The sequence below is a fragment of the Lissotriton helveticus genome, chromosome 11 (assembly GCF_964261635.1).
Source record: "Lissotriton helveticus chromosome 11, aLisHel1.1, whole genome shotgun sequence".
NCBI classification, from domain to species: Eukaryota; Metazoa; Chordata; class Amphibia; order Caudata; family Salamandridae; genus Lissotriton; species Lissotriton helveticus.
The window spans coordinates 128,832,508-129,120,865 of NC_136072.1; the positions used below are offsets into that span (position 1 = coordinate 128,832,508).

General features: G+C 43.9%; 1 protein-coding gene across 4 annotated transcripts; it reads right to left on the reverse strand.

Annotated features, from left to right (window-relative positions):
* Positions 1 to 64,837: 64,837 nt before the first annotated feature.
* Positions 64,838 to 177,140, reverse strand: LOC144790635 (UDP-GalNAc:beta-1,3-N-acetylgalactosaminyltransferase 1-like). Of its 4 annotated transcripts, none has more exons than XM_078665365.1 (3): positions 176,915 to 177,140; positions 175,232 to 175,367; positions 64,838 to 66,433 (listed from the first exon to the last, which is right to left on the reverse strand). In XM_078665365.1, exons 2-3 carry the CDS (start codon positions 175,251 to 175,253, stop codon positions 65,370 to 65,372), a joined length of 1,086 nt encoding a protein of 361 aa, XP_078521491.1. In that variant the 5' UTR covers positions 175,254 to 175,367; positions 176,915 to 177,140; the 3' UTR covers positions 64,838 to 65,369. The 4 variants fall into 4 exon arrangements, with proteins under 4 accessions (XP_078521491.1, XP_078521490.1, XP_078521492.1 ...); XM_078665364.1 differs by lacking the exon at positions 175,232 to 175,367 and adding an exon at positions 176,093 to 176,139; XM_078665366.1 differs by lacking the exon at positions 175,232 to 175,367.
* Between the last annotated feature and the right edge of the window lie 111,218 nt (positions 177,141 to 288,358).

Genomic DNA, 288,358 nt, shown 5'->3' on the forward strand with positions numbered 1-288,358 from the left:
ACAAAAAAGGAGTATAAGGAAAGAGGGATGTCTATAAGGAAAAAGAGAGGAGTGTACCAGAAGAGAGAAGGGAGAATGTGGAGAAAAGGGGAGCATAAGGAGAACAGAGGTGTACAAGAACAGAGAGTACAGTATGAGCAGAAAGGGAGGAGTATAAACAGATAGGGAATTATGAAGAGTGAAAGGGGGATGAGGAAAGAGGGAGGAATATGACAAGAGGAGCAAATATAAAGAGAGAGGTCAGTATGAAAAGACAGGGAGTATGAGGAAAGTGCTGCAGAGTGTAAGCAGGGAGTCAGGGAGGAGTAAGAGAATAGAGCAGGGAGTATGAAGAGAAAGGGGAAGTATAAAGAGAGGAGAGAAAATGAGAAGAGAAGAGGAATATGAAGCGAGACAAAGAATATGAACACAGAGAGAAGGAGTATGAGGACAAAAGGGAATATAAGAAAAAGGGGGTAGTATGAGGAGACAGCGAGAAGTGAGAGCAGAGAATATGAAGACAGGGGGCAGTATAAGGACAGGGGTGAGAATAAGGAGAGAAAGGTGAGGATGAGAAAAGATGGGAAATATCAGGAGAGAGTGGGGAGTATAAGAAAATAGAGGAGAAGTGTGAGGAGAGGGGAGTATGAAAAGAGAGAGAGAAGTATGAGAAAAGAATAGGGAGTATGTGCAAATAAGAGTGAGTACAAGAAGAAAGGGAGAATATAAGGAGAGAAGAGTATGTATGAGGAGAGAGGAAGGAATATAAAGAGAGAGAGAGACAACAATTTGGAGAAAAGACAAATATAAGGGAAGACTGAGTGTATAAGAAGAAAGGGGGTACTACGAGGAAACAGTAAGAACTATGAGGACAGGGGTGAATATGAAGACAGGAGGGAATATGAAAAGTAGAGGAAGTATGGAAAAAAGTATGAGGAGAAAAGAGAAGTATAAGGAGAGAGGAATGTGTACGAGGAGAGAAGGAAGAGTATGAGAAAAGAGGGGAAAGAATGTGAAGAAAATGGAAGTATAAGAAAAGAGAGGGTGTATTAGGAGACAAAGGGTACTATGAAGACAGAAAAAATTATGAACAGATGGAAGAGTATGAGGAATAAATGAGGTATGAGGAGAGAGGTGGGAGTATGAGGACAGAACAAAGAGTATGAGGAGAGAGAGACGGAATGTGAGGAGAGAGGGGAAAATATGAAGACGGGGGAGTAAAAGAACAGGGGTAGTATGGGAAGACAAAGGTGAGAATGAGGAAAGGGGAAATATCAAGAGAGAGTAGGGACTATAAGGAAAGAGAGAGGGAGTGTGAGGAGAGAGGGGGGAATATGAGAAGAGAGAGAAAAGTATGAGAAGAAAACAGAGTATGTGCAAAGAGGGGCGAGTATAAGAAGAAAGGGGGAGTATAAGGAGAGAAGAGTATGTATAAGGAAAAAGTAGGGAATATGAAGAGAGACAGAGAAGAATGTGGAGAAAAGAGAAATATAAGGGAAGACTGAGTGTATAAGGAGAGAGGGGGTACTATGAGAAGACAGTAAGAAGTATGAAGACAGGGGTGAATATGAAGACAGGAGGGAGTATGAAGAGTAGGGAAAGTATGCAAAAAGAGGAGCAAGTATGAGGAAAAACAGAAGCATAAGGAGGAAGAAGTGTGTATGAGGAGAGAAGGGAGACTATGAGAACAGAGAGGGAAGAATGTGAAGAAAGGGCAGTATAAGAAAAGAGAGGGTGTATTAGGAGACAAAAGGTACAATGAGGAGACAGCAAGAAGTATGAGGAGAAGAAGGAGTATGAGGAGTGAAAAAGGTATGAGGAGAGGGGTGCAAGTATGAGGAGAGAAGAAAGAGTATGAGGAGAGAGAGAGGTAGTATGAGGACAGAGGGGAAGTATAAAGAGAAAGGGGTCAGTATGAGGGAGAGTATGACAAGAAAGGGGAGAGAATATGGAACAGACGCGCAGTTTGATATTAGACAAAGAATTATGAGACCATGCATTTTACCAAAACACATTTACTACTGTAAAACGGTTAAGTGATTGCACACATCCCATGTATATAACTACTACATTTCAGTGGACAACCCGACTCATTTTGCAAATACATATACAATTTACTACATTATTTTTGCCAACATTACATCAAAAAAAGTGACACAATAGAACAACAAAGACGTGCAATGGGCTTGTAAATCTCCACAGAGTGTATCCAGCGAGAGAGGGAGGAGTAAGAGGAGAGAACAGGGAGTATGAAGAGAAAAATGAAGTATGAAGAGAGAGGGAGGAAATGAGGAGACAGGAGGAATATGAGGAAAGACAGGGAAATATGAACACAAAAAGGGGAGTATGAGGACAGAGGAGAATATAAGAAAAAGGGGGTACTATGAAGAGAGAGGGAGGAGTAAGAGGAGAGAGGGGAGAGTATGACAAGAGAGGGTGGCAAATATGGAAAAAGGGGCATGTATAATTCCTTAATGTACCCAGATGCTCAGTGTGATTCTAGACAAAAAAATATGAGACTACTGATTTTACCAAAACACATTTACAACACTAAAACGATTAAATGACTGCACACATTCCATGTATATAACTACTACATTTCAGTGGACAACTCTGACTCATTTTGCAAATACATTTCCAATCTACTGCATTATTTTTGCCAACTTTACATCTAAAAAGTGACACAATAGAACAACAAAGAGGTGCAAGGGGCTTGTAAATCTGCACAAGAGTGTATGCAGCAGTGTATGTATACTGACTGGAAAATTGTAGATTTAGAACACAAGTCTAATTCTAAGCAAACAACACTATTAACTACTCTACAACTAAAAAAGTGACTGTACACATTCTACATTTTTTATTACTGCACTTTATTGCACAAAGGTGACTCACTAAACACATTAACTTACCAAATGATTTTATCACAATAGTTATCCAAATGCAGACAAACTCAGAATATGATTCTACAAACTTTAGAAGGATAAACACATTACTCTTACTAAAAAATAAAATGCACCACATACATTCCCTTACAATTTATCAACTCACCTCTCAAACTGATTGGTAGATTAAGAAGAATGCCACTCAGACAGCAGATAGTCTTATACAGAATTCTCTCCTTCAGTGCTTGCAGCAGAACCAAAGAATGGCACATTTTCCCTCTCAATTTATACATATATATATACACGTTAATAACAAATCAAATTCCCTCACACATTAGTTCAAAACCAAACACACGTTTCTAATGGTTCAACATTTCAAACTTTAACAACTGACAAAACTTTCCACCCTACCCCCAACATATCATGCAAAAGTCAACTGTCAACAGAGGTCAAAAGTTCAGCACTCTAAAAAACACTGCTCCTCAACAAGTTTAGACTATGCATAAGTACTTACTTATAAGTATCAATAAAGAGAAAAGGTCTCATTAGAACAAACTAACATATAAACACATAAACTTGTTAGATATCTGTAAAATATATTTTTTAGTTGATTTTTTCTTGCTTAGGTACGCTTACGGGACGACTTACAGACATCTCACCGTACATCGTACGTACGTGCATGGTATGCGCACGGTAAAACTACGGAAAAAAAAATAGCCTTCATCACTAATTTTTTATAATCCCTGGGGACCCCATCCCCCGGGGCTTTAAATATATGTATGCAGGGGGGCTCATGGCCCCCTGGCAGCCCCGTGGTCCGCCACCCTCGGGGCTTCTTTTAAAAAAAAAAAAAACAATTTAAAAAACACCTGTGTTGGGGGACTTAGGCCCCCCCACACGCCCCGGGGACCGCCACCTCCCCGGGGCTCTAATATAGAAAATAGGGGGGTCCGTGACGGGCCCCCCAGCCCCGTGGACCATCACCCGCCGGGGCTTTTGAATGTTGGGAGGGGGCCGTACGGCCCCCCTCCTGGAGCCTTGTGGTGGCCCTGGGGACCGTCACCCCCCAGGGTCGGCTCCTGTAGTGTCCCGGGGTGCTTACCCCCGGGACACTGCTGTTTGCTATGGTAGGGCGGGAGCTCCCACCCTACCATAGCAAACTAATTTCCTATTTGAAAAAGAGAGCAGGAAAGCTGCTCTCTCTTTCAAATAGGAAAGCTGATTGCTTTTCGTCAGAGAGAGCAGCATGTAAGCTGCTCCCTGGGACGAAAAGCAATGCCGGCTCCCGAAGGACGCGGGGAGCCAGCTGGGACCGTGGGGGCATTGGGGCTCCCCCCACGGTCCCCAACGTTGTATTTGGGCCCCGGGGGATGGATTTCCCGGGGATTATAAGAATTAGTGATAAAGGCTATTTTTTTTTACGGTATATTTACTGTTCGCATACCATGCACCTTCTAGTGAAGGATCTTTTCGATGCAGATAGACCTGTGTTAACAAGACCATCATTTACAAACAGTTTGTCTGTCTTTCTTATATATTTTGTCTTGTCCAGATAAAATGTCAATACCCGTTTGAGATCTAAGGAATGCAACGCCCTTTCAGCGGGAGTAGACGGTTTAGGGGGGAAAGTAGGTAAAGTGATTCCCTGATTGTGGGATTCTGAAACCACTTTTGGCAGGAAAGTAGGATGCGTTCTGAGAACCACCCTATTTGAGTAAAAAACCGTACAGGATTCTTTACAGCACAAGGCCTGCTGACTCTACGTCCTGATGTAATGGGTACTAAGAATGCCACTTTCCAAGACAGATGCTGTAGAGAGGACTTATGTATTGGTTCAAAGGGTGCCCCCATGAGCTTAGTAAGAACCACATTGAACTTCTACGGAGGAGAAGGTGCTCTTACTGGTGGATATACCTTTTTCAGACCTTCTAGAAAATCCTTGACCCCCAGCATCTGGAAAAAAGAACCCAGCATAGGAGACTTACTATATGCCGTAATGGCAGCCAAGTGCACTTTAATAGATTAGAACTGCAAGCCTGACTGAGCCAGATATAAAAGATAAGGAAGAATGACTTGCTCTAGTCCTTTAACTGGGTCATAACCATTATTCAAGCACCATACGTAGAAACGCTTCCACTTGAAAGCGTAGGAAGCCCTGGTAGAAGGTCTCTTAGCTTCCCTAAGGATGTTCATACAGTCGGTTGGTAAGTCTAAGTGTCCATACTGCAAGACTCAGGAGCCATGCTGTCAGCCTGAGTGAAGATAGGTTGGGATGAAACACTTTCCCCTGGCTCCTGGACAGCAGGTCCGGACGGCAAGTCAACCTCCAGTGTGGAACCTCGGAGAGCTGTAGAAGGTTCGTGTACCACCACTGGCGCGGCCACTTCGGAGCGATCAAAATCATCCTGGAGTTGGTCTTGTAGAACTTGGTGATCAATGCTGGAATGAGAGGTAGGGGAGGAAAAGCATAGAGTAAGCCCTGAGACCAGCTTATCAGCAGAGCATTTCCGCTTGAACCTGGTTGGTAAAACCTGGATGCGTAGACGGGGCATTTGGCGTTTGTTGCATCTGTGAACGAGTCTATGTCGGGAATGCCCCATCTTTGAAAGGTATCTTGAGCTACCTCCTCGTTTAGCACCCAGTCGTGCGCTTCTACGAATTCTCTGTCGAGGAAGTCCGCTTGGACGTTTAGAACACTGTAGTGTAGTTCCGATATTCCCAATAGGCTCTGCGCATTGGAATAACATAAATGATAGTTTAGACGTAGGACTGAGGTCGACTAGGTCTCTATTGAATATGTTAGACTTAATTATGAATGCCAGCTAGCTCACAGGTCACTAGAAACTTTCTCGAGTAAACACGAAGGTGTTAACTTTACTGAATAGACAAGAAGGGATTCGTTTCTGACAACCGCATAAACATGACAACTTTGCTTCCTCCGGAATAAGGAGTATATCTCCAGAGTCGCGGAAACAATAGATAACTATTTTACTCAGTCAATCGTGCATGCTTAGTTTCACCAGAAGCGCAGAGAAATAGACGGGCGTTTTCAATAAAAGTGGTTATTTATTGAACAGTCTTCTTTCTCATTCAAGAGAAGTGAGTTGCCACAATTGCAATACTTGTCATAAAGTAAAGTGCGTACAGTAAAAGGAGTATTATGAAATAATACTGTAAAAGCATGGTACGGTTTCTAAGCCATACTGTGTTTAAAATAGATAAAATATATACATATATAAAATCATTGACTAAACATACTCAACTGGTGCTTCTAAGATACGCCTACCCTGGTGTTCCTAACCTAAGCCTAGTACGTGGGAAGGAGTAAGTGAGCTACAGTTTGAGTCAAGCTAGTTTTGCCAAGAATCTGAATCAAGAATCCTCTAAGGGTCTAATAAGCTCCATACCTTGTTTATAGAATGAAGGAGGTCTTGTATCTCGTTCTCAGGACTCGATCTCCCAGAAACCGGAAGGGTGACCGGGAACACTGGAGCTGGATTTCTTGGCAGGAGAAAAGACAGCGTCTCTCTCAGTGCGTCAATGGGAGGGTCGGCTTCCTTCGGCACTTGCCACAGCAGAGCGTCGGGCAAGTAGATAGCTGATCTGCTCCAAACCACCGTGTCTTTGCTAGGGCAGCTCTTGGTATATTTATACCTGGAAGGTGCAGAGTTTTGATGTAAGGTTGGACATAAGATGTCACTAAGAACTCGCAGTTCTTTTTAAGACTCCAGGAGTTCTAGGACAAATAAATACAGAAGCAGGGTGAATTTCCGGGCTGCTGGAGGCATGGTTTGTTTAAGAACGCGTTGTGCTTTCTAGGAGTCTATGGGAGTAGCCTTGCCGTATTTGGACTGCATTGGCTATGACTAAATATGGATATGATTCTTAAGCCTTTTTAAGGATGTGATTTGATATAACCACATAAGGGCATAAATCGGGAATATTCAAATAGGGTCCTAGATACGTTCACAACAACACTTGGCACATGGACCGTCGTGATAAGTCAGATTTCTTGCCAGTACCCACTTCCAGATCGCTTGCGCCTGCTGGGACAGAATTCTCAATTTCGTTCTTCCCTGTCCCTGCTTGTGCAGATAAAACATCTTTGTGGTGTTGTCTGTCTGAATTAGGAGAAAATTGGACTGGAGAGACGGGAAGAATGACTTGAGGGTTACCTGGATGGCCCTCAAATCCAGTAAGTTGATATGATAGCCCCTCTCTGTTTCCGACCATAGACCCTGCACTTGAAGGTGATCCATGTGAGCACCCCAACCCTGTAGGGATGCGTCTGTAACTATGGTCTGAGTCAGTGCCTCTTGATGGAAGGGAACACCTTTCATCAGGTTCAATCTCTTTGTCCACCACCTGATGAAGTCTCTGGCAGACTGAGGAAGAGTGATGCGATCCTTCCAACTGCTTGAGGCCTGAACCCACTGATCCTCCAGAGCTTGTTGTAAGGGACGCATGTGCAATCGAGCATTGGGGACTATGAAGATGCAGGACGCCATGGACCCCAGGAGCGAGGATACTTGTCTTACCGTCGGGTAGAGTGCAATCGAGCATTGGGGACTATGAAGATGCAGGACGCCATGGACCCCAGGAGCGAGGATACTTGTCTTACCGTCGGGTAGAGAGACTGTAGGAGAAGCTGGCACTTCATCTTGATCGATGAAAATCTCTCTGCCCCTCCACGGTGTTTAGTGTAGATCCTAGATAGTGAATTTTCTGAGAAGGGTTGAGAATTGATTTTTTGAAAATGACTCTCAGACCGAGCTTGTTCAGTAGTTAAGAGAGTGAAGCTGAGATGCTTCTGAAGAAGGGATGGAGAGGAACTCTTCAGAAGCCAGTCGCCCAGATATGGATAAATGAATATCCTTTGCCTGCGAAAAAAGCCGCCACCACTGCCATACACTTTGAAAAAGTCTGTGGGGCTGACTTGAGTCCGAATGGTAGAACTCGGAACTGATAGTGACGCCGAGCAATTTGAAAACGGAGAAACTCCGATGTTTTCTGGAAACTGGAATGTGAAAATAGGCGTCCTGCAGATCTATGGAGCATATCCAGTCTCCTTGACGTAGATGAGGGAAGATTTGGTGCAGAGCAAGCATCCAAAATGTTTCCTTGCGGATATATACGTTTAAGATGTACAGGTCCAGTATCGGTCTGTACTCCAATGAAGGACCTCTTTTTTCGACCAGAAAATAGCATATACCCTGGTGCCTCAGATGAACCGGAACATACTTTGGCTTTCTATAGCAAAAGACTTTTTACTTCCTCTTGTAAAACAGGATGACACAAGTGGGTTCCTCCTCTCTGCGGAATCGATGTTGGCGGGCTCTTGAAACGTAGAAGATATCCATTCTCGACAATACTCAACATCCATTTGTCGTTGGTTATATGTCTCTCCACTCCTCCAGATGACCAGCGATACTTCCTCCTAACGGAGTGGAGAACGTGCTCAGAGGATGCAACCCCCTCATTGTTTTGATGGATGCTTTGAGGAAGGGGTCTGCTGCTTATTATTTCCTCTTCCTCTACCTGGTCTTCTTTGGTGAAAATGAGACCTGTGCTGCTATTGATGACCCTGCGACGACCACTGCGAAGTTTGAACCCTCTGCTGAAATGGGTGTTTATCGTAGGAGCGAAAATGCCTACGAAATTCCTTCCTCTTCTCCAATCCTACAGCTTTCACTGTGTCCAGTTCTGCCTTCATCTTCGCCATCTCATCATCTGCATGTGGACCGAAGAGGGAAGACTCATTGAATGGCAAATTAGAGATTTTTCGCTGAACCTCAGGTTTAAGGCCAGTTAACCGGAGCCACATAGAAAGCCTTGAACAGATACCATGAGAGTAGCCGTGTGCAGCCAGATCAGCGGAGTCAGCAGAGGCAGGCACTAATTAATGATCTGATTTGCTACAAGACCTCCCTTCTGTAGTATTTCACTGAAATCCTGCTGATCCTCCTTAGGGAGTTATTCCACAAAACGGCCCAGAGAATCCCACAAGGATCTATCATACCTCCACAGCAGAGCGGAGGCACTGGCGACCTTCATGAAAGATGCTGAGGTGTTACACATCTTTCTTCCCATAGAGTCCATCAGCTTGCTATCTCTATCTAGAGGTGCAGAGGAGGAAGAAGTAGAAGAATGAGTATTCCTAGCAGCTGCCACGATGATAGAATCCGGAGGAGGGTCAGAACGAAAAAATAAGGGATCCTGGTCAGGAGCCTTGTACCTCTTCGCTATCCGGGAGGGTACAGAACCCACCATTGCTGGTGTCAAAAAGGTCTGAGTAGCAAGTTTGATAATGCCAAGGACCAGAGGGAGCAGCGGCCTGACTGAAACTGAAGAACGGTGATAAAGGGTCTTAAAGATCACCGAAGAGAAGAACAGTAGGAACAGACATTGCAATGTTCAACTTATTCACCCCTCTGCACAGAACCTCATTGAAGGTGGTGAGATCATCAATGGGAGACACTCTGGAAGGAGTTGTAGAGGTGAAAGTTGGCGAATAGTCTCTCATAGAGGTCCTGGTAGAAGAAGAAGACCATGTGGGAGATTTCTGTCACCTTCTCTTCGGCGGAGAATGATGGGAGCGAGACCTGTCCCTTGAGCGTCCATGATGAGACCGTTAACAGCGCAATCTGCGTGGACTTTTTCTCCTAGAAGAAACCAGTGTAGATCTTGATCTACGTGGCGTTCCCCGTGGGACCTCAGTATGTGATGGAGAACATGACAGGTTAGAGGGAGAGTAGGAGCGGGAATAGTCCGAGCTTGGACTACTGAGAGCTTTAGACTGCTTACCTCGAGGCTCCACGCCAATCTCCGGAGAGACCTCTGGGGAAACGTGGACAATATGAAGTCCTGGCTACAATGAGGACCTTGATAGTGAATGAGATGCCGCTCCAACCTCCTCTGCGGCCGCAGCAGGTTCTTTCTCCCTCGACGTCGATGGCCTCGACGTTGACATATGAACCTACTTCGACGTCGAACCTTGCTTCTCTTTCGACGTGGGGAGAGGTACGGAAAGAGGTAAGGACCCACAGCTCTCAACGTCGACCTCGCCCTCTTCAAAGGGGACCTCGATGTCGATCGATGTCGATCTTCTATGACGTGGATGCGATTTTGACGGCAAGTGTACTCCCCTTCTTGACATCGACATACTGTGAGGCCACGAGTGTGTCTCGACAGCGATGTGTGTGTATAGACGTCGATGGGCATTTAGAAGTCAACTGACCCATATCCTGAACATACCTCGAGCCTAAGGTTGTATGCTTCGACGTCAAAGCCTTTCTCGACGACGGGGACTCAGTCCGTCTCGAGGTCGGAGACTGTGTAGACCTTCTCTTCGACGGCAGCAGCGATGTTGAAGGCGAACAGTTTGGAATCTGCCGTTTTCTTGACGTAGAAGAATCAGAATGATGATGGCGACAATGTTCTTGATGAGAGGCGGGCTGTTCCTCTCTCCATGACAGCTTGGAGGCGAATCGTCTCTCTATCACGTAAAGTTCTGGTGGAAAACCTCTTACAATGATGGCAAGAGTCTACCTTGTGACAAGAAGGAACACAGTCGATACACATAGAATGTGGATCTGAAGAGGTCATCTTCTTCCCACAGGCTGGACATTTGCGAAAAAGAGCAGGCATTTTTACAGAAAAGATGTAGAAAGTCTGTTAGAAAAGGCTGAAAAACCCAAGCCTGTAAAGGAAAAATTGCAAAATTCCCAGAAAAATAACAATTTCTGACTGAAAAGTATAAACACTGTTGAGCTTAAGCTCCAGGATCCTAACAGAAGGAGACGGAAAAAAGAACTGATATAACTGATCTAACTGTCACCTGTAGGGAATGCTGGGAGCAGAGTCTTCTTTGAGGTTCTTAAAGGCAAAGTGCTGAGACTCTTGTAAGCCTTAAAGGCAAGGTGCCAGTTGTCTTTTCTGTACTGAGACAGTTATTCCTATGCAGCCTACGGGCCAAACTGCCTGCAATTATCTATTCTTCCTTATTTTGGTAAATAAAGGATTCTGGTATAACACCTTTACACTGTATAGTCTCTATTACAAGTATTCTTAAGATCCTTATTGTTATACATATAGATCTGATGTAATTTTTGGGCTGTTTGTAGTATTGTTTCAGGTTCTTGGATGAGGCTGCATATGACCATATATGTAGCTATACATACATATTTAGGTGTATGTTGTTGTAAGTTCTATATAATTTATCATCTGATGTGTGTACATATATGGGTATATATATATATATATATATATATATATATATATATATATATATTCTCCACACTTTCCTCAAAATATTCAAAATAATTTCTGATTTCATTTTCAGTTCCATTCTATATAATTTATCATCTGACCATACACCTGTATATGTATGTACATATATGGGTATATATATATATATATATATATATATATATATATATATATATATATATACTAGCAGCCCGTCCCGACGTTGTCTGGGCATGCTGTAGCCGACGCCACTGTACCGTAACACGCTCCAGCCGCGAAGTGTTTTTCCGGTGTTCGCTCCATCCCCGAACGTGTTTGGCCGCTCCAGCGTGTTTGGCCGCTCCAGCCTACGCCCCTGCAATATGCGAACGTGAACATCAGAAAGCAGATTTCATCCAAAGTTCATCAGGTTCATTTCGCCGCCATTTTGTAAAGGTAAAGTTCTTTCACTTGCTCTAGTATGTACAATTATTACATTTAATACACATTTCGACAAAGCGGTCAATTGCCATTTGCAACATAAAAAGTACATCAAAATAATATTTCTTAACCACAGCGGTACCTTAGCCCTAACTAATGTGCAGAAGCTTTAAGGCAATGAAGTTTCGGGAGAAAATTCAAAACTCCTTCTACCCTTAACGCAATCAAAATGGATAATTGAATTAGAGACAACATTCCCGGGAGGACACAACCTTGATGAGGAACTAGCAATTCACTTGTATGAAGATTTAATTCTAAGTAAATTCGAGACAGTCCTCAGAAAGGTTGACAATCACTAAGACGTATAGCAACATGTCTTAGAAAGTTAATCTGTTTACAAAGAAACCAGTTAGTATGATGCAATTCGTGTAGATAAGATTGGAATGTTTTAATAGTATGTTTTTACTGATATTGTTTTTTGTTGTGTTTATTTTCACAGGAGTGAAGGAAGAGACCCTTCACCCTCACTTTTGATCATCACACGGGTCTTATTTCTTCCTTTCTTTTTTCTCCGATGTGATCACCTGCACTTCTTCCTTTATGTAAGAATAAAAGGTATTGGAGCACTGTTATTGTCTAGAAGCTAGTAGTGTAAAGAATACACTTTTTTTTATAAACTTTAAGTAAACTAATAGTATGAGGTCTCATTGAGCCACTTGGCGAATAAAGAAGAGTCCTCTGTATCTATTCTCTCCACCTGGGATCAATTTAGGCACTAGTCCGAATACATATATATATATTTTTTGAACCAGGACACATTACTGAGTAACTCTATCAGCAATGTGATTTACGTCTGAATGCAGTCATATAAACCGTGATGAGCAAAAGAAACGCTATTTTGCGGTTTAAGCAGCAATTTTTACTATACATGCGTTATGGGTAGAAGGAGTTTTGAATTGTCTCCCGAAACTTTATTGCCTAAAAGCTTCTGTACGTTAGTTAGGGCTAAGGCACCACTGTGGTTAAGAAATATTATTTTGATGTACTTTTTATGTTGCAAATGGCAATTGACCGCTTCATCAAAATGTGTATTAAATGTAATAATTGTACATACTAGAGCAAGTGAAAGAACTTTACCTTTACAAAATGGCAACGAAATGAACCTGCTGAACTGAGGCTTTGGATGAAATCCTCTTTCTATGTTTACTGATGTTGTCTCATGTATTTAGGGACAGCTGTTTACTGCAGTATATTGCGTGACCAAGACACCTCGGTGTCGAAACGCGTAGCGGTTTTGCAGTAATAAATCATTGGTGAAGATTACTCTACCTCCGAGTGTGCATCATTATTGTGAAAGAAAACGACAGAAAAAAAATATATATATATATTCCAACACAAACAGCCTTTTATCGGCCGAAACAGGCGAGCACACAAGTATCCTTACGAAAATTCTTTATTGTAGACCCCTCACCCCCCGGACAGACGTGTTTTGCCTTGCGGCTTCGTCAGTGTCGGTTTGTACAGTGTAAAATGCAGCCATTTCTACTTTCACGTAGTCATAGACATAAAAAAGGGGGATCAGTACAAAAGTTACCAATGTGGCGGCCATCGTTAAATGTACATACTACGGTATCCACTGAAGAGAAAAGGCAGCTTAATAAAGTGCTTAAGTGCAAATTCCCAAAACATATATATGCACACCAAACAGTAAAGTGCAAAATTTCAAAATTACTCAAGGGAATATTAATCGTTATGGTTGATATTTCATACACATTTTACATATACTTTTTTCTTTCTAAATTTCTCAGAAATTTATAAAAAGCATATTGTTGATAAAAAAGGGGCCCCATTAATAAGACTTATATTATAAATTCATGGTCCTATCTTGTAAATACAAAAGATGGTGGCTTTCATGTTGTTTAAACCCTTGTGTAATTTATCAAAGTCCCTACTTGGAATTATTCCCTTTCCTGGTTATCTAGCCCTGTATGGGCAATTGTCTCAGTAACATGATAAATATTTACATTCAGGGATGGGGGAGACTAACCGGTTCATCTATGTCAATCATGACCTCCTCCGGATTTTTATGTAAGTCCTAAATGTTAATTTTTTGATTTTTCAATATCTGTCATTTTTCCGGACAGAGTTAAGAGTGTAGTCACATTTGATGGTCCCATATATTATAGATGTACCCACATTTCTTCGTCGTTGTTCAGACCCCAAGGGGCTCTGGTCTGGAGATCAATTATATATTTAGATTCCAAAATCCGTAGGGCCTTTACCCTGTCCCCTCCCCTTTCATTGCGATCCACCTGGTCTATGCAATAAAAGCTTAATAAATCCTTGTTGCTTTGATGGAATCTAGCAAAGTGGCGAGCCACAGGGTAAGCTTTGTCTTTATTGGTTATCGCACGCAAGTGCTCCAATATGCGTTTTTTCACAGGGCGGATCGTGCTGCCTATATAGCGTTTTGCACAAGGACATTCCAGGCAGTATATGGTATATTCGGAGTTACAATTCAGAAGTTTTTTGATTTCACTGGTGGGTTTAGCATCATCTGGTCTTCCTGGATATTTCAGTACCTTTTTGCTTTGCTTACAGGCTTTACAACGTAAGCATGGAAAAAATCCCTTGATATTCGCTATTTTGTGAGACTGTGAAGGGGAAGAGAAATGACTATGGCCCAAATGGTCTTTGAGTGACTGGCAACGTCGGTAAGAGATTGGAGGGCACTCAGGGAGGTGTTTCTTAAGTATGTTATCTGTCTTTAAGATGTGCCAATTTTTTTTTTAAATGTGCACCACCTCACCTGATCTTATGTTAAAGTCTGTAATCATTCTGGTAGGTTCTTCTCTCATAATTGCTGGTTTTGTTACCAGAAGGTCCCTTCTTTTTACCATGGCTACTTTGTCTGTGGCACCTTTTAAGATGTTGCTCGAATATCCCCTGTCCTTAAATCAGGCACTAGCTTCTCTCCTGGCTTTTTGGTAATCTTCCTCAGCCGTACAGTTACGTTTCAGGCGTAGGAGTTCACCAACGGGGATATTTCTTACTAGGCTCCTTGGATGGTGGCTTGTTGCATGCAACACGGCATTACCCGCCGTGGGTTTTCTATATAGCCTCGTTTTTAGAGTATTATCTTCAACAAAAACCTCCAAATCCAAATAACAGAAAGATGTTGAGCTCATGGTGCCAGTAAATCTCAGATTCCAATTATTATCATTCAGAGCGGCCACATACTCCTCAGCCGAGGAGCGGTCACTGCGCCAAATGATAAAAAGATCGTCTATGTAACGGGTCCATAGAAGTACTTTATCTATCTAGTGGTCATGGGCATCGCCCCAGGCCACGTGGTCCTCCCACTAGCCGACAAACAAGTTTGCGTAGCTGGGTGCGAAGCACGTGCCCATGGCTGTCCCCCTCGTTTGTTTGTAAACATTGCCTGCAAAAAGAAAGATGTTATTGTAAAGACAGTATCTTATCATGCTGAGCAGCATCTGATTGTATTTTTGGTATTTTAAAGCTTTTCTATCAAAAAACCATTTGACTGCTGCAATCCCATCTTCATGGGCTATGTATGTGTACAAATTAGTCACATCCAGCGTGATAAGTAGCATGTTGGAGTCCCATGTTATGCTGTCAATGTGTCTGAGGAAGTCCTGCGTAAAAAAAAATATATATATATATATATTAATGAGACTTCTCCTGCACCTTTAATAAAATTGGAGCACTACAATGGTCCGTGTCCGTTGATCTTTTTCCTGGCTGGAGGGATTCCAGAGCGCGAACAAGTGACGGTGTGATTGATATATATATATATATATATATATAAATATATATATCACCTACTGGTGGTCGCCAGTAGGTAGTTATAGTTAGGACCTAGTTTCCATAGGAAATCCGCAACATTCTATTTGGAATAACTTTGGCGCCGGTCGACGAATCTACGCGAAATTCTGCAAGAAAATGGCCTGCTTTGCTTCTTCCCTGAAAGTTCGGGGGTGATTCGTGAACTGGGGGCTGAGAAAAAAGGGGGGGGTCCCAAAACATGTTTTCCCCATGCAATTTTCCATAGGGACCTTTAGACACGGCTACAGCTCGAACTGCTGAACGGAATTACACCAAATTTGGCAAAAAGGTAGAGTTCGGTTCGCAGATTACGCTTTTTGTTAAATGGTGTAAATCCGTTCAGTGGTCCTTGAGAAAATCAAAAGTAAAATCCTAGATGCACCAGTTACTACTTGTGTAACGATATATCTGTAAGAGACATTAGTTAGTATTAGATTCCTTACCTTAGAATATCCCCAGACGTCAGACTGGATCCGGAAACGTTTGCGTAGCAGTACCCTTGCGCGTCGGTAGGCGTCGTCTGCGGCTCCGCGTCCGTCGTGGGCGTCGTGGGCGCCGTGATGACGTCGTCGGAGTACTTAGACACCGCCTCCGCGTGCTGACGTCAGTTCTTAGACACAGCTTTTCCGCGCCAGAAACACAGAGCCATGTTAAAAACCAACACTGGTGCCATTGAAACTAGGGCCCTGAAAGGGGGTAACCCTAACCCTAGATATCGGTTCGCAGAACGGGGAGGATGGGTGGGTCGGTAAGGAATCTAATACTAACTAATGTCTCTTACAGATATATCGTTACACAAGTAGTAACTAGTGCATCTGAAAGAGACACGTTAGTATTAGATTCCTTACCTTAGAATAGATACCCCAGCAATACCAACCCCGGTGGTGGGTCTGCGAACCAATAATCACACCAGAAAGTCCTGGAGGACAGAACGGCCAAAGAAGCCATCCCTCCGGACTTGGCTGTCCAGGCAGTAGTGTCTTGCAAACGTGTGCAGTGATGCCCACGTAGCCGCCTGACAGATGTCCTGTAAGGGCACCCCCCGGCCCAGGGCAGTTGTAGTCGCCGTGGCTCGGGTGAAATGAGCCCGTAATCCAACAGGGGGCTCCTTTCTAGCCAAGGACTAGCATGCCTGGATACACAAGATGATCCACCAGGAGATGGTCCTCTTGTGCACCGCTTTCCCCTTCTTAGCGCCCACGTAACCAACAAAGAGTTGGTCATCCACCCGGAACTGGCGTGTGCGATCCAAGTAAAATGAGAGCGCACGTTTTGGGTCCAGGCGGTGGAGCCGCTCTTCCTCTTTAGAGGGATGCGGTGGCGGGAAGAAGGTTGGCAAGGTGATAGACTGCCCGATGTGGAAGGCCGTGACAACCTTGGGCAGGAAAGATGGCTTAGTACGCAACACCACTTTGTCCGGATGGACAGAAAGGAAAGGTGGAGTACAAGAAAGGGAAGGAGTAGTTTCTGTCCTGTAACTCCAGTTCTGTAGTAGGGGTATCTCTGTTATAGTCATAATCTAGGGAATAGTCCCGCCCATGTGCGTGGACCCCGGAGCAATCAAAAATAATCTCTTACAGTGTCAAAAAATGCAGAAATGCATAGACACTTAAGAGAGAATTTAAAGACAGATAATGCAGCCAAAAAAGGCTACACTGTCCAGTACTTCAACTAGAAATTCCACCACAAAACAGCAAAGCCTGTACAGATTTCCCTTGCTTAACAGCAAAATCCCTCAGGAATGATAGAGAGAAGAACCTGGACAGACAAGCCCCATAGGCTGCCATTATGTGGCTTAAATAGGATACTGTGCCTTTAAGGAACCTTCCAGAACCTTCTCTCAGTATCCCAGAATGCATAGCAGGTCCAACTTAGTTTCAGTTCTTTTTGAAGGCGTAAAAAACGCCAGACCTGTAGCATTATGCACCTGAACAAATCTCCATCGGGGAGGCGGGAGGGCGCTTATGACTATAACAGAGATACCCCTACTACAGAACTGGAGTTACAGGACAGAAACTACTCCTTCTGTAGTAGGGGATCTCTGTGTATAGTCATAATCTAGTGAATAGAATGGCAAGCCCATCCCCACATCAAGCGGCGGTGGAGAGCATGAAATTACGCCACTATTGTGCGAACAAATTCCGCAGCGAAGCCTGCCCAACCTGAGCGTCTGCCCTGGCATCAGTGTCCAGGCAGTAATGCTTAGCAAAGGTATGGACCGACTTCCAAGTGGCCGCCTTGCAGATCTCTGCAAAGGGAACATTACGAAGCATAGCTGTCGTGGCAGCTTTGCCTCTGGTGGAATGAGCCTTAGGTTTACCCCCTAAGGTCTTATTAGCTTTGCAGTAACACAATTGTATGCAGGACACAATCCACCTCGAGATGGACTGTTTAGAGGTAGCAAGACCTGTCCTGACTGAACCATAATTAATGAACAATTGGTCTGACCTACGAATATCTTTAGTCTTATCAAGATAAAACTTCAGCACCCTCCTCACATCCAGGGAATGTAAAGACCTTTCCGCTGGAGATGACGGATTCTGAAAGAACGTAGGCAAAGTGATAGTCTGATTGATATGAAAATCAGAAACAACCTTGGGAAGAAACTTAGGGTGAGTACGCATAACAACCTTAGCAGCATGAAAAACAGTATAAGGTTCTTGGCAACACAACGCCTGAATTTCACTCACCCTGCGGGCCGATGTAATGGCCACGAGGAACGCCGCCTTCCAGGACAGGTGCTGCAACGAAGCCTTATGAATAGGTTCAAAAGGCTCCTTCATCAATCTGGACAGCACCACATTCAAGTCCCACGAAGGCGAAGGAAGCCTGACAGGAGGGAATACTTTCTTCAAGCCTTCCAAAAAATCTTTGATCACAGGGATCTGGAAGAAGGAAGTCTGTGAAGGGCCTTTCCTGTAGGCAGTCAAAGCAGCCAGATGAACCTTAATGGAATGGACATTAAGGCCCGACTGCGCCAGATGCAGTAGATATGGAAGGATGACATCTTCCTTGCATGTCGTAGGGTTAAAGTTCTTAGACTTGCACCAGATGCAAAACCTCTTCCACTTGTAAGCATAAGAAGTCCTAGTGGAAGGGCGTTTAGCCTCCTTCAGTATGTCCATACAATCCTCTGGGAGATTCAGATGGCCATATTGCACTATTTCAGGAGCCATGCCGCCAAACTCAAAGACGAGAGGTTGGGGTGCACCATCCGCCCCCCGAACTTCGTGAGAAGGTCCGGCCTGCACGGCAGCTTCATGTGAGGAAGGAGGGACCGGTGAAGCAGGTCCGTGAACCACCACTGTCTGGGCCATTCCGGAGCAATCAGAATCATTCTCGCCCTGGATTGGGACAGCTTGATGAGAACCGCCGGAATCAGGGGAATTGGTGGAAAAGCGTACAGAAAGCTGTTCGACCAGTCGATCCATAACGCGTTCCCCAGCGTCCCCGGCTGGTAGTACCTGGAGGCGAAGCCTCGGCATTTTCTGTTTTCGGCGGTGGCGAACAGATCTACGTCTGGAGTCCCCCACCTTGCGAAGACTTTTCCCAGAACTTCGTCGCTTATGACCCACTCGTGGTTTTCCTGAATGAGTCTGCTCAGTTCGTCTGCCTGAACATTCTGCACACCTGGCAGGTGGGTGGCTGTTATCGACAGTCCTCGAGCCAGAAGCCAGTGCCAGATCGCCTGCGCCTCCTGCGACAGAGTGCGCGATCTCGAGCCGCCCTGCTTGTTGAGTTAATACATCGTTGTCGTGTTGTCTGTCTGAACAAGCAGAGAGTTGGTCTGAAAGGACGGGTGAAAAGCCTTCAGCGCCAAGTGCACAGCCCTGAGTTCCAGGAAATTGATGTGGTACGTGGCCTCCGTCTGGGACCACGTCCCTTGAATCTGCAGGTCTCCGGAGTGCGCTCCCCAGCCCTGGAGAGAAGCATCCGTCACGATAGTCTGTGTGGGAATGTCCTTGTGGAAGGGAACCCCTCTGAGAAGATTCTCCTTCGAGCACCACCACTTCAGAGACTGAAGAGCATGTAGAGACAGTCGTATCTTGTCGTCCCAAGATCCTCTCCTCTGGTCCCCTTGATCCTCCAAGCACTCCTGCAGCGGTCTCATGTGTAGCCGCGCATGTGGCGTCAGGAAGATACACGAGGACATCGATCCCAGCAGAGAAGACACCGTCCTCACTGTCGTGGATGGAGTAGACATGAGAGCCTGAGCCTTCCGAAGGAGTGATAAACGTCGCTCCTCCGAAGGAGACACGCTTGCTGACAGCGTGTTGATGGAGGCTCCCAAGTACTGGATGCACTGGACCGGAGTCGGGACAGACTTGGACATGTTGATGTGCAACCCCAGCTTGTTCAAGAGAACGCACGTCCTCTGGAAGTGTGCTTGAGCTTCCGAGAAGGAGAAGGCCTTGATCAACCAATCGTCCAGGTACGGGTAGACAAACACCTTGTTCTTCCTCAGGTGTGCCGCTACCACTGCCATGCATTTCGAAAATGTCCTGGGTGCAGACTTCAGTCCGAAGGGAAGCACCGTGTACTGATAGTGATTGGTGCCGACTTGAAAACGCAGAAACTTCCTGTGTGTGCATGCAATAGGCACATGGAAGTATGCATCCTGTAGATCTATGGCACACATCCAATCTCCTCGTTGCAGCTGAGGGTAGATCTGATGCAACGACAGCATGCGAAACTTTTCTCTGCGAATCCACTTGTTCGCCTGTCGCAAGTCCAGAATGGGCCTGAACTCGTTCTTGTCCTTCTTGCGGACGAGAAAGAACCAAGAGTAAAGACCTCTTCCTCTTTGAGACAGAGGTACGTCCTCTATCGCCCTTTTTCTCAGCAGGATGTCTGCCTCCGCCTGGAGCTCGCGCAGCTGGTACGGCGAGCTGACCGGAGGGATCGATGGAGGAGGGCTGATGAACCGAAGACTGTATCCATTGCAAACAATATTCAGCACCCACTTGTCCTGAGTAATTTTTCTCCACTCTGCCAGAAAAAATTGAACGCTTCCCCCCACCGGAGCGGGTAACGGACGAGGGGGAAGTAACCGCTCAGGGTCGAGACCCGGCCGGGCCCTTGGTCGCGGTAGAGGACTGCTGTCTACCTCTACCCCCCTGGCGTTTCTGGAAGGGCCTTCTGTACTGCTGCTGTTGCGGCTGCTGCTGATGCTGCCCAGAAGACTGTCCCCTTCCTCGACCCTGCGACCCGAACCGTCGCTGGAACTGGCGGTAGGGTTTCTTCTCCTTGGGCTTCTCCAGGCCCACCGCCGTCAGGGTCTCAGCCTCGGCCTTCATCCTGGCTATTTCATCATCCGCGTGTTTCCCGAAGAGGGTATCTCCGGAAAACGGCAGATTCGCCCCACGTTGTTGCGCTTCAGGCTTAAGGGACGTCAACCTGAGCCAAGCATGGCGCCTCTGGTTTATACCGTGGCAGTATCCATGAGCGGACAGCAGAGAGATATCTGCCGCGGCACTAATGGCCTGGTTAGAGACCAGCATCCCCTCCTGGACGATCTCCATGAAGTCCTCTCTGCGGTCGCGAGGAACGAGGTCCGCAAACTACTCCATCGAGTCCCACAGCGAACGGTCATATCGTCCCAACAGAGCCGAGTCACTGGCGGCCTTCATCATTGTGGAGGACGTCCCACACTCCTTCCGTCCAGCCGAGTCCATCCAGCGGCTCTCCTTATCAGGAGGCACAGTGGATGCAGGGGAGGTGGCATGGAGCTTCCGAGCCGCTGTCACGATCACCGAATCCGGTGTCGGGTCCTTTCTCAAGAAAGCTGGGTCCGACTCTGGAGCTCTGTATTTCTTGATGAGCCTGGAGGGCGCAGACTTCACCACAGCCGGTGTTAGGAAGAGCTGTTCCGCAGGCTCAAGGAGCCCTGGCACCAAAGTTAGTAGGGGGCGAGACAGGTGTTTCTTATGTAATGTCTCAAAGATCACAGAAGTTGAAGGCGTAGGAGCTGTAACCTTGATCCCCAACTTCGCCGCCCCACGCAGGAGAACCTCCTGAAACGTACCAATGTCATCTACTGGGGACACCCTAGTCTCCGGTGAATCAGATAACGTTGGCGAGTAGGAACGGGTCCCCGAGGTAGAACGGGACCGGGACCTATGCCTCCTATGGCGATGCCTGGATCTCGATGAAGACCCGCGACCACTCCTAGATCTGTCTCGTTTACCCGAGCGAGACCTAGATCTCTTGGGCCTGGGCCTGTCCGTAGGCCTCCCCGGGTCAGACGCCTTAGGCTTCGGAAGAACCTTCGATTTAGGAGTCTTCTTCGGGGGTGTCGGGTACTTGGGCACCGACACCGATCTCGGCGGAACCGGTGGAGGAGGCGTAACCGGAACCGGGACCTTCGGAGCCGGCCGGGGAGGCAACGGGGGAGGGGTCGGAGCCCTCGGAGGCGGACCCCTGGGTAAAGGAGGCGGAGTAGGCTTCTTCGGGGTATACACCACGGAATACGCCGTTCCCGGCGAGCCACCACCATGTCCAGACTGCGGGGAGCCCCCCACAGTCCTGGGCCTGTCCTGACGACCTCCTGACGCAGAAGACCGGTGCCCAGACATCGAATGTGGGTCCTTCGACGGCGATCGGCCCTTCGGCGTCGACCGTTCCACACTCCTCGACGTCGACCGGTGTCTATGCCTCGACGTCGACCCCGACCAGATGGATGAACCGCGAAATCTCGACGACGAGCGATGGCGCCTCGACGGCGACCTCGATCTCTTAGATCGCCTCGACGTCGACCTCTTAGACCGTCTCGACGTCGATCTCTTAGACCGTCTCGACGTCGACTTCTTTGGCGCCGGAGACCTCTTCCGTCTCGACGGCGACCCTGACGACGAGGATCCCCTCGACGACGATGACTTCGACGGCGAACGGCGGTGTCGCCTCGACGGCGAGCGCCGACGCCGGGTCCTCCGATGTCGTCCACTCGACGCCGACGTCGACGACGAGGAAATCGACACCGGCTTCGACGGCGGCCTGAAAACGTCCCTCGACGTCGACGGGCGACGTTTTCTCAACCCAGAGCCCTGGGGAGACCGGGAACTGGCCGTGGACCTTCCTCTCGACGTCGTGGTCATAGCCACTGACCCAGACGGAGATTTTGGACGAGAGCTGGACTTCCTGCCCCTGGGGAGCCCCCCAGAGGCCTCAGCATGGGCAGAAGGAGCCCCTCCTGACCCACCTCGAGCCTTCAATCTTCTTTCTTCAAGTCCCTGAAGTCTGATTTTTCTCCTGTCCTTCAGGGTCCTTCCAGAGAAGCCTCTACAGATCACACACTCCTCAGGGATGTGGGAAGAGGGAAGGCAGAGGATACAGACCTCATGGGGGTCTGATTTGGCCTTCTTCCTGGAGCACTCCGGGCATTTATCAAATAATGCAGGCATTATTGACAACAAAAGAGTGCAGAAACCCAAGAAGAAAGTCACCAAAGTACTCTGAAAGCACAAAAAATCGAATTTAGTGCAAAAAACACCAACAAATCCCTTGAAAAAGGGAGAGCTCAATGCTCCAGGGTCCTGCTTGCAGGAGCCGGAAAAAAGAACTGAAACTAAGTTGGACCTGCTATGCATTCTGGGATACTGAGAGAAGGTTCTGGAAGGTTCCTTAAAGGCACAGTATCCTATTTAAGCCACATAATGGCAGCCTATGGGGCTTGTCTGTCCAGGTTCTTCTCTCTATCATTCCTGAGGGATTTTGCTGTTAAGCAAGGGAAATCTGTACAGGCTTTGCTGTTTTGTGGATTTTGTGGTGGAATTTCTAGTTGAAGTACTGGACAGTGTAGCCTTTTTTGGCTGCATTATCTGTCTTTAAATTCTCTCTTAAGTGTCTATGCATTTCTGCATTTTTTGACACTGTAAGAGATTATTTTTGATTGCTCCGGGGTCCACGCACATGGGCGGGACTATTCCCTAGATTATGACTATACACAGAGATCCCCTACTACAGAATGGAGCTCACTCACCCTCCTGGCAGAGGTGAAGGCAACCAGGAAAGCAGTCTTCAGAGTTAGAAGGCGGAGAGGGCAGTTGTGAAGTGGCTCAAAGGGAGCGCACATCAGAAATGTAAGAACCAGGTTCAAGTCCCACTGAGGCAACACAAACGGAACAGGAGGAAACGTGTGTGTGATGCCCTGAAGAAATCTATTTGCAATAGGGGACTTGAACAAAGAAGGTTGATCAGGCAGCCTCAGAAAGGCTGAAAGGGCAGAAAGGTAGCCCTTGATAGTGCCCAGAGCAGAGCCCTGCTGGGCAAGAGAAAGAAGGTAGAGAAGAACCTCAGAGAGAGGGGCAGCAAGGGGATCCACAGCCTTTGCTGTGCACCATGCCACAAATCTGTTCCACCTGCAGGCGTATACCGACTTTGTGGAGGGACGCCTGGCTGCCAGAATGACGTTACAGACTTCAGGAGGCAAGTCAAATGGCCTCAACTGTCGCCGCTCAATCTCCAAGCATGGAGGTGGAGACTGGACAGGTTCGAGTGGAGGACCGTCCCCTGTTGCTGCGACAGAAGGTCCTCCTGAAGAGGCAGACGAACCGGGGGATCGACTGACATACTGAGTAGCTCTGGATACCAGTACCTTCGTGCCCAGTCCGGAGCCACAAGGATGACTTGGGCCCGGTCACGCTTGATCTTCTTCAGCACTCTGGGCAGAAGTGGTATAGGCGGAAAGGCGTACAACAGACCGCAACTCCACACGCGACGAAAAGCGTCGCCGAGCGAGTGCCGCCTTGGAAATTCCAACGCACAGAATAGATCTAACCAAGGCTCTCCCCATCGCTGAAAGAGGCCTTGCGCCACGTCCGAGTTCAGACGCCATTCGTGATCCATAATGCACCGACGGCTGAGCTCGTCCGCCCCGGCGTTCAGAGAACCTGCCAGGTGTTGAGCCACCAGGGTCACGCCCTGGCGTTCCAGCCATTGCCAGAGGCGCAGAGCCTCCTGGCAAAGGGTCCACGACCCCACCCCGCCCTGTTTCTTGCAGTACCACATGGCGGTGGTGTTGTCCGTGAACACCTGCACTACACTCCCCCGGACAGAGGGGAGGAATGCCTTCAGTGCTAGACGAATCGCCCGTAACTCCAACAGGTTGATGTGGAGCCGGGCCTCCGCCGGAGACCAGAGGCCTCTGATCTCCGCCTCTCCCATGTGGCTACCCCAGCCCTGGAGGGACGCGTCCGTCACAACTACGTGCTCCGGTTGGGGAAGGGAGAGGGATCTGCCGCTGACCCAATCGCAATCCGTGAGCCACCACTGCAGCTGTCTCGCAGTGCCCTCTGAGATCAGGACGTGGTCGGACAGGTTGCCCTGATGCTGGGCCCACTGAAACTTCAGGTCCCACTGCAGAGCCCGCATCCGCCACCTGGCGTGATGCACCAGTAGGATGCAGGAGGCCATTAGCCCCAGAAGCCGCAGCGTCAACCTGACCGAGACCCGGGGTAACGGCTGAAAGATGGGAATCAGAGCCTGAATATCCCGGACCCGCTGTTCGGGTGGATAAACCCGAAACCGCGCCGAGTCGAGAACCGCTCCGATGAAAAGGAGCTTCTGAGAGGGGCACATGTGTGACTTCGGCACATTGATGGAGAACCCCAGCCGGTGCAGGAGATCTGCCGTAGTCTGGAGGTGGCTGACGACTGTCTGGGGCGAGCACGCCTTCAACAACCAGTCATCGAGGTAGGGGAAGACTGAAACTCCTAACCTGCGCAGATGAGCTGCGACCACCGCCATCACCTTTGTGAACACCCGTGGGGCGCTGGTAAGGCCGAAGGGGAGCACGGTAAACTGAAAGTGCTCGTGGCCAACCGTGAACCGCAGGTAGCGCCGGTGGGCCGGCAGGACGGGGATGTGGAAATAAGCGTCCTGCAAGTCCAACGCTACCATCCAGTCTCCTGGGTCCAGGGTAGCTAGGACCTGAGCCAGTGTCAGCATTTTGAACTTCTCCTTCCGGAGGAAGCCGTTGACGTTCCTAGGTCCAAGATACGGCGTAGACCCCTTTGCCCTTCTTGGGTACCAGAAAGTAGTGGGAGTAGCAACCACACCCTATTTCTGGCCCAGGAACGCACTCGATGGCCCCCTTGGCCAAGAGGGCCGTAACTTCCTCCTGCAGAAGTCGCAAATGATCCCCCGATACACCGTGGTTCTGCGGTGGCATGGCTGGAGGAGTCGCCTCGAAGGGGAGGGAGTAGCCCCTTCGGACGATTTGCAGCACCCACCTGTCCGAAGTGACAGTGCGCCAGTGGAGGTGGTGATGGCGAACCCTGCCCCCCACTGGTGTCACATGGGCCTGAAAGCACGGACTAGGAGGGTTTAGAGGCGGATGCTGCGGGGGAAGGTGTGGACTGACCTCCCCGTTGTCCCCGACCGCCGGGACGGCGGTTCCCACGGCCGCCACCGCGTTGGGTATTACCCTGCGGAGCGTGGCTGGCAGCACGTGTGGGTACACCCCTTCCGTGGCCACGAAAGGAGTGAAAGGCAGCCGATTGCTGACGCGGGGCCGAGAGGCCAAAGGACTTGGCCGTAGCCCTGGAGTCCTTAAAGCGCTCAAGCGCATGGTCTGCCTTGTCGCCAAAGAGGCGACGGCCATCAAACGGCATGTCCATCAGTGTGTTTTGGACATCGGCCGAAAAGTTGGCGGACCTCAACCAGGCGTGGCGTCTGACAGCCACCGTCGTTGCCATCGCTCTACCTAGTGAGTCGGTGGTATCCAGCCCACACCGGATAGAATATTTGGCTGCATCCCGGCCCTCCACAAGGGCTTGGCCGAGTTTGGCCCGTACCTCCAACGGACACTCTGGCATCACTTCCGCAACCGTATTCCACAGAGAGTGGGTGTAGCGGCCCAAGAGGCATGCGGTGTTGGAAGACCGCAGTCCCAGACTAAGGGACGAGAAGATCTTTTTACCGTACTGCTCGTACCTCTTGGATTCCCTGTCCGGCGGCGCAGACGGGAATGCGGTCTGGGAATTGGAGGCCTGGATGACCAGGCTCTCGGGGTGGGATGGGTGGACAGGAAACATGGGTCGCCCGGGGCTGGGCGGTGGCGTCTGGCCACGTTCCTATCTACGGGCGAACCCGTAGCGGGCTGAGACCAGGTGCCCAGAAGAACGTCGGTCAAGGCCTCATTAAAGGGCAGCAGAGGCTCGGCCGAGCATGACTGCGGTTTAAGGACCTCAGTGAGGAGATTAGTCCTCACGGCCTCATCAACACCACACTGTAGGTTGCCCCCTCCTCCGAAGCCACGGTAGGAGGGGAGACAAAACCAGTGTCTGGAGAGGTGTCCAGGCCACTGGCCTCCCCAAGGTCTCCTGCCCACTCCTCATGAGACTGACACTCCCGGGTCAGAGGGTCCTCAGACCCCTCCCAATCCCCTTCATCACCCATCTCCTGATACTCAGGGTTTTCAATCAATGGGGCCTCTTCATAGAAGTGAAACTCCCCAAACGACGCCTGGAGCGGCGCCGATCGGGGCCGTCCCGACGTCGGAACAGGAACGAAGGGGGCATCGGCGACACCTGATGGTCCGACGCCGGGGAGGTCGTAAGGTCCACCGGCGACGACCCAGATCCCGAAGAAGGTCTAGTGGGGTCCCGCGGCGCCGGGACCTCTGGACCCTGCGGCGCCGGGCCCGAAGGCACCGGCGGCGGCGGGATTGCGGAGCCCTGCGACGCCGGGCCCGAAGGCGTCGGGGCCGAAGCACCCGACGGCATCGGGACCAAAGCCCCCGACCCGCTAGAGGCCCCAGACGGGTCCGCTGGGCCCGAAGGCGCCGCGGAGCCCGTCGGATGAGAGAGTTTCCTCATGGCCATGAGAAAGCGCTCGATCTCCTCCGGCGTCGCGTCTTGCCCAGGGACCGGAGGGTGTGGAGCAGGACGCGGCGCCCGCGACTCCGACGGAGCAGCGTGGGTGGTGTCACCGGAACCCCCTGCCGCATCGCGCGAGCGTCGGGGGGAGTCCGAAAAGCGATGATGCCTCTTGGACTTCTTGTGCTTCTTACCTGACGACGACTTCGACCCGGAGGAGCGCGGCCTACTCTCGGAACTGTGGTGGCTTCGAGCCCGCAACCTGTCCCTCGACCTCCTGTGGGACCGGGACCTCTCGCGGCGCGGGACCGACTGCTGGAGTTCGAGTCGCCTGCGGGACCGCTCCCGCCTGGCTTTCGAAGAGAGGGCCCGGCAGTCGGAGCAGGCCTTGTCGTCGTGGTCACACCTAGACAAGTTAGGCACAGGTGGTGAGGATCCGTGACCGACATCGTGCGGTCGCAATCCTCGCAGTGCTTAAAGCCAGGCATCCCTACGGCACCGATCGGAGTCGTAAGACTTCGAGAAATGATCAAAAATGATCCAAAAAAGTTAGTCCAAAATTGACTAAGGGTTACTGCTTTTTCCAGATCTGCGCTTGCTGGCGCGGAAAAAAGAACTGACGTCAGCACGCGGAGGCAGCGTCTAAGTACTCCGACGACGTCATCACGGCGCCCACGACGGACGCAGAGATGCAGACGACGCCTACCGACGCGCAAGGGTACTGCTACGCAAAAGTTTCCGGATCCAGTCTGACGCCTGGGGATATTCTAAGGTAAGGAATCTAATACTAACGTGTCTCTTTCAGATATATCTATAGATGAAGTACCGTATGCGTACGGTAAGCGTACCATAAAGCGTACGATTATGAGCACGAGCTGCATGCTTATTGGCTGTCAACTGTCTGTCAACACTCTAAACCAGGAAGTTTTGGCAGCCATCTTGTGCCTTGGTAGAACCGAGGCACAAGAAAGCTCGTGAAAGAACCGCAAAAAACATGCGAAGGGGGCAGGGTAGACCCCCTAGGCCTGCACAGGGGGTCCCACATGCATCCTTGGGCCCAAAAAAATATATAATAAAAAAAAAAATAATAATCGCGGGGTACGCGTATGCGGTGAAAAAGAAAAAGAAACGAAGTCCGCATTATTGTTAATTAGCCTGTACTGAGACAGTTATTCCTATGCAGCCTACGGGCCAAACTTCCTGCAATTATCTATTCTTCCTTATTTTGGTGAATAAAGGATTCTGGTATAACACCTTTACAGTGTATAGTCTCTATTACAAGTATTCTTTAGAGGCTTATTGTTATACATATAGATCTAATGTACTTTTTTGGCTGTTTGACTATTGTTTTAGATTCTTGGATGAGGCTGCATATGAGCATATATGTAGCTATACATACATATTTAGGTGTATGTTGTTGTAAGTTCTATATAATTTATCATATGATGTATGTACATATATGGGTGTGTATATATATATATATATATATATATTCTCCACACTTTCCTCAAAATATTAAAAATAATTTCTGAATTCATTTTCAGTTCCATCCCATATTAAGAGAATGTTGTCAATAAAGCGCAACCATAGGATTGTTTTATTAACAAAGACATCATTTTCTGCTTGCCAGGCCACCTTTTGCTCCTACCAGCCCATGGTGAGACAAGCCAAAAATGTGCAGAATGTGATTATGGCAAATGAAAAAAGTTGGGAAATTAAAGAACTTATAACCTGTAAAACCCAATACACAATATATGTCATTGAATGCCCATGCCACTTAAAATATGTGGGTAGCACAAAATGCAAATTAAAGAAAAGGATTCTAGAACATGTAAGAGCAACCGTACATCAAGACAGAACTAATGCTGTGGCCAAACACATGGAAAGCCACCACGACAGCAATTGGAAAAATCTATCATTCTACGGAATAGACACAGTGACAAAGTCAATACGGGGAGGAGATAGAGTAAAATCCTTGCGAATGAAAGAATCAAGGCACATCCTAAATCTTCGAACAATGAATCCTTATGTATTGAACCAAAGTGAAGAACTGTACATACATCTGTAAATAGTGTAAAGAATCCCTGGATTTCTGGACATTGAACATCCTTTTGATAACAGTGGGTTATAACCCAATTTCTCTTTGTAATCACGGCATTTCTTAAGGTTACTGGTATAATTTGTTGAAATCCCCAATATCACATGGTAAACAGGAGAAACAAAAGGGTCACAATTAACAATCAGCACAAAATGACTAGCCAAAATTTTGTAAATATTCATTTGATAATTTGTAAATAATTGTGCAACTATGAGGGCACAAAAACAGAAAAAAATTAAAGCCACCAGAGGCGATAATGAACTTTCTGAAGTGCGGAGAGAGAGAATTTTTTTTTATAATTTTGGCATGTATCCTTCTGACCCCGAAATCACATATACAATTCATTTATGGATGATTACAAAATACTTTATTTATGTAAATGCAAAAAATCATGATGTGGGATCATGAGATCGGTTAAAATTGCAGTGATTGTAATGATAAACTACATAAATCACAATGCCCCAGGAACTAAATCACATGACTAACATGAAGTAATGATTGGTTTAAATACAGGAAGCATTCTGGGGGCGGCACCGTGATCAAGTTCTAGGCAGAACGAAACGCGTTGGTGTTTGTTCGGAATATAATAAAATCTGAGATTTACCAAGACACTTTCTGTGGTGCGATCCGTTGCTTTTCACCAGGAAAGTGTGGAGAATATGGAGCGGGTTGCTCACCTGCGGGATACCGCACGGCCATAAGCAGCGCCAAGCCGCGAAATTGAGCAGAACTTGGAGAAAATATATATATATATATATATGTATATTGTTATTTGCTCCGGGATCCTGCAAACTTATGTTCAATCCCTGGACTCATACATTCGAGACTCAGGGGATTTCCTCTGCAAATTAAAAGACATCAAATGGCAACCTGGGGATTGGCTGCTTGCACTTGATATTAGTGCCCTTTATACGAGCATCCACCACCAGGATGGAATTAATGCTGTCAGATACTATTTGGAAAGAAGGTCGGACATTTTCAAAGAACATAACGCCATGTTGATTAAAATGTTGATATAATGCTTGGAACACAATATATTTATGTTCAATAATCTCTTATACAGACAACGACAGGGAGTGGCGATGGGGGCCAGTTTCTCCCCTAGCTTCGCATATTTGCACATGGGGGCTTGGGAGGAACTGGTCCTCAAAACTAACTTTGAAAAAGAGATGAAGGAAAATGTTATTGCTTGGTACCGCTATATTGACGCCTTGTTTGTTGTGTGGAGGGGTGGACGTGAAGAAGCTGAGATATTTATTGAATCAATCAATGAGAATGTGTTTAATATCAACTTCACAGTCACGATGAGCCAGGAACGGGTTCCCTTTCTAGACATTGAAATATATGTGCATGACAACAAGTTGGAAAGTAGATTATTCCGAAAAAGCACGGCAGGCAACACCATACTGCATGCAAGCAGCACTCACCCAGCCCACTTAATACGTAGCATCCCATATGGGGAGATGCTACGATTAAAGAGATTATGCAGTGAGGAGGGGGAGTTAACAAAAGCACAGGAAGCCAGCACAAGTAGATTTTTGGAGAGGGGGTACCACATCAACACTATCAAACAGGCAATACAGAAATCCATGGCTATGGATAGATCAAAGCTGCTAGGTCAATATGATGTCTCGGCTGAGACACAAAATCAGGTGGATATGACCAGCAGTAAGGAAGGAATGAAGATCGAACCTTTCCGAAAAATTATAGGGTACTGTAACCAGCATAGGGAGATTCGTAAAATCAACAGAAACAGGCCAATAGTAAGTAAAGACCCCATCATTGACAATGATCTCCCCAAAAAGGCTTTCATTACATTCAGTAAAGCTCCAAATATGAAAGAGAGAGTAGTTGTCACATGCCCTGAGATATTGGACACTACGTCCTGGTTTAAAAATAACCAAGGGTTTTTTAGGTGTAAAACCTGCAAGGTGTGTGTTCATGATTTCAATAAACGGGTATACAAGGGTGGTTTCAGTGATCACGAACATCCGATCACCAAGGTACTCACATGTAAAACGGAATACGCCATTTACATCCTTGAATGCCCATGCAAACTGAGATATGTGGGGAGCACAAAGCTCCCCGTACACAAAAGAATACTACAACATCTCAGGGCGATCACGTGACAGGACAATACGTACCCGGCGGCTCGCCACTTCAAGACATACCATCAGAGTAACAACAAGGAACTCACATACTATGTGGTGGATGCCATCACGGCAAGTAGGAGGGGAGGCAACAGGGAGGCCAAGTTGCGTAGATTGGAAACCAACTATATTCTGAAATTTAATAGTAAGCAGCCAGGGGGTTTAAACCTCACTGAGGATTTATATACATGCTTGCATTAAGTAAATTGAACTAAAAGTCAACATCAGTATGGAATTGGGGAAGTAGAAATGATTTAATTGTATATATTGATGTACATATATTAAATTAATGTAAGAAAATATTTATTTATAAATTCTTTTAGTGGATGTTCTGATAATTACAACTATTTAGAATGAACAAAAAACATTATACTCCCCAAATTAAATGTAAAAACCTACAATTAACATATCATGTTAATTCATACGTACAGAATGGAAACAAGGGCAATATATAGTTGAATGAATCCACTGTAAAGGAGGCCTTCATCTCCAAGTCCATATGTATAGTGTAATACAGTTATGTTTTATGTGATCGAATACCAAAAAAAGAGAGCTCGAAAATATAAGTTAAAAAGAAGTATATAAAACAATTCTACTAATGACCTTAAGTCTCAACATATATTATTTGGTGTAAGAATACTGGAAAAATGTTTGGTATTTTCTATACGGGGTATACGCAAGGAATATCTGTGAGTTACTCAAATATAATAAATATACAATGTGGAGTAAGGGGGCTGCTAGCAGCGAACTTATAGCAGAATGAGTAGAGGGTCTGGGCTCAGGCCTACTCCGTTAGAGTATTTTTTATATATATTTGTTTACAGCACGAAAATGCACTTTAAAGCACATATTTATATATTTTGTTTCATGGGATTAGGAGGAACTTGGTTGATTCAGCATCAAGAAATGAAATGATTAAGGGGATTTAACCCATTATCTTCTAACTATGTTGTTGTTAAAACAGCATGGGGATTTAACCCATTATTTCCGTATAAATGTATATATGAGATGAATTTTACCAGGATTATATACAAATATGGTATTATATACATGTAGTACAAAAGGGGGTGGTGATGGGCGGAGCATCCGAACCAATCAAACACTCACACCCAGTCAAAAGATCTGGGTTGAATCCATCACCGTTCTTTAGCCCACTCTGCCACCCCAGTTCAGACATGGCTATATGCAAATCAGTCTGACCCTGTGCCTCATGGGAACAGTCCAGCCCGAACTGCCAAGCCATGCCTTCCCTGGACCGGAAACAAGCTTCCGAGGACCGGTTTCTGGCATTACAGCCGTCTTCAGCCCGGCTTGCTTGAATCCAGTGGCAAAGTGAGCAAGGGACTCACGTCTGAGCATACCCTGCCACACTTGTGGCGGCCACAAGCAGTACAAAAGGGGGTGGTGATGGGCGGAGCATCCGAACCAAACAAACACTCACAACCAGTCAAAAGAGCTGGGTTGAATCCATCACCGTTCTTTAGCCCACTCTGCCACCCCAGTTCAGACATGGCTATATGCAAATCAGTCTGACCCTGTGCCTCATGGGAACAGTCCAGCCCGAACTGCCAAGCCATGCCTTCCCTGGACCGGAAACAAGCTTCCGAGGACCGGTTTCTGGCATTACAGCCGTCTTCAGCCCGGCTTGCTTGAATCCAGTGGCAAAGTGAGCAAGGGACTCACGTCTGAGCATACCCTGCCACACTTGTGGCGGCCAAAAGCAGTACAAAAGGGGGTGGTGATGGGCGGAGCATCCGAACCAATCAAACACTCACACCCAGTCAAAAGATCTGGGTTGAATCCATCACCGTTCTTTAGCCCACTCTGCCACCCCAGTTCAGACATGGCTATATGCAAATCAGTCTGACCCTGTGCCTCATGGGAACAGTCCAGCCCGAACTGCCAAGCCATGCCTTCACTGGACCGGAAACAAGCTTCCGAGGACCGGTTTCTGGCATTACAGCCGTCTTCAGCCCGGCTTGCTTGAATCCAGTGGCAAAGTGAGCAAGGGACTCACGTCTGAGCATACCCTGCCACACTTGTGGCGGCCAAAAGCAGTACAAAAGGGGGTGGTGATGGGCGGAGCATCCGAACCAATCAAACACTCACACCCAGTCAAAAGATCTGGGTTGAACCCATCACCGTTCTTTAGCCCACTCTGCCACCCCAGTTCAGACATGGCTATATGCAAATCAGTCTGACCCTGTGCCTCATGGGAACAGTCCAGCCCGAACTGCCAAGCCATGCCTTCACTGGACCGGAAACAAGCTTCCGAGGACCGGTTTCTGGCATTACAGCCGTCTTCAGCCCGGCTTGCTTGAATCCAGTGGCAAAGTGAGCAAGAGACTCGCGTCTGAGCATACCCTGCCACACTTGTGGCGGCCAAAATCAGTACAAAAGGGGGTGGTGATGGGCGGAGCATCCGAACCAATCAAACACTCACACCCAGTCAAAAGATCTGGGTTGAATCCATCACCGTTCTTTAGCCCACTCTGCCACCCCAGTTCAGACATGGCTATATGCAAATCAGTCTGACCCTGTGCCTCATGGGAACAGTCCAGCCCGAACTGCCAAGCCATGCCTTCCCTGGACCGGAAACAAGCTTCCGAGGACCGGTTTCTGGCATTACAGCCGTCTTCAGCCCGGCTTGCTTGAATCCAGTGGCAAAGTGAGCAAGGGACTCACGTCTGAGCATACCCTGCCACACTTGTGGCGGCCAAAAGCAGTACAAAAGGGGGTGGTGATGGGCGGAGCATCCAAACCAATCAAACACTCACACCCAGTCAAAGGATCTGGGTTGAATCCATCACCGTTCTTTAGCCCACTCTGCCACCCCAGTTCAGACATGGCTATATGCAAATCAGTCTGACCCTGTGCCTCATGGGAACAGTCCAGCCTGAACTGCCAAGCCATGCCTTCCCTGGACCGGAAACAAGCTTCCGAGGACCGGTTTCTGGCATTACAGCCGTCTTCAGCCCGGCTTGCTTGAATCCAGTGGCAAAGTGAGCAAGGGACACCCCCTTTTGTATCGCTTTTGGCCGCCATAAGTGTGGCAGGGTATGCTCAGACGTGAGTCCCTTGCTCACTTTGCCAATGGATTCAAGCAAGCCGGGCTGAAGACGGCTGGAATGCCAGAAACCGGTCCTCGGAAGCTTGTTTCCGGTCCAGGGAAGACATGGCGTGGCAGTTCGGGCTGGACTGTTCCCATGAGGCACAGGGTCAGACTGATTTGCATATAGCCATGTCTGAACTGGGGTGGCAGAGTGGGCTAAAGAACGGTGATGGATTAAACCCAGATCTTTTGACTGGGTGTGAGTGTTTGATTGATTCAGATGCTCCGTCCATCACCACCCCCTTTTGTACCGCTTTTGGCCGCCATAAGTGTGGCAGGGTATGCTCAGACGCGAGTCCCTTGCTCACTTTGCCACTGGATTCAAGCAAGCCGGGCTGAAGATGGCTGGAATGCCAGAAACCGGTCCTCGGAAGCTTGTTTCCAGTCCAGGGAAGACATGGCGTGGCAGTTCGGGCTGGACTGTTCCCATGAGGCACTGGGTCAGACTGATTTGCATATAGCCATGTCTGATCTGGGGTGGCAGAGTGGGCTAAAGAACGGTGATGGATTAAATCCAGATCTTTTGACTGGGTGTGAGTGTTTGATTGATTCAGATGCTCCGTCCATCACCACCCCCTTTTGTACCGCTTTTGGCCGCCATAAGTGTGGCAGGGTATGCTCAGACGTGAGTCCCTTGCTCACTTTGCCACTGGATTCAAGTAAGCCGGGCTGAAGACGGCTGGAATGCCAGAAACCGGTCCTCGGAAGCTTGTTTCTGGTCCAGGGAAGACATGGCGTGGCAGTTTGGGCTTGACTGTTCCCATGAGGCACTGGGTCAGACTGATTTGCATATAGCCATGTCTGATCTGGGGTGGCAGAGTGGGCTAAAGAACGGTGATGGATTAAACCCAGATCTGTTGACTGGGTGTGAGTGTTTGATTGATTCAGATGCTCCGTCCATCACCACCCCCTTTTGTACCGCTTTTGGCCGCCATAAGTGTGGCAGGGTATGCTCAGACGTGAGTCCCTTGCTCACTTTGATACTGGATTCAAGCAAGCCGGGCTGAAGACGGCTGGAATGCCAGAAACCGGTCCTCGGAAGCTTGTTTCCGGTCCAGGGAAGACATGGCGTGGCAGTTCGGGCTGGACTGTTCCCATGAGGCACAGGGTCAGACTGATTTGCATATAGCCATGTCTGAACTGGGGTGGCAGAGTGGGCTAAAGAACGGTGATGGATTAAACCCAGATCTTTTCACTGGGTGTGAGTGTTTGATTGATTCAGATGCTCCGTCCATCACCACCCCCTTTTGTACCGCTTTTGGCCGCCATAAGTGTGGCAGGGTATGCTCAGACGTGAGTCCCTTGCTCACTTTGCCACTGGATTCAAGCAAGCCGGGCTGAAGACGGCTGGAATGCCAGAAACCGGTCCTCGGAAGCTTGTTTCCGGTCCAGGGAAGACATGGCGTGGCAGTTCGGGCTGGACTGTTCCCATGAGGCACAGGGTCAGACTGATTTGCATATAGCCATGTCTGAACTGGGGTGGCAGAGTGGCCTAAAGAATGGTGATGGATTAAACCCAGATCTTTTGACTGGGTGTGAGTGTTTGATTGATTCAGATGCTCTGTCCATCACCACCCCCTTTTGTACCGCTTTTGCCCGCCATAAGTGTGGCAGGGTATGCTCAGACGTGAGTCCCTTGCTCACTTTGCCACTGGATTCAAGCAAGCCGGGCTGAAGACGGCTGGAATGCCAGAAACCGGTCCTCGGAAGCTTGTTTCCGGTCCAGGGAAGACATGGCGTGGCAGTTCGGGCTGGACTGTTTCCATGAGGCACAGGGTCAGACTGATTTGCATATAGCCATGTCTGAACTGGGGTGGCAGAGTGGGCTAAAGAACGGTGATAGATTAAACCCAGATCTATTGACTGGGTGTGAGTGTTTGATTGATTCAGATGCTCCGTCCATCACCACCCCCTTTTTTACTATTATATACATGTAGTAATAGCATGTATTAATTTAGGATGATAGTATACCTTAATACTACTTTGAGTCTTTCTCCTATGTTCATGAAAAAGATTATCCAATCATGAAGCAGCACCGTGCACTTTAAATAATCACTGATAATGTTGTTGCGCTGTCATGTGATCAAGGCTTTGTGCCGAAACGTTATGGCGACAGCTGAATAAAGACTAACAGCATCTAAAGAAAGTTTGGTCCGTGTCTGTGTCCGCAGGTGTGGTCGAGGGAGAACGATTGCGCGAGGGGACAGTGGTTGCCTCATATTTATATATATATATATGTATATTGTTATTTGCTCCAGGATCCCGCAGTGGGTGGGAACCATTCACTGCTCATGACTATTGATGAGTATCCCCTGGAAAAGAATTCTATTTCCCTCTCAATTAGCATGTGCTGCCTAATTGACGTCCAGTAAAATACTGTAGTTTGTCACCACATTCTTGTTGCACCACAGATTATTTACATTTCTGCACACTGACACATTTTCTGTCAAGATCTACAAATGGATGCCCACCAAAACAAGAAGAACGGTCACCCAGGCCCTCGTCAGCAGCAGGCTGGACTACGGAAACGCCCTCTACGCAGGAGCCTCGGTCAAACTCCTGAAACGACTCCAGTGCATTCAAAACGCCTCTGCTTGCCTAATCCTCGACATCCCTTGCCGCAGCCATATCACATCCCACCTGAGAGACCTACACTGGCTCCCCGTCAACAACCTTCAAGCTCCTCACCCACGCGCACAAGGTTTGAGCGTTTGAGTCCGTGTTGAACATGGACTCAAACGCTGTGTATTTATGAGCATTTGTAATGCATTTCCCACACTTATATGCACACTTAAAACTATAAGTGGTCCAAACTTAACTACTGCAGAAACTACAAGAAGTTCACTCACCCCAGATTCTTCACAATAGTTATGGAGTAAGAAACAACATGTCAGGAAAAAAACTGTTTAAGCGAGAGAAAAGGTTTTCTTAAAATAAAAATATTTTTAATTTCCTAAACCTAATTTGGTTTATTTCACTAAATGTGTGTAAGAAACAAAGCTAAATGGGCCATCCAGGGCGGAAGAAAACAACAGTTGTATTCACCCAATCCTGCATCTTTAACAATCACCAGCAATAACCATCCTCGGATGTTACTTTGTTTAATAAAGCCAGCTGAGATGTATTGTGACAATTCACCGCATGGAACCTCTAAGGTTTGAAAAATTGGCTCATGTGTGTAATTCCCACAAATAACAGATGGTTTCTTAGGCCAGTACTAGGCTACTCCTGCTTGGGAAGGTTAGTAAATACCACTAACAGACATAAATTAAGAACTGATGAAGGAAACCCGAGCTCTAAAAATGTTAACGTTTGAAATATATTATGATTAGTCAATTTAACTTAAATTACAAAAAACTGAGAATTGAGGCCCTATTAAATGTTAACTACATTAAGGTAAAATAAAATATGAAACCATATCACAACACTTTACACAACCCACACATTTGTTAATAGTTAATTATACCTATATTAATTAAACACATACATTTGAATTAAGAGAAACCAGGAAGCTAGTACTAAACTACATCAAATGTGACTATATTTTAAATTACTTATTTCCGTCCCATAAAAGTCAAAGTATTGCCTTATATGACAGCTGAAGTAAGGGCATAGGTCTGTGAAATATCAGGGAAAATTGGCAAAAGAAATACGCTAAAAAATGAAGGGTCACACAAGAAAACTAGGGTACGCGAAAAGTACCAACAGTCATGAGGAAGCAGAAGTGGACAGAACAATGTCCAGACCAGTAAGCTACAGCAGCCCCTCGCTCGAGAGGAGCAAAGGTCCCCCGCTAGATAGAGGAGGAGACTGAGCTAGACACGACAGCCGGAAACATTCAGGACCAACCGAATTTTCCAGGAGCCCAAAAAGTGAGTTTCCTAAAGAGAACACTCCCCTTGAGAGTGGTGACAGAAGGAACCCAAGCAGAAGTATTGAAAACACTTGTGTGGAGAGCAGCAGGGAATGTGTAAAAAACTCCTGTTGGAAAAGTGCTCAGAAAACAAGGGCACAAGGCAATGTACAGTAGAGAGGTACAGGGTGAAGTTGCTACCTTTAAAGACAAACCCAGTAAGGGCTGAAGTACGAAAAACTGTTACCCGAATCCCTAAAGAAGAGGGGAGAAGTAGCACCACAGAAGTAAACAAAAACAACACAAACACCCTATGACAGCAAGTATACCAGGGTGCATTTCCAGGTTACACTTACACTAAGAAGCGTGCCACACGGTGGTTATATCCAGGTGCAAAAAGAGGACAGGGCATCAGAGGTGCGCACAGAGCCTGAACTGAACAGAAAAGGGCCCTACGGATAATGACTGGCAAACGAAGAGCAGCCATCAAGGGCAAGAGGATCACAGTGACGCTGAAAGGATGTATGACGTTACAACGCATACTTTTACAACGCATACCTTTACAGCACATTTTTTACAATGCAACATCCATTACAACGCATGCCATTACAACTAATTTTTTTAAACTACCTCTACAACGCATTCCATTACAACGCATACTACCTTTACAACGCATACCATTACATTGCATGTATGGTAAGTATTGTATGGTGTAGGGGTACAAATTACTATTCCAACTCCAGGGGGGTGCAACAGTAGTGTAAGTGTTGGATAGTGTAGGGGTATAAATTACTATTCCAACTCCAGAGGGTGCAACAGTAGGGTAAGTGTTGGATAGTGTAGGGGTAACAATTACTATTCTAACTCCAGGGGGTGCAACAGTAGGGTAAGTATTGGATAGTGTAAGAGTACTATGCGTTGTGATGGTATGTGTTGTAATGACATGCGTTGTAGTGTCATGCGTTGTAATGGCATGCGATGTAATGGATGTTGCGTTGTAAAAGTTTTGTTGTAATGGTAGTGCATTGTAAAAGTTGCGTTGTAAAGGTTGTTTCCCCGCTGAAACCTCCCCAGTGAATACAGGCGCGGCAGAAGCCATACGGTAAGAACTCCACACTGAGGCGTAGAAGGACTACCGACAACTAGAGCCAACTGCACCAAAAGTGCCATAGAGCGATGCTAATGTTAACATCGCAGAACAGCAGAAAAAGAGGCCCACAGCAAGATTGTGTCGAAAAACTCCATAGGAGCGTACCAAGGCTAAGGCAGCCACCCAATAGCCTATAAATACCCCACATAGGGTAAGTGTCAACCCCTGCGAGGGAAGTCTTCTTGGGCAAAGCACACATTCAGAGGACTGAAAGGAAGAAAGTACCAGTCGTCCGGCTGTACTGAACAAACACTGAGATGGCGGAACAACCGTCCGGGTCCCATGCAAAGAACCCAGGACACCTTTGAAAGTAAATTAACAAGGCAAAATTGCCGATAAAGAGGAAAAAACACTTAAAGGCAGAAAGTCGTGCCGCAAAAGTCATGGCAGTGCAGACATGAGGCGGGAGACCGCTGAATCTTCGTGCTGTTAAACAGGTCCATGCCATTTAACGGCAGATCTCTAAGAGCATCCCGAACATTGCCTGGGAAACGACTGTCGCGCAGCCAAGCATGGCGGTGTAAAGCCACAGACCGAGCAAGACCTCGTCCCACCGAATTAGTGGCATCAAGGGAAGAGCAGAGGGAAAATTGTGCCATTGCCCTGCCATCATGCAGAAGGCGTATCAAGTCCACCCGCGGGCCTTCTGGAAGTGAAGGAAGAAGGTCCTCGACTAAATCCCAAAGGGTGGAAGATGCGCATGCAAACACGCAAGCCGTATTCAATGCGTGGATGCCAGGACTGGCAGAGGCGAAAAGCTGGCGACCACATGCATCTAACCACCTAGATTCGCTGGTGGGAAGCAACAGAGGCAGGGCGGAGGAAAACTAAGTCAAAGGCCGCCTGAACAACCAGGGCCTGAGCCCTAAGGTGAAGGGATAGACAGAGCGGATCATTTGGGGCAGGACGGTGTCTACGAGCTATGGCCCGATCAACAGGGTCACCCGAGGAAGGCCTCGGCCATGTGCCCAGCATGATGTCAAAGAAAGACGCCCCAAGGGACTGCAAAGGTTCCACTTCAACCAGCTCCATATAGTGAAGATCCAACAAGGGATCAGAGGGCAGAGAAACCATAGGGGGCTGGAAACGAAGAATAGCTGCCGCCCTGTGAATAGCCCATACGTAGGCAGCACTAGCCTCAGTTGCTATCCGGGGAGGCGACAATAACCCATCAGTAGGAGATGGCTGAAGACTAACCCATCCACTAGACAGCACCATGGGCCGAAACGGCCTGAGATCAAGGGAGTCCAGAGGAGTGTCAAATTGTGGCATAAGAGGAGGCGTAGGTGCCGGCACCGGCCGAGGAAGGAGTAAGTGGGATATCAACCTCACGAAATAGAGGAGACGTGGATGTAGAAGATCTCCAAAGGAGACTCGGGCTGGGGGCCGTCCGACTTTGACCCACTGCAACATGTGGGAAACAGGGCGTCGAGCCTGGCACTGCCTCCGACGTCAGTGCAGGAAGCCACTACGGGCTATGCGGAGACTGACGGGGTGGGCTAGACGGGCGACTGGGAGGACCCACTGGGCCATGTCCTGTCGGCGTCGTATCAGCTCCGGAATCGATATACACAGCTAGTCCAGAGAACGAATCCACCGGCGAGGACCAGACATGGGTGCCTTCCATCTCTATGGGACCCGAAGGTGCACCAGGGAGAGGGGGACCCAAAGTAAGAGTGGAATGCTTTAGAAAAAACCTCCATTTCGGCCTGTGTCGTTCCGGCACCTGGAAAGGTGGGGGGGTACGGAGGAGACAACCGCCAGACGCCCGTTCCCGGCAGGGAGCAAGAAGAACAGGCGGAAGCATCACGGGTATGGGAGGAAGACCTCCTAGACTTACACTTGTGTTTCCCCGCCTCCGAACGACGTCTGCTGGAATGACCTCAGGAGTGGGCTCGATCCCGAGAGGGAGAGCGGCAACGCAAAGGTGCAGGACTGGACAGCCGTGCAGCCAGCAATTTCATACGATAATCCCGTAAGGATTTCAGTTTAATCCGCTGACAAACGTCGCACTCTTTGGAGTCGTGGTGCACCCCAAGGCCCCACATACAGATGGCGTGCGGGTCTGTTACCGACATCTGACGTGCACAGGTCTCACACGCTTTAAAGCCCGAAGGCATTGCACACTGTTCCGGGACGCTGAAGGCGTCAAGAAGAAGCTAGTTTTCCTGGATCCGCGTTGGTATGCGGAAAAGGAGAAAACTGACGTCAGCGCGCCGGGAGGGGCTTATATGGCTCCACTGAAGTTACGTCCGTAGACTAGATCAGGGCGAATCCGTGCGGCGACGCCCATGGTGCACAAAGGTGCTGCAGTGGAAAGTTTTCCAGATCCAGTCTGGCGCCTGGGGATATTCTAAGTTAAGGAATCTGCAGCTGGACGACTCTAGCAGATAGGGACTCCTTTTGGCAACATGATTTCCACATTTCCAGGAGACTTTGATATGATAAAAGGACATTGTTAGAAATGGGCAGTAGGTACAAAGACTTCTCCGGTTTCATGGCCCCCACATGTCACTTTTGATAATACAATGATAGCCCATATAATATCATATATCTTAGGAACATTTAAAGGAGATAAAAGATCCAAAAGATTTTCATCATTAGACATGTGGAAGATATTCAGTCAGGATTTCCATGTTGAATCCACAGCACCACCCCGACATATTCCGAGATAAATAAAGGACCCCTATGCAGTCAGGGTATCTATCCATCATTGCTAGTGGAAGATTAGGAATCCACTACCTCAATAGACTCAGTGTACACTGATGTAATTAAGACAGGAGAATAATGGAACACTGATGTAACAAAAGTCAAAAGGCATATTGGAATGGGCTAGAAGGATACCCCAAAACTAAAGTGCAGGAAATGGATGCTATACTAATACACCACAGGTGCAGTTTGACTTAGGATGCAATCAAAGATTTATCAGGAAGAGGATAAGGGTTATTGTGACATGACCACCAATGTAAAGGGAATACAGAACACAATTGAGAGACTAAGCCATTTAATGATGACTGTTCAAATATACGTAAATTCTTATTATATAAGACAGATGAAAAGCCAGTTGTGAGGGATACAGGATGAGATGTGGAAGCGAAGAATGTGACAGGAAAAGATGAGAAAGATGAGGAAGAGTTAAACTCAGTGGGTAGTGAAATGAGACAGGGTTCTTGACCGTGAACAAATGGAATTGTGACAAGAGGCTGAGAACAGAAATAAATAGAAGATTAGAGGAACAAAGTGCCTTTAGAGAACAAACAAGAGGAGATCATGTTTCCCAGTAGTATAACATGGTCTGGGCATCCGTTTCGAGCAGATGGTATGATAGAGTTAGGACAAAGTTCCCCTCCAGCTGGAACAAGATCCTTTCATGTACGAAATATGTAGGGGATAAGTTTTATGCAGTTAAAAGAAAGCAAAGGAAATAGGGACTTGACACCGAATGAAATAGTAGCATAGGGAGAAAACAGTTATTATAATGTTGTCTCATTCACTAATAACTTGAAGGGTGAACAGAGGTTATGGTGAAGCAGATGAAAGTGTGGCCAAGACAGGATCCTTTGCCCCTGAATTGATATATATGGCTGATTAATGTATTTTTCAAGGTTATGGGGGCCCAGACTCTGATTATGATTACATACAAGAAAGTCTGTGTGTGGAAGAAATATGTTACAGACACCTTATGATAAACATGATGGCAGGAATACCACTGTAATGCAGATGCCACTGGTATATAAGACACAGGGAGCATAGTCTGCCTATGTTCTATGGCAACACATGAATAAAGAAAATCTAAAAAAGGGGCTGCCTCCATTACATGAAGGAGCAGGGAAATGGATAAAAGTATTTGAAAATGCAACAGTTGGGATACCTTTAACTCTTGGAGATGTAAAGAACCTGTTAAGCTCCATAGTGGGGGATGAGGTGGACAGTATGATGAGAAGTGCAGGGATACAAGAAGTAACAATTACTAAGGGAAGACGTGATGGGTCTGCTTTTGGAGTGGTGCACTCTAGGGTGTGGACTGAATTAAGGAACAGGTACACAGACCGACCAAAGATTGGGGCATTGATGACACAAACTATGTCTCCAGGACAGTCCTGTGTAGACTACATAACGATGATGAAGAAAAAGTGGGAAGTAGATGTATGACCTGTAGATATGGGAGGTAGTTGTAGATTATTCTACAATGCAAGAAAAAAGTTTGGTATTTGTCTCACTTACGGGGCCGAGAGGGTGGATCGTAGGAGTGAGGTCTACAACTCCCGAAGACGTCACTGTTCTGTGTTACACAGCGGCAACTTTATTGTTTCTTTTGTCCCTTTTTTCCATTTCCCCTATGGTGGTAAGATCTGTTGAGTGTCACATATATACTCAAGGGTGGCTCCATATAGGGGAATGGGTTAACTAGCCTCAACCATTGTTCCTGCTGTAAAGGTCAGTGGTTAACCTTCCTCTGTGCGACAGAGTGACAAGCCCACAGTTACTTACGGCCCGAACGATGGACACCAATACTGTTCTTACATCAGTGTTGGAAACATTGACCGCCCTAAGGATGGAGGTAGACTCCTTCAGGGGAGAGAGCTTAGAGCTACGAAATGAAATGGGCACCATGAGAAGGGAAGTGGCAGGTCTGTCTCGCACTAGCCCTACAGTTATACGGGGGCCCAGTACATTACGAATTGGACTCTACCTCCACCAGCGTCTCATGATACGGATGCAGGGCAGTCGGCTCAGGTCTTGGGAGGAGGAGCAGGTCCTTCCACCATTTAGGTGATACAGCCCGCACAGTTCCCCTTAGCTCCTCCTGAAAGGTTCTTTGGGGATCCAAAAAAGTTTGGTATTTGTCTGGGGCAGGGCAAACTACACTTTATGTGCAAGCCAGCAGTATTTCCCACTGACCAGGTTAAAACGGCCTTCGTGAGGTCTTATCTTGGAGGAAATGCTGCTAGTTGGTCTTTTCCCCTTATAGAGAGAGAGACGATCCTGACTTGTGTAACTTCGACACCTTTTGTGAGGAAATGCGCAAACTGTTTGATAGAAAGGCACACCAGCTCTCGTTAGACAGGGAAATCATTACATTAAAACAAAGGTACACAAGACTTATTAACATACATCACCACCTTCAATAGGCTCATCACTGAAACAGACTGGCCTATGGAGAAAAGAACATCTTTGTATTATCAAGGGTTGAGGAGTGAACTAAAAGATGTCTTGGCTCAGGAGGTGCACATGCCAGCTACCTGTGATGAGCTCACTGACCTTACAGTACAATTGGACCATAGGCTTCAAGACAGAAAAGGAGGTAAACAGCGTACAGAATCCAGACCTATACCACCCGTCCAAGAGCTATAGTAAAAGGACAGTCACCGACTTCTGATGGGACAGAACCCATGCAAATAAGTGGTACACGAGGACCTTTAAGTCAAGATGAAAGATCGCGAAGGCGAAGACAACGGTTATGTATGTACTGTGGCAAACCTGGGCACTTTATCAAGGACTGCAAGACAAAAACAAAGACAGCATACAAAGAGTTCAAAGGGAACCAGAACGTGCCTGTGGTGGAATACCTTCCTGAGAACTCGGGGAAACTAAAGTGCCCAAACATGCTACAGATCCCTTGTTTGCGGCCAACTGATGAAGAGGTCTGTCCGGCTGTGGTCAACACCGTCCAAAAAAAGTGGCCCATATGAACGTATGTGTCTCATTGGACATACCTGAGGTAGGACCCTTACTAGTACATGCCCTGTTGGACTCTGGGGCCACAGGTAACTTTATTGACCAAAGGTCTGCACAAGAAATTGGTGTTCGCTGAGTAAAGAAGAAGGTACCAGAACTAGTAAAAGCCGTAGATGGTACTGAGTTGACATCCGGCCCAGTGAGGTATCACACTCAGCAGATTCAAATGCAGGTGGGCATGAACCATTATGAATACATACAATTCGATTTAGTAGATGCTCCTCATGTCACCCTTATTGTGGGCTTGCCTTGGCTTACACAGCATGATCACTTAGTGCAGTGGACTGCACGGACAGTCACCTTGAAGTCCTCGTATTGTAAGGTCCATTGTACTAAAAGTCACCCAGAAGGGGAATCCTGCTGAGCTGCTCGCCAGTGGTTGCCATACACAAAGAGTGGGACGTGTATCCACACTACCAGAGGAATACCAGAAGTATCACGCTGTGTTCAATGAACAAGAAGCAAGCAGGCTGCCACTGCACAGGACGTACGATTTATCTAGAACCTGGAGCAAGCATTCCATGCAGCCCTATATACACCCTCACTGAAGCAGAAACCATGTATTTACAAAACCTAGAAAAACTACTGTTGTCTGGCTTACACCGTCCCTCCTCCTCACCAGCGTCCTCGCCACTTTTTTTAATTCTGGAACATGAAGGAGGCTTACGGGCCTGTATAGACTATAGGGCAATCAACAGAGTGACCAAGAAGAATAGATATCCTCTGCCCTTAATACCTGTCCTGCTGGATCAATTGAAAGGAGCCAAGGTTATTACCAAGCTAGACCTCCGTAGGGCATATCATCTGGTAAGAGTGCAAAGAGGGGATGAATGGAAAACGGCCTTTCGTACCAAGTTAGGACTGTACGAATATCGGGTTATGCCTTTCGGTCTCGGCAACCTCCTTGCCGCATTCCAATACTTCATGGACGAAGTCTTAAGAGGATTGTTGGATGTGTCATGTATAGTATATATAGATGACATCCTAGTTTACTCGGCTTCCCTAGAAGAACACATCCCCCATGTGTCTGCAGTTCTGGAGCGGCTGCAGCAGTTCGTGCTCTACGCAAAACTAGAGAAGTGTTTTTTCCATACTACGGAAGTGGAGTTCTTGGGATGGGCTCTGTATGGATAAAAAGAAAACACAAGCCATCACTCAAAGGGATTCCCCCCTCTTGTGTGAAAGCCCTACAGAGTTTCCTGGGGTTTGCAAACTTCTATAGGAGATTCATTAAGAACTTCTCCTGTATCATCCAACCTTTGACACTCCTTCTCCGGAAGGGAGCTCCCTTTAAGTGGACAGAACCAGCAGAAAAGGCATTCCAAACATTAAACAGTTTTTTCACCAGTGCTCCAGGGCTAAGACATCCTGAAGCCTCACTGCTGTTTGTAGTCGAAACTGATGCCTCCTATTATGCCATTTGGGGAATCCTTTCCCAACGACACCCAGACACAGGTCAACTTCATCCTGTCTCCTTCTTCTCCAGGAAGTTGTCACTGTGAAGTAAACTACAGTATTACAGATAAAGAACTGCTGGAAATAAAAAAAGCTTGTGAGGAATGGAGAAGTCATCTGATGGGGCCAAACACACGGTGGTAATATACAGACCATAGGAACCTACTGTTTTTTAAGAGTGCCAGAGCCTTAACCCCTCGACAACTACGATGGTCGCTGTTCTTCTCGGACTTTGACTTCGTGATCAAATACAGACCAGGACCACAACATGGGAAAGCTGAATCACTTTCAAGACCCTTGCCTAACCCTGCAGTCAGTTCAGACCCAGTGATATAACCAACCATTATACTACAGAAGGCTTCCTTCCCAACAGAGACAATAGCTATGGCCACCACTCATGACTTCTTGGAAGAGGTGAGGAAACAGGTTACTGATGTAAGGGTCATAGAAGAACTACAACACAGTTCTGTCATGAACGAGTTGTTGTTTTATGATGAAAGATTGTACATCCCTAAATGACCACTCCAGCAACAGGCCTTACAATGGATCCACAATATGACCTTGGGAGGACACATGGGAACACAGAAAACACTACAAGCCATGTCTAGATACTTTTGGTGGGAATCCCTCCGGATAGACACTGCAAAATACATTACTGAATGTTCTGTTTGCACGCAAGCCAAAGCACAGCACCAACGACCCAGTGGTCTACTCAGACATATACCCACACCACCAGCTCCTAGGCACACTGTGTCTATGGATTTTATAGTTGAAATGCCTCTTAGCTCTGGCCACGATACCATACTAGTGGTCATTGGTCACTTGACTAAGATGGGCCATTTTATCGCTCTAACCAAGCTGCCTACCTCGGCAGAACTGGCTGCATTCTTCTTACAACACATAGTGCAATTACACTAAATCCCTCCAGTCATTGTCACAGAGGGAATCAGTTCACATCCAATTTCTGGAAAGCGCTATATGCCGTCATGAAGATCAATACCCGTCTATCTACGAGTTATCACCCTCAGACAGATGGCAAAACAAAACCATTGAACCAGACATTAGAACAGTACCCAAGATGTTTCACACTGTTACAAGGAGAGGATTGGAGCACGCTCTTGTGGACAGCGGAGTTTGCATACAATAATGCAGACCATTCTTCTTTAGGATGTTCTCCCGGTGTGCAGTCATAATATCGAGTTTTTTATTTCGACTGGACAGAATATCGAGTAAAAAATATAGAATGGACATAATATCGACTAGACATAATATAGACAACAAAAATATCGAATTTAACCCCAACAGAACATACAATTTCTGAGGATGACCTAGAAGAGACTACTACTAACCCTATCAGTATCCAAGAGGTCTTGGCATCACACCTCTTATTGTCAATCACGGATTTTGATGATCCCCCAAATTCATTCAATGACCTATTAACAGACTTGGAACTGAAGACTGATGACACAATAGACAGTGGCCTAAAAAATAAATCCAAATGGACACCAACACTTCCTAGTGGTAACACCATTGACACCTTCTACAAACTCGTATTGGATGATATTAACAAATACGAAAACAAAATCTCTAAACGTGGTCCTAGAATTAATGACAATCTAACCAGAGAAGAGAGAATAGCACTAAAAACTCTGAGTGACAACCAGGACATTATCATCCGTGAAGCTGATAAAGGAGGGAACGTAGTTGTGATGAACAAAGTAGACTACAACACAGAAATCTTCTCCCAACTCTCAGACAATTCCTGTTATGAAGCCATTCCTAATAATCCCATGGGCCCGGTTACAATATTGATCAATAACCATCTAAGAGAATGGAAAGGGGCATGTCTGATTAATGATGCGGAATACATGTTTCTGAAAGTCACACGTCCTTCCTATCCATGGCTCTATACCCTGCCAAAGGTTCACAAAACCGCACCCTTTCCCCCGGGTAGACCAATCGTATCGGAGATTGGGGGTCCAACTGAGAGACTTTCCCAATATGTGGACAAATTTTTGAGTCCACTGGTGAAAAACCTGCCATCCTATATTCAGGATTCGAAACATATCCTAAGTATCTTAACAGACATCACATGGCAACCAGGTCTGATTATGGCAACCCTTGATGTGGTTTCGCTCTATACTTCCATTGAACCAGAACTTGGATTACAGGCTGTTACGAAAGCATTGAACACCAGACCAATTACTCTGCTCGAACACACTAAGATGCTGATAACGATGATGGATATCATTTTAAATCAGAATTTCTTTGTTTTTGACAAAAAATGGTACAGACAAACTAGAGGAGTAGCCATGGGCTCAAGGTTTTCTCCTTCTTTTGCCAACATATATATGGGTGCTTTGGAGGCTAACATGATCTGGAGCATTAAGGGCAGTAAATGGATTGATAACATTGTTTATTGGGGTCGCTACATAGACGATTGCCTCTTAATCTGGTCAGGATCTGACACTACACTTGAAGAATTCTGTGTATACTTAAATGACAATGATATGAACATGCGCTTCACCACACACATTAGCTCTACATGTGTTTCCTTTTTGGATTTAGAACTATACATCAAGGATGGTATCCTACAAAGTAGATTATTCCGCAAAGAAACAGCATGTAACTCAATACTTCACAACAAGAGTTGTCATCCTGATCATCAAAAAAACGGAATCCCGTATGGAGAATTCATACGAGCAAGGCGGAATTGTAGTGAGGAACAGGAATTCGAAACTTGCTTACAAGACATGCAGTCCAGGTTCTTCAACAGAGGTTATAATCCTCAAATTATTTCCAAAGCTGGTCATAAGATCACAAAAACCAGCAGAGAATCAACTTTGGCAGCCAGACGCCCAAGAACTGATATTAGAAAACAACCAGTGAGACTTGTGACAGACTTTAATGAACTAAGTCCTGTAATACGAAAAAGTTTCCAGAAACATTGGGGCATCCTTAGTGCTGACAGAACATTGACTGAGGCTATAGGCAATCATCCTCAAATTACTTTTCGTAAAGGGAGAAATCTCAAGAATAGACTAAGTCCTACTGTGCCCAAAGCTACAAGAACTTGTGACTGGCTGACTCAAAAGTCCAAAGGCTTTTTTAAATGCGGCATGTGTCCGATGTGCAGGTGGGCCAAACATGGAACCAAGACATTTCAGGATCACAGATCGAAACAGTATACAATCAACACTAACATTAACTGTAACACAAAATTCACTGTATATATCATTGAATGCGCCTGTAAAAGCAGATATGTGGGGAGTACGATCAGGGCACTGAAAGAACGCATCAGAGAACATGCTAGGGCTTATGCCACTAAGGACCCACGATATCCCATGGCCATACATATGGCCTCTTGTCCTGCACAAGGAGAGAACAAGTCATTCACGTTCTACGGCATTGATGTGATACAGCCCTCAGTAAGAGGTGGAAACAGGGAACTTCGCCTTAGAAGGCAGGAAGCATTATGGATCATGCGTCTGGATTCTACCAACAGAGGCCAAAACACAGATGATGAATTACATTTCTTCTTAGGCTAGGATTATTAAGATGCTATCACAAACAGTTATGAAGTATCACTACTGTATATGAGGATAATGTGCAGTGGTAAATGTAACATGTAGCAATGTACGAGTATGGTGTAGACTCGAATTCACAAAGAATTTGTCCAGTTTATATGAATTTCTCTAACTGAGTTTTATAAATAACTATGTTGATAAAAATGTGGAATGAATTACCATGAATAATGTCACCAATTATACCCACTAAGGATTTGGTTATTATGTTCCCTAGACATTGAGGGTAATGTTTCCTTCTCCTCCCGATTGGGAGTTGCTTTCCAGTTTTTTCTGCCGATCACAGGGATAAGAAATATAAAATTTTGATATTGAAATGGATCACTTTTTCCATTTTTATTTCTCGGTTCTCTTTATATACCCCAAACACTTCCATAATGGTTCAACCTTCCTATGGAGTTTGTTCCATGCTAGCTGTAAAGGAGAGCCTTTTAATTCCGTTTCACCCTCTTTAGAACAACCCATAGTACTGTTATGGCCTACGCTTCTCACCACGAGAAAGATTTTAGGGACTATTAAAAATGTTGTGGTGCAACTGTTAAACAGGCACAATATTAACAAACACGCTGTTCTAGTCTTTTATTCATTGGACTAATTTTGGTCCATACTAAACTCTGAATCACACCGATCATTTCGACTTCTACCTTTCTTTACAAAATACTCATCCCCTTGGTTAATTTTTTGGGGGTCCTATTATTAGCCTTCTATTTTTCACCCGGTTCTTTTTTCACGTATTTGCGCGTCCCCTACCTATACATATGCACTTTGTGCAAATGAAGGGGACTTTGATTATCCTTTTGAGTAACTCTTCTATTTTTTGCCCACTATTATTCAACCTGAGCGGTCTAGTCTTTTTTGCAACTGCCCTATTTTATGGGCGTGAACCGCGTGGTGTTTGTTCCCGCATTCGGAAACAGGAGCTGCACTCGGCTCAACCCACGGGCAAACAGGTAAGCCATAGAAACGGTCTCTTTGGAGATTTCGCCTCTCGCTGCAGTTTGTCACCGAACCATTTTACCACAATAATATTTTCCCTTCTTTTGGTTGTGTAGCCCGAATAGCACCGACGCTGTGTGAACTGTTACACACGATCCCCATTTTGACGTAACGGCAACCGATTACTTTCGGTACCGTTCTCCTACAAACATAAACATCCCGATTAGGACCGGGACGGAATTATCACCGGTCTCCCGGTGAGTCTTTCCCTCATTAATCCTGATTATTCCTTCGTAGTCTGTTTAACGCTTGTCTGACACCGGCTTTCATTATTTGTGCTGATTACAATTTTATCCTCATTCAACAGATAACGCGCCTTGATCATTCAGATCAGGTAATTCCCAAAAACCCCCCCTTCTCCAATTTGTATACTTTTTTCCGAATTTTTGCTTTTCTTTTGCAGCATAGTACTTTTAGCCCATGTTTTCACAATGCACAGAGTCACTAATTTCTATTGAGACATTCTAACACTGTTGGGACAGTCACATATGCTTTGAAGTCTTTAGGGTTCTGTCGTAGCGAGTTTTTGCTTAAACTAATTACAAAAGAATATATCAACTTATGTCCACTTTTTCATGAAGCATACTAGATGGAAATATGTATGATGAGAAATAGCATTAAGGGGTTTATTGAATACGTGGTGAAAGCTAATATGCTATGTACCCACTATAAAGCAGAGAATACGTCTGGACGAACAGCATGTTTAGTTTGAGTACTGTTTAGATTTTGAGTAATGACAGACGTTTTCTTGATCTTTATTTGTATACATTTACTTATTTATTGACACTTGTCCCATTTACTAACAAGAGTTGGTTATGTCTAGGCATAAGGGAACGTTCAGAACCCGTAAAATGATATATTCAGTTTTGTTATTTCGCTACTTTACACATTCATATGCCTAATTTGAACGTTTAAATTCCGTTTCATTAATGAATTAAGATATAGAAACCATTATTGAAATACTCATTTTCTACTTTAGGAAACTGTATGCTTATTGGAGACTTGGAACAATTTAATGAATGAAATATTATGGTTTAGATCACATCAAGGATAGTACTTAACCATGAAAAGTCACCGCACGCCACAAATTATATGCTTATGATAAACTTATGAATCTCTCATTTAGTATAAGATATACCAACCATTTTTGAAGGCCGTATGTCACTGCACACAACCTATTACACGCGCTATTAATATAGACCCGATATATAAACTTCTCGTGAGTTAACTTACCGAAAGTCACCTTCTGTCTCTTTTTCCCATCCTTATCTTTTTTGGTTTCCACTTCACTGGTGTCCCCACCCTCCACACATATTATATGTATATTTTGATTATTTTTTCCTTTTGTTTTCATTTTCTTTTTTGTATACATCCTTTTTAGCCCTGAAGATTCACAGCCACATGCTGTGATGAAACACGTGTAGGCTAGAGTGATAAGCACAGTGATTCTGAGGAAAGAACACTGTTGAACAATAAAACCGTTTTGAAATACTTATGCGTGTTTGATCTATCCCATCGCTTCAACCATTTTGACCATTTGAAGATTGAAATTAGATTTGATACACTAAGTGTGCTCTGGATTCTTGTCCAATCGAATTTAAGGTAAGTTAATATTATTTTTTATTTTTTGTGTAATATAATTCTGTAGCGGGTTGTGGGTTTATAGGGGAATAGGGTGCGAAGTAATTTAATTATAATTAATTAAATATGTTAATTTATTTATTGATATTTATTTAGAATTAATTATTAATTGGTAATTAATTAAAATATAATTGGTAATTAATTATAATTGATTAATAGATAAATATTTAAATTTTAGTAATTTATTTTCTGTAGCGGGTTGTGGGTTTATAGGGTGGGAAGTAATATAATTATAAAATAATTAAATATGTTAATTTATTTATTGATAATTATTTTGAATTAATTGTTAATTAAATAATAATTGGTAATTAATTAAAATATAATTGGTAAATATTTGTAATTGATTAATTGATAAATATGTTAATTTCATTAAATTATTTTCTGTAGCGGGTTGTGGGTTTATAGGGGAATATGGTGGCAAGTAAATTAATTATAATTAATTAAATATGTCATTTATTTATAGGTATTTATTTAAAATTAATTGTTAATTAATTTTTAATAGGTAATTTATTAAAATATAATTGGTAATTAAAATTAATTGATTAATTTTTAAATTGTAAATTAATTTATTGTTAATAGGTAATTAATTAGAATTAGTAGGTAATTCTTATAACTAAATAATTTTAATTTGTATTTATAAATAATTATTTAATATATTTTATACAATTGTAAAATATTTATTATATTGTAATTGGTATTACTATTTATGTTAATTATATTTATATATGAAGTATTTACTTTCCCTAGTATTGCACTCACTGGAGTTGGAATAGTAATTTTTACCCCTACACTATCCAACACTTTCCCTACTGTTGCACTCTCTGGAGTTAGAATAGTAATTTTAACCCCTACGCTATCCAACTCTTTCCCTACTGTTGCACTCTCTGGAGTTGGAATAGTAAATTTAACCCCAACGCTATCCAACTCTTTCCCTACTGTTGCACTCTCTGGAGTTGGAATAGTAATTTTAACCCTTACGCTATCCAACGCTTTCCCTACTGTTGCACTCTCTGGAGTGGGAATAGTAATTTTTACCCCAAACGCAACCCAACGCTTTCCCTACTGTTGCACTCTCTGGAGTGGGAATAGTATTTTTTACCCCCCCACGCTATCCAACGCTTTCCCTACTGTTGCACTCTCTGGAGTGGGAATAGTAATTTTTACCCCTACGCTATCCAACGCTTTCCCTACTATTGCACTCTCTGGAGTGGGAATAGTAATTTTTACCCCTAGGCTATCCAACGCTTTCCCTACTGTTGCACTCGCTGGAGTGGGAATAGTAATTTTTACCCCTACGCTATCCAACTCTTTCCCTACTGTTGCACTCTCTGGAGTGGGAATAGTAACTTTAACCTCTACGCTATCCAACTCTTTCCCTACTGTTGCACTCTCTGGAGTGGGAATAGTAACTTTAACCTCTACACTATCCAACGCTTTCCCTACAGTTGCACTCACTGGAGTGGGAATAGTAATTTTTACCCATACGCTATCCAACTCTTTCCCTACTGTTGCACTCTGGAGATGGAATAGTAATTTTAACCCCTACGCTATCCAACGGTTTCCCTACTGTTGCACTCTCTGGAGTGGGAATAGTAATTTTGACCCCTACGCTATCCTACGCTTTCCCTACTGTTGCACTCTCTGGAGTGGGAATAGTAATTTTTACCCCTACGCTATCCAACGTTTTCCCTACTGTTGCACTCTCTGGAGTGGGAATAGTAATTTTTACCCCTACGCTATCCAACGCTTTCACTTCTGTTGCACTCACTGGAGTCGTTACAGTAAATTTAAACCTCTTGCTATCCTACGGAAAAAATATTGTATATGTTTTGTTAATAATATGTATATATATATATATGTATTACGCTCCCAAACGCCACCTCCGATCAGCCAACCACGCCCTCGCCGCCGTCCCCCGCATCCGAAGAGCGACATCAGGAGGAAGGTCCTTCTCCTACCTGGCCGCCAAGACCTGGAACTCCCTCCCTCCCGACCTGCGCCTGACCCAAGACCACCTCTCCTTCAGGAAGAAGCTGAAGACCTGGCTGTTCGAGCAGTAGCGGCACCCCCCCCCCAGCGCCTTGAGACCCTTCGGGTAGGTAGCGCGCTCTATAAGTGTCACTGATTGATTGATATTAAAAATACATATTTTTTTTTAAAGTTATATTAATTATTTTTTAATGTTATGTTTATTTAAGTATTTTAAATAAGTTAAAAATAATTGTATTTATTATTATATTACTTTTAAATTACTTTTAAGACATTTACAAAATTCGATATTTTGACAGTCTATATTTTTTACACTCGATATTTTGGAGTCGATATTTTTGTACTTACCGGTTTGAAGATAGGAAGTCGATATTTTGTAGTCGATATTTTGTCATCTCGATATTGTGACTGTCGATATTCTGTCAGTGATCGGTTCTCCCTTCTTCTGTCTCAATGGATTTCATCCCAACATGTTACCATTTGAATGACCTGTGGCCTCATAACTTCCATCTATTCAAGATCATCATGCGCACCTTAAGCTAGTATAAGAAAAGGCCAATACACACCTAGAAGAGGCTCAAAGTCGAGATAAACAACTGGCAGATAAAAAGAGATCACCAGACCCATCCTATAAGGTAGGAGATCAGGTGTGGCTTAATACTAAACACCTGAAACTTAAAGGGGACAGGTTGCAGCCACAATTTGTGGGCCCCTATCCTATTGACAGAATTATAAAACCCGTCGTCATTAATTGGCGAATTCACCCAGTGTTCCACATTTCCCTCCTTCGACCCTGCCTCCCTGGCACCCACTTACCAGTGAGGCCAAAACCTAAGGAAATAGACGGGGAAGAAGAGTACGAGGTGCAGAGCATCTTGGATTCCAAATACACCAGGGGACATGTACATTACCTCTTTGACTGGAAAGGTTATGGCCCTGAGGATCGCTCATTACCCTGGCATCCTAAGGCGATACCATTCACGCTTTCACACCAAGCCTGGTGGACTGCCGAGACGTCGATGAGAGGGGATACTGTCCTGGCTAGGCTTAGATAGGTATATGGGGCATACACATATAACACTGTATGGAGGAGTGTAAACTGAACTACATCTCCCATAAGTCCACGGGACAGGCTGGCTGTCTTACCTCTCATGCCGGTTCATAAGCCCAGCCTTTGTTTTACTCAGGGCTTGTCACTCGAGTAACTTTCTGTCCATGTGAACCCTTGTGAAGCTGCAGCTGCCGTCAAGCGGCTGACATCTCGACTTTTGAGAATCCGTGGCATCCGCCTTCCAGGAGACCATTTTTTAATCAAAGGAGGAAAACACCAGAGAACACGGCCGCACCGCACCATCTAGCGCCCTTGTGTTAACCCCCATTGATGTTAGACGCCACCCGCGTCATATTCCGCCTGTGAGTAAAGGCTTGCACGGCGGAGTTAAGCATCTGTGTTTATTCACCAACTGAACTCGGGCATCTCTTGCTCGATCCCCTCTATGGGAAAAAGGCTGCAGAACGAGGCAGCCTCACCACAGCCGAGTCAGTTACGTGCTATTAGAGAAGCCTCCCGAGTGAAGCACAGTTGGCGCTGATGAAGCTCTTTTGATTTCCCTGCGACCGCATTGCCTTGTGCACTCAGGAGAGCGAGCTTTACATATTTTTGTGAAAGGCAATTATTTTTCCCAGAGCTGTTTAGTGGCTCAGAGCAGCCATAAGGATATTTTCGTTTTTTTACTAAACCTGCAAACTACAAGGATATCTTTAATGCGCTGAAGCCAAGCAGGAAGAGTCCGCCTGCCCCCGTTCAGATCTGAGGCCACCAAAGTCATCTGCGGCGTACCACAAGGATCATGACTCAGCCCCACCCTCTTCAACATCTACGTGAGCCCCCTCGCGGCCATCGCACGCCAACACAACCTCAACATCATCTCCTACGCCGACGACACTCAGCTGATCCTCTCTCTCACCAACGACCCAGCTACCGCCAGAACCAACCTTCACGAAGGGATGAAAGAAGTAGCCGAGTGGATGAAGAACAGCCGTTTGAAACTCAACTCAGACAAGACGGAAGTCCTCATCCTGGGACCATCTTCCTCCGCCTGGGACGACTCCTGGAGGCCCCCTGCCCTAGGCAGTGCACCCAAACCAACGGACCACGCACGCAACCTGGGCTTCATCCTGGACTTCTCCCTCTCGATGACCAGAGAAGTCAACGCCTTCTCGTCCTCGTGCTTCAACATCCTACGCATGCTCCGCAAGATCTTCCGATGGATCCCCACCGAAACCAGGAAGACGGTCACACAGGCACTCGTCACCAGCCGACTGGACTACGGAAACACCCTCTACACCGGAACAACAGCCAAACTACAGAAGAGACTCCAACGCATCCAGAACGCCTCCGCACGACTCATCCTGGACATCCCCCGTCACAGCCACATCTCCGGACACCTGAGAGACCTGCACTGGCTCCCCGTCAACAAGAGAATCACGTTCCGACTCCTCACCCACGCACACAAGGCCCTCCACAACCTGGGCCCCAGGTACCTCAACAACCGCCTGACCTTCTACACTCCCACCCGCCAACTTCGTTCGACCAGCCACGCCCTCGCCGCCGTTCCACGCATCCGAAGAGCCACCATGGGAGGAAGATCCTTCTCCTACCTGGCAGCCAAGACATGGAACTCCCTCCCCATCCACCTCCGTCAGACCCAGGACCACCTCTCCTTCAGGAAGAAACTCAAGACCTGGCTGTTCGAGCAGTAGCAGACCCCCCTCCCCCAAGCGCCTTGAGACCCCCCGGGTGAGTAGCGCGCTATATAAATTTCTTGATTGATTGATTGGTTTGTGACGCCAGAACCACTTTCCACTACCAGAGGATTATCTGCAGTAAGATAAGTACCTCTCACCTTGACTATATGAGTGGTTGATTCTTTTAATACAAGCATGTACCAGACTATTTCCAAGTGGAATTGAAATGTTTTTCCTTTGTTGTATTTCTTTTTCTCTTTTGTGCTTTTTCTGTTGGGAGGTGTGCGGCTGCAATAATAATAAGTACATTACACATGGAGAAATATTGTGGTTGGAAGTAAATATACATATATATATACTTCATATATGTGTATTGTGTCTCACAGGGCAGACACGGTGGATCGTAGGAGTGAGGTCTACAACTCCCGAAAACATCCCTATTCTGTGTTACACAGCGGCAACTTTGTTTCTTTTGTCCCTTTTCCCTATGGTGGTAACATCTGTTGTGTGTCATATATATACTCACGGGTGTCTCCATATACGGGAATGGATTAACTAGCCTCAACCATCATTCCTGCTGTATCCGGCTGTAAAGGTTAGTGGTTAACCTACTTCTGTGCGACACCTACCCTCAACAAATAAGTTCACTACCTGCGTTTTATGCTACAACAATTTGCTAATATACCTGTCCAAGGGAACCCAGCACCTGTAATGCAGACAGGAGGCCAGCCTCAGGTACAGACAGACTACAGCAGTGATGACCACAAGGGGGAGTGATTGTTTAAGGTGGAAACCCCTTTTATCATACAGCTTGATGGGACACACCAGGGAATCCCAATTGCACTGTGGTAGCTAGGACTCTTGACCCAGAGGAAGAACCAATGGTAGAAATTATCATAATGCGAGGGAGATATCCTTTCTTGGTTGATACAGGGGCAACAAAATCTTGCCTCTCAGAAGGAAATGTTCCATTGCTGTCTGCCACCATGGATAGGCAGGGCTTCTCTGGTGAAGTACAGCGCATTCCGTACACAAAATATGTGCCCATAGAAGTGGCAGGAGTGCAAACGCAGGAATGTCTCCTCTACTCTCCAAACTCACCAGCAAATTTATTAGGAAGGGATATTATGTCTAAATTAAACATGAAAATGAGGTTTTCAACTGATGGGTCTTTGATATGTGAAATACCAAGTCAAGCAAAATGTGGGATACATCTCATTAGAGATGCAAAGGTGGGCGTTACAGGAAAGGGCGCTAAAGCAAGGATTCACGCGGTAGCGTGACCTTGCTAATATTGCGATAAAATTATCTCCGCTTTTCGGCCGAAAACGGCCGCAAAAGAGACAATAATTTTTTAACGCCGCCTTGTTGATATGCCCCATAGTTATGTAAATTGGGGGGAATCAGTATTGGAATGAGGTATTCTAGGTAGAGCTAATCCATCATCCACCTGTAGTAATTATTCTGCCAAACCACTGCCCCCAGATTGTGCAGCCATGCCAGTATTGACGTATAAGTATTTTCTGATAATTAATAGTTTACTGGAGCTAGGTTCACATGTAGAGCCATCTCTTTACGGAATGGCACAGAAACAAATAGTCCTTTGTGATTTGATAATATAAAAGGATCATGTCAGCAAGTATGGGATGAAAACATACAGAAATATACATGGACTGGAACGAAACGTCATCCTAAGCTAGCTGTGAAACTAATGAAATCCTCCCTTTGCTTTCAGGAAAATCAGATTGTTAAAGTGGAACAGAATGTCAATTGTGGCTCAACTATATTCAATGCTGATATGCAGGGCGGTACCTCCAGCCATATGGATTTATTCTGGCAGTGTGGCGCTCAAATATATACTCAACTACCCCCCAACTGGAGTGGACTCTGCTCCCTGGTCACTCTGCACACCCCATCTATGGTAATACCAACAAAAGGGATTAAATATTTGCATTTGCATTCAATGAATAAAGCATCAAATTGGCTGCATCATCACAGAAGAAAAAGAATGGCTGAGTACTTGGAACTTCAGTGTGGCAGGATGTTCTTAAAGAGTATACTCTGTTCAAAGATCCCCAAACATATTTTGGAAGTCTGTTACCCATGTTTAAAGCAAAAGCAACTGCTGGCTGGTTGCTATAACCCGGTGGGAGTTGATGAAGACTATGAATGTGACTCAAGATGCCTTTAATGCCATTAAAGAGGAACTGCATTCAATCAGACTTATGGTAATGGAGCATCCATATATATTGGACTTGATAACATTTATTGAAGGAGCAGTGTGCAAGAAGATTGGTTCCGAATGCTGCCAAATGATGAAGATGAAGGAAACCTGACTTAGGCCATATTGAATTTGCATTACTTGCATACACAAATGAAGAAAGAGGGGGGTGCTCTTGATAAGTGGTTCACTGGCTGGTTAGACTGGGTGCTGTCCTGGATGTCGGGGTTGTCTAAGGCCTTGTTCTCTATAATAGTTCTGTTGCTATTGATGTGCCTAGTATGCTAATTTGGCATGTTGCAAGAGGGGGTTACAGGTATGGTGGGTGGTATGTGGTATTCTTCCTATAACAAGAAATAAAGAGATGCGAAATACACAAATGGGAGAAGGGTACTGGGGTAGTGAAAAAGTAGTCGAATAATTTACTGGGGAGGAGAATGGAAGGAATCAAAACCCTAATTTAGCTTTAGGCCCTAATCATTCTGTTCATTATTCTGTTTTACCTGTCTCTCACCCACGAACTGTGAAGCATTATTATTGTGTAAAGAAGGAAATGATGTATAAGGCTATTTAAATGTGTGGTTAAAGTGCATGTACAAGTTGCACATTCATCTGGTAAATAATCTACAGCCTGCTGTGAAAAAAGGTCAAAATACGGTCTGACTTGAATATTTTGCAGGAACTTCAGAGCAGCAGAGGATGTTCCAAACTTAGATCAGTACAGGTAGTGTGACAGGAAAGCTGCGCTCTGAGGGAATGTGCAACTATGAAGTAAGAAGACTGGGTGGGAAAGAACGTAAAAACACAAAGCTTTTTCTATTGTTAATATTGTATTGGAGTTGTGGCTGTTTGCCAAAAACAGTATTATAAGAATGGACTTGCAGCGTGTGTAATCTGAGACTGACTTCTGCTTCTCTTATGGTGCGGTCACTTTCCCATATGGTTCATTTATTGCAAATCCAAACAAGCATTTGCAATGCAGTAGGTTTCGCATTTATGTGAGTTTGAGTTTTTGACATTGCAAATAACAATGCCTTTGATTTTTGTTTTTGTTTTTAAAACATAAATAAAAGGCATTGCCATTTACAATGCCAATAGCTTAAACTCACGTAAATGTGAGACCTATTGCATTGCAAATGATTGTCTTTACTTGCAACCGGAGTGCAACATGGCTAAAAACACTGATAAAGCGAAATATCTGTCGCATATGTGAGAACTATTTGGCTTTCTCAATGTTTTTCTTTGTGGTGTGACGGAAAGAGCAAACAACACAGAACATGGTGGTAACAGGCAAGTAACAACACGGCAGTCTGCCGCAGCATTAATAAAACAAAATAAAGTTAGAGAAAAGCAACATGACGCGCCAGCCTGGCCACATCATAGTGCTTTTTTTGTTTTTAAAACTTTACTATTTTTTTTAATAGCACTGCAACACCTTGCCGCGTTGCTGATTGCCCCCTATAACCCCACCACACAAAAAAGCATTGACAAATACAAATAACTCTTGCATATGAAAGAGCTATTGGTCTTTATCAAAGTTTTTTGTATTCTTGTTGCACATCAGCACAGTCATTGTGCAGCATAGCTGAAAAATAAAAGATTTATGACAAAGCCAGCGTTGACTGAGTCCTAGTGATTTTATTTTGTTTCCTTGCAGCCATGTTGCAAAGCTGCAAAATGGCTGAAAAACCAGTGACAAAACAAAGCCAATAGAGCTCGATTAGGCCAGACCTACTAGCTATGTCAATGCTTGTTTTAGGAAATCATGTTTGCCATCTCACCACCTGTACCAAAGTTTGATGCATTTGGCAGGAAGTGAGGCAGTGGCGTAGGAAGGGGGTTGCGGTGGGTGCTGGTCGTCCCAGGTGTCAACAATGAGGGGGGGGGGGGGGGGGTGACAAAAATATGTGTTTTAAACACATATGTTTGCAATTTTGTCAAGCCGGAGCTGACAAGAAATTTTCCGCACCGGGTACCACCTGACCTTGCTACGCCACTGAAGTGAGGAAGGGTGAAATGTTGCGGACGTCCCAAGGCAGAACTAAGCACCCAACAAAATCCGCAGCATCCTAAACTCTCACCACTGTCACCAGTGCCTACATTTGGCATAGAGCGCTATAAAAACAAAGCAGTTCCTCATTCCACTCCATTATTCGTTTCAGTTAGCAAAAATGTTAGAGCCTACATATTATTGTAGGACGCACCTCGAACTTGTGCCGTGAGAGAATTGAATACGTAATGGGCGCAGTACTGCCAACAACATTTTTTTACATATTTATTTTACATCTATTAAATTAAATATATCAAGCAGGGAGTTTCAGTAGTTTGCCTAGATTACACGGTTTGTATGTCAAGCGCCGATACCAGGATTACAACACGCGTTCGGGTTCAAAGTTCAGCTGCTTAGACACCAGACAACGCATCTTTCGTCATGATCTAAGCTCTTAGCAAGGTTCATCCTATGCAGCGCGGGCGCAAATGCATGCCAACATTATAGCAAAATGTCATCTATGCAATATTCATTGAGAACCTCAGATCAGCATACGAGGTAAAGTGACGTGGTAATGCTTATTAATGGAGGCCCGCCACAAGCAGGCATAGCAGAGGCATCGTGATAAACGTCCACAGGAAATGTGCCCATGGGGGGGTTCTCCTAAATGCAGCCTGGGTTGAGGCTGAGAAAGGGGCGGAGCCCGAACCCCAGCTCTGCCAGGGCCGGATTCCCCTACACTGCCAGAGCAGCGTCTCTAAACCCTGTCAGGGACTCCTGTAAAGGTGATAAGTGACATCTGTCATCGCTATCAGCGGCATCTGTGCACTAATCATTATTAATGGCATCTCTCGTCACGACATCTCCAGTGACATCTTTAACCACAGTTGTGACATCTCTAACCCAAAGTGAAGCTGCTGACCCGGGACCCCGACTCCGAGCCTGGGACGGGACTCCGGAGCCAACTGGAAGTAAACAACGGCGGCGGAAGCGGAGCCGCCCGGCCACAGATGTCCGGGTGGATGCAACGCGGCTCGGCTTCAGAGGAGAGGGGCGACCCCGCCCGGCAAAGGACATCCGCCGCCCCCACAGACGCCCACCCAAGCTGCGGCGTCGACCTACCTGGCGATGGGTCACACGGCCACAGCGCCCGTGCCTTGCCGATCCCGTGCGCCGCTTTGTCTTTCGGGCTCGTCGGTGCGGGCGGGGCTCGGACTTGGGAAATGGGAGGCGGCTGGCTGTTCCCGAAACTATCCCGACAGCCGCCCTCCAGCAGGAGGCTCCTCTGCGCAGGAATGAACCCGCCCCGCGCCCGTCACCGGAGTGCCACAGCTCAGGCAGAGGAGAGCAGAATCAGCAGGCGGACGGAGGGCAGCTGGGAACACAGGAAATGACTCATCTGCATGTGAAAACATGGGAATGAATGAACTTGCGGGCCCACGAACAGCGAGAGGGGGGTGGGGGGGGGGGGGACGGTACATGGAAAGCGGGAGGGGAGGCAAGGAACGGGCACTCACCTGGACTTCTTCCGGCGGCCGTGGTCGGCATGGAGTGACAACAACAAACCCAGAAGGAAAAAAAAAACGAAACTCCGCCCACCGCCCAATGACGATGCGAAAAGGGTGGAGAGGGAAAAATTCTCAGGAACGCCCCCGAATCTGGTCCTGCCTTGACGGACAGATCTCTGTTCCAATGGCTAGCCTCCATTTATGGAGCTAGCCAATGGGACAGAGGGGCGTATTCCAGAGTCCTTACTGAAATCAAGAGATTTCTCTGGAGGCGGAGCTAAGAGCTCCGCCCTCCAGCGAAACCTAAAAACGTGCTTGTCTTCCCTTTGTTGCAGATGTGGTGATTAATGATTTTAGCCACATAAAGGATTTTTCCCGAACGAGGTACAGCGGAAATAATTTCTCTGCTGCAATATTTTTTCCTGCGCAAAAAATTAAAGTTAGTACATTCACACAGGTGCTAACAGTTTTCTCATGTAGATCTATATATATATATATATATATATATATATATATATATATATATATATATATATATATATGCACATATATGTTCACAAGAGAAAGTTAAACTCAAAGACATTTTTCCAGAACTACTTCTGGAAACAGGAGACTTTTCCGCAGGTTTTCAGGCATATTGGGAAACATTAATGAACATATGAAAACTGTAATTCGTACAACGTGCAAGGTAATAGACATGCGTGAAGATTTTCATTTTTTTTTTTAAAGAATTGGACCTATGGCGGGCATAGATTATATATAGTACAACACCCTAAGAACTTTCATTTCTCTCAGTGGGGTACTGGCACACTGAAGCACTGCTTTACTTATGTTTATTTGCTATATGGGGAGTGTTTCTATGGCTCCTGCTATTTTTTGCTTGCAGCATAGACATGATTTACTGCAGCACAACAATAATTCTCTTTTGTACCTTGTGAGATCTTGAATTAATCAAATACTATACGAGTCATGTGCTGTCCATCCCACACCTTCAAAAACTCCTACAAAGCCTTTACCTCAATTAACAATGTTTTTGGTACCTTTATCTGTAAAATGCAGTTTGACAACAATTTTTCAATCTTTCTTTCGAAAAGAGGACAGACTACTGGGCCCTCCCCTCTAAAGGGCTGGGATTACTCCGCATACTTCAAGACTGCTCATTCAGAACTACTTTTAACACCTATTAATTGTTAGACAATTTGCTAGGAAATATGTGCTATTAAATGTTTTGGAGGTGGCCGCACAAAACTAGTTAAGGCTTGCTCTCTTTGGTTGCTACCTTGGTGCAGTCAATAGGATTTTAAAAATTCACCAGGTGGTACTGCTATGCACTCACATCAACAAAAGACACGACTCAATAAAAATCCACAATAAGGCTAGTGCATTAATTATGTAACATTAAAACAACAGTACTACAATTGCTGTTTATTGAGTCAGAATCAAAACTGGCATCAAGCAAAACATTCTAGTGTACACTTTGGTAAAAACAAGAACTTTGGCCTTCGTGTTAGCTTTAATCGCTTAGGAGACGCAAGTCCAGACATTATTGTAAAATTGGGTGCAAGCAGTTATTTCTGCCCGTTTTCACAACAGTGGCGAACAGGAATTGAGTGCAAACTGCACTCCGGACTTTGCAATGTAAACCATGGTTCTAAGGATAATGGTGAATGCAAAAATAAAAGCAAATACATTTTGAGCATTTTATTTTTCATTCTGCTACTAACTGGAATCGACTGGTCGCAACTAACCATCATGCATGTTATTGTACCCGGATCTTTACATGCTAATATCTGAATGAAATGCTCAGAAAAGATGCTTAAGCGATGCTTCTGTGTAAAGAGTAAACAGTTCTCCATATCAGAATCAAGAGGCAAATAAGCAGTAAGGCGTACCCAGTTTTCTGTTTTTGTCTAGCACTGCTGCTTCGAGAATATTCTGTCGGTCACAAACATTTACGAAAAGTCTTCTTTTGTATGGCGTCCCAAACTTTGGTGATCTCGTATGCGGACAGACCATGTACAGCACATACTTTCTTATATCTACAGATAGAATATTCAAATTTATCTAAAATGAACAAATGTGGGTTTTTGGGAACATGCACAGTCACATTGAGTACTTTTAAACACATTCCAACATAGGCATCTTCAATCTTGATAGGTTTTACATGGCTCATAACTTCATAGATTTTCAGGGCCAACTTTCCAGAGAGTACATATCCCAGGCCACTGCAATATGGTGGGTAAATCCTGAAAGGATATTCTTCATATGAAATATATGCTTTGTGATATGTGCTTCTCTGCGCAAAGTTATCAATGAAGGGGTAACCAGTAAACAAACTATCAGATGAATTGAACGCCAGAAGAAAGTTTAGCATATTGGGAGTATTGATGAACACATCTGAATCGGTTTTCATGATATATTTGGCATTTGAGCAAAATTGCGAAACCCATTGGAAAGCCATTATGGTTTTTAAAGTAAGGTTACCATAGGTATCCAGAAAGTCTTGGCGAATAACATCCCCATTAAGTTTACTTTCATACTCTATCAATGTTTTCAACTTGGCATCTTCAGTTGGTTCTTGGCCAAGTAAGAACAAGGTTTTTACTTGATGACCAAACCACATGTTCACAGAAGCCCATGCTATTCTGATGGCCTGTCGGGCGAATGTATCTCTTGGTCTGGAAGACACCAGAATGACCAAAAATGGGTTTGTATCTTTACATTTTACATGTTCAAGTTGTGTGAAAGTAAAGTTCTTCTTGTAGATTGGTTCATATTCGTAAAAATATATCCAATTCATCTTCTCAACCAAATTGGGCGATTGCTGCAAGATCAGACGCATCAATATTGCAACAGTAGTTCCAACTAAGACAAAAAATACGAACTTTAAACATATGAAATATTTCGCTGGCAGGACCTTCATCGATTTTTCACGTTTTGAAAACATCCATCCAGCAGACCATATCATCCTCATGCTAGGAACCCATGTTGCAATGGAACGAAGCTCTAAGAGAAACGGAAATGTAAATTTTGTTATTAAAGAATTAACTTTGAGTTTACATCTACCTTATTTAATTAAAACTTAGATTGCAACAGTTCACTAGCAAGCAGCATGGCAGATTTCAGAGAGACATTCAGGAAATGATCATGCAAAAATCATGGTTTACACTTCACCCTTTATTCGCATATAAAGAGAATCGGATGTGGCATGGAAGCAGATTCAATTATTCAATTCAATTATTTATTCATTATGATTTGGAATTCTGAAGAATTCCACATAAAAATACATCTTAAAAACAACATTACATTCCATAAAAATTGCCAATCTAAATTCATCATATCATTTCATATAAAAACACAAATGAGCATATCAGTAGCAGCCATTCTATAGGTTTTCGAGTGCCAGGAGGAGTGAACCATGAATAGTCGGATTACCATGAATGAATACTTATAGACTTATATGAAGTTATAATCTAATACTATCATCAAACGTTCAGAATTAAAACTTGTTGTAAAGTGCAAAGATTTAACAATTCTCTATACCAATTTGCTATACAGTACTAGATAACGAACGGAATAACCATATAATGAAAAACAATAATTTGTCTATTCACTAGACTGTACAATATAACAAGCAACATAATAACAGTGCAAGAGTATTTCAATACTTTAGAAGCGCCGTTTTCAGCGTGAAGTACACGAAAATTAGCAGCAAAACAAAGATTTAGTAAGTTGCAAGAGATCATACAGGACATGTAACTAGCAGCGAAAAAAGTTTGTAAATGTGCACGTGCTCGGTTGCAAACATAGTAAATCAGCCTTAGAAACCGAAGGGTCGAGAAAGTGCAAGTGCTCAGTGCATACATATTAAATAGATCCTTACTGCTTAGTATATATTTAAAAATTGTTTTAAAAAACTACAAATTTTAAAACACATTAGTTCAGATGGGGGAGACAGCAGACAATCCGAGGCCTCTTCTGCAGTAGCGATATTATACTTTAAAAATAATTCCTTAGGTATCTGCGACATGTTGATTGTAATGCGGGACAACCAAATAAAACATGATTTAGGTCTTGTATACAGGAATTACATAAATGACAATATCTTTCGTGTCTAGCAATACCCTGTTACAATTCTATGGGGAAGTAAATTCAATCTAAGTAGCAGAATCACCCTACGTGCTCCATGTTTAAGATTCCATAAAACCTAAGGTTGGGGTGTTTTTCCAATACTACTGCCTACAATACAAGCAGATTCCAAACACTGCATTCACCAGAGACACAGCATGTACAATTGTATGGCAGAACGAGTGATGAAAGAGTGCACAAATGTCACACATGTTTAAGTAGCTTGGAATTCATTTGTTATGTATCTGTTATTCTACATTTACTGATTTACAAACAGGCATCAAAACATTATGCGTTACTGAGCTTCAGCAAGCAAGTTTGCAGATTTATCCAGTCAAGGCATTTGTATCATCTCAACAAGTATTTTATTCGGATTTAGCAAGAAAACTGCAAAAGAACACATAAAAAGTCAATCTAAAAACATGATACATATTTTGACAGTAGAAACAACTTTCCAGGAAATAAAGCACTTAATAAATAAAATCTTTTGCAAACAAATAGCACATGATAAAAAGTGAGGCAAATTAATACAAGTAATCGCACATTAAATAAAACAAAGCAGGACGAACTTGTGCAAAGTACTTGTCAGAAAACAAGTGGGGAAATAAAAGACTTACACAATCTTTTACAAAAACGCGCAAAATATGATCCAGTGAAACTTGTCCTGAACTGAGTGGTTCTTGAAACTACACAAGATGGGGGTTGGGCGGAATGAACTGCCACGGGGGACTGCTAGCAAGTGGTGATTTAAATTTAGTCTAAGATGTATCAAAACGAATCACTGGTAATGAGACATATTATAGGTCAGATAGGGTTAAATTAAAAAAGTAGTTTGTAATGGTAAATACGTTCTAACAGATAATGTATCCTTAGCCAGTGTTGCTCTCATGCTTGCCCTCAAATTTATAAACGCTCTCCTGGTGCAAGACTCAGGATATAAAAATCAGATTGTCCCAGCTTGGGTAAAACTGTCTTGGATATATCTAACCCAGAGGATGCTGGTTGCCTGATCAAGGGTCAGTCTTTTTAACTGAACGATTAAAAAGTGTTTAGCATTATGTGTCCATACCGAAATCCAGAGAAGGGGCCGTAGCAACAAGATATCCTCTATGTAATCAATACCTAGTTCCTTGTGTAAGACTACAGAGGATGAACTCTAAGGGAGAGAAAGGTGTTTTCTCAAAAATAATTCTGGAGAACTTGAAGTGAAGACGCACTAGCAAGCCCCCAAATTTCGCTGCCATAAGGTACGCTGGAAACACATTTTGTGCTGTAAACCTATCATGGCCTTGATAGATTTGTGCCCCAATCTAGATGCAAAATTGAACACAGAAGCAATGCTCCTAGAGATCTTTTGTCCTCTGTCCATTATAACGGGAGACCAAAATAGAGAGTAGTCAAACAAGACTCCCAGGTAAGGAAATACAGTGACGCGACTATGAAGACTGCCTTTTATGCGATATGATCTGGACTTAGTGGACTGAGGTCCAATCATCATATCATGGGACGTGGTAAAATTGCAGCTTAAACCAAGGTGTTTTTTGTGTTTGTTTTATCTGAGTTTTATATAGCTCGAACTTGAACCGAAGTTATCCGAGCACTTTACATGAGCACCAGTTGGTTACACAAGGACACATTAATTTTTTTTTGTTAGGCACGGGGAGATTAAGTGATTTGCCAAGAATCACAGGCTGTTGAGCGTCATTGCTGAGACTCGAACCCAGTTCCCGGATTTGAGCTTGACCGGCCTAGCCATTAGGCCACAACCTCTACCCAAAGGTTATCAATATAATCCATGAATCGATTGAGCAAAAGATCTAAGCTCATTGCTATTTGTGATATAAGGACAGCGTCGTCCGTGAAAAGCAATACGGGGGTCGGATGGAAACCAATTTTAGGCATGTCCCTACCAATTTCAATCGTCGTCTTTTCTAGGCTGTTAATGTAAACAGAAACAGGACCAAGATACAACCTTGGCGAACACCCATGTTAAACTTACAGTGCTCAGTGCATACTCTCCCATCATAAAATCTAATTCAAGCAGACATATTAAAATGAAGGTTGCCCAGGAAAAGAACTAACTGGGGTAGGGGAGTCTACTGCCTAACTCCAACATGATGGGGAAAAGTTTTTCCCTATTGATCCAATCAAAATCTGTGCTTAGGTCCATGAATGTAAGATGTAATGCCCCTTTTTATGCGATTGTGTATCTACCTATGATCAGAATCAAATTAAGTTCCCGTGCCTAGGCAAAAACCATATTTAATGTCAGTTAAGATGTTCTGATTCATGGCCCTCGCCACTAATCTATTCAATATGTTGTGGCCAACAATCTGGCAGTGGAGGTGATCAAAGAAATGCGCCGATAGCACTTAGGATCTGAGCAGTTACCTTTTTTTAAAACAAAAACGACCACAGAAGTGGAACAAGCTTCAGGAATAGATAGTTGTGCAACATAATTTAGGTAAAGTGTTAAAAGAGGGCCTAAAAATCTATATGAGACTTAAAAAGAACAAGCTCCATCAGGGCATGGGGCCTTATTCAAAGGCAGCACTTGGATGGCTATTAACCTCTTCTAACGTAACGGCGATAGGGGCATATAAGTGGTCAGTCTGGCCTACAAAGAATGAAGAATAGGGCACATCATAAATGAATTTGAAATGTTCAATCCAAGCCCTAGTAGGGATGGTAGTTTGTAAGGCAGATTCAACAGCTGTCCTCAGGTGGCTGGCAGCTAACAACTGTTCCCAAGATTCCTCTCTCAATGACCGCCTACACTCCTCTACAGTACTCTTATACAAGGCACGACGTAGAAACCCATTAACAGTCTCTAGGGACTTACTTAAGTGCCTGCAAAAGAACTTGGTCGGCCTTAGAGCAATTGGCATTGAACCATTTATGAGGAGTAGAAAAAGGGATGTTGCTCTTACTCATTAACACAGTATATATGTTTCTGCTAATACCATGAAATGAATTTGCAAAAGCAGTGGCAGCAGAAGTGTAATTCAGGCACACGTCAATCTTAGTGAAGCAAGTCCTAAATAGGTCTGTGTGGGAATCTTCAGGTAACAGAACACCATTTCAGTCGCCGGCCTTGTGAAGAAAGGATTCTGCTAAGCGTAGGTAAATAAACCTGACATTTAAGGCTAAAAGGCCAATGAAAAGTAGCTAGTAGAAGATTATGATCACTCAATGTGCTCCATATAACCTAAAATGTTACAAGGAACTTATTCACGGGTGGAGAAATAAAAAATACCATTCTTAACACCAAGATCAATAAAAGTAGGAATACATCTCTCTGGAGAAATAGCAAAATCAGGGGCCAAAGTAGAAACCAAGTTATACTCTGCCAGGAAGGAATTCAGGCAGTCACCCCTCACAGGTGTGAAAAACATGGAAGAAATCAGTAAAGAAATCGGCCGTGTGACCCTGCTGAATAAAACACCGATTCAACCAAGGATGTAAATTAAGATCACCAGCAAGGATGGCAAAACTTGTCGCCAAGCAAGATTTGGGCAGAGAATCAAAAAAGCCCTTAAAAGTCAACATGACTAAATATGCCTGGTGAGGAGAGTGCGTTATAAAAATTTACAACTAACAAGCTAGAGGAATTAGGGGATTTCAGCAATACTGCAGCCAAATTTTAGGTGATCCAGCGTGAATAGACAATGTACATTAAAGCATTAACAAGTCTAAAATAATAAGTCCACACTTCACCCTCACATGATTAGAGGGAATGGCAGGAACTGGAAAGGAAAGATAACCATTAAGACAAGCATTTGCAATGCAATAGGTCTCGCATTTAGGCGAGTTTGAGCTATTGCCATTGTTAATGACAATGCCTTTTATTAATGTTTTTGTTTTTAAAACATAAATGAAAGGCATTGTCATTTTCAATGCCAATAGCTTAAACTAGAGTTAATGCGAGACATTTTGCATTGCAAATGCTTGTTAGAACTGCCGATGCTGGGCATCGGCAGGACCCGGCCCCACTTAAAGCCCTCGATAGTACACTGAGCTATTTTACCAGCTATAATCTTATAAGCTGTAGTACAAACTGAAATAATGGTAAACTGCACGGTGGTTGGAGCAAGAAATATATGAAAAATGCCGTATTATTCCAATTTCATGAAGTAACCCAATTTTCAGTCCCATCGGAAACTTTCTAAACCTTCTCAACTCTATGCGCAATATACTTTGTAGACCGAAGGCAAACTATTTTGTAGTCACTTTTGACTGAAGTGGTAAATCACTGCTGTGAAGAAATACGAGGGGAGACAGGATGATGATATGAAGTTCTTCTTTATTTCAGGTTCGTGTAACAGAAGCGTCCTACCCACAGGAGAGCCAGCAGCAACTGACAGCAGGAGACTTGGTAGCTTGGCACCAAGTACATTCCACATTCTAGAGCTGCCTGCATGACCCTTTGACTAGATAGAGAACAAGTGCATGCAAAGCAGTAACATGAGTGAATACCACACACCTTCCCCCAAATACAAACATGAAAACAATGGCTAATATTCTCAGTTGCGAACATAATCATGAAGTATCGCAGGAGTTGCACCTGTGCGAGTACTCCTGCGCAGAGGAGAAATACACTTGGAAGAGTTAGGTTTTGAAAGAGAATCAGAAGAAACAGAAGAACGTACGAGAGCAATTCTACCAAGGTTCCAAATGCGCCCATCATCAAGATTCACAGCATTCAGAAATAATGTAATTACTTTATGAGGAGTAGAGAACTTTGTACCTCCAGACTTCTGTGGAAATCGTACTCTCATACAATCATCCACGTTGACTAGAGTGTGGGCAACAACATGTCTGATATCAAAGTTGGCTTTCCTTTTTGAAGACTTTAGATCCTGGGGAGCCCTCCACTGAGGATCCTCAGGAACACTAATTTCAGCCCTATTCCCTCTCATCCAAGATTGAAACAAATGAGTTTTAGGTGTACGACCCCTATACAACTCAAAAGGAACTTTTTCAGTGGAGGAGTGGGGAGTCAACTGGTAAGCCATAACCTTCTCAAGTATTGCAGCTCTCCAGTCACAGCCATGTTCCCTAGCTGACTGACTAGATTCTTTTAAGACAGAGTTGAATCTCTCAACCATCCCGTTACATTCTGGGTGATAAAGAGAGCACAGTTTATGAACAATTCCCTTCTTAGCTAGAAAGTCCTCCATTTCTATCCACACCAGTTGTACACCAACTCAGGAAGGCCTTTCCGGTAGAATACGCCTTCAAAAAGTTTATGGCATCTCTGGTTTCAATACCCTGAGTAACCTTTACCTCCGGCCACCTGAGTACATATCTATAAGTACCAAGACATAAAACTGGCCCGTCTTGGAAGAAACAGGACCCAAGAGATCAAGGGCAACATGTTGCCAACATCTAGTTGGAGATTCACGAACAACCATGGGTTGAGTTCTAGTTTTGCAAACTTTGTCACACATTTTACACTCCGAGCAGTTACTGACCACCCATACCACAAGGATGTCGACCCCTGGCCACAAGAAGTGCAAATGAACCCTCTCCTTCGTTTTGGAGATACCCTGGTGACCATCATGCGTCAAAGGAATGATCTTCTCTCGAAGAGTGGACGGAGGAACAAGGCGTGTCCCTCTCCACAAAAGATCATTATGGAATAGTGAAAGTTCATGCCTCACATTTCAGAATTTTCGTGCATCCTCAGACAGCGACTTAATACCAGTCCACCCATCAGACACAAACTTTCAAACTTCGAGCAATACGATGTCAATTTTTCAAGGAATCTCTCCATTTTATTTCAGATACAACACCTTCAACAACCTCACACACCTTGAAGTTGTCTATTACCCATGTGTCTTCAGGGTCAAGATCAGGAGAGGATTTGAGTATTAACCGTGAGAGACAATCTGCAACTTTGTTGTCTACCCCAGGGATATACGTGACAACAAAATCAAAATCTTGAAGTGCTATGACCCATTTACAAATCCTAGAAGAAACAGAATCAAGATCCTTCTTGCAAAATAGGTCTTTGAGCGGTTTGTGATCCGAATGGACAACAAAAGAAGTGCCCCAGAGAAATTTCTTAATTGCCCAAAAAATACAAAGTGCTTCTTTTTCAATCACAGAGTACTGTAATTCTGGGCCAACAAGAGCTCTTGAGAGAAAAATAATAGTTTCTTCTTTCCCATCTTTTATTTGCTTAAGGACGGCTCCTAACCCTTCAGAACTCGCATCAGTGACAAGGACGGAGTCGAAGCTCTGTAAGGAAGGAGCAGAATTAAGTGCACTTATGATTTCTTCAAATTCCAATTGACACTGGGGCCACCAAAGAAACTTGACCCCTTTCTTCAGGAGGGACCTGAGCGTGGCACAAACTTATTTCGTTAAGATTAAACTTACACTTATTTTCACGGAGAGTTAAACCTCTCGTGCAAAAACGTTCAAGCACACATCTCAGTCTCGCATCATGTTTAAATTGTGAAGAACCATGAATCAACACATCATCTGGATAGATCTTGACTCCCTCTACACCCCTTAACACATCCTCCATCACCCTCTAAAAAACAGAGGCTGCAGAGACCACACGGAACGGAAGACGTGTGAATTTGTAAGTCCCAAAAGGGGTAATAAAGGCATCAATCTTAACTTGATGATAGGCAGCACACAAGTCTAATGTGGTGAAAATACATGAATCCCTCAATTGTGCCAACATTTCAGTGATGTTCGGGAGAGGGTACATGTCTGCAACAACTGCACGATTAAGGGCTCGCAGGTCCAGACATAGACGCACCTCACCTGAGGCCTTGCGAGCAAGCAAGAACATCTGGAGCCAACCACTGACTGGCCTCAGTCTCAATGATAATCCCATCCTTGTCGCCAGTGTGAAGAAGTACGAGGGGAGAAGGATGATGATATGAAGTTCTTCTTTATTTCAGGTTCATGTAACGGAAGCGTCCTACCCACAGGAGATCCAGCAGCAACTGACAGCAGGAGACGTAGTCGCTAGGCACCAAGTACATTCCACATTCTAGAGCTGCCTGCATGACACTTTGACTATATAGAGAACAACAAGTGCATGCAAAGCAGTAACATGAGTGAATACCACAACTGCCTTGGGAACTGTAAATATTTGGAAGAGAAGACACTTGCAGCTGTAGGGGAAGGTCGAACCCTGAAAGATTCTGCAAGACTATTGTGTTTGAAATTGCGGCCTTGTTAACGCTGTGCTATTCGGGAACCTCCCTACAGAGTTGGTTCCAAGAGTAAAGTAATCTCTTGGATCAGACCTGCAACTCTAACTCCAGGGCGAGCTGGAGGGGTTCTTCAACCTGATTATTATGAGCAACTGACTAGAGGATGACACCATGTAAACACGGCTGTCAGTATGAGGATTACTTCCAGCCACTTCCGGTGGCACCAAGGATGCTAGAACTTGTAGTAGATTGCTTCAGACCCTGTTATCCCCGTCGGCTCAAAGGGAAACGAGGCCCTGGAGTCACTACCTGGTTGTGCATTTTTGTTACGCTCTGAAGGCGCAAGTCCAAGATCTTGTAGGCTAGCTCTTGCAAAGCTCTGAATATGATTTTCTTCCCACCCAAAGTGCTCTTACCATGTTTATACATATTGATCCTGTCTTTTGTTGTCTTTGTGTTTTTTAGAAGTCTGCACTGCTGCTGTGGATGATATTTTGACGGAGGGTTGGCACGCCCCTCGTGAATGGAAAGTAAGAGTTACTTTCAGCGATAAGGTAATGTTTGAACAATTATCATCGATATTTTCTCTGCTTTTGGAAGAAGGCACATCGCTACATTCTCACCATCTTTACTGATTAATGTTTAATTACCTCCACAGAACAAAAAAACTGAGGTTGACGGAGTTGGGCGAGCCGTGTGGCCGCGTTACATAGTGTTAAAAAAACAATGCAAAGTAATACTTATTGACATGAGAACAATTATAAACGTGTGCGCCTGCTAAACTATTAAGCCTGACGCAGTGGCCTGCTGCGATGTCTTGAGTGTAATGGGGAAAGATAATTAAAGAACATAGTACTCACCGACTACATAAAGCAGACCGTATAACTCCACAAGTAAAAGGTCCAGTCCTTGTGGGTGGTTACAAATGGGGACAAGGCAGTACCAAGGAGGGACTAGTAAACCTATTTACCAATGAAAAGCAACGATTTAGGAAGGACGGTAATAGGAGCCATTTGAAAAGAGGGGCGGGGAAATGGGCGGAGCTTGTATTCCATACACAATACAGCATGCCTCGCAGAGCGAGTAGTGCATGCGCGCTGCCGCTAGGCTCGACCTAAAAAAAAAAAACTGTGGCTGTATAACATGTCTCTTGTAAACACACAACATTGAATTTAGCCACAAAGTCATAAAAGGCCTTTTTATTCTTCTTATTAGCGAGGCCAGCAACGGTCCAGCAAAAAAAAAAAAGAGAGTATCATGGTCTGCCTGGTTGTCCTTCTGTTCACTTGTGCAAGCAGTCAAACCACTAGCATCAGAATTAGGCAATCAGTCATTATCGCGTAATGAGGCTAACAGGGTAAACCGGTTAAAGGTGAACACGCTGACCTTGGGCAAAGATGTTGGAGCAAAAACTAGAGGGCCAGAAGGAGTAACTAAAAAGGAGTTAGACCCCTTGAGGTAGAAAGAAGTTTTTTTAAAAATGTTATTATATAACTTTGAATGCCTTGCAGTAATATTGCATACATGCAGTTAAATATTATTTAATGCTCTTAAGGATTTGCTTCCTAGATATAAAGTTATTACACAATATTTAAATTCATTAATATTTATTGATGGCTTGATGATTGTTTGTCTCAATAATTGGATAAATAGTACAATCAATAAAAAAGGAGGTTTATAAAAAAAATTAAAAGATTCAGTTACAAATAGTATGTCTGGTTTTGCATCGGTGAGAAGTTCGAAGATGTGATGTTTGTTTTTAGAGAGGGATCGAGTGTTTATTAGTAGACAGTTTAGAGAATGGGCTTTGGTGATAGACTTTGTTTTGAAAAGAGTGATTAGTATTATGTGTGGGTTTATAGCAGGTGTTTTTTAAGTGCTGGTATTAGCTGTGTTAGGATAGCAATTGTGTAGCTGTTCTGTATCATGTCCCTCATCCAGCATGCTAAGAAGGCATTTTGATGGGTCTGCATGTGTAGGTGGTGGAGACAATGTTTGAGAGTGAGTTGGTGTGCTGTGTTGTTTTTGTGGTGTAACATTGTTGTGCAGTACACATGGGAGAGCAAAGTTGTGAGGTGTGGCACGTCGCTTACATTTTTTGCGTGTGTTTAGGGCGGAAGGTGTAGGAGTCAGGGGTGGTGGTGCAGCATGTGGGTCATGTAGTAAGGTTCTAAATTGTCCAATGGATGAGAGGCGTTTGAAAGACAGTTGCTGTGTTGCTGTATCTGTGATGGAAGAGAGAAAGCTTGGCATTGGTGTTCCTTTGTGAAGTTTGAAAAGTTATCTTTGTATTTTGTGATAGTAAGTATTATGAGGTGTTGTGCTTGGAAGATCTTGTGTTGGTGTGCCTGATATGTTTTGTTTTTGAGGAGTAGTGAAAAGAGGTCCTGATGTATTTGTTTCATGCAATAGAATTGTTTGTATAGTATTGTTTGTGAGAGGAGGTTGTAAGGTAGAGGGGGTGGTGATGTGCTTATGAGTAGAGTGTATGTTTTGTGTAGGAGGGAATGAAGTAGAGGTAAGAGTGTTGGTCTTAGACTGGTTTGTTGCAAGAGTTAACAAGTATGGTGCTGTGCAGTGTATGTGTTGTGCATTTGTGTTAATATGGTAGAAGGAAGAGGAGGAGGGTGTTGGTTAGACAAATGATGGATGACTGATTATATGTTTTTTAGTGATGAGAAGTGGTCAGTTAGGAGTAATTCGAGTAAGGAGTGTGTGTCTGGATGGGAAGTAGTTAAGTATGATGTGGAATGGCATTGTGTTAGTGATGAGTGGATTGGTTTGTGGTATAGGATAGAGTTGTGTGTTGTTTGTAGGTGATGGTAGAAATGTGTGGTAGCTGGGATAGAGAGTGTATAGGTGTGGTTTGTGTGGTTTTGTAGTGGGTGCTTAGACATGGATTTGTGCATAGTGTTGGTTTATAGTAAGTGTGTTGTGTACATTTGGTGTTGTGAGTGTGTTGCTCTGTTTGTGGATGTGGATGGTGTGGGCTGGGTATTACTGAATGGGAAAATGAGCAGCATTTCTGGCCCTAGTCACGACCAGGCTCAAACAGGCAATTGCCCTTGTCCTCTCTGTCCTTAGCCTTGATGCCCGGGCTGAGACGCCCTAAGCCATGGCCTTTTAAAGACCTATTAATAAGGTGATCCCTTCAGCCAATGGGAACCCTAGCCTCACCACACTAGCCCGAAAATTTAGAACCAATAGGAGGCCAGGACCTTACAGCCAATCTTAGCCCTAGTCCAAGCAGCCAATCAGTTTAAAAAACCCTGATCTCTACGTCCAATAGAGGCCATAGCCCTACCAGTAGTTCAAGGCTAGATCACAGCAGTGAGGTCATAGATAGCCAAGGCTCACACCCCCTTTTCTCTAGATGACAACAATGGAGGAGTCTCAGCCTGGCACATCACAAGATGCACACTGGGTGGCGTTAATAGACATGGCCAGGGTGAAGGTCTAGAGTGAGCAAAAGGCATGAAGACGGCTCAGGAGTCTGAGAACTCAGGTTTGGAGCATGACAGACCAAGCAGGCACCAGCCCACACTAAGGAGAACAGGGGTTAACGAGGCCGAATAGGGCCCACAGGCCACCCACCATCAGGGCCCAGATCAGGCTCCCAGAAAGAGAGGCATGGCATACTGCGAAGCAGGGCAGTAACGGTGGCACCACCACCAGACTCTGGCAATACAGCACCAGTAACCCTTGAGTGCTGGGATAGAATGGGTAAGCTGATGGACACAATGGTGAATTTTATGGCTGACGTCAAATCCTTGGTCTCCCAACCGGGCCCACAGCAAGTTCAGGGGACCACAAACACTGCAAGGGAGGGCACGCTTGCAGTAGAAAGGGAGTGGGTAAATGGAGGGGTTGATAAACAGTTAGCCAGTGTATCTACACCTCCCTTGCAATGGCAACGGACCATGCCGCAGTCAGTACAACAGCCTGTGCCCAATGCAGGTGCTAGCAGTACCTCAACTTCGCTGACTACCCTGCTTCTCACACCAGAGGGCACAACCCCCACCCTGATATTGCTATGGGGTTGCCAAACACACAGCGTTTGTAGGTAGGCCACACCGACAACCGGAGCTACACGAGCATAGCAACACCACCCCCCAGCTTGAACAAGACTAGCATGCAGGCACATTCTATAGAGTCCACACCAACCCTGGTCATAATTGTCCCTCTCTTATCCGGGCGCTGCTTGCTAGCATGGCAAGTACAGCTGGCGGCAAAGAAGGGATATGGCAGAGAGAATTTGTGGAAATCCTCACACTTTTGATACACGGTAAGGATGGGCGAATACAAGGCGCATGGGTGGCAAGGAAGAAGACAAGAAAGGGAGATATTAGGCTTGGCCTGATAAGTCAATCAAAAACTGTCTGGAAGATCTCCATGGAAGGGAAGAATGTCTTTAGTGCTAGATGTACAGCTCTACGTTTCAACATATTGATGTGATACCCTTTCTCTGCTTCTGATCACAATCCCTGAACTTGGATAAGGCCCATGTGGGCTCCCCAACCCTAAAGGGACGCGTCCGTGATGAGTGTCTGGCTGGGAAGGTCCTGATGAAAAGGGACTCCCTCCAACAAGTGAAAACATTTCATCCATTGGAGTGAGGCAGAGTGACAGTCTCTTCTCAGCGGTCCGAGATCTGTGACTACTGATCCTCTAATGCCTGCAGGAGTTATCGCATGTGCAGACTGGCATTGGGGACAATGAAGAAGCAGGACGCCATGGAGCCCAGAAGGGAGGATACCCGTCTGGCCGTGGGATGCAGTGTGAGGACGAGAGTGTGACACTTGCGTTTGTGGTATCCAGAGTAGCACCCAGGCAGTGAATCCTTTGAGTTGGGTTGAGAATAGACTTTTTGTAATTGACCTGTAGGCCCAAACAGCCTATCACTCGATTGCAGCATTGAAGGTGTGTAGGAAAGTGCCCTTTTGCATGGCTATCTCCCATTTTTAGCCTGACATCTGATGCAACTTGATTTGTTAAGCCCTGGGGCCCTGCCAATAAGGTTACCAGGGCCTGTGTTCTTTCACAAGACTGTACCTTTGTATCCACAATCGACACATCCCTGGCCACAGATAAGCCCCTTGTAAAAGGTACTATGGGTACCATGAGCACCGTGACCAGGGAAGGCCTCTAAAGGCTGCAGCACCTATTGTGCCACCCTTAGAGGCCCTGCCCCATAACACACACACACTGCCATTGCAGATATTAAAGGATAGTTAGGGCAGCGATGAGGAGCTCTGGGATCACGCGTCCGCCATCGTTGCCGGCAAGCTCCGCCCCCCCAACTGGATGCAAACTTTGCAAGTGTTTCAGCATGCTTGCTGTGCCACAAGAATATTTTTTGGTGAGGTTTCCACAAGATAAAACTGCTTTGCAAATTTTGCATGTTACTTTTGTGGCGTTTACTTTTTTAAGTCCCTCTGGATAGGTAAAACATTTCGAGACAATGGAGACATACTTTTGGGGACGTGGTGATTCTGGAACAAATCCCTCTTCATTGGAGTGTTCAGATTCTGAAGATTGTTTGTTGTTGTTAAACCCTTTTTTTAAGTTAGAGCAAAACCAAGTCTGCAATCCTAAAAAAATGAGGTTCTTCTTAGCACAGGTCTTCTCCCAAGGAAGGTCTAAGAAGAGTGATTGAAATGGGTGGGGTCCTTCAATAGTTAGAATAGGAAGTGTTATGAACCATTCAAATCTCTTTTTTTCTGGTCACGTGGGATCCGCGTAGATTGCGCACACGCAGCACGCACCCAGCGCGACTTCATGAAATTGCATGTAAAAGTAATATAACTTTATTAAAACTAAAAGAATATAATTTTTATGATTAGCTCAGATGTCTTGCCTTAATATTTATATTAAATACATATATATATGTTTTTAGACCTAAATTATTTTTGTGGGTCGCGCACCCACCGCGTTGAATACATATATGCGGTCATGCGGAAACCCGCAAGCGTCGTGCAGCGTAATATGTACATGTCGCGTATGCACCAGGAGTCGCCTACCGGTCGCATAGCAATTGCGCAGGGAAATACGCACCCATCGCACACCCTACACGGATCCTACACAACAATCCTAAAATGGCAGCTAGGTTCCGCGCAGTAATCGAGGAAGGTGCGCGGCTCCCAAAAAGTTTAGGACAAGAAAATATTATAAATATATTCTAAAAAATATAAAATAAAATAAATATAGAATTTCAATATTTTTTAAAACATTTTTCATTTCAATTTATCGTAAAAATATGTAATGTAATTAAAAAAAATCTAAAAATAAATAGTTTAAAAAAAGAAGTAAATCAGTATCAAAAAATAAATGTAACAATTAATACATTTAAAAATTGTCATAAAAAACCTTTGAAATTCACTGAAAAAATAGATTTCAGATATATTATAGTTAGAAATTAGCATTTAAAAAACCTTTTAAATTCACAGAAAAAATCATAGGTTTCAGACGTGTTATAGTTAGGAATTAGCATTTAAAAAACCTTTGAAATTCACTGAAAAACTATAGGTTTCAGGCCTGTTATAGTTAGGAGTTAGCATTTAAAAAAACTTTGAAATTCACTGGTTTTAGAGGTGTTATAGTTAGCTGGACATTTCACTCGTACAAAACCATTGAAATTCCTCCGCTATAACTCGCGCGCCCGCAATCAACTGCTGATGATGTCACATATTACATCATTCATGACATGGTCAGTGACATCACTGATGACATCTCAAATGACATCATCCACGGGACAATCAGATACACCTAATCATACACTAGTATAACCTTTCATCATTCACTATAAAATATAGAGGGCCAGGCTTAAACCATTGATACACCACTAAAGGTTTCTAAAAACTCACTCAGTGATTACTAGGTCTACACTCACATGTAAACACTTACCTACAAAAATTCAGTCATACATGTTGAGAAAGATTAAATGAAAACTATTAAATATACTTATACACCTTTATCAACATTACCCACCAGCACACATGTTATTGACTTATACAGTCATCCTACTCACTTATAGAAACAATTGATCATACTTACATTTAGTCTGCTACACACTTATACAAACACCACTTTATTTATTCATTCAGATAGTAACTCATACTTAGTGACTTATAAAATCACTATTACAAGTAAACATTCATCTATAGTCACTCATACAATCACTGAGTTTTAAGTATACTTATTTATATACAACAACTGTCACATACACTGCGTTTTATATTTCTACTTTGTTGGACATGTATCATTGAGAAATAGATTTACTCATGAACACACCCATAAAGAGATTCAGTCACCCAATCAACCGTTTTCACATGCAGTCTAAACCTCATATACCTACTAAATCAACTCTTCACACATCTTTGGACAGTCACACACCTCCCACCCAACTACACACACATTCACTCTCCTATACAAATACTCACTTAACTATTAAAAAACGAATATATAGTTTCATATAGCTAATAACCAAACGTATACACTAGTTTACACAACAAGAGAGAGAAAGTGATTCAGATATTCACAGTTAAATCACTATCCGATATATTTAGTGAGACACTTCAAATTAGTCACTTAGACCGTCAATCACAGTGCTACTAAATCCTCCATCCAGACACTTATACATCCACTCAGTCTTCAATGCAGATTCCTATATATATATATATATAATACTTATTTAAATATGGAAGTAAACCATATTCACTGGGTGATGTCATCAGTGATGTCATAAGTGATGTCACTGACCATGTCATGAATGATGTAATATGTGACGTCATCAGCAGTGGATTGCGGGTGCGCGAGTTATAGATAGTACAACTAACTATAACGGAGGAATTTCAATGGTTTTGTACGAGTGAAATGTCCAGCTAACTATAACACCTCTAAAACCTATTTTTGTTTTTCAGTGTATATATATACACATACACACATATATATGCATGTTTGAAGGTACTACATATTCAAAGTTTTTGTTTTAAAATACACACATGTATATATATATATATATATATATATATATATATATATATATATATATGTATATTCACTGGAAAAAACATAGGTTTCAGGTACAATATGGTTAGGAATTAGCATTTAAAAAACCTTGGAAATTCACTAAAAAAACATAGGTTTCAGGGACGTTATAGTTAGTTGAACATTTGACTCATACAAAACCAGAGAAATTCGCCTGTTATAGTTAGCTGAGCTAACTATAACTCAATCACTCATGACATGGTCAGTGACATCACTGATGACATCGCTGATGACATCTCAAATTACATCACTGATGACATCACTCATGACATCATCCAGTAAATGTGTGTTTCTGTAAAGTTTAAATATGTTTTATATATAGATATGCCAAGGTGTATTGAAGAATGAATGCATTTACAAGGGCCTAAAAGAAATATTTTGTAGGTGTGTGATTGACTGTAGAAGTGAGTGATTGAACATGTCTTACTGAATGCATGGGTTAGTGACTAAACTGTGTGAAAGTCTATATTAGTCTCTCCATTTGTGTGTAGGCCACTGCATGGGTTGCTGAATAGCTACATGAGTGTCTATATAGGTTATTGATTTGTTGTCTGAGTTTCTGTATGGGTCCCTGAGTGTCTGGGTGGGTGGGTGTATGAGTCTGTGCATAGATGTCTCAGTGGGTGATTCAGTGGTTATATGGATTAAAAAGTGTATCTAGGAAGGGCTGTATGGGTGAGTTAGTGTGTATGGATATGTTGGTGAGTGAATAATTGTCTCAGTGGCATATCTGTGACTAACTACATATGTTTTAAGGCACTATATGTGAGTGTTGGACTATATATAAATGAGTATACGTGAGACTAAGGGGTCCATTATGATAGTGGGGAACGGGACCGCCCGCCATAAGGGCGGGGGTCACGTGGGGGGAATTAGGATGTGCCCACCACAGTGGCGGGCACATCCTGTAGTTTTAGCATTGTGGCGGGCGGTGCACTCTGCACTGCCCGCCACCATGCTAAAAATGCTTTGTTGCATTTGCATATGCAAAGCGGCAGGCACCGCGCGGTGCCTGCTGCTTTGCATATGCAAATGTGGGGGGGTACCATAGGTACCCCCCATGTTCCCCCCGACAGTGGTGGCAACCTGGGGGCCTTGCAGGGGGCCCCCGCAGCAATCCCCGCCTGCCTTTCCGTGGCGGCATTGCCGCCGCGGAAAGGCCTCTACTTGGTGCCATTGTAATATGGCTGGCGGTGTCCATTGGACACCGCCACCATATTAATCCATTACCGCCGCGGTCGCAAGGCGACCGCGGCGGTAAAGCGGCGGACGGTCTTTCCGTCCGCCGCTATCCTAATCTGGCGGAGGGGAAAACGAGTGTGCTTGTCGGGCGGATTGCCTCCGCCAGGGTGGCGGTGGCCACCGCCACCCTAGCGGAGGCAATCCGCCCATCATCATAATGGACCCCTCAGTTATTTGAAGAGTGAGTGTCTGCTTCTATGAGTGATTCTATAAGACAGTAAATATGTATTAGTATCTGTATAAATAAGTGATGTGGTATGTCTATAAATAACAGAGTTGGTGTATATAACGGTATACATGATTACATGGGTATGTGATTGATTCTTTGCACTACTGGCTAGATGTGTGAGTAACTCTATGGATGACTAGCAGAGTGTGACTGCAATGTAAATCCAGAGGTCCCCTAGGGGCCAGCTAGCCCAACAGGTACCTCCAGTAAGCGCCACGGAGCTGCGTTGCAGAGTGTTGTAAAAAGGGGGCGTCCCCTTTGAACACCTCTCTGCAACGCAGCGCCCTGGGGCATACTGGAGGTACCTGGTGGGCTAGTTGGCCCACAGGGGACCTCAGGATTGAAGAGGAATTAATTCCCCAACTTAAAACGCGCCACAGGGGGGTGTTTGCACACAGGTCACCTCAGGCCCGCTCCCTTCCTTCACGATTGAGCAAAATATTCCTCTAATATCAGCCAAACTACGAATACCGATTTACTCACCTGTTATCACGAGAGACTTCAGTGTTGCATCTTTGAGCTCAGTACGGACCCTGAAAAGTAAATCTAAGCGTACTTACCAGTAACTTCCACAGGAATTTATTGTGTGGTTTTCACCAGTAAAGTTTCTAAGTGTCTATTTTTGAAACGTACAAATATTCCTCTAAAATCTACGAATTCTGATTTACTCACCTGTTATCAGGAAAGACCTCTGTGCTGCATCTTTCATCCCACTACTGATCCTGAAAAGTAGTTCTAACCATAGTTACAGTAACTTGAATTTCCTTCCTTAGGCTAACATTGACTGGTTTCACTCGGAAATTCTTCTAAGTGGGGAGTTTTGGAACTTTAAAAAATTCCTCTAAAATCAACCGACCTACGAATTCCGATTCTCACCTGTTATCAGGAGAGACCTCAGTGCTGCATCTTTCAGCCCACTACTGATCCTGAAAAGTAATTCTAACCATACTTACAGTAACTTGAATTTCCTTCCATAGGCTAACATTGACTGGTTTCACTTGGAAATTCTTCCAAGTGTGGAGTTTTGGAACTTTAAAAAATTCCTCTAAAATCGGCCGAACTACGAATTCCGATTTACTCACCTGTTATCAGGAGAAACCTCAGTGCTGCATCTTTCAGCCCACTACTGATCCTGAAAAGTAATTCTAACCATACTTACAGTAACTTGAATTTCTTCCATAGGCTAACTTTGACTGGTTTCACTTGGAAATTCTTCCAAGTGCGGAGTTTTGGAACTTAAAAAAATTCCTCTAAAATCAACCGACCTACGAATTCCGATTCTCACCTGTTATCAGGAGAGACCTCAGTGCTGCATCTTTCAGCCCTCTACTGATCCTGAAAAGTAATTCTAACCATACTTACAGTAACTTGAATTTCCTTCCATAGGCTAACATTGACTGGTTTCACTTGGAAATTCTTCTAAGTGTGGAGTTTTGGAACTTTAAAAAATTCCTCTAAAATCGGCCGAACTACGAATTCCGATTTATTCACCTGTTATCAGGAGAAACCTCAGTGCTGCATCTTTCAGCCCACTACTGATCCTGAAAAGTAATTCTAACCATACTTACAGTAACTTGAATTTCCTTCCATAGGCTGACATTGACTTGTTTCACTTGGAAATTCTTCCAAGTGTGGAGTTTTGGAAGTTTAAAAAATTCTCTAAAATCAGCCGAACTACGAATTCCGATTTACTCACCTGTTATCAGGAGAGACCTTAGTGCTGCATCTTTCAGCCCAGTACTGACCCTGAAAAGTAATTTTAACCATACTTACCAGAAACATGAATTTCCTTCCATAGGATATCATTGCCTGCTACATAAAATATATATAAATTAAAAAATATATAAAATAAAAAATTACAATTTCAATATTTTTAAAAACAATTCTTTTCAATTTATATTAAAAATATGTAATGTAATTAAAAAAATAAAATATCTAAAAATAAATACTTTAAAACAATGTAGTAAATCAGTATAAAAAAATATAACAATTAATACATTTAAAAATTATCATTTACAAAACCTTTGAAATTCACTGAAAATACCGTAGGTTTCAGCCTTGTTATAGTTAGGAATTAGCATTTAAAAAAACCTTAGAAATTCACTGAAAAAACCATAGGTTTCAGCCACGTTATAGTTAGGAATTAGCATTTACAAAACCTTAGAAATCCACTGAAAAAAACCATAGGTTTCACACATGTTATAGTTAGCTGGACATTTCACTCATGCAAAACCATTGAAATTCCCCCGTTATAGTTAGTTCAGCTAACTATAACTCGCGCGCCCGTCATGCGCTGCTGATGACGTCACATATTACATAACTCATGACATGGTCAGTAATATCACTCATGACATCACTGATGACATCTCAAATGATATCACTGATGACATCATCCTTGTGAAAGAGTGGCAGACCTCCTCTTACCCTAATATAACCTTTGATATGCACATTCAAAAATAGAAACTAAAATTTTCAAAAAAATGGAGATACCAATACCAGTTACAACAACCTATTCAGTAATTCCAACATCTACATACACGTCCACTCATTCACCAACAGTTCTATATAGTCACTCATACATGTACTCACTCATCATATGTACTCATACACTTACACATCCTGTTACACACCGATACTTATCCATAGAGTTGCTCACACACATACTCACACATGCAAATAAACTATCAAATATCCATTTACTTGCATATATAGCTATATACACACCACTACACTTACTTCTAGAGAAACGTACACATACTTACTCTCTTAAACAATCACTTATAGAAACACATATTTATACAGGAACTCTTCCAATCTCTCACTCTCACATATACTCACTTATATACATCAATACTCACATATACTAGATTAAAACATATGTAGTTACTCATAAAGATACTATTGAAACAGTCATTCACTCACTAACAAACCCATACACACACTCATCCACCCATACAGTCCTGCACACATGCTGTCTTCAAAACACATACAAACAGTGAGTCAGTCATTCATGCATCTGTGCGCTAATACCCCCCACCAAACCATACAGACACTCATTCTGATACTCAAAAAACAACCAATAATCCATATAGACACTCATGTAGCTACTCACCAACCCATGCAACCACTTATACACAAAGTGAGACACTGATACAGATATTTACATATTTAAACATTACTCGCTAATACATGTATTCACTAAGATACACTTAATAAGTCAGTTATACAATCAATTTTACAAAACAAAAACATCCATTTAGACACTTATTTACCCATTTATTCTTCCATCGACCTTTAGATATACATATTTAAAAAATATGTATTTTTCTGAAAGACACACATTCACTGGATGATGTCATCAGTGATGTCATTTGAGATGTCATGAGTGATGTCACTGACCATGTCGTGAGTGATGTAATATGTGACGTCATCAGCAACACACTGCGGGTGCCGCAAGTGATAGTTAGCTGAACTGACTTTAACCGGGGAATTGCAATGGTTTTGTATGAGTGAAATGTCCAGCTAACTATAACGTGTGAAACCTATGGTTTTTTCAGTGAATATATATATATATATATATATATATATATATTCAAGATAAGAAATCCATTTTCGTTTGTCAAGGAAATCATCCGGCACTCGTACGCGGGTATCGTAAACTTAGGCTTTTTATTTATTTATGTTACATTCATCAACGCGTTTCGGGAGTCAAGCTCCCTTGATCACGACTATATATATATATATATAACTCGTGACACTGTGTCTCCGCTTGCTTGCAGAATGACGAGGGCAGACCTTCTTAGTGCAAAAATAATTTATTTCACCAGTGTACCTTCTTGACGCGTTTCGGCCGTCCAAGCGGCCTTGATCACATGACAGCGCTTAGTTTGTTCCCCACATTTTTAAAGTGCCAGTGCAAGCCCAATTCGAAAGACATAGAAAAAATACTTTCATGGTCTAAGGGTCCCTTGTACATGGCGTAAATATAAAAGACATGAATGTGTACATATCAGCTTAAATGCATAAAGTATGTAATGTACATTTCACAATATTAATATATACGCTTTATAAAAATTATATTTGTACATAGTTAACAAAGTTCCTTGCTTAAATGCGTTATTGGGACCCAGTTTTCAATGACTCTCGATTGGTGCGATAAAAAAAAATTAGTGGTAAAAAGTTTTTTTTAAATAAAAAAGCTCCCTATTGGAGGAAATGGACTTATATCCCACTGTGTATTCCCTATTAATTAAGCAAACACAAATAGATACCCTTAATCTGAACAAAGGCAACAAAAACTAATATGTCTAAATATCGGTTCCTATATTCACATTCCCGAGGTCATATATCAAGAATTCAATCAATAATTTTGTAATATGACTCCCACATATATATCACGCTTCCATAGTGCACCTTGGATTCCGAAGCACTCGTATGCGGGTGCTTGATCGTGGCGGTGCTCCACGTAATATTACGCTTCCCAAACTCCGCAATTTCAGCAACAGAGTACAGCACTCACAGGGATTGTCGTATCAATAACTTTAATCAGCAAACAGACGTGTTTCGGAAAATCCTTCGTCAGTGTCTAGTTTGATCACTGCGAGGAGCCATTTAAATTCATTTACGTCACTTATGAATAGACATAGAGAGAGGATGTGTAAGATATTTAATACACTCCGCTGGCGGCCATATTGGAACAGAATTCATGTTATTTGAAACCAAGTGCCATGCCCGTTTTATATCGTGTACAAGCCAATTCATGACCTACACTATGGTTTATCATTGTTGTCACATATTAAACAAGAAAATGCAAAATCCAAAGCATTACGATCCTGCCGTATATCAGCAAAGTCTACCTATTCTACATCATAATTCCAGGTAGGTAAACCAGTCCTACATTTCGCGCTCTGCCACGATATGAAGTGACAACACATCCCGCTGTGAATCGGCTGGCGTAAGAAATTCTTTTTTTACATTAAACTCTCCATGTAATTCAATCTACAGTGCCATATAAGTTTTGTGTTGGGTAGAGACTAATTCCTAATCTCTACAAACTAATCACACATGCATTTGATAAATTGCAAAATTCAATTTAAAAAATGCACAAATTCAAAATAAGAGTGTATAACATTCCTGCCGTGTATCGGCACAATCTACCTAGTACATTTATCATAATTCAAGGTAGATAAACCTCTTCTCCACATCACACCATACTCAGGTACAGCATGACAAAACTTATTGGGCCGTGAATCGGCCGCAACCAAAAAATATTACATAAGTGACAACAACCATATACAGTGTGGGGTCAAATATTCTCATCAAGTTTCATGTTCATCTCAAATCAAATCAAAAAGCTTTATTCGATTTTAAGTTTAAAATCATAAAAGCATACAGACAGATAATACAATACATTTTGGAAAACATTTTAAAATTTAACTCATAATGGCTTTAAATTGTACGGTTAAAAGATTAAGCATGCTTTACACAGCCTTTAGGCAACATTGTAGGTAACAGTGTTCTGAGCAATTTAATAATTACAATACATAAAACTGTTGTACGACGGCTTGGGAAAATTAAAAGCCACTGGAACACTACTGCCATTACTTAAATGGGATCCTCTACCCACTTGGTTGTTAACAATGCCCCAGGGACTAGGAGAAAGCATGTAGGACATATTAGGGTAAAAATCATGTAAATTCCAGGTAGAGATAAGTCCATCGCCATTTTGAAATAGCCATGTCTGTATGTATGGCACAATGTGTCTGCTCCTAAATCGTATCAGGATCAAATCGCCCAAGATGTCTTTTTTAAGGGGTCCAAGCCAGCCCACCCTCCGAACACTTATTATTCGGCCATCAAGATGGTAGGGCAGGGGTCTGTTTTTAGATAGCCAGAACTTGACCTTGTTCATAAGTTCATATTGTCTCTCAGCTTTACCGTTTGTTAGTTCAGGGACTCCCGAGAGAACAATTACAAAAGGCGCTGCTTCTGGAGGTAAGTGTATATGGGTGGTGCGCACATGTTTAGACGGAATGTTACGTGCTGTTGTCAATTTCGGGGGGGCTTTGGGATTGATAGGCAACAAGGAGGTGGAAGTTGGCAATTGAGTAGGCACCGCTTCATAAGGAATGATCAGATTAGGTAGATTTGAAAGAGCGCTTGTCGGCGGGCATTGAGTTGTTGCAACGTGGGTTGAGGATTTCAGGAGAGATTCAATGGAGTTCTCCAACCCCGTCAGCTTCTCCCCCAACGTAGTGATTTTGTCCTTCAGGGGGTGTATTAAAGATTTGATCAGATTCTCGATCATAGTCAAAAGAGCCTGATGGGAGGATGGTAATAAGTCGTCCAGGTTAGCAACAGATGGCGAAATAAAGGACAAATTAATTAAAGATGGTGTAGGACTTAGAGAAGGTTTATCAAGTTTTTGTGTTTTAGGAAGACTCCCGTTGTCTTTGTCCCCATCGATCTTCCTTTTGGCAGGTATAACCATGGGGGGTATTTTATGGGTATCAGGAAAGGATTTCAGCTCCCTTGGACGTGGTGATAAGCTGCAGCATTTTAACGTGGGGGAAAGTGCTGCTGGAACGTACTTAACCCTACACAGGCTATTTAAGTCATCCAGCCATGGAAAACTAGATGAAGAATGTGCAAATATATCATCCGGGATTTTGTAGGACATATCCCCTGTTTTGGGCTTAGGCATAGTTACAGAAAGTACAAGTCGGAAATTTACCTCTCAACAGACAAAGGGGGTGGCCCGTCCCCGTCCTCCTCAGTCCGATGAGGGCCGTAGAGGGCCCGCCCTTTGCCCGGGCTTAGCCCCGGGCGCCGACCAGCGACGCGGGGGCTCACGCTGTATTTCTGAGGCACCTCCGGGGGCGGGACAGGACGTGTGCGCCTTCCTCTGCGCAAGGGGTGCCGGGGGATGTAGTCCCTGGTCTCCTGTGGTCAAGGGAACCCGATGTGGGCGGCGGTAGAGCAGCGCTGGTGCTGCGGCGGACCTGAGCCCCCAGGTCAGATTTCCCCGTGGCCGAAATGTCCCCCCGCTACCCCGGGGCTCACGCTGTATTTCTGAGCACCTCCGGGGGCGGGACAGGACGTGCGCGCCTTCCTCTGCGCAAGGGGTGCCGGGGGATGTAGTCCCTGGTCTCCTGTGGTCAAGGGAACCCGATGTGGGCGGCGGTAGAGCAGCGCTGGTGCTGCGGCGGACTTGTGCTCGGGAGAGAGCCCCCAGGTCAGATTTCCCTGTGGCCGAAATGTTCATCTCATATTCTCATCATTGCATTACACGTTCATCACTTGAAAGTTCATCTGCCTTAATGTACGGCTAGCTCTTCCGAAATGCGTCTGACGAGGCTAAAATAAATCAAGACCGGCCAAACCACGCAATTTGGTGTCCGTTTCCCTTCCTCTGAAGCATTGCCGGCAGGTGTGCGAGAGACGACTTGGGGAATACTGGTTGGATATATATATATATATTTCACCAAAGTGTCCTTGTACAAAGTGTGCTCTTCTCACAGCCGGTGTGCGTGACAAGGCTGGACAAGCCTTGCAACAATTCTTCCACCAAATTATAATAACACGCAGCACTCTCACAGTTTCTATCAAATTATAATAACATGCAGCACTCTCACAGTTTGGCAGAATAACGATTTATTCTATCTTCTGCAATGCCATAATCCTCCTTCACCAACGCGTTTCACCCTGCTGGGCTTGATCACTGTGATCAAGCCCAACAGGGTGAAACGCATTGGTGAAGGAGGATTATGGCACTGCAAAAGATAGAATAAATCGTTATTCTGCCAAACTGAGAGTGCTGCATGTTATTATAATTTGATAGAAGGATATATATATATATATATATATATATATATATATATATATATATATATATACGTGTGTGTGTGTGTGTATTTTGTATATGATCCGGGGTCCCCGCACGTGGGCGGGAATATTTACGGCTTATGACTATTGACAAGTATCCCCTGGAAGAGAACAACATTTTCACAATTTCTTTAGTCTTGTGCATGGTGTTGAAATGTGTGGTCACTGGGTAACGTGCGGTATTATTTCTTATGGCCCTCACATGTTCTTGTATTCGCTCCTTTAGTGGTCTTACAGTACTACAAATGTAGATCTGATTACATACGCATCGAACACAGTATACTACATATTTGTGTTACAATTGATGAAGCCGCGTATCTTGGCTATTTTTTTGTTTGGTATTATATACATGAAAGTAGTGGGTTTGTCCAAGGCAAAGCAGCAAATGCTGCATGCGCCACATTTGTAAAAACCTCTTGGTGGAGATGGTAACCAAGTGACTCTGATGCTGGGAGGCATGTAACTCGGGCAAAGATGTTGTCTAAGTGTTTTGCCTCCTCCATGTGTAAATATAGGTTTATCCCCAATTACTTTTTTTAAATGTGATCTTGAGTTAATAGATGCCAGTGCTTGGTTAAAATTCTGTACACCTTAGAGCGGAGTACAGAGTATGGGGTGATGAGGGCAGTGTTTCTGTTTTTTTGCTTTTTTGTGGGTGGACACTAGCAAACTGCCACTAGACATTATTCAATTTACGTTGTGTGGTAGTCAGTACTTCTTCAGCATTTCCTCTATTGATAAATCTATTTTCCACTTTATCCAGTACTTGATTCAGTCCATCTGTATCACTACTGTTACGTTATGTTCTCAACGCTGTAGGGAACTGCTCATGTCTGTGAAGGAGGATGGGCACTCGTAGCATGTAACACAGAATTACAGGCTGTTGGCTTCCTGAATAAATGCATTCCTAACCTATGACCCTCCATCCACATGGTCACATCAAGAAAATGTACTTCTCGGTTACTTTGTTCTTTGGTGAATGGGATGTTAAAGGTATTGTCATTCCAACATGCCAAAAATCTATTGAGACAGTCAATCTTTCCCAACCAAAACATAAGGACGTCATCTATGTACCCAGTACCGTATAAGGTCCAGAAATTCACGTCTGGTTGGGCGTTCATTTGGGTAATGCATAATTACTTTTGCTTTGATCACTTGCATGATTTGGAACTCTCACGAGTGGTGATCTTGCACAGGTGGATATTTCTTTTGATTCTCTCCCCGTGGGGGGATGCACATGACATCATTTGAAGATGGGACTATAATTGCACAGCGTAAAACCTAGATTGATTAGGCACATGGCATGTGTAGGAAAGTAGGATCTGCCTTCATGGTCACCCCCTCTTTTTGCTGGTGTCATTAGGCTTTACTGACTAGTCACTGGGCTTCTCCCCTAAATTGGAATGTCAAGTACTTAGAATGGCTACTGGTTTACCCTTGCTAGTCCCTAGTATATGGTACTAAGGTACCCAGGGCATAAGGTGCACCAGGGGTATCCAATGAGCTGGGGAATTTATTATGCCACCCATGAGAGACCACTTAAATTGTGACTACAGGCCTGCTATTGCAACCTGTGTAAGCTGGTGCTAGCACCACTTATGAGAAATATAAGTGTACTTATATCTGAGGTCACTGCACTTAAAACCTATAAGTCACTCCTAAGGCAGGCCTTTCAATCCTGAAGGAAGTGTGCTGTGTTCTAAGTGTGAGGGTGCCCCTGCATGAGAAGGACACCCCTACAATCCATTCTCCCGGGTTGCAAGTGCATCAGCCATTACGATATAGAGAGTGGCCATTCATCATTATGCGATGACCATCTCTAAACTGGCTGTAACAAACCTGGCCGTGTTAGGTATCAAACATGTTGGAATCATATGCACTGTAAAGCTCCTCTCGAAGGCCCTCAGCTCCCGGTGTCAGTTTTCTAGACACGGACAGCAAACAAAGGCTGCTGCCGACAAGAAACACGATTCTGCCCTCCTGCAGCAGAGCCAAGCTTGTGCAGAGGAAGACAGGACAATAGGTATCCTTTCACAGGGAGGTGTGACCACCTCCCATACCGAACTTACTGTATTGGGACAGGGTGGGGCGCTTGCCAGTGTCACTTTTATTGCTTCAAGGGCACATTTGGCACCCTCCTTGCATGCTCCAGTTCAAACCAGTTCAGGGAGCAGTTGGCTCCCATTCTGGCGCGGAACTGGACAAAGGACATGGAAGTATCCTCCCCACTGTCCAGCCCCTTATCTAGGAGGGACCCCTGAATTGTTCCAACCCTTTCCTCCGGGTACTTAAGGGCTTACATGTGGGTGGGTCCCTAGATTCGTTGTGGGACAAGATTCAGATCCAATACCACTTCAACTTCGACCGTCTTTTGGGAACCGAGACTGCAACTGGGAAAACTCCTGCTGCTCCTGGTCTTGTCGTCCTGCAAGTCTGCTGCAGTGTCTGTGCTCCATGCAGGTTCTTCACAAGGCCTGTGAACATCCAAGACACCCGGAGGAATCTCCCTTGGAGTGAAGGAGTCACTTCTATGCATCTGCAAGCACAGCAACAAAGCTGATTGGTCTGCTGTTCCTGAACTCCTACGGACTGTAAGGTCCAGCAACACAGGTGGTGGCTCTGCAACTCTCTCGAGGCCTGCACTGTCTTCCTCACAAGTTGGAGGCTAGTATCCCTCGACGGAACCGCTGGAGCAGTACCCCTGTGCACCTCATCGTCTTGCAGTTGCCAAGGCTTGCTGACTCTCTTCCCCCACAGATCTTCGGGCTCCAAGATGCTCCAGCCTCAAGCATCTACTGCAGCCAAGATCTTTGCCTGCACCGAAATCCTTTGCACCATGGGCCTTTATCCTTTGGTGACCTGCTCGAGGACCTCTTGCAACGCTTGTTTCACTGGCCTGTGGGTCCTCTTGAGGGTCTTCTTCCGCTCCAGTGGGCTCCCTTGCTTGCTCGGGCCTGCTCTGACTTACCTACTTGTGGTGAGTCACTTGGACCTTGCTGGTCTCAACACTGCACCTGTTTCAACAACTGCGTCTCCTGCCGCTGCCAAGGCTTGTTGGTGCCCCCGCCGGACACTGACCCCTTGGCTCTCGACATCTGACGTAGGACAGCTCATGAATGGCTCCTGGTCAACCTCAGCATCGCCTGGTCCGTACAGCTGCAACTACAAGGGCACCATCAACTCTCCTGTATTCCCGACATTGGTGGGCAATTGTCTTCCGTGCCTCCTGGTCACTCCTGAGGGGTATAGACTCTGTCCCCTCTGCTTGCAGGTTCTTCTCACCTCAAATACACCTTTGGGTTCCACCGGACACTTTCCACTTCTTGCCAGCTGCATCGTCCTGAAATCCTCCATTGTGGTCTATGGTGGTTTCCGACATCATTTCGCACCACGCACCCGGCTTCCCCCGTGTAGGTATCCTGGTTCCTAGGGTATCCACAGGTGGAGTAACTCTCCAATCTTCCATCTTCCACAGGGTTTCTTCAGGGTCTACTGGGAAGGGTCCTTCTTCTTTAAAATTGCAACCATAACTTACCCGTAGACTTCCATTGAGTACGCGGTTGTGTTCCCACACTGCACACGGCCTCCGTGGGGTTCCTAGATACTCGAAACGACGAAACGAAACACAAAGGAGCAGACCAGGTCCAAAATTGGTGTGAGACTATGCTGGCTACTGTGAGGCAAGGAGAATGTGTGAAATAAGATGTTGAGGACAACAACTGTAGAATACAGAAGACTAGAAACAATTTCCATCAGACTCCCCAAAATTGGTGGAGCTTCACATCATGTGGAAATTGTTGTAAATCCCATACCGAATCCGACCATTAAGTGCCGTTACGGAAGGATATCCGAAAGTATACTTATGTTATACATTTAAGGATACAAAAAAATGCAGTGCTCAAATAATAAAAGTGAATAAAATTGACTACCTGAACTCTAAACAGTGTTTAAGCAGAGATCAAAGTGTCACATATTAAAAACACGCCAGGTAGTGGGATATTGCATCCTGTGGCGCTGAGCAGTATGGTCGACATGTTTCAGCCTGGTGGACATTTAGTCCGGCTTTCTTCAGGACCTTAAATTAGAGAGGCTACTGCAACTTGACAAGTTATATTTACGTGATATTTAACAAAAAATGTACTACTAACGAGTTACATCTGTATCAAAAGTATAGATACTTAAGTGTCCACTGAAGGGGAAGATATACGTCTTCTTCCTAAAAAGAGCAAACAGATGGACAATATATAAAAAAACAACAATCAAATACACACATATACCACTGTGCGCACACAGAGCCCATATAGTCACACCTGCAAGGATAATTTAATCCTGCATATTAACAAGCATAATGGCTTAATCACCCCGAGGCATTTCCTCACAGTGATACTCACCCAGCATTTTGTGGGTGATGACCTCACCTCACCCGGCGACCGCTCGGGAGTATGAGGCCCCGCTCTAGAGTGTAGAAAGAAGAGGACACGGTAAGCACATAACTTTACGGTGTCCAAACCAATGGTTCTACACAAAAAACTCAACACACTTGTGATAGTGCCCCACTGACATGCCATTCACCTCAAACTCAAAAAATCTTCAGTGGCGCCTAAAGAGTACACAAGTTGTGGTATAAGTCATGGAACAGGACTGCCTGCTGACTCACTTATATATCTCTAAATGGCCTCTTTAGTGTTTGTCTATACAACACTGCAGCAGATGGATTGACAGAGAAAACCCTATTACAGATCCCACCACTGGGCAGTAGGTGGGGGTACTTGAAACAGCCTCTAGGCGGCTGCGTTGGCCACTTAAAACCCTTTACTTGTAACGGGATATCCACGAAAAAATCCCCCAAGGATGAAGTTTTAATGGGCAGAGAGGAAAAACCTAACCACTTGTGAAGTTACTCCCTATCCAGAAAATCGCTAGTCTAGCGTCATTCAGTAGGACTTAACTGAAGTACCGGGACAACACGGGATGACTCACCTATCCGTCGGTGCCCCTAATCTGGAAACGAGCGGAAGTGGAGGTGAGCAGAACTCCGCCCTTCCGTCTTAAATAGTCATCGGTGGTTTTGTAACGAGACCTCCATAATGCGGGGAATGGACAAACCATCGAGAGGAGGTGCCGCCTCGGTTGCGCATGCGCGGTAGCAAGAGAACACTGTTCTCTCGCGCATGCGTGAACCTTCAATGACGTGCACCAAAACAGGAGTGCGACGCGGCTCCCACGTATATGTGACAGATTATTCAACAGATTATATACCTTGTGAAGTCATATAAACTCCAATGGTAAATGTAAATTCGACTCAGCCCCACTATCTATTGAGATGAATTTGTGTACCCTACTTGGAGACACTACTCCTCTTAACATGCGCCCTGTGGTACTGGCCACACCGGGCACAGCCAATTGTTAGGGGCTTAAAATAGCAGAGAGGCCTGATATACAGGGAATAGATAAGAAACTTATTACAATTACCACCCGCTTGTCTCCTATTCTGGAGACTAGTGATATCATTAAAAGTGGATGATGTTATTCCATCCACTACATGGAGTGTAAGGGACAATAACATCCTCTGATTTGTGACCATCTATACTAGATAGAAAAAACTGGGTCTAGCAATATCCCAAGCCGTGGAGTCTAATTGTTAGGGTGACTGTGCTGCTTCTTTATAGAAAAAAGGAAAGAAGAGAGAGATATATATAGGGGTATCTGAAGCCAAAGTTGGTGTATACCCCATCTATAATCCCTCTGTCGTGGAGAGATGACTCTGCCCCAAAAGGGAATAGTTGAATACCGCAAAACTGATAGCGGAAGGTATAGTTTTTGAGTTTAATTAGAGGCACACAGAGGGGTGACACATACAGTTGAGTTGAGTGAGCTAGGGAATGCAAAATAGGTTTGCATCCTAATCAAATATGACCCGCAACTAAAAAGTTGCACTTTATAATAAAAAACAAGACTGGTGTGTGGAGGGTCTAGGGGAACATTTAATGACCTGTCTGCTCAAACCCCTATACCAATATACGAAACACAAAGGAGCAGACCAGGTCCAAAATTGGTGTGAGACTATGCTGGCTACTGTGAGGCAAGGAGAATGTGTGAAATAAGATGTTGAGGACAACAACTGTAGAATACAGAAGACTAGAAACAATTTCCATCAGACCCCCCAAAATTGGTGGAGCTTCACATCATGTGGAAATTGTTGTAAATCCCATACCGAATCCGACCATTAAGTGCCGTTACGGAAGGATATCCGAAAGTATACTTATGTTATACATTTAAGGATACAAAAAAATGCAGTGCTCAAATAATAAAAGTGAATAAAATTGACTACCTGAACTCTAAACAGTGTTTAAGCAGAGATCAAAGTGTCACATATTAAAAACACGCCAGGTAGTGGGATATTGCATCCTGTGGCGCTGAGCAGTATGGTCGACATGTTTCAGCCTGGTGGACATTTAGTCCGGCTTTCTTCAGGACCTTAAATTAGAGAGGCTACTGCAACTTGACAAGTTATATTTACGTGATATTTAACAAAAAATGTACTACTAACGAGTTACATCTGTATCAAAAGTATAGATACTTAAGTGTCCACTGAAGGGGAAGATATACGTCTTCTTCCTAAAAAGAGCAAACAGATGGACAATATATAAAAAAACAACAATCAAATACACACATATACCACTGTGCGCACACAGAGCCCATATAGTCACACCTGCAAGGATAATTTAATCCTGCATATTAACAAGCATAATGGCTTAATCACCCCGAGGCATTTCCTCACAGTGATACTCACCCAGCATTTTGTGGGCGATGACCTCACCTCACCCGGCGACCGCTCGGGAGTATGAGGCCCCGCTCTAGAGTGTAGAAAGAAGAGGACACGGTAAGCACATAACTTTACGGTGTCCAAACCAATAGTTCTACACAAAAAACTCAACACACTTGTGATAGTGCCCCACTGACATGCCATTCACCTCAAACTCAAAAAATCTTCAGTGGCGCCTAGAGAGTACACAAGTTGTGGTATAAGTCATGGAACAGGACTGCCTGCTGACTCACTTATATATCTCTAAATGGCCTCTTTAGTGTTTGTCTATACAACACTGCAGCAGATGGATTGACAGAGAAAACCCTATTACAGATCCCACCACTGGGCAGTAGGTGGGGGTACTTGAAACAGCCTCTAGGCGGCTGCGTTGGCCACTTAAAACCCTTTACTTGTAACGGGATATCCACGAAAAAATCCCCCAAGGATGAAGTTTTAATGGGCAGAGAGGAAAAACCTAACCACTTGTGAAGTTACTCCCTATCCAGATACTCACCTTTGGTGGTTCCTTGGGTCTCGACTAGCCTACATCATCTGGGTCCACACTTGACTTAAGTCGTGGTGGTTTGATCTCCCCCCGGAGACCACTGTGTATTCTGTGCAAATTACATATTCTATTTACCAAGTATTGTGTATATTGTTTTTATATCTCCGGGTAGGAGATAATACATGGTGTTAGTGAGTGTTAATAATAAATACATATTTTATATAACTTCACTGTGTGGTTCTTGTTCACTTAACTCATACCTTCAGATTAAGTGCTGGTGAAACAAGCTGCTCTATACTCCGTCTGGACTGAGCCGGAAGGTTGCTCTCCCCAGCTACCACGTAGATAGCTTTCTACGGTTGTTTAAGACCACTAAAATCCCCATAGGGGTTGCCTGGTTTAGTGCAGGGTGCTACACCTACATAAGCAAGCACCATATACTAAGCCAGCTTTTTTGTTTTTTAAACAACTGATCTTTCTCAGGCTCTTCCCTCACGGTGGCATATCTCCACATGGACTGGACGTGTACTATAGGCATGTGCAACCAAATTTGTTAATTGGGTTTTTATGGTATGCAGCCTTGAAAAGGTCCAGGGGACGAAACACATGGCGCTACATTTTGTTGACTGAACCAATAATAACATATACTGAACATGTTGGTGAAGAAAAAAGACCTTAATCTATACCTATACTGGACTCAGGATTGCAGTAAAACAACAGTGTGTCCGCTTCGGTGTAATTTTGGTACAAGTTACCCGGACTGTGTACGACGTGGTGCACCCTAGGTAGCTGGGTGCAGACATCACGTGAGCACCACTGTGCATTACTTTTTTCATAGCATAGCTGCCTCGTTTGTGTTCTTATCAATGTACACAATTTGTGTGCTGACCTTCTGAACCATTCCCCGCCAACATAGATGGGGTACTTAAAGCACAAAGACTTATTTGAATTCATAAGATGGGCAATACAAAAAGTAGCAGTACTGGGAGCCCCGAGTACCTAGCCTTTTAACTTACTGACTTTTGCAGTCTAAGGAAAGTGTGAATAATAGCAGTCAGATGATTCTATGGTCAAAGTTTAAGGGTACATGAGTAACTTTCCATGTTAATTTTTTTCGTTTTGTTCTGGTACGGGCAAACACTAAAATACGAAGAAACAAATCCAGACTAAACAAGTTATAATGGGCTTGGGAAACTTAAGAGCTATGGAATCATGCCAACTATTGGCATATCTTATGTGACCTACACTTTCCAGATATCATAGCTGCTACAGGCATCAGGATATTTTGGGCTGAATAGTCCGGGCCCACCAGTGCATGTTCCATTATGTTTTATATGAATGTGAACCTATATATCGTAGGCCAAAAGAGGAAGAAAAAGGGGGCAAGACAGCTCACAAAACAAGCATTTGCAATGCAATAGGTCTTGCATTTATGTGAGTTTAAGCTACTGGAATTGTAAATGACAATGCCTTTTATTTATTTATTTATTTTTTTCAAATAAAAGGCATTGTCATTTACAATGCCAGTAGCTTAAACTCGAGTGAATGCAAGATCTATTGCATTGCAAATGCTTGTCTGCACTGGGACGTAAACAGGTGATGTGGCACTGGAATATCATCCGGGTGGAAAGCAGCAACCAACCCCCCTACAAGGTGTGACAAATTGAACATCTATAAGCCTGTTCTTACTGTTAATTTCCTGTATGGAGGAGACATTCATTCCAAACCCGCAAGAAAACTGTGCTCTTTACAGAAACACATGCAAGGCCCTCCAAAGAAGGGGGATAAAAGAAAAACAACTTTTTAACATGTGTGCATTTTTTAAATGTTAGTTAGTGAGACACAGACACAAGTGTCTTTTCGTAAATGCAGAGATCATTGTTGTTCCTTACAAAGAACGAATACCGTTGAATACATTGAGGTGGTGTAAAATTGGAAACATATATTCTTTTCTTTTGAGCCACAATTGGTTGAGGTGTCATGGGGAAGCAAACAGTGCAGTTCTCGGTCTGCGGGGTGTAATGCTAGATATATATATTTGGGGGGGGGGGGGTGGAGATTAATGGAGGCGTGTTTGAGGTGATGTATTGGAGTTCATGAAACACTAACACTGGGGTGCGCGTTCCCCCAGTGCAGAGAAGCCGCCCCTCTCCCTTCCGCCCTGGAGGTGTTTACACCTCACCAGTGTTAACCAGCAGTTAGCAGCGATCCCCGCAGCCTCAGCTCGGCGATCTGCGAGTGCAGGGCCATGTGCGGAGGCGCGCCGGGCTTCCTTCTGCTGGGGGTGGGCGGTGGGTTTGGGCTCAGCATGGAGTGTGTCTGCGCAGCCCTGTACCGGCCTACCAGAGCGAGCAGCGCGTGGTGCGCATCTCCTGTCCAGGCACCTGGTACACGTACACTTTGCCTGTCCGGGCACGTGCACATCTCCTGTCCCCCTTCAGAAGCTAAACCCACAACAATAGATCTCGCCAAGGCGATCAGCGCATGTGCTGCGTTGCTAGGCAAGACATAAAAAGGAGGGATGCTGTCATTTTCTTGAAATTAGCAGTGATAGAAGTTTAATGTGGATCTTTTAGCGATCCTTAATAGGGGGAAGCCCATCTACAGGCCACAATTTTATATACTTCATTGTTCATAATTGTTGAAAGATATCATCATTTGATATCTGAGCTAATGACATGCACACTGATTGATTTATCTTGGTCTGGACTGTCACTCCGCAAACGAGAACGGACCCCAGATATATTTTGGACATAATAGCCTTGTTGAAGTCATAGGGATACTTTGCCGAGATTACAAAACACGTGTTGGATAAAGGAGGTCTAACGTCTAAAAGAAAAAGCCAGAAAATAAACTCAAAAGTCAAGACAAGAATATCTCTGTGTTCATTGTACTGTACAATTTGAATGAATCTGATATGAATTTCGTGTGCCTCAGGATCGATAATTAGAGGAGTAGGGTGTATCTTCCCATCACTTGAGAGCACCATGAACCTAAACCTGGTTTATTTAAAACTATCAGTGATAGCTATATGAATGCCTCAGTCCTTGTAAAGACCCAAGTGTTAGACTTTCTGATGTAATTTATATTAAAATGTTTTTGAAAATATCTGGATTTGATTTTTTATGCTGGGTTGGCATATATATCAAGAATTATTAACAGCGAGAGTTTACAGGCTAATCTCCAATTTTGGATTTGGATTACTTGAATTTAATTGCTTTCTATTTTCAGTTCCCTGATATTATACTTGTTGTCCAAGTTTAGAAAAATGGCTAAGCCATCTTTTGGGTGGTCCAGTTTTTTCCACCTTTTAGCAGGTTTATGAAGTGCCGGAATCCAGGAAGAAGTAGAGACAATTCGCACCTTGTTTTCTGCAGAGACTCTGCTGGAGACTTTGAGAAATAAGCCAAAGTTTCAGACCGCCAATGTTCCATGAACAGAAATGAATTACAGTTTTAAACAAAAAGTGTGTGATTGGTCAGGCTTTTCTATTAATATTGTGAGGGAACCAATCCCTGGTTCCAGAGTGTTTTTGATGTTTGAGGTCCTGCTGAGGTTTCTCTTAAGGTGGCATGAGAATTAGCAGGTATCTTTAAATATTTGGTTTGACGTCTTCTATCCCCCATTCTCAGAATTTGCGTCTTCTATAGACATCCAGGTGATCTCTGTTGACACGATTCTGCCATCAAATTTTGGTGCTATGAATTCTATATATGATATGTTTGTTGTTTCAAATGGCAAAGATCAGGGTGGGCTCGCATTAGTTCCAGTATGTTTCAACAATTCAATATGTCAAATTATCCTCTTGACCTGTAATGTGGTTTAAAAATCGTGTTTGCAGCTTTCATCCATTTTGGGCATGTCGAGATCAATTAATCATGACAAGGCATCATCGTGGTGATCCGGTCTTGTTTTGTTTTGTATTTTATTCAGGGCTTGCATTGAGTGAAATATATGATAGAGATTTCTAACTGCAAATTCCTTACCTTAGAAAATTCCCCAGATGTCAGACTGTATCCAAAAAATCTTGAGCAATACATCTGCGTGTTGGTAGATGGCATTGTTCTCCTCCATGTTATATTGTTGGCATCGTCCATGCCGAAAAGGATGTGTGCTGTGCCTATAAAGGCACCACCCCAGTGTGCTGACCTAAGTTTCTTTTTTTCCGCGTCATCGGAGCAGATGTGGACGAGCACCCTTCAGTCATTTTTTTACTGGATTTTTTTTTGTCAATGACTAGTGTGCCTATTTTGTGGTATGTCCCTGAAGAAACATACCAGGTTCAAGCCTAGTAGAGTCTGCAATCAACTCCTTGAATTGTACGAGGCCATGAGCCTCACCATTGGGCCAACAAACCCCTCACAAATGCCTTTGGGCAGCATGGGTTCGGGAAGACCTTCGACTGGAGCTGTGCAGGCAGGCCCGCCCTCAGCACTACTCAGCCCCTCAGGATCTGTTGGTGGATCCAGATTGGCCCTGGCCCCGCAACCTCTGTGGATCATTCCAGTGGTGCCCTTCCTGGCGCTGCCGACGCCCATCGGTGGCGCCAAACTCATTGTGATGCCCCACTCTGATGCAGAGCTAGACTGGCTTCATGCAACGTTTACTCCAACGTTGTCCAGGCCCACATGGCCTGAGATTAAGCCCTATTTCCCGAAGGGCACACAGAGGAACATGAATGGAGGGGACTGAGGATCCATATGGTTATTCCAAACCCCTAGCAGTGTCTATGGCTGATGACACTAGTAGTCTGGACCCCTCACTAGAAACTTGCCTCCTCTCACAGTGGCTAAGGAGGAAGGTGCTTATTTTGAAATAGTGGTTTGGAGGGTGACTGAAGTCCTGGAACGGACACTGGCCATGGTTGAGGTGCTTCATCTCTGGGGTATCCTCCTCAGAAACCCTTACAGCCCTTTAATAAATCCTCACAGATGTCCAACTTGGGGCCTGGTCCACTCCCTGCACAGGCGCTCCTGTGCACAGAACCATTGCTTGCCACCATCACCCTGCTCCCTGGGGAACAAGCCTTACTCTCCCAGCACCTCACAAGTGAGAGCCTGGTGGTTCAGCCTTCAACCTCCACAGTAAATCCTGGCACATTCCCTACCACACCACCAGATAGGAAATCCATGACGCTGGATACGTTTGGCAATTTTATCTTCCACCAGCCTGGCACTGTAGTCTGTGGACAACCGTGTGTTTATTGGCCGGTTATTTGCACACAGTGTGGATTCGGTGCCGCCAGTGCTGCTCATGATCCATGATGAAGCTCAGCTATTGCTATTGCTATTGCTGATGGGAGAGATTCGGCAAAGTTCACAATCAGATGTGTATTGGAAATGACTAAATCACTGGGTAGAGCCATTGGTTAAATAGTGGTGCTTGGAAGTCACGCCTGGCTGACAGCTACTGGCTTTTCGAAGGATGTCCAGGCATCCCTAATGGACATGCGTTTCAAAGGTACTCGCCTGTTTGGGGACAAGGCGGATTTGGCTCTGGAATGATATAAAGACAGTAAAGTCACTGTCAGGTAGTTGGTGCTCACCATGGCCATGCAACAGCTGCAATCTGCCTTCCACCCCTTTCATGGCTACTGCAGGAGCTATAAGCTGCATTCATGTCCCTCCAGACATCACAGCCAGAAGGCATTGCAGTCCTTTTGTGGCCCTTGATGCGGCTCCCAAAAACCCTGTAGGAATGAGAGCCAGAGGTTGATCCAATTTCCCCCCCCTCACATGACAACTGCAACTTAAAAACATCTTTCGTTTTCCTTTTTCCCACCCTGGGCGCCTGGTTGGTTACAGGATTCAGTATCACCTACACCAATGGCGGGAAATAACTTCAGACAAGTAGGTACTTCAAGTCATCCAGTGGGGTTAGACAGTCCCATTCTAACAGATCCCGCCACCCTTGCCACTGTCCTCTGATTGGCTGATGGAGGACCACCTTTTGATCTTGTGACTGGAATTACTGGTTCAACTGGCCAAAGGAGATATCAAGAGGATACCGGCATCAGAAGAAGGTTGTGGTTGCTATTTAAGCTACCTTGTGGTGCTGAAAAAGGATGGAGGCCTCCATCCCATATTAGACCAATGCCCTCTTAACTATTTCCTTAGAAAGTAAAAATTCAAAATGCTCAACTTGGATCGGGTCTTATCTGTCCTCGACCCTAGAGTCTAGGTTGTTGCGTCGGACTTGCAGAGCGCTTACTTCCATTTCCCCGTCTTGCCTGCCTACAGATACTATCTTCTGTTCACGGTGGTCCACGAGCACTTTCAATTTGCCGTGCTACCTTTTGCCTTCACCTCCACCCAGCGGCTGTTCACTAAGGTGATGGCGATGGTCGCAGTACAGCTGCAAAGTTTAGGGGTTCCAGTCATTCCCTACCTCGACGAGAGGCTATTGAAAGCAGGATCGCCTTAGGCAGTCATCTCCCACCACAGACTAGGTTGAATCTTCTGCATTTGCAGGTGTTTACTATAAATGTGCCAAACTCACACCAGACTCCCTCTCAGATGCTCTCTTTCATCAAAGCTGTTCTGGATACAGCGCAATCTGTGGCTTATGCTCCGGAACAGTAAGTCCAGGATATTCATGCTATGATTCCAATGTTTCAGCCTCTATTCTGGATTTTGGTGAGACTGACTCAGATACCATATGGTATTGCAACAAGGAAGGTGGTGTGCAGTTGTGGACCCCGTTTCAAGAGGTCCTGCGTCTCTGGACATGGCTGGAATATCAGGATATTTGGGGAAGGCCAGAGCAGACTAACTCAGCCTCATGGATGCTCAGGGTCTCCTTAGACATTGTGGAGTACCTTGTTAGATTTATTCGCCACTGCAGCGAATGTGAAATGTCAGCACATCTGCGCGTGAACGTTTTCAAGACGGCTATCATTCGGAGACGCATTTCGACTCGAGTGGACCACGGGACTTCTGTAAGCCATTCTGCCAATACTACTCCTATCTTAGAAAGTTCCTGGTAGGTCCTTAGAGTCTGCAAATTGGGCTATCAGCTTTCTAGCATGGCTCAGTGCTTCTGGCATAGAAGTGTCATGAAAAGAAAATGATGTCTGCGTGCTGGGGTGGTGCCTAAATAGGCATAATAATAATCCACATTTGTAAAGCGCACAATCACCCGTAAGGGTCTCTAGGCGCTGGGGGCCGTCGGGAAGATTAAGCAAGCTATTGCCCAGAGTCACATGGTGCTGGGCTAACCTGCCGCCGGAGCCGGGGATCGAACCCTGATCCCCAGATTTCAGCGTCAGTCGCCCTGGCCGCGGCGCCACACCTCTCCCATAGCGCATTTCACTTCGGGCGCAGCCAATGCGAAGACAATGGACGCCACTTACCTACCCACATGCAGAGGTACTGCTCAAGTTTTCTGGATCTGCTCTGAAACCTGGGTAATATTCCAAGGTAAGGAATAAGCATCTAGATAAAGTTGCTACCAGATAAAGCGTTCCTGAATGCAGGTAACTTGTTCTTCACAGCTCACTGTGTTTGTTCAATATCCGGGTGGTAGAAGACAGACATTTAGCTTAAAAGAAGTGAGTTTGGCCCTGGTGATCCTCTGTATTCCCATAGTAAGTGTGGGTGGGATGGTCCTAAGTGCACTTGACCTGGCTAAAGTTTGGCAACTTACTGTGGGATGAAGAACACGTGTGACACTGATCTTTTCTTCTGTATTGTATTGTAATTGAATTTATATAGCGCTTACTACCCCTGACAAGGCTTCGAAGCGATTATTCAGTGAGTAGCACGCTACTCCGGAACCCATAAAGGATTAGTGTTGAATTAGTATAGTGAAATATGAAAGTAATTTGAGTGGTGGATAGGTTAGTCCGTTATTTGGATTCAGATGGATAAGGATCTTCTTGCGTAGTATCATTGGCGGTTTGTAGGATAATTATTACTGGAGTCTCTGCAGATGATTTTTTTTTTGTTGATTCTAACTCCGAATGCAGGTTTGTTTTTGACAGACTGCTCTCAGAGTGCACTGTGTTGTTTGAGTGACGCCTGGGTTTGTAGGATAGTTTCTACTTGGGTCTCAGTGGATGATTCTTTTATTGAATCTAGTTAAGGATACAGGTTTATTATTTTGAGTGCATTGGGTTGTTTGCCTAATGCCTGAAGGTTTTATTGAGTTTGAAGCATTAAAATGTGGGAATATTTTTGGTAGATTGCTTGGTATCAGGTTTATGGTATATTGTGGTTCAGGTGCGATGTAAATTGTATTTTTATTGTGAGTTTTCCCTCAGTCTCTTCTTTTGCCTGTTTGTGAAGTGCTGGGTATTTTTTTGAAAATAAGCCGCTGTGTTTTGGCTGTTAGTTATTCCTGTATTACTGTGACTGCCCAGTTTATCACCTTGGGTGCCCAGGAAAGGTACACTGATGTTGTCACCGTCATTGTGGATCTGCGCCTCTATAATGATCTTCCTTTTGAGGCTATAATTGTCACCATTGTATGTGGTTTTGTTTTTATGTGGGCTCTTGAGATGCGTCGGGTGGGGCAGGTGGTAAACTCAATTCCACCTGCAGGCTCAGTTGATTCTGTTGTCGAGGGTATTCCTGATTCATTGTTTTACTGAAGGACAAATTGTGAATCATTCGACATTTGAGCCAGCGATGTATTGGGGTCAGTACTAAGATCACTTCATGCTATTGTCGAGGGTATTGCTGATGAATTGTTTTGCTGAAGAAAAAGTTGTGAATCATTTGACATTTGAGCCAATGAAGTATTTTTGTCATGTCCTGTCTTTTTTTCTTCAGAGATTATGCTTGCTAAAATCTTTAGCATGACTGTTAATTTATCTGATATTGGTGAACAGAAACATCTTTTTTCCTTTATGTCCTCTGCCAATGGAGACAGTTGTAACAGAGTTTGATATATATTAACTTTTTTTTTCAAGGTATTGAGTTTTGATGGACATTGTTTGGAGCGGTATACACCCATTACAACGCATTTTTTACAACGCACTACCATTACAACGGAACTTTTACAACGCAAATACTATTACAACGCATTTATTTACAACGCATGTTTTTACAACGCAGGTACTTTTACAACGCATACCATTACAACGTAAGTATTGGTAAGTATATAATTATATTTAAAATGTTATATGTTAGGTTTTTTTTAAAGGGGTATTTTTAGGGTTCAGGGTCAGTTTTGGGTTTTTGGGTAAAGGGGTATTTTTAGGGTTCAGGGTCAGTTTTGGGTTTTTGGGTAAAGGGGTACAGGGTAAAAATAAAATAAAATTAAATTTAAATTAAATTAATTAAATGAAATTAAATTAAATTAAATACAATTACATTAAATTATATTAATTTTAAATAATATACAATTAAAAAAATTATATATACTTACCAATACTTACGTTGTAATTGTATGCGTTGTAAAGGTACCTGCGTTGTAAAAAAATGCGTTGTAAATACATGCGTTGTAATAGTATTTGCGTTGTAAAAGTCCCGTTGTAACGGTATGCGTTGTAAAAGTATGCGTTTTAACGTCATACATCCTTTGGAGCACATGTGTGGGTGAAACATTAGCAATTTTATTTGGATGTATTGATAGTCTGGCCTTTAGCGTGGCAAAACTCACCAAATTAATCCAATAAATTTTGTAGGTCTTCAGGCGTCTAAGAGACCAAAATGAAATGGTCAGTCAACAAGAGTGTTGTGATCGTAGCTCTTCCTAATTTACAGGTATTCGTTGTGCAGGATTGAACAGGCTCTACTACTCCATTTATAAACAACCCTGCCAGACAGTTTTACTTAAAGGGGATGACTTTGTAGTTTCGCCTACCGCCCAATGAATCCTGATGAAGAGCTCCTCAGTGAGCCGAATCCGTATGTGCAAGAGACCGGGCACAATGCCCCTGTCCAACATGAAGGACCACAGGAGATGCCTAGGCACGTTATCAAAGGTACAATGTAAATCCACAAATACCACATAAAGTGGAGATTTACTTAGCACAAAATATTTCAGTTATAAAAGATAAAATCTGAAGGCCTGGTCAATTGTACTAGATTTATTTTTTCCCCAAAAACTTGCCAATGAGAAAAAAATTCTCTCGTGCTAGGCCCACATCTCTGTTCTGGAAAGTGAGGCACAAGCAAAAAATATTTGGATGTCATCTAAAAGGCTAACTGGATGATAGTTCATTAGATTATTTCTATCACCTTTCTTATATAAAGGGACTATACCAGGATTCTGGACCAGGGGCTCCAATTAGTATTGGTTTTCTCAGAAATGTGATATAGTGAACCGATAACATAAGATCTAATTTATACAGGTCAGCTGATATTTTGTGAGGACTGCTTTCTTACCCTCCACCCCTCCTTTCTTGTCTCTTGATAGCAAGCATTATCTCCTTTAGATGCTTGAAGTCATGGTCTGAAGTGTGGGGGCCAGAGTTTTGTGATCCCCTACCTCTTACGGTCACTGAAGCAAAAAATGTAGGGGTGATTTTGCACACTTTCCTTTGATATTCAGGCCAAGAGGACCGTGCGCTTCTGTTTCTTCATCATCAAAACTTTAAAAAAGGTATTTCCTCTTATTCCAGCAGAGCTCATAGTTGTAGTGGTCACATTGTGTCTGGACTATTCCAATGCTCTGTACTTAAATATTAATAAAGCCACCTTAAATAGACTTCAGGATATTCCGAATGCAGCTGCTCGACTAGTCCTAGGTGTTTCAAAACATCTGTCGGTGAGAAAGGGCATTTGGTCTCTTCATTGGTTGCCAATCAGGGAGCTTGTGACCTTCGAAGGCATCTGTGTAGTTCCCATTGCCCTCTATCGCCAGGGGCTGTTGCACCTGAGAAGGGCCTTCCACTGGCTTAGTCCAAATAGACAGCTGAGGTCTGCCTCTCTTAGGAAGGTGGAAATACATAGATTTCGAAAAGCCAGGTGTGGTGGCCTCACGTCTGGTGCCAAGTAGTGCACGTTGGCACTGGGTGCAGGGAAGTGAACATGCAAAGGTGGCAGCAGAAACTAGTAGGTCCTGACTGACGGTTCTTCCTCTAGTCCAAACAAAAATGAAGAACCCACCCTGGGCCATGATGGTCATATGCCAGAAACTGATGTACTGCCAATTTTTTCTATGTGCTTTAATATCTGTTGATATGACCCCGGAAATACAGTTCCTCAGGCACCACGCAGTCACAGGCATTAGTTCTTGTTGCACAGAGATCACGGAATGCTTAAAGTCAGCATCTGCACACACCACGTAGGCCACAGTGTCCAAGGCCTCACATAAGAGCTGCAGTGACGGTCCTTCCCTGCGTTGCATCAGGTTGCCCGTTCTGCTCTTCCCACCCGAGCTCCTCACATGTATTCTCTTATAGTCTCCTTGGTACAAGAAAGAGTATTGCCATCACCTTCTCGGCTTGTCTGATCTCATCCTCACGGCAGGGCCAAGCCTGCACCTCCCAGCACGCGGCAGAAAGTCCAAGTTCCTGGTCTTGCGTCTTCCACAGTGGAACTGTCAGTCAGCGGGCTCAATCATGGAGCACCTAAGAGTTTCTTAGGCGCTACTGATGCAAGACCCCGGATTCTCTTTGAGAAATATCAGCACATCAGTTGATATTTTCAGCTTCGCACTTGTGCCAAATTGGCTAGAAATTGGTGAATTCCAGAAAGTCAATGCTTTGAATGGTTTGTGACATTTCCTGAATTTTGCTTATTCTTCACAACTGGTCAATGTGTCAGAATGGTGGTACGGAGTTAGGAAACTCACGGAAGAGATTCCCAGTATAAAGGCATAAATTAAATGACAAGTATGCAGAGGTCACTGCTCAGAACAAGCAAAAGCGAAACCACAGCGCGTTGTGTGTAGTCTGACCCAGGAGGAATGCTTGTGCCACCCTGCGCGCCGCTGCTTGCTCCGGAGAGAAAAACGCTGCGAGAGTGAACATTTGCAAAATATGTGGGACATGCACCCGCCTTTAGCCATTTGCAGGCTACAATAACAAAATGACACAGCCAACAGCCAACCTAATGCGTGAGGGGAGTCAGACCCACACAGAGAATTTTAAAGTGCTTACAAAAAGCCTCGCAGAGCAGAGCATGCACGCTGGCTCAGGCTCGACCTAAAAATGAAAAGGAGAGGTTTTGGTTCATGAAATCAAAGTGATCCCAGGCTGCCACAGTCACACTCTGGTACACTTGCTCCCTGAATGAAGTAACCCCACACGGGAGTGTCTCCCATGTCCGGCCTAGATGGCTTGAAGGACCAAATTACAGGGAAACTTAAAGACAAGTTGGGTAAGAAGGCTTGTCCTGCCCATAAAATTTGCTACCAGCACTACCAGTCTCAGAAGAGGAGGACACTCCACCACAGAGCCCAGCCCTCAGTCTTATTCTGAGTGCCACAGGGCACCAGCAGTGCACACGTGTGATTGTGTGTGTTGGGGCATTAAAAAAAAACTCTGAAACTCACCATGGGAAACTCAAGGTAGCGGTGCTGTACACGCTCTTCCAAATTAATTATTTTTTGCTGTGATTTATTAAAATCATTACAAAAAATGAAATCAGAATTATAGTTTTACATTAAAAATAAACGAGCAATCAGTGTGATTACGTCCTCCAGAGCAACGCATGGAAACTTTTGTGTGCAAAATTCCCAAACCTACCATGCGGCACAACGACGCAGAGGCAAATTACACACAATACTTGTTCAGTCGAGGTTTGTTTGCTATAATATTAAAGCGAGTGAACCCCACTGTTGGACCTGTGGCATTGCGTCGACTTAATTTATCCTTGAAGTGGCCTTGAATAACAATTGTTTAATTTAAAGCCTTTTGGTGGAAAGTCCAAGCAAATCCAGCGCTGGGACGCCCCTGGGTAGCCAACGCGCTTTACAAATCCTCATTCCATTCCATTCCATTCCATCCAGTTAAAAACAAGCACTGGCATAGCCACTAGGTCCCACCTTTGAGACCTTGTAAGTATTTAGCCATGCAGCACATTATCCTAGGTGCTACGACATCTACTGATACTTTATGTGCCACTGATAGACGGGGGTTGCTAGATTAGCTAATTAAGCTAGAAGGGGCTTGCACGGGCCACAAAAGAGTAAACAAGCTGTGAGTGCCCTTATAATAGTAACGAACGTAATGGTGAAGCCTGTGTGCCTGCAAAAGTTACAAGAAGTGAAGAGACAGGCACACTTTATTTGCAGGAATTGGCACTAGGGTGGAGCAGGGCAGGAGGAATAACTTCTCAAACAGAAGCCAGAGAGCAGCAGAGGAGGAGGCAGGGGAAACCAATCGGGGTGGTAAAGCAGGGAAGGGGAGAGCAGAGGAGGTGGAAAAGAAAGGCAAACGAGGAGGAAGGGGGGAATAAGTGGGGGTCAATGGAACACAACCAACTATTTAAATGGGTGCAGGTAAGAGGGAATGGCAGAGCTGGGACGCCTCTCAAATAAGAGCCAGGGTTAGAGGGAGGCAAGTGCAAGAAAAAAGAGGAAACTCCTCAGTGTGGTGCGAGAGAGCAGAGGGATACAGGCATAGGAACAAAAGGAAGGGACCTAAATAAATAAATGAGTCTAAATAATTTTAAAGAATCCTCTCTTCAAATAAATTAAAGTCGAGATTGGGGACCACCCCTGAAATAAAGGAGGAAACAGCAGAGGCAGGACCTCAAATCTAGGAGGAGAGAACGCAAGAGTATCTCTACAAGTAAATGAAGGGTTGGCGGGGAACGCTCCTCAAACAAACCAGAAAAAGGAGCCGCGACCACATTCAAATGAAATATGTGACAACCCGTTGAGGTCACGCGGAAATAAATGAGCAACGGGAATACAGAACCCTCTTCGCCTGAAAATAAATGAGGCAAGAAGGCAAGACCTCTGCCGAAATCAAGGAGGAACCGACAGGGGCGGTTCTGAAAATAAAGGAAAAGTGAACTGACTCCTAAAAAATACTCCTCAAATAAATGAGGTGTGAAAGTACACATAAACAAGCATTCGCAAACAAGTGTCACTAGGGGAAAGACGACCATGCCTGAATACTCCCCAATTAAATGACATGTATGCAGAGGTCACTGCTCAGATAACAAGCAAAAGCTAAACCACGGCGCGTTGTGTGTAGCCTGACCCAGGAGGAATGCTTGTGCCACCCTGCACGCCGCTGCTTGCTCCCGAGAGCAAAACGCTGCGAGAGTGAACATGTGCAAAATAGGTGGGAAATGCGCCCGCCTTTAGCCATTTGCAGGCTACAATAACAAAATTACACAGCCAACAGCCAACCCAATGTGTGGGGGGGGGGGGGTCAGACCCACACAGAGAAGTTTAAAGTGCTTACAAAAAGCCTTGCAGAGCAGCGCGCGCGCGTTGGCTCAGGCTCGACCTAAAAATGAACAAGTAGTGAGTTCTAAAAAAAAAAAAAACACTGAAGATTTGAATAAACCAGCCTAGCACAGAAAACACTGTGTTCAAGGCAGTGCCCAAATACCTCAATGACAGAATCAACTTCCACGTACCCAAAAGAAACCTCCGATCTTCCAACCTCGCACTGGACGAAACCCTGTGCTTCCACAAAGCCAGAGCAGGCGGAAGAGCCTTCTCTCACATTGCAGCCAAGACCTGGAATGACTAACCGGCAGACATCAGACTCACCCCCGCCCTGAACACCTTCAGGAAGACTCAGTTAAAAGGGACAATGAGGCCCCCTTTGTTGGTGGCATGATGTTGCATTTTAATTTTAAAACACGCTTATTTTCCAGTTAAAGTGTTACATGTCAGAAGGTAATTGGAGGAGACAGGCCTGGGCCATTTGCTGGTGGCTGTATGCCCCTGTGCCCCCAAACGGGCTACCCACCACTGCTTACAGTGCATAAATTGGAATAATTCTAATATGGCACAGTGAGCTACAAAGGACTCCTTCACCTTGTAACCCTCACTGTCTTATGTAACACATCTTGTACATTGAGTTACACACTTACATGATTTATTGTCAGTGTATAATGTGTATGTTACGTAAAGTGCTTTGATACCTTGCATTGGGATGAGTAGCATTATAAAAGAAATAAAACAGTGGTATTTAAATTGTTATTTGTGCAAATACTGGAACAAACCAATACATCAGACATTTTTACAGTGCATGCATCTCCCTTATATACAGGGACTGAACAAAGTCAAAAGCATGCCTCTCTTAAATACCTGTGAAGTGATAGCAAGCTATGAGCCTTTGATTCCCCTCCGTTGAGTTTGTAAGTGCGCGGCTCCAGACAGCGCCCAGCAACGAACAAATGGAGGCCTGAAGCCCCTTAAATTTGGTAATTTATCTTTGGCCCAGCTAAGAGAAAATAAAAAAGCCCCCTGAACATGTAACAGTGTCTGAAAATTCAGCTTATTTTTGTAGGGCCCAGGTACTTTGCAGGGTGGATGGAATCTACCCTTTGAAAATAGTGGGTTGATGCCGCCTACCACCGACTTGTGTCCTATTTGGCAGGTGTCACCTTTTTCCCCACCCTAATCTCCCTGCCGATATCAAAATACCTCCACAGACTTCATTAGGGTCAACCTATTCTCAAATCTTTAAAATACACCAAAAAGTTGTTTATTTTCTATTCACCTTAATTGGATCACCCTCATAATATGATTTCTAACCACTTCTACAGACCACATGTGTTACTGGTACTTTGGGAAACATTTTGTACCCCTGGTTTCAGTTAACATACTGCTCAAAGAAAATATAAGTGTAGCAATGCAAACAAACAAAAGGCGCTGCATAGATACCGCAGCAAAACAATATCATTTACTCGGGGACACTAGAATTATGAGATTGTGCAGCTGCGCCGATTTTTGCATAATTATAAATTTGTTGCATTTGCCACATAATCCTTCACCCTCTGCATAATCTGCAGATTTTAACAAAAACAATATGTGTTTCTAGCTCAAATGGTTCAAAAGTTACTAAAAACTTAGCATTATGTGTTGCTGCACAGTGGAAGGCCTTTTGCAATAGTGGACTTGTCACTTTTTCGAAGCTTATTGCTATATTTGGGTGTTACAAATGGTAGTAAACAGGTGCAGCTAATGCACAAACAGTGTTAACAAGTTTTAAATTGATAAAATAATGGATACTATAAACAAAAACAAAAAGTGCTGCATAATTTGCCTGTTCTTGCCACATGATTTACCCAACCCTGCCGCATAATTTGGTCCTCCACTGTTGCATAATTTCCGTGGTCCTGCATATACTCCAGTCCTCGTTATAAAGAAGTCCTCCGCTGTTGCATAATTCCTGTGGCCCTGCATACACTCCAGTCTTCACTCTAAAGAAGTGCCCTTCTGTTCCTTTAATAATACAATCGGAAGTGTTGTCAAAGGGGGAATGAAGGCTAAGGTCTCCTCCAGCCTCTGTTTCACTCACCTGCCTCTGCTCTTCGTTCATCCCATTTACTGTGTCATCCACAGGGACGCTGGCACAGCCCCGCGCCAGGGGGCCCCGGTTCCAATGGGTCTTCAGAATGCCAGTCACCGCTTTCCGTGACAGTGTCGCCATTGCTGCTGTAGTTCTCACCGTTCAGCTCTCAGCCAATGACCGCAAGGCATTCAGAAAGCGGACCAATCGTCGTAAGACTAGTCAAAGGCGATTTGAAACAGTCGAGCACCAGTCATATTCTGTGACGGGATGGGAGAGGTTCTGGCAGCCAATCAGCTTTAGGCTTCACTGGGCAAAAGTAAAAGTGGTAGCTTCACATTGAAATGGTGGGGTAAATGTGAGACGTTGTTGCAAACTATGGGGTACATACGGGTGATTACAAAATTACAACAAGAGTGCGCGCCTCACGCTAAAAGTTAAAAAAATGCATCTTACTCTCGGCGTAGCCTGCTGACACTGGGTAAACAAGTGGGAGGGGTGGGGGGGAGTGCAGCCGAGAGCAGGGACACACAGCGTTTACCTTGCGGGAGCGAGCGCACTAATTGATAACACATGGCGCTGCTTGCTCCCGCAAGGGAAACGCCAAACGTGCATGCATTGCCATTTAAGCGAAAAACCGAACCGATTTCAAGAGGTCTCCTCCTTATACAGCATATGTGCGCATCGTAGGCGAGACCTAATCAGAACTTCAAAAACAAGCTGTCGCCGTGAAAGCGTGGGGGCGTGCACATCGCCTGTCCGGGCGCGTGCCCTGCACGTGCACATTGCCTGTCCGGGCGCGTAACATGTCCTGTCTCCCTTCGGCACAGAAAGCGGCAACAATAGACCTCGCCAAGGCGAGCAGCGTGCATGCGCTGCATCGCTAGGCGAGACCTAAACAGAAGGAACCCTGTTTTCCTCAGTCCCTGCTCACCGTTAGCAGGACCTGTTTCTTTGAAACAACATGGAAAGGTGTTAAGAGTCAAATGTATATCTATATGCTGCAGGGAAAACGTAACAAAACCTACCCTCATTTTTACGTTTGAGTTGTCGCTTTAAATAAAGATGGCAACAACATGTCTCTTACTCACTGAAAACAGACCTTTTAGGTTACAAAAAAACAAAGGACAGCCAAAAGGAAATCCAAATAACAAGCCAAAATTAATTTTAACAATAAGTGTTCAGGATTATCACCTGGATGGAGGTAGGTTCAAACACAAAATAACAATCACATTACTTCTGAATATAGGCATGGTCAATCAATTAGATTCCTAAAAGATTCCCTACATTGTGTACAGCTAATACACCTATAACCTATTGTCTCTTCTGAGCCCAGACCAACGCCCCTCAATATCATATCCTCAGCCTGGTCCTCGGTTGAGCATCTCTGGTGTACCCTCTTGGCCAGGTTTGGCATATGCCATTCATCTACATGTTGGGGCCGCCTCTCTTCACTCTACCTAGGTATCTAACCAGTTCAACAGAGCCATGAGGAGTGGGGATGGGGCCAGCTGCTGTATCTCCATCAATTCAGATAACTCTGGATTAATCCAATAGGGCATACACTTGAGGTATGTCCCAGTCAAAAATGCATAAGTATTGAGATGTTGGCCTCTCACACAACTCAACTTCTCCACGTCTAATCCAAAGACCCACACTTGTGTCACTCTGAATTACACTTTATGAGGAAGTTAAAAATGCAAAAGCTAGAATAACAGAAGTTCCACTTTTCATTTGAGGCCCAGGTCTTCCTCACTTCACTCCTACTTAATCTGTGTCTGCATTTTGAAGTAAGATAACAGACAGGAGAACATAGTCTATTTGTGGAAGCTATTATTAAAAGTGAAATAAATCCCTTGTTGGGCTGTGCATAATGCACTGTGTTATATGCAGGTATGGTATGCTGCAAGCTATAATACAAAACATTTCAAGTGCGGATGTGCCCTCAAAGATTTCAACTGTGGCTGGGTCACAAAACGTTGCTTTATAAATCAGTCCTACATTGGTGTTAGTCCCAGGCTCTTAAGTTGGAGTGCGCTTTAGGTTCCTCTCATAAGTGTATAGAGGTGTTGCTGGTCTTTGGAAATTCATGTGAGAATAAGGGTCGTTCTATCCATCTCAATATTCAGTACCAGGCCCAGTTGGCGCAGACCACGGAGCTGAAGGATATGGTCAGCCTAGTCATGCCACACCAATGCTGTATTTAATGGGCATGGAGATGCCATCAACCCTCAATTACTACACGTGTTGGACATTGTTCAAGGGGAGACCAATAATATGCGAAGTGTCCAGGCTGGTCCTAGGACTTTTGTGGCCACGGGAAGAAAAGGAATGTGTGAGCCCCCCCTAAATTGTATACAAAGTAAAATCACAGAAAATGACATCATAGGAATTGTCATAAATTGGCTACTATTGAGGAACTTTGCAAGAAACAACTTTCTTGGAGTGGATATCAGTAGAATAAAAACATAAACTTTAACACTAATAAAATAAGCACATATATTTTACATTTCAAATAACTGGAAATACATTATATAAGTCACACTGGATGGAAAGTTTTGGCCTAGGTCTCACCAAAACGTATAAGTACAATCAAATATTAACAATTTGTTTCCAGATTAGTGCATTAGATCCATATATGTGTATGCTGTATTATATAGCACAAACCAAGCCAAAAGGCTGCTAAGCACTGTAAAGGGTGAAAGACACAGTCAACATGTGATAGAAGGAGTAGATGGTTTGTGGATAATGCCTAAATCATGATTTAGTTGTTTTTTTATTTTAAGTTGAGAATTCGCTGTTTCCTAAATTGGAGCAGACTTCAAGGTGTCTGGGTGGATATGGGAGTAACATTCCAGATCCTTGGGGCGTAGATGGGAAACGCCATTTTCTTTTTTTTTCTTTTTACCACATCTTCCTTCTGAAGGTGTCCTAGCTGCGGATGTGTGGAGGGCCACTGGAGATGGCAAGCCTGTCATCCAAGAAGGCAGGGGTGTTAGTCGTATAATGCAAACCAAGCAAAAAGCAGCAGAGCACTGTTCAGGGTCAATTGTAAGCATTTAATCAAGAGGTGATGGGAAAGGTAGCTAGTTTGTAGACTGTTAACCAATTTGATATCTTTGCAGAAATGGCAGCTGAGCTTTAGGCACACAACTGCAAGGATGGCCTGTGGAGTTCCATCACGGTGTTTTGAAGTGGTTATCTTTCTTTATGCTCTAGTGAGGTGTGCTGCAGCATGTAGAATGCCCTCAAGGGGGCCAGTGTGGATTAAAATTCCGAGATGGTTTCCCAGATACCCAGTGCTAGATAGGTATGTGCAAAAAATATATGAAAGCAAATAAAAAAGTTGAGAATAGCTTGACATATTTTAAAAGTACCACCATAGTCACTGAAAAAAAATGAAATTACCAGAGTATAATCATATGTAGGCTAAAAGAGTTTAATGTCAAGTGCCATGAGGCATGGTTACAGCACCCAAAACAACGTCCTCTGAAGCATTAAATGGTCGAATACTAATAATTAGTATACACTTGCAGGATTCCAGAGCGCATGTCATTTTGTAAATTAGCATGATGCCGATGCAGTTAACATATTTCAGATACATCTCCTCTCTTTTGATTTCTCCTAATTTTGAACAAAACCTGGATAGCATATGTTCAAATGCAATTAAATAATGTTACAAGTTAGGCCCACTAACCAGTCTATTTCCTATGTCCTCATAGTGCTGGACTGTAGCTGCAAGGCCCATGGGAGAGAGGCCAGACCTTTAGGGTTGTGTCTGGTCAGTATTTTAACATCAAGAACAGCATGTTAATGTCTATAAAAAGCAAAAAATCTCAATAGACCGTCTAGAGACATAACAATATAAAACAAAATATCTCAAATTGGAAGTGCACAAAATATACAGACACAAGGTGTAACCAGAGGTCTTCAATTTGGGGCGGGGGTCTCCATGGTGGACCTCAAGTTTTCATACAGGGGTATCAGCCTCAGCAGTGGCGGAGTTTAATTCAAGCATTCCATCCTTCAGTTTTTTTGTTTACTTTTAAGAGTTGCCCTACGTGGAATGGGTATAAGCAGGTGTGGGTCCCATGCACACTGCGTCACTGGAACCAAGCAATACCTGGCTGATGATCCCTAACTAGGGCGACACTTGTCCTGGGTTGCTTGTGTTCTGGGTCAGGGAGGACCAGGCCTGGTAGTTTGGTGTAGTGTTCCCACTGGCGTAGGGTCAAGACTAATTTGCACATAGCTGAGTCCAAACCTGGGTGGCAAGCTAAGCAAAATAATGATGGAGTACCAGTTGCTGTGATTAATTCAAGCATCACTTTGTGTACATTTTTTTAGGTGGACAGCAAAATACAGCCATAATTTGGGCGCCCTGGACACATTATCCCACGAGGCCATGACCCCACTGCACTATTGATAGCTATGCCCTTCAAAGGGTCCTCTTGTCCTGGCCCTGAAGCCATGAATCAGTGCTACAAGGCCCAGAACAGCAGGCGTCCTCTCACCACTGGACCATGCCTGGTTGGTCTAAGGGAGGATGTGCCTTTCATGACCGTTGCAGCTCTGGATCATAGCTGTGCGGTGCATGATAGAAGAGATCAGTGGCACAGTAATGTAGCCCTGGGCTCCGTTGCAAGAAAATGATGCAGGACAATAAAAACGCAGTAATAATCTGGGTGCATTGGATCCAGAACATCCATGAGCCCTGGTGCCTCCGCACCTGCTGCACTACGGATAGCTACACCACTGAGAAAATCCCATAATAAGCGTCATAGCTATACTCCTGATCTGCTAAGCTCATGGATTGGTGCCTCCTCCTCTGAGGGTCCAAGCACAGCCGGCTGCAATGCCCAGGGTAGGGAGGACCTCTCCTAGGCCACACAGCTACGGAACATGGCGGCAATGCCCAAGGAAGAAAGGCAAGTAGCACAACAATGGTGCCATGTGTGCTGATGCAAAGTAAAAGTGCCCCCTCACTGCTTTCCACTGGCTGCACAGTAAAATAAAGCCATAATTTGGGACATTTGGGCACTTAACACCACTGGGCACAGTGCCACTGTACCTGCTGCACTATGGATGGCTATGCCCCTGACTGATTGCTATGCCCGGGCAGAACGGGAATGTGTTAGGCCCCTCTAATCTGCATGCAACTCGAAATCACAGGAAAGGACATCACAGGACATGGACCTAGATATGGACCTATGCATAGAGCTGTGTCACAATTTCAATGAGTCCCAGGGGAGGGGTCCGCATGAGACGCCCCAACTCCTGGTCCTCCCAGACATGGTGTAGCATTGAGAGGATAGAGGAGTGACCCACTAACCCCTGGTCCTCCCATCACATAAGCATGGCTGCTAGACCCAGGATAGAGACAATGCTACACCATGGTTACAAGGCATAGGGTAGGGGCCTCCAGTCCCCTAGGGATTGCAACCCTAGTCTAGTGCTGTGAGGCACAGGAGAGGGGACCCAGGATAGTAGAGTCCTCTACCATTGACCTCACAACAAAAATATAGCACTGCAAGTCCAGGCAACAGGTGTTCCCTCCCATGGACCACCCTGTGGTATCTTCCTGTTCCAGCCAGTGTGAGTGATCTGTTTAAAATGTTGGTGTGATGGATATGCGTGAAACGCTTGGGTGCCTGGTTTGAGTGTTGACAGTTGGAGATGGGCTGAGCAGCACTCAGCTACGTCTACCTCATCACCTCTACGTATGGAACTTCATCAATACATTTTGGCAACGACCTGGAGATAAACTCATGCTGTACAGCTGGTCTTAAAGAAGATAAAAGATAAAATGATAAAGAAGTCTTTAAAGCTTAAGAAACCTACCGAAACAACAGTTCTTGACATCACAAGCACATATCGAGGAAGAAGATGTTCATAAACAGCAGTGTGCAAAAGTACTTTTCCAAGAGGAAATGGTCCAAAAGAGACAAGACAGACAGCGCAAAGGTATTTTTGAAAAAATTTTGACGTCAAAATTGTCTTCAATGCAGAAAGAACCTACCAGACAACTCAAGTACTTTTCCAGGATGAAAGTTTGACAAAAAGGTACAATATCCACAAAAACAAGTGATAAGAGCATCACAAGAATCAAAAGAAACTGCACAGCACGCCTCACAGCCCCACCAGTATCCCTCACACTGGACAGCCCCAGCCTAGGCATGCTGTGCTCACAAACATCACATCTGTTGGACTTTAAAGAAACAAGCATTGTGTGCTACATCAAGCTCTACAAAATACCGATTGCCTCACTATTGGTGTGGTGGGTATCCTCTTTTAATGCTGCGCTCTTTGACATTTTCATGGACATTGGAATTTCATGGCAAGTTACACCAGTCTGGTATATGCTCACAACATCGTATACTGGGAGCTGTTCAACTCACCAAGCCTGTCAAACTACAGTAGGATGTTGTTTCTATGAAAGGTCTGGCAGAATGTTATATTACACTCATGAAGTGGAATTTTTGGTGTTGGCACAGAGTGCAAGGAAATTCTGTTCCAGTCAACATGCAGAGTTTGTTTTCGGATACGTTTGTGTCTAGTCTGTTTGAAGGCACGTAACGAGCTACGCGGTCATGGCAATGGATTGTGCTTTGGATTTCTAAAGGAGCTGGTAAGCACATGTGGCAATATGTTTTGTCTATTGCCTTTGGGGAAATGTGTTTATGGCCAGGCCTGAAGCAATTTAAAACAAAAGTAGAAACGTTAAAAAAAAGCTACCATTACCTTCCACACAACGCTTCGTAGGCCGAACCATGGTGTTCCCTCGCGTGCAGTGGTGTCTCCCTCTCGCTCCATTGGTAAGCTCTACTCAGCGACGTTTGGTGCACGCGCTGGCGCCTGCAGCCACCACGCACCGTTGTGACTACCTGTCGCCATCTTGGTTCATTGCAGACGAACTCTGAGATAACTGGTGTCACTTTATTTTGCAATCTACATCGGGTCCACGCGTGAGAGGAAATACAGGAGCACACGGGAAGAGGACATGCAGGTTAGTGGGTAGTACACAACTTTGACTTCTATTTGGGTTGAAATGTGGTGGACGCACCAGGTCTATAGAAGCTGTCAGTGTACCGTAAGTCTGTTTTGGGGATGACTGTCTAGCCCATGTGGTCGACACAATTTTGTTTATTTTTCTTTCTTCACCTAAGAACTTTGCCTGTGACGACAATCCAGAAATAATTAGTGTTCAGTTGTTTTCAACTAACTTTTTAAACCCCTTTGTTCTGGGGGTAATATCGCCTCTTCATTACTTGTGTTTGGTGGGCATTTCTTTCTTTTACAGGGTTTCAATGCAGGACTTGCCTTTTGATTGTAATATGCTTTTGCTGTGCATTACTTATTCCACGTGTGCCGTGCATATGGTGGTTCACTTTGTGTGCTCTGTTGGGTCCAACAGGAGGGTCGTATTATTGTTTTTATGGGTGGTGGCCTTTCATTTACATGGTTTTTATTTCCACACTCTCTGGCGTCATTGTTTTCTTGGAGTGTTATGGTGTTAACTTTTTATTATGTGTAGGAAACCTTGTGCTGCACATGTGTTTGTTGTCTTAGTGGGGGTTAGTCCTTTTTGCATGTTTTACATTACAAAGCCTTACATTAGGGATGTTAGAGTGGGTATTCGTCCCATTTTTAATGTTTGTGTTATTGTGGATAAGTCACTCTGTGCTGCAAGTGTTGTTTGTTGTTCTAGAGTGAGTATTAATCCCATTTCTACTGTTTGCGTTGTCTTAGTGCATAAGTCACCTTGTGCTGCATGTGGGATGTATGGTCTTTAAGTCACCTTGTGCTGCACCTATTATCAAGTTGTTACGTGTGTGTAAGTGACCCTATGCTGCACGTCCTGTTCACTGACTTTATGGGGGTTAGTCCCATTCAGTTTAGTTTGCATCAGGGGTCCCACTTTTCCATTTATGGTCCCTTACATGAGGGGTGGCAAGTTGGGTTTCTGTCCCTTTTCCACATTTTTCATTGTTTTGCTACTTACATGAAGAGTCGATACATGGGTGCAGTCCACCCATAGTGTTAAGAGTTCTGGGGGTGCGTTACTTCCATGTTTCTCTTCACAGTGTTGGAGTACTGGGAATGTGTTACTCCTGTGTTTCTCTTCACAGTACTTTTCTCTGCTTCACGGTGCATGGTTGGTTGCTTCTGTTGCATCTTTAATTTGTCTTGTTTTCACGTGTCTTCTCACTTTGTAGTTGTGGGTTTAACATTCTCTACACCCGGGGTCTCCAACCGGTCGATCGCGAGCTACCGGTAGCTCGCGGAGACCCCGGGAGTAGCTCGTGTAGCCCTTCAGCCTTTCCGGCTCCATTTGCCCGCCCTCTCCCAAACCAGCCGCTCGGATTGGAGCTAAGCTGGGGTGGGGGCGGGTGAAGATGATGACGCTCCTCTCCTGCAGCTGCAGACTCCTCTCGTGAGAGTCTGACTCTTGTGGCGTCATCGTCGGGTGCCAGCGCGGAGCAGTAGGAGACGTAGCTTCCACCGCAGGTAAGCTCAATGGTGGAATTAGGGATCCCGTGGGAGGGATGGCTGACAATGCGTCAGAGAGCGCCGGTTAGGAAGGAAAAACAAGTGGAACAGAGGGCAGAAGGGCACAAAAAACGAAGCAAAATCGAGTAGAACAGAGGGCAGAAAGGCACAAAAAACAAAGCAAAAACGAGTGGAACAGAGGGCAGAAGGGTACAAAAAACGAGAGGAACAGAGGGCAGAAAGGCACAAAAAACGAGTGGAACAGAGGGCAGAAAAAACGAGTGGAACAGAGGGCAGAAAGGCACAAAAAACAAAGGAAAAACGAGTGGAACAGAGGGCAGAAAGGCACAAAAAACTAGTGGAACAGAGGGCAGAAGGGCACAAAAAACAAGGGGAAAACGAGTGGAAGAGAGGACAGAAAGGCACAAAAAACAAGTGGAACAGAGGGCAGAAAGGCACTAAAAACAAGTGGAAAAGAGGGCAGAAGGGCACAAAAAACTAAGGAAAAACGAGTGGAACAGAAGGGAGAAAGGCACAAAAAACGAAGGAAAAACGAGTGGAACAGAGGGCAGAAAGGCACAAAAAACGAGTGGAACAGAGGGCAGGAAGGCACAAAAAACGAGTGGAACAGAGGGCAGAAGGGCACAAAAAACGAAGGAAAAACGAGTGGAACAGAGGACAGAACGGCTCAAAAAACGAGTGGAGCAGAAGGGCACAAAAAACGAGTGGAACAGAGGGCAGAAAGGCACAAAAAACGAGTGGAACAGAGGGCAGAAGGGCACAAAAAACTAAAGGTACAGAGGCAAAATACAGAATACAGAAATATAGGGGCAGCTAAGAACAGAAGGCATAACGGGCAGAGGCACGGGGGCAGCGAGGGGAACAGAAGGGAAAACTGGGCAGGGACACGGGGCAGCGAGGGGTACAGAAGGAAAGACCGGGCAGAGAGAGCACGGGGACAGCGAGGGGAACAGAGGGAAGAAAAAGGGGCACGGACCACGTACAGGCAGCGGGGGAAGACAGACAACAGCAGTCACAGACATAACAATGATAATACAGGCAATACAATAAAAGCAATAAAACGTTGAAAGGCACATGTGGATAGGTTACCGTTACTTGGCAGGCAAGTAAAAATAGATACAGCCAGGATCAGCAGTAGGATTTTCGTGCTGCTGTCTGATTGCTCACTTTCCACAAACCCTTGGGTACCACTGCCTCCTACAACTCTACAGTTATCTGTGTCCAGTAGTCCAGGCCAAGCTCATGATGAGGCGGGGGGAGTAGAGTAGTATGGGGGGCATGGGATTTGAGGTTCTGTGAATTCTGAACCCATGGGTTCCATTTTGTGTATGGCAGCCATTTTGTGGTTGCCCTCACATAGGCCATGATTGTGGCTGAAACTAGTCTTTTAAGGACATGTAGACCTTAGCTTGAGTTCAGGCTGACTCCTGTTTGACCTGAGTGAACTTACCCTGTAGCCTGAAGCTGACCTTGTTAAACCAGTTCCTGCCCTTTAGCTGATCAAGATTGAGGATCAAAGGACAGGACATTGTAGAGTTTGGTATGCACACACACACCCCTTATCCTGCTTTCTGTTCCTTCTTTTATGGTCTGTTTATGATATGGGTTGTGGTCCTTTTATTATGGGTTTGTCCGGCTTGTCTAAAGAAGAATGTTGGGTTTGTTCAATGATTGATTATGGGCCGGACAACTATAAAATGGGTTTGTCGTTTGGCAGACCTTGCATGTCCATGTTAGGCATTTTTTGCATGCTTGCAAAAGCTAGGACTGCCCCTTACTTGTATGCTGAAGTTTGTAACCCTAAACATATAAAAGGCCTCTGTTTTCTGTATTCCTCAGACTACCTCATTCAGTTGCTACGGCTTCTGTGTGACGTGGCCTCACTTATTAAATTTAATAAAGATGTCTTTTCATATTTTCAGCTTCTGTGGCAAGTTTTTTTTTTGTAGTAAGTATTCCCTGAGAATGAAGATTTCAGTTCTTCAAATGGCACGGCCAACGTGGGCTTCATCAGAGAAGTGACTTTCTGAAGGAGTGATCTTGTCAGGAGACTGAAATCTACTGAGGAGGAGAGGATGGGACTCTGCTACTTTGTGCACAAGGATTCTGAAGATTCTCTGTCTTTGCAGCCCGGTATATTTCTGATCTTCCTGATTTTGATCCTCCACATGATGTCACTCCTGAGTGAGAACCTTTTTGGCGTGAGTATTCTAAAAAAGACCGTTAGGTCATGTAGAACTTGACACTTAGAATTTGGATAACCTTTTGATTAGTAAAAATAAGAAGTACAAGTGGGTCGCTCCCACGACTTTTTTTGGTTTCTTGGTTTTTATTTGGTTATTGCAATTACCAAAGCAGAGGGTCTCGTATATTTGCGAGTATATCGTTTTTTGATGACCCCTTGAAGTTTGAAGCTAGATTAGTGAGCTATAAGATGCCTGGTCTTAGCAAATTTAGGACTGTAACTTTGGAATTTGTGTTGGCCAACTTTGGATTTGTATAGGTTTGTATATGCGAATTGCAATTTGTGTAGAACAGGTAATGAGGAGAATTTTCTCTATTTGGGTTAGTTGAACGGTGCACGTACGAAAAGTACATTAAGCACTACATTGATTATAATATTGTATATTTTGCAATATTTTTGGCATGCCTGTTTAAAAGCTCACATAAGAATGTGTGGCTTTATTTGGAAGGTACCATAGTGTGATGTGAAATTAATTAGCCAGCTCTCCTAGAAGGAATACTTAAATAGGTTTAAGTATACAAACATATTTCTTCCTTGGTGATTCTGTAATCCCCAGGGAATTAAAATATGACATAATACATATAAGGATCCTTTGTTCTGCGCAATGTTATGAAGGAAGATATGCAGAGCGATTTTTTGGTGTTCTGCTAGCCAAAGCTAGTGAATTGAGTGTATTTTCGCTTCTTGGACATACATCAGTCTGTTGGGCTGTTTCTGCAGTCTTTTGAAACACTATTGAGAAGCGTTTCTTGTAAATATGACTTACAACTAGTATTTACAAATGGTTTGGTTTAAGTACAGTCTGTGGTCTGTCCTTGGTTTCTGTCCTGAGTATTGATTTGTGGGTTAAATTTGTGTTTAAATGTCTATGTGGTTTTCCCATTAGTGCAATTTCTGTAAGTGAATAGCATTGGCGCTATTTATGAAATGCATGGCTAAAGCGGGCCGTATTGTGTGTCCTGAGTGTTTCACCCCTTTCTGTTTAATTCTGAAATAAGGGATGCAGCTTGCTTTTATATGTGAAATTAGCCAAAATGATTGGGTTTATTAAAAATAATTATTAAATTATGAAAAATAATTATTAAAAATAAGTGCTACAAAATTCGTTTTTTACTATTCATGAAGCCTAATGCTCATACTGTGACCTCCTAGCATTATAATTAGGGCTCCCGGTTTTCCGTTTAAACGGATAAATACATATAAATACAGACGGAAAACATTGTTTTCTTTGTCTGTATTTATAAATAGACACGGAAAAATACTGACAAACCAGCGATGTGTCTCTCCGTGTCTGAGGTTCACAGGGGCTGCAGAACGAAACTTGAAACCGTTGCCAGATTCTCCTGCACCCTATTCTCCCATCGAAATCACCCTAAGCACTCCCCTGCTGCGTAAGACCGATTAGTTTCCAGGGAGCCTTCACAGCCCTGACAGCTGCAGGCCAGAAGTGCTTATCGGCTTTTTTGAAGGCATTCATTCTCTCGGCTGTTCAGACTGGAATGAGATGGCTCTTTCTCTGGACTCGGTGCCTATGTGGATCGCTAGATAGGAAAAGGAGGGGTAAGTGGGGAGAGGCCCCAGGCACTGAAATCACAGCGTGGGCATTCCCCTTCACAGTGTCTGGCATAGTTCAAATAATTGAAAAAAGTCTTGTGATATCACACCCCAATTTATGGCAAGCAAAATAATAAATTGGAGCACAGCTTTGAGAACAGTCTCTAGGTATATTTCCTTAATAGTGTACCATAATATGAAAAGTCAAGAGAAGAGAACTATTCCCCCTTTTCTCGAGATGGGGAATATTTCTCGTCTCTTGACTTTTCGTCTTATGGTACACTATTAAGGAAATACACCTAGAGACTGTTTTCAAGGCTGTGATCCAAAGTATTATTTTGCTTGCCATAAATTGGGGTGTGATACTATGAGACTTTTTTCCATTATTTGAACTTTCATTGCCCCGAATGCACTATGTTACAGAATTGGAAATGTTTTTAACTGCGGAAGTTAAATTACATCATTATGACTTACCGGATTCTGCATGGTAGCTAAAAGATCAGGCTGTGCATTTTCGTAGTGCATAATGGGATGTGTATGCCGAAAAATCAGAAAGGTCACGTGATGGCAATCATTAAAGGGAAGCATGTAGCCGCCCTACAACAAACTGCCCCACCTGTGAACAAGGCTCATTGGAGCCGAAACGTTAGGGAAATGGGCAGCAAGTTGTGTTGCTGGAATAAATGCATTGTTTTGTGAACTGGGTCTGGCATCTGTTTCTTTGATGAAGTAAAATACAGGCTTCTCCGTGCCTGTGTACGCCAGGCCGCCCTGCAGGGTTGGAGGCTCTCATATTTGTAGACTTTCTGGTTTGGAATATATATATATATATTCCTCTAAACTTATAACAACCGAGTTCAAGCGTGCATGGCCTAATTAAATAAATGTGGAAAAATACTAGCTTCACCGTCTTCTTTTGCTTGCAACACAAATAAATGTGGATAAATACAGAAAAAATGACAAAAAATAAATATGGATAAATACAGACGGAAATGTAAAAAAAAAAAAAACATAAAACCGGGAGCCCTAATTATAATTTACATCTCACTTAGCGCAGGCGTAAGAAACTCATTTTTCTAAGGATTTACATGAGATATGTCTAATGTCTAAGATCTGTAATATGTAAAGAACATTCTGAGGATGATTAATATGTAACATACTTATAGGATATTTATTTTTAAGTGCCCCAAATATCAAAGTCGATTTTGGGTATTTTTGCCATTTATAATAGCTTTAAAGTGCATTTAGGCTTCAGTGAATGCATACATTTAGGTATAATACAAATTTGCAGGCTGTCCTCATTTGGGGTTTGCTTTTAAATGGCCCAGTGAGATTCATTTAAGGTTGATGAAATAAGTACCATTGCAACAAGCACTTGTTCTAAAACTGGTATGTGTGTTATTAGGTTCTGTGAATTATTCACAGTAAATGTTGTTTAATAATCTGGAAACAGATAATTTTTTTAGCGCATAAAAAGGAGACATTATTTTTCAAAATAGAGTGAATTATTGCAGGTTAGGAGGAATTAGGAAGGCTTTTTGCCTTTGTCAGCCTCAGAATGAGCAGAGGGTGGGGGCTGGAAGAAGCTGCAGCTGGCTCAAGTCGCGCTGAGATGCTATCTTTGGTTTCCCTGTAAACAATGGAAGGAGGCTGTCATGTTGACATTTGTAACCTTTTAAATTAGGGACTTGTCTCTGTGAAATGCAGAATGACCTTGCTAAACAGGCCTCTAAAAGGAAGGGTTTCTGGTTTCTCCACAAAATTAAAGAACTTAATTCCAAAGGAAAAATATGAAAAAGGTTTCTTTGAAAGTCCCAACACATGCTAAATGCTCTGCAGAAATGATATATTTGTATCTCTGCCTCTAAAAAATAATGTCTGCTAGTTGCTTTTATTTGACCGAAAATGGAGCATTGCATTAAGTTTTAGACAGAAAATAAGACAAAGCTTTTTATTGAAATTTTGAAGGCTACATGCCTAAGTGAGAACGAATTGTGGCGCAAGGCTAACATGGAGTGTCAGTGAAAGAATTTTACTTTTGGAAAGATAAAAGGGCTTCATGTTGCAAGGTGACTGACAAGATGGTAACAGTTAAGTAATGGAAATTTATTTTTGTGTCTGTTAATGTGTATTATGTTTTGTTATCTAATTAAAAGTTATAATTGATGTCTGTTTGTTATGAGAAATGTCTCTCTTTTGTGTGTTGTGTATTTTTTTTTTTGCTTCTGCCAACAGATCATTCATGAATTGTTCTGGGTGATTTTAAGGCTGACAAGACACGTGAGTTTGGTTGGTTGAAAAGAGATGTGTTTTTGCGTAATTTCTTTGAAAAGAAATGTTCGTGCATTTTACATATTCTTGCATTTTATCCTTTTATGAATTGTTCCTGCTGGTCCTGTGTGTCACAAGTGACACACAGTAAGTTGCATTTGACAGCTAAATCTCCACTACCTGGTGATCTGCTGTCAAAAAGGAGGGTAAGGAAAGTAAAAGTAAGTGTGAAGAGAGTAAGAGAAAGTGTGTAAAAGAAAGTGTAATTTTGATGAAAGTGTAATTTTGATTTTAAACCTGACAAATTAAGAAGGCCTCAGTAGTGGGTTTCGGGCTGCAGGTTCACAGTGCATAAAGTACAGGACTTGAAGTGGGTGCGTCACCGCTCATTTACATATGTTATTGTCTTGTCTATGTTTTTTGTGCTTGATATACAGCAAGTATATCTGATGGCTTGACATGTGCGTTTTTTTTGCATGTTTTTTGTTTTATGTTGCTGCTTTTAATACTATTATAAGTTTACCTGTGTTGTGAAGGGATATACATGACGATGTGTATCCTGCAAACAGTTGGGTAGATTTGTTTGACACTAAATTTCACAGAAAAACAGACAACACTTCATCAGTGTATGTCAAATTTGGCTTTAATGGTATTTGAAGGAAAATAAAAAAGAGATATACAGAATCAAAGTGTGTCACATGCTGTTAGTCACGTACTGCCCCTCCCCTTAAGGAACAGGCAGCCCTAAAATTGTGTATCCTGAATTGGACGTAAGGATAAATTATAGATCTGTGACTTTTGTGCATGGTGACCTAATTTTTATATTACATTAGTCAGTTTTGTTCTGCTTCCTAAATAGTTTATGGCCTTGTACCATAAAGGAAACAAGGTCTAATTTTTTTCCCTGAAAAAGGAACTGGAACATTAGCTGAGATTACCGTATATGGTGTAGAGGCCAGCGGTAGAGCTGACTATCATGAACTATTTTGATTTTTATGTATCACCCCCACTCTTGGTGTTGTGTCACATGCCTGACTATCACCCAAGTAATTTCTTGTTCTTCCTATAGATTTTTCTTTCGTCACTTCTCCCGATTGATGTTGCATCGTCCCTAGTAATTGGGGATGTTAGCTGTGTCCTAGTCCCATTTTCCCTTTTCCATATTTCTTTCACCGGTTAGCCTTCTTTTATTATTATTAATATTATTGTATTAGGTTCACACTTCCAGATTGCAGTAATGTACCAGAGACCCCCTATATTATGCATAATTCCCTTCTATATGACTAGACTGTTTTTTAAGAATTTTCTTTAGGCCTAACTCGATGTTTTTCAGTCTAACCGTCATGGTAGTGATGGACTGGTTAACTGACTCAATGCTATTATAAGACAAGTTTCCACATTTTGATCATTAGCCTGTGTATTGCGTAGTGCACTTGATGCACAGTTATTAAAAGGGAGGTATCTACATGTCCCTGATAATCTGTATCATGTGATTTCTCTTTTGAGATGTTCTAGATAAGGAATTTAGGAACACCTAGACTTAATCATTGAGAGAAAAAAATGTGTTTACCCCATTAGACGATGTCACTATGTGTGAGGACATCCATTTAGATAAAATTCTCATATAGTTATCTACCCTTAGATGGTAGAGGATATGCTCTCACATGGAAACCCAATTGAAGAAATTAGAGGCACTGTTTTGCTTATTGCCTTTGTCTTTGTATTCTATGAGAATGACAGTGTGTTCTAGACCAGAATTGCCTCATGGCGTATGGCCACTCCCTCCCAGATTGCAGGCCACCTGCTTGCAATCCTCTAGTTAAAAACAAACTGTTTTTGTACTAAATTGAAAGAAAATAACAAATGTGTCCCATTTCCTACGTCACTAGGTTCTGCGGGATTAAGTCATAATAACCTGCGGACCTTTGATGAAAAGCTAATTCCCATCAGTGTCAGCTACAGTCCCAGCACCCAGAAAGCAGTAAGGCTGGACAAGCAATCGCCAGCGCGCAATCAATGGTACCTCCAAAGCATCGAACTTGCTCCATCAGACGGCATTGGACAACACAGAACAAGAATTTCAGTGCAAAAGAGCAAAAGAGAAGGATATCTGTTGCTTTGAAGTTTCAGTTTTCTCACCTGTCATGTGCTGGTAACCTCTGACAGTAGGCAGTCCACTGAGCCCCTTGGCCTGAGTTTTGCCCCCCCCTTTTCTTTGCTCCAACGGAAAGGCAGTGCACCAGAGGATCCAGGATTGGAAAAAGGCACTACATTGTGGTACCTATGATTAAATGGAAGAGCAGCCCGAGCATCCTCTGACACTGAAAAGCGAGTGTTGGAGTCTAAAAGTATTGCTGAGTATGAAAGCCTGTTGCTCTTTCCTGATTAATAGTACTTGGGTCTGCATGAGATGATCTGTGCCCATGATCAATGGAGAGCACACTATCTGTAGTGCCTGCCGCAGAGGAGAGATATTGGTGCACTGCCTTGAGACATTGACACTGTCAAATAAGCTGCGAGTGTTTGCCAGGAGGGCACTCCAACGGATACTGAGAAGGACCGTTTTCATGAAAGGCCTGAATGAAGAGGCCCATGCGGAAGAAAACAACAGAAGATGATTTGATGAACAATAGAAGCCTGCCGGAGAGGCTTGGACGGACTCTGGGTATTTCCCGTGCGATTGCATAAAATGGGTGTTAAGAGACTGATTTTTGCTGTTTTGCTGGCATTGTTTTAAAGTAGTATTCTGTTTAGTAAAAGCAGAATAAAGTCCATTCCCTGTGGAAGAGTATCCCTTTTCACCTCAGAGCATTGATGAGGATCACCACTGTTTCACCTGAACATATAATAAGTTACTGAAATGCATAGGAGCCATAAAAAAATGTTACTAGATAATTTTAGGATTTGCTTTCTGCTTAGAGTTGTGAAAAATTATAATTTTGTTTGTAATAGTGGTCATTACTTTCTCCTGTTGTCCATATGTTCTTAATAACATGTTTTCTAGTATTTTTAAGCATGACATTGTCTTTTGTGGGTTGGATCATTTTCACTACCCAATTGACTTCTGCACCCACCTCCCAACCTATGTCTTTTCCTACTACTACTTCTTTGCATTCTTTTCATATCTTACCTGAACACGAGCAGATTAGAAGGTCGGAATTTGTGAATAATTTCTTTGTACAGTTTCAGCATCAATACCAGTTAGTAATGAACACCACTAATTGTTGGGTGTGTGGTCTTATGCCACATACTACAGATAGAGGTATTCCCTATTTGGTTCTGTCATTTAGTTACAATGGGTCTGTATGGGCATATCAGACGATGTTTTATGCCAACGAAGTCTATCCCTTGCGTTCCATGAAAGATAACGAGTAATAATGCCTTAGTGAAGGGAATAACGGATAATATGGACATCGATTCAGATACAGACTGAGTGATTGCCTATGTAAGGGCAAAAGGAGGGTCTGAGGTTCTGTGAATTCTGAACCCATGGGTTCCATTTTGTGTATGGCAGCCATTTTGTGGTTGCCCTCACATAGGCCATGATTGTGACTGAAACTAGTCTTTTAAGGACATGTAGACCTTAGCTTGAGTTCATGCTGACTCCTGTTTGACCTGAGTGAACTGACCCTGTTGCCTGAAGCTGACCTTGTTAAACCAGTTCCTGCCCTTTAGCTGATCAAGATTGAGGATCAAAGCACAGGACATTGTAGAGTTTGGTATGCACACACACACCCCTTATCCTGCTTTCTGTTCCTTCTTTTATGGTCTGTTTATGATATGGGTTGTGGTCCTTTTATTATGGGTTTGTCCGGCTTGTCTAAAGAAGAATGGTTGGGTTTGTTCAATGATTGATTACAGGACATTGTAGTTTGGTATGCACACACACACACCCCTTATCCTGCTTTCTGTTCCTTCTTTTATGGTCTGTTTATGATATGGGTTGTGGTCCTTTTATTATGGGTTTGTCCGGCTTGTCTAAAGAAGAATGATGGGTTTGTTCAATGATTGATTACAGGACATTGTAGTTTGGTATGCACACACACACCCCTTATCCTGCTTTCTGTTCCTTCTTTTATGGTCTGTTTATGATATGGGTTGTGGTCCTTTTATTATGGGTTTGTCCGGCTTGTCTAAAGAAGAATGTTGGGTTTGTTCAATGATTGATTATGGGCCGGACAACTGTAAAATGGGTTTGTCGTTTGGCAGACCTTGCATGTCCATGTTAGGCATTTTTTGCCTGCTTGCAAAAGCTAGGACTGCCCCTTACTTGTATGCTGAAGTTTGTAACCCTAAACATATAAAAGGCCTCTGTTTTCTGTATTCCTCAGACTACCTCATTCAGTTGCTACGGCTTCTGTGTGACGTGGCCTCACTTATTAAATTTAATAAAGATGTCTTTTCATATTTTCAGCTTCTGTGCCAAGTTTTTTTTTATTAGTAAGTATTCCCTGAGAATGAAGATTTCAGTTCTTCAGATTGAGGGGGCATTGCTGTTAAGTCATGGTTCAGGGCCACTGGTATTATGTGGCACTGGGGGACCAAATTAAGCAGCAAGTTTGACAAAATCATGCAGCAAAAAAGACAAATTGTATGGTGTATTGCAGCTAATTTTGTGATAGTACTACTTTATCGTTTTGTAATTTGTACTCGTTAGCAGTGTCTCTGAAATTTTGGACCTTAATTTTGGACCTATTAATTGAAATGACTTGAAGCGTCACAAATCCAAAGTCATTCCTTTTGGAGTTCTAGGGAACTCTTAAGTCAGGCCTGTCTTGGGTATTTTGTTCAAACCACAGTATGGGCTCTGATGAAATTAGGCTTAAAGTCAATGAAACTAGGCGTGGGGGTCTCTCTGAAAAATGCACGAGTTGCTTTGGGTTCAGTAGCTCACGACGATTTTCACTGGCCAGAAGTAGCTCTGACTACACAAAAGGTTGGAGACCCCTGCTCTACACTTTCCTTTTGTTTTTAGATGGAGGATGTGTGATATGTTTTGTGTGTATCTTTTCATCCTTCTTTCCTCCTTTGTTTAGTCTTTGTTCTACTTGTGATGTGGTCTTTTACCTTACATTTCGGGGTTCTAGACTATTTTCATTTGTGAATTTGTGAGCATAATTGTTTCCTTTTTTGTATTGTTTAATTAATTTTCAATTTTAAGGGGAGAAGATATGTGGTATCTTCCTGTTGTGCTTATAATGTTCCCTTGTTACTTGGTTCCTAGCTGCTCAGCCAGTGTGAGTGTTCTGTTTGGAATGCTGGTGTGATGGACATGAGTGAAATTCTTGGGTGTCTGGTGTGAGTGTTGACAGTTGAAGATGAGCTGAGCAGCCGGCAGGCTGCTCTTGGTGGGGCTGCTACCACTGATGTTATGGACATAGGGCCATATGTATGAAGCTCAAATGGGTTTGCAAACGCCGAAATTCGCAGAATTTCGGCGTTTGCGAACTCATTTTCGCTAAATGGTATGTATGTAGCAAAATGGAGTGCAAAATAAGGAATCGCAAATTTGTGATTCCTTATTTTGCAATTGCATTTAAGGAATCACAAATTTTGCGATTCCTTAAATGCAATGTATGAAGCAACCAAGTTGTGCAATTTCTCATTAAGAAATCGCAAATTACCACCAACTTGAAGTTGGTGGTAATTTGAGATTTCTTTCACAAAAGCACTTTTTTGAATTTGTGAAGGTGCCATGTGGCGCACATACATGCGCACACATGTGAATTTCAGGGGTGCATCAGGGTGACCTTATGACACCCTTGCACTCTTGAAATTATTCTCAATTTGCGATTCTCAAATTGCGAATCGCAAATTGAGAATAACTTCACATTCATTCCTATGGGCCTCCTGGCCGAAATACATGAATGGGAAATTATTCCTTAATTGCGATTCACAATTTGCTAATCGCAATTAAGGAATTTAAAGAAATCGACAAAAAAATGCGATTTTCTACCATACCAATTTTGCAAATCTCAAACAGCGATTTCTAAAAAAATCGCTTTTTGAGATTCGCAAATCTGGATGTTGATACATCTGCCCCTTAGTAAATAACTTACAAAGACACTACTCGGCTACGTCTACTTCATCACCTCTACGGATCAAACTTCATCACTACCCACCCCACCATGATCCATAGCTGTGAGGCCCATTGGAGTGTTAAGCCATCCTCTGTTATGAATTAGTGCTACAACGCCCATGGGTTTTAGCACCACTGGCCTGGGCTTTATATCCATGGTCTGGTGCTGCAAGGCCCAGTCGAGGAGAGTCCCCTTCCCTGGGCCTCACGGCCATAGTCTACACCCGAGTAGGATGACCAACCTCCTCACAGGACAATTTGTGCTTTTGGAGACCCACTGCACATGTGGAAACACTTTGTGCGTGCAGAGAAATCAGAAGATGTTGGGGACCAGGGGGAACTAAGAGTCACATAGCAGATTTTTGGGGTTTCATTCTAACCCCCGCCCCCATTCTAAAACAGGCAATGTAAAAAAAAGTACTCAGGCGGAGATGGGGTTTATAGAGTATGATTACTCTATGTACTATATTGGGAGTTCTAATCCCTTTACTAACTTCTGGAGTAAGCCATGACTGCTCCCTATTGCAAACTTAGAGTGACAAGTTTAGAAAATGAACTCTTTTATCCAAATAGAATGACATAGTCTTCAGCTTTGAAACACCAGTGGTAAACATCAGTTTCACATACTGTTCAGTAAGTACCCATTGCCACAGTACCTGGTCCAACTGGTACGTTTTAACCATGGAACTAGGACATTTAATCTAATTTCAGTTTTATGATGGAAATGAATACCAGATTCTAAAGTTGAGCAGGGCATATAACAGAGTGGTGATTCGCTGGGAGAGGTAGCCCCTTCGCCTTGCCATCAGTCACTGACAACCCAGTTGGCTCTAGTAGACTACTTGGACATATGGAACCTGGACATGCGTTTTTAATCCTAGCCTCCCATTGTGTGCTCCTCGGCAATAACCTTTCTAAATTTACTGCGAGGGCCACTGGAATTATGCTATTGTGCTCCCGCTGCATTTTTCACATAACTATAAATTTGCCACATAAGCCAGCATCTGCTACATAATCTGCTGGTTTTAACAACTTTTTGTTTTAGCTCAAATAGTTCAAAAGTTCCAAATAACAAAATGACATGTGTTACCACACAGCCGAAGGAAGATCCTTTGCAAAGCTAGACTGGTTACCTTTCTGTTGCTTATTTCTCTATTTGGATGTTAAACTGGTACTAATTAAGTACAACCAATGTCCAGGCAGTATTAGTAAGTGGAAAAATGACAATATAGTGAAGTAGGAGTAGTTTCTGTCCTGTAACTCCAGTTCTGTAGTAGGGGTATCTCTGTTATAGTCATAATCTAGTGAATAGTCCCACCCATGTGCGTGGACCCCGGAGCAATCAAAAATAATCTCTTATAGTGTCAAAAAATGCAGAAAAGCATAGACACTTAAGAGAGAATTTAAAGACAGATAATGCAGCCTAAAAAGGCTACACTGTCCAGTACTTCAACTAGAAATTCCACCATAAAATCCACAAAACAGCAAAAGCCTGTACAGATTTCCCTTGCTTCACCAGCAAAATCCCTCAGGAATGATAGAGAGAAGAACCTGGACAGACAAGCCCCATAGGCTGCCATTATGTGGCTCAAAACAGGATACTGTGCCTTTAAGAGAATCTTCCAGAACCTTCTCCCAGTATCCCAGAATGCATAGCAGGTCCAACTTAGTTTCAGTTCTTTTTGAAGGCGTAACACGCCAGACCTGTAGCATTCCGTAAAGGAATATGTCTCTCTCCACCGGGGAGGAGGGAGGGCGCTTATGACTATAACAGAGATACCCCTACTACAGAACTGGAGTTACAGGACAGAAACTACTCCTTCTGTAGTAGGGGATCTCTGTGTATAGTCATAATCTAGTGAATAGAATGGCAAGCCCATCCCCACACCAAAGCGGCGGTGGAGAAACGAGAATTAACACCACTATTGTGCGAACAGATTTCACAGCGAAGCCTGCCCAACCTGAGCGTCTGCCCTGGCATCAGTGTCCAGGCAGTAATGCTTAGCAAATGTATGAACCGACTTCCAAGTGGCCGCCTTGCAGATTTCTGCAATCGGAACATTACGGAGCAATGCTGTCGTGGCAGCCTTGCCCCTGGTGGAATGAGCCTTAGGCTTACCTCCTAAGGTCTTATTAGCTTTTTGGTAACACAGCTGTATGCAGGACACAATCCACCTAGAGATAGACTGCTTAGAGGTCGCAAGACCCGTCCTGACAGATCCATAATTGATGAACAATTGGTCTGACCTACGAATATCCCTGGTTTTATCCAGATAAAATTTCAGCACCCTCCTAACATCCAGGGAATGCAAAGACCTTTCCGCTGGAGATGAAGGATTCTGAAAGAACGTAGGTAAAGATATAGTCTGATTGATATGAAAATCAGAAACAACCTTGGGAAGAAACTTAGGGTGAGTACGCATAACAACCTTAGCAGCAGGGCGCTAGAGGGCGCACTTGCTGAATGGCCGCACCTACGTGAGGCTCCAGCTGCCTGGCGTAACTATCCTGCATTTCTCCTGTTCCCCTGCACACACCTGCCCGAAAATCCCCACGGAGGGGCGGCGGGCCACTCTCCACAATCGGTGCAAGTTTGGATCCACTACTCCATTGTGTCCCGGAGTTACGAGCTGCGGAGCCCCCGGCTGCGCGGACCTTGCTGTGACGGAGCCTGCAGCCGGCGCTTGGACGTGCGCGAGCCCGGGGACCCCCACGAGGCAGGTAGGCCTCTGGCACTGAGTGGGCGACGCGACCGGCTGTGGCGCTGGGACTGCCGGCGAGCGGAAAGCGGTGGGATACCTGTGAAGCACACTGAGTACTGCGCGGGAGGGGAGACGGTGTAAGCCTCCCGCGAGTATCACGCTCTTTTGGCGCTCCGCTATTAACTTTCTGGGCGCATTGTTTTGGCGCCATTGTGGACCGGCTGCACGCGCCAGCGGGGGGTCGGCGCGGCCGAAGGACTGCTTTCCCGCCTCCTTCACGGCCTTGGGGACTGTCTGTGCTTGTTCCCTGGTGAGCGGCCGACTCTATTGCGGTGACTGCCTCTGCCCCTCTAGGCGCTACGCCTCTAGATGTGCTTCCCGCGCTGGAGCGCTGGTGAATTCTCTCATCCTGACCTGCACTTCTGAGCGCTCTGACCAGCCCCGCTGAGAATCACTGTGCTGCCCTGCATTGCCTGGCGCCCTGGCTGCAGGTGACAAACTGCTGTGCCACATAGGGTACGAGAACTGTCTCTCTTTCCGCCTCACCTCCGGCGGCGGTGCACACAGCGCATAGTCGCACTACTCACACAATTTGCTGGCAGCATGGGCAAGCCTGACAGTCGCCAACCCAAGCTGCAGTTTGACAGCGCGGCGCAGAAGAAGACGACGCGGCACACGGGGGACACGGCGCCACCTAGAAGCCCGATTGCGGGGGCCTCGACGTCGCCCCCATTGACCCCGGATATGGCCACCATACTGCAAGAGATGCGCCAGGGCTTCGCGACGGTGGTCGACAAGGTAGACCGGCTGACGTCTAGGATGGATGGCATAGCCCAAAAGATGGACGTGCATGAAGAACGTATAAATGAGGCGGAACGCAGGATCTCGGCTGCTGATGACGCGACTGCGGCGCATGATACTCGCCTGGCTAGGATGGACAATGTACTGAGGGTGATTGCCGCCAAGAACGAGGAGTTGGAGGCGAGGAGCCGGCGGAACAACGTCCGCGTCACGGGCATTCCCGAATCGACCAACACCAGGAAAATGGAGCTCTACATCGAGAAACTGCTAACAGCGACGGTGGGGGAGGACGCGCTCTCGAGTCACTTTATTGTGGAACGTGCACATCGTTCCCTTGGTCCTCAACCCAAGCCCGGAGCCCCACCGCGGCCCATCATAGCACGCCTACTCAACTACCGGGATCGAGATGCGGCACACCAGGGTACGCAACACTTCTTTCTCAACCCGCAACAGGTTGAGGACTACCTTAAGACTCTGCCCAAACGGCCCAGGAGATCTGCGGACGCTGCGGACTTGAATGCTTCTGACGTTGAGTAGGCCGCAACTGACTCTCTGCAGCTACACTTCTTGCATTTCACTGATTTGCCTTCACTTCCCTCCCGGCTAACGGGGACTCCTTCAACGTGGTGGTGGTTGCGGCCGCCTACGGGGTGCCGCGAGCGAGTGTTGGACTGCAGGTGGTAATGTATGCCAGGCCCCCACCCCCCTTCTTCCCTCTCTGCTCTGGATGGCGACTCCAAGGGTGGACTTGTGCGGAGTGGGATAGCTGGGGGTGGCGGTACGTGCACCTCTGATGACCTCTACTGGGTGTTCCCCAATGACCTTTACTTGGTTTCATGTTTATTGGATAGTTTTGAGTATTTTCTGTGTTTGTGGGTGGGGGGCGGGACTAGGGTGCTGGCTGGTTGGGGTGGCTTCAGTGGGCGGGGGGTGGTGGGTTACTTCTTGGAGGTGTCGACCTTGCAATAGGCGAGATGCGGCATCTGTTAGAGTAACTGGTGACATTAGCATTGTATGGTTCTGTATTGAGGAATGTTTGCCCTTTTTCCAGCTGCGGCTGGCTGTTGAGGCTGTTGGGGAGGGGGAGGGGTGGGAGAAATGCCGGGATGGTTGTTGGGTTTTTGGTTTTAACATGTGCATGCGATGTTCTGTGCTCTATTGTCTGCCCTATGGAGGGCTTCTTAGACAAAACTGGGGGATGTGGGGTGGGGATGGGTGGTTTGTGCGTTATTTGTGGCTGGGAGGTGGCACGATCGACAAAGGCGTTTCGGTGCTGCGCCATTCTGCTATCTTGTGGGGTGTCGTTGACCTGGGCCGATTGGCCAATGGCATGTTGTTTGCTGAACATTGTTTAGCTGTTTCCACTCTCTGCTGTTGCTACTGTTCATTTACCCTCCTACATGGCTGATACACGCCTGAATGTTGTCACTTGGAATGTGCGAGGGCTGGGGGACCATAGGAAGAGGAGGCACATCTTGAGGTACCTAGATCGCCATAGCATCCACATTGCTTTCCTCCAGGAAACACACTTTGCGCCCAACAAAACATGCGCATTTGGGAATAGGTGGGCCTCTCATTCGATATTCGCCAATTACTCCTCGTATGCTAGAGGTACGGCCATTCTAGTTAAGAGGTCCACACCATTTCAGCTGGTGGGCTCTAGGGCTGATCCACAGGGGAGGTATTGTTTGTTATGGGGCAGGCTGGGGCATATGTCGGTGACATTCGCATGTTGTTATGGGCCCAATTCAGATGACCCGCACTTCTTCACATCCTTATGGGCTGCGATAGTTGAGACAGGGCCACAACACCTCATGTGGGGAGGAGATTTTAACGTGACACTGCGCCCCCCTTTGGACAGGTCGCACCCTGCCCCACACCATTATACCAATGGGCGAGAAGTCCTTAGTGCGACCATTGCCGATAACAATCTCGTTGATGCCTGGCGCTCGCATTGCGGGACGAGACAGGAGGGTACACACTTTACGGCACAGGCCAAGTCGTGGGCGCGGCTTGACTACTTCCTCCTAACCTCACAACTGTACACGGCGCTTACACACGCGTCACACCTCCCTAGGACATATTCCGACCACTCCCCTGTTCTTATTACACTGACCGGCTCTGAGCTAGGCCCCCCAGTGACGGCGTGGCGTATGCAACCCTCTATGCTACTGGACTCGGTGTTCCAGGATGAGCTCCGTGAGGAATGTCTGGATTTCTTTAAAAGAAATAAGGACTCTGTCCAGGACGTTGAGACCATATGGGACGCCTTTAAGGCCACGCTCCGGGGCTTATGTATTTCAAAAGGCTCGGGGGTACTCAAGAGTATACTGGCTGAATTGCGCTCCATAGAAGATGACCTGCGTAGTGCTGAGAGCCGCCTTAGGGCTAATCCTGATGGTGCAACCCTTGCAACCATTCGTGTGAAATTAACGGAGTTCTCCGAGGAGGCTGCTCGTGAGGTGAAGTTTAGGAACAAGTACTGGGTGGCCAGGCGATATGGGGAGGGCGAGAGACCTGGAAAAGCTCTGGCGGCGACGGTCAAACTGATGCGATCGCCGACGGTCATACTGGAACTGGAAACGGCTGAGGGATTGGTTCTCAGGGACACTACCCAAATCCTGAATGAATTTGTGCAGCATTACGGTACGCTGTACACCTCTAACGGGACTGGCGGGCTCACACTAGACGAATATCTGACTGATGTCTCTTTAGGGTGGTTGAGCGATGCACAGCGAGAGTTCTTGAGCGCCCCCTTTGAGCTGGATGAGGTCAGAGAGGCTATCATGGGCATGAAATCGGGTAAAGCCACTGGATTAGATGGTATACCCATTGAGTTCTACAAAACGTTCATTGACTTCATGGCGCCGGTACTGCGGGAGGTCTATGAGGACGCGCTGGAGGTGGGCCATCTACCGGCCTCCATGAGAATTGCCCTTATTACGTCACTGCTTAAGCCTGGGAAGCCCGCCTCGAGCTGCGATTCCTACCGACCGTTGTCCCTCCTAAATTGTGACGTTAAAATTCTCGCGAAACTGATTGCAACGCGCATCAGCCTCCTACTGCCGACTCTGATACTACCCGATCAGGCCGGATTTGTGCCTGGAAGGGCGACGTCACACAATCTCCGCACTTTTTTTTCGGTGTATGATTCCATTCATGAAGACCTCCCGATGGCGGCTATTTTTTTGGACGCCACCAAGGCGTTCGATTCGCTCAAATGGAATTATGTGTTCAGGGTTCTTCAGCGAATGGGATTCCCGCCTGTGTTTATCTCCTGGATTAGATTACTGTATACCAGGCCGGAGGCCAGAGTCCTCATTAATGGGAAATTGTCGTCAGCCTTCCCGATCTCCAGAGGGACGAGGCAGGGCTGCCCCCTGTCCCCCCTCCTTTTTGCCATAGCCACTGAACCACTAGCTGCCAAACTGAGACAGCGGCATCGGGATAGTGCACTGCGTTGTTTTCAGAGACAGTTACTCGTCTCTATGTATGCGGACGACATTACCCTTTATGTTCGCCACCCTAGCGATAACCTGCACCCCATACTTAGGGAGTTCATACGATTTGGTGCCCTTTCTGGCATCCAGATTAACTGGAAGAAGTCATGTATCTTCCCTTACTGCCTCGACAAGTCCGTTTCCGCTGGAGTTCCCTCTTGCATGGTGTTCGGGAGGTTTCAAATACTTAGGCATACATGTGGAAAGAGGCAGAGAGGAGCTGATACGTGCCAATTATGGCACTGTAATGGACAAGATGCGTGACAGTATATCTAGATGGATCACACTCCCCCTCTCCATGGCGGGTCGTGCCTCATTGATTAAAATGGTTATACTCCCTCAGCTGTTGTACCTCTTCATGAACATTCCGTTTCACCCCGGATCCCATTTCTTTCGGTTACTGCGTTCGGAAATGCTCCGCCTAGTATGGGGCGGTAAGACGCCCAGGCTCAAGTGGGATATTCTAGTCAGACCATTCTCCCAGGGGGGTTTCGGAATACCTGACTTTGAGCTTTATTACCGAGCTGCTCAGGCCCATTATGCATACTTCTGGATACGCCAGCAGAGGTATATGCCGCAATTAGCGGCCGAACACTGGTTGGCCCATCCGATCCCCATTGAAGGTGCCCTCTACTCCCGGGTTGAGGGTAGGGATAAGACTCCTTCCACGGTGTCCAGCACGGTGACGGCGTGGCACTCCATTGGTGCTATGCTTGACCTGGACTTTCTTTATGCCCCACGGCTGCCGCTAGCCTATCACCCGAAACTGCCGCTCCTGCAAGAGGCTGGCTTTCAAAAACTGCTTGGGAAGCTAAACGTCAATACATGGGGGGACCTGTATCTGGACGGTGTCTTCCGGACTAGAGATCAGTTTTACGGGAGCATACAACCCACACCTCTTGACGTGTTTTACTATGTCAGACTCAGACACGGGTTACAAGCCATAACGCCTGACTTCCCTTGCGAGCCCTCAGTACTTCCTCCCCTGCAAAACATGTTGCTTCTTGATAACCCTATTAAACTGGTGTCCACACTGTATAAATCTTTTAGGTCTAACATCACCTATGATGATCTGCTCGCTAGGAGTAAATGGGAACAGGACCTGGCCTTCGCTCTCACGGACACCCAATGGGATTTTTGCCTGCAACAGACCGAGCGCATCTCCTCTAACAGCCGTTATAGGATACTTCATTATAAATTCCTACACAGGCTATATTACACTCCAGCGCGCCTCCACAGGTTCCAGCTTAGGCCTACTGATACATGTGACAGGTGTGGGGCTCCAGGGGCGGATTTCCTTCACCTTGCCTGGGGGTGTGCCGAAGTGAACTTATACTGGTCTCAAGTGTTTACGGCACTATCCAAAATGATACACATGACGGTTGATCCATCCCCGTTGGTGGCACTTCTGGGGTATGTTGCGCCTCTCCAGGCGGCTCACCGTAAATATGTGGCGCTGGCTATGCTTCTGGCCAAACGCAGGGTGGCCTGTAGATGGGGGAGAGGAAGGGCGCCAAAATTTAAGGACTGGATGAGTGACATGGTGTACTGCCAGGAGCAGTTAAATACATATTCCGAGCTACTGCCGCCCACTTCTAGGCCTACTGACATCTGGGCCCCGTTACAATGCTATTTGGTAACTGACCCGCTAGAGGGTGATAGCACTTGAGGTTGAGTTATTGAGATATTAAGCGGTTGTAGTTTCTTGATCTCACATGACACTCCTGGTCTGATGTATCTGGCATGATGTGCGCTGCTTGTTGCTCCTGCCCCCCCCCCCACCCCCCCCCCCTCTTTGTGCTCCCTGGTCACCCCGTTTCACTCAGAACGTCCTCCCCCCAAGTCTCGCGCGGCCTACTACCTCTGATACTATGACCCCCGCCTCGCACTTGGCTTGTAGTTGTGTAGCTCTGCTGCCCACGTGCCCCTCAGGATTTGTTATGCCCGACATGCCTGTTTCCCCCCCCCTCCTGCTTGGGTTCGGATAGACATTGCACATGTTACTGTTCATGTTTAGTTTAAGGTATAACTTGAAAAAATGCAAGACTCATAGATTTCGCTGTACTGACGCTGCATTTGCCACTCTGATTATGCTGGGGCCTGGATTGTTGTCACATTCATGCATATCTGCTACGATTTATATTTCTGTATGCATTGATGGCGGCCGGCCTCCGGGTTGTTGGTAAGACGCTGTGTACTCCTGGAAATGCTAAATAAATGTTTTGCACTTTAAAAAAAAAAAAAAACAACCTTAGCAGCATGAAATACAGTATAAGGTTCTTGGCAACACAACGCCTGAATTTCACTCACCCTGCGGGCCGATGTAATGGCCACGAGGAACGCCGCCTTCCAGGACAGGTGCTGCAACGAAGCCTTATGAATAGGTTCAAAAGGTTCCTTCATCAACCTGGACAGCACCACATTCAAGTCCCATGAAGGCGAAGGAAGCCTGACAGGAGGGAATACTTTCTTCAAGCCTTCCAGAAAATCTTTGATCACAGGGATCTGAAAGAAGGAAGTCTGTGAAGGGCATTTCCTGTAGGCAGTCAAAGCAGCCAGATGAACCTTAATGGAATGAACATTAAGGCCAGACTGCGCCAGATGTAGCAGATATGGAAGGATGACATCTTCCTTGCATGTCGTAGGATCATAGTTCTTAGACTTGCACCAGATGCAAAACCTCTTCCACTTGTAAGCATAAGAAGTCCTAGTGGAAGGTCGCTTAGCCTCCTTCAGTATGTCCATACAATCCTCTGGGAGATTCAAATGGCCATATTGCACTATTTCAGGAGCCATGCCGCCAAACTCAAAGACGAGACGTTGGGGTGCACCATCCGCCCCCCGAACTTCGTGAGAAGGTCCGGCCTGCACGGCAGCTTCATGTGAGGAAGGAGAGACCGGTGAAGCAGGTCCGTGAACCACCACTGTCTGGGCCATTCCGGGGCAATCAGAATCATCTTCGCCCCGGATTGGGAGAGCTTGATGAGAACCGTTGGAATCAGGGGAATGGGTGGAAAAGCGTACAGAAAGCTGTTCGACCAGTTGATCCATAACGCGTTCCCCAGCGTCCCTGGCTGGTAGTACCTGGAGGCGAAGTCTCGGCATTTGCTGTTTTCGGCGGTGGCGAACAGATCTACGTCTGGAGTTCCCCACCTTGCGAAGACTTCTCCTAGCACTTCGTCGTTTATGACCCATTCGTGGTTTTCCTGAATCAGTCTGCTTAGCTCGTCTGCCTGAACATTCTGCACACCTGGCAGATGAGTGGCAGTTATCGAGAGTCCTCGAGCCAGAAGCCAGTGCCAGATCGCCTGCGCCTCCTGAGACAGAGTGCGCGATCTCGAGCCCCCCTGCTTGTTGAGGTAATACATCGTGGTCGTATTGTCCGTTTGCACAAGCAGAGAGTCGGTCCGGAAGGACGGTTGAAACGCCTTCAGCGCCAAGTGAACAGCCCTGAGTTCCAGGAAATTGATGTGGTACGTGGACTCCGAAGGGGACCACGTCCCTTGAATCTGCAGGTCTCCGGAGTGCGCTCCCCATCCCAGGAGAGAAGCATCCGTCACGATCGTCTGCGTGGGAATGTCCTTGTGGAAGGGAACCCCTCTGAGGAGATTCTCCGCCGAACACCACCACTTCAGAGACTGAAGAGCATGTAGAGACAGTCGTATCCTGTCGTCCCAATATCCTCTCCTCTGGTCCCACTGATCTTCCAAGCACTCCTGCAGCGGTCTCATGTGCAGCCGCGCATGTGGCGTCAGGAAGATGCAAGAAGCCATCGATCCCAGCAGAGAAGACACCGTCCTCACTGTCGTGGATGGAGAGGACAGGAGAGCCTGAGCCTTCCGAAGGAGTGATAAACGTCGCTCTTCCGAAGGAGACACGCTTGCCGACAGCGTATTGATGGAGGTTCCCAAGTACTGGATGCACTGGACCGGAGTCGGAACAGATTTGGACATGTTGATGTGCAACCCCAGCTTGTTCAAGAGAACGCACGTCTTCTGGAAGTGTGCTTGAGCTTCCGAGAAGGAGGAGGCCTTGATCAACCAATCGTCCAGGTATGGGTAGACAAACACCTTGTTCTTCCTCAGGTGTGCCGCTACCACTGCCATGCATTTTGAGAATGTCCTGGGCGCAGACTTCAGCCCAAACGGAAGTACCGTGTACTGATAGTGATTGGCGCCGACTTGAAATCGCAGGAACTTCCTGTGTTTGTGTGCAATGGGCACATGGAAGTACGCATCCTGTAGGTCTATGGCACAAAGCCAGTCTCCCCGTTGCAGCTGAGGATAAATCTGATGCAACGACAGCATGCGAAACTTTTCTCTGCGAATCCACTTGTTTGCCTGTCGCAAGTCCAGAATGGGCCTGAACTCGTTCTTGTCCTTCTTGCGGACCAGAAAGAACCGAGAGTACAGACCTCTTCCTCTTTGAGACAGAGGTACAACTTCTATCGCCCTTTTCCTCAACAGGATGTCGGCCTCCGCCTGAAGCTCGCGCAGTTGATACCGCGAGCTGATCGGAGGAATCGATGGAGGAGGGCTGGTGAAACGAAGACTGTATCCATTGCAAACAATATTCAGCACCCACTTGTCCTGAGTAATTTTTCTCCACTCTGCCAGAAAAAACTGAATGCTTCCCCCCACCGGAGCGGGTAACGGACGAAGGGGAAGTAACTGCTCAGGGCCGAGACCCAGCCGGGCCCTTGGTCGCGGTAGAGGACTGCTGTGCACCTCTACCCCTCTGACGTTTCTGGAAGGGTCTTCTGTACTGCTGCTGTTGTTGCTGCTGCTGATGTTGCCCAGAAGACTGACCCCTTCCTCGACCCTGTGACCCAAAACGCCGTTGGAATTGGCGGAAGGGTTTCTTATCCTTGGGCTTCTCCAAGCCCACCGCCGTCAGGGTTTCCGCCTCGGCCTTCATCCTGGCCATCTCGTCATCTGCGTGTTTTCAGAAAAGGGTATCCCCGGAAAACGGCAGATTAGCCACACGTTGTTGCGCCTCAGGTTTAAGCGACGTCAACCGAAGCCAAGCATGGCGCCTCTGATTGATGCCGTGGCAGTATCCATGCGCGGACAGCAGGGAGATATCCGCCGCGGCGCTAATGGCCTGGTTAGAAACCAGCATCCCTTCCTGGACGACCTCCATGAAATCCTCTCTCCGGTCGCGCGGAACGAGGTCCGCAAACCGCTCCATGGAGTCCCACAGCGCACGGTCGTATCGTCCCAACAACGCCGAATCACTGGAGGCCTTCATCGTTGCAGAGGATGTCCCACACGCTTTTCGTCCAGCAGAGTCAATCCAGCGGCTCTCCTTATCGGGAGGCACGGTGGAGGCAGGAGAGGTGGCGTGGAGCTTCCGCGCCGCCGTCACAATCACCGAATCCGGCGTCGGATCCTTCCTCAAGAAAGCCGGGTCTGACTCAGGAGCCCTGTATTTCTTCAAGAGCCTGGAAGGCACAGCTTTCACCACCGCCGGCGTAAGGAAGAGTTGTTCCGCCGGCTCAAGTAGACCTGGCACCAGAGGCAGCAGGGGGCGAGACAAGTGTTTCTTATGCAATGTCTCAAAGATCACGGAAGTGGATGGCGTAGGAGCCTTAACCTCGATCCCCAACTTCGCCGCCCCGCGCAGGAGAACCTCCTGGAACGTGACAATGTCATCAATCGGCGACACTCTCGTCTCCGGTGAGTCAGACAACGTAGGTGAGTAGGAACGGGTCCCCGAGGCAGAACTAGACCGGGACCTATGCCTCCTATGGCGATGCCTGGATCTCGAGGAGGATCCGAGTCCACTCCTCGACCTGTCCCTTCTACCTGAGCGTGACCTCGATCTCTTGGGTCCGGGACGCTCCGCCGGCCTCCCCGGGTCGGAAGTCTTGGGTTTATGAGGAACCTTCGACTTAGGAGTCTTCTTCGGAGGTGTCGGGAGGCTGGGCATCGACACCGATCGCGGTGGAACCGGGGGAGGAGGAACCGTTGGAACCGGGGCCTGCGGCGCCGGTAAAGGAGGCAACGTAGGAGGGGGCGAAACCCTCGGAGGCGGGCCTTTAGGCAAAGGAGGCAACGAAGGCAGTGCGGCAGGCTTCTTCGGGGTATACACCTCGGAGCAATGCGTTCCTGGGGAGCCCCCATCCTGTCCTGACTGCGGGGAGCCCCCCACAGTCCTGGGCCTGTCCTTACGACCTCCTGACGGCGAAGAACGGTGCTCAGACGGCGATCGTGTGTCCTTCGACGGCGAGCGGCCCTTCGGCGTCGACCGTTTCCCACTCCTCGGCGTCGACCGGCTTCTCCGCCTCAACGTCGACCCCGACCACATGGACGAACCTCGAAATCTCGACGACGGGCGATGACGCCTCAACGTCGACCTCGAGCGCCTCGACGTCGACCTCTTCGAGCGCCTCGACGGCGACCTCTTCGATCGCCTCGACGTCGACCTCTTTGATCGTCTCGACGTCGACCCCTTCGAACGTCTCGATGTCGACTTCTTCGGCGCCGGAGACCTCCTCCGTCTCGACGGCGACCTCGACGACGAGGATCCCCTCGACGACGATGATGTCCTTGCCTTCGACGGCGAACGGCGGTGTCGCCTCGACGGCGAGCGCCGACGCCGGGCCCTCCGATGTCGTCCACTCGACGCCGACGACGAGGTGATAGACACCGGGTTCGACGGCGGCCTGTAAACGTCCCTCGACGTCGACGGGCGACGTTTTCTCGACCCAGAGCCCTGGGGAGACCGGGAACTGGCCGTGGACCTTCCTCTCGACGTCGTGGTCCTAGCAACTGAACCAGACGGAGATCTCGGACGCTTGCTGGACTTCCTGCCCCTGGGGAGCCCCCCAGAGGCCTCAGCATGGGCAGCAGAAGCCCCTCCAGACCCACCTTGAGCCTTCAATCTTCTTTCTTCAAGTCCCTGAAGTCTGATTTTTCTCCTGTCCTTCAGGGTCCTGCCAGAGAAGCCTCTACAGATCACACACTCCTCTGGGATGTGGGAAGAAGGAAGGCAGAGGATGCATACCTCATGGGGGTCTGACTTGGCCTTCTTCCTGGAGCACTCTGGGCATTTATCAAATAATGCAGGCATTATGAACAGCCAAAGAGAGCAAAAACCCAAGAAGAAAGTCACTAAAGTACTTTAAAAGTACACAAAAACGAAATTAGTGAAAAAACACCAACAAAACCCTTGAAAAGGGAGAGCTCAATGCTCCAGGGTCCTGCTTGCAGGAGCCGGAAAAAAGAACTGAAACTAAGTTGGACCTGCTATGCATTCTGGGATACTGGGAGAAGGTTCTGGAAGATTCTCTTAAAGGCACAGTATCCTGTTTTGAGCCACATAATGGCAGCCTATGGGGCTTGTCTGTCCAGGTTCTTCTCTCTATCATTCCTGAGGGATTTTGCTGGTGAAGCAAGGGAAATCTGTACAGGCTTTTGCTGTTTTGTGGGTTTTATGGTGGAATTTCTAGTTGAAGTACTGGACAGTGTAGCCTTTTTAGGCTGCATTATCTGTCTTTAAATTCTCTCTTAAGTGTCTATGCTTTTCTGCATTTTTTGCCACTATAAGAGATTATTTTTGATTGCTCCGGGGTCCACGCACATGGGCGGGACTATTCACTAGATTATGACTATACACAGAGATCCCCTACTACAGAAGTACTGTTAGAAATGGGATTTCTGGTTGGTTAGCATATACACCTAAGCCAGGCAGACTCCACCAGTCTAGTCAGGATAAGGGGATTACACATCTTAAATAATCCCTGCTCATCCCCTGGTAGCTTGGTACGAGCAGCCAGGTTTATCTCAGAAGACCCACAATTGATGTACGGAAGCAGAACAAATCAAAACATTCACCCCCAGTCAAGAGATCTGGGTTAAATCCATCATTCTTTTGCTCACCATGCCACCCCAGTTTAGACCTGGCCATATGCAAATCAGTCTTAATTGTGTGTCTCATGGGAGCAGTCCACCCCGAACTGCTAAGCCAGGTCCTCCCTGGCCCGGAAACAAGCATCCTAGTACCGGTTTTGGTGTTTCACCCCTCTTCAGCCGGGATAGCTTGAATCTAGTGGCACAGTGAGCCCAGGACCCACATCTCGGCATATCCGGCGCACTTAGGGCAAGGAAGCAAAAGACACACAATTGATGGACGGAATGTAGAACAAATCAAAACATTCACCGCTAGTCAAGAGATCTGGGTTAAATCCATCATTCTGTTGCTCACCATGCCTGAGGTCCTGAGGTGAGCAGCTAGTGTCTGGCTGCCGCCTAGCAAGGCATGCCAGGAACAGCGAAGCGGGACCCGCCGGTGACAGGAGCATCAGTGCTGGGTCCGCTTGGAGCGTGGGGTGGTGTAGAGGCCCTGGACTGCAGTTGTGGAGCGGGAGGCTCCAGGGGGCCAAGTTGAGCACCCCTGTTGGACGCGGGGCGGCCTCCACCCGTACTGGTGGTTGTGCTTCCTGGGACCCGTGTGTTCTGGGCTGGGCCAGAGCCTAGGGCAGCACTGCGGGCCGACCCTAGGGTCCGTTGCCGATTGGCCTCTCACTCTCCCTGTGGCCGTCCGTGCTGAACTAGAAACGGCTGGAAATACTACTGGACTCTGGTGACAGCGGTGGGGCCCTGTCCGGTTGGTCGTGGGCTTTTTCTTTGCCCCTGGGCCCTTCAGCTGGGGCAGGGGGCCCCCTTGCCGGCCATGTTACTGAAGTGGTGAGAGAAGACCTGGGGTGGCATCCCCTCCCCGTGACATGGGGCAAATGAATTGACAGGAGCTTGGTCTGCCTCAAACATCAGGCACAAATTCAATCTGCCCCTACGGAACTGTAAGATACTGCCTTGCAGGGCATTGGCTCAGTATGCATGTGGAAGGTGGTGGCTGAATATGGATCACGCCCCTAGCCTGGCTGTAGGCGCATCTCGCACTGGGGGCTCGCTGCATCGAACTGCACATGAGGAAGACAAATAAAAAAGAAACAGCGTAGCCCCGAGGGGGGCGAGGCCTCCAATGCTGCAATAGAACTCCTGCTGGAAGCAAGCCTGGTAGCAAGCCTAGTGGCAGTGAATAGAAGGCCCCTAGTCCTGACGGACTAGAGGTGGCCTTCGAAAAGGGAAGTGCATTCAGAGCATCACCAGTAGCGGCAAAGACTAATCAACTCGGTCACATTGGCCCGGTGTAGGGTGGTCGTCTTCAGGACTCCGTCATGGACAAGAACAAGTGGGGAGACGCGGAGGCGACACAGGCTGAGCTGCTGGCCGCCATGCAGGTATCCCGGAAGGCCTGAATAGACACAGTTTCTATTGATGTAAACCTGCTGTGGGCTGACCTCCAAAAGGTGGCGGACAAAGTCCCTGTAGTGGAGGAGGACGTATCTGGACTTAAGGGAGAGGTGTCTGCCCTGAAAAAATAGGTGACAACTCCTCTACGACGAAGGCCCGGGAGCGTTGAGCTGATAATGCGGAGGGCTGTGCCACACACAGCAACATCCGCATACTGGGCTTTCCTGAAAAAAGCGGAGGGCAGGTCGGCAGAAGGGTTCTTGGAGCAGTGGGTCAAAACCCAGCTGCAGCTCTCGGGCCTATCGGACATGTTAGCCATCGAGAGTGAACATACAGCCCTGGTGCCGCCGCCACCTGGAGCCCCCGTGCATTCATCGAAGAAATTTAAAATTACAGGGGCAGAGCCTGCATCCTCATGGCCACCAGAGAGCATCAAGACATTCACTTTGAAAACTGTAAGATCTCTATTTACCCTAATTACATCAAGCAGGCCCAGGAACAAAGGAAATCGTTCCTTGGTGTAAAGAGGAAACTACAATACATGCTGTTACACCCAGCAAAACTGAAGGTCTTGGTACAGGGCAAGGCACACTTCTTTGAGAGCCCTGGAGAGGCTGGGAAGGGTTGAAGGTCAGTGGGGATGCGCTTCCACAGCGAAAGCATCTGAACCGGAGCAAGAAATGGGGCACCAGACCGCTGCGGGGGACGGGGACCGGAGGAGGTGCAGACGGGCCATCAACTGTGGGCGCAGATCAAGACAAGAGGATCACAGTCGGGAGTGAGGGAATGCTACAAATGAGTACAGACACCCCCCCTGACATCAGAGGCTGAAGTAGCCACTCCCAACATGGGAAATGCTGATCAGACTCAGTGGCCGATTGCATCGGTGGATGTGGTCCTCGAACAAGAGGGAAGTGCCATGGATGAGCAGTAAGGGGGTTAGGGGGGGGGGCGTGATGACTCCCGTTTTGGAGTGGCTATGAAGACCCGCCTATTGTATGCAAATTACACTCAGGCTGCAGTGGCCCGCTCCATTGGCGAGGTGGGACCCGCTCTGATTCCACTTGGGCGGACAGAATACCAATGTTGTTGCACAGTTGATATGTAGATTCATACCATAGGGCATCGGTACCACATTAGGTCCAAATTCTTGGGGTTGGGGGGGGTCCAGATTCCCATATTTAGGATAGCTTGAGAGTATTTCTACCCCATCTGGGTGGTGTAGCGGGATGCGTGCAACCTGGCATAGCATAGAGGTAGGCATTTTTTGTGTTATTATTGTTCAACAAATGTCCGTGAGGGAGGGGGGATTGTTTTTATAAGTTTTCATGTTTTGGTTTGTGTCAACGGTGTGCACCGCAGTACCTAGCATGGGTAGGCAGGGTTCGGGTTGGTAGCGTTAGCAAGAACACCTCCGGATGGGGGCTGAGTATGAATTTCTGACCTGGAATGTTCGGGGATGTGGCACGTACACCAAAAGGCATAGGGTATTAACTTTCCTCAAACGCCATGATATAAAAATCACCTGCCTTCAGGAAACCCACCTGGACGACAGCGGCGCAGCCAGAGTGGCCAAAAAGTGGTGAGGCCAGATATACCATTCTTCTTTCTCTACATAGGCCAGGGGTACCATGATCTGGGACGGAAATAACTTTTACAGCGTGTTTGTTACATTGCGTTACCTTTACAAAGCAGTTTTTACCACGGCCGAGTTGTTAGAACGCAATACCTTTACAAAGCAAGTCATTAGATCGACTTACTCTAGATGGCGCTCCAACCTAAGGAATAGTATGATTTACTATTCCAACACCTTCCCTACTGTTGCGCAGGGTGGAGTTGGAACAGTAAATTATACTATTCCTAAAGTTGGAGCGCCATCTAGAGCAAGTCGATCTAATGATTTGCGTTGTAAAAGTATCGCGGTCTAACAACACAGTTGTTGTAACAACCGCGTTGTAATGGAACGTGATGTAAAAACATGCGTTGCAGCATGCTATATTCTCTGGGTGGCACCTGGCATATCATTTACACCGATATACAGCGAAAAGGATGTGATTGGCCGCTATGCAATATTGAGAGACTTACTAGATGGCAGGAACATTGTTATCCTAAATATATACGCACCGAACACAGATGACCCCACATTCTATCAGACAATTCAGGAACTACGGTTCAACTAATTAGACGCCCTATACGTATGGATGGGTGACTTTAATTGTGTCCTGCACTCAGTCCTTGATAGATATCACCCAAGGCAGGAACTAAGCCCAGAATGTCCCAGATGCTCAGGAACGTCATGTAAGATCACGGAACACAAAGTAGGCTGGACAGGGTACTGGTGCCGGCCTTCCCAGAGGTGGAGGTCACCCACTTGGCCTGTTTTCATTCCCCGGTACGATGTTTAGTGAGGTGGTGCTCCCCCATGTTGGGCCCGAGGAGCGGAGATTTCCACCTGATTTGCTTGAGGATGAAGAGGGGAGGGCTTCTATATCCAAGACAGTGACAGACTATCTGCTGATAAACTGGGGGTCCCACTGGGAGGGCTACTGAGTGGGAGGCTTTGAAGGCAGTGACCTGTGGGGTGAGTATGTGGGATGCCCGAGGTCCCTGCAGGGGACCCCATAGGAGGGCAAATCCCGTAGTAGGGCGTGGGGAACCAGTGGCCAGGAAGGGGAGGGCTGGGAGGCGGGGAGGGGCGGGCACAAGGGAGGCCGCCACCCCTTTTCCCGGGGCCCTCCCCTTGGGCGCCCTCTTTGCTGCTGCCCACCCGATAGCCGGTCGTGCAGGCTGCTCCTCGCCAGCCTCAGGCCACTAGGTCCCTTACTCCCCCCCCCCCCTGCTCCATCACTCCCCCCCCCCGACGCGAGGCCCCCGCTTTCTGCTCAATTCAAGGTAAGGGATTGTTAGGCATCCCCCCTGGGCCCCGTCCTCGGTTTATCCGAGTCGACAGGGCCGCGTGGTTCTTCCACCGGGGAGCCCAGGAGCCCGTGGTGTGTGTGTACGGATCTGTATTGTGGGCAGAGGCCTCCTCCCCCCCCCCCCCGGGTTCCGTTCTCGGTCCACCCAGGTTGAGAGGGCCGCGTGATCTTACGATGTCGTAGGCGGTGCGCGTCGGGGGAGCCATGAAGCCATTTTAGGTGGCGCGCGGGCTGCGGGGGGCAGAGTCCTTTCGCGGGGTAGGTTTGGTGAAATGGAGTGGGGACGGGACGTAGGGCGGTATCAGGTGGCCGTGAGCAGCAGCGTGGATGGGCGGCGGGGACCGACGGTGGGGCCCATTGCCACCGCCCGTGAGGGGTCACCGCGAACTTGCGAGAGGGCGGGGTACGGCATCGGGCACTTTCTGTCTAAGCATTGGAGGGCTCGACACGATGGGTGCCGGGATAGGGTTACCGTATGTGGGTTAATTTGGTCTCCCCCCCCTGTTAGGAATAGAGAGATACGCACACGCCAGGCCATGTGCTGTCCGTCGGCAATTGGAAGGCCAGACTTGCTCTCGTGCCCCTTCTGCCACCGGTGAACCAGCACCCTCGCTCCTAGTTGGGAGAGCCATGCATGAGTGGGGCCATCTCCGACAACCGCAACGGGCCTTATACCGCCTGAAACGTCTGCTGCGCCAGCGCCCGTGGAGCATGCGGGACTGCTGATTAATTGCACGTGAGCGAGCCAATTCCCATTTTGAGTTTCTATTGCGAGCAAAACTGCCGCGCTTAAGAGAGTCCCCTCAGAGACCCCACGTGGCCTGTCTATTGCATCATGTGTTTTAGGGTTCGCTATTCTACCGCTTTGGGGAATAAAATTCTGTCACGGGCAGCCATTGCTGGGCTTCTGGGCTGCAGAGGCGGAGTCTATGAAGACCCACGGGTAGGCATCGGTAAAGGCTCCACGGCGCGCCGTGGCTGTGCACGTCACGGCAGGTGGAGCCTATCACGTGGCTGCGCTCGGTCTCGGCAGCCTGGCGGAACAGGGTTAGGGCACGGGGCTGTGCACGGTCACGGCAGTTGGAGCCTATCACGTGGCTGCGCTCGGTCTCGGCAGCCTGGCGGAACAGGGTTCGGGCACGGGGGTGCCAGACCGCTGCACAATGCGAACAGTGATAGGCGCGCGACTAGCTCAGTCGGTAGAGCATGAGACGCTTAATCACGGGGTCGTGGGTTCGAGCCCCAGGTTGGGCTGATCATTAATATAAAGCTAACGATGATACATGAGAGGGAAATTACAATGCAAAATTTTTATTTGTTTTGATGAAGGAGCGCAGACAAATAACAAACTCAAGCGGAGGGTCTTTCTCTAGTTCTAATTATCTAAGGGGTCACATGCAGCGGAGCCCCTAAATCGGACCCTAGGAGGGAGGCACCGCTGGGAGCCCCCCCTTCAGAAGCCCCCCCTAACAATAACTTTGTCAAAATGTAGCACGGGCGCTGAGAAAAGGCATTAACGAAAGGGTAGAGGGCTCGCTTAGCGGGCAAAATGCATCGGGCCCTCTGTCCAAGAGCTATACTAGCGCTAGTCGCGGGGACACATTAGGTCTGATCAAATTAGATAATTGCCCCCGGCCCCACCAGCCCCCCTCCCCACGGCCTTCGAACATGTACTAAGGGGTAATGTTTATGTTACATGCTTACAAAGTTGTATTGTCACGTGCGGCACAGGCCGGTCCGCAGGGATGAAAATATTTACGTGCGAGTCATGGGGGGCAATGGTGCAGGGTCAATTTCAATGTTGGTGCGCAGTCTCAATTTATTAAAATACTAGTGATGACAATTACACTGGCACTTTGGTCGAAATATAAGATTTTCATGGTTGCGTCTTCTTACCGCAGGTTTACTGCGGGTTCCTCTATTTTAGGAAAGAGAGTTTGGGACATAAGCAGCAAGAGCACGGGGCAACCCCCCCCCCACCCCCCCCACCAAGTGGAAGGTAAGAACTAAAGGTGGTGGGTTGGCCATGGAAAGGGGTTACTACTGCATCCGGGGGGGCCAGTGTTCATGGTCTGGTCCCCCCAGGGCCCACGAGATGGTAGGGACGATGGGCTGGGCCCTTGACTGGGGCACACTCAGGTCTTCGGTTATTAAGACATGGGGTAGGGCTACGCCTAAATGATCTTTATATCAATTAATACAGGCAGGATCGTGGCAAAGAACCGAAGTCGCAGCAACGTATTCGTGGATCCGCGTGGCCAACTTCCCCCCCTTTGTAGCGAGTGAGCGAAGGTAACAACAAAGATGGCGGAAATGAGACGAGCCGGGTCAGGAGCAAAAGGGGTCTCAGAAGCTCAAGCAGCACATGCGGCGATTTTCCTACAACTAGTGGAAACGAATGGGGTGGCATGGGCTACCAACTTGCTTAAGGGCAACCAGGCAAACCCCTGTGTGAACAATGACATCATGCCATTGGAAGAGAAGGATACAAGTAGTACAGGACTCGTGAGGGCTTCCAAAAGGACAAAGGTGCCTACTAACAAAGACTTCCCGCCGCCGCCTAAAAAGAAGGCCAGCGTGAAAAACACGGTCGCAGTGATACATGACGTTTCTGGCACTTCCTATGTACCTGAAGTTCAGGAGTTGCCTGGTCCATCAAACATGCCTGCTAACGGGCAACCTACAATGGAATACGCTACTAGAAGCGATCTGGGTAAGATAATGTCCTCATTGGAAGTATTTATGAAGGAGATGAGGGAAAGTGTTATGCCTGCTGCCAATGGCGGGGTAGCACCGTCCAATGTATGGGGCAGCGGCGCTGCCAGCCTGGCCGCATCCGGAACACGGGGAGGGGAGCCGGATGGCACCGACCTGTCCAACATGTCAGCTACACCACCGGGGTCGGGGCCGGCGCTACCTGCATCCCCCCCTGGGGTAGTGGCACCGCACACGTCGCCCAGTATTCCGGCCGTAACAGCCCCATTGGCACCCCAGCCACCGAACTCGGTTCCCCCGCCCCCGGCTCCGCCATCGCAGCCACTGATCACTGAGCAACCAACCCCGGCTGCACTACCGCCCCCGGCGAACACTGCGAGCGCTGCTCCCATGTTACCAGCTCCTTCTCCAGCGTTGCCAAGTGAGGAGGAAGAAGTGGTGCATGACGCTCCTTTACTGTCAGGCCGTTCCTCCTTGTCCTGGGAGGTCCCGCTGGCAGCTAAGGAATTAATATGGAAACGAGAATTTATAGATATTTTCTCATTGCTCATGCTAGGACAACAAGGTGCTGACGTACGCAAGGCAGGGTTGAAAGAAGACGAAAAGAAGGTCAGATTTCAGCCTTGGCCAGAAAAGAACATAGACACATGGTTGGAAGCCTTTGCGATACTGTCCTCTGTTATCATGGAGAAGTTTGGTGATCAAGGACCAGGGTTAGTTCAGTACGGGAGACTCATTCATAATGAAGCAAAAAAGTGGGGAGGCCTAGGTTGGCTAGACTATGATAGGGAATTTAGGAAGAAAATGTCAAAATCCCCCAAGATGCGCTGGGATCACAAAGAGGTACAGCTGTGGATGGACCATATGGGGTCCAGGGCGCTCCAAGGCACAACTGCGAACAGCAAGACACATGACACGCAGGCGGTGTCCAATGACAAAGGCGGCAGCGCGACACAGACAGATCAGAGGTCACCGCCCTTTCGAGGGGGCCAGAGGGGGAGAGGCCAAAAGAGGGGAGGTCATCCCCTGGGTCCTGCAGATTATTTAACAGCGGGCACTGCCACTGGGGGAGATCCTGCAAATTTACGCATACATGCAGTAACTGTGGAGGGCAGCACCAGGCAGGAACGTGTAGGTCAAGCAAAGGTCAAAAGCAAGGCAGTTATCAAGGGGGGAAGGGAGGGTCCTGGCAGAATAAGTAGCGCCCCCCACCCCCACACTCTTACCCCCCCATGTCCAGGCCCCCCCCCCTTCCTCTCAAGCATTGTCACCAATTGTACCAGGGGTAGGCGCAGTGAAAGGGCCCTCACCGATAAAATTGGAACGGCTGGTTCCACTGCTGAACAAATATCCCAACAGACTGGGTGGGAGATTACTTCTGGGGGGGTTTGCTGAAGGCTTTGTTATACCATACATAGGGGTCCGTGATGCAGACAATCTTAAATCAGCAAAAGCCAATCCTGAGGTGGTGAGAGCTAAAGTTGGTAAGGAACTGGAACTGGGGAGGGTTGCTGGCCCATTTTCTTGTCCACCACTAGACAACTTTGTGGTGTCCCCACTGGGGATAGTACCAAAGAAAGAGCCCGGGGCGTTCAGGCTGATTCACCACTTGTCCTACCCTGACGGAGAGTCAGTCAATCACAACTTAGAGGAAGGGGCGTGCTCCGTCTCGTATTGCTCTTTTGATGTGGCTTTGGACCTGGTACGACGAGCTGGAAAAGGGGCCTGGCTGGCCAAAGCTGATATCGAATCTGCTTTTCGCCTCCTGCCTGTGCACCCTAGCAGCCAAAACTTACTAGGTTTCAGGCTGGACGATGAATATTACTATGACAGGTGCAAGCCCATGGGCTGCTCCATCTCCTGCGCATTCTTTGAAGCTTTCAGCACCTTTCTGCAATGGGTACTTCAAGAGGTGGAAGGGGTGGAGAACGTAACTCATTATCTGGACGATTTCCTCTTCGTAGGCAGAGCAGAGACAGCAGTCTGTGCTGAGGCGCTGGAGAAATTTCAAAAAATGACAAACTATCTGGGTGTGCCACTGGCTCCGGGGAAGACTGTGGGTCCTGCGCAGGCGTTAACTTTCTTGGGCATAGAAATAGATACGGTAGTGGGTGAGGCCAGGCTCCCAGCAGACAAGGTCGCAGAACTATCAGCGCAGATCAAACTGGTGCGGGGGCAGGATAAGGTGTCATTGGACGATATACAGAGCCTTCATGGGAGACTAAGCTTTGCCACCAAAGTCATCCCTGCTGGTAGGGCCTTCGCGCGCAGGCTGGCCAGGACAGCAGCAAAGATAAAGCGCAGGCATCATCAAGTGAGGCTGAGTTTTGGAGTCAAAGAAGATCTTAAAGTATGGGGGAATTCCTCGAGCAGTTTATTGGCTCCGTGATATGGAGGGAACCCTGGACCAGCAGCCAGGAGCTGACGTTGTTTACAGACGCGTCTGGCAGGGAAGGATTTGGGGCTATACTCGACAGGGACTGGTGTGCGGCGGGGTGGCCTAATGCTTGGAGGAAGAAAAAGATCACCAACAACATAACGGTGTTAGAACTGTTTCCAATAGTGGTACCTGTGGCCTGTCTTGCTGTCTGCAAAAAGAGTGGTTCTATGGTCTGATAACATGGCGGTAGTCCAAGCCATCAACTCCCAGTCGGCCTCTTGTGCACTTGTTTTATGTCTACTTAGAGAGCTTGTCAAAGTATGTTTATACAACAATGTGGAATGCAAGGCAAGGCACATACCAGGGGTACAAAACACGGCTGCTGACGCACTTTCACGTTTCCATTGGCAGAAGTTCCGGGAGGCATGGCCGAGAGCGAGGGAAGAGATGACGCCTTTCCCGGCCAGGCTCTGGCATCTGCTGCGGTGGCGCAGCGCATCAGAGAACTAGGCGAGATGTCTTTAGCACCCCGGACTATGAGGAGATACCAGACTTGTGTTAAAACATTCTGCCAAATTATGGGCCCATGGGAGCGGGAGGCTGTGAGACAGGTTGAAAAAGTGCAGGCATTCATGGTCTGGGCGAAGGATGAGGGGAAGAGCCACTCATGGATGGCCGGGCACTTGTCCGCTATCGGGCACCATGCCCGGCTGTTAGGTCAGAAGGACCCAACAACGATATTCCCGACTAGGGCGGCGCTCAAAGGCTGGGCAAGAGTGATGCCTATACGAGCGGACCAAAGGGCCCCCATAGATTATGATACTTTAAAAAAGATGATAGACGCCCTGCCTAAGGTTACACATTCCGCCTACGAGGCGGCCCTCTTTTCAGTGACTTTTAGCTTAGCATTTTTTGGAGCCTTTAGGATAGGGGAACTTGTAGCGCGGTCCAAAAAGGAAGTCAACCCCAGGGCCCTTTTGATGGTGGACGTCCGCTTAACAGCAGAGTCAGTTGAGATCCTGTTACAATGCTCCAAGACAGATCAGGGAGGCAAGGGGAGGAACATCTCATTGCAGCGGTTGGGCAATGACAATTATTGCCCGGTGGCACTGCTGGCCACTTTCCTGTCCTGCCGCCCGCACAGTGATGGTTTATTACTTATCCACCATGACGGTTCCCCTGTCACAAAGTACCAGGTCGACCAAGTGATGCAGGGATGCTTATTCCTGGCAGGATATACAACAACTGGAGCCAAGTATAGCTCCCATTCTTTTAGGATAGGTGCGGCCACCACAGCTTACAGGGTGGGGCTCCCAGCTGAAGCAATTAAAAAAGTAGGTAGATGGGATTCCAACTGCTACAAGAGATATGTGAGACCAATGAGTATAATTCACCCAGTGAGCAGACAGACAATTGTCAACGTGTAAATAATGTACAGATTTCAGTAAGCCATGACAAAGTAATACGATGTATATTTAAGTTTTGGTGGCCACTCAGTGGTTGTTTTGTTGGTGCCTTTAAGTGTGTCAATAAACTATAATCTTGCAACATACTGTGTTTCATTGCAGGGACAGAGGTATGGGTGATGGGGCACTCTTATGTCACGAGACTGGCGAGATGGGTGGGCGCCAACACCTGGAAGCACGGCTTTAACAACACCAATATATCATGGTTTGGTTTCCCTGGGATGCGCTGGGTGGCTCTGATAGGGACGCTGCGCAGGCTACTGATAGAAAACAGGCAAAGGCCGAACATCCTAGTGGTACACCTAGGAGGGAACGACCTGGTTACATTAGGCAAGAGGCGACTGCTAGACACAATGAGGAAAGACCTGAGCATCTTAATCGGTGAATTGGGACAATGCAACATATATTGGTCAGAAATTTCCCCTAGACCAATTTGGCACGGGGCTATAGCCCAGGAGGCGATAGAAGTCGCGCGCAGGCGCGTAAACGCAGCAATGCGCAAATTCAGCGAGCAGAAAGGGGTAGGTTTCATTAGGCATGGCTTCCTGCACGCCAAATCCATTGGAGGCTGGGAATCGGACGGGGTACACTTGTCCAAAGTAGGCATGGCAATTTTCCTATTAGACCTAGGGGAGGCGCTAGAAGCAGCAGGATGCAGATAGGGGAAAGCTAAGGGCTAGGGCTAGGTAGTGGGGGCTCTGGGCGCAGCGGGTGCCACGCCCAGGGCTGTGGAAGGAAGGTACAAGGTGACCCCATACAGGACAGGTGCAGGAACAGGACCTGAAGCCCCAGTGCGAAACACACACTGCTGAGTCATACCTAATCCAAGGGGCCCTTCTTGGAGACTTGGTTCCGAATGCACCCTGTTAGTCCTTAGGGCGGTTGTAAGTCTGAGCAACCGGGGGTTTGCTAATAATGCCTCACCGGACTGGGCAAGGTGTGAGTTGACTCTCCCACCGGTGGGTGGTTTTCCTCCCAGGTTCACACCGGGCTATGGCCGCTGGTGTCCGCTCTTTGGCTCTACTTTCAGGCGCCCTGCAACAAGGGGTTGCGGGGCTTTGGGGTCACCTGTCAGTTAACCCGCTCTGTTATTTGATCACAAATAAACCTGCAACTTCTTCTTCCCAACTTACTTGTCTGTGTTTCATTTGGGTGGTTGAGGGTTGCGGGACGAGGTGTACCGATGCGGCTACTATGGGACTGGTGTGCGGGGTTAGGCAGCAGTTGCTCCGAGAGCTAGAAAAAGAGGAGAACGTTTTAATTGACATACAGGCTGAGAACCTGACTGACTGAGGTGGGCCAGAGGGAAACGAACCAGCATGAGCATTTAGCCGACATCTGGGATAGACTGGAGAAGTACACTTTGACTCGTTACTGCCAAAGACTACATGCCAAGGGTGACAAATCTGGTTGACTACTGCAATGGATTCTCCAAAGTGAGCGTGCCCCCCATCTGTTACCGCTCTGAAGGCCGAGGATGGGAACATCGTACACTCCAGGGCTGGGATCCTAGAGGTGTTTCAGCAGCACCTACAGCAGGTATATACTGCAGACCCTGGAGTAACAGCAGAGAGGTTCGTCCCTGTAGTCGGGGGCTCATGCTCCCGCAGCTCTTGCCCACTATAGTAAAGGAGCTGGATGTCAGTATCACCGTTGAAGAAGTTCAGCAGGTGGTTCGGGACATGCCGGGGGCTAATGCCCCTGGTGCAGATGGGTTCCTAATGGCCTTTCTACAGGCCTATTTCGACCAGCTTGTCCAACCTTTGCTACAAGTATACGAAGAGGCATTTGAGGCAGGGGTATTGCCCCTGACCATGCGCAAAGGGGAAATCGTTATGCTTCTCAAACCAGGGCGGAATGACCAGGACCCTTCGTCATACCAACCTCGAACGATGATAAACTCAGACGTAAAAGTTCTATGTAAAGTACTGGCTGCTAGGCTGGACCCTGCATGGTACACCTGGTCCACGAAGACCAACCCGTAATACGGGCATGAATATTAGGAGACTAACGCACGTTTTGCATTAAGTACGGGTAAGACACGATGAACTAGTCTTTGTCTCCATAGATTTGGAGAAGGCCTTGGACTCGGTAGATTGGGGGTACCTGTTGGAGGTGCTCAGGGTGGCTGGTTTTGGCCAGCGGTTCAGAAGATGTGTGCAGATCTTGTACACAGAGCCCTGCGCTAGGGTGTGGGTGGGGCACAGCAGGGCGAGCGAGTGGCAGCTGGGGAGGGGGACCAGACAGGGCTTTCCACTTTCTCCACCTCTGTTTGCACTGGGAATTGAGCCCCTGGTGATATGGGTGCGCAGGGACGTGGTTCACTGGGGAATCAAAGTCGGCGACACTACGCATTTCCTATCCTTATACGCAGATGATGCGTTATTCGACATCTCTTCACCACAGGAGGCGGTTCCAAGGTTGCTGCAGGTGTTGGAGGAGTTCGGTGGGTGCTCGGGGTTGCGACTCAACAAATCCAAATCGTTGATATTCCCCCTGGCTCGCATGGTGGCCCGCTCTGCGGACTCTCCCCCTAGATTAAGCTTACGTTGGGAGACGGAGCACTTCAGGTATCTGGGTGTGCAGGAGGCAAATGAGGATTTGCTGATATTGCAGCTCAATGTCCACAAGACGATAGATGCATTAAAGGGATGGGTGGAGTTTTGGAACACTCTCCCGATCTCCCTAATGGGTAGGTTGGTGATAGCCAAGATGGTGGTGTTTCCCCGCTGCCTATACATGTTACAGAATGTTGCGTGTCCCATCCCCAGGTGAATATTCCGGGCTCTGGACTCCATAATGTTAGACCTGTATTGGGCAGGTCATCGCAGTAGAGTGCCGCTAGCCACACCGAATCGCACTTATGAGGGAGGTGGCTTTGAGGCACCCAGAATGCAGCTCTATTATTACTGCAGCACGCAGCAAAACGGTTTGCTGGGAGGGACAAAAGGCTGCTCCAGGAAAGAGTACAGGTTACCCACCTGCTGTCCCTCTTCTTGCGGGGTGCGGGCACCTCTCCTGAGGTGCCATATGTGGTTAGACAGACCATGCGTATTTGGTAAATATTTGTGGAGCGAATCTTGAAACACTTCCGTTCCATCTGGAGTTGACGTGTGGGACATAGCGCCAATCAGGAGGGTAATGTCCAATGTCATACTGGGCATGGCAGGAGGGGGGCTGCGATGTACATGTGGATCTGTACCCGGGCAAAATTTTCATTACATTTGAACAAGCCTGTGTCGACTTATGATTGGAGCAGGGACAATACTTACAATGGGCCACCTTCAAAGAAATATAGCCCATGCATCCAACAATCCCACAGCTCACGCAGACACTGGACATCCTACTTACGTGCGGGGCGGCTGAACGCACCATATCGCTACTGTATAGGGCCATGAGGGAGGACACCAGTGCTCCCACCCCTGGGGCATTCGCCACTTGGAATGTGGACCTGGAGGCGCAACTGGAGCATAAGGACTGGAGGGCGGTGGGCGCACTCACTCACACGATCTCCTGTAACGGCTGATTCCGGTTAGTTCACTACAACTATTTGCACTGCACATACATGACCCCGGAGAAAATACACATGGCCCCCAATAGGTCCAACTCGTGTCCAAGGTGTCACATAGAAAGTGCTAAATAGTCAGAGGTCAGTAGCTTCTGGACCGAGGTTGTGGAGTGGACTAAGGGCACCGTGAATACTTGTGTGCAACTGACACCCACCCATTGCATATTGGGATTAATACGGGAACCTAAAAAGCAAAGCAAGATAGTTTACAGACTCCAGCAATTACTTTTGGTGCTAGCAAGGCGCAGAGTCGCTATTGTGTGGATGGGGGTGCGGGCACCAGAGGTTTCGGCATGGATAAGTGATCTTCGTGAGTGGACATTAGCAGAGGAAGTGCATATGAAATGGTGTTGAAGGGAAGACAAATTAGAGGATGATTTAGGACTGTAGGACCGAGGGTGAAAATATGTTAGGTGGGTGCATGATCAGCCCAAGAGCTAAGAAGAGCAGGGTATAAATTAAGAGCAGGGAAAATTAAGAGCCTCATTTGTATAGATGTATGTGAGTTTCTGTTTGACATTGTGTCATTAACAAACAGTTTTGTTGCCTGGAAGCTACGTCTAATGCCGAGGGCCGCTAAATGTGTATGCTGGCCACCATTGCAAGGGTTTTATCTCTGGCACTATTGTGTCTGTTCATGGAATAATAGTGGCAAATGCATAATAATGGTCTCCCTTGACTGTTTTGGGCATTTAGGTCTAGTTGTGCTATACAGGCTTCCATCATTGACATACTGAGCTTGCCTGGCATGCTTTTAGCCATCCCCGACAGAATGGTGACCAGTCCTCCATGCCTGATATACTGTGGGCATCCTGGATGTTGTGGTGTCCAGTCTCGGCACAATGATGGCCCTGGTATAATGTTGGGCTTTATTAGCATAACACAGGCAACCGTGGTGTTATGGTGAACACCCATGGCCCATGATCCTCTGCCACTGCAATGCTCAAGCGCCACTTACATTCCGATTTGGCTCATGGCAGCATACATCATTACATTTGAAAAGGAATATATGCACAGGAGGCCATTTTACACAGTAGTACTCTATGAAACGACAAGCTGATGTGATATATTTTTTTATGTTGGTTTTCAGAAAACATTTTTCTTCTGGAAAATTAAGTGTGTTTGCCCAAAATGGAAAGAGGTATATGATAGGAAATATGTGTATTACCAAAAACTATTATGCTGACAAAGACAAAATATTGCTATTCTAAAACATATTTAAAGTTGATGGCTGCATGATAATTCAAGCTGAGCTGGGAATACATACTTCTATGGTCCGGGTGCCTTAGCCCGGGCGCTGAGGCTAAGGGTGGAGAGGCCAAGGGCAGGTGCGTGTTTGGGCCTGTTCAGGTCTAGGGCCACAGATGCTGCCCATTTTCTCCTTCACCAGCGCCCACTCTACCCCATCCACATACATTACCAGATTAACACATTCACAGCAAATGTACTCTACTTACTTACTACAAACCCTACGCACATTTCAATATCTCAACACCCACTACAAAACCCTAAAAAAACACACCTTTACACCCTTCTACACCAACTACCACACATTTGCACCTTCACTCACACACAAAACACCACTCTATCTTATACCACTAACCAATCCACTCATCACAAAATACAACCCAATTCCACACCATACTTAACTATATAACATCCAGACACACTCTCCATGCTCTAATTACTCCTAAAAGACCCATTTCTGTCACCAACAAACCTATACTCAGCCTTTCATCAATTCATCCACCAACATCCTCTTCTTTTTATCACAAAAACACAACCACACAACCCTCACACTCTGATGTACCACACACAATTCCTCTTTTAGCAATCAAATCTAACACACTCTTAACTCTTGTTCATCCCCTCTCACCCACCACGTACACTCTTTTCCAAAACACATCACCACCCCGTGCCTTGCAGCTTCCACTCGCCAACAATACTTTACATGCAAATTCTTCTCAGGAAACAAATACATCACCTCCTCTCACTGCTCCTCAAAAACAAAACATAACACACACCAGCAAAACAAAATTTCACACTCACAACACCTCATAATATTTGCTGTCACAAACTAGAAACACACACACACTCACCTTCCTGACTGCACAAATACACACCCTAAACAACTCCATCGCCAAGCTTTCTCTCTTCCCCCACACCCAGCACATATACAACGCAGTAACTCTTTTAACCTCCTCCTATTTATTGGACACTTTAGAACCTTAGAACATGACCCACATGCTGCACCACCACCCCTAACTCATGCACCTTGCACCATAAACAGACGCAAACAAAATAAGCAACATGCCACTCTTCACATCTCCATGTCTACTGCACAAGGAACTCTACAAAAACAACACAGCTCATCAACTCACTCTCACACACCATCTCCACCACCTACACACGCAGACCCATCAAAATGCCTTCTTAGCCTGCCAGATGAGGAATATGATACAGAACAGCTACAGTTTTGGTATCATCATACAGCTAATACCAGCACTAAGGACAGACCTGCTACAAGCCCACAAAATACTGCTCAATCTTCTACAAAATAAAGTCACACCATCACCAAAGCAGATTTTCTAAACTGCCTACTAGTAAATGTTCAATCACATCTACGAACTTCTCACTAACACATAACCTGACTTACTCTTCATAACTGTATCATGGTTGGGAGAGGACATGGCTCTGGTGTTGCATGAAGCCGTTCCTCTAGGCTATCAAACTATCACACAAAATCGTATAGGCAAAAGAGAAGGTGGGCTTGTTGTATTCAAGCAAACATTAAATATCACTAAAGCCGAGGACGTCTCAATACAAGGTTGTGAGGCCCTCTTCACCAGATGCAACTCTACAACATCTTCCTCCTGTAATTTCCTACTCCTTTACAGACCTCCACCTAGCAATGCAACATTCCCAGACATACTTGTAGACACAGCTTCAAACCTTATAAAACTACACTCGAACATATGCATTCTGGGTGACCAAAATATTTGGTTTAACAAACCCAATATGCCCCATCCAAACACAATCATCACTGGCCTAGACGCACTAAACTAAATCAGATAGTCCACAAACCCACACAAATCGCTGGACACATCCTAGATGTAATTTTTGCAAATACGGAACTACTTACCTTTAAAACAATGACTCCAGTCACATGGTCAGGCCAACATTTGCTTGATTTTCAACATGAAACTACACAAAGCAACACACCTTACATGCACCCACCTATCAACCATGGAACAAACTCAATTTTGAACACTGAGAATTACAACTAAAATCCAGTATAGATGTAGACACAATACATTCTGTTCAAAACCTTTATGAGTGGCAACAGGAAGCTTTTGATACCCTAATACCACAAAGAACACAACAGAACAAAAGAAACCAGGCACCTTGGAGAAATACAGTGCTAAAAGAAATTAAATAGCAAATTAGAAAGCTACAATATACCTGGCTCCACACAAACCCCAATCAAGACACACTTCGCGTACAGAAACTTAACAGAATATACAAGTCAGCAATCAAAAGGGCTAAGAAAAAATACTATTCAGACTGAATTCAAAATGCTAAATATGCAAATAAAGAAATCTATACAATTTTCACTGAATTTTGTAAACCAAATTGCTTAGAAGGAGCTCAACCCATTACTCAAGAATTCAGACAGACTGGCAAATAATTACACGACCAAAGCAGAAACATTAGACTCCTATTTAAAACAAACAAACCACCAGCACCGACGCTTTTCCAATAACAACACTAATAGAGTGCGCTAACCCAGTCTTTCCATTCCTCTCATCAAATTTCATAAAATGAATTTATGGCCCTGCCCAAAGCAGGCAGGCTTGCCAACAGCTTTCAGACCTGTGTACAAAACAAACCTTCTAGAAATTCTGCTAACTACCTCTGCTGCTGTACCAGTAAGATAAATCATGAACAATTCCTTAATTACAGGAATATTTCCAGACGATCTAAAAAAACATTCATGCGTCCATTGCTAAAGAAAACAAACCTGGACCCGCTTAACCCCGACGATTACAGACCGATTACAAATTAACCTTTCCTGGGGAAACTGATAGAGAGAGCAGCATTCACCCAGATGTCACAATTCATTGAAGATAAGTTCATACTTTCAAACTTCCAAACAGGATTCCATCCAGGAAGAGGCCTAGAATCTGCCCTCATTGCCATCTGGGATGACCTTAAGAACATAGCTGACAGAAACGGGGATGCTGCACTACTTCCCTTGGACCTCTCAGCTGCCTTTGACACGACTGACCATGACATTCTAATACAAGGAGTCAATAAAGTCGGCATAGAGGGGACTGCTCTCAAATGGATCACTTCCGACCTTCAAAACATAACTAATGTCATCCATCTCCCCCCCTCCTTTCTCGTCCAAACCGTACTTCAAAAAAGCAGGGGTCCTACAAGGCTGCCTCATCTCACCCATGCTTTTCAACATTTACATGAAGTCATTACCGGCACTGATGAATCAATTTCACCTCACATGCTATAACTATGCAGATGACACAAATACTCGTTAAACTAGAAAACCCCAAAGACATTGGAAACTCATAAATGTTCAGTTGTTTCAGAGCCGTGGATGACATGGAGCCATCTCAAACGGAATGCTTCCAAAACAAAAATACTCATATGTGGTGTTCAGAAAAATTATGACCCACTCGCCGCCTGGCCTGTCTATTTGGGAACACTGCCTGAAGCATCAAAGGAAGTAAGAGACCCTGGAATTACCAGACTCCAATATATCAATTAATGCCCAAGTGGCATATTAGCAAGATCAAGCTTTGTTACTATAAACACTCTGCAACACATCTTTCCCCACCTGAGATTTCCACACAAGGTTCAGGCTACGATCTCTCTTGCTCTGTCTAAACTTGATTACGCCAATAGCCTCTATCACGGATCATCTTTAACAACCATGAAAATACTACAACAGATTCAGAACTTTGCTGCCAGACTACTCTTACATATAAATCCACAAGCCCACATCTGCCCTGCCCTGAAGGCCCTACATTGGTTACCGGCTGCCTGAAGATCCACACTCAAGCTGCTTTGTATCACCAACAAAGCGATAAATGGAACAAGATTGCTCTTCATCAGGAATAAAATCACCACATACAATCAACAAAGGAACCTCTGCTCTAGATTGGCACCTCGCCTCAAATCCCCACCGTACAAGAAAAACCCCATAGGTGGCACACCCTTCTCTGTTCAAGCAGCCAAACTATGGAACTATTTACCCCGAAACATAAGATCCACAGATAACTACCTTATCTTCAGAAGACTACTCAAGAGTTGGCTCTTCCCCACATAACCACCATACTCAAACGTAAATATACAGCATATCCTCTATATAAGCTTTTATTTGGACTATAGAGGTGTACCTACATATGTGTATTGATTTAACTAAATTTGTATAATAATTAATGTTTATAACTATATAGACATTCGTTAGTTCTGCTTAACAAATGTACATATTACTTATGGTTATATTATTCTGTTTAACATGCGTAGAGGTGATTGTATAAATAAGTAAATCTTTTTTCATAACTATTTATCTACAACTGCTTCACTATTGAATTACAAAAAAATATATAAAAACAAATAAATCAACTTAAAGTACAGCAACACTTGAAAGTCTGACTTTATTAAAAACAACGTAAATCTACATATATTACCATACTTGTACATATATACCTTCCATGTACTTATGTATCTTTATAAGTATTACTTTACTTCTAATTCAGCATCTCCATTCCACTAACCTATTTATCACCCTATACCTCTCAATATATCCTCTACCTCTAATCTCTGACTCATACCTTACCCCATTCTACTACTATGATCCACAAAATAACCCTTTCTAGACTGTTGCCTCCTTAACCCTTCCTTACATGCTCTCATTCCTCTTTTACTATTCAGATCTCCCAAACAAGCCTTTCTAAACCCTTCCCTCTGACTCTTCCCCCCACCACCTCCCCTTTACTCATCCCAATCCTCCTCCTACTGCTATGGATCCAAAAGAAAAGAAAATACTCTTTCTAGGCTCTTCCCTCTTCTATTCCTCCACTATCCTTTTCAATCCAACTAACAGACTAACATGTCCACCGCTCAGATTATTTTTTTATTTCCCTATACTAACTCCCGACTAATCCCGTTTAGGTTCCGGAGTAGCGTGCTACCCGCCAAAAAGTGCTTCCAAACCTCATCAGGGGTAGCATGCGCTGTTTAAATTCAAAACCTTCCCTCTTCTATCCCTCCACTATCCTTTTTCAATCCAAATAAACTCACAAGTCCACAGATCAAATTAATTTAATATTTCACAATACTAATTCACCACTAATCCTTTTTGGGCTTTGGAGTAGCATGTGTCTTGCAGAAAACACACTTCGATGCCTCGTCTGGGGTAGTGAGAGCTATATAAATGCATTTACAATTATGTCCTTTGTGCCATAGGCATATGATGATTTGAATGTATTACTCATGTGGAGGCATTTAATATTGCTGAACGTTTTCATGGCATTTTTATTTGTAGCCTCGCCTGAAATGCTTTGGTAGTAACTACCGATCATCCGGCTTAAGCTGGTCATGGTATAATATTAACACAAGTTGTCAGTATTTTACAGTGATAAAATATGCTAGTGGATCGGCAGGACTTTCCTTGAGCAGAAGTGGTTCTCATTACAGCAAAGGCTGGAGAAGTCTGAAATTTCATACCCTGGTAGTTACTTGGGGGAAATTCTAGCCCATGTTTTTTTTTACTCATTTGGTTACTGCTGTCAAGGACCAACCTTATGCAAATTTACCTTGGTCCTATACAGATTGAAATAGTCCAGCCATGTAATATAACCACTCTCAACTTAAACACGAGCAACGCAAGACTGGCCTCAGTGTGGTGTAGAATGCATCCTATGGCCTGGTGAGCTACAAAGACCACCACTGGGCATGCCCATTGCACTGGTCCAAAAAAGATTGAAAGTGGAAATCTAGAATTAATTTCAGCCCCTGGTAATTACTGTAGTAATCATTTCAGTGCATCGTTTTGCTAACTATGCTACAGACAATAGTGAACCAAAAGCAAGTCCGTTTTGATCCTCTAATAGAAAACATAGAAAAATACCTGCTTTTGCTCGTTTGTCAAATTTTTCTTCTGCTTAGACATTAAAATGGTGGCCAGGACGTTAAGAATTATACTTTTTTTTTTTTAACTGTCCATCTGGCTGGCCTCCATCACCTCGGCCTTGCAGCCGTAGTTCAGCACTGTGAGGCCTAAGCAAAGGGACAGTTAGTGATCCAGGCTTGCAGAATAATTTAATTGCATTTGGGTATGACAGGGTGTTTTATTGATCACAACGTATATTTGCGTGTGTTCAAGTCAGCCTAGCTAGGCCGCAAAATTAATTTACTGGGCATATGGCCTGTTTGCACAGCCTGCTGAAGAAAATTTATCTTTTAAAGGTAGCACAAACAAGTTTCTTATGTGCAAGTTTTATCCTCTTCTGCATTTTTCATTTTCATAAATTAGTTGAAATGGGAATTAAATCATGTGTTATTTCCTTGCACTGTACCTTGGTGTTATTTCCTTGTACTGTATCTTACCGTATGCCGTAGAAGGAAGCCTATGTCAAGATGTTGTGACGTGATTCAATAATCAAAGCTATTGCTGCCTGCTGCCACAGCTGTATTTCTATTAATATTTAAATAGCTTATGTTATTTGCTTCAAGAGTGTAACGTCATTTCCTTTATTTGTAGGGCAAGTGGGATCATTATTTATTCATAATTTAGGCGGTCCTTAAAGAATCTTGGTATATTAGCACACTTTCTGTGATGATGATTGGGTTATGTCATGTATGTTTGCTAGTACAGTCCTATGATACCACTTCATGCTATGTCGAGTGAGGTTTTTTTCACTTTCTGAAACTATAAAATGTACCTTTGTTGGGATGTGTACCAGAGCTTTTCCGCGCTTTCATACCCAGCTTCCCCTTGTTGGAGTTATCACTTTGTAATCAGACTTTTGCTTTGAACAGACAGTCGCCAAGGTAGACTATCTAATAATTTACCTCTTTTCCTTGACTTACAAATAAATTGATTTATGCTAGTTCATTACTGAATTATATTTTAATTTTCTGTTAAACCGCTCATAATTGCATTATACACTAACTACTTCTTACCTTCTGCAATACTTCCTAATTTTGAATACACTTTTATGGGTTTTACTTTGAATAGTGTTTCAAATGTTTGCTTTATCTGCACTAGGGCCCCCTTCCTTTGGGACTCACAATGCCATGATCCTGTGCATAGGCCTTTGAACACCGCCAAGGAGTCGTGGGGACCATAAACAAGGCAACAGCTACTTAACTGTCCCCCGGACAAAAATCCAAGCATATTGCTTTTACAAACTGGTTTGTGTGCATTGGAACATTTGAACTGTATCTGTACGTTTTTAATTTCTCTCTTAGTTTTAACTAACCACACTCTCTTTTTAAAGTACACATTTTAAAACTTACTGATGATTCTTTTTTTTGCATTTGCACTTTGCTTACCGAACTTTTCTTCTTCAATTGACAGATCTTATTGCACTAGCCCTATGCACTTGGTAATGGTTTTAATTAATCTAGCAATAAAGGTTGACTATTACTGGGCGTAGGCCTTTGAATGTATTGGTGCAAAGCTTTCCCAGACATGCTTTTCAAGTGTGCTGCAAAACTAGGGGGAAAAAAAAATACATGCAGTGTAAAATTCAGGAGATATATCTTAAAACGGTTATCTTATCATGCTTATTTACAAAAGCACACAACGCACCCTGGAACTACATAAATATATACTAATTATTATTAGAACACATAAATATATACTAATTATTATTAGAGGCTGCTGAGGAGGAACGAGGCAGGGAGTATTGGTTAGGGTCCTTGTAGCCAAGGCTCAGGTCATATACAATTGAACCATTTTAGCATACATGACAGTACATACTGGTACAGGTTTAACAATGTAAGATTGGGCTAAAATTAAATTAAAAAGTAAAACAAGATGCTAATGATCACTGTCATTGAAAGCCCTAAATACGTTTTTTTTTACAACACACCATTGCTCCACTCCTAGGACTGACCTATGTTTATTAGTCTTACAAACAAAGGCAAATGTATTAGAACCCAGGTTTATCTCACTAGACCCTAATGTTTTATTTTGCAGTGACTTGAGTCATGCCTTTAATAGAAGTCAAGCTATTTTCAAATAGCCTGTATGCTTTCATACCTTCCTTGCTCAAAAATAGTTTCTGCCACATATTTTTTCCTGCACTAGTTATCTGGAAACCATTTTGGAAATGTAACTCATTGCACCCGTTTAAGGGCAGCTTACATGCTATAACACATCTCATTAGGGCACGAACAAATATGACTACATTACCCACACCCTGAAGGACCTCCATGGACTCCCCTTGTCAGTCGGCATCACCCACAGCGCCACCACAGCCAGCATCCCTATCTACTCGTATGACAAGCTCTCCAACTGGTGGCTCTCAGCACTCTGATACCTAAAATACCTTCAAATTGGAGATAAAAGTGCAAGAAAAGAAAATAAGAAAGCAGAAGGCCTTCTTCTATACACCAAGGTTCAGGAACGATATCCCATATCCATCAAGACAACCTCAACCCTCCTCCAATTTTGGAAACAGCTGCATTTAAGAGCACGATACTGTGATGCAGTGACAGTTCACAAACTTCCTACCCCTCCTATCACACGTTGACTGGCTTTGACCCTATACAGCATCCTGCTGCCTTTCGGCTAGGTTTGCACTGTACAAATAGAGCATACATACATAGCACTGAAACTAACCTGTAAACAGTTTGTTAACGTTTGCATAAAGACAACAATTTTGGACACATCTGGACCTCGCTTTTCCACATACTGTGACTAACACAACGTATTTCCACTTAACAGAACTTTAAAAGACATGCAGTTATTTTATTAGTGTTATTAATGTCATCGTTTTACTGATACCTGACCCAAGAAAGTTGCTACTTGCAAGTCAAATGAAAGATACCGGAGGACTAATGGCCAATGGATGATACTTCTGTGATGATGTCACATCATACGCAAATTTAGAGGGACCTTGCACTAACTGCTGTCACCTTTGCGCACTTAGTACCACTGCTTCTCTCGTCCTACACGTGCACTTGAGATTCTCATATTTGTATTAGTTGAGTTGCAAATTATCCATTGGCCCTTCGGAAATCAGTTCGGGGTACATGGATTATTACAGGTTACCTCCAGGATTCTTGACAAACAGCAAGGCCCGTTTCATTCCACCGTACCTGAAGGAGGGAACGTGGAAAGCTTTGCTAGGCAACTACATAAGTCATTCGGAAACGGTATGCAGATAAAGAAAACAATATTTTTTTTTTAAAAGGAACATTTTGAACAGCACAACGTAAAATTAACATTTCAAACCAAATTCTTCAAAGGCGTGGGAGGGGTGACATGGTAAAGGGGATGACAGCCTGCTTGAGACACATAGTGTGGACAGGACACGGAATATTGCGAAGAAACACTTAAAATGGGAGTGGCGGATCAGTGGACTAAAGCAGACACTGCAGGGGCCTGTGATCGACCGCATGGTCACAGATTCGAATCCCGGCGAGTCCACTCGGCCTGTCATCATTTTCTGAGGCCGATAACATGAGTACTATTGAGCTGGGTAGCAATATCTGTTATTCAGCGCCAAGATTCCCCTTTGGCGACAAACATATACAGGACAATAAACCAGGTTCAAGACACGGCTCACGGGTTTCACAGCAAAAATTATTCATGTTAGATGTTTCTTTCCTGAAACTGCTTATAGTTCAACAGAAGTCATGGGGCGGTTCATGTCACACTTACCTGTTCTAAAATGTTGGCATGTATGCAAACGTAACAGAGTTCTAGCACACAAGGTGTAAACGTTTTTTTACATAACACCTTTCAATCCTGAAAATATCCGGGCCTCAGGTGGCAGGAAACGCTAGGAACAATAATATATTCCCCTGTGTAAAGCCAATGATGAACAATAAATGACAGTGCCTGCAAAACAGCACACCAGCTGCAGCCTACCTGGCGTGGCTAAGCTTTCGAGACCTCGGAGTCTCTGCCGCGCTATGGACCGGCTCTTGCTGCTTCTGCGCTGACAGAGGGATGTTAATGATAATTAATTTGATTTTCTCTATTTTCTTTAATCACTCCCTCGGCGGTGCTGTGTGACTGGCTAAACACAACCCCAGGTCGAAGCAGCAGGGCACAATCTCACCACGCGCTCAACTGCACCCAAGCCTAAAATGGCGGCCCGTACTCGGTAGCATTCTTAGGCGGTACATCCTGTGGTGGGAGCTTTACAGAGGTGCCCCATATGCCATAGAGCCTGCCAATCAAACTGAAAACCATTTTAATTGGTCCATCTGCCCCTCGTGAAGAAACAATGAAAGTCTGACTGCCAGTCGATTTCTGAAAGGCATGGATTGGAAGACGGACCAAGTCTTTTAATTTAATTTAATTTAATTGCCTCCCATGTCTATGGAGGGGAGTTTGCAGCGTATTGCTTTGACATTGTTTATCTGCCCCATACAGAAAGGCAAGTAAAGAGTAAAACTGCATTGTTTTTTGTTTTGTGACTGATTTATGCGTTTTCCAAAATGTTTTTTCTTTGGTTTCCACAGTATTTTTTGTTGTCTAGTTGGTTCATGTTTGTAGTACCCCTGTACCTGTTGATGTCGTCTGTTTTATGTATGCATTTCATTATTACCTTATAAGCCATAGGTTTTTCCCTATCTCAGAGACGGCTAATTTTGAGAAATGCGATCATTTTATTTGTGATGATGGCTAAAGAATACTATAAAACCTGTTTGATGTAGAAGTGAAGTTAGGTGGAGATTGCGTGTCGTTTTTCGTCAGCATTTCTGTAATTCAGGAGTTTCTGAACCTAGCTGTAATTCCTCAATTTCTTACATTAGTGGGCACCCTGTGCACAACTACCAGCCGTGATTACCTCAGTGCAGGATTGCCAGCAGTAATGTAACAAGCATTTGCAATGCAATTGTGTTGTAATTATGAAGAGTCAGATAGATGGTAGTCAGGAGTTTATTACAGGAGACAGCTTTAACAACCACCATGAACAGGTACACAGGCTTAACTGAACTTAACATTCATTACATTCTTAAGAATGTCTAGATAAGAAGAAACCATAACAATTCTAATAAGAACATAACAATTCTAATAAGAACATAGAATGTGGAATACTACACACCTTCCCCCTAAAAAAAACAACAACAAAAAAAAAAAAAACTCAATGAAAATAATCACGCAGTTTAACAGGAGTATGTTTAGCTCGTACACTCTTTCTTTGGACAAAATCATTAGAAGTATTAGGCAACAGTGCAGGAATATTAACATCAAAAGACATTTCATCATGCGTGGCAGTGGGTTGATCAAAAGAAATTACATCATGCAAAGAACTAGACTGATCATTGCCCAAACCACAATTAGGCGCAGAGCTATCCACGTTTTGATTTTCGCATTCGAAAGCGTCAAGTAACGGAGAATAAGACGCCTCATTTTGTTCAACAGAAACACTGTGCTTGGAAGAGGAACCACCATTAGTAGAAGGTGAGGTAGAATTCAACTTAGTATCCGCATACAAACCAGTAACTAAACTTTTACACAACGAGATTCTCCTAAAATTCCATACCTTACCACCCTCAACTCTTACAGCTTTAGAAAAAACTTCAGTAACCTTGCATGGATCTGACCATTTGTTCCACTTGTTATCAAAGGTTCTACCAAACTTAACACGTACGAAGTCACCCACCTTGATCTTCCGGGAATGATCCTTAGAAGACAAGAAACTCCTTTTCATCTTCTCTTGATATTCCAAGACTCTGTCCTTAACTTTGTCAGGATCTACTGAGGATTCACAAGCAAACTTAACTTTCAACCACCAGGGAAGAAGTTTGGATCCAGGTTTCCTGCCTCTAAGTAATTCAAACGGAGAAAACCCCGTAACAGAATTGGGAGAAGTGCGATAAGACAACAAAGTAGAGCGCAAAGCCTTCTTCCAATCCAACCCACTCTTAATCGCTAGCTGAATAGACTCCTTGATGACTCTGTTGAAACGTTCCGTTTGACCATTGGCCTGGGGATTGTAATTGGATACCCTTTTGTGCACAATACCACACCTCTGGAGAAAAGATAAAAATTCTTTGCTAACAAATTGCGGGCCATTATCAGACACAATTTCAGCGGGAATGCCCTCTCTACAGAAAACTTCGTCTAGAAATTGGACAATTTGGGTTGATCCAATCTTATCAACAAGCTTCAACTCTGGCCATTTGGAAAAATAGTCAATAAGAACCAACACAAAGACATTTTGGTGAGAGGAGAGATTAAGAGGACCAATAATATCAATGCCCAACTTTTTCCAAGGACACGAAACAAATTCAATGGGAGAAGTATTCACAACTAAAGGTTTGACTATTTTGTCACTTTTAGCACAGGGAGGACAAGAACTGACCCATTTGTCAACCATTTTATCGATGCCCGGCCACCAATAAAATTCGCGAATACGTCTCTTGGTACTAGACATACCCATATGTCCCTCGTGAGCCATAGAAATAATTCTTTCTCTCAAAGAAACTGGGGGAACGATCTTGTCACAACGGACAATGAAACCTTGGTCAAACATAAGTTCGTCTTTCACCTTAAAGAAAGAAAGAATATCGCCAGACAAATTCCGTTCTTGAGGCCAACCATGCTGTAAATACCTAGATAACGAGGGCAAACTGGGATCACTCGCCATCGCTTCTCTCCACTCAGGTTCAGAGATACCACTAGAACCTGAAATACCACAATCATTAACATCGTCAACATTAAAAACCACATCCGAATCACAATTCAAATAGCTAGAGAAAACAGAATTGACTAAAGGCAACCTGGACATGCAGTCCGCATGCACGTTTAAACGACCAGGAACATACTCAACGACACATTGGAATTCCTGTAATTTTGCAGCTAGACGTGCTAGACGTGCTGTTAACGTTCTACCACCACCAGCTGCAAGCATGTTAATTAAAGGTTTGTGATCAGTTCTTAAACGGAAACGAGTTCCCCAGAGGAATTGCCTAAAATGTTCAGAGGCCCAAGTACATGCTAGTAATTCCTTTTCTATGGTGGAGTAATTGTACTCCGCACCTCGCAAAGTCCTGGATGCATAAGAAACCACATACTCTTCACCTTTGTCTTTCTGCATCAAAACAGAACCCAACCCAACATTGCTTGCATCCACGTACACTATACACTCTTTCTCAAGATTGAACGGCTTCAAAAATGGGGCATTGATAATTTCCTGTTTCAACAAATCAAAGGCATGTTGGTGATCATTGTTCCATAAATATTTTACATCTTTTTTTAATAAAGACCTAAGAGGATGTACCTTTGAAGCATAATCTTGAACAAACTTACTATAAAATTCTGTAAGACCCAAAAAGGAAATTAACTGATCTTTGTTCAATGGTGCAGGAGCTTTAGATATGCTTTCAATATGGTTGAGTTTGGGTTTGATACCCATGGCAGAAATTTCGTGACCAAGGTACTGAACTTTACTTTGTCTGAATTTGCATTTGGACAGCTTTAATGTTAAACCATATTGTTGAATACTTTTCAAAACCTTTACAAGATTCTTATCATGTTCCTCGAAATTTTTCCCATGTATTAAAATGTCATCCTGGAAGGCAATTGCCCCCTCGCAACCCTCCAGGACTGTCTTCATGAGACGTTGAAAAACAGATGCCGCACTGGCTAGCCCGAAAGGCATGCGGCAATACTGGAACATGCCCTCAGGTGTAATGAAAGTGGTTAAAAATTTCGAATCTTCATGTAAGATAACCTGATGATAAGCACTGGTTAAGTCTAGTGTGGAAAAAACACATGCACCAGAAAGGGTAGAAATTAGTTCATGTATATGGGGTAGGGGATGCCTATCGATCCAAATTTCCTTGTTTAGGCTGCGGAGATCTACACATAGACGAAGATCGCCATTGCTCTTAAGAGACAAAACGACTGGCGAAACCCATGGAGATGACTCAACTGGTTCAATTATCTTTTTAGAAACAAGATCTGACAAGATTACCTTAAGTTTGTCAATATAAGCCAAGGGTACATTTCTGACTCGATGTCGGACAGGAATTGCCGATTCTTTGAGTATGATACGGTGTTTGAAATTGGCAAAAACTCCCAGATTATCATTAAAAATGAAGGGGAAATCTTTCTTTAATTGGAGAATAAAATCACTTTCAGGTGGAACTATATACACAGAAGGGGATGCATTAGGGTCAAGTTTGATCCCTAAATCATATTGATGAGGCCAACACAAGATAGACACACCTTTGGTGGAGACATATACCTTCCCTCTTGTAGTTCTATCTTTAAATTTAATGTCGGCCCACATGTAACCTTCAAGGTCTATTTTCTTACCAGTATACCCCCCAGGGTGTATATCAGGTGGTAGGAGTTCCGTTGAACTCCAATATTTCTCAAAAACGTTTTTGCCGACTATGGTGTACCAGGCACAAGAGTCAATAAGCATGGATATTTCTTTGCCATTAATAGATATCATGTCACTGGGAAAACCTTTACATTCTGTATCACCCACACATAACATGGTGTTAATTTCAGATGGTTGCTCGAGGTCATCACATTCTTCATAAGACATATAATTAACTTTTTGTGAGGACTTACACATTTTGTTAAAGTGACCTGACTTTTTACATTTAATGCAAACCTTGTTCAAAGCTGGACAGCCTTTATAATTGCCTACGTGATCGTTAGCCCCACACCTATAGCATATTATTTGAAATTTTTTAGGAAAAGAGTTGTTACCTCTGTTAAAATTTTCCTTCCTAGGGGGGAAAAAACATAGGTTTCTTATAATTGGTAGGGTTCCTCACCAGAGAGACTTCAGGAATTATTACTTTACTCTTAACTTCATGACCTCTTATTTCATTCACAAACAATTCAGATTGCTCAATACCTTTAGCAATGTTTAGTACAGCACTGAGTGAAGATTCAGTGCCCATCCACAAGCGTCCTTGAATCTTTTTACTTTTGGTACGCATCATAATTTGATCCCTCAAAACCTGATCAAAATTTATGGTTTCAAAAGAACATGAGCTAGCTAAAGAGCGTAAGGCAGCTACGTAAGCTTCAATTGATTCGTCCTCTTTCTGAACTCTAGAGTAGAATTTAAATCTCTCCATAACTGTGTTAATCTTTCTCCCAAATCTGATACTCAATTGCTTAATTACGGCTTCAAAAACATTCAAGTCACCAGCACCCACATTTTCAATGGGAGGTAAGCTTTCCAATTCTTTGAGTCCGGCACCACCAAGACAGTTTTTTAACAAAGCAAGTTTTCTTTTGGGAGAACACCCATCTTCCTCCACTACATCCACATAAGCCAAAAAAGTTGGGTACCAAAGATCCCATCCTACTTTAGGATCACCAGCTGAAGGAAGAAAATGTGCTGGAGAAGTAATGTTATTTGACATTTTGATGTTTTTTTTTTTTAAATAAAACCACAAATAAAGATAAAAAAACTTATCAAAAGTAGTCACCGTTGTCTAGTAGAATTCATCATCCGTGTCAGATTGATGTAGAAAAGTAGAATGTTCACTTAGTAAAGTTTCTTTAAAGGACAGAGAAAAACAACCTTTACACAAAAAAAAATATATATATTTTTTTTAAATACGAGTTGAAATTGTTCAAAATAATAAATAGTGGATGCAATGTGGCTTGAAACGGAGATCCGAGTGGTTGTATGTGTAATTCGGCTTGAAACGGGTCGGAGTGATTGCTGGTTGTTAAGGGAACGAAATGGCTGCTGGAACGCAACGTTTGACGTTGATTACATTAAGAGCGTGATGACAGAATGCGCTGGATCGAGCCGGAGCTGAATAGTCCGTGTGCGCAATGAAAATGAAGAAGCTTCCACAGCGCGGGGCGGTGCCGCGAGCTGTGACACACGGTAGGCTTTTTCCTTTTTAAAAAATGCTTCCTTTCATCGGTACCATATTTAGAGAAAAGCCGAAATAAACAAATGGGTTGGAAATGCCGAGTTTTAAACGGTGCTTCACACGATGCCACAAATGCCACAATAAAGCGAGGGGAGAGGTTCTTAGGCGTTATGAACAGTCAACGGAGTAAAGCAGCCGCGGGTGCAATCAAGGCACTTGAGTGAAGTAAACAGCCGCTGGTGCAATCATTTAACACGTATATATAATAAAGTAAACAGTACCTTAGTAGATTCTTGATTGGAAAGGTGAACGCTGTCTCCAAATTTCGTTTTTGTATGAGAAGAAAAAAATATATATTCTGAAGAGAAAAATGGGTCCTTTTCTTGCTTCTTAGTATCCCGATCGTCGCCAAATTGTGTTGTAATTATGAAGAGTCAGATAGATGGTAGTCAGGAGTTTATTACAGGAGACAGCTTTAACAACCACCATGAACAGGTACACAGGCTTAACTGAACTTAACATTCATTACATTCTTAAGAATGTCTAGATAAGAAGAAACCATAACAATTCTAATAAGAACATAACAATTCTAATAAGAACATAGAATGTGGAATACTACACAATAGGTCTCGCATTTACGAGAGTTTGAGCTATTGGCATTGTGTAAATTATATTGTTTTTTACTTATTTTTTTGTTTGGAGAGGATGTACATTGTTTGTAGTGGAATTATGTGGTTTGGATTGGAATTGTTAGTTGTGAAATAGTGTGGGGTTGAACAGTGTGGTGTGTAGTGTATTTATGTAGTGGAATTATGTGGTATGGTGAATAGATAGGGGTGAGAGCTGTATAAAATAGATAGCAAGTAAGGTTAAGAGGAATAGGTAGTTTGTGTAGGAGGTGGCGAATGAAGAGTAGATAGAGCAGTAGAAAGAGTGTGTTAGAGAGAATGAATGGGAGAGTAGGTTATAGACACAAAGAGGCTGTGTTTGTGTACACACTGAAAGAAGTGGAGGAGAGTGTGTGTTTGCTGTTTGGATTTTTTGAAAAGTTATGGTAAAGAAACTGTGCTGTAAGACCTGAAGTGAACCAATATGAGAAATGTTTGTTGAGGGTATAGTTGTGCAATGGAATTATGTGAATAGTAAGTATGTGGTATAGTGCGTTGTGAAGTGTCATGTATTGAGTGGAATTATGTGAAGCGGTATTGAATTATGTGGCATGATGTGGAATTCTGTGGTGTGGATTAGAGGTATGCGGTGTGTAGTGAAATGATGTGTTATCGAGTGGAATTGTGTGCTGTGGAACTGAATTGTGTTGCATGGAATTGTGTGAGACTGAGTTAAATTATGTTGAGTAGAATTATGTGGCACGGTGTGGAGTGTGTTTATGTGGAGTGTTGATGTGTGCCATGGAGTAGATTTATGTGCGGTGTGATTATGTTATTATTATTATTATTTGTGTATTTTGTATAGCACACAGCTACCCCAACGGTGTGTCCCGGCGCTCATGCTCAGGTACTAGGTCTTGGCCAAGGATGTTTAACAGAAGATAAATGTTTTCAAAGCTTTGCAGAATGATAGTTCATCCTGGATCATGCGGATGGAAATGGGAAGTTTATTCCACTGCGAGGAGGCACACACCTGAAAGGTTTTTCCCCCAGAGCGAGCTTTTTTAAATCTGGGGGTGTACAGCAGACATTTTGAATTAGATCGGAGATGTCTGACATTACTGTATGGACGGAGACAGGATGAGAGATGAGCAGATCCCTTTCCCTTTATTGCTCGATGAGCTAGGGTTAATGCTTTAAACTCTGCCCTTTTGTGAACTGGCAGCCAGTGCAATCTCCGCCGATGTGACGATATGTGCTCTCGGAGGGATATACCACAGACCAGCCGGACTGCAGCATTTTGGACTATCTGTAACCTGTGACATAAACCAGAGGCAAGTCCATGGTAGAGGCCATTAGCATAGTCTAAATGGGATGTTATTAATGCCTGGACAATGGTTTTCCTGGTATTGCTGGGGAGGTAATTGATGAATTTTTTTATCATCCTGATTTTAGAAAAGCAGGCGGCAGAGACAGCCTGAACTTGGTTATGAAAGGAAAGATTGGAGTCCCATCTGACCCCAAGGTTTCTGACTGATTCCTTAGGTGAGGGGGCCGCACTCAGGTCTATTGGCCACCAGAGGTTCGATTCCAAGGGGGAAGATTGATGGAAGAATAGAACCTCAGTTTTTCCTGCATTCAGTCTGAGGAAGTTATTATCCATCCAACTGGCGATATTACGGAGGCAGTCTTTCAGTGGGTCAAAGGTGGTCTGAATGGGATCATCATAAGAAAATAAAAGCTGGATGTCATCAGCATATGAAGTGACCTTTATTCCAGTCTGGGAAATTAACTCGGCCAAGGGAGAAAAATAAACATTAAATAGGAGAGGGCTCAATGAGGAGCCTAGGGGGACGCCCCACTTAAGCGGGCGGCTAGTGGATGTTTAAGGTGGTGTAAACACTGATTGTGTTCGATTCGACAGAAAAGAAGACAACCAGTCCAAAGCCCTACCCTAAATGCCCTTTGACCGAAGACGGTCCAACAGTACAGGGTGAGAGACGGTATCGAATGCTGCGGAAAGATCCAGCAGCTCCAACACCGCTCTTGAGCCCCTGTCCAGCGTCCATCGTACAGAGTCAGCCATGTCTATCAAGGCCGACTCGGTACTGTATCCCGGTCTGAATCCATGTTGGGAGTCGTGCAATAATCAATAGGTTTCTATAAAGCCTGCAAGTTGCTGATGTACCAGTTTTTCTAGAATTTTGGCCGGGGCGGGAAGCAGAGAGATAGGCCTATAATTGGCCGGGATGTCTGGGTCTGGGTCATTCCAAATGCATTTAAGAGTAGGGTTAAGGAGGGGGGCCAGCACTTTATATTGTTTGGCCGGCCAAGGGTCGCTCGGTGAACCTGACTTACATTTAAGAAGCTCTGCAAGAGAGCAGTCTAGAGTAATCTCAAATTCTGAGAAGACTGGAGCTGAGGCAGGATGAACAGATGATTTTTCGCCAGTTCCTAGACTGACACTACTAGGGAAAGAGTCATATATGAATGCAATTTTTTCCTCAAAGTAGTCGGAGAGTCGAGTACAAAGAGACTGTGACACCGGGGATTGATGATTAAGAGCCAGAGGATCAGTAAAGGTTCTTACCGTTTTAAAGATCTCCCTAGTGGAGCCATGTGCTTTCTTGATTTTCTCCGCCAGGTAGCACTTTTTATGATTTATAATCTTTTTCCGATACTCCTTAAGGGCTGCTTTGTATTTAGATTTACTATCTGCGGAGTAAGAGTGTCTCCAGCATCGCTCCAAAAGTTTACAAGCAGATTTACACTTGCGAAGTTCATCGGAATACCAGGGTGGGGAGCGAGCAGAGCGATAGGTTTTTATGGGCCGAAGGGGAGCGATGGAGTCAATGGCTGTAGAGATCCAATTGTTAAAGTTGGTCAGACGCGAGTCTAGATCTAAAGCGTTTACAGGGGCAGCAGAAGGGAGGTGACCAGCTAAGTTATCTGAAGAGATCTTACTCCAATTTCTGCCAACCTTCTTGGCCGGTGTCCTTTGTCTGATCTGATGAGACAAGAACATGGTAAAAGGGATAAGAAAGTGATCGGACCAGATCACCGGGCTGGGCTTACTGATAGAGATTTCCACAAGGTTAGAACAGATGAGATCTAATGTGTGTCTAGCCTTATGGGTAGGAAAGGTGATCAGCTGCTGTAGCCCGCCATCAGACAGGGTGGATATGAAGTTATTGCTGGTAGAATCGGACGAATCCTCCACATGGAGATTAAAATCCCCAAGCAGGGTGAAATTAGCGTAACAGGAACTAGCCTGGAGCACAAAGTCTAAGAAAGAAGGTAGACAGGATGCACCGGACTTTGGGGGTCGATAAACTAGTAAACCCGGACAAGTGATGTTGGGAGAGAATTTTATACAAAAAGGCAGCGCTTCAATGGATTCAATTTGACCATATGGGAAGGACGATATGGACCATTGCGATCTATAAATTATAGCCACACCTCCTCCATGGTTGTTACCTTGCCGATTGGCACACAAGATGTTATAACCGGGGGGATAGCCAGACACAGAGCTGGGTTGGTTTCGTCTCCCAACCAGGTTTCCGTTAGAAAGAGGAGATCCCAATTATTATCCGTGAGAGTCTGGGCAATATCTAAGGAGTGTTTCACCAAGGAGCGGCAATTGATTAGTCCCGCCTTGAGTGAAAAAGCCTTACGGTCAAGGTGGAGCCTGGCAGGAGACTGTAATACTGGGCATTGACGCGTGGGACTACCTGCTACTGATTTGGGGCCACAAGGCATACAAGGGTAATATGTAAATGAGAGGTCCGGAGGAATGGAATGTAGAAAGGCACATTCATTAGACCTTAGTGAGAACAACATCTGCCTACTGTATGAAATGATGACTGGAAGGCCAAAACCGGCAGCATCTCTTGCCTCGGCCGCGGGAAGATCGCGGACGGGCGCAGACGGACTTGCCTTTGGCGCGCCGCCGGCGCACCCGCTGCGCGTCCGGATGGAAATAGGCATTTATGCTCGTCAGAGGGCGGGGGGGAACTGGCAGCTCAACCGCTACCCTTCCAGTACCCCCAAGATGGCGGCTATTGCTGTGTCAGAAACCCCGTAGCAGCACCTCAATCTGCTGCGGGGGGGCAAGCGGAAGCTAGAAGCACCGGCTCTCCGGCGTGTGCAAATGGGGAAGGTATTGTGCAGTTTTAAAACAAAGCAAAAGTCAATAAACAAACAATTTCCGCAGTGCAGTGTAATTTTGTTGTGGGGTATGGAATTGAGTGGGATTGTGTGGAACTGTGTGGCATGGTGTGGAAACTCTTCTGTGTAAAAAGCCACACAAAAGGGCATGAATGGGGGTTGAGGGAAACCATCGAGGAAGCGTCCGTCTATTTCTTCTTTTATTAACAGAGCGCTTGTGAACTATTAAACGCGGCGTCCGTGCAATGGGGGCAGGCGGGGGGTAGGGGGGCAGGGGCGAGGGGGGGGGGGGAATAGCTTAAAACATATTTACCATACGAAATGGTCTGAAAGTAGCCAAGTATTTTTTAGTAAATATGTTAATATATTCGATATAAATAATAAAATACCTGATGTGCATGGAAAACTCTTCAGTGCATACTTTATAGTTTAATTACTTTGCGATCCGCGCCCCAGTGAGGTTCACGGATCCCTCCTCTTCCTCCTGCCCCTCGTCCATGGCTGGGCTGCAAGCTCGAAAGTGGTGTGGCAGCTGGATGTTGGGCACATGTAAAAAGCACTGGCTGTACCTGGAGTTCAGGTAGCAAGCATCGTGAGTGCTGCGCTGGACAGATTAAGGGAAGTTGAGGGCTAACCTGTCACCACTAAATTAAACATGGAAAAGTTTCCAACTACCCAGGAAAAGTTCTTTCCATTTTCTACTCCTCTCTCTCCCCAGTTCAGTTAATCAACTCAAAAGCAGTTGTTTTTGCTCAGATGTTTCTCAGGAGAAGATGTGGCCGGTGTCCAGACATTGAGTAGCGATCAGCTCTTGGAATGGCCCCAGTGATAACAGAGCTGTTCAGATTCCAAAACACAAAGTTAGCACCTCAGTACCTCCACTGGTCTTCCAGTTGAAACGGGAGAGTGACAGCTAGTTGGCGGGTTATTAACAGGAGAAGAGGCCTCTTTTTTTCTAACAAAGTGTAATAAACAGACTAGACACTTAATTTGGCCTCGAACAATATAGCTATTGCAAATGTATGGATAAATAAGTGAATTGGTCAAACATGACTGTATCTGTGTTCCTTTCAAGCCATCCTGTCTCTTGGATGAGAGTTTGGTTTCATCAGCTTCCATTAAAGCACAATTAGACATCTACAGTCAATATGTGATCAAGGCCAAGCAAAGAGGGACATCCATCTGTGCAGCTCTGTCAAATTACACCACAGCCGCCTGAATGTACTGGAGTGAGAACATTTCGTCTATGCCTCATAAAAGTATAGATGGCACCGGGTTTTATGCAGCTTGAAAGACGGAAGGTGTTGTCATGTATTCCTATCGGTTCTGAATCGATCCCCCTATTCCTGACCCTATTCTAGTTAAACAAACCAACAAGTTAACTAGCAGTCAGCCCATGAGGCAGAAAACCCCCATGATGCAGATACCGTTATCTGACGCAGTCACACTACGGCACAGGAACGTGTTATCTGATTAGGTCATAACGCTTGCGATCTAATTAGACAAGCGATATTCCTCCAGCCCCTGATAAGGCATACGGAGTTCTCATAACAAATCAAACCTATGACAACCTGGGCAAAACCCTGCGGCCATTGTTTTGATTTCACCGAGAACTTTAGTAAAAGAATGTGCTAACGAGCAAATCGTATGACATCTTTATTGACGTATCTATGTCCATCCTTATGTCAATCTCGGCACCTTAAAGGTATAAATATTACCGATCTTGCCATATGCAAACACACGCGTGGTGACGAGACGGAGCAGCCATACTTGCCGAAGCCGAGAGCAGAGCAGACCCCGCTGGCAGCAGCCCCGCCTTCCTGACGCGCTGAGAGACGCTCTGCTTTCTCCTGCCGAGAATCCAGCACCGGCGTTTCTGGGTAGCCCTCGCAGGCAGCCTGGAATATCGAGACCAGAGAAAGAGATACCATTCCTCATTCATCCTAACTTCCAGGTACAGAACTGAATAACCCCTCACAGAGAATTCTTTAGTTATTCACTTGGCAAAAACAAACTTAACTTAAACTGTAACTATCTATTCCCGCCCACGTATTAGGCTTAGGTCAGGTACACGGGGTAGGCGTATTTAGAAACACCAGTTGAGTACGTTTAGTCAAATGTATATGTGTATGTAAATATATTTTATTCATTTTAAAACATCATATGGCTTAGAAACCATATCAATGTTTTTACAGTATTACTTTATACTATTGCTTTTAATGTATGCACTTTACTTAACTATAAGTATTGCAATAATATCGATCCATTTCTCTTGTATGAGAAAAGAGACTGATGAATAAATAACACCTTTTTATTGAACACGCCCGTCTCTTCCTTTTCTCTACATTCTGATGAGACTAAGAATGCACGTACTGACTGAGTAAAATAATTTGCCTTTTGTTCACACGACTCTCGAGATTGACTCTTGATTAGGGGAGAGCAAAGTTGTCATGTTCTATGGTTGTCAGAAACTAAATCCCTTCTTGTCTAATCAGGGAAGTTAAGTCCTCCTTGAACATTCGAGAAAGTTTCTAGCGAACTCTGAGCTACGCTGGCAAACCCCAAACTTTAAGTCTAGTATCGACAGTAGTAGACCTAGTTAACGTCTGGCCTAGGCCTTTACTGCTGTAGGTATTATTCCAATGCGCAGAGCCTATTGGGAAGATAGGAACTACACTACAAGGCGCCCAACGCGTTTGGAAAGGGCGATAAAACTAACGTAAGACATTTAGAGTAACTCAGTCGTGCTTTCTCACTCAGACCCCTTTTTCCATAATACTCCAAAGACGTCTGGAGTGGGTGAAAGGTAATATCCTCCAAAACCTCGCAGGAGGGAACTCCTATGTATGGTTCTTGGTATAGTCAACGTTGAAGGATAAACGGTTCCAAAATATTGTGCATCTAATCTCTGTTTCCATAAGAAACCTGATCTGCAAACAAACAAAATAACCTTCAGGACAGTAAAATGTCAGAAAATGAAGAAGAAAGAGAGGCAGTTAGATTAGCAGCTGACATAGCAGAAGCTGATACTGCACTACAAAATGCAGACCCGGATATAATACTCATCCCGGTCATTAAAAGAAAATCTATAACCTTAAAACTTATAGAAAATGGACTGACACCTAGAGGTGGCACAGTCATATTCGCAATTGAGGCACACGAATATCGGCAGACAGAGGTATATTATTCATGGATACATTTTCCAGCAGCTAATGCTGTAACAAAGTACTTCCACTATTACAAAATAGAGGAACCTCCTAATGAGTACACTCCTTTCGAGGAGGTGGAAGTACCACTCAAATTCCAAGAGCATTTGCTCTTATTTGATGGCGCCCTAAAACATAATAATCACATCACCAGGCTCGGTCCTTTAGGTAGACCAGGAGCAACGTGGCCGGTCCTAGCCGGATACACACCACATCCAGACATCAATGGGATGTCTGCAGCAGAGCTGTTAACACAGCTAAAACAATTAATAAAAATTCATAGACAATTAGTTCAGTATGTGATGCGGACATCAACAATTCAGCCAGCGATTAAACTTCCACAGCTGACCCCTCAACAAGGGAACACAAATAAAATTACACCACAGAACATCCAGTCCTGCCTAGGTAAAGTACCGGCTAAACGGGAACAAATACCATTCTGGTTGGCACAGAAAATTACCCAAATAGAGGCGGTGTTTCCTGACACCACCCCATTAGAAAAACACAGGATTCTGACTATCTGTCTCCCAATGGGAATCGCACCACACATTGAGGACTGTGACACTTGGGGTACAGTCTTTGCTTCCATCTACACAAAAACGCACGGTGTTCCATCCATTTCGGTAATACCAGATGTGCTAAAACAAATTCAAGACGAATACGGTCCAGAGCCCGCTTTAACTCTTGGTATGAAATTACTGAAAGACTTCAAGCAGGTCTCGGCTATATTATTAGCCAACATAAAAGGTGAAGCAGCCAACGTGGCGATCCGCCAGAGGTTAAAAGAGACAGATATAGCAGACCAACCAGCTGAAATTGCCAGAATCATAGAAAAATCCTATGAGGAACTAGGTAGAGATAGTTTAGGTGGAATACCAGTAAAACCACAACTGACTGAAAGTCCAGAAAAAATATTTTTTAATAATAATTCACCAAAAAAGAACTGGGATGGAAACAAACAATCCAATCCAAAAGAAAAGAAATTCCAGTCCCGAGGAAGGTCTCCTAGGCGAAGGGAGAAATCTCCGAACCAGAGACACAGGTCACCCCAGAGTGACCCCTCTGGGAAAAGATATAACCTTAGAAATAGGGATAATATAAAAAAACCTGATAGATATCAAGACATTGATATACGTCCCTCTCAATCTTTTCAGAATTCCTCGCAGAAATCGGAAAGAAGAGGACGATCAGAACAAAGAGAAGAGCACGCCAAGTCCAAAGACAAGGAACCTGCTCAGCTAAAAAAGAAATTACAATTTCCAAAAAAGAAGGTAGCCAGTATCAAGGTAGGTAACAATGCCGAGAATACTGAGGACACAACTGAAAAACGGAGAGTGGGCACAGACAATGCTAGACAGCGCAGCAGAAGTGAGCATAGCTCGCAAGGTCCTTATGAATCATCTGGAGACAGTGGACACGAATGAATATCTTCAAGTGGAAACTGCAGACACCAGGGTTAGCAAACCCCACAAGATATACGAGATAACATTACGTATAGAGGGAGATAAGACTAGGAAAATAAGGGGACTATTTTGGGATAATCTCTCCAAGGGCTATGATATCCTTCTAGCTGAAAAAGACTGGCCACCAGAGTTTGTCAGGGAGTGCCCTCATGGCGAAGAAGTAATTATGCCTGCCTTCTCAAATCAAATTCCAATTCATAAAAAATACACACTTGCCAGAAAATGGGCAGTGGCTCTAGCTCCTGCTTTATATAAAAATCACGTAGGATGGGATGAGGACTCCCCTCCTCACAAAATCCAGTTAAAATCACAACCTACTGTACAAAGGCAGTACCCAATTAAGCAAGAAGCTAAAAAACAGGTAAATGAAATACTAGATCAGCTAGAATACCAGGGGGTGATTGAAACTTGCACCTCACAAATGAACAACCCTTTGTTTCCAGTCTCCAAACCAGACAATTCATATCGTCTAGTTTTGGATTACCGACACCTTAACACATGTTGCAAAACTTTTGCAGTGCAAAACTCACACAGTGCTGCACTAATGAATAACATAGTGCGCAAAAAATACAAAACAACCTTGGACATCTCCAATGGATTCTTTTGTCAAAACATAGCACCAGAGAGCAGATATTTAACTGCATTCTCAGTAAATGGCACTCAAAAACAATTCTGTCGGTTAGCCCAGGGGTACAAGAACAGCCCGGGGGTATTCTCAGCGAGAGTAACAGAATTACTTCAACTATATGATGATGAAGCATTATCTTATGTCGATGACATTTGCTTAACAGATGATGACTTGGAGACTCACTTGAAAAGAGTGAACACCATAATACTTGGGTTCGCTGCAGAGGGTTACAAATTCAACTTTAAAAAGTCCAGAATTGCCCATCTGACAGTCCTGTTCTTAGGATATGAATTATCAAGTGAAGGCAAAAGCCTGGCTGACAATTTCCTAGAGAAATGTGCCGTACTCCAAGCACCTAGAACACAAAAAAACCTACAGTCGATTCTAGGCTTCCTAAATTTCGGAAGAACATACATTGCAAATTACGCAGAAAGGGTCAAACCCCTTTATGATCTAATTAAACCAGATTTTAAAAGATCCAATTGGACTCAAATACACACAGAAATTTTGAGATCCTTACAAACAGACATGCTAATTAAAACAAAATTAGAAACACGTGATAACACACGCAATCTTGTGATTCGAGTCATCCCAGGGAGATGCGGATTCACATACCTAACCTCTAATGAGGGAGAAAAGGTACCAATTGCATTTAAATCACACTTGTACACAGAGGCTGAACAGAAATTCAGCAACAAAGAAAAAATTGTTCATGCAGTTCAAACCGCAATAGCTAGAGAAAGAGATCAAGCAGACGGTAGACATATCACAGTCAGAACAGCAAAATCGGCCTTTGAGGCACTAACAACACCGTGTAATTTACCAACAACAGCATTGAATCCGGAATGGATACAATGGGTGAATTCAATCACAACGGACAAAGTGTACTACTACTTTGATCCAGAACTAGAAGAATTAAAAAATCTACAATATGAAAAAACATATCCTCTGCCAATCGACATTCTGCCTCTACGACATTACGCCTGTGTAATCTATACAGACGGACATGCTCAACCCTCCGTTTGGGGAGAACAGGCATACAACCCCACATGTGAGATTACAAAAGAAGTGTGGCGCGGAGGTAAACTAAAACCTCTATTAACAAAATCACACTCAGTAGAAACTAATTCAGAACAACAAACTGAAATAATAGCATTAAAAATGGCGCTAGATAATGCGGATCGCGAATTCCCGACACTTATAGTGTCCGATTCATATTACTGCGTCAAATCATACAACAAGGATTTGCAGACATGGATTCAAAACGGTTACAAAGATGACACAGACGCACCAATAAAGCAGAAACTGCTCTGGGAACAAATAGCTCTTTTACAAAAAGAACTACCAAAGACTCACGTGACTCACTGACTGAGTCATCAGCGTGATGGCGTTCACGTTGTAGGGAATTCATTGGCTGAAACAGCCGCAGCGGCAGCCACTAAATCGGCTCCCGTAGATCGAAAAAAGCGTACATTAAAATACATTGACGGTGAAACAGTGCTGGCAGTGAAAACGTCATCAAAAGGCGACTGCTCAGCGTTACCGATCAACTATCCACTCAATTATACATACATAATCGATGCAAACTCCGTCCCTTTTGCTCGAATCCCTGGAGTGGGGGATAGAGTGATTCCAAACATGGACAGGAGAAACTTGTTAATCACAGACGCACACATGGGCGAGGGTCTCAGACACCTTAAATTAAAAGATTCTCTGGAAGACTTACAATCACGGTACTGGTGGCCAGGCATGAGCCTGCGTCATACCATGTTTGTAAAAAACTGCCCAAACTGTAACAGAGATCGCAGTGGGGAGAGAAACAGTTTAATACCTCGTCGTTCTACTCCAAGAAAAATCAGGAGTAATAAGGAAGGGTTGCGATTAACATATACAGGCTAGTTCCACTTATAATGTAGATCACCAGCACTCGGCTGACGTCCGGACTGCTATACAAAGATTTGCGAGTCTAAATGGCATATACGCTAAGCGCATGCTACGTTTGACTATTATTTTCACTCAAGCCCTCCAGCCTGGGGAGAAACATGGTCAAATGAGCACAGTCCAGCGGGAATCTTCTCACTTCCTTCCTGAGGGTACGGGACGGTGTAAAGAAAAAACCAAGGCATAAAGCAATCTATAGCGGAAAGGATATTAGGTTCGGGAGCTGGGTGGGTCAAACATCTAATAAGTGTCCAACGTAGTCTCAATAACTTGCCAAGAAATTCTCTGAAGGGATTCAGTGCGTACGAATTATTATTTGGAACTAGGATGATGATCTCTGACATTGATAGTCAGACTTCAGTGGTGAAAGAAAAAAGCTTTGATATCAAAGACCGTTTGGCTATTTTGCAGGACTTAAACAAAACAAGAAAAGACCTGAGCAACATAAAGTTGAAACAACAGCCAACAACCACTGAAGAACCACCACCTGTCCCAGCAAGACCTGTCTGGATTCCAAAAGTCGGGGATCTAGTCAGGGAGAAGATCGCGGTAAAGAAGGAATTTGGGCCTTCTTACAGAAAAGCAGTTCCTGTCTTGTCTGTCAACGGGACAAGATCAGTTGTACTACCGCCACTTGCTGGTAAAAAGGAGAACCGAGTTGTATCCATCGACCTGGTAAAACCACAACATGTGGCCGATAACAAATAGTAGGCCAAGTGGACTCCCAATAAGTAGCAGAACACCAAGGTTTGCTACCAGTACAGAGGTCCTAACGAAGAGGCTCATCACATTCGAAACGCCTACAGAAGAACAACAAGGACTATGCAACAATGCAATAGAACTCAGACCTCTGAAAACCCAAATAAAAACATTTAGCAGAGACACACCAATCTATAATGAAGTACCAAGTGACAATGCAAGAAACAAAAATCCTGAACCAATTGGAACAATTGACAGAACTGCATCCGGCTACTTCATAAACTTCGATGATTCCTCTGAGGGCTTCAGCGAATCAAAGACACAGCCATCATCAAAAACCTTTTAAGACAAAGCTAAGGAACTTTTGAAACAACTGAAAGAAACATATCTGATTTCTCCATGGATTGAATTTTGGGTGGGTTTTGGTGCATTTATCCTCATACTTTGGCTCATCATGGTACTTACTTTGGGACGCTTCATTGAGGGAAAATATGCTAAAATGGACACAGCAAGTCAGAAAATCAACTTGATCCTCAAACCACACACATCTTCACACGTCGAGAAAAGAGAACTTTCTTCAGCCAACTTCACAGCCAATCCAATACCTGGTGGGGTAGCCTGGGACAACACTGACTATGAAATGTATGGTCCGGTCGAGATCCTGAAATATCCACACCAAATTAAGATCTCATTGAGTGACTTTGCAAAACCAAACTCATTTGCTGATGATTGGGACTTCGAAAGCATTAATAACATGATGTCTGACTTAGTAATGTCTGCTAAATTTACCAAACATGATTATTTGCAGGGTTCTACAAATTATGACAGTATGTATTGCTATAACCACTATGGTAACCACTTTTTACATAGATCTGCACAACCTAGAAATGTTTTAAATTATAATCAATGGGAACATTGTGCAACACCTCCAAAAGGGAGCTCAAGAACCGTTTACGACAAATATTCATATTTTTCAGGTTTTAACACAAGTAATGCTGAAGCATTTTATTTTAAATTGTCAAACAAGACAGGAACCAAGACCATGATAACCAACACAAAATTGTTATATTCAGACTCATTCTTTGAAAAAATGAATACTTTTGGATTTGATTATTGGGACAAAAATGTTGAATTGAAAAGTGTTTGGGGTACAAAAGAATGGCAAGTACAGGGTATAGAAGCTTTGTTTAGAGCCTGCATGATCCCAGAACAAATGATATTTTTAAATGACACTGTTCAACAAACCACCTGTCTTGGCTTAGCCAAAATCAAAGATTTAAATAAACCGTCTATTCCAAAGCCAATAATGTTTAGCAATAACTCTGATACAGATGAAGAGATAGACGTAAACCATATATTAAACCAAAACAGAACACATCCTGATTGGAAACAGTGGTTGATCTGGCCCACAGATACTAATAACTGTCAAGACAGATTCCTGAACAAAACACAAGGTTTCAAAATGACCAGGCCAGACCCTAGATATCCCCAAAGACATCACCCAGGGATAATTACCACCTACAGTGTGGGCAAATTATGCCTTCAATGGCTACAAACTTCCACACTGCCTGAAATTAAGCAACACCTAACTTTACTTACTGATGGTGCTGACTCGCGTGATTTCACTTTGGGACCACGCAAACAGCGTCAAAAACGTTTCATAGCAGCCTCTGTATATGCAGCATACAATGAGGCCTGGAAGGTTACTCAAATTGAAACAGCAGAGAGAATACGGGAAATTGACCGTATTAATTTGGAAAAATCACTTTCTGTAGTGGACAATGGGTTAATGACTCTGTCCTCCAGAATTTTTTCTTTGGACAGCATTGTGTCGTCAGCAATCGATATATTATCGCAAGACTTACTGTTATTACAACATGGTCAGTCACAATTGCGTTCTATTGTACAGCTTGGCTGGACGTTACAAAATCTGCGTTCAGGCTATGTGCCTTGGCGTTTAATCAACACAACGTCACTATTCCAAATCTTTAACCTTACTGATAGACAAATCGGTATGGCACAAAAGGGTGCTGATTATACAATCTTGAGCATTGAAAAACTAGAAAGATTACCAATGACAATGTCAGAACGACCTGTCAGTGAATGGATAATACACGGAATCATAAATATTCCAATCTCAACCTTCAGGTTTCAATACTGCCAAAAATATATACAGGCTGGCATGTACGAGAAATTGGGAAAGGGATACCTTAAAACAACATGGAACCTGCCCTATTCACATGCATGTGTCAGTAATAAAGGCCAGAAAGTGTTTCTTAGTGGCAACAATTGTGCGATGTCACTAAGCGGCACGCTTCTGTGTAACGGAATTAGTTTGCATGGAGCCTGTGAAGGGAATTCATACAACCTTTCATGTCACCAGCAAGGCGCACCTGCAACAGAAATAGAACCATTCTTTCAAAGACTCTATAATGGGAGTTACATTCTTATTGTAGACCGCAGATGTTGTAGTCTTATGCCCGGGACTCCTTATCTAGTAACTACTACTGCGAAGGTCAAGTGCTGTGGACGCACATTGTTCCCCAGCTCCTTCCCAGACAGGGAGGCAAGGGCATGGCCCGATTTGAAAATTACTTCTATTCGAATAGATACTTTAAGCAGAATGAAAACAGTCCTTCTTCAGACGCCTACCAGGCTCTCGTCATCAAAAGAAACGTATGATCTACAAGTCGCAAGGACGACTGCAGAGATACATACATTATTATCAACTAATTCCCCCGTACATTTCGCGGAAATCCTAAGTGAAATCTTAAATATTTCTGATACCAATGGGATCTCAGGGGTATTTAAGACAGTATTTTCGATGGCATTAACACCATTCAAAGCCATACTGGGTATTTTTCCAGATTTCGTCCATTCGATTTTTGGCGGACTTCCCCTGATCCTGGGACTAATTGCAGGAATCCTATTCTTAGTCCTAATTTTTCGTTATGGCAACCCATGTCACAGACAAAACTCTTGCGACAAGGGAAGAAACAATCCTAGCCATTGGATACCGGGACCGGATATCAAAAATCCTGGGACTCTCCCGGCTTAGAGACCTGAACATGACTTGGTTTCTATCATTTCGGCCAATGTGGCAAAGATGTGTTTTACCTGTATTGAGGTGTCTGCTATGCGGAGAAGAATGCGTGTTAGACACCTGTCTGACGCTACAATCGGATGCGCCGATGGATGCAGAAACATTGTTGAGCCCGATTAAGGTTCATGCTTTGTGCTGCCCTCAAAGGCTACCAATCCTGATGACGGCATTCGTGGAAGCTTCACCACTACGATTGATGGGTAGTGAAGTTCAAGATGAAAGCAGCATCGAACAGGTACGACCTTCTGTCAGTAATGCAAATCAGAATGTCAATGGAGACAATCATGCGCAAGAATGCATGATTACACCTACTTCCGAGTTAGTGGAACTTTCCCAGGAAGCTGTTGACAGTTTCTTCGAAAGCCTAAATGATATGATGTTCTCACCCGAACAGAAATAGAGACTTTTGAGCAAGCTCGCACACGGCGTTCCCTGAATTCGGCCTTCAACTTTAAAAATAAAGTCACATGAACATTTTCGCTCCAGTTCACGGACAGCAGTTTTTCCAGCAGCCCCAAATATTTTTGCATATTTTTCGGGATACTATCTTCTGCTTAAAGTAAGAACTATTCTTAGAGAACTAAGGTTTCTAAATTTTAGATAACTTATAGACATTAGCTGCCCGCTGGCATGTTCATAAATATATTTTATTCTGTGATGGAATGGTCTCGAAACTTTTTTCTGTCAGAAACCATTTCATGTGTAATTCTCATATACCAAATAAGCAATAATGTATACAAATGCAGTTACTTTGGCATTTTTCTACAGCTTGAGTGCATACCATATATATATGTCTGCAATTTTTCCGTATATTTGAAAATTTCAAAATGCATTTATGTATTTTGGGGTGGTAAGGTATACACACTACTCTATAGTATGTTGTACTATGTTATACTATGCCTAGATTAGTAAATATGTCCATAGTTAGCGTGGAGTGGTGTCATGTATTCCTATCGGTTCTGAATCGATCCCCCTATTCCTGACCCTATTCTAGTTAAACAAACCAACAAGTTAACTAGCAGTCAGCCCATGAGGCAGAAAACCCCCATGATGCAGATACCGTTATCTGACGCAGTCACACTACGGCACAGGAACGTGTTATCTGATTAGGTCATAACGCTTGCGATCTAATTAGACAAGCGATATTCCTCCAGCCCCTGATAAGGCATACGGAGTTCTCATAACAAATCAAACCTATGACAACCTGGGCAAAACCCTGCGGCCATTGTTTTGATTTCACCGAGAACTTTAGTAAAAGAATGTGCTAACGAGCAAATCGTATGACATCTTTATTGACGTATCTATGTCCATCCTTACGTCAATCTCGGCACCTTAAAGGTATAAATATTACCGATCTTGCCATATGCAAACACACGCGTGGTGACGAGACGGAGCAGCCATACTTGCCGAAGCCGAGAGCAGAGCAGACCCCGCTGGCAGCAGCACCGCCTTCCTGATGCGCTGAGAGACGCGCTGCTTTCTCCTGCCGAGAATCCAGCACCGGCGTTTCTGGGTAGCCCTCGCAGGCAGCCTGGAATATCGAGACCAGAGAAAGAGATACCATTCCTCATTCATCCTAACTTCCAGGTACAGAACTGAATAACCCCTCACAGAGAATTCTTTAGTTATTCACTTGGCAAAAACAAACTTAACTTAAACTGTAACTATCTATTCCCGCCCACGTATTAGGCTTAGGTCAGGTACACGGGGTAGGCGTATTTAGAAACACCAGTTGAGTACGTTTAGTCAAATGTATATGTGTATGTAAATATATTTTATTCATTTTAAAACATCATATGGCTTAGAAACCATATCAATGTTTTTACAGTATTACTTTATACTATTGCTTTTAATGTATGCACTTTACTTAACTATAAGTATTGCAATAATATCGATCCATTTCTCTTGTATGAGAAAAGAGACTGATCAATAAATAACACCTTTTTATTGAACACGCCCGTCTCTTCCTTTTCTCTACATTCTGATGAGACTAAGAATGCACGTACTGACTGAGTAAAATAATTTGCCTTTTGTTCACACGACTCTCGAGATTGACTCTTGATTAGGGGAGAGCAAAGTTGTCATGTTCTATGGTTGTCAGAAACTAAATCCCTTCTTGTCTAATCAGGGAAGTTAAGTCCTCCTTGAACATTCGAGAAAGTTTCTAGCGAACTCTGAGCTACGCTGGCAAACCCAAAACTTTAAGTCTAGTATCGACAGTAGTAGACCTAGTTAACGTCTGGCCTAGGCCTTTACTGCTGTAGGTATTATTCCAATGCGCAGAGCCTATTGGGAAGATAGGAACTACACTACAGTGTAAGTCATCATGACACAGTCAAGCGCCCGGATATAAGCACAGCTACCACAGCAGGTGCCGACACCTGTAGGTTCACCCATCAGACCATACAGGAGAAACATTCTATTATTCAGCTCCTGTAACATTCCAGGAGACTCGCACAATGCGCTCCACACATAGCACCGGTAATAGATCATGGCCGAGCATCTTGCCAGAAGAAAAGAGCAGTTTGGAACTCAGCAGATTTTAAGGCATGGTCGAGACGGTGCCCCTTTATGAAACACTCACGGGAACTGCAAAGAAAGACACCCCAGAGAGGAGCTTTAATCTCCCTGAAAGGTCATTGAGGCCTAGTTTGGGTGTTGTAACAGGCCCCCCGCCCCGCCTTTTTGAAAAAACTACATCACACTGGCACGGTGCAGTGCTGTAAATGTTTGTATGGTCTGAATAAAGCTATTTTCTTATCAGCTTTTTGTACTTTTTTTATTTCCTTTTGAGAATTTGCTAACTGTTGTAGCAAGAAGTTTAGTGGAGAAATGCAATGTATGTGTGTAAATGTAGCAACACGTGACCACGTGACAGAGACAAGAACTGATATATATATATATATGATATTTTTTTTTTTGTAGAGTTTTATATAGCGCGAACTAGAACCGAACCGAATCAGTTATCAGAGCGCTTTACATAGCACCAGTTACGTTACATGAGGACACACTTTCATTTTAGGCACGGGGAGATTAAGTGATTTGCCCAGAATCACAGGGGGTTTTTGGCGTCGTTACCGAGACTCGAACCCAGATCCCCAGGTCCGAGGTCGAGCGCCTTAGCCGTTAGGCCAACCCCTCTCCCTATATATCAGGCGCGCAACACCCATTGGAATCAAAGGGCTTCAACCCCCGTCGTGTGTGGCAGCCCGGGCTCAGACAACTCCCGGGCACGCACACATATCACAAACAAAGGTTACGCCACGCAGGTAAGTATTACTCCTGTTCTTTATTAATGGAGGCTGCAGTCAGGTTAAGGCGGAGAACTGATCACCCTTCGTCTTTCCGCCAGACGCGGATCGGGTTTATAACCCTTAATCATTGGCGTGATGCTCAAACAGCAGGACAACATTGTATGATGAATGTAAACTCTTCCAGACCACCCCAGTGGGCGTGGCTGGCACTGCCCCCCCGTAGCCTTCTGGCTGTCGTAGCTACACATGTGCAGTATTCCTTAGGTGAGTTTGTCTTGGAGTGAACCAGTCAAAGTTCAATAAAACACATACATACACACACACATACACACTCCTATATAGCCATGCCCTTCTCTGTGGGTCACACATTTCTGTTACACATACCACCGTTTTCTGTTTGTGCTTCAAAGAGATGAAGCAAACATATGCCGATTCTCCCACCAAAAACGTTGTGCACCTCAATTCCGAGGTACAGTACCCTGTGATGTGCGGGCCTTGACTTCACGTGAGTGCCTGCATATGCCGCCATCCTCCATCCCTGCACTCCTGGCACTCAGTCTGGCTTCAGAGCCGACAGCTCAGGACAGTTGCAGGAATCAGCCTTCAAGGATCATGTTTCCGGGTCCTATACTGTCGCCCTGCATACATCAAACTCACCCCAGTACTTGGTAAAACGGTGAGCAGTTACACAAGAGCCACATGCAGATATTGCGCACTACATACAACGTGCATATCTAAGGATCCCCACATTCCCCGTAGCGCTTCAAATCTCCCTGTGCAGCTCTTGGACCGAATTTCCAGGCTTCATAACCACACTGGGGTCACTCCCTGACATGCTGCGGACAGTGGAGTGCTAACACGTCACGGCACAGTGCCAGGTCTGCTGCAGAGGAGCGGCCGGAGCAGGCCCACACGGCACCGCTTCTACTCGAATACAACATTAACCAATTCTGCTCCAGGCTCTGACATTTACAACGCCCCGTGGGAAGCGGCAAAGAGTGGAATCCTTATTATAAAATGTGTGCACACCTGGTTCAAATGCGTTCACCGTGGTTGGCAGAGGTAAAGCAGCTCAATGGGTTAGGCGCCAAGAGCACAGGCCCTGTGTAACTTGCAGGACACGCATTCAAACCCTAACATAACCAGTTCAACCTTCTGTCTCACAGAGGGATGAAGTGAGCGCCGTTCTACTGGGCAGACCTGGGGTCGGGCGTGAGGGTCGCCAGGGGCGCGCACACGTGCACAGCAGTGCGCAGCCCCTGCCTGAGAGGACGAGGAGCCCCCGCGGTGTGGACCGGCCAGAGGCCCGATGCAGGCCGCGGTTGCAGCGACCTCATGGATGGCAGATGCTTCGGATATGCAGGGTGCTCCCAGAGTTGAGGGATCTCATCCAGTTCTGCATTCTTGTGTGACAAGCCCAGAAGCCCGCGCCCATGGAGTGGATGGCCCAGGAGCAGTGGTGACGCGGGGCTCCCATGCCTAAGGGAGAGACCGCGGTGGCAGCAGACGTCAGGAGTGGCGGCTGAGGCTGCTGATGCGGTAAGTGGGGCTTAATTGTGGGGGGAAGCGGCGGCGTGTGTGTGTGTGCGTGGGACGGGCGGCGGTGTGTGCGTGCGTGGGGGTGGCGGCGGTGTGTGTTTGTGCGTCTGTCTGTGTTGTATGCGCGTGTGTGCTTTGCCTTCAGCCGGCCTCAGTAACGCTGTGTGTGTGCGCGTGCGCGCAAAGCGCGTCCACATACCCTAAGCGGCTCGTGCACCGGTCTGTCTCCCTTGGGAGGCATTACAACAGCAATAGGTCTCGTTGCCGAGACCTAAAAAGGGCTTATTCAATTTAGCATGCCTCTACACGGGAAATACATAAAAAGACAGCTTCAATGCCGTCTGGCACCAAGACATTAATATTAGTAATACGTCTCCCAATGCTGCATGATTTATCATCCAAATATCACATTTAAACATATTTTGTAAATTACTCAAATCTCCAGCCCCTAAAAGTAATCCAGACTCCTTAAGAAGCGGTTGATAATGTTATTAAATAATCCTGTTGTAATCCACACTCGTCCTGAAGTTGTCATAAAATCATGCTACAGTAATGCATACTAATTCTGAAGATGTTAGCAAATCATCCGGTAGTTATAAACAGTAACCATGATGTTGTCCTGAAAGCATCCTGAAGTAATTCACACTCATCCTGAAGTTGTCAGCGGGGGAGGGGGAGGCGGGAGGCAGGGGGGATAGTTGAGGGGGAACTGTTAGACTGTTATAATAGATGAGGATCTGTTACAGATAGAACTGCATAGCATGGCACAAAGTCGCATGGCAAGAGTAGATATGAACAAGAGGCCAGATGACAAGCTGGGAAGGGCAAATCAGAAGGGTCACTGGGAATTTTAATGAATGTGAAACGAATTGTGTGTGTAATGCTGATTATTAAATGCCCAAAAAATATGTTAAAAAAAAATCCTGAAGTTGCCATTTAGTATTCCTTGAGTGGTACAAGATCATCACGCATTTTCAATTGAAGTCATCAGGACATCCTCCTAGAGTAATTCACACTCATCCTGAAGTTGTCAATTAGTATTCTTTGAGTTGTAAAGGATCATCATTCTATATTGTGAGTGACATGTCCAAAATATAGATTGACTCTGTCTATATTAATTTTTCTCCTATATTTCTTGAATGCGTGGGACCACTGTTGCATGTACAAAGTATGTTCCCCGAGGTCCCAGCTGACCAATTTGGGGTCCCTTGTTGTTGCTAACGTAAAGGATCATCAAGCATTTTTAATTGACGTAATCAGGACACCATCCTGGAGTAGTTTTTGTGATGACTCTATCGAGTCATCTCATTTAAATATTCTGCCCTGTGGGCGTACTTCAGGATGGCTTGGGATGACTTCCCCAGATAATTACAGGAATAGCCTGGCTGAAGTCATCGGATGAGTCTAGAATAACTCCAGGATGATCTTCCTTTTTGACTTGGGAGCAGAATCTGAGGTCAGAAGGTGAGAGAAGGAGTTTCAGAGATTCATGGGGTGCTCCATTGTTCTCTAGTCCAGCATTGCTATTGGTGGTACACCAAGAGCACACAAACGTGGACCCCACTTTCCAGGCTCCTTCCATTTTACACAGAAAGGTATGTTCAATGCCACTGAGTAATGGACTAGGCACACAATAAAACATTTTTTGAATGGCAAGGTGTGGTGGGGTGAGGATGGCCAGGTGAGGGGGTTGACAGCCAGACACTAAATCAGATCCTCAGAGATGTTGTTTTTCTTTGTTTGTTTTTCACTGGATCAACATGGTTGTAATAGCTATGTGTTGATGTGATTCATTTGAAGACCTCAGTAAACAAATATATAATTGATAAATGTTGATGGTTATGTGACAGGAGCGAGTATATTTCACCTTAATGTATTATTTTAGTTCTTGAGCCACGGTCAAATCATAAGTCTAAACTAGGGCAGAAGGTGACCATGGCATCAGTAGTTACCTATCTAAGTGTCAATCTAGATATTACATTAGATTAGAGGACGCTAATGCTAGTACCAGGGGGGCATCTATTTTACAGCTTTGTGCCCTTCTCCCAGATGTGCAGTTGGGGTGGTAGTGTTGAGAGGAGACAAGCTAGTGACCAGCAACGCTTGCGATCCAAGGTCTACAGTTTAAGGCCAGTGGATCATTAAAGCCAATACAGTGCTGGAGTTGAGTAGACAATATGGGATGGGTATCCAGGGGAGAGTGCGTCCATGCGAGTCAGATACAAGGAACAGGTTGGTCATGGTCAAAGAGTTACCTTCTGTCTTTGAACTTTCTATGAAGGTAGAGTCCTCAGCTGGGCAAGGCAGCAGGCTGGATGGGGTGCAGAAGGACCAGGCCTTGGTGGAGTTACCTTCGAATTTTATTTGTAATGGATATTTTAAAAAAACAGTCCAAGAATAAAATTATCTGGTTCCAATGTGTGACATTATTTAAATGTAATATTAACTTCCAGTACTTAACTGTGGAACAGCTAACTCTGCTACAGTGAAAATAGCATTTTAGGCCTTTCGCCGTGACAACATGTTTAACAATAAACTGTTCTACAACCTACCGTAGTTTTCAATATCATGCACTCTGACGTATGGGAATGTATGGCCTACTTAGCGGTGCCCTATTAATATTCAAAAGAAAGTTCTAGGCCCGTCAAAAGTGGTTATTTTGACAGCCAGGTACCCAGTGGCAGGCCTGTAGTCATGTTTTCTATTGTGCCTTAATGGTGGCACAACATGTGCTGCAGTCCACTTGTGGCGTGTAACTTACATGCCCTGGGGTACACTTTATACTGTATACTAGGGACTTTAAGTTAAATATGCTCGTTAGGCGTATGCCAATTCAGCATGTTTTTAGGCATCAGAGTAGATACACTGGCCACAACAGTGTACCAGTGTGCAGAGTCCAAAAACCAGCAGAAAAGTCTAGCAAAAAGTGGTTGTGACGACATAAAAAGTGGCATTTTCCTATACTACCCCATATCAGCATTGGGCTTATTGTCCCTTTGAGCTGAAACTTGTCAGATTGAAAAAACAGTTTATTTAGACCCAATTGAAGGCACTTTGGTATTTTTATGCTTGTTGGACTATGTCTGCGAACTTCATTTACAATATTTAGTGCCACTTAATCCAATTACACCTCTTTATCTGCTTCCACTATTTTTACCATTCAGTAAACTCTGTGAGACAGCACTATTATTTTGGATTACTTACTTTGAAGAAGCACTCCCTAACAAAGTCATTTGCAATAAAATAACAATCTACACATGCTCTCACACAGTTTATCAAAATGCTCATTAAGGGTGTAGAGTAAATTGATAGACACACTATCCAAAGGCATAGGTGAATCCTCTGCTCAATCAGCAAGAGTTTTGCTACTTTACAGCTAAGGCTCACAGTTTTATAGTATTTATTTTTTTGACATTTCTGTCTGTATTTATCGATATTGATTTTGTGCAAATGTTTTATTGTATTAGTTTTTATTTTGTGTTTTCCGCATAATTTAAGCTGCAATGGGTATTTTTCCATATTTATTTAACTGATAAATGTATACTAGCATTTGACTCTACAAAAGGTTTCAGCAGTATACAGTGCAATACCATTATTTGAAAACACTTGCATTGTCGAATAGCATAAATAATGTAGTAGGTCACTCTGAGGCTTCTGGTGTGTAACAGCAAGTTTATTGCTGGAGCAAAACAGCAGGTATCTTCAACGCTAGCTGGCCAGGCACAAACTGTCTCATCCCAGAATCCTAGGATGAGTCAGGGCCACCTACATTCTGGAATACATGACATAGGGCTAATACAAGGGAAAGCCTAGAAACAAAGGTAGGAATAATATACAACACATCTTCTCTCATTGAAAAGAAAACAAAATTTGAAACCATGGAAAAGAAGCAGGAGAAAGGAAAATACTAAAAACAGGAAACAAGCTAGAATAATAACATGTCAAAACAATAATGGGAACACACCTCCTCTCATTAAACATTTTATATTAATCGCAGCAGTAATCATTTAGATATAAGGGTGGTCTACAATACATTTGAGACCTGGAAATGGTCTGGGAGGAGACAGCACAAGGAGAAAGAGAAGACTGGTTAGACACACCAACGCTGAGTTGAGAGTCAGGAGCATCTCCCCCACCATCGCTTCTCCCTAGAATTTGCACAGAATTTGGTGTGGTAGAAACATGAGAAGGAATAAACATGTAACCAGTACAATCATTCCTACAGTCACGTTGATTCTGCTCAGGAACAGAACGAGTGGCCATAGAGTCAGTACTAGAACTCCCTTTCTGGTAAAGTGCCACTCTCCTTAAGTTCCACTTTTCTCCATTTGAAAGAACAACGTAGTGGGGAAAAACTTTCCTTACAGTAAAGGGACCTCTACATTTGGACAACCCACCAGAAACTCTGCCAGATTTCACTTTAACAAGGTCACCCTTAGAAAACTTTAAAGAAACATTCTTCACCAATTCCCCAACCAAACCACCTTTGGAAGAACTAGAAGAGGAAGCATACTCAGAACCATTTTTTGCTTGATCAGAATGAAACACCATTTTTTTAAGCCAAGATGGAGTTAACTTGGTACTAGGAACCCTACCCCTCATGAGCTCAAAGGGGGACTAGACCTGAGCACCGTGAAGAGTAGTACAGTAGGCATAAACCATTTCTCGTACAAGACCACTGACAGATGAGCCTTTAGAAAGAGCCATCTGAATTGTCTCTTTCACCAATCTATTGATGCGTTCACACAAGCCATTCCCCTGAGGATTATAGAGAGAGGTTCTGTGATAGGAAACCCCACAATCGGCCAAGAAAGTGCGCATATTATGTGAAACTAATTGCGTACCATTGTCTGTAATGATAATATTAGGAAAACCTTCCAAAAAAACAAAGACTTTAAGTGTTTTATGGTAGTGTCTGTGGTGATGTCCTTCAAAAACTCAACTGACAGCCATTTGGTAAAGCAATCAACAATGACAACTGCAAACCTCTGAGACACAGGCAACTCCTCCATGGGGCCTATAAAATCCAAACAAATAGTGTGCCAAGGAACCTCTGGAAGTTGCAACACACCTATTTTAGAGCCAACAGCAATTTTTAATCTTTTCTCCCCCACCTTACACGTAGGACAATCTTCAACCTAGGAGGATACCATTGAATCCATCCCAGGCACCAAAAGTTCAACTTGAGCCTTTGTTGCGTTAAGGTTTGGCTAAGATGACCCTCATGCGCTATGGAAATGAGCTTAACTCTTAAATCAGCAGGAGGGACAAACTTGTCTCCACGCATTACCACATTGTCCTCACAGACAGAAAGATCATCAATAATTTTTAAAAATGGACGAACAGAGACATGAACACAACTCTCCCGTCGCGAACCCAATTTAATCAACTGGATAACTTCCTGCAAAACATTGTCCCTAAGCATAGCTTCCACCCGATCCTCACGTGAAAAAGAACTCTCACTGAGATAGAGCACATCATTAATCCAGGCAATGTTTTCCTCTATACCTTCAAGACTAAAACCCCATTAGACTTAATTTTGCAAGGCACCAGAAGTCTTGACAAACAATCTGCTTGGAAGTTTTTCCAGCCCTGAATGTGAGATATATCAAAATGATATTCTTGAAGCTTGGGGGCTAACCTTGCCAACCTTGGAGAACTACAAGTTGCGCCACCAGGAGAAAGAATTCTGATAAGTGGTTTGTGATCTGTCTTAAGATTAAACCGGATACCCCATAGATAAGTACGGAAATGGTGGGCCCCCCAAGCTGCCGGCAACGCTTCCTTCTCAATGACAGAATAGTTCTGTTCACATTGAGAAAGAGTCCGCGATGCAAAGGCAATAGGCCTCTCGCCTTCCTTATGTGTTTGTAGAAGAACTGCGCCAAGGCCAGTTGCACTTGCGTCAACCAAAAATGTGGAAGTTTTGTTTGTATCAAAAGGCGCAAGAACCTTAGCACTGCAAATGGCATGTTTGATGTTATTAAAACATTGTTCAAGTTCAGGCCCCCAAACAAATTTACAACCTTTCTTTAACAAAGCTCTGAGAGGTAAAGTTTTCTCAGAAAATTTCTCAACAAACTTCGAATAATATTCAATCAATCCCATGAATGAACGTAATTGGTCTTTATCACCAGGACAAGGGGCAGAGTGTATTGCCTCGAGGAGATCTCTCTTCGGTTTAACCCCGTTAGCCGAAATTTCATGACCTAAGTATTCAATGTCCTGAACTAGGAAAGAGCACTTCTCCCTTCGCAAGGTAAGACCAGTGTCCCAAATCCTATGCAAAACATTCTTAAGAACATGATTATGATCAGCCACTGAATCACCAAAGATTAAGATATCGTCCTGAAAGAACACTACCTTCTTTAACCCCTTGAATATTTCAGTAGCTAACCGTTGAAACACACTCGCTGCCAAGATTAATCCAAAGGGAAGGCGAGTGAACTGAAAAATTCCTTCCGGAGTAATAAAGGCAGTGAGGTGCTTTGAGGTCTCATGAAGCTTGACCTGATGATAAGCACTCTTCAGGTCCAGCTTAGAGAAAAATTTGGCTCCCTGAAGAGTAGACACCATCTCAGTAATATTAGGCAAGGGGAATGTGTCAGCGACAACACACTTATTCAGTGCCCTGAGGTAAACACAGAACCTCAATTTGCCATCAGCTTTCTTTGAAATGACCACCGGAGAAACCCATGCTGAGGCCTCCGTTGGTTCTATCACTCCACATTGAAGTATTTCATCAATTAACAATTTTACATCGTCACAAATAGAGATAGGAACCCTTCTCACCCGATGTTGCACAGGCAAGCTATTCTTCTTAAGGCTAATGAGGTGGGAATAACCTCTAAGTTCCCCAAGCTCATCCTTAAACACAGAACTGAATTAATTCAGAATGCTCTCAATAGAATCATCTTCAACAACCATAATTTGATTTTTGGCTCTGGGGTTGATAATGTAGAGATCATACTGATGTACCCATCCGAGAATGGGAGGGCCATCAATAGAGACATACACCTTACCAAATGTAGATCTTTTCTCAAAAACAATTTTAGACTCAAAGTAACCAAGGATCTCAATCCTTTGTCCATTAAAACCCTTTGGAGAAATGTCACTCTCTTCTAAACTTATCCCTTCCCAGAAAGTGTCAAAGGTAGATTTTGGAATGATGGTATAACGCGACACTGTGTCCACCATCAATGACACTTCATGAGAGTCTATCTTGAAAATGGCCTTTGGTCTGTTCTGCCTTGGATCCTCACGAACAACATCCACATCATCCACCACCAAAAGTCTTTCAGCTTCAGTTTCATTATAACATTCGTAGTCATCCACAGTAGCAACTCTTTGCTTAACCTTAGACTTGCACAGGTTTGAGAAGTGTCCAATTCTACCACACTTAAGGCATTCCTTGTTTGCAGCAAAGCAGAATCTTGCCTCAGAAGAATGACTATTGCTTCCACATTTAGTGCAAAACGTATTTGATGGAAAACTTTTTTTTACTGGGACCCTGGGTTTGTTTCTAACGACAGCAACACTATCTCCACCACAATGCTCACACTCTGTAGTACTTTTCTTATCAGAAACTACAGAGACTTCTTGTTGTGGACTCATTTTATGAGAATCTAGAACCTTCATACATTTGTTAGACTCTTCAATAACTTTCGCAAGGTCAATAGCATCTTTTAATGAAGGATTCTTTGCCGACCAAAGTCTCTCCTGTATTTTTTTACTTGAGCATTGAACGATCAACTGATCCCTTATAAGCTCATCGTTCATAGCGCCAAATTTACACTTAACAGATAACTCTCTCAGTCGAGCTACAAAGTCATCTATCGACTCTGAGTCCTTTTGGCACTGTGTATAAAATTTGTAACGGTTCAAAACAAGATTCTCTTCCTTGGAGAATCTAACTTCGAACCTTGCAACAGCCTCCTTAAATTCGTCAGGCATTTCCTGACCATTAGCCCTCAAAGCTATTGGCAAAAATCTGAAAACCCTTTGCCCTTCTTTGCCAAGAGTACTCAAAAGAATAGCCTTTTTCCTCTTTGTGGAAAACTCTTGCCCATCTAAAGCTTCCAGGTAGTTAGCGAACATTATGTACCAATCCTCCCAAGGTATCTCTGGAATCCCTGGTTCAGGTAGAAATTGTGGTGGCAAAGTAACCACTATTTGTTGTGCCATGTTTAAACAATGTCAGGAAAATAACCAACACGATACCACAAAAGTCACTTGTAAGGGAGAAGAAGTTGATGCAGTTCAAATGTCAACCGAGATTTTAGGCTTCCTAAAATCGGGTTTGTGTTAACAACAGTACATACCTCGAAACTGCTTTTATGAGCAGGATTAGAGTAAACGTTGGCTTCGTGAAGCACCCTGATGCAAAATGTTGTTAGTAAATATCAAAACGGCTGCCACAGAGAAAGACATTCAAACGAGGCTTGCCACGTCAAATTTACATTCACAAAAACGAAGCTTGAAGCGCTGAATTTCAGACGCCGAATTCCACACTCAAAATGGACGAAGATTTTCGTCAAAACGAGGCTTGGAACCCTTGATTTCAGAGTTAAGATGGCAGCCACGGAGGTGATAATCAAAGTGAGGCTTGGAGTATAGGCGATGCACCCATCATCACGTTCGTTGCCAAAGAGATGATGATGACGTAGGAGCACAGCAACAACGGCCGTTGCCAATGCGCTCGCTCTGCAATGCTCGCGCTACTCACAATTTCTCCTGAAAACTTCTTTATCACCGAAATCCATGTACTCAGTGGCATACGAGAGAAGGCATACCGCACACAATGGATTCTTGAGAAGATCCTTTGCTGTAACGCTGGCTCTCACCACAACGATTTCACCACGACGATAAAACGTCTTGGATTCGCAGGAAGCCACCAGGACTACAACTGACCAGCTGCAATCGTCGCCAAAATTGTAGTAGGTCATTCTGAGGCTTCTGGTGTGTAACAGCAAGTTTATTGCTGGAGCAAAACAGCAGGTATCTTCAACGCTAGCTGGCCAGGCACAAACTGTCTCATTCCAGAATCCTAGGATGAGTCAGGGCCACCTACATTCTGGAATACATGACATAGGGCTAATACAAGGGAAAGCCTAGAAACAAAGGTAGGAATAATATACAACAAATAACTGTAGATCTGCACTTAATTAAGCTTAATTAGGAAATCTATTGTCTTTTTTCATCTCTCCTACCTCTCAATCTGTACACCTACTGACCTGGCACTTGTGATTGACAGTAGAATTAATCATTCAAAGAAGGCCTATTTTCCCTATTTTTCTGTATTTAAAAAAATATATAGACAAAAAAAGAAATAGTTTTCTGTCATTATTTATATGTAAAAATCAGTAAAAATGGAAAACTGGGAACTCTATTTAGAACCTACTTTAACATTCAATGCCATGTTTATTATTAATTTTCTTCTACGGTCTATCATATGAGCCCTGCCCCAGTGGTCCTCTCCTACATCCACCACTCCCTCTCTACATCTTTTGTCACTACTTCTCACTAATGTTGGTGCCTTGAACCCTAGTAATCCTCTGAACACTCAACTAGGATAGGGATACTCAAAATACGACCCTTCTGAACTTTACATGCGACGCCCAGGTGAACAGTAGCACTAGGCTGCTGTTCACTAATGTTCGGAAAGATGTAAACAAATGGGCAAGCATATATTTGCATGTTAATTGAAGTAAAGGAAAAGAAGCAGAGAAGGTGCCTTGCATGACTTAACTTTAGAAACATCTTCACTTTTAGATACCTCTTGCAACAAACATATACAGATCTGATAAAGTTGCTTCAAAACTAGTACAGGGTATTTCATTGACATACAGAAACGTTTCACTTTAGTACCTCAGATCATGTCAATGCTTCGAGGAGACATTTATCAAAAGTGAAAGTCTTCACAACATGAACTTGGAAACATTCATGCCTCCCCCTAACCTGTCAACAAAATGATTAGAGAATGAAGAGGCAGCTCAGTTTTCATGTGCACTCAAAGGGTTGCTTGGGTTGTTATTATACATGGATCAACATTATAGTTTAGTAAATCAAGCACAAGACAAAGTTATGTATAGCACTATTAGAATTGGGGGTCTCTGGTTGGTACAGGTAGGTACTTGTGACAAGCAGGGACCCTCTCCTCTAGTCAGGGCAAGGGAATTACTCTTTCAAAATAACCCCTGCTCACCCTCTAGGCGGCGTGGCGTGAGCAGTCAAGGCTTATTTCAGAGGCGATGTAAGTAAAGCAGTTGTGACCACTTGCAGTAATCCAGTGACAACACTACAAATGGACACCACACAGGTTTTATATAAAAAATAAGTATACTTTATCTAGAGTTATCACAAGACCAATAAACGACAAAAAGAATCCACAGTACTAATAAGTTTCAAGAGTTCAGGTTAAAAAGACTTACTTCAAGGTTCTGTGCGAGTCGGTACCCTTGTCCGGCTACAGCGTTGCTGAAAAGAACACCGGGTCTAGCAAATTCAGCAGACCGCTTCGGTAGGGGCCCACTCAATGGTTGACAGACTCGTCACAGTACCTTTTACTTGGGGCGGCCGGCACGGATGTGCGAGCCGGTTCTGGTGATCGTCGCGGTGCAGAAAGGAAGCGTTGCAGGACGCGTTGTCCCTCGATGCGGTGCAGGCAGCTGGCCGTTGACAAAGTCGGTGGATCCAAGGCTTGTGTTGCAGGGCGAGACAGTGCTTCGATTCGGTGCTTGCAGCTTGTGGTGCGGCGAACGAGTCAGTGTTCGGGAGCTGGTGTCGGTCAGCCGGACAAGGGTGCGAGTCGGGCGGTGTGTCGCAAAGCGTGCGAGGCGGTGCCCAACTCCGGTGCGGTCACAGGACTCTAAGTCAGCAGCAGTGACCGCGTCGGTCAGACCAGTTAGATTCGGTGTAGCGAGGCGTTACACGTTGCAGTGTCCTTCCAGTAGCGGTGCAAGCTACGGCTTGTTGACGGAGTCTGTGAGCGCAGAGCTTGCGTTGTTCGAGGCAGACGTTGCTTGGTGCGGTGCCTACAGGACACCGGGCCGGTCGTGAGAGTCGGTCACAGCTCCCTGCCTCTGTAGCCACTTGTTTCCAGCAGCAATTCACAAAGCCTGGTGAAGTCCACTGGTCCTGGGCCTTCGGTCAGGGGCAAACTCTCTTCCAAGACTTTGGAGATCTTTGCAAAAGTTGAAGGAAAAGTCCACAAAGTTCTTTCTCCTCTCTTTGGGAGTCAGGCAACCACTGCAGTCTAATCCCCCAAGCAGCACTTCAGCTTGGGAATAGTGTCTCCCCAGTTTCTTCAGGTTGCTTCTCCTCAGCAGAGGTTTTGTCTTGTAAGTCCAGAAGTGATCTAATCTCATGGGATCAGGGTCCCAGTACTTATACCCCAAAATCCTTTGTTCTCTGAGGGGAAAGGGGCCTGTGCCCAGTTCAAGCCAGTTCTGAAGCATTCTGTTTACCAGACTTCTCCTTCCCTTTCACAGCACAGGGCAGGCACATCAGAAGCCCCACAGGAGGTGAAGCCAGCATTGTGGAAGGCAAGTACAGTCCTGGAGCACTTTGTTGACAGTCTTCCTGCTCTTCTTTCAGTGTGCAGGGCAGAGACATCAGTTGCACCACAGGGGATGGAGCCAGCATTGTAGAGGGAAGGCCAAGCCCTATTCAGGTCCCAGGTGCAACTCCTCCCTCCCTCCCATCTGTATGCAGATCTCCCTATTCACCACTGGGCAGCCCCAGCCTGTCTCCTGGTATTCCCCAGCCCTGTCACACACAAACCCAGACAAGGAATACACAACCTAGCAGAGGCAGGCTTAAAGGGCTAGGCAAACAAATACCTACTTTCTAAAAGTGGTATTTGCAAACACAGAATATTAAAATAAACTTCACTAAAATATGTATTTTATTATTCTGAGCCCAGGCATACTAAACTCGAATTTCCACCATGTTCTCTGAGTCTGTTAGGATTTTGGCCTATGGAGAGCAGGTAGCCTTGCAATAGTGAAAAACGAAAATGGATGTAATTCACTATTAGGACATGCCACACACATCAGGGCATGTCCTACCTTATACTTACAATGCACCCTGCCCTTGGGCCTACCATAGGGGTGACTAATATGAAGAAAAGGGAAGGTTTAGGGACTGGCAAGTGGGTGCACAGACAGTGCACAGACAGTACCAGACTGGATGGAGGCTTTGCAATGGCAGACCTTAGACACATTTTACAAGGCCGCTTCTGTGGGTGACACAATCAGTGCTGCAGGCCCACTAGCAGCATTTGGATTTACACACCCTGGGCACACTCAGTGCACTGTACTAGGGTCTAACCAGTAAACCAAACATCCAATCATTGAACCACTAATCAATACATCAATTTACAGTAGGGAGCACTCACACTGTGGCACTGGACAGCAGAGGGACAGTGCTCAAAGCATCTAACACAAGCAAAAACACATGAGGCAACACAAAAAATGGAAGGGAGATCCACACCAATGGTGCCAGGTCTAACAAGCACACATCTTATAATAATATATTTTAAGGTGCTGTCATTAGTGATAATGAAGAAAAGGAAGGCAAAATGAAATTAAAGAATTACCTAGAATAACACAATTTGGCCAAGTGGGAAAGCTGGTATCGATCCCACATTTTCTGGTTACACATTGTGCAATTCAACCTCTAGAGGGTATCTGTCTCTCTTTTTCTCTTTACATCAAAAGTTAACACCTTGTCTATAATTCTTTGTGCATGAAATTAGAGTGTGGGTAGAAGACAGAAGCTACATGAAAGCTAACTCTTTTTGGGCTCAAGGGTCCAAAAATAACCTCAAGCTGAGCCACAGCCAGGCATTTGGCTCAAGGCTTTAATTGCTCGCTCACCAGTATCACATAATGGCTATTAAGGGGACACAGGCATATATCTATCATCAAACATTTTGGTGAAACAAGATTACCAACACCACTGTACAGGATTCCTTGTTTCAAGATTCTTAATTTTCTCACCACACCATATTTTAGTGACAGGATTGTGAGACTATGTGTTTTTTTCTCCATAGTTAGAATTAAATGATTGTTGGGTAACAGTCCTGTTTTCTTATCACGTTCTTACTCTGACCATGCACTGCGGGCAACCCACCGCATGCGGGCATCCACTTCTGCATATGGTCGTGTGCAGTGGGAGATTGATCAGCCCTACGCACTGTGCCCCATGGACGCCCGTTCCCCCAACAGACACCTAACCCACATTTTCTTTTCTTTTTTTTCTTTCTTTTTTTATTTTCAAGGGTACTGCATTACTATCACTCTACCGGGGCTCAAGCTTTACCTTCATAGTACTGCAATACCATGCAAGGTACCCTGAGTAAGAAGCAGCATGTGGCGAAGCTTAAGCAACAGCTCTCACATGGTTATTGTGGTACCTCAGGGAGTCTGTGCTGGGACCCACAGCACAATTTCTTTTTTACATTTTGGCCCCAGTTGGGATGAGGGGGTCAGGGTATCTCTACGATGGCCAAATATATGTTTTGTATAAACTGTTTTCAGGACATGGAGATTGAGCCTCTGAGTCTTGCAGTGTCAACCACAACATTTTAATCTGAGGTGCAGCCAGCCAATTAAATCGCACGGGACGGGTCCTACAGTACAGAACTGGCTGACTGGCAAAAAAGCTATCTTGGTCAATCAGAGGGCCCTATTTTTAATCTTCGGTACTGCGGAACCAGCCTTCCAGATATACTTAACTTTTTAACTCATTCATTCCAACTCAAGCACCTATTTAAATGCAAATTTCATAAACTACTCTAATGATTTACACAACATCATAAAAAGCATAATTTGTGAGTAAAGTTATAAACTTTGTCCAAATTTGGTGTCATTCGGTTCAGCCATTTTTTCTGTATCTTCAACTGAAGTTTCCTATAGGAATTATCATAGGAAATCAATTATTTTGGAATATCCCCCCATTTGGCCTCTGCTTGAGGAATGAGGACAAAACTTTACAGGAAGACGCTGAAGTGGATGAATTTTGTTTGGAAACTTTTATTCATATTCACCAAATGGCGCCACAGTAATTAGCAAAACAAAAAAAGACTCTTTCAATGGAAACTCTGACTTAACTCGAACTACAACTCTGGTATAAAACACATATTTCATATGAAATATTTTTCATATTTCACGGGATCAACATCAGAATGATAACCTATGCAGAGCTTAACAGTGGCCTATAGTTTAACTAGTATCCTGTTCATGAAAAATAAAGTAAAACTGAAATTTTGAATTTGTAGTCATTGTCCATTCTTCCCTGAACTTTGCAGGAGATGCTTCATATATCACTGAGCTGAGCCAGTGCTAGTTTAATTGTCTTTTGTGAAAACAAAGCAAAACCTGAACATTCTAAATACAATCAAGGCTCCCTGTTATCTCAACATGGTAGGAGCAGCATCAAAAATCTCTGAGCATAACCAGTATGTAATGTTTAATGAACAGTCTATGGAAAAGGTGACAGCTGAACAATCTAATTATAGTCAGAATATTATTACCACTGACTAGCAGGACGTAGCATCAACGTTCTCTGATATGTATCGCTACCATGCATTTCTTTAATGGAGCAGAGCTTATTTTTATCTGGAAAACTTTATTCCTAACCACAGAATTAAATAATGTTATTTGTACTACAGACAATCTAACAGCTCAGTAAAATATCTCACTTGTTTTCAGTAAACCTTCACTGTTTAGGAAAAAACATGGGGCCACATGTATCAAACATTTTTTGCGTTCGCAAATGGGCCAATTTTCAGAATCAGCCTGTTTATGAACGCAAAAATGTTTTTCATATGTTAACAAACCCTATTTTGCAAATTCAGAAACCTGTTACCAAATCACAAAATGGGTTTGCGATTTGGTATTTGGAAGGGGCGTGTTTAGGGGCGTCCCATCTAAATTCCGAATCTTAGCGGTATGTATGAATGTTTTGTGACCGTGAATGCAGTTGCAAAACATTCCCAATTTACCACCAACTTTAAGGTGGTAACCCATTCGCAAATGGGAAGGGGTCTCCTAGGGACCACTGCCTGCTCTTACAAAATGAAAAGAAAACGTTCCATTTTTGTTATTTAAACGCAACCCATTTTCCTTGAAGGAAAATGGGCTCCATTAAAAGAAAGCATTGGCATAGCCAATAGGTCTTGCCTGTGGGACCTTACAAGTCATGGGAACTCACAAACATTTTCTCGGGGCCAAAAATTAAAGTCTGGGTGGTGCATTGGGCTATATCTATGCTAGGGCATGCCCCGGATATAGGGTGAGGTGTGGGTTCAAGGGGTCAGAAGAAAAACATGCACCTTTCCTAAAGATGAGTAGAAACAAATTATGTATTTTTGCACATTTTGCAGCAGCTTATCTCATACTGTGTGTGACCCATACATTTTTTGAGGTTTTGTAGCCTATGTTATACTGTGTGTAATATATTTGTAAAACAAATGACATTCACAGTGCCTACTGTCATAGGATGGGACCCAACAGCACTATAAATATACATTGCATCAGCCAGGATTCAAGTAATGACCCTCCATTTATATTTAAGTCTGTAGTGATCTAACTTTTGTTTGTACCAAAACAAGGTATTTCCAGATATTAATTTAACTTGCATTCATTATTCATTTAATGTATGTGCATTACATTTTATATTCAGTTACCTGTAGGTAAACACCAAGAAAATATTCACAAAAATGTTGTTCTTTTTAGCTACATGTTGACCCCCTCCCTAACCTTATCCTGTTATACCCTGGTTCACAGTTCCCATACTTTTTCAGTGCACTTCCACTCTGCACAGCTGTTTCATCTATGAGCAGGGTTGCCTTGCTGACAATACTAGCTTAACTAAATGTAGAAACTAAGCCAATACCTACAAGAGCACAGACAAATGTACCATTGTAACATCTTTTCTTTGGTTTTCTGATTATGGGCTTTGTTTCTACAGTCATTTTTGCTCGTTTTATGATCAGTGCAGCTCTGCTCATAAAACAAGATCCAATACCTATAGAAACAGCCCAGAATCACAAAACGATATTGCTGGGTTAGCAGCAATAGAAAAAAAACTCAACTCAAGCGGCTTTATTTTTCTGCTGCAGTTTTCTAGGTTCTTGTTGGACCTGGGGTCACCAGACCACAAAGGGTAGCCTGACACAGAGTAGGAAGGTCTAACCTAGAGGCAACAATGTTAAGCTTGCGTCACACCCTTCAGTAACTCAGCGTCCATCCATTCAAAAATAACACTACACCAGTTTTAGAAAAATACGGTTAACTTTTATAAAAGCTCTTTTGTGTTCTCTTATTCCATCAGACTGTTCTGTCACTGTTCACATCAAGTATTTCTCCATCTGTCTCTTTGCATCAATTAAAACTCGACATTACCTTGCATATGGCAATACAATTATTCTCCAGAAAGATTAAAGCTCAGCAACAACTTCACAGTGTATATTAAGTAAGCTGCAAGATTGGTGCTTCCTTATGGAGTAAACAGAATGCACATTACACTCAATACTTATTTGTCTCTTTAACCAGGAAGATATACGGGTTCAGCAGACAGCTCCACAGTTGTTACACTTGGTTATATGGATTCGAGCAGCTTTATAGCTTAAATTGAAACAAGTAGGTTAAACAATTATTTCATGAAGCGTTTTGATTCATTCTACAACCCCATTAGTTTTGACAGGATAACACAATGGATCTTCCAGGCCCTGAATAACCTGCACAAAATCTCTCCCCTCAACTTAGTCAGAAACTATGCATGAACCAGCCGTGTTACCCCGCCTTTCATTAGCTGGAAGCTCCCCTCGCTATATCCTGAAGACTCTTAGTCTGAAAGAGACCCTTCCCAGGTGATAGTCTGGTCTCACAACAAGTCCACTAGTCAGAGAATTCTGACTGGGGCATAGTTCAGCAAGTTCAATCACCCCAAAGCCTGCAGAAGTTCCCCGTAGTCTGGGCTGAATTCACTGTCAATGGGTAGGAACTCTCGACGACCTTCCCTCCCCTCCAATTTACTCTCCCAGCTTACTTTCTTCTGCAGTCTTGCCAGGCTCTCCGGCCCGGGATTCGGTTTCCTTTGTCTGGCCTCGCCTACAGTTGGTGCGGACTTTACTGTGAGGCGGACCCACCCCGAAACCGGGTCCCGCTTGACTACCTGGCAGGGTCTGTTGTACTTTTCCTCAGCGCTTCCGAAATCTTCTTCCTTTTTCCGGCTTCAGTCAACTCTCTTTGGCCCTCCCGAGATCCTCCCTCTATCCGGTTTCACCCGGGAAGGATCCTGATCAAGCCCAGCCTCCACCGTCTTCATCCCTCCCCTTCTGACGCCGCGATGCACACTCTGGGCGGCGTCTCACTTCCTCTTCTTCTGGCGGCTCACCCAGCAGCTACTGCTTCACCCCTGTGAACTCCGTACCGAGGGCGCTGACAGCACCGCTAACACAGCGTAGCGTCCCTCTCTTCACGAGCTACCACAGATTTGCCACACAGAGCCGCCCAAGAACGAGGAACCCAGGATCAGCTGACAGCTATCCTAATCAAGTACGTTCCTGGCCCAGGGGGGGGAAAACAATCTCAGGCAGTTCACGAAGCTGCAGATCGCACCAGGGTGTTGGATGACAGCTAGGGTTTACTTTCGCTGGGAGGGGGGGGGTTCAGGTCTCAAAAGAAGGTGACAGTCACAGCTGCCCTCACCTGACCTTCTTCAGTCCATGTCCCAAATTACTCCTGAGGGTTGACACTCCCTTTTCGAAATCAGGGGTATGAGAAGTAGTTATGCTTGCTGGGTCAGATCAATAAGCGAGGGATAGCGTCAGTAAGTAGAAAGAGCTGCCCCGTGAGGCAATCAAACTCTCCACACTGCACCAACCTCCTCCCCTCACAGCCTGTACTCCAACTAACTACACTCCTCTCCTCACGACACAAAATGGCTGCCCAACATTCCGCCTTATATAGGCTGACCCCAGAATGTCCAGAGGAGCCCAGAAGGTTCTGGAAACCCTCATACTGTCCTATGGACCTGAATTCTGAGGTAGCCAGGCAGGTGGCAGTTGGAAGCCACCATTTTTTGGATCCTGTGGTTTCAGTCAGAAAGGCACCTAGGATAGAAAAACTATAAGGTCAAGGAGTACCTAACCCCTAGGACAACACCTAAAAATTCCAGTGAACATAAAAAAAAATGAGAGGAATTGTGAGGCAGAAAGGGGACAAAAATAAATAAATAATAGGAGGGACCACCCAAAGGGCTGACAGGTCTAACAGTTCTCAAAGGAATGTCTCCAGCCCCATGGTAAGTACTGTCGGACCAAGGGCCGTACTTTGAATACCACTGTTATGAGTGTTTAAACCGAGCTATTGGCTTTGAGAATGTTTTTAAACTATCCCATTGAGCATTATGGCTGCTGTGAAGCATGTTGAAAAGTTATAATACAAAGTGTCATGAGCATTTTTGTTACCTTATAATTAACCAAGAAGATATTATGTACAACTGAATGACCCTATTAAAAAAGAATTAACATACAAACATGGCTTATAGTTTTTTGTCCTTGCAATACTGGCAACTTCTTCATGCCTGTTCTAATGCTTGTTTGTCATGGCTTTAAAAGTGTCTGAAGGGGATTCAGTTCACAGCGCACTATACAAAAAGAAAACATTCTTATTAGCAGCCTACCTGTGAATACTTTGATCTAAAATGGAGTGTTTCTGTATTCAAAACTGGTAAGGAAAATAATTTGTGGTCCATGTTTAATCACAATGTGAACCTATATATTGATTCTTTTTTCATGCTGCACAGACACACTCAAAACCGGTATTTGAGTAAGATGGCGGCCGCGCGGCCGTGTGAGTGAGCAGCTCTGCACCTCGGCAGAGAAGAACGCCAGGATTTACCGTACCTGAGAGATGCGTGACCGGGCTGCCGACGGTGATAGTATTGGCAGCGTCTGAGTGCACCTCGGGGGAAAGAACATCTCAGTGTAAATCGGCTGTGAATCCGTGGTGAGAGGCGAAAGGAGAGAACGCAGGCTAAGGACGCCAACGGTGCTTGGAGGAGTCGGAATCGGACGACCGGCTCGGAGGCAGGGGCGGGCTCCAACTCAGCATTGGATTGCAGGCAGCTGGAGTCGAGCTGGTGCCGAACTTAGGTGATTGAGAAGCGGCAACTGTTGCTACTGGCCAGCGGAGACTCCTTTTCTTTTCTGGCTACAAGCTGCAAGGGGCGACGGCAGGCTGATCTGAACGTGAGGGTTTCCCTACAGCAAGCTCCGAACTGAGGTTGAGAGGCTGAAAAGCGCCCGGAGTGCTTAGGAAAAAAACGTGCTCTGTCTTCATCGCAGTAAAGAATCAGTAGTCTGCAAGCAAGTAAGCAAACATGGCGCCGAAAGGCAGAGGTAAACGAAAAGCTCCTGCTAATAACGCTAGTGCTAATACAATTAATAATACAAACAATGCTACTAGTACTAGCGCTAGTGCTAATAACAATGTAAATACTTCAGAGAGTATGCCCCTTCTGTCTAATCCAACTGATATGAAGTTACCAGCAAGGAAAGGCGATAACGCCGGACAGACTGCTAGTAATAACACTTCTATAACCACTACCATTACTTCTACTATAGCTGGAAACCTGGACGCTTTAAAAACACCTGTGCTACATGCAATTTTTATGAGAAAAAAAAGGCGCCACCACTGCCAGCACTAGACCTACTGCCGGGGCGATAGGCGCTGAAGAGACTGATATTAATGGCTTGGCCCCCGCTGACCATAGCACTAGTAGTGGAGAAAGGGGTGTGAGTGGTCAGCCAACAGTTATAGAGGGCCTGGCAGACCTGGCAGATACAGATTCTGCATTGTCTGATGGCAAGTTCTACTCGATGCTAGATTTATCTGTTGTCTCGGATGACGATGGCAACAGCCTACCAGGCGAATGGGGCGATGATGAGGTGGCACTTACAGATGAGGAAGATGCCCTGGTGGAAACTGTTGACACTGTTGACACTGCTCAGTCACCTACTCAGAGGAAGGGACTGGTGGACTATCAAGATACGGTTCGGTCGAAAACCCGAGGTTGAAGGGCTGTCACAGGAGATGACCCCCTTGGTACAACCATTATGGGAATCGGGGGATAATGAGTCCCAAATGCCAGAGCAGGACCAGGACCAGGGTCAAGGTGCTAGTGGAGCTATTCTGGATTTAATATATAAGAGCATTATGGCCCACAGGGCTGAGACCAAGGCTGAAAGCAACCGTACACAAGGCGCAGTACGGAAATTACAGAATACTATGCGGCGGGTGGTTAAGTCCATTAATGAACTTACCACTCGGGTGACAGATACAGAGGAACGCATATCAAGTACTGAAGATATACTTACTAAGCAGCAATCTGCGATAGAGACTCTCCAGGCTACTAGGGTGGATATGGAGTGGAAGATGACGGATTTGGAGAATCGCGCTAGGCGCAATAATCTTCGTGTTTTGGGAATTCCGGAGATGAAAGAAGGGAAGGACGCCCGAAAGTTTATAATCGAGACCTTTGCAGAAGCATTCCCAGAGTTAGCTGAATGGCAGTGGGAGATCGAGATTACTAGGGCACATAGATATCCATTTGTATTGCGTAAGACTCATGGGGAGTTAAATCCCCCGACAGGTACCAAAGCTTTTCCACGAGTAATATTAATCTGTGTGAACAATTTTGTCTTAAGGGAAGCGTTATACGATCTGGCTCGCCCGGACAAGCGGCGCAAGGGTTCTGGATGTGACTTTTTTGTCAGGCCGGACTATTGTCCAGCAACTGTGTCTTTAAGATGGCAATTCCGACAACTATTTCAGCCATTCAAATCTAAAGGCGCGCAGGTATTCCTCTTGAACCCCGCTAAACTTAAGGTGATCCATAAGGGGCAAGCTAAATACTTCAACTCGGAATCTCATGCGCAAGCATATTTGAAGTCTATTGATATTAACGGTGGAGCACCTTGAAAAAGGAAGGAAAAAAATAAAAGCGGGAAAAGAAGCTATTTGGAATGCGACTTCACAGGGGGTGTACTGTATATTAGAGGTGAATTTAATAATTCAGGGAGGAGCGGCAGCTCGTGCTCGCACCAGATGGACAGTTTGGCTTAGTAATGCTATCTGTGTTTTTTTTTTTGGTTGTTTTTTTTTTCCTGGAGCAGGAAAGCTGGACTGATCAGTGAGTGACACTTGAAACTGTGATTAATTAATTAAAGCATATATGGAGCAATGGGATATGGTGCAACTCTGAAGGATGTTTATGCAAAAGGGTGGATAAATAAGTTTGGAAGGTTAGAAAATATGATCTGAATTATGTTGCTCCAGCAGAACAGATAGCAGCTAAATATAGGCGAGGTAACGGCCTGGCGGGCCCTCTGTCGAGGTGGATCTCGCACGCTCGCATCACTAAGGACGATGTCCTTTTGCTCCCAAGGGGTGGTTGAAGGGGGTAGGGAGGTAGGGAGGGGGGTCCCGGTGTGGGGTCTGGGGGACTGGGAGGGTCAGAGGGGGGGGTAAAAAAGGGAAAAAAGAGACCACAGGTATACTTTCTATTGATCATGTGGAAGCAATGCGGGACAGGGAGCAGAGGGGGTTATTTTTCTTTTTTTTTTTTTTAGAGGTAGATGGCAGATAGAATGTTAAGAATAGGTACGTTAAATGTGAGAGGACTGAATGCTTTAAATAAAAGGCAACGTGTTGCCCGGGAACTGCAGTGGCTTAACTGCGATATTATTGCACTTCAAGAGACACATTTAGCATGGACTCAGAGAAAGTATTTAAGCGATCTGGGGTATAGTGTGCTGGTGTGCACTAAGCAGTCTACTACAACCCGTGGGGTGGCCATACTAGCAAGGAAAAACCAGGTTGGTGGTGGACGAGCCTTGGAGGATAGCGGTGGTAGGTGGGCAATTACGGAATGTAAGGTAGGAACTTTTGAATGCACTTTCTGCTCCATCTATGGATCAAATTTTGATGAGGCTGTAGTCTTGAAACATCTGAATGTTGAATTAGCGACCTGGCCGGCTCCTGTAATTGTTTGTGGGGACTTAAATATCAACCTCCATTCTGGATCATTAGGTAGTGATCAATATATGTATGTAGGCAGGAAACCAAAGGTATATAGGGTGCTAAGACTTATGGTGAAGGCACATGGGCTAATAGACGCATGGGCTTATCTTAGGAAGACTGATCCCGGATATACCTTTTTTTCGGCCCCTCACCAAAAATTGTTTCGCCTAGACTATTTCTTAGTCTCACATAATTTGCTTCACGATGCACAAATACAAGTTTATCCCCGAGTGACCTCTGACCATGGGCCAGTAGTGCTGTCTATTCGGATATCATATCCACCCCGCAAGCCCCGTGAATTTTCTTTTGATCGCAAGTTATTACTTGAAGATAAATTTCAAGAATATATGAGGGATTGGGTGATAGAGTTCTTTAATCTGAACAGGGGAAGTGCAGGGGTTGGGATAGTTTGGGACACGTTCAAAGCTGCTTTTAGGGGCGAGGTGCTCAGCTATGGATTGTATGTTCAAAAACAGCTTCGAAATAAGCTACAGGAACTTTATCAGGATTTAGGTAAGGCGGAGGAGCTGTTGACTCAAGATATCATTCATAACAGGGATACCTATGATAAATCAGCTGAGGTGACCCGAGTTCAGGCTAAGGTTAACAATCACTGGAGCAAGGAAGCAGCAAAGACCTTTGAGACTAGGAGACATATGGTGTATGAGTATGGGGAGGCAAGCGGGAGGTGTTTGGCTCAGAGAATGCGGACTAGGGAAGCAGCTCAGCGGATTAAAAGTATGACAAATGAAGCCGGACAAAATGAAGAAACTGAGAGTGGAATTCTAGAAGTTTTTAGAAGATTCTACGCCCGGTTATATACGGCAGAAGAATATGACAGTAATAGAGCTTTATCCTTTCTTGGGCAAAATGACTGGCAAAAATTAGATCAAGGATTAGCAGATATTCTGGAGGCCCCTATAGAGATGTTTGAACTAGAAGAAGCTATTAAAGCATTACCAGCAGGAAAGGCTGCTGGACCTGATAAGCTTCCGCTTGAAATATATAAATCCTTTTTTCAAGTCCTTAAACAGGACATGTTAGCCACATTCCAAATGGCGCAGAAAGGGAAGCATCCTACTACATGGGGTGAAGCTAGTATAGCAGTATTCAGAAAGAAGGAAAAATTGCCGGACCTACCAGGCTCATATCGGCCTATCTCGTTACTAAATACAGATGGGAAAGTGTATTCAAAGATTTTAGCTACTAGACTTTCAGAAGTGATAACCTCTTTGGTTTCTATATATCAGCATGGGTTTATCCCAAAGCGCGGCACAACTGATCAAGTAAACCGGGTGATTACTTTAATCGATCATGCAAATGTGTCGGGGAATCCACTGAGTCTCATATTACTGGATGCAGAGAAGGCCTTCGACCAAGTGTCGTGGGCCTTCTTATGGGACCTGATGAAACTTCAGGGATTTGGCCCAAACTTTATTAAATCAGTTCAGGTGCTCTACCAACAACCTAGTGCACGGATTAAAGTAATGGGGCTTCAATCAACAGTGGTGCCAATACAGCGAGGGACAAGGCAGGGATGCCCATGCTCCCCCCTGCTTTTTGCTTTGTACATAGACCCCTTTTTAAAATTGATAGAAAAGAGCAGTCGGGTGCCTCCAGTTAGGATACAATCTCAGCAGTACTGTGTATTGGCGTATGCTGACGACGTAGCCGTGCTCTCACCAAGGCCAATTATGGCTATGCCTGAAATTGAAAATTTAGCACGACTATATGGATCGGTATCGGGGTATAAATTAAACACCGCTAAGACTCAGATACTTTGTATGAATATAAAGTCTTACGATGATCCACGAGTCTCAGCTGTGGTTACTTATTTGGGAGTGCAGATTAGCGCTGGAGCCTCGGCCACGGTAGAGGCTAACTGGCAGAAGTTGACACATGGGGTCCGTAAGCAGTTGGATCAGTTAGAATGTCTACATTTGACACTGGTAGGTAGATGCAATGTCTTGAAAATGATGGTATTACCTAAAGTGCTATATCTTTATCGATGTTTACCATTAGAGATTACTTGTGCACTCATTTTACAACTGCAAGCAATCTGTATGAGGTTCATGTGGTCTCAGGGGAAAGAGCGACGGGCTAAGAAATATATGGTGCTGCCCAGGGCAGTGGGTGGCTGGGCAGTCCCTGATTTTCTTTTGTATTATTATGTATGTATGCTGCAGCGAATGAATATCTTATTAACTGGTCAGGGACCTGTGAAGCCAGCACTGCAACCTTCTATATACTCTTTACTTTCAGGGGCTGAAGCTAGGAATCGGCTCTTTATCGACATAGACTGGAATTATTACAAGCGCACAAGGTTTAAGGTGATTGCTGCTGCGTATAAGGTATGGAAGGCAATAAGGAAGCAATATAATATTGGAAGTGTGTCCATTTATACCCCATTAACTGCACCGATCCTGCACCCCAGTATTTGCTGGTATCGCATAGTGGTTAACTGGCGCTCAAGAGGCTTAATAACAGTTGGAGATCTCTATAATACAGATGGGTTAAAATCTTTCTCCCAATTGAAGGAACAATATCAGTTGTCTACTCCGCACTTTTTTAAGTATCTGCAGCTGCGTGAATATCTGACTAAATTGAACATAGTGAACGTGGCTAATCCTCTTATTGAGGCAAATAAAAAACGTGCACGCATCGGGCATTGTATAAAATAATTATAGAGGCAATGCCCAATGATTTGGAATCACACCGAATAAAATGGGAAGAAAGATTAAGGAACCCTGAAATATCGTTAGAGCTCTCGATTGAATTGGCTGGCCGGTTATTTATGTCTGCCAACTTGAAGACACAACATTATAAGACTTTGTTTTATCTTTATCGTACGCCTGATAAAATTGCTAAGTGGGGGGGAGACCCAGATGGAAAGTGTTTTAGATGTAATACTTTACACGCTGATGTAGTGCATATCTTTGGTACTTGCACGAAATTATTAGAATTGTTCAGACATATAAATGGGTTTCTAACCGAGATTCTGGGTGTCCCTATACAACTTTCAACAAGTCAGATTTTGTTGGGTATAGATACGGGTGGATTGTGTACAGAACACGGCAATGAAGTTTGTTATTTGATATTCATTGCATCAGCAGTGCTAAGGTTGTGTATTGCCTCAGCGTGGCTACAGACTAAGGCCCCTTCATTTGATGTGTGGAGAACTCGTTTTCTCTTTATGTATAATATGGAATACAATCTGTATATTTTGAAGGGGAGGCGGAAAAAGGCACTGGGGCAGGCAATTTGGGGTGCTGTTAGCGCATATATGGACATATAAGATTGTGAGGTTAAGCTATCCAGTGTACCTACATGGCTTCTGTTCTTTTTCCTGTTATTTCTTTTTCTTTTATAATCATCTAAGGACAATTTAATATAAACCGATCAGTCATATATTTGCTGTGACTAGGTAGGATTTAATGTAGGTGACTTGACGCTGGTATTTTGACTTGATCTTGTCAATACAAGCAATGAATGATATAAGGGAACGGTTTATTTTTCAGTAGCATACGTTGTCCTCTAGTCTTAAACATTGTGTATATATCTGTAATCTCTATGATCCGATCCTGCATTGTATAATCCACTATAATTGAATGTTTGGATATTTTTGTATCTGTGATCTCTATCTAATAAAGAAAAAAAAAAAAGAAAAAAAGACACTCAAAACCATCATTACTAGTTTAACTAGTGGGTGAGTCACTCCAGAGTAGGAGTGTTCACATTGCTGAATGGCCCCTTATTTGGCAGGGATGTGCAATATTTGGCTGGTTGCAGCCCATGACACTGTGGTCTTGTAATCACTGCTATAATACAAATTATCATTAACAGTGTACGTTTTTTCCCACTGGGCATCATCGCGCTAATTTCAAAAGCCCCATACCTCAAACACAAACACGCCTGAACAATGTAAAAGTGCAGCACACAAGACCCACTACTAAGCCTAGAGGCCCTTTAGAAAGTTTGTAACAGAACGGAGTTGCTGGCAGACTTTGTGGACATGTTTATCAACACTGGGCTAGTGAAAGGCTGCAGCGACTTACTCAATTGTTTTGCTCATTAGTAGTGGTTTGTTCATCAAGTGTAGGACAAATCCAACTGTGGTAAGATGCGCAGAGTGCATTATGAAGCAGGCGGCAGCTCCGGGCTCCCAACAGGAAGTGTGGAGAGTGGGAGCGTTCAAGGGTAGGAGGGGCAGGGGGGGCTTTCATTCGCTGTGAGAAGAAAGTGTGTAATACGTTGCTTGACGAGGTCAATGGCAAGAACGCACGCAACGCTCTCCGCATGATACACACGCTTAATGTCACTAGCTATTATTTATAGCTCTTAGAAACTGTAAAAGAGCTGTTTGAAGCGCTGAGTAAAATAAAAGTTAAAAAGTGTGTTCCTAATAATGTCATTGTATTGCACTGTAAGAGTTTTGTAGCTGGTGCATAAACCGAGTGAGCAATCTCACAGGTTGCTGGCAACAGTGCTTGGATACTACCCATCTGAGCGATATAATAACACGTGCCTAATAGAGCCAGGCATTAACACACATACCATATAGGGAATTGCGGCAACAGGGGAAGAGACGTGCAACACACCCACGCACCTCCAGAGAAATGCAAAACAAACCAGCATCCTCACCCCTCCCTCACCCTCCGCACACACACAAAGAACATATCGCAGGTTGGACCATTCATGATTTTATAAATCACATGCAGTGTGACAGCCCACAAACATGCCTGCCTCATTCCAGCTGAATCCCTGTTCCTCCAAGTTCAATGGCGGTGGTACCAAAAAAAAATGATGAGCGGGTGGTGGTCAACCAATGAACAATTGTACTGCGGGTGACATAGGAATTGAGGGGTAAAGAGGAAGGCCTCATGCTGGACTGCTTTTTAAAGCGGGGTAAATGGATTGGTAGCAACACTCACAGCATAACACACAGAAGCCTTGCGAGATTACATTATTAGTCGCTTTAATGAGGTTCCATTTAGAGACTGAGGTGTGGAGGGAAGCTTAGGAAGTGACATTTTCAAAGCTGCAAAGGCTGGATGGATGTTGGTGGGGGGAGGAGGGAGGCTTTGCAGAAATAGCGCTGTTTGAAGTATTAGCCTGTGATGCCCATCTTACCCTCCTGCAACATGCAACATAAGGAAGAAGTCTGTCAAATGGAAGAGCACACGCAATGAACAGAATGGGGAATCACCAAAAGCAACAGAAGGTCAAGAGATGGAGCCAAGAAATGGAGAACTGGAAGTAATGACAACAAAGAAGGAAGAAGACCAAAGGGATGAGCACAGGCAAGGAATAGAAAGAAGAATCCAAGAAAAAGCAATCAGACGATGGATCGGAACAAGAAACAGAATTGGAGTGGCTACAAACAAAAGAGTACAAACAAGAAACAGAAGGGGAACGAGAAAGAAATAAGACGACGAACCGGAAGTAATGGCAACAAACGGAGAAAAGGGTAATCAAGCAAATACTATATGCAATAAATAAAAAGAGGAACCAGATATGCACAACAGAAAAAGTATGAAGCAACAGGAAAGCACTGCTTTCTGAGCGGCCTCGGCTCTGCAGTATCGGTTGCCACTAGTTTAAAGATATTTTGAGCATTTACATTCACTGCGCTCCCACAAAGCATAGCAATCAACTTACAAATGCAATTGCCATAACAAATAAACCTGTGCTGTTATTTCCCAGTATTTACACATTTACAAAAAAATGAATGGGTCTTTTCCACGAAGCAAACACATCTTCACCATCAGAACAAGCATTAGAAATGCAATCGGGCTCGGATTTATTTGAGTTTGAGCTAATGGCATTGTAAATGCCAATGTCTTTTTGCCATGTGTTATGGAGTGTGTGCATGTGGTGTGTAGTGGAAGTATGTTGGTTGAATTGTAATTTTACCAATGGTGGCATGCTGTGCTTTATATGAATATGTTTAAAAGTAAAGTGTACCATACTGCGATTGCTTGGTGGAAAAGTGCACTGCCGGCTGGAGGTGTGTGTGCCTGGTGGAAGGGTGCACTGACGGCTGGTGGGTGTGTGCTTGGTAAAAGCGTGCACAGATGGATGATGGCTGTTGGTGTTTGTGCATGGTGAAAGCATTCATTGACGGCTGGGGGTGTGTTGTTGTGTGTGTTGTTTTCTGTGTGCTGGTGAGTGTGTGCTGGTGAGTCTGTGGGGGTGAGCCTGGGGAGTGAGTGTGGTGGTGAGTGTGTTGTGTTGAGTGGTGACAAGTGTGTGGTGTTGAGAGACTGAGGTGTGTGGTTTGTGTGTGCGTTATGTGTGTGTGGTGTATGTGTGTGTGGTGTTTTCTGCACACTCACACACTGCCCCGTAACATTCACACACTGCTCACCCGCACACTCCCAATGTCACCCTGCATAGTCACACACTGTCACATAGTCACACACTCAGCAGCACACAGCACTCAACAGCACTCTGCCCTCAACAGCACTCTGCCCTCAACAGCACTCTGCAATCAACAGCACTCAACAGCACTCTGCCCTCAACAGTACACAGCACTCTGCCCTCAACAGCACACAGCACTCTGCCCTCAAAAGCACACAGCACTCTGCCCTCAACAGCACACATCACTCTGCCCTCAACAGCACACAGCACTCAACAACACACAGCACTGCACTCAACAGCACTCTGCCCTCAACAGCACTCTGCCCTCAACAGCACTCTGCCCTCAACAGCCCTCTGCCCTCAACAGCACTCTGCCCTCAACAGCACTTAACAGCACTCTGCCCTCAACAGCACTTAACAGCACTCTGCACTCAACAGCATTCTGCACTCTGCACTCAACAGGATTCTGCACTCTGCACTCAACAGGATTCTGCACTCTGCACTCAGCAGCATTCTGCACTCTGCACTCAACAGCACTCTGCACTCAACAGCACTCTGCACTCAACAGCACTCTGCACTCAACAGCACTCTGCACTCAACAGCACTCTGCACTCAACAGCACTCTGCACTCAACAGCACTCAACAGCACACTGCACTCAACAGCACTCTGCATTCAACAGCACTCTGCACTCTGCACTCAACAGCACTCTGCCCCCAACTGCACTCTGCCCCCAACAACACTCTGCCCCCAACAGCACTCTGCCCCCAACAGCACTCTGCCCCCAACAGCACTCTGCCCCCAACAGCACTCTGCCCCCAACATCACTCTGCCCCCAACAGCACTCTGCCCCCAACAGCAGTCTGCCCTCAACAGCACTCTGCCCTCAACAGCACACATCACTCACCAGCACCCAGCACATAACAGCACTCAACAGCACACAGCACTCAACAGCACACAGCACTCAACAGCACTCTGGCCTCAACAGCACTCTGGCCTCAACAGCACTCTGGCCTCAACAGCACTCTGGCCTCAACAGCACTTTGCCCTCAACAGCACTCTGCACTCAACAGCACTCTGCCCCTAACAGCACTCTGCCCCCAACAGCACTCTGCCCCCAACAGCACTCTGCCCCCAACAGCACTCTGCCCCAAACAGCACTCTGCCCCCAACAGCACTCTGCCCCCAACAGCAATCTGCCCCCAACAGCACTCTGCCCTCAACAGCACTCTGCCCTCAACAGCACTCTGCCCTCAACAGCACTCTGCACGCAACAGCACTCTGTACTCAACAGCACACAACAATCTGCACTCAACTGCACACAGCACTCTGCCCTCAACAGCACTCTGCACTCTGCCCTCAACAGCACTCTGCACTCAACAGCAGTCTGCACTCAACAGCACTCTACACTCAACAGCACACAGCACTCTGCACTCACCAGCACACAGCACTCAACAGCACACAGCACTCTGCACTCAACAGCACTCTGCACTCAACAGCACTATACACTCAACAGCACTCTGCACTCAACAGCACTCTGCACTCAACAGCATACAGCACGCAACAGCACTCTGCACTCAACAGCACACAACACTCTGCACTCAACAGCACTCTGCACTCAACAGCACTCAACACTCTGCACTCAACAGCACACAGCACTCAACAGCACTCTGCACTCAACAGCACACAGCACTCTGCACTCAACAGCACACAGCACTCTGCACTCAACAGCACACAGCACTCTGCACTCTACAGCACTCTGCCCTCAACAGCACTCTGCACTTAACAGCACTCTGCCCTCAACAGCACTCTGCCCTCAACAGCACTCTGCCCTCTACAGCACTCTGCCCTCTACAGCACTCTGCCCTCTACAGCCCTCTGCCCTCTACAGCACTCTGCACTGTACAGCACTCTGCACTGTACAGCACTCTGCACTGTACAGCACTCTGCACTGTACAGCACACAGCACTCAACAGCACTCTGCACTCAACAGCACACATCACTCAAAAGCACTCTGCACTCAACAGCACACAGCACTCTGCCCTCAACAGCACTCTTCCCTCAACAGCACTCTGCCCTCAACAGCACTCTGCCCTCAGCAGCACTCTGCACAATACAGCACTCTGCACTCTAGAGCGCTCTGTACTCTACAGCACTCTGCACTCAACAGCACTCTGCACTCAACAGCACTCTGCCCTCAACAGCACTCTGCACTGAACAGCTCACAGCACTCTGCACCCAACAGCACACAGCACTCTGCACTCAACAGCACACAGCACTCTGCACTCAACAGCATACAGCACTCTTCACTCAACAGCACACAGCACTCTGCACTCAACAGCACCTAATGCTTATAGAGTGGTCTGTATTCCGGTTTGTACGGAGGACACATGGGTTGTCGACAAAGGGAAAGAAGGAATGGAAAGCAACAAAAGTGCCCAAACGCCTTGGATGGCATCCCTATGAGGCAAAAAGGGGCCTCGGAGAGGCTCTGTGGCACTGGCATACGTATAGTGTACAGGGGCCACTTTTTACAGACGCCTCACCTTGAATCCAACTGGTACAGAGTTTGAGGAGGATAGCATAACCTCACAGCGATCACACAATGAGCCAACGGAGAGCCCAGGATTGAAACTGAACATGGGGCCAACACTGGGGTTTAAGATGCCAAGGAAAAAGGCACAGGTGGGATTAAATGCACAGAATGCTCGTACATTTATTGTTTAAGCGCTGAGGTATTTCACAGGTACGGAGTAAGTGTTAGGAGGCTCAGGCAGGAAGGGTAGGGTTCACTTCATCCAGTGGGTTCTCTACTGTGTAACCCAGACACCAGGCTAGAGGTAATTTGTTAAAGCTTTTGCAATAAATTATAAGAAACACACCTCTGAGAAGCACCAACATTTTTTTTTTCATTTGAAGCACTGATACCCAGTAAATACCCAATACAGGAGATAACAACAATATTGAAGTAAAGTAAAGGACTGGGATGCGGCCGTGCAGGAGGGACTAGCACAGAGTTCAGGTCTGGGAAGGTTATTGACGGAGGACGAGTGTCTGCTCACAATTTGGAAGGCGTGTGGGGCCCTTGGGTTTCTGTGGCTGAATACATGATTTTGTTTAGTTGTGTCTAAATATGTTTTCCTGTCCGTAGAGCCTCCCCCTGCACCCGAACAACGCACGCAGAATAAATTATTATCTTGAAATAATATCACTGTAAGTAATCTCTGTGACCCCCCCCCATTTCTCACATGTGGTCCTGTTTTAGATCTAAAATAACCTTTTTTTATGGATGTTACGTTAAAGCAAACATATTTCTCTGCAAATTGTCTGTAATCGACACTCACACACCACTCAGAAAATTAAATCAAAGGAAAACGCAATTGAAAACAATCTGTTTAAAGAATTTTTCTGGGGCATCAGGGCAAGGTCTCTGCAGAACAAAGCTGGGTGGAATCAGTGTGCGCAATATATAATTGTACTACTGTGACTGGTATGGTAGAATTGCTGCAGCTGATACAGTGGAATTCTTGATCCGGAGTTCGTCCGGCTTCTTGCCCCGTTCACCTTTTCAGCAGTGTTTAAAAAGCTCCATTTGTGCCCGTGCCGGGTGGCAGAGGGCATCTAAATACCACGCCTACTTGCCTCTGGCAGCTTTGCCGAGGGGGTTGTGTCTCCTCCCTGCTGCTTGTCGCTATCAGCTGCCATTTGTTGGAGGGCTGCCCACCCAGCTGTGCAGAACGGGATCTGACAAATTAGGCTTGGAAGGAGCCACTCATAGACGGCTGGGGGCTGCTTGCTGCTGGGCTCAGGCACACTGGGTGCGTCGGTGGGGCCGTGCAGGAGGGACTAGCACGGAGTTCAGGTCTGGGAGGGTTAGTGACGGAGGACGAGTGTCTGCTTACAGGTTTAAAGGCGCGTGGGGTTCTCTGCTTTCTGTGGCTGAATTGCAAGATTTTAAAACAACACAGTATGATAAAATGTAATCTTCAAAAAACCGATAAAATATAATCTCGAAAAACGGACATACATTAAGCAGCTGCTAATACAACAAGGAAGCTGCGCGCTGAGCGCTGCAGAATTGTGAACGCGCCCGTTCACTAACGGAGGCACCCTGACAGCTCCTAATTATAATTTATGTACTTCTTAGCGCGAGCACGCACGAAATATGCCCAAAATGGCGGAACTAAACTACATTTACCCTATCACTTCAAGCCTATTAAAACGAAAACACAAGGAAGACGAATCACTGACCAGATGACAGAAAACGCTAAGGAATGTCTGGAATTTCTCTCTCCAAGGCCCTAGGAGATACTTCTTCTTTTTTTTCTCCTTTAACATTAGTTCTCAAACTCCTCCCAGTTTCACTGGGAAGGAGTCCGAGCCCTAAAAATGCTGTGTCGCACACCTATGTCATTTTACTTTATACCTCTTACAATGGAAAACATGCAATGCACCAAGAACGCTCACGGCCAGCCTCAAGACAGATGAGCAACACTACGGGAAACCAAGGCTAAAGCGTGAGACCACCTCAGATGTGCCCCTTTGTGGTCGTCGTATACTGTTGAATTGTTTTGTTCGCTCTATGCAAGCAGAAGGGTGGAATACTTTTCGTTTCTTGCAGCATTGCTTTACAGAAACACAGAAATGGTCTTTCTTCTGCATACAGGGGGCTTCCCAGAGACGTAGTGTAAAAGGCTTAACTAGTCTGAAGCTTTTACATATTTAAGAGCATGTTGTTTTTTCCTGTTGGAACATTGGTCAAAACAATACTCCCGAGTTATCTTTCAGAACATAGTGTAGGTACGTTTGCATCTTGCAGGCATAATACGCTGAAAAGAATATCGTAAAACAAGCGTGCGCGCGCCTAAAAAAGTGTTGCCAAAAGAGAAAGCGTTTCCCTTGCGGGAGCAAGCCACGGGCACCATATGTTTGCAAGTTAATTACAAATATATGGTGTCAAGCTCGCTCCCGCAAGGGAATCGCCAAACGTGCACGCATTGCCATTGAAGGCAATGCAACACGTGCACGTTTTGGGGACAAAAACCGTAGCAATTGCTACAGGTCTTTTTCCTATGCAGCGCATGCGCGCTGCGTAGGCAAGACCTAAAAAATGCCTGCTTTATTTACAAGCAATCACGGACATGGTGGTATGCTGACCCCCACAGGCAACCATGCCCATGACTTTAGCTATACCTAGGGAGTCGCAAATTGCGACCTACCTCATTAATATTAATGAGGTAGGTCGATTTGCATGCCCCTATGAATCGCTAAATGAAATTCTTGGAGTTTCATATATTTGGAATAGTGATTACCTAATTGGGATTCGCTAAAAATAGCAATTAGTTAATCGCTATGCCAAATCTTGATACATGTGGCCCATTGTTTCCTTGCTAATTGCTTCACAAAAGATATGTACTAGGTTACTTGTGTAATATGTTACTGTATTACCATCTTGGAGATCTGGTGACATTTACATGTCACTCAGCCTTCAGCCAAATACCCTTCGAAGGGGGAAAAGTGTGTGTGGTGGTTGTGTAAGCTCTTAGGAATTTCCTTGCATCCTGACTGGTCCATCACTGGCTACGTCAGTCGGTAGTTCTGCACCAGGTCCCAACAACACATAGAGCTCCATAAGACGTAGACTCATAAAACATAAACACTAAATTAAACTAACAACAGTACCATACAACACAAGAATACATTATTGCACATAGCCACAAAAGATATCACAAACCATCTGAACAATATCTTAACATAACACAGAACAATCCTTAAAGACATAGTGGCATGATACTACATCAGACCCGGGCGGTACTTAACGGGGCTGGGTATATTAAAAACAAAATGAGAAAAAAACACTTACGTGCAGGCCTTCCGCCGCCTCTCTGACCTCTTCGGCTCCTCAGTCGACTACAGGGGCAGGACCCAGGAAGCCCACAGGCTCACAGACTCCCCGAGTCAATCCTGAGGCTGCGTTACAGCAGCGTTGTGATTGGTTTGACGAACGTGGTTCGGTGCTCAGAGAGTGACTGGGAGCCTTTGCATATTCTGCAACCAGGCTGTGCAATACAGCTGGTGGAGAACATGCAAAGTGCGCATGACTGTTTGGACGGCCAGCCAAACCATCATGCGCACTTAGAGTGTGTTTGCCACTCCTCACCCTGGCCCCTGCTCTGGTCAACCCAGCCCGCGCCGCACCTAAGCAGGAACCAAAAAAGAAAATGCAGAGCAGTGGAGCGATACTCCTCGGCCTTAGCGGAGGAGCTGCCGCTTTACTACACCACATAATAATGTGACATCAACGTAAACTTACTGCAACTGAACGACTCCACAACACAAAACTTTAGTACAAAAGGCAAACTGCACCATTATATAGAACACCGCAACCCAATATCATATAACATCGCAAAATAATAACAGCAGCAACCATAACAACAAAACTAAACTGCAGCAACATAACAACACTATTTAACACTGCAACAGCACAGAACAAACACAATACTATAATGATGAACATCTTAACACAATACATACAACTCACAAATACAACACAAAAAAATTAGAACGGACAAAAACATCACAACAAAATAAAAAATAAAAAAATGCAAATTTACACAAAGAATTATCATCACACACAGCACAGTACAAAACCACAATACAACAGGACAATTCAACACAATACAGCAGCAAAGACATTTGCTCACTACTCGTTTACTTACATGAAGTGGACATTTAGTGTCTGTAATGTATGTACTCTACAGGACTTAGGTAGCTTTAAATGGAAGGTGCATTGTGGGGTTTCATGTATGAAATATGGACTGATATTTTGGTTACTCTTTGTGTATCTTTGCATTCATTAAAAGGTCATAGAATGGAAGGTGCATTGTGGGGTTTCATGTATGAAATATGTACTGACATTTTGGATACTCTGTGTATATCTTTGCATTCATTAAAAGGTCTTACAGGCACATTCATCAAGCTAGGATTTTGCGAGTCCTTAATTGCGATTATTAAGGAATCGCAATTAAGGACTTGCAAAAGCCTATGCATGTAGGAATCTCTATAAAAATAGCGATTCCTACACATTCCTTATTTGCGAGTCGCAAATTGCTATTCGCAAATAAGGAATGGCTTCCCATTTATTCCTATGGGCCTACAGGCACCCCTGAAATTGATCTGTGCACAAATGTTGCGCACACACATGACTCAAGGACATATGTGTGTAACCTACAACTTTGAAAAATGCACTACTCTGAGGTCGGACTGCCCACGACCATCTGTCCTGGGAAGAGCAGCGGAAATGCCAGAATTAGATCCCAACATGGCGACTTTCCTCAAGAGGTTTGCCAAGGACCCCATAAAAGGTCTAGACAGAGCATGGTGAGCTAGTGTGCTAGTGACTGAGCAACAAACTGAAATACCTAAAAAGAGAAAACCAACATTGGCATTATAAATATTATTGACTCAGATGTGTGAAATATATGAAAAGTACTATTTGTTGATATGAATATGCAATAGTATCTGATTTCAGTTGTATTTGAGAAAATTCTAGTCTGTTTGAACTCTTAACCAGAAATGCTGCCTTAGATTATTTCATTGATTTAATCTTGATTGTCCAGAGTTCTCTATCTTTTTGGAAGTTGTTTTTATTTCCTGAAGAAGAACTTTTCATGAGAGAAATTAGCACTTTGAAAAATGATTCATGGAAGAAGTCATTAGAGAGTATATAAATATCTAGGTAAGAGTCATAAGTGTTAGATTAGGATATTGATCATATAGGTAAGAAACATATTATATAATAAGTTCCACATTGTAGTTCTTTATTGTAGATGCAGCAAGTACACGCTTGGAAACATTGGTATACCTGACAAAGGAGGAAGGGACATTAGGTAATTAAAACAGGTCAAATTCTAAAATAGTCAGGTTACAACTATATTATTTAAATGCTAAAAGGTTGATGTTTGATTTATAGAAGCGAGAAGGCCAAGACCACACAGTAGCCTTGAAGTGTTACACTGAAGTTCACCTCTTCGTGTCCCTTCGTCCCCTTGGGTCAGGTAGGGTCCGTACAACTGACCCTCTTGGCCTATAGGGAAGTCGGGAAATTTTCAGTGTAACCATTTCACTCCTGGTAAAGTTTGGTACGAGTCTGACAGATTATATATCTAGAAGACATTATCATCTTGGCACAGAGCAGAGACTCAGTTCTTCTTCATCTCTCTTGGGCGGTCCAACTCCTTCAGGATCTGGGGTTCGTCATCCATTCTGAGAAATCTATCATGGTTTCTATCCAGACTTCCTTGGTTTTCTGGTAGATTCAGTCAAGGCCCAACTCCAGTTACCGTTGAAGAAACAGGTGTGTATCAAGAAAGAGTTGAGGAGAGCGCCTGCCTCTCTGACTATCTCATTGAGAATCTTGGCTCGCCTAGTAAGTCTATTGGCGGCATCCAGCCAAGCAATATTTGAAGGTCCCCATCATAATCGAGCCCTTCAAAGATTGGAAATCTTACATCTTCAGAAGGGATTATCCTATTCGAGCGAGTAGTGTTGTCGAAAGAAACCAGGACAGAGATATCCTGGTGGCTGGAGCACATGGATGCCAGAAACAGTAAAGGTATATTTGCGTTGGTTCTGGAAGTGATTATAGAATCCAATGCCAGCCAATGGGGCGGAAGGGCCCAATGTGTCCTAGTGGAAATGGGGGGCAGGTGGTCCCCAGATGAACTTCACCTCCACATCAATTGCCTTGAGCTGTTGGCGGAGTCCATTGTAGTTCGCACTCTATCCCTGCGCAAGACAAGGTGTTGCATTCTTCTTAGAATGCACAGCGTATTGGTGGTACAATACATCAACCGTCTGGACGGGACGAGATCTCGTCTTTTGGTGGAAATTGCCAAGGATTTCTGGCATTACTGTCTCCAGCATCAAATCTCGGTGACGGCAGAATATATTCTGGGTCAGTGTCATTGAAGACTGAAACTCTCGATTCCTATGCGATTACAGTGAATGGAGACTCCATCCCCGGGTTTTTCATGAGCTGAATCGGCTTTGGGGTTGGTGCACGCGCAATCTATTTGCCTCTCGCCTGAATGCCCATCTCCAGATCTTTTACAGTTGGAGGCCGGATCTTCTGGCAGCCAACTACAATGCCTTTCCTAAATCCTGGTCGACGGGTCTTCTGTATTCATTTCCCCCTTCTCGGTGATCGAGAGAGTACTCTCACAGGTCAGTCAGCAAACAGAATAGTTGGTCTTAGTAACCCCTTGTTGGAAAGCCAAGTCTTGGTTTTCTGTAGCGATGTTGCTGTCTTGCCCTCCACCGGTGCAGATTCTCTCCTTTCCAGATCTTCTCTCCGACCCGATGGGTCTTCTGCATCCTTTGTCTTCTCAAGGGTGCTTGTCCCGCATGGCGTGGAGACTTTTGGGCAATGCTGGCAAGTGCCAGGAGTTTTGCAGGGCGCTATGCTCTTCTTGTCAAAGTCTTGGGCTCCCTGTACACACAAACGATATGAGGCAGGTTGGTACTGATGGGTATGTTGGTGTAGTGAATTGAGTGTGGATTCCTTGGGGGCAGGTATCCATATGATTGTGAATTTCTTATCTGAACTGGCCCAGTCAAGGCCTCGCCTATAGGACGGTTAGGAACTTCTGTTCTGCTATTTTTGCTGGACATCCATATGTAGATTGCAAACCTGTAGGTGGACATCCATTGGTGCGCAATCTACTGAGGTGAATTAGGGTGATCCGTCCCCCTCAACCTAAGTATTCTATGTTATTGAATGTTGATGTGGTTTTGCACTTTGTGAGAGCTTGGCCCGCTAACGAGGATCTCTCTTGTAAACCATAGTGTGCAAAGCGGATGCTTCTTTTGTGTCTTATTTCATGTAGAATTTTTGTGTCTTGTTTCGTGTGGAAGCGTTTCAGATGTGTGGGGCCTGGATTTAGCAGGTAGACTATTTACTCCCTCCGGGGTGACTTGTACTATTTCAAGATGTACAAAGACTGCATTAAGATGTATCAGTTATCCTGTTTTTCCTCATAATCCGAAGTTACGTGTGGTTGAATGCCTCAAATCATATGAGGAATGTGACCGTGAATTGCAGAGAGATTCCGAGGGGCAATTGCTCATTTTGTCTACGGAAACCTTTCCGCCAGGTCTCTTCGGCAATCTTTGCCAGATGGGTTGTTGGCTGAGGCTGGTATTGATGTATCTATTTTTTGAGCTCATTCTGTGAGCGGGACTATGGCCTCTAAAGCCTTTATAAGTGGTCCTCGTTTGGAGTACATTATGGCTGGGGCGGACTGGTCTTCCAATTTCACCTTTAAGGGATTTTATCATAAGCCTGTTGTGGATGTTGCATCAATGGTGGTGGCTGAAATTTAAACTAGCATAATCCAAAGCTTCTGGTCCTGCCATAGAATGAGATATTTTCTAGGTATCGCGCCAAGAATTTTCAATTCTTTTAAGGACACGGAGGTGAGGCTTATCCCACCCAAGGTCATTACACTGACTTTGAATGGGGTCTGTTACTTGTGCATGTTCATTTACCTGATAATCCTACGTATTATTGTGGTTGCTTTGATACATTGCTTATTGTTGGTAATGTTATCTCATTTTTGTCACCCATGATTGATTGAAATATCTTTATGGGTTGGCTATTACTTTCTGTGTTTTTGTTTCAGGAACGTATGTTAAATTGGCTTGAAGCTGGCTATCGAGTTGCTGGTGGTTTATCATCTGTATCGCTGCGGAAGAAGTTCATCTTTGCCTGTTGGATTTGGTTCCTCCTAAGGGGTTGGACATGTTGGTTCAATTGAAGTGTTGTGTTGGACTCAGATTTTGAGGCCTTATGCTAATGTCCACAAAGAAAGAGGAAGGACTATGGTCATTTCGAGATATATATATATATATATATATATATATATATATATATATATATATATATATATATATATATATATATATATATATATATATATATATATATATATAATATAGGCAGGCATGACTCCTATGATTGGTTGGTACTCATGGGATTTGAAGTTTAAACTTTTAAGTGTTTTAATTGGCTGCTTGAATTTTTCAATAAAGAAAGGGGAGCATAATCCTTGCTTCAGTGTACATTATAGAACTGAAAATTCTTGGAGCGATAGCTAGAAAATCTTTCATTGACTGCTGTTGTGACCTGCTTTACCGGATAACACCACAACAATACAGACTGTATACTGCCCTCAGCCCCACGTAATCTCATGCCAAAGGAAAGCGATGGTTGGAAATTTCCTTTGATGTAATCAGTGCCTGAATCACAGAAAGGAAGAGGCTAGGTCTGACCTAAATAAGTCCCTCATATGAAGCCAGACCAACTGTGACGCACAGTTCATTCTGCACGTTGCCTGTCCTCTGCTCTCAACGGACTGGGTCAAACTCTTGAGGGAGGGGAGGACAAGAATCCCACTGCTGGGCACCTGTGTGGGTCCTAACTCATCCAAGTCACAGGCCAAACAGACACAAGCTTGAGGTAGGATCCACAAGCAACCCCTACCATTGTGGTCCATCCAATAGCAGGTTGGCTTTTTCAGACTCCTTAAAGAAATTGTTTAATAGGTGAGGCAGGTGCATGAAATTCTGATTACACCTCTTAGGAAAGAAATCTTGAGCAAAACGAGGTGGAAAATGTCAGAATCAACTAAGACAAGACTTGATCACCTTCTTCATGACACTTTGCTTAAAGTCACAAAAGCTACATTAATTCTAAAGAAAAAAATTTGGTTCATACTCACAAGAGGATGCCAGTGCTTGTCACCTCCCCTACTGGAAGAAGTGAAGCATAGCCCATGTAAAAGAAAGTACAAAGCGCAACCTATCTGGAAGATTGATGGAACTTACTTTATTACTCTCACAAATTCAATGATGGAAATCAGGAATTTTACAACACTGCTGAAGGCCTGTTATGTACCCCAATGTACCTCAATCTAGGCCTAGGTAGCTACACAACCTTTTACCTACATTTGGCCTCCCTTGCTTTGCATAACGGTTCTAACACTGACCTTTTACCCAGTTATGTGCTAAATAAATGTTGATCAGTTTCTTGGAAACTAGCCTCATTTATTTTGCATGATGATTCTTAGAAAAGTCTGCACATGACATACATAACAGCATGAACATACTCTGTGTAAAAACTGATGGTCATCTTCATTCGAGGACGAAAGAACTGCTTTGCATATTCGCAGTTATTGTTCTAGGCTTATTTGCATAATCATACTCACAACATATCGAGTGTATCTATATTCCTTCATGTATTCACTGCTTTAGCACCATGGTAGAATTCTACCTTTTATTTACTCTGTTGGTGATTGTAATCTTTTACATCTATTTCTGTCTAATGGTTGTCTCAGCAAACATGTTTTAGACTAGAATGAATGCTTATTGAAAACTTCCCAATAGTTTATTCTGTGTATTTCTCTGAGACTAAGTGAGCATGATTGACAGAGCGAAAAGTACTGCACTGTTTCCACGATCCCTGAAGGATCAAGGGTTGTCATGTTCAGTAGTTGCCAGAAACTATTCACTCCTTGGTAAGGTTAGGGGGCTTATGGTGGCACTGTGAGCTAGCTGGTCTAAAAACTGACATATCCTTTGATGTTGCCTGGAATCAGTCTGGACACCAATCCCTTATTTTATGTTGTCTAAATGTTCAGATTCTATGTATTTGTAAGAACTACACAACACACCAGTCACACTTCTCCCATGACATATTTTCCCATCTACCAGTAGAACTGAACTGTTGTCTGTGCAGAAGAGAAATAAGCAACTGATGGAAGAATTATCATGCGACTTCAAACACGAAGAAAGAAGTGTATGTCTGGCTGTAGGTGTGTTTTTTAATGTAAAAATAAAAATCAACAAGTTAGTCCTTTGGAACATATAACAAAACAAGTGGCGATAATAACAGTTGAGTACCCCTCTAAGTTTGTGGTGGAAGTTGAACATCCTCATGAAAGATTCTTAAAAATGAGTTAACTGTGATGATGAATGAGAGGATTACAGTACGGCACTTCTGCTCGGCACAGAAGGCGAGCACTGACGAAAAGGAGGAGCACCACCTTTGAAGTAAGTGTGACTACAAGGGGTCTCTCCTGGCCCACCGCCATTTTTAGCTTGCCTTAGGGGTAAACTCGTAAAACCCAAGGAATCTCTTAAGGGAAATTCCTTATAGTATGTCCTAGGGATGATACACCTACTACCTCGATTGGAGGATTGGGTGTAACTACATGTACTGGGACCGGGAATGTCCTGAAGAAGGCAGACGTGACCAAAAGATAGGGCACTCAAACGGCTGAAACATATTGACCACCGGGCAGTAAGGAGGGGTGTAAGGGGCACATCGTATCTCCCTAGTACCACCATCCTTCAGTTTTTTAATCCTGACCGGAGGATACAGGAATAAAATAGACTTAGGGATACCTCCGAATTAGTTTTAACACACACCACACTGCACCTTCACCTCCATTGTACCCAATCACATTTTGGAAATATTGTTTTCTCCTTTTCTTCATGTTGTGTTTGTCTTCCCCAACCCTATTGCTTCACCCCAGGGGTTGGCTGCGCCAGTGTGTTTTGTAAGCAGCCCTATAATGAAGCATGTCACACTTTGGTGTGAGTGAGGGCAGTATTAAAACACACAGCACGTTTCCACGTTACATCACAACACCACGTGTTCTCTCCCTACTCCTTATACTGTGTATAAGTATTTGATTGGGGGTTCGGAGTAGGTAAGCACCGTACCCTCTCCCCTTCTTTTGTGTGTGAATAGGATTACAGTTGACCCAGAGTTATTTGAAGCCCTGGTCTGGACAACAAGAATGAGCCAGAGAAGGGGGGTGTGGGCCAGAATCAAGGGTAAGATTAGTGCAGCCTCTAACACCAGACTGTCACAGGAACAAATCTACAGGTGGTAGCACGATCTATGGGGAAGACTTTGATCCTTCACTTTTAAGGCACACCGAATGGCCCTGGTAACTGGCGGTGTGTCTCCAAGCCCCTCAACGCCATGCCTTGTGAGGAAAAGGTATTGTCCAGACTGCACACTAAGGGCATGGTGGAGTGGAGACTGGTAAGTAGAAACACCAGCTCTATCACCATAACTAATTCACTCTCTCCCCATTTTCACACAACCTCAACCATAATGTAAATCTCTTCACTGATGACAACCAGTTCACACAAATAGCTACTTGGTGTTTCTCAAAGCACTCTGCATTCTCTGGGTATTCATAATCTACCATTTACTCACCCTGGCACAATGTTCTTCTTAACCCAACGCGATTACGTGCAGGTTGGGTTAAATGATTACATGTGATTGGGACGAAAAGCTTCCTTTTCTGAGCCTTGAAGTAACATATCACAGCATTCTGAAAGTTTAATTATATCAATTCATTTGGACTTTTTAACAAACACTTGATTCAAATGGTACATGCAAGCTAAGGAATTGAAAAGTGGATCATAGTGAAGTTGACCCATTTTGATAGTTAATCAACACTCTATTTTCACACACATAACATTGAGTAGGTTGGTCCTTGAAAAGTTAATGGGCTACTAATTTTTTTTCTATTGGCTCATCTACATTTAAGTGGGAATAGAGTGATGTAAATATGTCAGTTAATGTTACTGAAAACTGGCACGTGTCTTCTAGCCAGTGGTTCATCTGGCTCGCTCAGCTGCAGCACAATACACCTCTGCTAACAAAAGATTGTCAGTGGATGGGACAGCGTTGTCACCTTATGCCCAGAGATCATTTGTCAATCTACAGGGAAAGTACTGTAAAGGAGGGAATGTATACAACGAGATGTAGTGCTGCACCTTCACTGTGTAAGAAGGTAGCAGACCCAGCTCTACAGTAGGGGGTTGATAGTGTGTTGCTTAGCAGTTAAAAACACTTCATTTGCTATCAATGATTGGTGCTTATTAAGTTGTTTATGACATATATATTCCACAAAGGTTATCTGGAGGTAGTCTGAGCACTTGTATTGAGGTCATACTCCTTCCCTCCTTTCTTCTATGTTAGTTTCAAGGTAATCCCGCCGCCACCCATGAAAAAAATCAGAGCACAGGTAAGTTGTATGTTCTTTGCAATAGTCACCTTTTTATCTACTTTCTTTACTCTTTGTATATTCTTTCTGGTTTCTTTTCTATCTTTGTCTTGGTTACTTAGCTCTCTGTTTCTCCCTGCTTTAGTCTTTACTTATCCTTTTGTAATGTCGTCACAACTATCAGCTTAATGGGCACTCTTTACATAGAAATCACCTCATAAACACAATGGGTGTCGTTTTAGCCACCCAAAATAACCTCGAGGTATAGTGTGCTTAGTAGGAGGGGAAAAAGAAAACATATTAATTCTAGAAAAGCTTTAGTTGTATGCCTTTGCCCATTCAGCTCTGCCTGTCCTCCCCCTTCCAGAAGTGCACAGGTTCCCACATCTGTGAAAGCCACGCTCCACTATTGGCGTGGCGGGGTGAAGCGTCCAGCTGGCCAGTACTTCAGTTCTTCTCAGCTCTCCTAGCTATTTCTTTAAATCTGATGTGGCAGACTCTCTCATTGGGCTTGTGCGACTCCTCCCTCCTGCAGATGGGCCCTTCGAGGATACTGCTTCCTTCCCCAGGGTTGGGTCTTTTCCGTCTGCTTCCTTCTCCGCTCTCTCCTGGGGCTCTAGTCTGCCCTAGCTTTCGATGGACTCAGCTTTTAATCGCACCTTCTGTGTATGTTCGACTTCTATTTCTGTGACTTGTGGTATCTCGTCCTGAAAAAATAAGTGTTTTGTCTCTTTCGCTTGCAGGCACTACGTTCGGAGCAGCTCAGCAGCGAAAATCAGGTAAGTCCTACCCAGTGTCACCCTCTTCTTTCTGACACATCTTCCTTCTCAGATTTTCTCCATCTGGGAAAATAAGAAAACAGGATGAGAAATCAGTTTTATATTGGTCCTTCCCTTTACCATGTCTTATCTCAAATTGGACGGGCAGAAGGGAAAAAACAATCTCAGAACTCAAGGATTATTGCCCTTGTGTCTGCTTATCCACCTAAGAGGAGCATGATTAGTAAATAAAATAACATCTAAGTAGTACCTGAGCTTCTTGATGGCCCACTTACCAGCGAGGCATTCTTTCTTGAAAACAGGATAAGCTTGCTCCCTGGGAAACAGTTTCAGCTGATAAATAAAACTAGCACCAATGTTCGCTTAAGAGGCGTCTGTTTGAAGTATAAAGGGTTTCTCAAATTTAGGGGATAACAGTACCGGATTAGTAGTAATTGCCTGTTTTAACTAGAAGAAGGCATCCAAGACTTTAGGAGATGGTTGACTAAACTCACGGTTAATGGAGCTCTTTTTAAGAAGATGGTCAAGGGACTTGCTATCTTGGAATAATGAGGAACAGATCGACAATAGTATCCCAGGAGACCTAACAAGGCTGATACTTCTCTCTTGTTATTGAGAAGGGGAGTAACAGTGATAACTATTACCTTTCCTCTTTGAGGTTCAATTAACCCATTTCCCAATACATATCGTAAATATTTGACCTTACTGAAGGCAACTTTTGACTCTTTAGCATTAATATGTAGGTTTGTTTTGGCTAAATCACCTAAAACAGATTGTAGGTGAACCAGATGTTCTTCCTGCTGAATATGATGATTTTGTCTAAGTAAGCCGAAGAGTAAGCTTGATGACTCCTCAGAAGCAGATTCATTAATCTCTGGTAGTTGCTTCATTGAGATTGCTGATCAAGTCATTCAGATGTGGTCCAGGATGTCTCTCTCTCACTTGCCATATTCTCTATTCGCATAGCCACGCATATCGTGAACTTATCTGTAATTTTCTTGTGAACTACTACTATTGGAGATGCCCATTGTGCTGGACCAATTGTCACCTCAATAATATCCTTTTGTAGCAGTGCATGTATTTCTTCTTCTACCTTAGCCTGTGGATGAATTGGAATTTTTCTGTGCACTTGTGCTACAGATATAATTGCTTCATTTGTATGCAGAGTAATAGTTTTTCCTTTTAATGTTCCCAAACCTTTAAACGAAATTGGGAATTCCCTTAATATGGGATGCTCTGTTATATTAAATGCTCGAATATTAACAGTCATGGCTAGTAGTTGCATTACTTGAGCAGTGTCATAGCTTAATAAAGCAGGGACCCGCTACCTCCCCTTACAATATATTTATTTCCTCTTAACTAGAAATACTTCCATATGACAAATGTTCTTCGAATTTTCAGAGCCAGACAGGATTCCTTGCTCTCCATTGAAAAACGCTGAATCAGAAGGAATAAGCATTGGCTTCTTTTTCATGTTATCATATTCAGTGACATAATATTTGCACATCGCTCCACTTTCAAGCACAAAGGAACTGTTTGAGATCCAACCAGTATTTTAACAGACTCTGCTTTTTATCCATTCTTCCTTATTAGGAGAATCTGTTTATTTTTATTTTTATTTACATTTTCCTCGTTCATCCCGTATAATCATTCTGTTTGCTCAAAATCTTCAGTGTGATGGTCTTCTAAAATTCCCATTTGTCTTATATTCGTGAGATTTATTTTTGGCAGTTTTCTCCAACCTTTTTCATAATCTTTTTTTTTGTCTGTGTTTCAGTCGACATACACTTATAAAGTGATTTCATTTTCCGCCTTTGTTGCACTTTTTTCACAGTGCCGGACCTATATATGAATGTGGGACTTGCACTCTACATCTATTGCATAGTTATTTCCCACTTTGTCAAACTCTTTTTTCTTTCTCATTTTTGTTATCCTTCTTGAACATTTGTTGCATTGTTTTTTTTCTACTTTGCTCCATGTAAGTTGCATGTTTCTTTGCTCTGGCTTCTGTTCGTGCCATTTGCAAAATTGTTTCTAAGTCATGTGTTTTTTCTAATAACTTTTTTCTAAATTCCAGTGAATTGCATCCTTGTATAATTCTTAATCTTATTGCCTCTTTGTTATTTCATTTCTAAAGTTCACAGAACGTCACTAATTACCTTAGTCTTGTTACCCATTCATCAATAGTTTCATCCTTTTCTTGACAAGCTCTATTAAAATGATATCTTCTGAAATCTAAATTTCTTTACAGACAAATCAGTCATCCAGACATTTCATGAATCATTTATGTGTGTTTTTTCTAAAGCAGGAATTGTTACAATTATATCCTCTACTTCATCCCCTAATACATTTAATAACAACTCATTTGTTTGTTGATCTGCACATTATTTACATGTAGCCTTTAAAAAAGGTTTCTAAAATCCTATTGCATTTTTCCCATCTTTTGAGCTATGGTTAGTTGATTTTATACGACAAATGGTAAGAGTCTCCTTCAAATTGTACAAGAAATATTGTCTTTGTCTTGTGTAAAAATGTCATTGATTTGCATGTTCAACAATGTTAAACTCTCTCCTTCATTTAATATTTTATTTTACTTTATAGTTTGCTAATTTATCCTTTATAATAAGAAACATTAGGTTAATAAATTAGTTTTTTGCTGCTTTTAGCTGTTTACGGATGTTTTGAAAAGAAATCCACTTATTTAAGTATAAATTTGAAATTAGCCTGACCTTAAAATGGCAGCTGTCATGCATCTGTGGCTGCATGCCTAACTTAAAGATGGCAGCCAGGTTTTTGTTTGTTCTTGTGTTGTGCCTAATTTCAAAATGGCTGTTTATTTAGACATCACTAGATCTCTCATTAGTCACTGCGCACATGCATGAAATGTCAGATTTTACCACTGAAGGCCCGGTTCTCACCAAAAACGCAGAATTTTGTTGAATTTAAGGTATGTTAATCCTTCTTCAATTATTTTAGCACGTTCTGGTGACAGCGCGGTTATGCCATCCAAAGTTATTTGGTCTTTCTACTTATTTGTGTTGACAAGAGAAGCAGTCATCCGCTTTATGTTGCGGGCTGATCGGCGCTCGTTGCCAGTTTGTAGTAATTCAAAACACGGACACATCAACATAATTGCTAATACCACTACAACTGCCACTCCCTTGAAGATTAACATTCCACCCTTGATGTCACCACACCATAACATCATTCACATTCTATAATTACATTGCTACAGGAATCATTGTGAATCTATATTTTTAAATGGACTACACATTCTATGTTCCTATCAGAAAAGTGTGATGTATTCACTCACCGGCCTCCAAGAGAAGTCTAATATTGTTCAACATTACTAATACTTAAATCCAAGTGTCTGAAGGACTCTACTTCACACAGTGTTGCCAAGGGCATAGTACGATGGACCTTAGGACGAGACAGCCCAACAACTCTAGGTTTCATGTCTACCTCACATAAGGACTGCTTGCCCTGTCACCGCCCAAATGCCTCCACTTCTCTCTGTATCAATCTTCTCGCAATAATTATTTGTAATAATAATGTGTCAAAAACCCATTGCTGACCAGTTTGATATTATAATCAATTAAGGGAAAATGTTAAATAGATTTTAAAAAATGTAAGAAAAATACATCAACTCTCATTGTAGTAAAAATTATAATGCTGTGTTTCATTCAGGGTAAAGCAGCAGTCATCAGCCTCAACTGTGTTGGCCGATCTGCCCAAGAACCAGAGATCTACTAAATCCAGCAGAGTATTGTGCCCCCATAACAAACGTCAGTGTCTCCACAAGCCCCCTGTGGCACCACACCCTAACAACTGTGGCAACCCCCATCACAGCATATGTGACGACAGCCATATGATCGGCTCTGCATCCAGGACACACTACATCTGGGGCAGGACCTGCTGAGGGGATTGAGGCTCAGGGTGCAGTCACCAATGTCAAAACAATGTGTACAGTCCTGATGGGTGCATCTACATGGCAGGGCGATCCGCTGAGCCAGATTTATTACCACTAAAGTTCCCACAACGATCTCATGAAGGCCCAGAAGGATATCCAGAGGACCCAGCATGTTCTCCTGGCGAGTCATCCAAATGATTCTGAGATTCTGGAGTGGGGCAGGATGGCTAATGACATTGTCTACAGTGGTGTCTGATATAGCTGCTCAAGCACCATTGGCTGCCAGCTTGGTCCCAGAAACATCGGAAGACTGTTGACCACAGAGCCACAAGTCTGTCCAACCCCCCTTTGACACTCAGGCCACATTTGTGACCCTTTGGAGGGTTCATTCCTCAGGCCCGGTTGAGGATAACCCATAGAACCTACCATCAAGCAAAAAGTGATGTCCTAATGTGATCTTCAGGACTATTCTCCTTATCCATCGTATGTCCACACATTTCCTATTGGCTCATGGACTTTTATTTGGAAAATTTTGGCTCATCGTTAATTCTTTATCTAACAAACAAGGTAACCTATTTTCAAAGAATCTGAAGTTTAAGGATTTTTGAACAGAATAAATAAAGGCTCTGTCTCATATAATTATTTAAAAATCCCACCGTTTTGTTACCACACCATACTTACTTCACCTATACTTTAACATATTAATTACTCGTTCAATCTACAAACACAATATACAGTTCATGAGAATACAAAATATTATTTTATTTAAACTCAGTATGTGCAACAACATTAATTGTGGTTAGTTAAATTTCAATTTTAATATAAATGCCCAGCAAGTTTAAGGACCGGTCAGCAACATGTACAGACAACTGTCTACATATAAACCACACAGAGAAGACACCGCACTTAGCAATACAGACTGAAATGCAAAATGTTGTATGAGGCATAATGACAAAAAATATGACTTTTGGGGGCAAATTTACCAGTTTCTCATGCAGCACAGTGCAGCAGCAAGAAAACGCTACACTGAGTGAGAAGGAGAGAGCAGGAGAGCCTGTCCATAACGCAGACGTGGAAATGTGCAGCTATGCGCCACGGACACACCTTTCTCCGTATCTCTGTGAGTCTAGCATAGGTTTTGTACTGGAAGGATACCCTTCCATTACAAAATACTATGCTTAGACTACCTTTAAACATTTCCCCACTTTGTATGTGTGCTGTACAGTTCAGCACATATGCAAAGTCTGAAAATACAGAAGAAAAAAAGAATTTCTTTATAGCACCTATCTGAAATGGGCACTATTTTCTGACACTAAACCATGTCTATTTTTTAAGTATATAGGGTTTAGCGTTAGAAACCTTGGGTGGTTCCATGGGAACACCCATGCACCACCCGTAGCAGGCTCCCTGGGCGCAAAGTAATTTTCCTGTATAAAGCAGGTTTTATGCTGGAAAGTAAATAGGTAACAAACGATTTAGCATTGTTTTACATCACGTTTGTGACACAAATATGCCATTAAATCTTAGTAAACAGACCACTTTGAATTCAAGGTATAAAATTATACTTGTCATTGTTAAGATATAAAGTGAATATTACATGTTGGTACCAACTGGTCTTCCAAATATATTAGCAACACACATGGTAGTCTTCCGCCACATACTGGGCTGCCCTCATGTTTTACACAGACATTATGCTCAGACGCAGCAACTACACCAACTTTCCTCAGATATGCTACAGCTGACAACATCTAGTTTGAATTCTAGACTTTGACACACGCACACACACACCACATGTGACTGGTAACTTTGATGAAACTCATTTACATTGGCATTGCTCGATGACTGAGTGGAAGTATACCTCAATGTTTTTCAGAATTATTCAACCAATGGTCAGACAACCTGCACTGTAGATCTTTCCATAACCAGCATCTGTGCAACACTCCAAAGTATCCACCTTTGTCTTGTTAGTGTCCCAGCAGATGACAGGAGGACACAAACTAGGAAGAATGGGGCATTATTATAAACAAGTTTGTGACTGACATTATATTGTCATTTTTAATTTTAAACAGTTTCTAACAAGAAAATATGAACAGATGTGAAACAAATTCTCATACAACATGGTCTTTATTACATGTAGGATTTGCAAATATACTAGTCTACATTCCAAACAAATATACAACTGAAAAACACTTTTCATATAAAGAAAAAACTTAATTTGAAATGAAATTTGAGGATTAGTTGCAACAATTCTAACAGAGGATATGTCCTCAGGGAATACAAACAGATTACATTTTCTTTGCAGTCACATACCACCAGGGAAAGAATGTTTTCAATGAATTTACGCCTGAGGTCAGTGCCTTCATCCACACCACTGTCAACTTGTTGACACCTCACAACATCACCCTGAGGTTCCCACTAGTAATCATCATAAGGGGTGAAAGGAATGTTTCTACGCTGCAAAATTTACAACATGACACAAAAATCTTGCAGACTTTGCCAGGCCAGTAGAAGCAGGCCCCTCCAGTGTTGTCCAGGCAGTTGATGTGGTCCATCAACATCCCAAAAGCTCCTCCATAGGACCACTCATTTGCAATGGACCTCATTGAAACTGATGTCCCCTAATGTTATTGGGTTTTTCATAGGTGTTGCAAGTCAGGTATGACTTGGATTAAGTCGAGTTCCCCTGAAAAAAACCTCATCACAAGAACAAAGATAAGAGAATTTTTTTTTTGAAAAGCAAAGCTTTCCCACAAAAAATTACATAAACATAATGTGTCAAACGTACTTACAATCCAGGTCCTCCTCGATGCAAAGTCTGCCATCTGTTGTAGTAAGCAGCTGTTGCATAGCCCTACCGAGCCATGGGTACAATCTGGAAATGTTGCACATTAATTGTTAATCTAGAGGCCAGGTATGTGAGCCACCTGCACATGAATGAAGTTAAAATGCTTCCTATCGGGGTACACTTGCTCCTGGTCATAAGGTAACATCAAAAAAACGTGGGTTCCATATAGGGCACCAACCACGTGTGGTATGCCTCCCAATCCATTGAATCCGGCCTTGAAATTGCTATATGTAGCATTATTCAGTGGAAATTGGATGCAGTCATTGATATGTCTGAGTATAACATCCAGGACCTAGTTGGGGACAGCTGAAAAAGTTGGCTGCAATCGCTAACAAAGAAATGTAACACTGTCATTACCTTCACAGTAGGTGACAGTAGATGTCCAGCAAAAGTTCAGATTGCAATTGTTGAGCCGATGCATCCACAATGGCAGGGCACAAGTTCTAAATAAAGAAGCGGGGGGACGCTCAAAGACTGGAAGTGACGTCACGAAAGGTAAAACATAGAAGTGGGGGGACGCTCAAAGACATGGAGTGACGTCACGAAAGATAAAAAACAACATAGACTTCTATCAATGGAGGTGGATTGCTCCATTGAGATTGCTGATCAAGTCATTCAGATGTGGTCCAGGATGTCTCTCTCTCACTTGCCATATTCTCTATTCGCATAGCCACGCATATCGTGAACTTATCTGTAATTTTCTTGTGAACTACTACTATTGGAGATGCCCATTGTGCTGGACCAATTGTCACCTCAATAATATCCTTTTGTAGCAGTGCATTTATTTCTTCTTCTACCTTAGCCTGTGGATGAATTGGAACTTTCCTGTGCACTTGTGCTACAGATATAATTGCTTCATTTGTATGCAGAGTAATAGTTTTTCCTTTTAATGTTCCCAAACCTTTAAACGAAATTGGGAATTCCCTTAATATGGAATGCTCTGTTATATTAAATGCTCGAATATTAACAGTCATGGCTAGTAGTTGCATTACTTGAGCAGTGTCATAGCTTAATAAAGCAGGGACCCGCTACCTCCCCTTACAATATATTTATTTCCTCTTAACTAGAAATACTTCCATATGACAAATGTTCTTCGAATTTTCAGAGCCAGACAGGATTCCTTGCTCTCCATTGAAAAACGCTGAATCAGAAGGAATAAGCATTGGCTTCTTTTTCATGTTATCATATTCAGTGACATAATATTTGCACGTCGCTCCACTTTCAAGCACAAAGGAACTGTTTGAGATCCAACCAGTATTTTAACAGACTCTGCTTTTTATCCATTCTTCCTTATTAGGAGAATCTGTTTATTTTTATTTTTATTTACATTTTCCTCGTTCATCCCGTATAATCATTCTGTTTGCTCAAAATCTTCAGTGTGATGGTCTTCTAAAATTCCCATTTGTCTTATATTCGTGAGATTTATTTTTGGCAGTTTTCTCCAACCTTTTTCATAATCTTTTTTTTGTCTGTGTTTCAGTCGACATACACTTATAAAGTGATTTCATTTTCCGCCTTTGTTGCACTTTTTCACAGTGCTGGACCTATATATGAATGTGGGACTTGCAGTCTACATCTATTGCATAGTTATTTCCCACTTTGTCGAAACTCTTTTTTCTTTCTCATTTTTGTTATCCTTCTTGAACATTTGTTGCATTGTTTTTTTTCTACTTTGCTCCATGTAAGTTGCATGTTTCTTTGCTCGGGCTTCTGTTCGTGCCATTTGCAAAATAGTTTCTAAGTCACGTGTTTTTTCTAATAACTTTTTTCTAAATTCCAGTGAATTGCATCCTTGTATAATTCTTAATCTTATTGCCTCTTTGTTATTTCATTTCTAAAGTTCACAGAACGTCACTAATTACCTTAGTCTTGTTACCCATTCATCAATAGTTTCATCCTTTTCTTGACAAGCTCTATTAAAATGATATCTTCTGAAATCTAAATTTCTTTACAGACAAATCAGTCATCCAGACATTTCATGAATCATTTATGTGTGTTTTTTCTAAAGCAGGAATTGTTACAATTATATCCTCTACTTCATCCCCTAATACATTTAATAACAACTCATTTGTTTGTTGATCTGCACATTATTTACATGTAGCCTTTAAAAAAGGTTTCTAAAATCCTATTGCATTTTTCCCATCTTTTGAGCTATGGTTAGTTGATTTTATACGACAAATGATAAGAGTCTCCTTCAAATTGTACAAGAAATATTGTCTTTGTCTTGTGTAAAAATGTCATTGATTTGCATGTTCAACAATGTTAAACTCTCTCCTTCATTTAACATTTTATTTTACTTTATAGTTTGCTAATTTATCCTTTATAATAAGAAACATTAGGTTAATAAATTAGTTTTTTGCTGCTTTTAGCTGTTTACGGATGTTTTGAAAAGAAATCCACTTATTTAAGTATAAATTTGAAATTAGCCTGACCTTAAAATGGCAGCTGTCATGCATCTGTGGCTGCATGCCTAACTTAAAGATGGCAGCCAGGTTTTTGTTTGTTCTTGTGTTGTGCCTAATTTCAAAATGGCTGTTTATTTAGACATCACTAGATCTCTCATTAGTCACTGCGCACATGCATGAAATGTCAGATTTTACCACTGAAGGCCCGGTTCTCACCAAAAACGCAGAATTTTGTTGAATTTAAGGTATGTTAATCCTTCTTCAATTATTTTAGCACGTTCTGGTGACAGCGCGGTTATGCCATCCAAAGTTATTTGGTCTTTCTACTTATTTGTGTTGACAAGAGAAGCAGTCATCCGCTTTATGTTGCGGGCTGATCGGCGCTCGTTGCCAGTTTGTAGTAATTCAAAACACGGACACATCAACATAATTGCTAATACCACTACAACTGCCACTCCCTTGAAGATTAACATTCCACCCTTGATGTCACCACACCATAACATCATTCACATTCTATAATTACATTGCTACAGGAATCATTGTGAATCTATATTTTTAAATGGACTACACATTCTATGTTCCTATCAGAAAAGTGTGATGTATTCACTCACCGGCCTCCAAGAGAAGTCTAATATTGTTCAACATTACTAATACTTAAATCCAAGTGTCTGAAGGACTCTACTTCACACAGTGTTGCCAAGGGCATAGTACGATGGACCTTAGGACGAGACAGCCCAACAACTCTAGGTTTCATGTCTACCTCACATAAGGACTGCTTGCCCTGTCACCGCCCAAATGCCTCCACTTCTCTCTGTATCAATCTTCTCGCAATAATTATTTGTAATAATAATGTGTCAAAAACCCATTGCTGACCAGTTTGATATTATAATCAATTAAGGGAAAATGTTAAATAGATTTTAAAAAATGTAAGAAAAATACATCAACTCTCATTGTAGTAAAAATTATAATGTTGTGTTTCATTCAGGGTAAAGCAGCAGTCATCAGCCTCAACTGTGTTGGCCGATCTGCCCAAGAACCAGAGATCTACTAAATCCAGCAGAGTATTGTGCCCCCATAACAAACGTCAGTGTCTCCACAAGCCCCCTGTGGCACCACACCCTAACAACTGTGGCAACCCCCATCACAGCATATGTGACGACAGCCATATGATCGGCTCTGCATCCAAGACACACTACATCTGGGGCAGGACCTGCTGAGGGGATTGAGGCTCAGGGTGCAGTCACCAATGTCAAAACAATGTGTACAGTCCTGATGGGTGCATCTACATGGCAGGGCGATCCGCTGAGCCAGATTTATTACCACTAAAGTTCCCACAACGATCTCATGAAGGCCCAGAAGGATATCCAGAGGACCCAGCATGTTCTCCTGGCGAGTCATCCAAATGATTCTGAGATTCTGGAGTGGGGCAGGATGGCTAATGACATTGTCTACAGTGGTGTCTGATATAGCTGCTCAAGCACCATTGGCTGCCAGCTTGGTCCCAGAAACATCGGAAGACTGTTGACCACAGAGCCACAAGTCTGTCCAACCCCCCTTTGACACTCAGGCCACATTTGTGACCCTTTGGAGGGTTCATTCCTCAGGCCCGGTTGAGGATAACCCATAGAACCTACCATCAAGCAAAAAGTGATGTCCTAATGTGATCTTCAGGACTATTCTCCTTATCCATCGTATGTCCACACATTTCCTATTGGCTCATGGACTTTTATTTGGAAAATTTTGGCTCATCGTTAATTCTTTATCTAACAAACAAGGTAACCTATTTTCAAAGAATCTGAAGTTTAAGGATTTTTGAACAGAATAAATAAAGGCTCTGTCTCATATAATTATTTAGAAAATCCCACCGTTTTGTTACCACACCATACTTACTTCACCTATACTTTAACATATGAATTACTCGTTCAATCTACAAACACAATATACAGTTCATGAGAATACAAAATATTATTTTATTTAAACTCAGTATGTGCAACAACATTAATTGTGGTTAGTTAAATTTCAATTTTAATATAAATGCCCAGCAAGTTTAAGGACCGGTCAGCAACATGTACAGACAACTGTCTACATATAAACCACACAGAGAAGACACCGCACTTAGCAATACAGACTGAAATGCAAAATGTTGTATGAGGCATAATGACAAAAAATATGACTTTTGGGGGCAAATTTACCAGTTTCTCATGCAGCACAGTGCAGCAGCAAGAAAACGCTACACTGAGTGAGAAGGAGAGAGCAGGAGAGCCTGTCCATAACGCAGACGTGGAAATGTGCAGCTATGCGCCACGGACACACCTTTCTCCGTATCTCTGTGAGTCTAGCATAGGTTTTGTACTGGAAGGATACCCTTCCATTACAAAATACTATGCTTAGACTACCTTTAAACATTTCCCCACTTTGTATGTGTGCTGTACAGTTCAGCACATATGCAAAGTCTGAAAATACAGAAGAAAAAAAGAATTTCTTTATAGCACCTATCTGAAATGGGCACTATTTTCTGACACTAAACCATGTCTATTTTTTAAGTATATAGGGTTTAGCGTTAGAAACCTTGGGTGGTTCCATGGGAACACCCATGCACCACCCGTAGCAGGCTCCCTGGGCGCAAAGTAATTTTCCTGTATAAAGCAGGTTTTATGCTGGAAAGTAAATAGGTAACAAACGATTTAGCATCGTTTTACATCACGTTTGTGACACAAATATGCCATTAAATCTTAGTAAACAGACCACTTTGAATTCAAGGTATAAAATTATACTTGTCATTGTTAAGATATAAAGTGAATATTACATGTTGGTACCAACTGGTCTTCCAAATATATTAGCAACACACATGGTAGTCTTCCGCCACATACTGGGCTGCCCTCATGTTTTACACAGACATTATGCTCAGACGCAGCAACTACACCAACTTTCCTCAGATATGCTACAGCTGACAACATCTAGTTTGAATTCTAGACTTTGACACACGCACACACACACCACATGTGACTGGTAACTTTGATGAAACTCATTTACATTGGCATTGCTCGATGACTGAGTGGAAGTATACCTCAATGTTTTTCAGAATTATTCAACCAATGGTCAGACAACCTGCACTGTAGATCTTTCCATAACCAGCATCTGTGCAACACTCCAAAGTATCCACCTTTGTCTTGTTAGTGTCCCAGCAGATGACAGGAGGACACAAACTAGGAAGAATGGGGCATTATTATAAACAAGTTTGTGACTGACATTATATTGTCATTTTTAATTTTAAACAGTTTCTAACAAGAAAATATGAACAGATGTCAAACAAATTCTCATACAACATGGTCTTTATTACATGTAGGATTTGCAAATATACTAGTCTACATTCCAAACAAATATACAACTGAAAAACACTTTTCATATAAAGAAAAAACTTAATTTGAAATGAAATTTGAGGATTAGTTGCAACAATTCTAACAGAGGATATGTCCTCAGGGAATACAAACAGATTACATTTTCTTTGCAGTCACATACCACCAGGGAAAGAATGTTTTCAATGAATTTACGCCTGAGGTCAGTGCCTTCATCCACACCACTGTCAACTTGTTGACACCTCACAACATCACCCTGAGGTTCCCACTAGTAATCATCATAAGGGTTGAAAGGAATGTTTCTACGCTGCAAAATTTACAACATGACACAAAAATCTTGCAGACTTTGCCAGGCCAGTAGAAGCAGGCCCCTCCAGTGTTGTCCAGGCAGTTCATGTGGTCCATCAACATCCCAAAAGCTCCTCCATAGGACCACTCATTTGCAATGGACCTCATTGAAACTGATGTCCCCTAATGTTATTGGGTTTTTCATAGGTGTTGCAAGTCAGGTATGACTTGGATTAAGTCGAGTTCCCCTGAAAAAAACCTCATCACAAGAACAAAGATAAGAGAATTTTTTTTTTGAAAAGCAAAGCTTTCCCACAAAAAATTACATAAACATAATGTGTCAAACGTACTTACAATCCAGGTCCTCCTCGATGCAAAGTCTGCCATCTGTTGTAGTAAGCAGCTGTTGCATAGCCCTACCGAGCCATGGGTACAATCTGGAAATGTTGCACATTAATTGTTAATCTAGAGGCCAGGTATGTGAGCCACCTGCACATGAATGAAGTTAAAATGCTTCCTATCGGGGTACACTTGCTCCTGGTCATAAGGTAACATCAAAAAAACGTGGGTTCCATATAGGGCACCAACCACGTGTGGTATGCCTCCCAATCCATTGAATCCGGCCTTGAAATTGCTATATGTAGCATTATTCAGTGGAAATTGGATGCAGTCATTGATATGTCTGAGTATAACATCCAGGACCTAGTTGGGGACAGCTGAAAAAGTTGGCTGCAATCGCTAACAAAGAAATGTAACACTGTCATTACCTTCACAGTAGGTGACAGTAGATGTCCAGCAAAAGTTCAGATTGCAATTGTTGAGCCGATGCATCCACAATGGCAGGGCACAAGTTCTAAATAAAGAAGCGGGGGGACGCTCAAAGACTGGAAGTGACGTCACGAAAGGTAAAACATAGAAGTGGGGGGACGCTCAAAGACATGGAGTGACGTCACGAAAGATAAAAAACAACATAGACTTCTATCAATGGAGGTGGATTGCTCCATTGAGATTGCTGATCAAGTCATTCAGATGTGGTCCAGGATGTCTCTCTCTCACTTGCCATATTCTCTATTCGCATAGCCACGCATATCGTGAACTTATCTGTAATTTTCTTGTGAACTACTACTATTGGAGATGCCCATTGTGCTGGACCAATTGTCACCTCAATAATATCCTTTTGTAGCAGTGCATTTATTTCTTCTTCTACCTTAGCCTGTGGATGAATTGGAACTTTCCTGTGCACTTGTGCTACAGATATAATTGCTTCATTTGTATGCAGAGTAATAGTTTTTCCTTTTAATGTTCCCAAACCTTTAAACGAAATTGGGAATTCCCTTAATATGGGATGCTCTGTTATATTAAATGCTCGAATATTAACAGTCATGGCTAGTAGTTGCATTACTTGAGCAGTGTCATAGCTTAATAAAGCAGGGACCCGCTACCTCCCCTTACAATATATTTATTTCCTCTTAACTAGAAATACTTCCATATGACAAATGTTCTTCGAATTTTCAGAGCCAGACAGGATTCCTTGCTCTCCATTGAAAAACGCTGAATCAGAAGGAATAAGCATTGGCTTCTTTTTCATGTTATCATATTCAGTGACATAATATTTGCATGTCGCTCCACTTTCAAGCACAAAGGAACTGTTTGAGATCCAACCAGTATTTTAACAGACTCTGCTTTTTATCCATTCTTCCTTATTAGGAGAATCTGTTTATTTTTATTTTTATTTACATTTTCCTCGTTCATCCCGTATAATCATTCTGTTTGCTCAAAATCTTCAGTGTGATGGTCTTCTAAAATTCCCATTTGTCTTATATTCGTGAGATTTATTTTTGGCAGTTTTCTCCAACCTTTTTCATAATCTTTTTTTTGTCTGTGTTTCAGTCGACATACACTTATAAAGTGATTTCATTTTCCGCCTTTGTTGCACTTTTTTCACAGTGCTGGACCTATATATGAATGTGGGACTTGCAGTCTACATCTATTGCATAGTTATTTCCCACTTTGTCGAAACTCTTTTTTCTTTCTCATTTTTGTTATCCTTCTTGAACATTTGTTGCATTGTTTTTTTTCTACTTTGCTCCATGTAAGTTGCATGTTTCTTTGCTCGGGCTTCTGTTCGTGCCATTTGCAAAATTGTTTCTAAGTCATGTGTTTTTTCTAATAACTTTTTTCTAAATTCCAGTGAATTGCATCCTTGTATAATTCTTAATCTTATTGCCTCTTTGTTATTTCATTTCTAAAGTTCACAGAACGTCACTAATTACCTTAGTCTTGTTACCCATTCATCAATAGTTTCATCCTTTTCTTGACAAGCTCTATTAAAATGATATCTTCTGAAATCTAAATTTCTTTACAGACAAATCAGTCATCCAGACATTTCATGAATCATTTATGCGTGTTTTTTCTAAAGCAGGAATTGTTACAATTATATCCTCTACTTCATCCCCTAATACATTTAATAACAACTCATTTGTTTGTTGATCTGCACATTATTTACATGTAGCCTTTAAAAAAGGTTTCTAAAATCCTATTGCATTTTTCCCATCTTTTGAGCTATGGTTAGTTGATTTTATACGACAAATGATAAGAGTCTCCTTCAAATTGTACAAGAAATATTGTCTTTGTCTTGTGTAAAAATGTCATTGATTTGCATGTTCAACAATGTTAAACTCTCTCCTTCATTTAACATTTTATTTTACTTTATAGTTTGCTAATTTATCCTTTATAATAAGAAACATTAGGTTAATAAATTAGTTTTTTGCTGCTTTTAGCTGTTTACGGATGTTTTGAAAAGAAATCCACTTATTTAAGTATAAATTTGAAATTAGCCTGACCTTAAAATGGCAGCTGTCATGCATCTGTGGCTGCATGCCTAACTTAAAGATGGCAGCCAGGTTTTTGTTTGTTCTTGTGTTGTGCCTAATTTCAAAATGGCTGTTTATTTAGACATCACTAGATCTCTCATTAGTCACTGCGCACATGCATGAAATGTCAGATTTTACCACTGAAGGCCCGGTTCTCACCAAAAACGCAGAATGTTGTTGAATTTAAGGTATGTTAATCCTTCTTCAATTATTTTAGCACGTTCTGGTGACAGCGCGGTTATGCCATCCAAAGTTATTTGGTCTTTCTACTTATTTGTGTTGACAAGAGAAGCAGTCATCCGCTTTATGTTGCGGGCTGATCGGCGCTCGTTGCCAGTTTGTAGTAATTCAAAACACGGACACATCAACATAATTGCTAATACCACTACAACTGCCACTCCCTTGAAGATTAACATTCCACCCTTGATGTCACCACACCATAACATCATTCACATTCTATAATTACATTGCTACAGGAATCATTGTGAATCTATATTTTTAAATGGACTACACATTCTATGTTCCTATCAGAAAAGTGTGATGTATTCACTCACCGGCCTCCAAGAGAAGTCTAATATTGTTCAACATTACTAATACTTAAATCCAAGTGTCTGAAGGACTCTACTTCACACAGTGTTGCCAAGGGCATAGTACGATGGACCTTAGGACGAGACAGCCCAACAACTCTAGGTTTCATGTCTACCTCACATAAGGACTGCTTGCCCTGTCACCGCCCAAATGCCTCCACTTCTCTCTGTATCAATCTTCTCGCAATAATTATTTGTAATAATAATGTGTCAAAAACCCATTGCTGACCAGTTTGATATTATAATCAATTAAGGGAAAATGTTAAATAGATTTTAAAAAATGTAAGAAAAATACATCAACTCTCATTGTAGTAAAAATTATAATGTTGTGTTTCATTCAGGGTAAAGCAGCAGTCATCAGCCTCAACTGTGTTGGCCGATCTGCCCAAGAACCAGAGATCTACTAAATCCAGCAGAGTATTGTGCCTCCATAACAAACGTCAGTGTCTCCACAAGCCCCCTGTGGCACCACACCCTAACAACTGTGGCAACCCCCATCACAGCATATGTGACGACAGCCATATGATCGGCTCTGCATCCAAGACACACTACATCTGGGGCAGGACCTGCTGAGGGGATTGAGGCTCAGGGTGCAGTCACCAATGTCAAAACAATGTGTACAGTCCTGATGGGTGCATCTACATGGCAGGGCGATCCGCTGAGCCAGATTTATTACCACTAAAGTTCCCACAACGATCTCATGAAGGCCCAGAAGGATATCCAGAGGACCCAGCATGTTCTCCTCCAAATGATTCTGAGATTCTGGAGTGGGGCAGGATGGCTAATGACATTGTCTACAGTGGTGTCTGATATAGCTGCTCAAGCACCATTGGCTGCCAGCTTGGTCCCAGAAACATCGGAAGACTGTTGACCACAGAGCCACAAGTCTGTCCAACCCCCCTTTGACACTCAGGCCACATTTGTGACCCTTTGGAGGGTTCATTCCTCAGGCCCGGTTGAGGATAACCCATAGAACCTACCATCAAGCAAAAAGTGATGTCTTAATGTGATCTTCAGGACTATTCTCCTTATCCATCGTATGTCCACACATTTCCTATTGGCTCATGGACTTTTATTTGGAAAATTTTGGCTCATCGTTAATTCTTTATCTAACAAACAAGGTAACCTATTTTCAAAGAATCTGAAGTTTAAGGATTTTTGAACAGAATAAATAAAGGCTCTGTCTCATATAATTATTTAAAAATCCCATCGTTTTGTTACCACACCATACTTACTTCACCTATACTTTAACATATTAATTACTCGTTCAATCTACAAACACAATATACAGTTCATGAGAATACAAAATATTATTTTATTTAAACTCAGTATGTGCAACAACATTAATTGTGGTTAGTTAAATTTCAATTTTAATATAAATGCCCAGCAAGTTTAAGGACCGGTCAGCAACATGTACAGACAACTGTCTACATATAAACCACACAGAGAAGACACCGCACTTAGCAATACAGACTGAAATGCAAAATGTTGTATGAGGCATAATGACAAAAAATATGACTTTTGGGGGCAAATTTACCAGTTTCTCATGCAGCACAGTGCAGCAGCAAGAAAACGCTACACTGAGTGAGAAGGAGAGAGCAGGAGAGCCTGTCCATAATGCAGACGTGGAAATGTGCAGCTATGCGCCACGGACACACCTTTCTCCGTATCTCTGTGAGTCTAGCATAGGTTTTGTACTGGAAGGATACCCTTCCATTACAAAATACTATGCTTAGACTACCTTTAAACATTTCCCCACTTTGTATGTGTGCTGTACAGTTCAGCACATATGCAAAGTCTGAAAATACAGGAGAAAAAAAGAATTTCTTTATAGCACCTATCTGAAATGGGCACTATTTTCTGACACTAAACCATGTCTATTTTTTAAGTATATAGGGTTTAGCGTTAGAAACCTTGGGTGGTTCCATGGGAACACCCATGCACCACCCGTAGCAGGCTCCCTGGGCGCAAAGTAATTTTCCTGTATAAAGCAGGTTTTATGCTGGAAAGTAAATAGGTAACAAACGATTTAGCATCGTTTTACATCACGTTTGTGACACAAATATGCCATTAAATCTTAGTAAACAGACCACTTTGAATTCAAGGTATAAAATTATACTTGTCATTGTTAAGATATAAAGTGAATATTACATGTTGGTACCAACTGGTCTTCCAAATATATTAGCAACACACATGGTAGTCTTCCGCCACATACTGGGCTGCCCTCATGTTTTACACAGACATTATGCTCAGACGCAGCAACTACACCAACTTTCCTCAGATATGCTACAGCTGACAACATCTAGTTTGAATTCTAGACTTTGACACACGCACACACACACCACATGTGACTGGTAACTTTGATGAAACTCATTTACATTGGCATTGCTCGATGACTGAGTGGAAGTATACCTCAATGTTTTTCAGAATTATTCCACCAATGGTCAGACAACCTGCACTGTAGATCTTTCCATAACCAGCATCTGTGCAACACTCCAAAGTATCCACCTTTGTCTTGTTAGTGTCCCAGCAGATGACAGGAGGACACAAACTAGGAAGAATGGGGCATTATTATAAACAAGTTTGTGACTGACATTATATTGTCATTTTTAATTTTAAACAGTTTCTAACAAGAAAATATGAACAGATGTGAAACAAATTCTCATACAACATGGTCTTTATTACATGTAGGATTTGCAAATATACTAGTCTACATTCCAAACAAATATACAACTGAAAAACACTTTTCATATAAAGAAAAAACTTAATTTGAAATGAAATTTGAGGATTAGTTGCAACAATTCTAACAGAGGATATGTCCTCAGGGAATACAAACAGATTACATTTTCTTTGCAGTCACATACCACCAGGGAAAGAATGTTTTCAATGAATTTACGCCTGAGGTCAGTGCCTTCATCCACACCACTGTCAACTTGTTGACATCTCACAACATCACCCTGAGGTTCCCACTAGTAATCATCATAAGGGGTGAAAGGAATGTTTCTACGCTGCAAAATTTACAACATGACACAAAAATCTTGCAGACTTTGCCAGGCCAGTAGAAGCAGGCCCCTCCAGTGTTGTCCAGGCAGGTCATGTGGTCCATCAACATCCCAAAAGGTCCTCCATAGGACCCCTCATTTGCAATCGACCTCATTGAAACTGATGTCCCCTAATGTTATTGGGTTTTTCATAGGTGTTGCAAGCCAGGTATGACTTGGATTAAGTCGAGTTCCCTTGAAAAAAACCTCATCACAAGAACAAAGATAAGAGAAATTATTTTTTGAAAAGCAAAGCTTTCCCACAAAAAATTGCATAAACATAATGTGTCAAACGTACTTACAATCCAGGTCCTCCTCGATGCAAAGTCTGCCATCTGTTGAAGTAAGCAGCTGTTGCATAGCCCTACCGAGCCATGGGTACAATCTGGAAATGTTGCACATTAATTGTTAATCTAGAGGCCAGGTATGTGAGCCACCTGCACATGAATGAAGTTAAAATGCTTCCTATCGGGGTACACTTGCTCCTGGTCATAAGGTAACATCAAAACAACGTGGGTTCCATATAGGGCACCAACCACGTGTGGTATGCCTCCCAATCCATTGAATCCGGCCTTGAAATTGCTATATGTAGCATTATTCAGTGGAAATTGGATGCAGTCATTGATATGTCTGAGTATAACATCCAGAACCTAGTTGGGGACAGCTGAAAAAGTTGGCTGCAATCGCTAACAAAGAAATGTAACACTGTCATTACCTTCACAGTAGGTGACAGTAGATGTCCAGCAAAAGTTCAGATTGCAATTGTTGAGCCGATGCATCCACAATGGCAGGGCACAAGTTCTAAATAAAGAAGCGGGGGGACGCTCAAAGACTGGAAGTGACGTCACGAAAGGTAAAACATAGAAGTGGGGGGACGCTCAAAGACATGGAGTGACGTCACGAAAGATAAAAAACAACATAGACTTCTATCAATGGAGGTGGATTGCTCCATTGAGATTGCTGATCAAGTCATTCAGATGTGGTCCAGGATGTCTCTCTCTCACTTGCCATATTCTGTATTCGCATAGCCACGCATATCGTGAACTTATCTGTAATTTTCTTGTGAACTACTACTATTGGAGATGCCCATTGTGCTGGACCAATTGTCTCCTCAATAATATCCTTTTGTAGCAGTGCATTTATTTCTTCTTCTACCTTAGCCTGTGGATGAATTGGAACTTTCCTGTGCACTTGTGCTACAGATATAATTGCTTCATTTGTATGCAGAGTAATAGTTTTTCCTTTTAATGTTCCCAAACCTTTAAACGAAATTGGGAATTCCCTTAATATGGGATGCTCTGTTATATTAAATGCTCGAATATTAACAGTCATGGCTAGTAGTTGCATTACTTGAGCAGTGTCATAGCTTAATAAAGCAGGGACCCGCTACCTCCCCTTACAATATATTTATTTCCTCTTAACTAGAAATACTTCCATATGACAAATGTTCTTCGAATTTTCAGAGCCAGACAGGATTCCTTGCTCTCCATTGAAAAACGCTGAATCAGAAGGAATAAGCATTGGCTTCTTTTTCATGTTATCATATTCAGTGACATAATATTTGCATGTCGCTCCACTTTCAAGCACAAAGGAACTGTTTGAGATCCAACCAGTATTTTAACAGACTCTGCTTTTTATCCATTCTTCCTTATTAGGAGAATCTGTTTATTTTTATTTTTATTTACATTTTCCTCGTTCATCCCGTATAATCATTCTGTTTGCTCAAAATCTTCAGTGTGATGGTCTTCTAAAATTCCCATTTGTCTTATATTCGTGAGATTTATTTTTGGCAGTTTTCTCCAACCTTTTTCATAATCTTTTTTTTGTCTGTGTTTCAGTCGACATACACTTATAAAGTGATTTCATTTTCCGCCTTTGTTGCACTTTTTTCACAGTGCCGGACCTATATATGAATGTGGGACTTGCAGTCTACATCTATTGCATAGTTATTTCCCACTTTGTCGAAACTCTTTTTTTTTTCTCATTTTTGTTATCCTTCTTGAACATTTGTTGCATTGTTTTTTTTCTACTTTGCTCCATGTAAGTTGCTGGTTTCTTTGCTCGGGCGTCTGTTCGTGCCATTTGCAAAATTGTTTCTAAGTCATGTGTTTTTTCTAATAACTTTTTTCTAAATTCCAGTGAATTGCATCCTTGTATAATTCTTAATCTTATTGCCTCTTTGTTATTTCATTTCTAAAGTTCACAGAACGTCACTAATTACCTTAGTCTTGTTACCCATTCATCAATAGTTTCATCCTTTTCTTGACAAGCTCTATTAAAATGATATCTTCTGAAATCTAAATTTCTTTACAGACTAATCAGTCATCCAGACATTTCATGAATCATTTATGTGTGTTTTTTCTAAAGCAGGAATTGTTACAATTATATCCTCTACTTCATCCCCTAATACATTTAATAACAACTCATTTGTTTGTTGATCTGCACATTATTTACATGTAGCCTTTAAAAAAGGTTTCTAAAATCCTATTGCATTTTTCCCATCTTTTGAGCTATGGTTAGTTGATTTTATACGACAAATGGTAAGAGTCTCCTTCAAATTGTACAAGAAATATTGTCTTTGTCTTGTGTAAAAATGTCATTGATTTGCATGTTCAACAATGTTAAACTCTCTCCTTCATTTAATATTTTATTTTACTTTATAGTTTGCTAATTTATCCTTTATAATAAGAAACATTAGGTTAATAAATTAGTTTTTTGCTGCTTTTAGCTGTTTACGGATGTTTTGAAAAGAAATCCACTTATTTAAGTATAAATTTGAAATTAGCCTGACCTTAAAATGGCAGCTGTCATGCATCTGTGGCTGCATGCCTAACTTAAAGATGGCAGCCAGGTTTTTGTTTGTTCTTGTGTTGTGCCTAATTTCAAAATGGCTGTTTATTTAGACATCACTAGATCTCTCATTAGTCACTGCGCACATGCATGAAATGTCAGATTTTACCACTGAAGGCCCGGTTCTCACCAGAAACGCAGAATTTTGTTGAATTTAATGTATGTTAATCCTTCTTCAATTATTTTAGCACGTTCTGGTGACAGCGCGGTTATGCCATCCAAAGTTATTTGGTCTTTCTACTTATTTGTGTTGACAAGAGAAGCAGTCATCCGCTTTATGTTGCGGGCTGATCGGCGCTCGTTGCCAGTTTGTAGTAATTCAAAACACGGACACATCAACATAATTGCTAATACCACTACAACTGCCACTCCCTTGAAGATTAACATTCCACCCTTGATGTCACCACACCATAACATCATTCACATTCTATAATTACATTGCTACAGGAATCATTGTGAATCTATATTTTTAAATGGACTACACATTCTATGTTCCTATCAGAAAAGTGTGATGTATTCACTCACCGGCCTCCAAGAGAAGTCTAATATTGTTCAACATTACTAATACTTAAATCCAAGTGTCTGAAGGACTCTACTTCACACAGTGTTGCCAAGGGCATAGTACGATGGACCTTAGGACGAGACAGCCCAACAACTCTAGGTTTCATGTCTACCTCACATAAGGACTGCTTGCCCTGTCACCGCCCAAATGCCTCCACTTCTCTCTGTATCAATCTTCTCGCAATAATTATTTGTAATAATAATGTGTCAAAAACCCATTGCTGACCAGTTTGATATTATAATCAATTAAGGGAAAATGTTAAATAGATTTTAAAAAATGTAAGAAAAATACATCAACTCTCATTGTAGTAAAAATTATAATGTTGTGTTTCATTCAGGGTAAAGCAGCAGTCATCAGCCTCAACTGTGTTGGCCGATCTGCCCAAGAACCAGAGATCTACTAAATCCAGCAGAGTATTGTGCCCCCATAACAAACGTCAGTGTCTTCACAAGCCCCCTGTGGCACCACACCCTAACAACTGTGGCAACCCCCATCACAGCATATGTGACGACAGCCATGTGATCGGCTCTGCATCCAGGACACACTACATCTGGGGCAGGACCTGCTGAGGGGATTGAGGCTCAGGGTGCAGTCACCAATGTCAAAACAATGTGTACAGTCCTGATGGGTGCATCTACATGGCAGGGCGATCCGCTGAGCCAGATTTATTACCACTAAAGTTCCCACAACGATCTCATGAAGGCCCAGAAGGATATCCAGAGGACCCAGCATGTTCTCCTGGCGAGTCATCCAAATGATTCTGAGATTCTGGAGTGGGGCAGGATGGCTAATGACATTGTCTACAGTGGTGTCTGATATAGCTGCTCAAGCACCATTGGCTGCCAGCTTGGTCCCAGAAACATCGGAAGACTGTTGACCACAGAGCCACAAGTCTGTCCAACCCCCCTTTGACACTCAGGCCACATTTGTGACCCTTTGGAGGGTTCATTCCTCAGGCCCGGTTGAGGATAACCCATAGAACCTACCATCAAGCAAAAAGTGATGTCCTAATGTGATCTTCAGGACTATTCTCCTTATCCATCGTATGTCCACACATTTCCTATTGGCTCATGGACTTTTATTTGGAAAATATTGGCTCATCGTTAATTCTTTATCTAACAAACAAGGTAACCTATTTTCAAAGAATCTGAAGTTTAAGGATTTTTGAACAGAATAAATAAAGGCTCTGTCTCATATAATTATTTAAAAATCCCATCGTTTTGTTACCACACCATACTTACTTCACCTATACTTTAATATATTAATTACTCGTTCAATCTACAAACACAATATACAGTTCATGAGAATACAAAATATTATTTTATTTAAACTCAGTATGTGCAACAACATTAATTGTGGTTAGTTAAATTTCAATTTTAATATAAATGCCCAGCAAGTTTAAGGACCGGTCAGCAACATGTACAGACAACTGTCTACATATAAACCACACAGAGAAGACACCGCACTTAGCAATACAGACTGAAATGCAAAATGTTGTATGAGGCATAATGACAAAAAATATGACTTTTGGGGGCAAATTTACCAGTTTCTCATGCAGCACAGTGCAGCAGCAAGAAAACGCTACACTGAGTGAGAAGGAGAGAGCAGGAGAGCCTGTCCATAACGCAGACGTGGAAATGTGCAGCTATGCGCCACGGACACACCTTTCTCCGTATCTCTGTGAGTCTAGCATAGGTTTTGTACTGGAAGGATACCCTTCCATTACAAAATACTATGCTTAGACTACCTTTAAACATTTCCCCACTTTGTATGTGTGCTGTACAGTTCAGCACATATGCAAAGTCTGAAAATACAGGAGAAAAAAAGAATTTCTTTATAGCACCTATCTGAAATGGGCACTATTTTCTGACACTAAACCATGTCTATTTTTTAAGTATATAGGGTTTAGCGTTAGAAACCTTGGGTGGTTCCATGGGAACACCCATGCACCACCCGTAGCAGGCTCCCTGGGCGCAAAGTAATTTTCCTGTATAAAGCAGGTTTTATGCTGGCAAGTAAATAGGTAACAAACGATTTAGCATCGTTTTACATCACGTTTGTGACACAAATATGCCATTAAATCTTAGTAAACAGACCACTTTGAATTCAAGGTATAAAATTATACTTGTCATTGTTAAGATATAAAGTGAATATTACATGTTGGTACCAACTGGTCTTCCAAATATATTAGCAACACACATGGTAGTCTTCCGCCACATACTGGGCTGCCCTCATGTTTTACACAGACATTATGCTCAGACGCAGCAACTACACCAACTTTCCTCAGATATGCTACAGCTGACAACATCTAGTTTGAATTCTAGACTTTGACACACGCACACACACACCACATGTGACTGGTAACTTTGATGAAACTCATTTACATTGGCATTGCTCGATGACTGAGTGGAAGTATACCTCAATGTTTTTCAGAATTATTCCACCAATGGTCAGACAACCTGCACTGTAGATCTTTCCATAACCAGCATCTGTGCAACACTCCAAAGTATCCACCTTTGTCTTGTTAGTGTCCCAGCAGATGACAGGAGGACACAAACTAGGAAGAATGGGGCATTATTATAAACAAGTTTGTGACTGACATTATATTGTCATTTTTAATTTTAAACAGTTTCTAACAAGAAAATATGAACAGATGTGAAACAAATTCTCATACAACATGGTCTTTATTACATGTAGGATTTGCAAATATACTAGTCTACATTCCAAACAAATATACAACTGAAAAACACTTTTCATATAAAGAAAAAACTTAATTTGAAATGAAATTTGAGGATTAGTTGCAACAATTCTAACAGAGGATATGTCCTCAGGGAATACAAACAGATTACATTTTCTTTGCAGTCACATACCACCAGGGAAAGAATGTTTTCAATGAATTTACGCCTGAGGTCAGTGCCTTCATCCACACCACTGTCAACTTGTTGACATCTCACAACATCACCCTGAGGTTCCCACTAGTAATCATCATAAGGGGTGAAAGGAATGTTTCTACGCTGCAAAATTTACAACATGACACAAAAATCTTGCAGACTTTGCCAGGCCAGTAGAAGCAGGCCCCTCCAGTGTTGTCCAGGCAGGTCATGTGGTCCATCAACATCCCAAAAGGTCCTCCATAGGACCCCTCATTTGCAATCGACCTCATTGAAACTGATGTCCCCTAATGTTATTGGGTTTTTCATAGGTGTTGCAAGCCAGGTATGACTTGGATTAAGTCGAGTTCCCCTGAAAAAAACCTCATCACAAGAACAAAGATAAGAGAAATTATTTTTTGAAAAGCAAAGCTTTCCCACAAAAAATTGCATAAACATAATGTGTCAAACGTACTTACAATCCAGGTCCTCCTCGATGCAAAGTCTGCCATCTGTTGTAGTAAGCAGCTGTTGCATAGCCCTACCGAGCCATGGGTACAATCTGGAAATGTTGCACATTAATTGTTAATCTAGAGGCCAGGTATGTGAGCCACCTGCACATGAATGAAGTTAAAATGCTTCCTATCGGGGTACACTTGCTCCTGGTCATAAGGTAACATCAAAACAACGTGGGTTCCATATAGGGCACCAACCACGTGTGGTATGCCTCCCAATCCATTGAATCCGGCCTTGAAATTGCTATATGTAGCATTATTCAGTGGAAATTGGATGCAGTCATTGATATGTCTGAGTATAACATCCAGGACCTAGTTGGGGACAGCTGAAAAAGTTGGCTGCAATCGCTAACAAAGAAATGTAACACTGTCATTACCTTCACAGTAGGTGACAGTAGATGTCCAGCAAAAGTTCAGATTGCAATTGTTGAGCCGATGCATCCACAATGGCAGGGCACAAGTTCTAAATAAAGAAGCGGGGGGACGCTCAAAGACTGGAAGTGACGTCACGAAAGGTAAAACATAGAAGTGGGGGGACGCTCAAAGACATGGAGTGACGTCACGAAAGATAAAAAACAACATAGACTTCTATCAATGGAGGTGGATTGCTCCATTGAGATTGCTGATCAAGTCATTCAGATGTGGTCCAGGATGTCTCTCTCTCACTTGCCATATTCTCTATTCGCATAGCCACGCATATCGTGAACTTATCTGTAATTTTCTTGTGAACTACTACTATTGGAGATGCCCATTGTGCTGGACCAATTGTCTCCTCAATAATATCCTTTTGTAGCAGTGCATTTATTTCTTCTTCTACCTTAGCCTGTGGATGAATTGGAACTTTCCTGTGCACTTGTGCTACAGATATAATTGCTTCATTTGTATGCAGAGTAATAGTTTTTCCTTTTAATGTTCCCAAACCTTTAAACGAAATTGGGAATTCCCTTAATATGGGATGCTCTGTTATATTAAATGCTCGAATATTAACAGTCATGGCTAGTAGTTGCATTACTTGAGCAGTGTCATAGCTTAATAAAGCAGGGACCCGCTACCTCCCCTTACAATATATTTATTTCCTCTTAACTAGAAATACTTCCATATGACAAATGTTCTTCGAATTTTCAGAGCCAGATAGGATTCCTTGCTCTCCATTGAAAAACGCTGAATCAGAAGGAATAAGCATTGGCTTCTTTTTCATGTTATCATATTCAGTGACATAATATTTGCATGTCGCTCCACTTTCAAGCACAAAGGAACTGTTTGAGATCCAACCAGTATTTTAACAGACTCTGCTTTTTATCCATTCTTCCTTATTAGGAGAATCTGTTTATTTTTATTTTTATTTACATTTTCCTCGTTCATCCCGTATAATCATTCTGTTTGCTCAAAATCTTCAGTGTGATGGTCTTCTAAAATTCCCATTTGTCTTATATTCGTGAGATTTATTTTTGGCAGTTTTCTCCAACCTTTTTCATAATCTTTTTTTTGTCTGTGTTTCAGTCGACATACACTTATAAAGTGATTTCATTTTCCGCCTTTGTTGCACTTTTTTCACAGTGCCGGACCTATATATGAATGTGGGACTTGCAGTCTACATCTATTGCATAGTTATTTCCCACTTTGTCGAAACTTTTTTTTTTCTCATTTTTGTTATCCTTCTTGAACATTTGTTGCATTGTTTTTTTTCTACTTTGCTCCATGTAAGTTGCATGTTTCTTTGCTCGGGCTTCTGTTCGTGCCATTTGCAAAATTGTTTCTAAGTCATGTGTTTTTTCTAATAACTTTTTTCTAAATTCCAGTGAATTGCATCCTTGTATAATTCTTAATCTTATTGCCTCTTTGTTATTTCATTTCTAAAGTTCACAGAACGTCACTAATTACCTTAGTCTTGTTACCCATTCATCAATAGTTTCATCCTTTTCTTGACAAGCTCTATTAAAATGATATCTTCTGAAATCTAAATTTCTTTACAGACTAATCAGTCATCCAGACATTTCATGAATCATTTATGTGTGTTTTTTCTAAAGCAGGAATTGTTACAATTATATCCTCTACTTCATCCCCTAATACATTTAATAACAACTCATTTGTTTGTTGATCTGCACATTATTTACATGTAGCCTTTAAAAAAGGTTTCTAAAATCCTATTGCATTTTTCCCATCTTTTGAGCTATGGTTAGTTGATTTTATACGACAAATGGTAAGAGTCTCCTTCAAATTGTACAAGAAATATTGTCTTTGTCTTGTGTAAAAATGTCATTGATTTGCATGTTCAACAATGTTAAACTCTCTCCTTCATTTAATATTTTATTTTACTTTATAGTTTGCTAATTTATCCTTTATAATAAGAAACATTAGGTTAATAAATTAGTTTTTTGCTGCTTTTAGCTGTTTACGGATGTTTTGAAAAGAAATCCACTTATTTAAGTATAAATTTGAAATTAGCCTGACCTTAAAATGGCAGCTGTCATGCATCTGTGGCTGCATGCCTAACTTAAAGATGGCAGCCAGGTTTTTGTTTGTTCTTGTGTTGTGCCTAATTTCAAAATGGCTGTTTATTTAGACATCACTAGATCTCTCATTAGTCACTGCGCACATGCATGAAATGTCAGATTTTACCACTGAAGGCCCGGTTCTCACCAAAAACGCAGAATTTTGTTGAATTTAATGTATGTTAATCCTTCTTCAATTATTTTAGCACGTTCTGGTGACAGCGCGGTTATGCCATCCAAAGTTATTTGGTCTTTCTACTTATTTGTGTTGACAAGAGAAGCAGTCATCCGCTTTATGTTGCGGGCTGATCGGCGCTCGTTGCCAGTTTGTAGTAATTCAAAACACGGACACATCAACATAATTGCTAATACCACTACAACTGCCACTCCCTTGAAGATTAACATTCCACCCTTGATGTCACCACACCATAACATCATTCACATTCTATAATTACATTGCTACAGGAATCATTGTGAATCTATATTTTTAAATGGACTACACATTCTATGTTCCTATCAGAAAAGTGTGATGTATTCACTCACCGGCCTCCAAGAGAAGTCTAATATTGTTCAACATTACTAATACTTAAATCCAAGTGTCTGAAGGACTCTACTTCACACAGTGTTGCCAAGGGCATAGTACGATGGACCTTAGGACGAGACAGCCCAACAACTCTAGGTTTCATGTCTACCTCACATAAGGACTGCTTGCCCTGTCACCGCCCAAATGCCTCCACTTCTCTCTGTATCAATCTTCTCGCAATAATTATTTGTAATAATAATGTGTCAAAAACCCATTGCTGACCAGTTTGATATTATAATCAATTAAGGGAAAATGTTAAATAGATTTTAAAAAATGTAAGAAAAATACATCAACTCTCATTGTAGTAAAAATTATAATGTTGTGTTTCATTCAGGGTAAAGCAGCAGTCATCAGCCTCAACTGTGTTGGCCGATCTGCCCAAGAACCAGAGATCTACTAAATCCAGCAGAGTATTGTGCCCCCATAACAAACGTCAGTGTCTTCACAAGCCCCCTGTGGCACCACACCCTAACAACTGTGGCAACCCCCATCACAGCATATGTGACGACAGCCATGTGATCGGCTCTGCATCCAGGACACACTACATCTGGGGCAGGACCTGCTGAGGGGATTGAGGCTCAGGGTGCAGTCACCAATGTCAAAACAATGTGTACAGTCCTGATGGGTGCATCTACATGGCAGGGCGATCCGCTGAGCCAGATTTATTACCACTAAAGTTCCCACAACGATCTCATGAAGGCCCAGAAGGATATCCAGAGGACCCAGCATGTTCTCCTGGCGAGTCATCCAAATGATTCTGAGATTCTGGAGTGGGGCAGGATGGCTAATGACATTGTCTACAGTGGTGTCTGATATAGCTGCTCAAGCACCATTGGCTGCCAGCTTGGTCCCAGAAACATCGGAAGACTGTTGACCACAGAGCCACAAGTCTGTCCAACCCCCCTTTGACACTCAGGCCACATTTGTGACCCTTTGGAGGGTTCATTCCTCAGGCCCGGTTGAGGATAACCCATAGAACCTACCATCAAGCAAAAAGTGATGTCCTAATGTGATCTTCAGGACTATTCTCCTTATCCATCGTATGTCCACACATTTCCTATTGGCTCATGGACTTTTATTTGGAAAATATTGGCTCATCGTTAATTCTTTATCTAACAAACAAGGTAACCTATTTTCAAAGAATCTGAAGTTTAAGGATTTTTGAACATAATAAATAAAGGCTCTGTCTCATATAATTATTTAAAAATCCCATCGTTTTGTTACCACACCATACTTACTTCACCTATACTTTAATATATTAATTACTCGTTCAATCTACAAACACAATATACAGTTCATGAGAATACAAAATATTATTTTATTTAAACTCAGTATGTGCAACAACATTAATTGTGGTTAGTTAAATTTCAATTTTAATATAAATGCCCAGCAAGTTTAAGGACCGGTCAGCAACATGTACAGACAACTGTCTACATATAAACCACACAGAGAAGACACCGCACTTAGCAATACAGACTGAAATGCAAAATGTTGTATGAGGCATAATGACAAAAAATATGACTTTTGGGGGCAAATTTACCAGTTTCTCATGCAGCACAGTGCAGCAGCAAGAAAACGCTACACTGAGTGAGAAGGAGAGAGCAGGAGAGCCTGTCCATAACGCAGACGTGGAAATGTGCAGCTATGCGCCACGGACACACCTTTCTCCGTATCTCTGTGAGTCTAGCATAGGTTTTGTACTGGAAGGATACCCTTCCATTACAAAATACTATGCTTAGACTACCTTTAAACATTTCCCCACTTTGTATGTGTGCTGTACAGTTCAGCACATATGCAAAGTCTGAAAATACAGGAGAAAAAAAGAATTTCTTTATAGCACCTATCTGAAATGGGCACTATTTTCTGACACTAAACCATGTCTATTTTTTAAGTATATAGGGTTTAGCGTTAGAAACCTTGGGTGGTTCCATGGGAACACCCATGCACCACCCGTAGCAGGCTCCCTGGGCGCAAAGTAATTTTCCTGTATAAAGCAGGTTTTATGCTGGAAAGTAAATAGGTAACAAACGATTTAGCATCGTTTTACATCACGTTTGTGACACAAATATGCCATTAAATCTTAGTAAACAGACCACTTTGAATTCAAGGTATAAAATTATACTTGTCATTGTTGAGATATAAAGTGAATATTACATGTTGGTACCAACTGGTCTTCCAAATATATTAGCAACACACATGGTAGTCTTCCGCCACATACTGGGCTGCCCTCATGTTTTACACAGACATTATGCTCAGACGCAGCAACTACACCAACTTTCCTCAGATATGCTACAGCTGACAACATCTAGTTTGAATTCTAGACTTTGACACACGCACACACACACCACATGTGACTGGTAACTTTGATGAAACTCATTTACATTGGCATTGCTCGATGACTGAGTGGAAGTATACCTCAATGTTTTTCAGAATTATTCCACCAATGGTCAGACAACCTGCACTGTAGATCTTTCCATAACCAGCATCTGTGCAACACTCCAAAGTATCCACCTTTGTCTTGTTAGTGTCCCAGCAGATGACAGGAGGACACAAACTAGGAAGAATGGAGCATTATTATAAACAAGTTTGTGACTGACATTATATTGTCATTTTTAATTTTAAACAGTTTCTAACAAGAAAATATGAACAGATGTGAAACAAATTCTCATACAACATGGTCTTTATTACATGTAGGATTTGCAAATATACTAGTCTACATTCCAAACAAATATACAACTGAAAAACACTTTTCATATAAAGAAAAAACTTAATTTGAAATGAAATTTGAGGATTAGTTGAAACAATTCTAACAGAGGATATGTCCTCAGGGAATACAAACAGATTACATTTTCTTTGCAGTCACATACCACCAGGGAAAGAATGTTTTCAATGAATTTACGCCTGAGGTCAGTGCCTTCATCCACACCACTATCAACTTGTTGACATCTCACAACATCACCCTGAGGTTCCCACTAGTAATCATCATAAGGGGTGAAAGGAATGTTTCTACGCTGCAAAATTTACAACATGACACAAAAATCTTGCAGACTTTGCCAGGCCAGTAGAAGCAGGCCCCTCCAGTGTTGTCCAGGCAGGTCATGTGGTCCATCAACATCCCAAAAGCTCCTCCATAGGACCACTCATTTGCAATGGACCTCATTGAAACTGATGTCCCCTAATGTTATTGGGTTTTTCATAGGTGTTGCAAGCCAGGTATGACTTGGATTAAGTCGAGTTCCCCTGAAAAAAACCTCATCACAAGAACAAAGATAAGAGAAATTATTTTTTGAAAAGCAAAGCTTTCCCACAAAAAATTGCATAAACATAATGTGTCAAACGTACTTACAATCCAGGTCCTCCTCGATGCAAAGTCTGCCATCTGTTGTAGTAAGCAGCTGTTGCATAGCCCTACCGAGCCATGGGTACAATCTGGAAATGTTGCACATTAATTGTTAATCTAGAGGCCAGGTATGTGAGCCACCTGCACATGAATGAAGTTAAAATGCTTCCTATCGGGGTACACTTGCTCCTGGTCATAAGGTAACATCAAAACAACGTGGGTTCCATATAGGGCACCAACCACGTGTGGTATGCCTCCCAATCCATTGAATCCGGCCTTGAAATTGCTATATGTAGCATTATTCAGTGGAAATTGGATGCAGTCATTGATATGTCTGAGTATAACATCCAGGACCTAGTTGGGGACAGCTGAAAAAGTTGGCTGCAATCGCTAACAAAGAAATGTAACACTGTCATTACCTTCACAGTAGGTGACAGTAGATGTCCAGCAAAAGTTCAGATTGCAATTGTTGAGCCGATGCATCCACAATGGCAGGGCACAAGTTCTAAATAAAGAAGCGGGGGGACGCTCAAAGACTGGAAGTGACGTCACGAAAGGTAAAACATAGAAGTGGGGGGACGCTCAAAGACATGGAGTGACGTCACGAAAGATAAAAAACAACATAGACTTCTATCAATGGAGGTGGATTGCTCCATTGAGATTGCTGATCAAGTCATTCAGATGTGGTCCAGGATGTCTCTCTCTCACTTGCCATATTCTCTATTCGCATAGCCACGCATATCGTGAACTTATCTGTAATTTTCTTGTGAACTACTACTATTGGAGATGCCCATTGTGCTGGACCAATTGTCACCTCAATAATATCCTTTTGTAGCAGTGCATTTATTTCTTCTTCTACCTTAGCCTGTGGATGAATTGGAACTTTCCTGTGCACTTGTGCTACAGATATAATTGCTTCATTTGTATGCAGAGTAATAGTTTTTCCTTTTAATGTTCCCAAACCTTTAAACGAAATTGGGAATTCCCTTAATATGGGATGCTCTGTTATATTAAATGCTCGAATATTAACAGTCATGGCTAGTAGTTGCATTACTTGAGCAGTGTCATAGCTTAATAAAGCAGGGACCCGCTACCTCCCCTTACAATATATTTATTTCCTCTTAACTAGAAATACTTCCATATGACAAATGTTCTTCAAATTTTCAGAGCCAGACAGGATTCCTTGCTCTCCATTGAAAAACGCTGAATCAGAAGGAATAAGCATTGGCTTCTTTTTCATGTTATCATATTCAGTGACATAATATTTGCATGTCGCTCCACTTTCAAGCACAAAGGAACTGTTTGAGATCCAACCAGTATTTTAACAGACTCTGCTTTTTATCCATTCTTCCTTATTAGAAGAATCTGTTTATTTTTATTTTTATTTACATTTTCCTCGTTCATCCCGTATAATCATTCTGTTTGCTCAAAATCTTCAGTGTGATGGTCTTCTAAAATTCCCATTTGTCTTATATTCGTGAGATTTATTTTTGGCAGTTTTCTCCAACCTTTTTCATAATCTTTTTTTTGTCTGTGTTTCAGTCGACATACACTTATAAAGTGATTTCATTTTCCGCCTTTGTTGCACTTTTTTCACAGTGCCGGACCTATATATGAATGTGGGACTTGCAGTCTACATCTATTGCATAGTTATTTCCCACTTTGTCGAAACTCTTTTTTTTTCTCATTTTTGTTATCCTTCTTGAACATTTGTTGCATTGTTTTTTTTCTACTTTGCTCCATGTAAGTTGCATGTTTCTTTGCTTGGGCTTCTGTTCGTGCCATTTGCAAAATTGTTTCTAAGTCATGTGTTTTTTCTAATAACTTTTTTCTAAATTCCAGTGAATTGCATCCTTGTATAATTCTTAATCTTATTGCCTTCTTGTTATTTCATTTCTAAAGTTCACATAACGTCACTAATTACCTTAGTCTTGTTACCCATTCATCAATAGTTTCATCCTTTTCTTGACAAGCTCTATTAAAATGATATCTTCTGAAATCTAAATTTCTTTACAGACAAATCAGTCATCCAGACATTTCATGAATCATTTATGTGTGTTTTTTCTAAAGCAGGAATTGTTACAATTATATCCTCTACTTCATCCACTAATACATTTAATAACAACTCATTTGTTTGTTGATCTGCACATTATTTACATGTAGCCTTTAAAAAAGGTTTCTAAAATCCTATTGCATTTTTCCCATCTTTTGAGCTATGGTTAGTTGATTTTATACGACAAATGGTAAGAGTCTCCTTCAAATTGTACAAGAAATATTGTCTTTGTCTTGTGTAAAAATGTCATTGATTTGCATGTTCAACAATGTTAAACTCTCTCCTTCATTTAACATTTTATTTTACTTTATAGTTTGCTAATTTATCCTTTATAATAAGAAACATTAGGTTAATAAATTAGTTTTTTGCTGCTTTTAGCTGTTTACGGATGTTTTGAAAAGAAATCCACTTATTTAAGTATAAATTTGAAATTAGCCTGACCTTAAAATGGCAGCTGTCATGCATCTGTGGCTGCATGCCTAACTTAAAGATGGCAGCCAGGTTTTTGTTTGTTCTTGTGTTGTGCCTAATTTCAAAATGGCTGTTTATTTAGACATCACTAGATCTCTCATTAGTCACTGCGCACATGCATGAAATGTCAGATTTTACCACTGAAGGCCCGGTTCTCACCAAAAACGCAGAATTTTGTTGAATTTAAGGTATGTTAATCCTTCTTCAATTATTTTAGCACGTTCTGGTGACAGCGCGGTTATGCCATCCAAAGTTATTTGGTCTTTCTACTTATTTGTGTTGACAAGAGAAGCAGTCATCCGCTTTATGTTGCGGGCTGATCGGCGCTCGTTGCCAGTTTGTAGTAATTCAAAACACGGACACATCAACATAATTGCTAATACCACTACAACTGCCACTCCCTTGAAGATTAACATTCCACCCTTGATGTCACCACACCATAACATCATTCACATTCTATAATTACATTGCTACAGGAATCATTGTGAATCTATATTTTTAAATGGACTACACATTCTATGTTCCTATCAGAAAAGTGTGATGTATTCACTCACCGGCCTCCAAGAGAAGTCTAATATTGTTCAACATTACTAATACTTAAATCCAAGTGTCTGAAGGACTCTACTTCACACAGTGTTGCCAAGGGCATAGTACGATGGACCTTAGGACGAGACAGCCCAACAACTCTAGGTTTCATGTCTACCTCACATAAGGACTGCTTGCCCTGTCACCGCCCAAATGCCTCCACTTCTCTCTGTATCAATCTTTCTCGCAATAATTATTTGTAATAATAATGTGTCAAAAACCCATTGCTGACCAGTTTGATATTATAATCAATTAAGGGAAAATGTTAAATAGATTTTAAAAAATGTAAGAAAAATACATCAACTCTCATTGTAGTAAAAATTATAATGTTGTGTTTCATTCAGGGTAAAGCAGCAGTCATCAGCCTCAACTGTGTTGGCCGATCTGCCCAAGAACCAGAGATCTACTAAATCCAGCAGAGTATTGTGCCCCCATAACAAACGTCAATGTCTCCACAAGCCCCCTGTGGCACCACACCCTAACAACTGTGGCAACCCCCATCACAGCATATGTGACGACAGCCATATGATCGGCTCTGCATCCAGGACACACTACATCTGGGGCAGGACCTGCTGAGGGGATTGAGGCTCAGGGTGCAGTCACCAATGTCAAAACAATGTGTACAGTCCTGATGGGTGCATCTACATGGCAGGGCGATCCGCTGAGCCAGATTTATTACCACTAAAGTTCCCACAACGATCTCATGAAGGCCCAGAAGGATATCCAGAGGACCCAGCATGTTCTCCTGGCGAGTCATCCAAATGATTCTGAGATTCTGGAGTGGGGCAGGATGGCTAATGACATTGTCTACAGTGGTGTCTGATATAGCTGCTCAAGCACCATTGGCTGCCAGCTTGGTCCCAGAAACATCGGAAGACTGTTGACCACAGAGCCACAAGTCTGTCCAACCCCCCTTTGACACTCAGGCCACATTTGTGACCCTTTGGAGGGTTCATTCCTCAGGCCCGGTTGAGGATAACCCATAGAACCTACCATCAAGCAAAAAGTGATGTCCTAATGTGATCTTCAGGACTATTCTCCTTATCCATCGTATGTCCACACATTTCCTATTGGCTCATGGACTTTTATTTGGAAAATTTTGGCTCATCGTTAATTCTTTATCTAACAAACAAGGTAACCTATTTTCAAAGAATCTGAAGTTTAAGGATTTTTGAACAGAATAAATAAAGGCTCTGTCTCATAATTATTTAAAAATCCCATCGTTTTGTTACCACACCATACTTACTTCACCTATACTTTAACATATTAATTACTCGTTCAATCTACAAACACAATATACAGTTCATGAAAATACAAAATATTATTTTATTTAAACTCAGTATGTGCAACAACATTAATTGTGGTTAGTTAAATTTCAATTTTAATATAAATGCCCAGCAAGTTTAAGGACCGGTCAGCAACATGTACAGACAACTGTCTACATATAAACCACACAGAGAAGACACCGCACTTAGCAATACAGACTGAAATGCAAAATGTTGTATGAGGCATAATGACAAAAAATATGACTTTTGGGGGCAAATTTACCAGTTTCTCATGCAGCACAGTGCAGCAGCAGCAAACGGTACACTGAGTGAGAAGGAGAGAGCAGGAGAGCCTGTCCATAACGCAGACGTGGAAATGTGCAGCTATGCGCCACGGACACACCTTTCTCCGTATCTCTGTGAGTCTAGCATAGGTTTTCTACTGGAAGGATACCCTTCCATTACAAAATACTATGCTTAGACTACCTTTAAACATTTCCCCACTTTGTATGTGTGCTGTACAGTTCAGCACATATGCAAAGTCTGAAAATACAGGAGAAAAAAAGAATTTCTTTATAGCACCTATCTGAAATGGGCACTATTTTCTGACACTAAACCATGTCTATTTTTTAAGTATATAGGGTTTAGCGTTAGAAACCTTGGGTGGTTCCATGGGAACACCCATGCACCACCCGTAGCAGGCTCCCTGGGCGCGAAGTAATTTTCCTGTATAAAGCAGGTTTTATGCTGGAAAGTAAATAGGTAACAAACGATTTAGCATCGTTTTACATCACGTTTGTGACACAAATATGCCATTAAATCTTAGTAAACAGACCACTTTGAATTCAAGGTATAAAATTATACTTGTCATTGTTAAGATATAAAGTGAATATTACATGTTGGTACCAACTGGTCTTCCAAATATATTAGCAACACACATGGTAGTCTTCCGCCACATACTGGGCTGCCCTCATGTTTTACACAGACATTATGCTCAGACGCAGCAACTACACCAACTTTCCTCAGATATGCTACAGCTGACAACATCTAGTTTGAATTCTAGACTTTGACACACGCACACACACACCACATGTGACTGGTAACTTTGATGAAACTCATTTACATTGGCATTGCTCGATGACTGAGTGGAAGTATACCTCAATGTTTTTCAGAATTATTCCACCAATGGTCAGACAACCTGCACTGTAGATCTTTCCATAACCAGCATCTGTGCAACACTCCAAAGTATCCACCTTTGTCTTGTTAGTGTCCCAGCAGATGACAGGAGGACACAAACTAGGAAGAATGGGGCATTATTATAAACAAGTTTGTGACTGACATTATATTGTCATTTTTAATTTTAAACAGTTTCTAACAAGAAAATATGAACAGATGTGAAACAAATTCTCATACAGCATGGTCTTTATTACATGTAGGATTTGCAAATATACTAGTCTACATTCCAAACAAATATACAACTGAAAAACACTTTTCATATAAAGAAAAAACTTAATTTGAAATGAAATTTGAGGATTAGGTGCAACAATTCTAACAGAGGATATGTCCTCAGGGAATACAAACAGATTACATTTTCTTTGCAGTCACATACCACCAGGGAAAGAATGTTTTCAATGAATTTACGCCTGAGGTCAGTGCCTTCATCCACACCACTGTCAACTTGTTGACACCTCACAACATCACCCTGAGGTTCCCACTAGTAATCATCATAAGGGGTGAAAGGAATGTTTCTACGCTGCAAAATTTACAACATGACACAAAAATCTTGCAGACTTTGCCAGGCCAGTAGAAGCAGGCCCCTCCAGTGTTGTCCAGGCAGGTCAATTGGTCCATCAACATCCCAAAAGCTCCTCCATAGGACCACTCATTTGCAATGGACCTCATTGAAACTGATGTCCCCTAATGTTATTGGGTTTTTCATAGGTGTTGCAAGCCAGGTATGACTTGGATTAAGTCGAGTTCCCCTGAAAAAAACCTCATCACAAGAACAAAGATAAGAGAAATTATTTTTTGAAAAGCAAAGCTTTCCCACAAAAAATTACATAAACATAATGTGTCAAACGTACTTACAATCCAGGTCCTCCTCGATGCAAAGTCTGCCATCTGTTGTAGTAAGCAGCTGTTGCATAGCCCTACCGAGCCATGGGTACAATCTGGAAATGTTGCACATTAATTGTTAATCTAGAGGCCAGGTATGTGAGCCACCTGCACATGAATGAAGTTAAAATGCTTCCTATCGGGGTACACTTGCTCCTGGTCATAAGGTAACATCAAAACAACGTGGGTTCCATATAGGGCACCAACCACGTGTGGTATGCCTCCCAATCCATTGAATCCGGCCTTGAAATTGCTATATGTAGCGTTATTCAGTGGAAATTGGATGCAGTCATTGATATGTCTGAGTATAACATCCAGGATCTAGTTGGGGACAGCTGAAAAAGTTGGCTGCAATCGCTAACAAAGAAATGTAACACTGTCATTACCTTCACAGTAGGTGACAGTAGATGTACAGCAAAAGTTCAGATTGCAATTGTTGAGCCGATGCATCCACAATGGCAGGGCACAAGTTCTAAATAAAGAAGCGGGGGGACGCTCAAAGACTGGAAGTGACGTCACGAAAGGTAAAACATAGAAGTGGGGGGACGCTCAAAGACATGGAGTGACGTCACGAAAGATAAAAAACAACATAGACTTCTATCAATGGAGGTGGATTGGGGCTGGTAGCTCCTGTCCAAGGCAGCTGCGACGCACACTTCTTAAGAGTCTTGCGTACTGGCCCAAAGTCTGCCCTCTGTTGCGGAGGTAACAGTAGCGTGCACTCCTCTTCTGTGCACCGTCTGCTGTGAGTAGTCTGCTTTTAAAAAGGCTCATGGGAGGTTAGTGTCTTTATATTGGGTATGTTTTTGCATGCAGTTAAGGCATCTTTGCAGGGGGGCACCCACCCGGTTAAATAAGTGGGGGGACGCTGTCCACCCACGTGGTACCCCGACTCGAGCCCTGCACAATGGTACTGTTTAGTCTGTTCTTAATGATGTGTCTTTCCTGCGTGGTTTCTAGATCTGGGCATGGTTTGTACAAACTTTCAGTACATTGATGTCCTTCTCCGTCTTGCCAGGACTGTTTGTTGTGCATAAATATGCAAAATATAAGTGCAATGTGTTAATGTTATCGGCTCACACACACTTGACGGACATATGAAAAAAAAATATTATGAATAAGCACATGTTTAATTACAGACATTTAAAACATGGCAAGAATGCGAATAATTTATTACTTTTTTTACATACTCTATATTTATTATTTAGGCATATATTGTAAATCATACAATTTATTCAAACTCTCACAAAATGAAAAGATGTTAAAATATATATTTTTTCCATTATTACATATTTGAAAAGGAGCAATGACATACATCATTTGTATAAATGTTTTAAAAAAAGTGTTGATTGTCAGAACTTATGTTCCCTTTAAAATATATTTATATATTTTTTGAAAAATGCATACATAATCATGTTTTAAAAATTGTAATGTTTACTGTAACATGATTATTTATATGTTTTCTTTATTTTCTTATCTTTCTCTATGTAGGTCAGCCCCCAAAATAAGAAAAAGATCAGATGGACTATTGATAGGTAAGTGCGTCAACAAGGGGTCTTCACGCATGG

Coding starts and splice junctions, on each gene's coding strand:
- LOC144790635 (XM_078665364.1), bottom strand. CDS start 176,129: ATGAAACGGGCCTTGCTGTTTGTCAAGAATCCTGGAG. Junction 66,434..176,092: donor GTTTGTCAAGAATCCTGGAG/GTAACCTGTAAT, acceptor CGTTTCTCTTAG/AGCTTCGTTCCATTGCAACA.